A 288,358-nucleotide genomic window follows, 5' to 3' on the forward strand; every position below is an offset into this window, starting at 1 on the left:
AAGTTGCTGTTATAACCACCTTGTTCAAGAAAGGATCAAGACAAAAGATAGAAATTTATCGGCCGAATAGCCTAAACTCAGTTGCTGGTAAAATTTGAGAATCCATTGGTAAGGATGAGATTTCTAAATTCTTGGAAGTGCAGGGTCAGATTAGAAAAAGTCAGCATAGATTTAGTCAGGGGAGTTGTGCCTGACAAACCTGTTAGAATTCTTTGAAGAGGTAACAAGTAGGTTAGACCAGGGAAACCCAGTGAATGTTATCTATCTTGACTTCCAAAAGACCTTTGATAAGATGCATCACGGGAGACTGCTGAGTAAGGTGAGGGCCCATGGTATTTAGGGTGAGCTACTGACATGGATTGGGGATTGGCTGTCTGAGAGAGGCAGAGATTTGGGATAAAAGTTTCTTTTTTGGAATGGCAGCCGGTGACAAGTGGTATCCCGTGGGGTTCAGTGTTGTGGCTGCAGCTATTCACTTGATATATTAATGATCTGGATGAAGGGACTGGGGGCATTCTGGTGAAGTTCGCCAATGATATGATGTTAGGTGGGCAGGCAGGTAGTACTAAGGAGGTGGGGAGGCTGCAGGATTATATAGACAGTTTAGGAATGTGGTCCAGGAAATGGCTGATGAACTTCAACGTGAACAAATGGGACGTCTTGCACTTTGGAAAAAAGAATACAGGCATGGACTATTTTCTAAACGGTGAGAAAATTCATAAAGCCGAAGTACAAAGGGATCTGGGAGTGCGAGTTCAGGATTCACTAAAGGTTAACTTGCAGTTTGAGTCCATGATTACTGAAAGTTAATGTAATGTTGTCATTTATCTCAAGAGGGTTGGAATGTAAAAGCAGTGATGTGCTTCTGAGACTTTATAAAGCTCTCGTTAGGCTCCATTTAGAATACTGTGTCCAATTTTGGGCCCCACACCTCAGGAAGGACATACTGGCACTGGAGCATGTCCAGTTGAGATTCACACTGATGATCCCTGGAATGGTAGGCCTATCACTATGAATGGCTGAGGATCCTGGGATTGTATTCATTAGAGTTTTGAAGGTTGAGGGGAGATCTAATAGAAACTTACAAGATAATGCATGGCTTAGAAAGGGTGGACGCTGGGAATTTGTTTCCGTTAGGTGGGGAGACTAGGACCCGTGGGCCCAGCCTTAGAATTAAAGGGTGTCAATTTAGAACAGGAATGAGGAGACAGAGATTGATAGGCCTGTGAAATTCATTGCCACAGGGTGCAGTGGAGGCCGGGACGTTAAATATCTTCAAGACAGAACTTGATAAATTCTTGATCTCGCGAGGAATTAAGGGCTATGGGGAGAGTGTGGGTAAGTGGTGTTGAAATGCCCATCAGCCATGATTAAATGATGGATTGGACTTGATGGGGTGAATGGCCTTACTTCCACTCCTATGTCTTATGGTCTTATGGTCTAAAACAACAACACCAGAGCATGAAAACCTGGTTCATATTGCCACTCAGAATAGAGTAGTCTGCCATTTCGAGGAATGTTCGGTGATATGGGAAGAAAGTCAATGACCTTCTCTACTTCATCTGTGTAACATTTCTCTCTGATACCTCACACTGACCGTATCTCTGCTACTGCACCCGCTTCCCACCAAGTCGCATGCTCTCCCATTCTCATTAATGGATACAATGTTTTCCCCACTCACCCTCAGCCATCCTAACCTGTGACACAACTATCCCATACAACCTCAGCAAGATCAAATCACTCACTCAGGAAAACCCCCCCGTCTGGACCAACAGTAACAGATGTGCCACCAACTTTCATCTTCGAAAGTCGCTGCCTCGCTCACATTTCAAGAGCAAAACAGCCCATATTAGGGCAGAAAGAGTCAGGACAGATGGTGTCCTGCCCATCGTTCGGTACCTCTCTATGCATCAGTAGAGAATTCTCCACTCCCATTTCGGGCTTCTTGCCTTTCTCATTTCTCATTTCTACTACTTTCACATCTTGGTATCCTAATCATAGGTCATCTTTTGAATGTGCTGATATTATAACTAAAACAACATGAAAAGAATAAAAACTATATAAGCATACAGTAAAAGTCACAGCTGACCTTAGAGAAACCTGTGTGGGAGAGCTCATGCCAGGGGAGCAGCTAAGTGGTTAGTTTTAAAGTGTCATCTTACTGATTTTTTTTGTCAACCTACAATCGTGAGTAGAGTGGGTTCTTTTTTTTGATTATATGTTTTTATTGGGATCCGTCTCTTGTTTAAAGTTTAAAAACATAAAACATAGGTACTAAGCTAGCCTGGAGCAGTGCTTTCAGAGCTGTAAGCCTGTGCTATTTTCTGGGTCTGTAGATTGTTAAGGTGCAAATACCACCTTTTGTAGAGTGATGTGCTCTTCCTGTCGGATGTGGGAGATTATGAAGAGTTTCCATGTTACTGTCTGCAGGAAGTGTGTTCGATTGCCAATCCTATCAAGTGCATGGATCAGTTTGAGCAATAGTTGGAGGCAATGAGGAATTTACAGGAGCTAGGGGATTTGATGGATGAAAGTTGCAGGAAGGGAGAAAAACTGCAGATGGCTTACCTCCAGGTGAAACATATCTCATCGGTGCCAGTTCTGCTTGAACTAGAACCCACTTGTATCACAGCAGTCTTTGAGTTACACATTAAGCTTTCTCACTATCCTACCTGTATAATTTGCCCGGGCTTAGGTAATTATAGAAAGACCTTTGAGGTTCTGCTTCTTAATTTGGGTGCATGACTTCTCATTCTGACTGTGAATAACTCCTTCTTTATCTTGCCTATGTTGTTGGTACTTTCCTGCTCTGAATCCCCCCAAAAAAATCTCTTACACAATGCACTATGTTGTTCAAACCATCACAGCCTTAAAAATCAACCATGAAACACTGATATTGCAGCACCAGGTATGTTTCTAGCTGATTCTATAGTGTCTGAAACCTTGTGAACAACTTTTCAGCCTGCAGTTCTCTCTTGTCAAAACAGATTCCATCTCATTCCATTCCAGTTGCACTTTATCGATGTTACATAACAGTAAACAACATTTTAAAGCAAGAGGGAGTTCACTCAAACTGTCAAATACCCATTTCTACCACTTGCTAACAGGGTAGCTAAACTGTGGAATAGATGTATATGCTTAGCTGGTTGCCATCATAAGTGTTGTTAGCATTAGGCACTGCCAAATATTGGGCTAAAGCTATCAATTTAGTTCAGCCACCTCTTCTTTTCAACCTGAAGTGGAAAAGTACCATATTTTAATTTGTGTCATACAGTGCACCAGTGAATCATCCTTGCAAGTATCAAGAGATGCAAGATGTTGCTCAAACAGACAACTGTGTTGACCAGGAAATGCTGATAAAATAAATAGTGAATTAAAAAGAAAAGGTAGAGGTGATAGATTTGGTAAATACCTCCCATTTCACTCTCCTTCACATACCAAAATTCTCAATGACCCTCTTCACATAAATAATTAGGGCTCACAACTCTGGTTTTTCTGTCTGCAATCACTACCATCTTTTAAGTGCAGCCCTTTCCTAAAAACAGATATACAAGAACTGTATTGATGAATGAAGTTTGTGAGAGGAAATTAATTTAAAGTTCTTTCAAGTTAAATCAATGGTAAAACTTCATTGATCAAGCAAAGCAATGGTTGATGGAGGTGATTTGGGAGAAAGGAATTGGGTGGCAATCAGAAAGGTTTAAACAAGAGATGGCAATAGTCTTCAGAGGTGTTTTGCAAATTAGAAACCCAGGCAACTAATTTCTTCTGAATTTTCTTTTGGTAGTGACCTCCTATTAAGTACCATCATTTAGGCTCCAAATAGAGTAAGAAATCCTGAACAGTGCTGACCTGACACCGGTTTGTTAATCTTTTAATCACTTTCATTATCTGCCCATTGAGCAACTCCCCCACCAAAGAAAATAGCCCTTAATTAATACAAAGCAAGTGGGCTTGTCAATAAAATGAAAACGAATGATAAGCGAACTAGTTCAGGAAAAAGTGAACATCAATGAAAGAAGAGAGCTACAGCAAGGTTAGGAAATTAATAGCGATAAGATGCAGAAAAAGGCTGCCAAAAAATGAGATAAAGACAGCCCAGTAATACAAAAGGAAACATTTCATTAATTCTCACAAAACTCAATTAAAAAGCCCACTGAGTGACAATTATATTCTATCCAGGGTGCTGAAGGTGGAGTGCATGGGAAAACAAAATTAACATGGAGTTAACCATTCCAGCTCATTTCATGTGGAACAGTTGATAGAGAAATGAATCGTTCATCCTGTCAAGTCTGGTCAGAATGAATCTGTAATACAAAAGAAATGTAGAGGGGACAGTTTTCTTACTTTCCTGTTGGATCTGCCTATTAGTGAGCGCTGTGCACAACCAAATGATAATTAATTGAAATCACTGAAAAAATCATGCACAGTGTGTGCCCAAGATTTCCAACATATGCATCAACCAGGGCAACGTACCCCATGCAAAGTGCAAAGTTTCAGAGTAATTCATCTTTGAATCCATCTATTTGTGGCTTTCTTAAAATTGATTACAGTTTATTTGCCCTAAAGGTAAGAAAATCATGCTGTTATATGTGGGAATCAAAACTATGTTTAAGTAGAAATACACACTATAAATTTGCAAACACAACCCCTTGCAGTTATGACCTCCCATTGACTCTTGGTTGGTTTTACACATAGAGCTGTTCCATTATTATCATACTGTACTGAGTACACATCATTTGTTTTCCAACTAAGACTGTATTTCAGAAACATGCCTGGGCCAATTTTCAAAGCAGACTCCAGAACACACCACCTGGAGGAATATTAAGTCCCAGCCCCATGCCTCGGCAGTGTTGCTCTCACAACTCTATTTTAAAATTGAAAGAGCCTAACGAACTGGGCACGGAATTAGTGTTATCAAGAGTCTCCAAGAGAACGGAGCTGCCTGCTGAATACCAGCAACAAAATCAATCAGCACTTGTGTTGTCTGCTACCATTTCCTTGCTAAAGACAGCAGACAGTTCCTCAGAGGGCAAGGAGTGTCAATGCAACTGGAAGAGGCTATAAAAGAACATTGAAGGTTCACGCTCACAATAGCACAAATAGGTACTGGAACAATCATGTAAAAAAAACAAACTGTAATTTTCCCCACAGCAAACCTGACAGCTGTGCACTAATTTATACCAGACTGTTCAGGACCACTGAGATAAAGTTTAAAATTCAATTCTGAAATGATAAGGTTTCTTAACAAGCTCATTAAGGAGCTTCAAGAACCATTAATTGGCAGTGAGTGGGTTTCCCGTTCTCACCCTGCTGGCCCTTTGAAAATTGCAAACTGTCCCAGAGGCATGAGGACCTGAACCAATATCTGGGACTGGGAGCTTGATATCCTGCCCTCTCAGGCTTCAATCTCTTTGCCCTTTGCAAATTTGGCCTATTACCTCTAAAACTGTCATGTGCGTGGGCATCAAGTTTTAGTTTGTCAGACATCCAAAAGACAAGAAATTGTGCTTAACTGTAACAAGTTTGTATGTTCCAATACAGTTAAATACCTGCTTGATCAAATTAATTAGAATCAAAATTCACTCATTTGGTATTAATTGGAAGGAACAGAAATTATTCATTTTTTCAACAATTAATCTTTAAGTGGCAAGAAACAGGATGGAAACTAATTATAGGACTGGAATTTTACCCCTGATGCGAGAGGTTTTTACTGCTTGGATGGAGTAAACTGCTGAGTGCAGTGGCTTGCTGTCCCAGTTTGCACTTCAGCTCATTAGAATAGTTGCATATGCAGGAATGCCCTTCGACAAAAAAAACAGTTCATTGGTCAATATCGAATTTCTAGCACTTAAATCTAAATTAAAGCAGTGGGTGCCTGCATATGAAAAGATTAATTTAGTTCATCATACAGCCACAAATTAAGTTCATTTATTTGGAAGTTTCAGCTAATACTATCGTGAAAGGGAATGAGAACTCAGTTTGAAGTCACAAAAATGATTCTTCAGGCAAGTGAATGCGTGGTATAGTGACAAATTTACAGCTTCAGAAATTGCACATGCAACTGCATGAGGTCTGTGTGAAAAGGACAAATCTGTTTCGCATTTTATGGCACCAAAGAGACATCAAAGTGTCATTCAAGGGTAGCACAGTGGCTCAGCAGTTAACACTGCTGCCTCACAGCACCAAGGACCTGGGTTTGATTCCAGCCTTGAGTGACTTTGCATGGAGTTTGCAGGTTCTCCCCATGTCTGCATGAGTTTCCTCCAGGTGCTCCAGCTGTCTCCCACAATCCAAAGATGTACAAATTTAAAAATCACACAACACCAGGTTTGTGTGATTTTTAACTTTGCCCACCCCAGTCCAACACGTGCACCTCCAAATCAGTCCAAAGATGTGCAAGTTAGGTGGATAGCCCATGCCATATTGCACATAGTATCCAGGCTAGATGGGTTCGCTATGGGAAATGCAGAGTTACAGGGATTGGGTGGGTGTGGGTGAGATGTTCTTCAGAAGGTTGGTGTGGACTCAACAGGCCAGAAGTATTGCTTCCACACTGTAGGGATTCTATGATTTAAGGCAGCTGGTATTAAGTAAGTCCAATGCTGTGCATATGCTCCTGTGAAAATGGAAATCATTTTAAGAAGGTAGTGTCCAATAGAGTCTGGATTGATTGGGTGATCCTATTATTGTTTCTTTCCATATTTTATGCTTAGTCTGTTGATTTTCCTAATCTATGAACCTATTATCTTGAAGACGTTGTTAGCAACCCATTGGCAGGACCATTTCTAGCTCCCATTTGTGCCTGGGTCAGATGTATGTCGACAATTGCAATCTTCCAAGAAGAAATGGCCCCAGATAGGGGGTCTGCCAGAAAGACTCACAACAGTGGAAGGACATCAGCCCCATTGGCAGGGATAGGTGCTATTGAAACAAGTGGGGCGAATGCAAGAACACAACAATTGCAAAGTGTTCACCAAAGCCTTATTGTGATATAGAAATGCAAAGGGCCCACAACTCATTTTGGCATGACCCTGACATTGTAAAAATGCTTAGAATCAGGAATTCATCACAACTGCAAATGTGGTGAGTATTTCCTGATACCCCTAACTTCAACTTGTAAGAAGCGCTTGTGAAGTTTGTTGTTTCTGCAAAAATCACAAGGCTGAGTCATGGGGTGGGGGGGGAGGTGGTGGTATATGTTAAGCTAGATATGCTTGCAAGCAGTTACAAGTAGCTGCATCTTGCTTCTGCAAAAATTGCAAGGCAGAATCATGAGGGTATATTCCAAGAAATAACTAACTGAAAAGGGAGGTGGTCGACTGGTAGAAACATGACCATTGCAATTGTCACATACTTAGGGAGTTAGTATGAACAAGATAACCAAATAAGACCCTGTGTCGCATCAGCAAAAGTAATAAGACCCAGCTATCAAGGCGGGGTGGGGGGGGCAGAGGGTTGCATGCCACAGACAGATGTGGTAAGCCAATTAGATTAGCAGAAGTAAGAGGGGAGTACCAAGAGACTCAACTGAACTGTATAAATTGTAATGTAACCTGATCTGGTGTGCCTCCTTTATGGTCACCCGGCTTGCAAGACTGTATGAATAAAGACCGCTTCAGAATTTGACTCAGACTGAAATTATTGAACAGTGAGCTTCGTTTCTCACAAACTTAATACTGAATAGATTTTGAAGGTCAGAGATGAGACTTTCTTTTGAAATTCCCAGAAGGTTTTGGCCAAGGTGCTGTTTAGGAGGCTGCTAAATAAGATAAGAACCTATGGTGTTAGGGGAAAGGTACAGGCATGGAGAGAGGTTTGGCTGACTGGCAGAGGGCTGAGAGGGGTTTTTTCCAGGTTGGCAGCTGGTGGGTTCTGCAGTGGTCCATGTTGGGAATCACAACTATTCATGTTATTTATTAATTATCTGGACAAAGGAACTGAGGGCTGGGTTTGCAAATAACACAAAGATAGTTGGAGGGGCAAATAATATTCAGGAAGCAGAGAGGCTGCAGAAGGACATAGACAGGCTAGGAGAGTGGACAAAAAAGTGTCAGATGTACTACAATGTGGGAACTTATGAGGTTATGCATTTTGGTAGGAAGAATAGAAGCGTAGACTATTTTCTAAATAAGGAATTCTGAAATTGGATGCGTAAAGGGACTTAGGAGTCCTGCTTCATGATTATCTTAAGGATAACATGCAGGTTCAGTTGGTAGTTAGGAAGGCAAGTGCAATGTTGGCATTCATTTTGAATTGGCTAGAAGACAAGTGAATACAATAGCTGAGATGCACTGCTGAGGCCAAATGTGGCTCTGGTTAGATACATTTGGAATGTTGTGAGTAGTTTAGGGTCGCCTATCTAAGAAAGGATGTGCTAACATTAGAAAGTGGATGTTTACAAGAATGATCCCTGGGATGAAGGGCTTGTCATTTAAGGAGTGGTTGAGTACTCTCGGTCTATACATGATGGGGTTTAGAAGATTGAGGTAGAATCTCATTGAAACATATAGAATACTGAGAATCCTGCATAGAAGGGATGTGGAGAAGATATTTTTCAGTGCTAGGGCAGACTATGACCCAAGGGCATAGCCTTAGAGTGAAGGAACAAACCTTTAGGGCTGAAATGGGGAGGAATTTCTTCAGCCAGATGTTGATGAATCTGTGGAACTCAATATCACAGAAGGTTGTGTAGGTCAAGTCATTGAGTGTATTTAAGACAAAAAGTAGAGAGGTTCTTGATTGGTAAGGGAATCAGGTTTTATAGGGAGAAGGCACAAGAATGGGATTGAGAAATATATCAGCCATGATCAAATGGTTGAGCAGACTTGATGTGCCAAATGTCTGACTTCTGCTACTATAGCTTATGTTCTTACAGGAGAAAGTGAGGACTGCAGATGCTGGAGATCAGAGTTGAAAAATGTGTTGCTGAAAAAGCGCAGCAGGTCAGGCAAGGAGCAGGAGAATCGACATATCGGGCATAAGCTCCTGTTCCTGCTCCTTGGATGTTGCCTGACCTGCTGCGCTTATGTTCTTACAGTCTTATAAACACTTATGGCAGTGTATCCAGCCTCTACCATGCTGCAGAATTAATATGATGGTCCAGTCGAGCTTCTGATCAATCGTAACCTCCAAGAGGTTGATGAAGGAGATTTCAAAACATATAGCATTATTGGAGTTAGTAGGAGGTTGGCTGATCTATTTAGTGATCATTTGGCAAATTTCTGAGACTGAGACTATGATGAATACCACCTACCACTTGCATGTATCTTATTAGAAAACCTCTGAATCACTGACAAATAGCTACACTGTGGGTTACTCAAATTGGAAATGCCATTCATGAAACAATGGAATATGAAGAAATAGCTGCAATGATGTACAGAGGCTGTGATGGATAGCTTCAACAATGACAATATTAAATTGTGTTACACTATTCTTTGACAACTGGAGAGGTTTCTCTTTGCACCCAATTAGAACATAGAACATTACAGCGCAGTACAGGTCCTCGGGACCTCAATGTTGCACTGACCTGTGAAACCAATCTGAAGCCTATCTATCCTATACCATAACATTTTCATCCATATGTTTATCTAATGACAATTTAAATGTCCTTAAAATTGGTGAGTACTACTAATGCAAGCAACACGTTCCATGCCCCTACTACCCTCTGAGTAAAGAAACTACCTCTGACATCTGTCCTGTATCCATCTCCCCTCAATTTAAAGCTATGTCCCCTCATGCTAGCCATCACCATCCACGGAAAAAGACTCTCACTGACAACCCTATGTAATCCTCTGATTCTCTTATATGTCTCTATTAAGTCACCTCAACCTTCTTCTCTCCAACAAAAACAGCCTCACGTCCCTCAGCCTTTCCTCGTAAGACCTTCCCTCCATACCAAGCAACATCCTGGTAAATTTCCTCTTGAACCCTTTCCAAATCTTCCACATTCTTCCTATAATGCGGTGTCCAGAACTAAACGCAATACTCCAAGTGCGGCCGCCCCAGAGTTTTGTACAGCTGCAGCATGACCTCATGGTTCCAAAACTCAATCCCTCTACCAATAAAAGCTAACACACCGTATGCCTTCTTAATAACCTTATCAACCTCGGTGACACCTTTTAAGGATCTATGTACATGGACACCGAGATCTCTCTGCTCATCTACACTACCAAGAATCTTACCATTAGCCCAGTACTCTTTATTCCTTTTACTCTTCTTAAAGCGAATCACCTCAAACTTTTCCACATTAAACTCCATTTACCACCTCTCAACCCAGCTCTGCAGCTTATCTCTGTTCCTCTGTAACCTACAACATCCTTTGTCACTGTCCACAACTCTGCCTACCTCAGTGTCATCCGCAAATTTACTAACCCATCCTTCTACACCCTCATCTAGGTCACTTATAAAATTGATGTCAGTTCTGCTGTCCTCCTCAGCCAAATTGAGTCTTTGTTTTCCACAGTACATGAACAACATGTACTACCAATTATATTTACTAAAGAACAAAGAAAATTACAGCACAGTAACAGGCCCTTCAGCCCTCCAAGCCTGTGCCAATCCAGATCCTCTATCTAAACCTGCTGCCTATTTTCTAAGGATCCGTATCTCTCTGTTCCCTGCCCATTCATGTATGTTCTACACAAATCTTAAATGATGCTATCGTGCCCGCCTCTACCACTTCCGCTGGCAATGCATTCCAGGCCCCTACCATCCTCTGCGTAAAGAATTTTCCATGCATATTTCTCTTAAACGTTTCCCCTCTCACCTTGAGCTTGTGACCCTTAGTAATTGAGTCCCCCACTCTGGGGAAAAAAAGCTTCTTGCTATCCACCTTATCTATACCCCTCAAGATTTTGTAGGTTCAATCAGATTCCCCTCAACCTCCCTCTTTCTAATGAAAATAATCCTAATCTACTCAACCTCTCTTCACAGCTAACGCTCTCCACATCAGGCAACATCTGGTGAATCTCCTCTGCACTCTCTCCAAAGCATCCACACCCTTATGGTAATGTGGCGACCAGAATTGTACGCAGTATTCCAAATAAACATTTACTCCCCCTAGTTGCCCTTGAGAAAGAAGGTAAGAGCAGCTTTCTTAAACCATCTGCAGTCTCTGTGGCATAAGTCCATCCATTGTGTTGATAGGCAAGAATTCCAGGATTTTGACCCAGCAAAGATGAATGAGTCATGAAAAATACGGACTGGTTTAGGCATATTAAAGTACATTCACTGTGTGGCAATGGGAGAGCAACATAGCCATGGGCAATGGTTGTAGGGAGATGCAGGTTTTGGCATTATGACATGATCTATTTTGATCCTCACCATCTAGGGCTAGGATTCTCTCCTTGTAGTGGATGAGGAGGTGAACGTCTGGCATCCCACCACCCACCTTGCCTCTATCTGCTCTTTTGCAGGCTGTTTTCTTCAGGAATGAGACGTAGGCAAGGACTGAGTGAGTCGAAAGTGGCTGGCACAGCTGTTAGTGCTGGTTCAGGAAGAGGAAAGACGAAAAGATGTCCTAAGGAAGTGGTAGGCACACAGAGTCCATGCAGGATTAATAGATCGGGGCTTGAGGGGGTAATAACGAGTAAAATATGATGTTGCAAATTATAGTAACATAATTGACCAAAAGCTTTGGTTAGAGGTGGGTGCAGTTGGACAGATATAGTGAGTGTGAACTAGCACCACTTATCCTTGTGGAGCTCAGAAGGTCATTAACCTTCTTATGGCATTACTGAGTGTTCTTCAAGGTCATGGAAACAGCATTGATCCAGATGGTAGCCTCAGGCAAGGCTGGTAAAATCTGGAAGCATGTTCTCTACAAATCCTGAAGGAAGAGGATGCCTTTCCTCTGCACCACTTCATTCTCCAGGACCTCCAGTTCAACATCAGCAAATTGGGGTGCCAACTTGCTCCACTCTTTCAGTTTCAGGGTGATGTTTCAGGTGAAGGAAGCAGGCAGACCAGCACAGAACTGACAGCACTTTACTAGTACACAACAGTGTTTTAAATATAGTGTCAGTGCCAGTTATCACAGGAGCCCTAGGTAGTGCTGAGTACTTCCGACTCTGGCGACAGAGCAGCTGAATGAATGGGGTAACATAGATACATAGGTAATGAGGCAAGTTTTTTTGGAGAATAACATGAGAAATTTTGCTTCGGCTTTCATGGAAAAACCTCCAGGAAATTCTGTTTTTTTTTCCACTAATGCTGCCAAACCTGTTGAGTTTGTCCAACACTTTCTGTTCATGTACATCCAGAAAGGCATTATCAGAACTAAGTCTAAAAATAATATTTTAATACATTTTTGGAGTGCTATTGAATGTCTCCATTTGATTAATTTGGGGGTTTTCTTAAAACTGATATTTAAGATTTTTTAAAAAAGTTTTCTTTCAGAATATTTCAGCTTCAATTCCACTTTTAAACTTGCTATGTGTATCTTCTTAAAAAGATGATTTTATCTTAATGCTACATGTTTAATGTTTTGCTGCCTGTGAACATTCTTTAGTTCAAATTATTGCTGTGACATCCTGATGGCATCTCTACAAATGCATACTGACATTTTTAAAATTTCTTTATGAGATGTGGGTATTACTGGCTGGGTCAGCATTTAATGCCAACAATGTATTTCTAAGTCAGGATAGTGAGTGGCTTTCAGGGGAACTGAGAGCTGGTGGTGTTCCTGTGTATCTGCTGCCTTCGTCCTGTTAGGTGTGAGTGATTGTAGGTTTGGAAGGTGCTGTCCCAGGACCTTTTGGTGGAAAATCCTCTGGAAATAATGCTGCAGTCAATTGTACTCCATGATGACAGAATTAAATTTCTCCTCAAAGAGATTGCTAGGATTTTCAGTGAAACTCTTTAGGAAGCCAGTGGTAAGCATTCTTGCTCCAACATTAATTACAAATTGCAGGACTCTGGCTGTGGTCATTGAAAATATACTTGGAGGAATTTTCTGCTCATTCAGTCCAGAATGATGAACAAACTGTCTAAAGTTTAGAGACTATTAGTATTAAAGAGAAGCAGTCATTTGAAACTGATTGAAACTGCTTTAGTGCTGTGGCTGTGGTGTAATCTTGATTAGAGAGATTTAAATAGACTTCTGGGAAAACTGCCCATGAGTTTGGGAGGGAACAGCAAATTCCAGGATTTTGGAGAGGAAAGGGAAGTTGGAGATGAGCCAGCAAATGCAAGAATATAAGTTTGTAGAGGAGAGATGTGGTCCTGGCAATTTTGAAGGAGAGAGGGACAAAATTTGGAGAGAGAGGGTGACAGAGAAAACCATGAATAGTATTAGCTATCATAGGAGCCAGGAATGGAAACTGATATGAATTGAAGAAAGCAACAAAATGATTAATTTAGAAAAAATATTTTACATTTGTAAGGTACTTAATGAAATATTCTTATTCCTCCTACGAGATGCAACAGCTAACCACATAGATATTTCTATAGGCATCCCATTTGTTCTCTTGTTTTGATAGGAAATTGGAGGAAGAGGTTATATCCACCTTGTGTTGTGAATTAGGTGGTGAGACTGCAAAGCAGAACAATATATTGCTTTGTCGGAATAGCAAGTTTCCAGAACAAGTACTGTAAAAGAGCGTAGTGACTTTCAGTCAGGCCTGAATACATAATATGATCTAAATCTTCTAACATCACAGGCAAATGACTAATGTGACTAACCAGTCTAGATTTTCCATGTCCCAAACCCTGGTATCAGGCAGCAGCACAGCGTGTGGACTCACGCCGTTTGCTGCTGAAAACAGTGTCAAATCAGCCCATTGTACTGCCTGCTATTACCATTACCTTCTTTTTCACTTGCCCATTTAAAAACATCTCAAACTTGTTGAAGACCTTCAAAAGCTGAGGTTCCTGCACTCCGGCCTTCTGGGTCCCCGTAACTGTTTCACTTGCAATAATATTCTCCCGTTCCTGAACACTAAGTCAGATGAGGCATACTGTACTTACCTTGCCACCAGCTACTATATTATAGTGAACCTTGGAAACAGAATAAACCTTAACAGATACTAACATGTAGCAGAGGTTATGCTTCTCTATAGCAGAGCAAGGATCAATTGCTGGAGGCTGAAATATTTAGGCAAAAATAAACCTAAAGCATCAGATATCTCTATCCCTTCTCTCACTTAACTCTCTGAATTACTTCATTCTAGCATTCTATTTAATGTTGGATTGGACCAGGAAAAGGTTTTTGGTGAAATGCAAAGAGAAGTTCAAATGTTGGGCTGTTCAATTTTAAAGCTCTCTTTGAAAGCCTGCATGCTATCTAACAGCTCCAGCACACTGCTGTCTGCCCTTACATATATGGCACTAACTCCAGTCTGGGGATTAGGTGTTGCGGGCTTCTCGATGTCAGAGACACCATGGCCATTTGATCTGGCAGCATATCCAGACAAGTACCCGCCCATATTTGTGATCATACCACCGTGGGATCATGCTCAGGTATCTGCATCCTTCACCCATTCCAGATTCACAACTATATGCTAATGCAGTGCTGTAAGGATTAAACACCACCCTAAAGAATATACCATCCTGACTTGAAACTTTACCATAATTCCTTCATGGCCACTGGTTAGAAACCTCAAAATCCCTCCTAACAATACTGTAGATGCACCACACACACAAACGATAGTGGTTTGTGAAGCCAGCTAACCACAACATTCTCAAGGGCAATAAGTGACGTTCCCATTCTGTGTATGAACAAAAATAACAAAACTAAACAAAAACCTCTTTCCCGTTTCCTTTATCACACTCTATCATAATCAGTTAGCATCTAGAAGGACCTTTCATGCATTGTATGCTTTATTATTTTAAAACAGTACGTGGCACTGATTCCTAGGCAAAAGTGAGGACTGCAGATGCTGGAGATCATAGTCAAGATTAGAGTGATGCTGAAAAAAACACAGCAGGTTAGGCAGCATCTGAGGAGCAGGAAAATTGATGTTTCAGGCAAAAGCCCTTCATCAGGAATGAGGCAGGGAGCTATGAGTACAATAGGTGGATGGAGGTGGGGATGAAGGTGATAGATCGGAGGGAAGGGTGGAGTGGATAGGTGTGAAGGAAGATTGGCAGGTAGAACAGGTCATGAAGATGGTGCTGAGCTGGCAGATTGGGATTTGGTAAGGTGGGGGGAGGGGAAATGAGGAAACTGGTGAAGTCCACATTGATGCCCTGGGGTTGAAGTGTTCTGAGGCGGAAGGTGAGGCGTTCTTCCTCCAGGCATCGGGTGGTGTGGGAGCGGCGGTGGAGGAGGCCCAGGACCTGCATGTCTTCGGCAGATTGGGAAGGGGAGTTGAAATGTTCGGCCAAGCAGTGGTGGGGTGGATTGGTGCAGGTGTCCTGGAGATATTCCCTAAAGTGTTCTGTGAGAAGACGTCCAGTCTCCCCCATGTAAAGGAAACCGCATCAGGAGCAACAGATACAATAAATGACATTGGTGAATATGCAGATGAAACTTTGATAGATGTGGAAGGCATTTTGAGGTCTTGGATGGAGATAAGGGGGGAGGTGTGGGTGCAGGTTTTGCAATTCCTGCGGTGGCAGGGGAAAGTGCCAGGAAGGGAGGGTGGGGTTGTTGGGGGGTGTGGACCTGACCAGGAAATCATGGAGGGAAAGGTCTTTGCGCAAAATGGATAGTGGTGGGGAGGGAAATATATCACTGGTGGTGGGGTCCGTTTGTAGGTGGCGGAAATGTCGGTGGATGATGAGGTTTATATGGAGGTTGGTGGAGTGGAAGGTGAGGACCAAGGGGGTTCTGTTTTTGTTGCGTTTGGAGGAGTGGGGTTTGAGGGCGGAGGTATGGGACGTGGATAAGATGGGTTGGAGGGCATCTACAACCACATGGGAAGGGAAATTACGGTCTCTAAAGAAGGAAGCCATCTGGTGTGTTCTGTGATGGAACTGGTCCTCCTGGGAGCAGAGACGGTGGAGGCAGAGGAATTAGAAATACGGGATGGCATTTTTGCAGGAGGTAGGGTGGGAAGAGGTGTAATCCAGGTAGCTGTGGGAGTCAGTGGGTTTGTAAAAAAATGTCAGTGTCGTGACAGTCATCATTGATGGAGGTGGAGAGGTCCAGGAAGGGGAGGGAGGTGTCAGAGATGGAGAGGTTGAATTTAAGGTCAGAATGGAATGTGTTAGTGAAGTTGATGAACTGCTCAACCTGCTCACAGGAGCAAGAGGTGGCGCCAATGCAGTCATCAACGTAGCGGAGGAAATGTTGGGGAGTGGTGCCGGTGTAACTACGGAAGATGAACTGTTCTACATAGCTGACAAAGAGACAGGCCTAGCTGGAGCCCATACAGGTGCCCATGGCTACCCCTTTGGTCTGGAGGAAGCGGGAGAATTCGAAGAAGAAATTGTTAAGGGTGAGGACCAGTTCAGCCAAACAAATGAGAGTGTCGGTGAAAGGGTACTGTTGTGGACGTCGGGAGAGGAAGAAACGGAAAGCTTGGAGACCCTGGTCATGGCGGATGGAGGTGTAGAGGGATTAGATGTCCATGGTGAAGATGAGGTGTTGGGGGCCGGGGAAAAAGATGTGGATGAGGTGGAGGGTATGGGTGGTGTCTTGAACGTATGTGGGGAGTTCCTGGACTAGGGGGATAGGACAGAATCGAGGTAGGTGGAGATGAGTTCGGTGGGGCAGGAGCATGCTGAGACAATGGGTCAGCCAGGGTGTCAGGTTTGTTGATCTTGGGAAGGAGGTCGAATTGGGAGGTGCGGGGTTCCCGAACTATGAGGTTGGAAGCTGTGGGTGGGAGACGTCCTGAGGTGATGAGGTTGTGTATGGTCTGGGAGATGATGGTTTGGTGATGGGGGTGGGGTCATAGTCGAGGGGATGGTAAGAAGAAGTGTCTTCAAGTTGGCATCTGGCTTCAGAGGTGTAGAGGTCAGTGCGCCAGACTACCACTGCGCCCCCTTTATCCGCTGGTTTGATGGTGAGGTCGGGATTGGAGCAAAGGGAGTGGAGGGCTGCGCGTTGTGAGCCTGAGAGGTTTGAGTGGGGGAGGGGTATAGACAGATTGAGGTGGTTAATTCTCGGCGGCAGTTGGAAATGAAGAGATTAAGGGTGGGTAATAGGCCAGCACGGGGTGTCTAGGTGGATGGAGTGTGTTGGAGCTGGGTGAAGGGGCCCTCGGAAGGTGGGCGGGAATCCTGATTGTAAAAGTAAGCTTGGAGGCGGAGGCGGTGGAAGAAGTGTTCAATGTCACGACGCATATTGAATTCATTGATACGTGGACGGAGGGGGATAAAGGTAAGGCCTTTGCTGAGGACCAATCGTTCATCCTCAGTGAGCGGGAGGTCTGGGGGGATGGTGAAAATTCGGCAGGGCTGGGAGCTAGGATCTGGCGTAGATGTGGAGCTGGGGGCTGAGCCTGGAACTGGAGTAGGACTGGTGTTGGGGAATGGGGATGGAGTCATTAGCAAGGGTGATGTTCCCCTCAGGGTTCTGGGGCATGGGAATGGTGACAGTGGGATCCATGGGGGCATGTCAGCAGTATGCAGGTGAGTGGTATTGGTGGAGGTGGAAGTGGTGGTGAACATGTCAGTGGGGCGGGGGGCGGAAGTCGAGAACACGTGACATCAACAATGACGTGAGGGGTGGAAGTGATATCACATGTGGTGCATGTGAAATCATGAGGGGCGTAAGTGGCTGTGGAAGCGTCTGTGATGGGGGTGGAGGTGACATCATCGATCGCCGTGGGGATGGTGGATGTACAGGCCTCATGGCTAATGGCAGCTGAGCTGTTCTGGAAGCCAGGGGAAGCTTCTGGAATGTTTGAGGAGTGCTGGTTATGGAGGTGGGTATGGATGTTTGTTGTACTTACAGGTTTTGATGTTTGAGATGGTGTAGAAATACTGTTTGCTGAGAGTATGAATTCTTCTTAGGATATAGTACTGAAGGGGTCCTTTGCAGTTCTGAGAGAGTGTGGCCCTCAGTTGAGGCATAGCTGACTGTAGAGAGGTTAAGTGCCGGCGCATAGCTGTGTGTGGAGCGGAGGATCCTGAAGGAGAACTGTTGCTAATGGCATTGAATTTGTAGTTGTATTGGTTGTCCTGTTCAGATCCAAACTGTGCTGTTTTGGATGTAGTCCGGAGTCCATGTGGGATCAGTTAGTTGCAGAGGTGGGCACTGAGGAAGCAGATGTGGCTAAGGTAGTGAGTCTGTTTCAGGACATGGTTGAAGAGCTTCAGGGCAGAAGAGATGAACTGGGGGTTGCAGTGACAGAGAGACTCACTAAAATCGTTGCAGAAGGAGGAGGAGAGCTTCTTCAAGGTGGACATCCTTGCAAGAGGATTCACAGTAAGGTTAAAATCAACTAGGCGAAAGTGAGGACTGCAGATGCTGAAGATTAGAGTCAAGATTAGAGTGGTGCTGGAAAAGCACAGCAGGTCAAGCAGCATCCGAGGAGCAGGAAACTCGATGTTTTGGGCAGAAGCCCTTCATCAGGAATGAGGAAGGGAGCCTCCGGGGTGAAGAGATAAATGGGAGGGAGGTGGGGTTGGGGAGAAGGTAGCTAAGAGTACAATAGGTGGATGAAGGTGATAGATCGGAGGGGAGGGTGGAGTGGATAGATGGGAAGGAAGATTGGCAAGTAGGACAGGTCATGAGGATGGTGCTGAGCTGACAGATTGGAATTTGGGTAAGGTGGGGGGAGGGGAAATGAGGAAACTGGTGAAGTCCACATTAATGCCCTGGGGTTGAAAGGTTCTGAGGCAGAAGATGAGGCATTCTTCCTCCAGGTGTCAGGTGCTGAGGAGTGGTGGTGGAGGAGGCCCAGGACCTGTATGTCCTCGGCAAAGTGGGAAGGGGAGTTGAAATGTTCGGCCAAGCGGGGGTGGGGTTGATTTCTCCAATGCATCTCATCCATGTCCCGCACCTCCGCCCTCAAAACCCACCCCTCCAACTGCAACCACTCTAATCTTGGCACTGATTCCTTCTTTACCCAAATATCTCAAAGCTGCCTTCTCTCCAAACCCAGAGTCTGCACTAATGTGAAATTGTGAAGATGTGTTTTGCATTATTGCTACCAAGATTTCATACCTTCTACTTTAGTTTATTCTTAGTTTGATAATTTACAATAATTGCATCACATCACTGGTTATACTTTTGCATATTTTGAATGTATAGTTGCCATTTGGGTCAATTTGATTAAATGTATGCAAGTTGTGTCTTTGTAATTGGATCTCCACACCAAACAAAGAAGTAAGAATCAGAGTAAAAGGTTTGTATACACCTCTATCCATATAATCAAGCAGTAGGAACCATGGTCCTCGACCAATGATATCATGAACTTAATTTATGCAAGACTCACTCGCAGATAATTGACCACTGCTCTTATTTGACTGATAAATCTAGGATGCCTCCTGGATTTTTGGGTAACCCTGATCATTTTGTTGCAGTTATTAACTGATAATTACTTGGGGAAAGATTGCTTAATTCCTTCTTTTGATTTGATTTTGGTGGAACTCTGTTAATGTCCTACTTGATTAATGATTTATTTGGATCTAAGGCCTGTTATATTTGCTCATTTTATGTGGTTATTTCGTTAATGGACTTTGGTGAAGCCCACTGTATTAAATTCAAAGAATAAATGTGAGCAAACATGTTGAATTAAGTGGCCAATTTCATTACCACTCCTTTCATTAAAGTAATTAGTTTTTCGGGTATTAGTCAGTTTCCCTAAGTTCCCATCAACAAAATGACAGAAAATCCATAATCAAACCTAGGGCACATTTCAGCTGAAGGAGTGAAAGAGAGTAAGGTGACTGTACCAAAGCAGGAGAGGCAAAATAATTGCATTATCCAGCCACTGATACTCAAGTGAACCCAAAGAAAAATTATCATAATTGAGTCTACCTTAAATAATTTTGATGAAACAATCAATGTACACTGGCCACGGAAATCAGTGGTGGTTGAGAGCCAGCTGGTTGTCATTTGAGAATGTCGGTTGAACTTTAAAAGAAGCGCTGTATAATTTCTTTTAAGTTTTAAGAGAATAATTCTTTTTCACCTCCTGGTCCTAGAAGAGTCAACTAAAAGTAAAACCAAAACCTCTCCTTCCTATGGTTAGGCCATTCCAAACATAGCAACAATGAGCACAGCATGCACTGCATGCATTCTGTACATTTGTGTTGCACTGAGGTCCATAAACATTTATTTCAGACAGTTGACTTGGCACGCCCATTTGAGGCCTACGCAAAATTATGTCAGGCAGACCTGGAGACACCAGTGGCAGTAGGGTTTTAAACAATATTCAGTCTGCCAGCTATCTTGCACTTCAAGGCAAATGTGTGATAAGTAGATGAAACTTGGCTGTATCATGTGCCAACATAGTTAAAATCATAAAGAACTGATATTTTGTAGGAAAATAAGACTATAAAAATGAGAGCAATGACCAACACTTGCCAATAACACTAATTATTATTTAATTCCAGTGACAGACAAATGTAGAGAGGGTAAGGATAGCTTCCAGAAATGAATATGCACATTCTTATATGATTATCCATATATTACCTCTTGCAAATAATCATAGTTTAAGAATATATTCAATACAGAATTTCAATTTTAAAGAATCTATTTTTATCATGTCTTACTATGCCTCTTAAAATTGCATGAAAGTTAGCCCTGTTCAAAACATTCTTTGAATCTTGGTGATCATTGATTTGTAGGTAAATGTTGGAACCATTTATTTTCACACACCAAAAAATGTATTATTCACATTGTGTCAGCAGTAACAGTAGAATCTGCCTTATACTTGTTCTTCCATTTTCTTTCTGGAGACAATAATATTTTAAATCTCAGGCTTATTTGAGTTGCAAAAATACATCAAGTCTGCCTTTTGTAATAATCTGAATGATTGAGCAACATCAATGAGTTTGTTCACTGAGGTTTATTTTGTTTATTGGTACTATATTTAATCAATGATTTGCCACACTATTCAACTTATCACACTTAAATAAATACAATAACAGCAGTGGGAAATCTTCTTACTTTAACTAACCACCTCACCCAGTGATTGCAGCGCTATAACATAGCATGTTGCAGTAGAAAGGAGAATGTGAGGACTGCAGATGCTGGAGGTCAGAGTTGAGCATGTGGTGCTGGAAAAGCGCAGCAGGTCAGACAGCATCCGAGGCACAGGAGAATCGACGTTTCTGGCATAAGTTTCCTGATGAAGGGCTTATGCCTGAAACGTCGATTCTCCTGTTCATTGGATGCTGCCTGACCTGTTATGCTTTTCCAGTATCACACTCTTGATATTGTAGTAGATGAAGATCCTTTCAGAGGAGGGAGACATGCTATAGGCTAGAACAAACTCCCTCAAAACGTTTAGAAGATAGTCTAGACCTAATGTTTTCTTATTTTAAAGGTAAATGTAAGATGTTGCATTCCACATACAATTTGATTGGTCAAACTACTGGATTTAAAGAAAACCCTGCATTATTCATCCACTATAGTTAAAATACAACAAAAGAAAGAAGGATTTGGAATAACTCAACAGAATAATAGATACAGTGAGTGTTATTAATTAACTGTTCCAATATAGTAACTTCCCATATACGTGCCCTTGGCAAAAGACAAATTCAGAAAACACATTGTCTCACATGCAACTCGTGTAGCAGGAAACAAACCCCAGCTCCCCCACTCCCTTCCCCCTCCCCCACCTGATCAGGCTGCTTCTATTGTTCCAACTTAAAAAAAAACCCTAAAGGCCTCACAAGCTCTTTACTCTAATGGCTCTGGTAGACAGCTCATCTCCTCTGCCTTAAAATTTCCTTTCAGACAAAAACTGGAACAACATACACCTCTGAAATTCACAGCATTGTCACACTTATGTCTAAATATAACTGATCCATGTCCCACCAGCACCATGACAGGAATGCCACCCAGTCTGGGATCTCTCCAAATCCTGCACATGAAGGGCTTCAAAGCTAGTGGCAAGCAGAATATCAAGATTATCTTCCTCTTCAACCAGCTATACGAGACCTAATATTCTATAATGATTATGAAAAAAAAACACTCAGTTCTGGACTCAAATAAGAAAGCATTTTAGGATGATATGTCAAACAATAAATGTTTAGAATGATATATCTTCATTCAATGACATTATGTGATACATTGCAGTAATTAGTGAAGTCCTGGCAAGGGCACTGATGAGAGGATTTATACCTGTACACTTCATGTGTATTTTAGTTCATTTTAGAATTTATGTATACATGTTTATACAACCATGCAGCAGAAGGCCAAGTCAGTGTTACTGAAACTCTGGTGTGTGAATGGGAAGAGAATCTGCCCTGAAGAAGATGCCTGACACTAAATGTGCCAATAGACCAGCAACCAGCTAGTCTCCTGATCTTGAAAAGAATGTATCAGAAAGTGTTCTTGAAAACTGTTGGAATGATAACATTGCCACCAAATGGCAATCTACATTTAAACGGCATAACTCAAACTCTTAATACAGAAAGGATTGCTGAGCAACAACTGGTTTGGAGGCATGGTTCTGAAAATGAAAGCATCAATACTAATCCAGTGTACGATCCTCACAATGACACTCAGGCTAAGTAACTTAGGATGAATTCAACAAACTCTACATCAAATGCTGAAGACAAGAATTTGACAGTTTTAAAATGCCGAGATTGTGGTCTAACTTAGCTTTGCACAATTAACTTATTCAATAAACCATGTCACATTAATTTAGCATATACCACCGGTGTTTTATTTTCATATTTCCAAATGATAAGCATCCACACTGACGATTCACATTTTGTGTTTGGCTTATAAATTGAGCCCTGTTTTTGGAGAATGCTTGATAACTTCAGATGTCAACTTATCCACCATAATGTTCAGTACATTGATTTGCTGCCTAGATACCAATGAACCTGTGGATTCTATCAGTGAACCAGAACCAACATCAAGGCGTATGGAGCAAAAGTAGGAATGAATATGGCACGGAGAAAGAGAATTAGCCACAATCATACTGAATGGTAGAACAAACTTGAAGGGTTAAATGGCATACTCCTGCTCCTGGCTTTTTTATGGTTTTACATTACATTCTATCCTGGTTCTCTGAAGCCTCAGGTACCTTGTCTGGTTCTGTCACTTGCAAGTTCCTTTTTTGTCATGATTCATAAACAATTTCTAATCCCATCAGCCTTGCCACAGTTATGTCAAATTTCAGAAGCATCACTAAGCGCAATTAACTTCTCCCATCTTTCTCGGTCCAGATGTCGGGGTGGGGTTATCAATATGTGCAAACTAGACCCCAGTTTGCTATAACACTTATAATCAAACAAAACCTCTTGGATAACCACCACGGTAAACCTGGCAGAATTAGTTTTCAGCATACCCAAACAATCTGAGTACAACTATTAATTTTAATGCTCTGTTTCCAGATTACTGGCATAAACTGAACAAATGTAAAAGCATGTGACAAATTTAATGTCATTTGAGTTTTACTTTCAAGTGAAATGAAAGAAAAGGAAAAAGGTTATTACCTTGCAACAGAAGAAATAAGTTTGTTATTTAGCGGCATGGATGAGAGCAAGTCCAGTAATAGTGACAGGAGGGAGAGAGCAGCAGAGGAAGAGGGAAATAGCAATGGGAAGGATTGCGATAGTAGTGTGGAAGAAGGAGAAAGCAGCAGGAGAGAGGCAGATAGCAGCAGGGGAGAGGCAGATAGCAGCAGGGGAGAGGGAGATAGCAGCAGGGGAGAGGGAGATAGCAGCAGGGGAAAGAGAGACAGCAGCAGGGGAGAGAGACAGCAGCAGGGGAGAGGGAGATAGCAGCAGGGGAGAGAGACAGCAGCAGGGGAGAGGGAGATAGCAGCAGGGGAGAGGGAGACAGCAGCAGGGGAGAGAGACAGCAGCAGGGGAGAGGGAGATAGCAGCAGGAGAGAGAGAGACAGCAGCAGGGGAGAGAGACAGCAGCAGGGGAGAGAGAGATAGCAGCAGGGGAGAGGGAGACAGCAGCAGGGGAGAGGGAGATAGCAGCAGGGGAGAGGGAGACAGCAGCAGGGGAGAGGGAGACAGCAGCAGGGGAGAGGGAGATAGCAGCAGGGGAAAGAGAGACAGCAGCAGGGGAGAGAGACAGCAGCAGGGGAGAGGGAGATAGCAGCAGGGGAGAGGGAGACAGCAGCAGGGGAGAGGGAGACAGCAGCAGGGGAGAGAGACAGCAGCAGGGGAGAGGGAGACAGCAGCAGGGGAGAGGGAGATAGCAGCAGGGGAAAGAGAGACAGCAGCAGGGGAGAGAGACAGCAGCAGGGGAGAGAGACAGCAGCAGGGGAGAGAGAGACAGCAGCAGGGGAGAGGGAGACAGTAGCATGTGAGAGGCAGATGGCAGCAGGGGAAAGGGAGACAGCAGCATTGGCACAGAAAGAATAGCAACATGAGGAGGGAAATAGTGGTGGAGAGGAGGGAGGCATGAGCAGTTGGAGGAGAATGTTTGTGACTGAGGAGAACAAATACAACAGTATTAAAGATGTGATCAGGGAAGCAAACAGCAGGGATTGTGGAGAGATGGCAATAAGATTTTGTGATGGTAGCAGTAAAGATTGTGGAGGGTTGTAGCAGGGATTGCAGGAAGGTAGGAGCAGGGAAACAGTAGCAGTGATTATGGGGAGGTAAGAGCCAGGGGTAAGGAGAGATAGCAGCACAAGTAAAGATAACATCATGAGCCAAAGAGAACAATCTGCAGTAAATGGGGATAGACAGTGACCGTTACAAGACATATTTCAGCAACCTCCTAAACAGCACCTCCCAAAGCTATGAATTACTGCATCAAAGAAAAAGCACACTGATCACAAAGGACATCACCAACTCCATGTTTCTTTTTGTAACTCCTCTAAGTTACATGTCATCCGAACTTGAAAACATATTGCTACTCATCCAGCAATGCTGGGTCAAAATCCTAGAACTGCCCAGTTTTGCAATTAGGGATAGGTAATAAAGGCTGGACCAGCCATCAACCACCACATTTCATGAATGATTAAAATGCAGGGATTGACTAACTAGTGCTAAGAGGGAGGCTTTAAATAAATTTGATACAGGTTCGGGCTGTGAGAAAGAACATTAAGGAACCAAAGCAGGTGGACAGATGACCCTGGCCACACGACGCCTGGAGGAAGAGCGCCTCATCTTCTGCCTAGGAACCTTCCAACCACACGGGATGAATGTAGATTTCTCCAGCTTCCTCATTTCCCCTCCCCCCACCTTATCTCAGTCCCAACCCTCAGATTCAGCACCGCCCTCTTGACCTGCAATCTTCTTCCTAACCTCTCTGCCCCCGCTCCCCCCCACCGGCCTATCACCCTCAACCTCACCTCCTTCCACCTATCATATTCCCAGCATCCCTCCCCCAAATTCCCTCCTCCCTACCTTTTATCTTAGTCTGCTTGGCACACCAGCCTCATTCCTGAAGAAGGGCTTATGCCCGAAACGTCGATTCTCCTGCTCTTCGGATGCTGCCTGGCCTGCTGTGTTTTTCCAGCAACACATTTTTCAACTCTGGCACTCCAGCATCTGCAGTCCTCACTTTCTCCAGGTGCCTTTGTTTTGTTTGGATAGAGTCAAACTCTAATGTTTGTTTGTTTACTTGATATAGACTGGACAGAACCACACTGTGTTTGTGACTATGTATGCATATAAAGATTTTTTTATGAATAAAAGACACCTCTGAAAGAAACAAAAAGATTTGGGGTCAGTTTGAGGAGAGACCATGATCAGGAAGGTAGTTCTCCCAGGATGAGTCAGAGCTGAGAACCTCAGTTATCAGAAGAATCTTTCCTAGATCATGATTGTAAGTGATACTTAGAGGATCATTGGTTCAGCTGAGCTGCAATTGGTGACTCTTCTTTTTTTTATTTCAAAATATACTTTATTCATGTTAATAAATCTCTGGCACTTGTACAATTTTCCATGTTGTTCATAGTTATATGCATTGCATGTCTTAACATTACAAAGAACAAATTGAATTAATCGAATTCACAGTTATCCTATGAACAGTAACCTTTATTAACTATCCAGTCTCTTGGTATTTGGCTGTGGCTTCAGCAGAACCCACCTAAAGAGTGGGTCCCCTGTTATATGAAAGCAAATGAAACTTCTTTAACCCCCAGTTCATGGAGTTACCATTGTCCATTTGACTGTCCTGTCTCTGGGGTGGCTGTCTACATCCCCAAGGTAAGCACAAACTCCTGGACCTTCGCTGGGCTGAGGTAGCTATCCAGTTCCTCACTGGGGTCATTTACCCACTCTGGTGTCATTGAGCCAAGGCAAGGGTCCTCACTGTCCAGTTCTGTGTCTGACAATGGGACTGTCAGAGGATCACAGCTCTTGGTTGCCTGTAGTTGTGGGGCAGTGGGTACCTCCTGGTACTCACTGGGTGGAGGGTGGACTTCGGGGGGTCCGTTGTTTCCTGGTTGGGAGGAAATGCCCTCCTCTTTACCGACAGCACTCTGTCTCTTCTTCTGGTGGTGATGGCCTTCTTTGCGTCCATCTTGCCCCTCCGAAGAGCTGGCCGTCCCTCCCTCGTGCAGCTGTCTTTTCCCCTTTTGCTGGGAGGCTTTGGGAGCATGGCAAGATTTCCTCTTCCTGTTTTTAACAGGTATCCACTCCTCTGCCTGCTTGATTACCTCCTCCTCCATTTCTTCCATCTGCCCGGCTAGAGCTAGGATCAGCTGCTCTGTCTCTCCGCTGGCTGCCACCTCCTCCACTCCAGCCTGTTCTTCTTTCTGGGTGTCACCAGACTCCATTTCCCTGCTGTCCGGGTGGACCTTACTGGTCTTTGGGGGTCCACGGCTCACATTGCCACCTCCAGCCATCTGTGCGTAAGTGGGCCCCCCCCCCCGTCTTGGGCAGGTCTTATACATGTGGCCCGCCTCTCCGCACAGGTTGCAGCTCTTTTCTTCCTGACAGTCCTTAGTCAGGTGACCCTCCTGTTTGCAGTTCCTGCAGATGGTCACTTTGCAATCCGCCACCACGTGTCCCGACTTTCCACAGGTTCGGCACACTTTCGGCTGCCCTGCATATGTCAGGTAGCCTCTGCTCCCTCCAATTGCAATGCTCGAGGGTGGGTGGAGGATGTTCCCACTATCATCGGCCCTCAGAGTTACCCTGACCTGCCGCTTACTGGTCCAGATCCCAAAGGGGTCACATCAGTGGCTTCTCCCTCAACTTGGACGTACCTTCCCAGGAAGGTCAGGACATCAGCTGCTGGAACATAAGGGTTGTACATATGGATTGTAACAACCCGGTTCCTCTGTGCAGGAAGCACACACAATGGGGTCGCTGACAAGATGGAAAACAGCGGCTCCCCTTCCTTCTCCTTGAAGACCTTCAGGAGCTGTTCACACTGCTTCACGCTTCTAAAGGTCACATCAAAGTAGCCTGCCCCAGGTTAAATCCTGCAGGCAGTACACGTCCGCTGCAGCAAACCCACAGCATCCCAACAGTACCTCCTTAATAAACAGGGTGCAGTCGAGCAGTGTATGATCCTCAATCTTCTTCACAGTCACCCTGACTGTGTTCCGAATGCCCTGGCTAGGGCTGCGAGTGGCTGTTGAGGCAATAGCTCTGAGGTTGGCTGGTCCCTGAATTGGCATTAGGCCGAAGCCAGCATGAAGATCCACCAAGAGCAGGTCAGCACAACCAAACGATCCTCCAATGTCCAATCACGATCCAGCAATGACCTCTTCACTAGCTCTGATGACTCACAACTCAACACCTGTCCTGCAATTGGTGACTCTTCAGTCTAACACCAATTCAGTGACCAGCCAACCAGAGCTATGATCTCTGTGAGCAACTGCACCCTAGGTCAGAGGGTCCACAGTACAGTCAGGATGACTGTGAAAAAGGTGGAGAAAAGATCATTGGTTGATTAGACTTTGTTTATGTAAAGTCCCACTGGATTGCTGCAAATTCTGGGTATAGGCCCTTTTTCTGAGTCTATCAGGAAGGATGCAAGCCTGAGAAGGGAAACTATTCAAGGCAGTGGAGGCCTGTAGGTCCAGGCCTCCCTGTACATGGACGACACTCACCATTTTCTGCTTGGATCCGCTGTAAGTGTGCAAACTCATGAGTATCTGAGACCAGTTTGAATCGGCCTTGGGAGCCATGATAAACCTTTGGGAGCTGGGCTGACCAATTCTTTATTCCCTTCATCGACGGGACAGATTACCCAAAGGGAATAGGGTTCAGAGGGGCCAGGGTGTGGCCAAAATCATGGGAGCAGCAGATTGCCAAGGTGAAACAGAAACTGGTCTTTGGGAGCACTGCTCCCTCTCCATTGCGGGTAAAAACCTGGTCACCAGATGTAAGGCACTCTCTCTTGTTGTATGTGATGGAGGTCCGTGCAGCACGGTGGCTCAGTGGTTAGCACGGCTGCCTCACACACCAGGGTCCCAGGTTCAGTTCCAACCTCGGGCGATTGTCTGTGTGGAGTTTGCAAATTCTCCCAATGTCTGCGTGGGTTTCCTCCCACAGTCCAAAGATGTACAGGTCAGGTGAATTGGCCATGCTAAATTGCCCGTAGTGTTAGATGCATTAGTCAGAGGGAAATGGGTCTGGGTGGGTTACTCTTTGGAGGGTCAGTGTGGACTTGTTGGGCTGAAGGGCCTGTTTCCACATTGTAGGGAATCTAATCTAATAATTCTCTGGACCTGCGCTGTTGCAGTTACCCAAACCAGCTTCCACTTCATCTGGAGGTCTAAGATGAACCTGTCTGTACAAAACCTTGGATCGGGGCGAAGAACATATCCTGTGCTGACCCATCCAGATGGACACCTTTGTGTGCAGCTGCATCAAGCTGTGCATAGACCAAGTGTTTGCAGACCAAGTATACAACCACCAAGTGTCACTACATACTGAGGTTCTACCTATCCATGGTGTTGCAAAGAATAGGTCTGGCCACTTTGCTGCAAGACACTCCAAGCTGGACCATTCTGTATCACCTGGCCTTCAAGGAGAAATTTGCAAAGAAAAGCACCTTTGATGACAAATTTATCAAGAAATGATCAGCACATAGCATTCTTGAGATCCTGTGTGAAAAGGAGAGGGTGGATCGTATCGCATGGTTCAGTGAGCAGCCTGGTAAAGTCATTTAGCAGAATGCCCCATCATCAGAGCTTTCTAACTAGCAGCTAGACATTGCTTGCCAGATGGTGAGAAGGGACTACTTGTGAGATCCTTTGTGTATGCCCAGTCAGTCTGTACCACTGCACACTGCCCTCAAAGCAGCTGAAGGGGGTTGAGACCCGTCATGCACCTCCTGCTGAAATATGCCTTCGCAAAGGAAGTCCAGAGAAAGATCGAGTAGTTTTTGTTAATGTCCATCCCGAGCAGCTCCGTGTTGTACAGTCTGTCCCCTGGGACGCACAGGGAGACAAACTTCAACTGCACCTGAAGGACCATCAACTCGATTAAAGATGTTCTTTGGTCTGCCGAAACTTGTTGGTCTTCCTGAACAAGGAGGTGACCCCAACCGAGTGTTGTAGACTGGCACTGACAAGGTCTGGGGCTACGTGTTGAGGGATGCGCTAAAGCTTGGGGCAGTTGCTGCCAGGGCACAGTGCGGAAATACCACGGCCTAAAGTCTTTCTCTTGAAGTTAAATTGGGGTCTGTTCACTTATCAGACTCCCCAGTGCCTCAAATATATGCAAATATTGTTTTATACTAGTAAGAAATATGTTTTATATGTTGGATAGATTCAAATTCCAATGTTTGTTTGTTCTTCATGTGGTAGCAAACAGACTTGAACTGCTTTAGGAACTACATATATAATGATAGTTTTTTGAATAAAATACGCTTGAAATGATTAAAAAAAAGATATTTTGTGTCTACAGTATTTCTGCAGTGGGTCCTACTTCCGCGTGACTTTCAGAAGTGTGAAGCAATGTGAATGTCTCCTGAAGGTATTCAAAAAGAAAGGAGGTTAGGGTCCCCCTCTTTGTCCTATTGGCGGCACCATTGTTGATTGTCCCTGCATAGAGGAGTGAGGTTGTTCCAATTCTTATATACAACCCCCACATCCCAGTGGCAGATATCCTGATTCGTGGGAAGATATGCACAGCTTGAAGAAGGCAACTCCAATGTAGTGGACCCCTTCATAACCTGGTCCACCAAGCAACAGGTTAAGATGATCCTGAAAGTGGACGCCAGTGGAAATATCTACCACCCGCCCTCCAGCTTCATGATCAGAAGGAGCTGAGGTTACCTGACAAATGTGGGACAGCCGAGAGTGTGCTGAACTTATAGAAGTTAGGGCATATGGCAGCAGACTGCAAAGCCACCCTTTGCAGGAACTACAAACACGGTGAGGGGGGCACCTCCCTAAGGACTGTAAAGAACCGAAGAGCTACAACCTGTGCGGGGAAGCAGGCTAACTTACAAGGTCTGACAAAGGCAGGATGGGGGTTGAGTGGGTGGGGAGCGTGCAGTGGTGCTAAGGCACATGTTGCCATATGGCCCGGAAGTGGCATTGAGAGAGAGCCGTGGACCCACAAAGGACAGTAAGGTGCCAGCCTCCAGCAAGAGACCAAAATGATGAGCACCCAGAAGGAGGGACAGGCTGAAGAGGAGGAAAAGGCAGCCAGTGCAGAGGCACAGCAACTGCTTTAGTGGGCGGCACAGTGGCACAGTGGTTAGCACTGCTGCCTCACAGCGCCAGAGACCCGGGTTCAATTCCCACCTCAGGCGACTGACTGTGTGGAGTTTGCATGTTCTCCCCGTGTCTGCGTGGGTTTCTTCTGGGTGCTCCGGTTTCCTCCCACAGTCCAAAGATGTGCAGGTCAGGTAAATTGGCCACGCTAAATTGCCCGTAGTGTTAGATGCAGGGGTAAATGTAGGGGAATGGGTATGGATGGGTGCGCTTCGGCGGGTCGGTGTGGACTTGTTGGGCAAGAGGGTCTGTTTCCACACTGTAAGTAATATAATCTAAAAAAACTGGCTCAACCTCAGTCTCAAAACAGATGTGATGAATGGAGGAGGAGGAAACGGAGGAGGCAGGAGAATGGATACTGGTGAGGAAACAGCCAGAAAAGGAAAACATGTCAGGCCCCACAGACCCACAGCAAAATGGAGAAAGGCACTCCATCAGCTCCTCTGATGATGAAGGCGTGTGGAGGGACGGCCACCAACAAAGAAAAGAGGCACAGTGCCACAGAGACACAGAGTCATCTTCAATTACAAAACCACAAGTGAACAGGTAAGTGATTGGGTCCACAGGTAATTTTGTTAACGCTGGCAATTTTAAAGCCTATTTTGAGATTTTATGTGCATAGCATTAAATCTTGTATTTGATATGTTTCCATGTTGGCTTACATGGCCAACTTCAAAGAGGAGCTTCTGTTTCTGCAGGAGTCTGGGGTCCCACACCTCAGCAGCTGCATGAAATGGTTGAGCTTATGGTCCCATTGGCCTTCAAATTATTTTGGTAGCAAACTATAGCCATTTGCCCGGCCTTGGTATTCTGCAGTGGGAAAGCAACTTCACCACCTCTGAGGTTAAGGAAGTGATGGGCAGGTGCCTTCTCATAGCAGACCTTATGAACTGAAACGCTGCCCAAGACTAATTAACGTGGGTGCCCCGGTGACCGAGAGTGAGCGGCTGGCCATCCTGCAGCAATTCCCATTGCTGCTGGCAACAACCATGCTGGTCATTCTGGCCGGAGACTTTGACTGCATCACCAATGCAGGTGGGCAATCTGGAAGGGTTGACAGCAAACGGGACACCACGTTCAGATTCCTGGTGGAGATGGTTAAAGTCACCAAGCTGTACAATGTCTCCAGTACCCCTACAGACAGCACAACATAGATATCCCTGGTCAACGGCAGGCAAAACTATCCACTCAAAGATAGATTTCCTGTTTGTGTCCTGCACATTCTCGGTCAGATGCACTGGCATCAAGCCATTGTTCTTCTCTGACCGCTGCCTGACTGTCACCTACAGGATGGCTAGCAGTCTGACAAGAGAACATTGGAGTTGAATGTGAAACTGTTAACCCCAGAAAACTTCAAGGAGCTCAAAGGGGATTACACAGGTTGGACAACAGTGAACCCCATCTTTGAGTCTGCAGCAGACTGGTGGGAAACAGTCAAGGGGATCAATAGGTTCTTTATCCTCAAAGGTGTTCAGCAAGTGAGAGAAAGATAGAGAAAGCTGTCCAAACTCCAGAAAAGCATGCAGAATCTACTCCTGCTGCACATGGTGGGGATCTGGAAAGGATGATCTCCAGGCAGTGAAGAACCAGCAAGACTTGCGCTTTGCCTCAGAGGCTTCCATGATAACTTTCTGATCCAGGGTGCACACCAGGGAGCAGGATGAGAAGATGCACAGGGAGATTTCTGAAATCAGCAGCCTGACAGAAAAAGATGGCTTGGTAACGTCATCTCAGTCTGACATCCTGAGGATCAAAAGATCCTTTTATACCAGACTTTATGACATGAAGCCCACAGACAGTGTGGCCTCCCAGTTGCTCCTGTCATCTATCATCTGGGTATCAGGCAACAACATGTAGGAGAGGCTGGACCAACCATTATCTCTGGATGAGCTACCCAAGGCTCTTGAGTTTTTAGGAAAGAATAAAACTCCCAGAAGTGAATATGTACTGGCTGAGTTGTATTCATCTCTGTGGGATTTGATTGGCCAGGATCTGCTGGAGGTGGTTCTTGCAGGTAGCATATGCGAATCCAAGAGGAAAGATATCATCACCCTCATCTACAAGCAGAAGGGAGAGATGGAGAAAATTAGAAATTGGCTACCAATTTCATTGCTGATTTCAGACTACAAAATTCTGTCTGAGGTCATCGTCAAACAGGCCAGGTCTGCTCTGAGATTGGTATTTCACCCTGACCAAACCTGCGCAGCACCAAGCAGGAATCTCGCTCCTCAGGGGTACAATCACCTATATACAAGACAGGGGTTGGGCATCTGTCTCATCAGCCTGGACCAGGAGAAGGCCTTTAACAGGATATTACACAAAGGATATGATCTCCAAGATGGGCTTTGGGAAGGGAATTCATAATTGGATCTTACTGTTCTACACCAAGCTTCTGGGTCAGCCATGATCGGGATGAATGGCGGAGCAGGCCTGAAGAGCTGAATGGTCTCCTCCTGCTTCTATGTTTCTACTTAATCAATGGGAATCAAAAAGCTTCCTCATCAGATCTGGAATCAGGCAAGGCTGCCCATTCTCTCCTGCCTTTTTTTGTGTGTTGTATACTTTTGCTTAATCCATCAGAAAGGATATGAGCTTAACAGTGGTGACTATTCCACGCAGCCATGCTCTGCAAGTCAAAGCCTCACTGTACGCAGACGAGGTCGCTATTTTTGCTCAGATCCACAGTCAGTGCACCGACTCAGTACTGCTCACCTGACCAGTACAAACTAGCATCGGAGCCAAGGTAAATCAAGGCAAAAGCAATCTGGGAAATGGATCGACCAACTGTTTACCTCCTTCATTGTCATGATAGATTACCTGAACATGCTGGGAATATCAATCAGAGGGGCTAGGGTGTGCAAAATATGTGGGAGAGGTGTAGTGCCAAAGTGAGAAAGAAACTGGGCAGGTGGGAGCACCTCTCCCTCTCCATTGCGAGTAAAAAGCTGGTCACCAGATATGACCTAATCTAGATGTTGTTATTTGTCACACAAGTCCAACCCATTCCCTGAGCCTACGCCATGACAGTCACCCAAGCCACTTTCCACTTCAGCTGGAGGTCAAATATGGACTATGTCTGCAGGGACAAGTTGACAAAGCTCTAGATAAGGTATGGGGGAAGAACATACCCAATGCTGCTCCCATCCTGAGAGTCACCTTTACAAGTGGTTACATTAAGTTGTGTTTAGAACCTTGGAACTGAGGTTCTACCTGCCCATGATGTTGCAATGGATGGATCTGATCTTGGTATCCTGACATTTTCTCTCAACTGTCCCTCATGGATAAGTTTGGAAAGGGAAACACCTTCAACCACAAGTCCATCAGGCAGTGGTCAGCTCATAACATTCTTGAGACCCTGTGTGAAAAGGAGAGGGCTGATTTTGTCAGGAATTTCTCTGAGCAAACTGTCAAAGTCATTTGGTAGGATGCCTCTCATCACCAGAACTTTCCAACAAGCACCAAGACTTGACTTGATCAGTGGTGAAAAGGGCATTGATCCTTCATGTGTGCTTGAACTTTCTCCAGCACCACCCTCTGCCCTTAAAGCAGTGTACTCATGAAGAGACTGTCACTCATCTCCTTCTGGAATGCAACTTTACAAAGAAAGTCTGGAGAAAGATTCAATAGTATTTGCCAATATTCATCCTGACAGTTCCATAATGCAGAAATCTGCACTTTATAGTGTTCCCCGTGACACATACCAAGCAAACATCGACTGCACCTGGAAGACCATCAACTCGGTGAAAGACGCCCTTTGGTCTGCCCAAAACCTTTTGGTCTTCCAGTGTGAAGGGTTAATCTCAGCCGAGTATTGCAGACTAGTGCATTCCAAAGTCCAAGATTATGTGCTGGGGGATCCACTAAAGCTAGGGGCATTGACCGCCAAGGGGCAGTGGGAAAAGACCACTGTCTAAGGTCTTTATGCCAAAGTGCAAGGGTCCATTCAGTTCTCAGACATCCAATTGTCTCAAAATGTATATAAATATTTCTCCTGCATGAGATAAAAATGCCTTTGTTTTTCCAACCGCATGGTAGCTCTGTGGGATGTCAAATTCCGATATGATATTTATATCATATAAATATATGACATATCTTTACAGATATTCACAGATTCAAGCAATAGCAGGATGGAGTCCTTTTACTTTGTCTTCAAATTTAGGCAGTAGACACTACTCAAAATATGTGTCATTGTTTAGCCTCCATTACAGCTGAAACCTGAACAGTCTTGGAGATACTACCGATATTGTTTGGACGAACATAGGGCATAGCCAGTCATAAATGGTTTAAAATTGCCCTCTGTCACCATGGGAGACAAAATTCTAGTGAAGGAACAATAGAAAAGATTGGAAAATGAAGTCTGGTGGATGTTTTGAGCTACAAATCCTCCTGTCACATTTCCTATATCTCACTAAGGTAGCATCAGACAAATCTACATCCAACAATCTGTTCTGAATACTCCTTTTTGCCTTTTGACAACTGTGATAAATTGCACTATGGTAGCTGAAACAATTCAAAAAATTTTAAAACAATCAACAACATTCTAAATTAAACAATCCGCTATTTTTTACAGTCTATCTTTTTGATGATGAAATCAAATTAGTTATAATCATAGACAGATGGATGATTTTCAGTTTGGATTGGAATCAATCTGAATCCAAGTGTTGGAAAGTAGCCATGTTTCAGTTTTTCAGAGTTATGAGTTTGTCAGAAACGCTGATTATTTTGAAATAATCAGATTCACAGAAATATCTGTTTGGAGAGAAAGACAAATTTATAGGCTCTGAGGTTTCTTCCTAATTGAATACATAAGGTTGGAAAAATGGAAAACTAAGTCCAGAAAGAGTTGTTGCTTAACTATTAGCACAGACCCATTTTCAAAGATCGTAGAATCCCTATAGTGTGTGTGTCGAGTCCTACATCAACATTCTGAAGAGCATCCCACCCCACTGCTGTAACCCTACGTTTCCCATGTCCAATCCACCTAATCTGCTGTGGGACTGTGGGAGGAAACCAGAGCACCTAAAAGGGACCCACTCAGACAAGGGGAAAATGTGCAAATTCTACACCAACAGTCACTTGAGGGTGAAATTGAAATTGGGTCCTGGCACTATGAGCAGCTGTGTTAACCACTGAGCCACCATGTCGCCCACAGAAATTAAGAGCCATGGAGTCATAATGTCACACAGCACTGAAACAGACCCTTCGGTCCAACCAGTCTGTGCCAGCCATAATCCCAAACTAAACTAGTCTCACCTACCTGCGCTTGTCCCGTATCCCTCCAAACATTTCTTATTCATGTACTTATTCAAATATCATTTAAACATTGCAACTGTCCCCACATCTATCATTTCCTCTGGAAATTCATTCCACACATCAACCACTCTCTGCATAAAAAAAATTGTCTCCCACATCCTTTTTAAAGTTTTCTACTCTCATCCTAAAAATATGCTCCCAAGTCTTGAAAATTCCACCCCTAGGGAAAAGACATCTGCCATTTGTCTTATCTATACCCTTCATGATTTAAAATTCACCTATCAACCTCCTACACTCCACTGAAAAAAACTCCAGCCTATCAAGCATATTTTTGTACTCAAACCCTCCATTCTTGGCAACATCCAGTAAGTCTTTTCTGAACCCTCTTAATAATATCTTTCCTATAACAGGGCAATCAGAAATGGACACAATATTCCAGAAGATGCCTCACTAATATCCTACATAACTTCAACATGACATCCCAACTCCTATATTCAAAGATCTGAGCATTAGAGGTAAACATACTAAATGCCTTATTAACCACCCTGTCTACATGAGAAGCACACTTCTAAGAATTATGTACCTAAACCACTAGTTCTCCTTGTTCTACAACACTACCCAAGGCCCTAATTTTAATTGTATAGCTCCTGTCCTAGTTTGCTTTACCAAAATGCAATATCTCTCATTTATCCAAATTAAACTCCATCTGTCACTCCTCTGCCCATTGAGTCAATTGACCAATATCTCTTTGTAATCTTAGATAGCCTTCTTTACTGTCTACTATACCCTGAAGTTTGATGTCATCACAAATTTACCTACCATGCTTTCTATATTCTCATCTAATCTATTTATATAAATGAGAAACAAAAGTGGACCCAGCACCAATCCCTGTGCAACACCAGTAGCCACAGGCCCTCACTCTGACCAACAACCCTCCACTACCATTCTGTGTCCAATTTTGTATTCAATTGGCAAGCTCATGCTGAACCTCACGTGATCTAACTTTACTAATTATTCTACCAAGTGGAACATTGTCGAAGGCTTCACTGAAGTCCAAGTAAACATCAACTACCATTCTGCCCTAATCAATCTTCCTGATTACTTTATATACCAAACTTTTTCATGTTCCTCAAAGCATTATTTTTTCTTTTCTCTAAAGTCACTTGACTTTCTGTGAACAGCAAATACACTATGGTACGCATTAAACTGAAGACTTCATTTCTGAGAAAACACATGATAAAAGCCCTATTCATAGAGACATAGAGTAATACAGCACATAAAGAGACTCTTTAGTCCAACTCGTCTTTGCTGACCAGGTATCTTAAAATGATCTAGTCCCATTTACCAGCATTTGATTCATATCCCTCTGAACCTTTCCTATTCATGTACCTATCCAAATGTCTTTTAAATGTTGTAACTGTACCTGCCTCTACCACCCTCTGCATAAAAAAATTGCCCCTCAGATCCCTTTTAAACCTTCCCTATCATCTTAATCCTATGCCCTCTAGTTTTAGACTCCCCTACCCTGAGAAAAACATCTTGGCTACTAACTCTATCCATGTTCCTCATGATTTTATCCACCTCTGTAAGGTTACCCCTCAGTTTCCAACACTCCACAGAAAAAAGCCTCAATCTATTCAACCTCTCCCTATAGCTCAAATCTGCCAATCCCAGCAACATCCTTGTAAATATTTTCTGAATCCTTCCTTTTTTTAAGTTTTGCAACATGGAGAGCAGAATTGAACACAGCATTCTAAGAATGTCCTCACCAATGCCCTGCACAGCCGTAACAATCCAGAAAATGTCCAAACAGTTCCATAACTTCTGTTTTACACCTAGTGCTTAAATATAAACGTGCATTTCTAACAAGGCAAGAATGATATGAATGAAGATTTTAGCAGCACAGAGCTTAGGTAGCAGCAAAGTCATGTGATATTATTGGAAATCTTATTAATGGCAAGATTTTGAATTTATCTCAAGGTCAAATATGACTCCAAATTTGCAAGCAAACTCATTTAATCTTAGATTGATACCAGGGAAAGAGATGAATTCCGTAGCTAAGAAACAAAGTTGGGAAAAAACGACTGGGAGAAGCCCCAATGAAATTCTAGGCACTGATATCTTGAACAGCGAGACATCTGGGTTGTAACTGCCTCTTACCTCCTTTACATATTATCTTCTCAGATGTAATTTTTTTATGACTCCCTCAGTAATACAGGAAGAAAATCCTTTCTGTAATGTGCTTTTCCAGAGACTTCAACATAATCTTTTAAACATACTCTCCTGCAGTCATAATGAGTCAGAGAAGGAAATTTAAACTAGTACAGTGATCATTTATTTAAATCTAATGGTTATCTGAGCAAGTGCAGAGGTAGTGAGAAGGCAATCTCAAATCTCATGGCTGAATAAAATATGGGAAATGCAGATGATTGAATAATACATTTATACCATGGTTACCACAAATGTAAAAGGTGTAAAATCACTTGTGTGACAAAAATAAATAACGCTACAGATTTAATTTTTAAAAAGGATGTCAGTCTAGAATATTTTAACACTTTGTAGAATATATTGTGATTAGAGTCAGCTTCTGGTCTAGTACCTAAAATTAATGAGATCTCATTGAAAAATCCATAGCTCATTAAAAACTAATTATCATCATTTGTATTTGTGAAAAGATCCTAGCCTTTTTTTGCCATGAAATAAACACCTTTATTCAAATTTAATTTAATAATCCACATGCAAATTTTCACATTAAACAATAAGATTACTTGGTTAAATTAGCCAAAGGCAGCAATAGGTCTGTTTAAAAAATCTCCAAGAAATAATTTTAAATAACTTTAACATGTGTAAGAGCTTTATGTGGAGATAATGAGCATTGTGAAGGAAAACAGTGGTCTACCATTAATGAGGAAAGCAATAACAATGTCCTTCCTGTCAAAGGTCACACAGTATTATTGAATGTTCCTGAACAAGGAGTTCCTGAACTTATTTATAGGGTAAGAATCTCACTGGTAGGAATCTAAGTCAATGCTTCTAAGCAAAGGAAAAAAGGAAGTAAGCTGCATCTATTTCAAGCAGTGAAAAATAAAGGCTTATAATGCTGTCATTGTAAAGTCACGCTTCTAAACTGTGACAATTTCTGAAACAAAACATTTTGTGAACAGAAAACTCAAACAAACTCTTGTTTTAACATTGCAATGATAAGATGATATAATATTATAAGCTTCCTTAGTTTGATTAGATATTGTGTTTAGATTATGTATTGATGCTGTCTGCTGGATTACTCTTGTAGATTTGATCTTTTGTTATGGTTGGCCCTGTGTCACTTTTATTGGGACAATAAGAAATAGGCAGAACCCTGTCCTCTATAGAGCTGTGGCTTCCACAAACAGTTTTATAAAACTTTCTAACGAACACACTGTTAAAGGTTTCTTTACAAGGCATCACAAAGATGGGGAATAGTAATCAATTAGAAGAATTTGCTGACTAATTATCGATTCTATATTTGAAATGAATCAGAAGAAACTCCTGCACATAGTTTTTATTTCTGAATAAAATGGGGCAAGTCATGCACAAATAGTTTACTGAAGAGATGCAAGATTGTGCAGACATTATTGATTTAAGTGTTGTGTACAGTAAATCTATAAGGCACTTTGATGAAGAATAGACTTTTTGACTAGGTCAAATAGTGTGTATTTATTTTACTTTAAAAATCAAACCAAGCCATTTGTCATTGCCTCTATCCACATTTCAAATAGCTCTATCAATGTGCCTTTCTGTTTATATCTGAGGCATGTTGGAGATAAATATATTACGCAGGCGTTTAAGTTTGAGGCAGGAGCACTGAGCCTTCAACAGTAAGAACAGGATTTCATTGGTCTCACCACATAGAAGATTCATACCCTGTAGTCAAAGCTCATATTCCTCTAAACTGTAGTTAATGCTGTTTTAAATTAAATACATCTGATAATGCTTGATAGATTACAAAATAAATCATAACATTTCAATTGGAAGTAATGTTATGTTCATGCCAATATGAACTCATGAGCCATAAATATAGTCTTATAAACTATAAACCTTAAGTGAACATTTTTATGCAAAATCAAAATGGAGCTGAGAGGTCAGGTGACCCTTTCTTTCCCATCATCACACGTGGAACTATAAGATCCCTGAGTTAATCTTCATGTCTAGACTAGTCTTGAAAAATGTCATTTAAAATTAAAATTACTCTTCTTGTGGTTAACAGTTGCAGTCTTACAACTCATTTAAACGATGGCTTTCACATTTTTTTAAAATCCGGAAGATGGGTGTAAAATGTTCTATTTGCAACAAGATGGTGTATGGAGGGGTGATCCTCCGACTCCATGGTTTGACAAAGGCCTTACCATCTGCAATTATTTGTGATAACAATGGGAAGAAATGCTTTGATTTTATGACCAAAGCTAGGTTTCTGGTAAGGAGTTTGGAGCAGCCAGGAAGAATCATTTAGACCAGTGAAGAAAAAGTCATTGCCTAGGAAACACAAGCAGGTCAAAGCATAGAGTTTGTCTTAACCTCACTACCTGTGGAATTCAATGAGGTTTTTTTTTTAATAAGCCTTCAATATTTTACATTTATTGTTGTGGAACAAGAGAAATCTGACTACTAGAAACAATTTGTCAGAGTGAATTTGTGTTCCTAAACCTACAGCCACATTTATTCAGTAGAATAAAAGGATTATAATGCTTACATCATTTTAAGCCTTCACCCTGAATGAATTATGATGAAGAACTCTCAACCTCTAAAAACCAAAATGCATGCTACTTTTGTAATCACAATCCTTTGTTGAGAATTTGTCTCTCTGAATGAGTGTGCAACTGTGTGTTGATGCACATATTTTGGGTTTTGAATAATAAGAATTTATCTTAGAATTTCTGAACAAATCTGTCATTAATCTCTAGCTGATAATCACAGCACTGAGAGATTAAAACACTTTTTTAAAAAGAAGCTGTCTTCAGTCAGAGACAGTAGGAAAAATGAATGCTATCCTTATCATCTTGCCCTTTTCTGTAGCAGTAAGGTTTCTTTCTTTTCCCCTTTTACACTTTTCTGCCTTATTGTGAAGAAGGAAGAGATGCTGCTTATTCAATACGTGAAACAGATATAAATAGTTTGTAACTTATAGTTAATAATCACTGAGGCAGCCAGCTGTGGCTATTTAATTGATTCAGAAAAAGAGGACATCAAGCAAGACACAAATTTGTCACCAAAATAGTTGATGGTATAGTCTCAGACCCATACAGATGTTGAGCAATTTCTCATTAAGATTCATCCTTACAATCAATGTTGGTTATTAGGCAAATTGACCAGAGGTGTTTAAAATTATGGAAGATTGCAATAATGAAGAGTCTGTTTCCACTATTTGAGAGGTCCAGAATGACAGACAATTGATACAAGATTAATTGTAAAGCATTGAGAATCGAGGGTAGGATAAACCTCTTTACACACAAGAACTTTGGAGGTCCAGCGAGGTCTAGCTCGACATCAGGAGCAACTTTTAACCAAGTGTTGGGTTTTGAAGCAAGATTCCCACTAGGCAGCTGTATACTAAAGGGAATTATTGCTTGTCAACAAGTTTATTAACTGCACATCTTGTCTCATTAATATGTTGCTTTCTACCTTCCCTACCAAAATAAACAAGACACTGAGAATTCTTGACATGGAGGTCTGAGCAGATAGCTAGCAAACTCAGCTTGCAGCTTGCTACATGTTGGTTACCACACAACATTTCAGAGCATGATCATGGGCAACAGCCTTATGCCCCCTTCATCCACTGACTTTGGCATCTGATAATGCCAATAACACAGGATCCATATGCCATCCCCCAATCCACTTCCAAAATGTTTAGGAAGCTGGGGCCTGTGTTGCAGGGAGCGCTGGCAACTAGCAATAAAAGGCTGCTACATAGACACTTTGCATGCTGGAGCAAGCACCCAGCTTTCTTCAAAACTACATTTTGTTAAGAATTAACCGACAAATAGATATAAACATACATTAGGATTAACATCAAATCTGCCTATGATCAGTTATGAGTTGGAACAAAACTGAAAGCAATGAGATTCTAGATATATCTCTTTGAACACAAGTTTTAGTAATCCTAATGTTTTTGTAAGACTATTTTTAGAGTTCTATTGAGATTCATCACAAGAAAAATGCACTTTTTAATGGTTTAGGGAAGTTAGAAATAAACATTCTGTACATTCTACCCAGAAAAGTTATGCTGTATTTCAGCTGTGATAATTTGTTCACTGCTCATAGATCCTTTCAACAATAATCCTCAGTACACAGAGATCATTTCACTCTGAATTTATGAAATCGACCTTAAACTGACAAGTTGTCCTTGAAGAAAATATTGCAGCTCCTCTCCACCTAAGCTATGCTACTCAACATAAACCTACATTACAAATTTTTTACATAAACTTTTCCCTATTACTAAGAATTCACAGCAAGGCTCTAATATTACCTAGCCTCAGCAAGATTGTGTTGCTGTCAATGTAGAAGGCCATGCATAAAACATATCTTTATTCTGTTAAAAATGGATAGCAATAATGAAGCTTGCTTATCCTGAGATTTTTGCCTTTGAAAATAGGTCTCTGTAGATTTGTAGTGATGCTCTTAAAAGGTTTTAAATATACAACATTACCATACACAGAGACCCTGAACTGAATTGAATTTCAAAATAATTTAAGTGTTGAAATTAACACAAATCTGACTAAAAAAGTAAAATAGTCAGCTTATTTAATGTGCATGAATTGGAAGCATCACTGCAAACACCAGGCAATGGCCTTAATATGATAGTAGGGGCAGTTTCAATGATTGATACAGTTAAATGAAGAATAATATTAAAGGAATGATCCCATAACCTCCCATACCTCTCTGCTAATTCAGTGAATTAGATTTTCATTATTATTAGTCTTATGTGTGGAATCATTCCTTTTTGCACAATTGTTACTTCCATTTGACAGTTAAAAAAATTTGATGTCAATTCATTCAGCTCTACGTATGTAGTAAAATATCAAGATCTTTCTGCTTTTTGGCCTGAAAACACATCCTCAAACAATTCTGCATACTCACATTTCCATTTATACAACCGATACTGAGACCTTTCAAAGAACTAGCTAACTGCCTTTCCTATACGCGCTCCCTCTACGCTAGAAAATTAGCTGATGCAGTATGGGTGGTGAGAGACCTATCACTGGCCACTAGGGTTGCTAACCCTGCAGTATTGTCCTGAAATCTACAGAAATTGAAGATCAATTTCCAAGACACTGCTGTCCATGCATTATCCTGGAGAAAAATTATGGACATTACATAAGATTGTGATATTTTTGTTATTTCCTTTGAACATTTTGCTTTATGACATATTTGAAAATGGAAGAAAAATGTTGTATGGCTAACAGCTATAAGCATCACCCAGTTGGTTAAGGAATCTTCTTGCTTTCCAATTGGCATAGGAAGGTAGTAGGTCACAAGGATGGATTTCTTAGTTGGTTAATATCTGGAGTGTAGGGGCAAGTCACATGATGATACCTCCAGGAATATCTTTAATCATAGTTGGCAATCCTACAGGCCACAGATGCTTGGCAATCCAGTGCTGGCATTTGCACCTTCTCATAATGATGCACCCAGAGCAACAGAAAATTAAGTAATTAAGTTGGCCTTGTATGATGTGTATACAGTTGCATTCCATGCTTGGAATGAACCAGCAATGTTATGTGTGGGCTTTAATCTCAGCTATATCCATTCCACAGTTCTTTATTTCAGCTTAATTTAACTGTTACTGTTAGCTAAGTGGGACGCAGTGCTAAAATGATTATGAACCACAAGCTCAAATATGGATAACATTTAAAAAAAACATGTTCAGAGAATTATGAACTTGAAATTTTAACACTCTGAGAAATGAGGATAATTTTACATCTACATGTTACATTTGCATTTTAGTACTTGCTCCTAATTATTTTTAATAGAACTCCCACTAAAGAGTTTTTAAGGCAGTGGGCAGTCAGCTCTGGCCGAGGTGAGAGACAGCTCACACAGACTAAGGAGGAGTATTACACTCCCTTTGCTCTTAGAAGTCCTAATTAGAATGAATTATTTATTCTAAAAAAAGTGAGTCTGACAGCAACATACTGAGAAAATATAATTTATATAAATCAGTGTGCACAGGCAGCTGTGAAATATGGAATTTAGATGACAGAACCTACAAGCACAGATGGATGCATTTATTCAATTGGAGTCCATATTATAACAACATAGATATTATCTTATGCAATTGTTCATATCAATAAACATTGCAAGCATGCATATTCCTTGATCAATTAAAATGCTAACAGCTAAAATTTGCTTCCAAACTTAGCATTCAGCATTCAGCTGAAATAATTTAATGTAAAGAAACTGACAGCATAGCCACTTTGACCAAAAAAAAAACCTTAAAAGAAGCAGGCTAGATATATTATGCATAATTGTTCTAAAATTTAACACTTTTTCATAAGCGATATGGATGGACGTCATTTGAACCACCATGACTATGCCACCTGAAAATGATTCCGACCCTATATTCTACCATGAAATAGTTTCTCCTTATTGAATGTATCAAAACCATTCATATTTCTGAACATGAGCCATACAGTGAATTTTCTGTCTTTAGCAATGACAGGGATGGCGAATTACTGAAGTTTATTTTCTTACAATGGTTTGCATTATCCTGCTTATTATTTTAAGGAAGTGGATGCAGACACCCCCAGTTGTGGGCAACTGTACCTACACACTAATTCACTAAGTCAGTGAGCATTATGAGGCCCGAGATTCATCTTGTTCCAATGCATGTGTTAGGTGCCTACCCCTGCACGTAAAGTGGCCCAGTAGCAGCATTGCAATATAAAGTATTCATGAGATCCAAAGTGCAGTTTTAAAGATGTAAAATGTAGCAGAAAGGAGTCATGGTTGTGCCAGGATAATGTGGTGAGACTGGTGCGTGTCCAATATCTTTTTCCATGAATGGGTGAGGGACAAGCAGCTGCTTATGGAGTTTGCCCTCAAATCTTGGAGAATACTGACCAAGGAGGAGGCTTGGAGAAGATGTTAACAAGCAACAGTCACAAGATACCTGTTGAGAGTTTCACATCAGGAACTGTCGCTGTCTAGTCTCTCCATTGCTTGAGAAACAGTAACCGGCATATAAATGAGATGAGATTAGGCAAATATGAGATGTTAATGTATGGTAAATAGGCCCCTTGCCACTAACTAACAAGATTCTGATCTCACCATTCAAATCTTGGATGGAAAATCAGATTTCTTTCTCTTGATGTTAAGAACCTCATGTTTTTGTTCTTTCCCTATTTTCCCAACTGACTCACCATTTTCCTCTTTACTCAGGGCCTTGAAAAGTCCATCCTGTGTGCTCACTTTGATAGTGAGATTATTTGTATATACAAACTGAACTCAAATCAAAATTAATAAAGGTGGTGATAAAATATCTCAGCACATATTTCAATGAAAAGCTGTGAATTTTTATGCTGGTCTTGCTACCATTGTAGGACCTTCCACACAAATTACCACTTCTTACATTAAAACAGCAATTTTGCCTCAAAACTTTCATCCTTTATTCATTTTTCAGTGCTTTAAAGAATGTGAAGTGCTTTAGAAAGCTATTCTTTTGCAATAATGGCAAGAAGTTGTGTATATGAAAATTAGGAATGAGGTTACAAAAGTTATATAGATGCTAGAAATCTGAAATAAAAACAGAAAATGCTGCAAGTTCTCAGCAGCCTTCTTGTCAAAATGAATGAGATTGACATTTGCTGTTTTTTTGTGAAGATAACCAACTGTCAATAATAAGTAATCATGGTCTTCTCCTGTTGTCTTAGACTCATAGATGTCTGCAACACAAAAGGTCCTTCTGCCTTTCGAGTCTGGAGTAGTTATATACCATCATTGTTTAAATATTCAAATCCCATTTTATAGCACTTGGTCATACAGTCACAGAGTCAGAATTGTACAGCATGGAAACAGCCCTTTTGGTTAAACGTGTCTGCACCGACCAGATATTTTAAATTAACTTAGCCCCATTTGCACATCCAAATAATTTGTATAAGTAGATCCAGCACTGATCCTTGCAACACACCATTGGTCACAGGTCTCCAGTCTGAAAAACAACTCTCTACCACCATCCTCTATCTCCTACCTTCAAGCCAATTTTGTATCCAAATGGCTATCTCTCCCTGGATTCCATCTGACCTAACCTTGCTAACCAGTCTACATGCTGAATACCTTGCTGATGTCCATATAGACAACATCCAGCACTCTACCTTCATTAATCTTCTTTGTCACTTCTTCAAAAAACTCAATCACATTAGTGGGACACGATTTCCCACGCACAAGTTGACCATCCCTAATCAATCCTTGCCTTTCCAAATGCATGTAAATTGCCTTGAGTACCTTGGTGCACCTAAATACTTCTTACATGCTTCTACCATTGTTACAGGCAATGAATTCCAGATTTCCACCACCATGTGAGTGAAAAGGGTTTCTTCTTCTCTAAACCTCAGGCCGCTAACTTAAATCTATACCTCCTCATCATTGATATCTCCATCAAGCAGAAAGTTATTTTGTGTTTACCTGTCTACGCCCATTGTAAACTTATACATCTCAATCATGTCTCCCCTCAGTCTCTTCTGCTTCCAGTTTATCCAATCTCTCTTCATAAGTAAATCACACCAACCCAGGCAACGTCCCGGTAAATTTTCTCTACAACTGTTTAAGAAGGGAGGTAAAGACAAACCAGGTAACTATAGACCAGTAAGCCTGACCTCGGTGCAGACACGTTTAACCAAAAGGGCTGTTTCCATGCTGTACAATTCTGACTCTGTGACTGTATGACCAAGTGCTATAAAATGGGATTTGAATATTTAAACAATGATGGTATATAACTACTCCAGCCTGATGGTGGGCAAGTTGTTGGAGGGAATCCTGAGGGACAGGATGTACATGTATTTGGAAAGGCAAGGACTGATCAGGGATAGTTAACATGGCTTTGTGAGTGGGAAATCATGTCTCACAAACTTGATTGAGTTTTTTGAAGAAGTAACAAAGAAGATTGATGAGGGCAGAGCAGTAGATGTGATCTATATGGACTTCAGTAAGGCGTTTGACAAGGTTCCCCGTGGGAGACTGATTAGCAAGGTTAGATCTCATGGAATACAGGGGGAACTAGCCATTTGGATACAGAACTGGCTCAAAGGTAGAAGACAGAGGATGGTGGTGGAGGGCTGTTTTCCAGACTGGAGGCCTATGACCAGTGGAGTGCAACAAGAATTGGTGCTGGGTCCTCTACTTGTTGTCATTTACATAAATGATGCGAGCACAAGAGGTACAGTTAGTAAGTTTGCAGATGATACCAAAATTGGAGGTGTAGTGGAAAGCGAAGAGAGTTACCTCCAATTACAACAGGATCTGGACCAGATGGGTCAATGGGCTGAGAAGTGGCAGATGGAGTTTAATTCAGATAAAATGCGAGGTGCTGAATTTTGGGAAAGCAAATCTTAGCAGGACTTATATACTTAATGGTATGGTCCTAGGGAGTGTTGCTGAACAAAGTGACCTTGGAGTGCAGGTTCATAGCTCCTTGAAAGTGGAGTCACAGGTAGTTAGTGAAGAAAGCGTTTGGTATGCTTTCCTTTATTGGTCAGAGTGTTGAGTACAGGAGTTGGGAGGTCATGTTGTGGCTGTACAGGACATTGGATAGGCCACTGTTGGAATATTGCCACAATTCTGGTCTCCTTCCTATCAGAAAGATGTTGTGAAACTTGAAAGGATTCAGAAAAGATTTACAAGGATGTTGCAAGGGTTGGAGGATTTGCGCTATAGGGAGAGGCTGACAGGCTGGGGCTGTTTTCCCTGGAGTGTCGGAGGCTGAGGGGTGACCTTATAGAGGTTTACAAATTTATGAGTGGCATGGATAGGGTATATAGGCAAAGTCTTTTCTGTGGCGTCGGGGAGTCCAGAACTAAAGGGCATAGGTTTAGGATGAGAGGGGAAAGATATAAAAGAGACCTAAGGGGCAACTTTTTCATGTATGGAATGAGCTGCCAGAGGAAGTGGTGGAGGCTGGTACAATTGCAACATTTAAGAGGCATTTGGATGGGTATATGAATAGGAAGGGTTTGGAGGGATATGGGCGGGGTGCTAGCAGGTGGGACTAGATTGGGTTGTGATATCTGGTCGGTATGGACGGGTTGGACTGAAGGGTCTGTTTCCATGCTGTACATCTCTATGACTCTATGACCTCTCTAGTGCAATCAGTACCCTCTTATAATGTTGATTCCAGAAATGCTCACAATATTCTAGCTGTGGCCTAACCAATATTTTATGTAGTTCCAGCATACTTTTCCTCCTCATAAACTCTTATGTATTGACTAATAAAGGCAAGTATCCCACATGACTTCTTAACCACTTTATCTGCCTGTCCCCCTACTTTAAGGCACGAGTGGACATGCAGAGCAAGATCTCTCTGATTCTCAGTGTTTCCCAAGAATCTATCATGCATCTCCTTGTCTTGTTTGTCCTGCCCAAATGCATCACCTCATACCTACCTCAATTCAATTCCATTTGTCACTGATCAGCCCATATGACCAGCTCATCTATATCCTCCTTTAATTTAAAGTCTATCCTCCTCAATATTTAAAAATTATAATAATTTTTGTATTAGCCTCAAACTTACTGATCAACGCTCCTGCATCCAAGTTTATGTGTCATAAACAGTAAGGGCCCTAACACTGATCTCTGTGGAACCCCACTGAACACAGGTTTCCATTCACAAAAATACCCTTCAACTATCACTCTCTGTTTCCTGGCACAGCCAACATTCTGTGGATTGCATGGGCTCTTAACCTTCACTATCAGTCTCCCATTGGGTCCTTATCAAAAGCCTTGATGGAGTCCAAGTAGATTATGTTGAATGCATTGCTCTCTAACACCCGGTCATATCTTCAAAACATTCAATCAAGTTGGTCAGAAAAGACCTCCTCTTAACAAAACTATGCTGACTGTTCTTAATTAATCCTTGCTTCTCCATGTGTAAATTAATTTTGTCCCTCAGAATTGCATCCAGTAGTTTCCCAACCACCAAGGTTAGACTGACTAGTCTGTAGTTTTCTGGTTTAACCCTTGCTCTCTCCTTAAGTAACAGTACCTTATTGGCTATCCTCAAGTCTTTGTGCACCTCTCCTCTGGCCAGAGAATAATTCAAAATGATTGACTATGCCCCTGCTATTTCCTCCATTGCTCACTGAATGACCTAAGATACATTTCATCATGTGCTGGCAATTGATCTACTTTCAAACCTACGAGACTACTGAGAACCTCCTTTCTGTTTTATGCTATTTTATTTCAGTATATCACAATCCTTATCCTTGATTTCTATACCTACATCGTCCTGCTCACCAGTGAACACCAACACAAAGTATTCATTTGGAACCCTACTTAGCTTCTCTAACTCCGATAAACTATGATTGTCATCCTTAATGGGCCTTTCTTTACTTTACTTCTGTGTACTAAAGGAATGAGGTTGAGAAACATATCATAAGAGTCACTGATTCATGTAGCATAGAAACAAATCCTTCTGTCCAACTATTCCATGCTGACTATGTTCCCAACCTAAACTAGTCCTACCTGCATTTGCCCCATATCACTCCATATCTTTTCTATTCATGTACTTATCCAAATATCTTTTAAATCTTGTAACTGTAGCTGCATCCACCACTTCTTCTGGCAATTCATTCTATACGCTAACCACTCTATCAGTAAAAATGTTGTTCCTCATATCCTTTTTAAATATTTCTCCTTGCATATTAAAAATATGTCTCCTGGTTTTGAACTCTCCCACCTTAAGGAAAAGACCTTTGCTATTCACCTTATCAATGCCCCTCATGATTTTACAAACTTCTATACAGTCATCCCTCAACCTCCTACACTCCAGTGAAAAAAGTTCCAGCCTATCCAGCCTATTTTTATAACTCAAACCCTCCATTCCCAGCAACAACCTGATAAATCATTTTCTGAACTCTTTCCTGTTTATATTCTTCCTATAACAAGGCAACCAGAACTGCACACGGTATTCTATCAGACATGATCAAATGATGGAGCACAGTTAACGGCTTAATGGCCTAATTCTACTCCTATATCCTATGGACTTATGCTTAAGTCAAGCTGACTAAAAATTTACATTGCCCGCTCCATTTCTTGGTAGTGGAATGGGAAGAGGTTTGGGAGTGATTTATGCCAGGAATGAGGAGCTGGCACTGAAGTGGAAAAGAACTGCAAATGGAACTGTGGCTGCACACAGCAGTAGACCCTGCTGGTGAAGGTGATCACATTTGGAGAATATTATTAGACTTTATTTATTCACTGTTTAGGTTACTGTAACAAATAAGGAGAGAGTGAGTGGGCCACTCAGTAGCCATGATCAAATTCCCATTCACGGCATAACCCCTCTCCTACTTGATGTCCCACCCTAATATCTCAACTCAAATAAACTTGCTTCTCATCAGGCGGCATTGATTGGCCATCTGATGCCCAGCTTACTATGCTGAGATGGTGGGGGCAGTGCTGATGCAGGAGGGCCAAACAATTCCTGATGTCACCCAAAACCACTATAAAATGCAAACCCTGATTTACAATCAGTGTTAGTTTACAATTCATTGGTCCATTTTTTCTCAACCAACACCAAATGACATAGTAAATTATGGAGTAAATTACATGTACCATTTATTATACAACTGCGTATTTTCCTGAGATTTTAGTTTTGCTCCACTGTTGCCCTCAGTGAGGACAATTAGCAAGCAATTATCATAGATCTGCTCACATTAAAATCAATTGCAGTCACAATTTTTTCTGCACTTAAACCAGTTTTAAAACATTGGGACTTAAAAATAGTACTGGTGGCCTGGCAACATCATGATTTCTGAGCTCCGAAAGTGAATTAAAATTCCCAATTGTTAAAAATCTATTATTGCTGCAAAGATTAAACTGTTAGTACTTTTGCTTATCCACTTTCTGCTATTTGGATTTTTAATGTTCTTATTATTGTGCTACATGTTTGGCATCCATTCAATCAATGAGATTATTTTCAGAAGTTAAATGAAGCCTCATCTATTTTCCTACACTGCTTAACCCCAGTAAATTCACTAACACTACAAGCATGCCTTTTCTAATAAGTAATTTGTTTATTATTCACTAATATTCCAACCAATTGTGTGTAAATTTTTATCTGGAAACATGATTTTTAAAAATTACTTAAGCCCACAAAACAGAAGGAAGTCAGTATACCATTAAAATCACAGAAATGTGTGTTCTATCAGTCTCATTTTACAATGGTTTAACAGTTTATGATTAGCTTGGTTAGATCATCTTATGCCCTTATAATCTCAAAAACAAAATCAATAGTTATTTAAAGATAAATCGTTTAGAATATAGTGAAATGGCTTGCCTCAAATTCATTGTCACAATGCCAGTGAAAACATACAAAAATGTCAAAATTACTGTTTTAAAAACATAAAATCAAAGTTTATTCACAATGTTCATTCACTAAGACCTACTCGGGGTTCCAGATGGGGACTAGACCATCACTCACATTGATTGAATGTTATGTTCACTGGAGTGCAACGTGATGAGAAAAGCAGCAAAAATTGGAGTAACTTAATAACGGCAAGACCAGTGCACTAGATGGCAAGATTTAGGATCTTCATCGTGTGGCTGGGACATCAAATTCCTTGGATCATACAAAGTCTGAATTGCATTTGCTGATCTGAACTCAGCACTTTTGTGAATCCATCTGATTAAGTAGCTGAAATCAATGGGGCTACATAATCACAATGCAATTCACATTTTCAATAATACATTAGCAAGCAAATTTTGCAAGGTACAGCATGCAGTCTAATTAAAATGCAGCAAATAAAATTTAGGTAGAAAGCTGGTATTTATAACTGAGATTCCCAACAATCATGTATTCCTTCCAAAATAATATAATGAGGGAATAGTTTGGTGAAGGAAAACGAGGATGGTGAGTTGCTCTGGGGAAGAAAATCCATGCTAGCTTTCTACTGTTGCAGAAATATGGAGTACCAGATGCATACAAATAATTATTTTCAAAAAGCAATAACAATAAAGTAATGTAGCTCATGTCACCTTCTCAACAACAATTAGGAATGGGCAACAACCTTGCCAACGACACCTACATCCAATGAAAGAATTAAAAATGGAAAATTATTCATGTAACGAGATAAAATATTATACTCTACATATTTTGGATATTTTTAAAGCACAGTGAGAAATTTTAACTCATTAGAATTTACTTGTGAAAGTGTGGACATGACCACAATCATGCAATGTAATATCAGCAGCTTGCAGAGATGAGCTGAATTATGGTCTGTAGTAGTAATGTCACTGCAGGCCAGAAAATACATAAGATAACTAAAACGGCAAAGAATAGATTCTCATGGAAATCCAAAGTTGGCTGTACAGAATGAGAAGATTTGTTGCTGGGTACTAAGGTCAGTGAGAAATCACATAAGATTACTCACACAGAGCTGGACAACAGAAGAGAGGCAATGGAGGTGTGTAGTTGGATCCCTAGTGTTGAATATTACTGAAAGGATTGAGAAGGGTAAGGGGAATAGCTAATCGCAATGGCATAAAGAAAGTAGATAACTGTGACCATACCAGGAAGTTCAGAAATGGATTATTAGTTGGTCAGTATGGATAGGTTAAACATGCAGATTTTGAAAGGGAGCAAGAATTGCAGTTTCAGCAAAATAATAAGAGTTGTCAAGAATTGGGGAGGAAGGAGATTAACGGATAAGGTGTGGGCCTCATTCAAAAAAAAAAGCAGCTAGAAGACGGGAGGCAAAATGTGGGACAAACATTAGACCATCAGAGTATCGGGTAACAGTGATTAGGGGGTTAGATTGCTGTACAGATAGAAATCCACATTTATTGTTGGATTTAAGGGTAGAGGATCAAAGAAAAAGTATTTTGCAGGTATCAATTTGTAAGGAGAAAATGAGATACACCTGTATTTGCTATCTTGAAGTAATAGGAAACTACAGCTAAAAAAAACATGCATTTGGAATTTATCACCAGATCTGTTTTTATTGTTGAATGACTGTACTGGTCTTCCCCTAGATGCAGTTCAGTCTTAAACACTTGAAACTAAGCATCAGAATATAGAGACTGTAAATGGGAAATACTGAGAGGGGGAAATGCTGAGGAAGTCTGTATGAACAATTTGTCAAAGCAGAAATCAGGGAATAGTTAAGTAGGACAAGAACAGCAGAGATGGCATTGGAAATGACAAAATGATCAATGTTAGTCTTAATAGTAGCACTTTTGCCTCCAAGTCAGAAGATTGTAGCCTGAAGGCACACACGGAAGAACTGAGCCCCAAGTCACTGTGCAGTATTCGGCTGTGCTGTCCTTGTTGGAAGTGCCATGAAAACCCTGTCCATTGTCTCAAGTGAATGTAAAACTCCCATGACTCAATCAAAAATGAGTATATGACATTCTCACAGGTGTCCCTGACCAATATTTATCCAATAAACATCATCACTAAAACAGCTTATCTGACCATTACCTCATTTACATTTTCATGACTTTTGTCATGTAAAAAATGGCTGCTGTGTTTCCTACATTACAACAGTGACTCTATTTCAAAAGTACTTAATTGTTTCTTAAGCATTTTGGAGTGTCCCAAGGTCATGAAATGTGAAATATACATACAAACCTTTCTCCTTTCTATTATTTTCTTAACTTTAATCAAGATTTTAGACGTCGACAGGCTGAATTAGATGGCAGGCTTGAGGGGGGTGCCATAGATGTGTGTGCTGGAATGGTGTGAAGTATTTCTTTTAAAGCACAGCTCACAAAAGGCACAACATGCCTGTGAAGATTAACATAAAATTTAAGTCTAACACGAATAGTAAGCCATTCTTATGGACAATGTGACAGCATGAGGTCCATCAGGAAAAAGTAGTATATTACAGTTTTTGATGAAATAAAGTTTCTAAATTCCTGCATTTTATTGTTATTTCACAAAAGACAAATCAACCTGAGTGAGTCAGGGTAACACTGTTGGACTTCTCTGTTCAGGGACCTGGTTTGAATTTACGCAGATTGAAGGGATGAAAACCTTGCTGGTATGGTTTTGACATGGCACACATTTGATCAATTCCATCCAGATTTTAGGGGATACAAAACCATAAGTCCATTCAGGGTTTAGTATATTGCCCAGTGAAGTGAAATTGAATGCTGATGTTGGAAGAAAACATCACGTGATTGTACGATTGAGGTTAGGGAACACTTTTGCAATGTAGTAAGGAGAATTTTGATTTAAATGTGGCCTAAGGTATATCTAATGTGGAAGTGTAGAAACATAAAATTTGTGTTAGAGTTGAAAAAAAAAACATTAATAACAGACATGATTATCCCTAGTTAAAAAAGGAAAAACAATAACTGCTTGATTCTCATATTTGTTTTTTTTTTACCAAATTTAATAATGAGAACGCTCAGAATCCACAAAGTATTCATTTAATTTAAATTTTAATCATTCACCAGACTACGTTCTTTTTATGAAAGCTCAGCTTGAGAGAAAATCATGCAATTGATAGAACTAATTAGTACAAAATAGTGAATAATTTACGTATGTGTTAACAGCAATTGTTACTGCAAAGGATTCAAGATTCAGTGGAACTGAATTTCATCTGTTGGGTTACTTATTTAAAAATGATGCAAACCTTCCTGGAAGACAATATGTTTAAAATACTTTCTCTGCAGGGTTGTTATTTTAGTACAATTATTCGCAGTTGGAATGAATGAAGAACATTAAAAACAGGGGAAATATACAGTGAGGTGGCATAGTGCCTTAATGGTTAGCACTGCGACTTGAAAGCACCAAGTTCAGTTCTACCCCCAGGTGCCTGTCTGTGTGGAATTTGCACATTTTCCCCTGCATGAGTTTCCTCAGCGTGCTCCAGTTTCCTCCCACAGTCCAAAGCTTAAGTGGATTGCCCATAGTAAATTACCTATAACATCCAGACATGAAGCAGGCTAGGTGGATTAGCCATGGGAGATGCAAGGTTACAGGGAATTTGGGGTGAGGGCAGAGGGGGTGGATCAGGGTGGGATGATTTTCGGAGAGTTAGTCTGGACTTGATGGACCAAATGGTCTGCTTCCACACTGTATGGATTCTATGATCTCAGAAAGGGAGATTAAAAGGGAGTGTTACAATTGAGTAACAAAAAAGATTCTGAAAAGTTATCTCAAAAGACATTTCAATCTATTTGCATTGGCAAGGATAAAGAAACATAAAATAGGGGACAGGCAAAAATTAGGGGAAAGGAAATTGCAAGTGCCGGCCAACCGATGGAACAGCTCAGCACCTAACTCTCTACAGGTTAGCTTCTGTGGTGAAGGTGGTGGCACACAAGATGAACTCAACGGAATTGCAGGAGATGAAACTTGGTCTTGAACTTTATTATGGCTGTTGTGACCCCAGCATCAGGTGGAAAAGTAGGGCACAAGCTTGCACTTCATGGTGGCAGGACCTGCTTGGCAGTTAGACCATATGGTTAGACTTCACCTCATTGGCACATTTGTGTAGTTAATAAGGTTAAATTATCAAATTATACTTTCATAAACTTATAAATGAAAAGCATATATTTTTGGAATGTTTTTAAGAAAGGGTTTAGGTTGGCATTTCTTTATTGGTGAAATATTGTGATGAATATTGAAGGAAAAAACATAAGAGTAAACTGAGATCGTAGTTGGGACACATTTGTACATTTGGGTTCCACTGAGTTCAGCATTAGCAGTAAACGGAGCTAAGGCTGTAATACTGATTGGCTATACAAGGGCCTCCAGTCAGAAGATACAAGTTAATGTTGGCTTATTGTTGGGAAGCTAGATGTGTTCTTCCCTTGTTCAAGAACTGCAAGTAACAGCTAAGGTTGGATTGTTGCAGGGAAACTAAGAATACCCTTCCCATTGTTGAATAGTATTAGGTTAGACACTGTTAGTAGTGTTGATGCAGTGGACATACTTGGGCTAAATTTTGCAAAGCTGCCCCAAAAAATGGTATAAAGTAAGAGATGTATCACTGACAAATTTGCATTTGTGAAGAAATAGCATATAACATGCTGCTGTGGGGCAGAGAATGAGCCAGGAGTAGGGCACTAACCAGGAAGGTAGCTTTTCTCTTGACCACTGCCAGTTGGTGAATAATTCTCACAGATGGACCTAATGGCAAGAAACCAAAATTAGACTTCATTTGTGCATAAATTAATTGTCAGAAATTGAGGACTACCATCAGATTACAGTATTTGGGATAAGATCGTTAAAGCTCAGTTAGCTGTATGGTAAAAACAATGACTGCAGATGCTGAAAATCAAATACTGGATTAGTAGTGCTGGAAGAGCACAGCAGTTCAGGCAGCATCCAACGAGCAGCGAAATTAACGTTTCGGGCAAAGGCCCTTCATCAGGAATAAAGGCAGTGAGCCTGAAGCATGGAGAGATAAGCTAGAGGAGGGTGGGGGTGGGGAGAGAGTAGCATAGAGTACAATGGGTGAGTGCGGGAGGAGATGAAAGTGATAGGTCAAGAAGGAGAGGGTGGAGTGGATAGGTGGAAAAGAAGATAGGCAGGTCGGACAAGTCAAGGAGACAGTAACTGAGCTGCAAGTTTGATTTCACAACATGGTTGAAGAGCTTCAGAGCAGAGGAAATGACCTGGGAGTTGCAGTGGGAGAGGGACTCCTTGAGATTCCATGCTTCAGGCTCACTGCCTTTATTCCTGATGAAGGGCTTTTGCCCGAAACGTTGATTTCGCTGCTCGTTGGATGCTGCCTGAACTGCTGTGCTCTTCCAGCACCACTAATCCAGTATTTGATTTTCAGCATCTGCAGTCATTGTTTTTACCTTGTTGATTTTAACCCTACTGCGAATCCTCTTGCAAGGATGCCTGCCTTGAAGAAGTTTTCCTCCTCTCTCTACAAGAATCTCAGGGAGTCCCTCTCCCACTGCAACTCCCAGGTCATTTCCTCTGCTCTGAAGCTCTTCAACCATGCTGTGAAATCAAACTTGCAGCTCAGTTACTGTCTCCTTGACTTGTCCGACCTGCCTATCTTCTTTTCCACCTATCCACTCCACCCTCTCCTCCTTGACCTATCACCTTCATCTCCTCCCCCACTCAACCATTGTACTCTATGCTACTCTCTCCCCACCCCCACCCTCCTCTAGCTTATCTCTCCATGCTTCAGGCTCACTGCCTTTATTCCTGATGAAGGGCTTTTGCCCAAAACGTTGATTTCGCTGCTCGTTGGATGCTGCCTGAACTGCTGTGCTCTTCCAGCACCACTAATCCAGTATCAGTTAGCTGTATGGCTAGTTTGCATTGCAGTGGTGTCAAAAGTGTGGCTTCAATTCCAATGCCGCCTGAGATATCCTGAAGAACTCTCCATTTCAAACACTCCCCTCAACTGCAGTGCAGTGACCATCAAGTTAAGCCACCATCAGTCATCTCTCTCTCATGAATGAGGTCACCTATGTTCTGGTAAGAATATTGAGATTTTATCTTTACCTTTATGAACGTCAATAGTCATAGAGTCATAGAGATATACAGCACGGAATCAGATGCTTTGGTTCAACTCGTCCATGCTGTCCAGATATCCTCACCTAATCTAGTCCCATTTGCCAGCACTTGGCCCATAGCCCTCTAAGGGCAAAAGTGAGGACTGCAGATGCTGGAGATCAGAGTCAAAATTAGAGTGTGGTGCTGGAAAAAAACAGCAGGTCAGGCAGCATCTGAGGAGCAGGAAGATCGACATTTCGGGCAAAAGCTTCCCCCCCCCCCCCCCCCCCCCCCCAATTCCTCTAAACCTTTCTTATTCATATACCCATCCAGATGCTTTGAAGTTTTGTAATTGTACCAACCTCCACCACTTCCTCTGGCAGCTCATTCCATACATATACCATCCTCTGCATTATGCTAACTTGCTGCCTGCTCAAAGAAGGCTAGCAGCTGATGTCCATTTGGTCTCAACACTGTGAAAAGACACTAGTTTTGGGACCAACACAAATCCCTACTAGTTATGTGATCACCTCCCCAACCTGCAGTCACACCTCCTGAGAGAGTTAAAATTCAGGCTGATAGCTCATGAAATAATTTAGACATTCCAGCACTTGTGTGTCTGGTGAGGTAGGTATGCCAAGGCCTTCAGATACACTTTAGTAGCATCTTGGCCAGTACTAACAATCAGCCCATGTTAGTTTTTTTCTCAATGTGGTAATCATTCATTCGCGTAAATGTGAAATACTGGGAATTGGTAATCAATGTGATAGTAAGTCAGGTATGCAGGCATCCTAATGCTGCTTTGGATCTGCTTTACTAGCTTCATATAGAAATAAAAACTATATCTAGTTCTAACCATTTACCAAAATAAGGAAAGTTCATCTTTGTCATACTATCAGTATTGAGGAAATGGTAGGTGAAACAGACTTCAGATAGCTGATTCTAAACCTTTAGCAAAGGTAATTTCCCAAGTGTCAATTGAGTAAATAACACTTAGTAGTCCTACAGACACAGCTTTGTAAAATGGGATGTAGAACGTTCCGACTCACATCTTAGGGTTAAAATAAAGTTCATCTGTCACTCAGTCCTTTATAAGCACATATAAAATTAAATACTTGGAAATACAGGTGTCCTCCCTTAACCACTCGAATGCATCCTGTGAACTGCACAAAAATAGACCTCAAAGAAAGAAACACAGGCTAATATTGATGCACTTAAATATTATGCATGAAACACTACTGCTACCTAGAGTCCAATATCTGTCACTAACATTTTACTGATTCGAATTACATATAATTCTTCATTGTATAAATGTCTTTTTGTTTCAATAAAATGAATTATAATTATGGCTAAAGAAGGAACATTTGAAAGTTCTTTAGTATCCTTGAAAACATGAATAAATATGTGGTTTATTCCGCTTTATAATGTGCAACAAAAGTTACAAGTGGCTGTTAAATCTAATGCAAAAGGTAATACTTCTATTTAGGTCTTCTAAAACTATTACTTTTGAATTTTGCAAACTAAAAGGGGCTCTGTAAAATAGTATCTTTTTTCCAAATTACAAAAATAAGGCTAAAAGAATCGCAAAATTAATGATCAAGTTACACAAATTATATTATATCTTAGGTCGGATTATAGATGACAATTGTAAGAGGAAAGTTAGTTGGACTCCTACAGCCCATCGTAAGTCGTCATGAAATGTGCTCAATGAAAATGAGAAGATTGAGAGATGAGCAGAAAATGATCTCTCAAATGTTGAAGGAATGCAATGAGATAGTGATTGATATTTAGGAAATTCTGGGGAAAATTATTTACTGAGGAATACCAAAGCGTTCATAGTTTCTTGAAGATGAAGTCACAGGTTGACCGGGTAGTGAAGAAGGTCTTCATTGTTCAATATATTGAGAATATGAGTTGGGATGTCAGATGTGGCTCTACAGTACAGTGGTTAGGCCAGTCCTGGAATACTGTGTTCAGTTCTGGTTTCCCTGCTATAGAGAAGATGTTGTGAAACTTGAAAGGGCGCAGAAAAGACTTACAAGGTTGTTGCCAGGGTTGGAGGCTTTGAGCTATAGGGAGAGATTGAATAGTCTTGGGCTATTTATCCTGGAGCATCAGAAACTGAGGAGTGACCTTATAGAGGTCTACAAAATCATGAGGGGCCAAGGATGACTGGCCAAGGTCTTTTCCCCAGGGTAGGGGAATCCAAAACTAGGGGGGGTATAGGTTTAAGGTGAGAGGGGAAAGATTTAAAAGGGACCTAAGGAGCAACTTTCTCATACCAAGGGTGGTGCGTGCATGGAATGAGCTGCCAGAGGAAGTGGTAGAGGCTGGGATAATTACAACATTTAAAAGGCATCTGGATGGGTATATGAAAAGGAAGGGTTTAAAGGATATGGACTAAGTGCTGGCAAATGGGACTAGGTTAATTTAGGATATCTGGTCGGCATGGATGAGTTGGACCAAAGGGTCTGTTTCTGTGCTGCACAACTTTATGACCTTACTAAGAAAGTAGAATGCTCTACTACAAGGTTTTTGAGCCAAATAGAATAGATATAGAATAGAATAAAGAGATGCTGCATAAAAAATGACGGAAATATGAATATGATGCATAAGTTAGATAAAGAGGGGTGGGAGGAGTCTCTTAAGGCACAATCTTCCCGGGCCCTGAAAAATGTGACCTATGGTGAGAAATGTGGGAGAATCATGTGAGAATTTGAGTAAGTGCATTCTCAATGTGGGAAGTAACAAATCATATTTTCCAGCCAAGTTCTAGACACCGAGATGGAATTCTGTTTAGTGAGTGGCAATATACCTATGAATGAGGAATAGCTATTACTGAAGAATATCACTTATTATCATCCTCATTATTACCAAATTTGCCTCATTAATACATCGGTTCCCATCCAAAAAGAAACTAGACACCAAAACATTGCAACTTGATACTCAGAGTGGGATCCTGATGAATTTATCTTGCTGTTTGCTGCTCCAAACCTTCATCTGAAACACCTGGCATCAGGGTCAAAGCATTTTCCATCAGCAGCAGGCACATGTAGATCACATCCATGGATGCTGGCATCTGACACATTCCAGCCTCTCTGCATCACATGGTACAACTCAGACAACTTTATATTTCACTTCTGCAGTACCATGCTGCATTCTGGGGTGCAATAACTGCCATTACTGAGTGAAAAATAACATTTTGTATGCTCACACTTGCTCTCTTCACATACACTAACTTAGGACCTGCCCAGAAACAGTATCCTTGTCATTCCTTTTGACATTCTGGTCCTGCAGCCAGAGCCGACAGGCTCACAGTAGTATTGCAAACCAGATAGCTTATCACGCTTATATACAGGCAAGCAGATAGACAGCTTGCTCTATGGCATCGTGTCATGCATTCTCACACCCATGGCTTACACAGCAAACACGTCACTTGTGTAGCAGGCAAACAGTCACATCTCTTAGTATAAGGGGAATCATTTTTGCTGAAGTCAGGGGGACAGCCTTCAGTTAGGGGGTTTTGGCCCCATAACTCAAGGTCAGCCTTCGAATTCAGTCCAGAAGCTTGGGTAGGGTCAGGCATCTTGTCAGGATAGTCGCAGCCAGGGGTCCTTACCTCTTCAGTGTAGGGAGGGCATCCCAGCCTAAGCTGTGGGTCCACTGAAAACAGTCCAGAAAGTCATACAAGAAGCTCTGGATAATACCTGAGGATATTAGAGGAGGTCTTGTTGCTCATTGTTCAGTGCTGTCCATCTAAGTCACACAAGGGGGTGGCATTGCCACAATTGCCTATTAATCTCAACAAATTGTAGACTTGCCAATAAGTAATTTTTTAATGGATAAAAATCATTTGATTTGTTTTTCCTGTTATATCCATAAGTCTAAATGAAATTGTCACAATGTTAGGACTTAATCAATCATTTCAAGAAGCAAGGTTAACTGTTAGTTTACACCATTAACAGAGTGAAGGTTTTCAATGTTCAGCCCACACTTAAATAAAATTTTGACAAGAAGGCCAATTCTGGAATATATAGAACTGGGAGATGATTCCAGATTGGAGAACATAAATTTACAAACAAGATGACTTTTCTGTTTAGATGATGAGATACTTAATTTATATGGTTAAGGAACACACTTAATTTACAAATGTGAACTTGCCATCTACAGTTCGGAACGCGGCATGTACACCAAAGCATGGAGGCACATTTCAAACTGTGAAAAGGGCAAAAAGAACATTTGATTGCAAAATGATAGATTTGTAGGAATGTAGTCTTTTGGTTAAAATCATATCAGACATGACCTTAATGAATGACGGAGCAGACTTAATGGGCTGAATAGCTTACTCTTATTTCTATTAAATTGTAGATCAACAGTAGTTGTCATTAAACCTGTTATGTAAATTATCACCCTTATACTAAGAGATGTGACTGTTTGCCTGCTACACAAGTGACGTGTTTGCTGTGTAAGCCATGGGTGTGAGAATGCATGACACGATGCCATAGAGCAAGTTTTATTTTCCTTAACAAAGGTATGCAATTCACCAACTGAATTTATGCGATAATGAAGTATAAATTATTTTTTATGTTTCGGACTACTTTCATTTAGCTGTACAAGAATAAAGTTCCAATGCTCATTGAACTGAGAAATTCCAAATGTTACTTAGCAATAGTTAATTCATCTTACAAACACCATGACAGAACACTCCAATTTACAATACAGTTATATATTGTTCTCAAGAGTACTACAATCTATTAGTTTTATTGGGTTTTACAGATTATTGAATTATATGTACATCCAATATATTGATAATGTAAATGTTAAAGGAAAGATGATATGGCGATAAAAGTAATTGCTTCCAATATATTTAAGGCAAAAGCTCAGAGTGCCTAATTTGATTGGTGGCATTTGGGTAAAATTTAATTGGATCAAAAATTAAGAGGCAGGTATATAAACCATATTCACAAAGCTGAGCTCTTAGTTTTATACTAACAACTTTAGTACAATACCTTGTATCTAGAAAGGTTGTAATTTTATTTTAAGTGTTTATAAACAGTTTACCTCACCACTATTGTTGCTACAGAACACAATATTTATGTAATTTCAGAAATTAAAAAAACATTCTTTCACAGGATTTGGGCATCACTGGTGAGGTCAGCTTTTATTGCCCTTTTGGAATTGCATTTAAGATGGTAGTAAGTCACCTTATTGAACCACTATAGTTTATGGGTGCAGATGCACCCACAGTGCTGATATGGAAGGAGGTCTGGGGTTTTCACTTGGTGACAGTGAAGGAATGGTGACATAGTTCCAAGTATAAATGGTGTGTGGCTTGGAGGCGAACCTGCAGATGGTAATGTCCCCAAGCATCTGTTATTATTGTCCTTCTGAGTGGTAAAGCTCACACATTAGAAAGTATTGCTAAGGCGTCTTGGTGACTTGCTGCAAACTAGTGCAAACTGCTCCCACTGTTAGTCAGTGTTGGAAGGAGTAAATGTTGAAGGCAAAGAGGGGCTACCAATTAGGTGGGCTGCTTTCAACCAAACCGCCCCGTGGCCCAACATTTCAACTCCCCCTCCCACTCTGCCGAGGACATGGAGGTCCTGGGCCTCCTTCACTGCCGCTCCCTCACCACCAGATGCTGGAGGAAGAACGCCTCATCTTCCACCTCGGAACACTTCAACCCCAGGGCATCAATGTGGACTTCAACAGCTTCCTCATTTCCCCTTCCCCCACCTCATCCTAGTTTCAAACTTCCAGCTCAAGCACACTCTCCTTGACTTGTCCGGACTTGTCGAACCTGCCTATCTCCTTTTCCACCTATCCACTCCACCCTCTCCTCCTTGACCTATCACCTTCATCTCCTCCCACACTCACCCATTGTACTCTATGCTACTCTCTCCCCACCCCCACCCTCCTCTAGCTTATCTCTCCATGCTTCAGGCTCACTGCCTTTATTCCTGATGAAGGGCTTTTGCCTGAAACGTCAATTTCGCTGCTCGTTGGATGCTGCCTGAACTGCTGTGCTCTTCCAGCACCACTAATCCAGTATTTGCTCTGGATAGTGTTGAGTCTCTTCAGCATTGTTGGAGCTGCATCCATCCAGAAAAGTGGAGTGTTTTCCATTGCATTCCTGCTTCTCCTTTACAGATATTACAAAGTCTTGGCAGTGAAGAGGTGAGTTATTTGCTGCAGAATTTCTAGCCTCTGACCTCTTGCAGCTATGGTATTTATGTGGCTAGACCAGTTTAATTATTGCTCCATGATAACCCTCACAATGTTTATAGTAAGGGATTCAGTCAGTGTAATGCCATTGAATGTCAAGAGTTGATGGTTAGATTCACTCTTGTGGGAGATGGTCATTGCCTGGCACTTTTGTGGTGCCAATCTAACTTGCCAATTGTTATAAAAACTGAACTACTACAGATGCTGTAAATCAGAAACAAAAACAGAAGTTGCTTGAAAAGCTCAGCAGGTCTGGCAGCATCTGTGAAGAGAAATCAGAGTTAACGTTTCAGGTTACTGCCTTATCTGACCAGGCATCTGCATCTCATCTACAGGATTCCTATTGTCTGCTTACAAAGTTCCCTGTGGGAGTATGCACAGTATTGTACCTGTCCTCTGATTCAGCTTGTAGATTCCTCATTTATGTCATAAACCAGCTTTTGGGGATTTTGCCCTTAACCAACCATTCCTCTTTGCAATGAGAGGATGTTGAAAGACACAGTCACCTTTGAATGCTTCAGAATGTGGACATTGTGATAATTCCCTGGATGATTTGTGTGGACCTACATTATGTGGTGGATGGGTCACATATGATATGCAAAATCATGCATGATGTGCACACTCACACAGCACAAATCTTTCTTATTCACGAAGACTGCAGTTTGCTGACAAAATACTCTGATAGCAAAGTGGGGATAATTAATTGCTCTTTGCAGCTGCAGAAATGCTACAATAGTAGCAAAGCCAATTGCCCTGGCTGATTAACATTATCCAAAAGGATTTTAATAGGTGAGCTTTAGCAAACAGCACCCTGACATTACTTGATATTCCCCATAAGACTGTACAATCTCAACCTTGACCTTCTAAGTCACTGACTGCAATGTACAACAATCCCTCAATTGTTGAGACCATTCCTTCTACTTCACAAGCATCCCCTGACCCAGACATAAGGACAATGCCCTATCATTTTAGCACTTCACTCCAGGAAGGTCAATTGCTGAATATGTTCAAAACAAAGTTTAATTGATTTCTAGGTACTACAGACAGAAAAAGATATGGTGCTTAATGTGGAAAGATTATACTGAATTAGATGATCAGTCACGATCTAATATAGTAGAACAGGCTCAGTCATAGTAGTTGAATGGGCAACTAATGCTCCTATGTTTCCAATAGTTAATACCCAGTCCTGCCTTCTTTGAGTATGTCTGTTAATACCACAATAACATATTTCCTTTGGCCTAGCTGTTCCTGCAATAACCTAACCTTATTTATTGTACTCCATACTGATACAATAACCCAAATATAGAATATTTTATTGCCTTACTCCTGATTAGACCCCACTTGGAGCATTGTGAGCAGATCTAGGCATCACACCTTAAGAAGGATGTATTGCTTTTGGAGGGAATATAACATCAGTTTACAAGAATGATACCTGGACTTCAGGCCTTAAATTATGAGGAGAGATTATGCAAATTAAGCTTGTTTTCTCTAGAATTTAGAGTGTTAAGAAGTGATCTGATCAAAGTCTTCAATATATTAACAGAAGAAGACATGATCAATGAAGATAAACTATTTCCACTGGTTAAGGGATTCTAGAACTAGGGAGCACAGTCTGAGAATTAAAGCCAGATCATTCAAGACTGATGTTTGGAAGCATTTTCTCAAAAAGTGTGGTAGATGTTTGGAATGGTAATTGATTCAGGATCAGTTGTTAGTTTTATATCTGAGATATATGATGTTTGATAAGCAGAGGTAGTAAGGGATATGGGCCAAAGACGGTATATGGAGTTAGCCCACAGATCAGCCATGATCTCAGTGAAAGATAAAGTATGCTTGAGGGGCTGAATGGCCTATCTTGACTTTGTATTCCTTTGTTCCTATGTACTCAGAACCTACCTAATAATTATTTCCTACTACAGTGCTATCTGCCTCTTTCAGTAGTGTCTGCACCTTAGTTTTAGTGTCTAACATTGCCCCTACTTCCCTGATAAGTTAGTTTAGACCCACCCCCATAGCAGTAGCAAATTGCTCCGCAGGAAATTGGTCAACTAATTTGTCAGGGAAGTAGGGGTAATGTCAGGTACAATTTATACATGTTCCACCAGTTACTAGTTTTCTTCCTAGCTCCTAAATCTTAACAACAAGCTAAGATACTTCCTAACTATTTTTGACACCAATGCACATCAAAATCACTGACGAGTAATCTGCAACTGCTCAGTGACATCATGGACCCTGACACTAGAGAGACATTACACCAGAATAACATAAGACATTGGTGCAGAAGCAGGCCATTCAGTCCAGCAGGTCTGCTTCACCAATCAATGAGATCATAGCTGATTTGTTATACTCAACTCCACTTTGCTGTCTTTTCCCTTTAACCCTTGATTCATTGATTTAAAATCTCTCGAATTCAGCCTTAAATATATTTCATGACTCCACCGCAGCAAGTGTCTGCAACAAAGAATTCCATAGATTCACTATCCTCTCAGAGAAGAAATTCCTCCTCATCGCTGTCTTAATGGATAACCCCACTCTCTGAGATTATGTCCTCTGATCCTAGACTCTCCCATAAGGGGAAAAAACTTTTCTGCATCTACCCTGCCAAGTCACCTAGGTCACCTCTCATTCTAACCAAAGAGTCAGACCCACTCTACTCAATTTCCCCTTATAAATCAGTCACTCATACCAAGGATCAACCCAGTAAACCTTTAGCTCTATTAGATTCCCTAGTATATTATCTATAGTGATAGTTACTGTATTTTCATTCTTAGCTCCTTTTGCTCCTTGATGATTTAGTAATTTTGGAATCCTATTACTTTCTTCTCCTATGAAGACTGATAAAAAGTTATGATTCAACTCCTCTGCTATTTCTTTTCTCCCCATTATTTTCCCACTCTTGTTCTCCAAAGGACCGATGTTCATTTTAGCCTCTCTCATTTTATATATTTAAGGAAGCTTTTGCTGTCCATCTTGACATTACTTACAAGTTTGCCCTCTTTATCATCTTTTGTCTGTTTTTAAAAGTTTCCCAATCCTTTTGTTGACCAATAAACTTTTATTTTCATTTGATGCTATTCTCAACTTGCCTCATTAACCATGGTTGGTTTATCCCCTTCCTGGATTCCTTGTTTCTCACTGAGAGGTATCTTTGCTGCGAGCAATGAATTGTTTTCTTTAATATCTGCTATTGTTCCTCAATTGTATTTTCTACTAAACATCTTTCCCACTCCATCCCAGCTAGCTCACCCTCTCTTTCTAAACAAAGAGTCAGACCCATGCTACACAATCTCCCCTTATAATTCCTTTGTAATCAGCCTTTTTAAGGTTAGCAATGGTTGCTTCTGACCCAAGTTTCTCCCTCTCAAACTGAATGCCAAATTGTACCTTGTTATGGACACTATTTCCCCGGGTATCATTTATTCTGAGATCATTTATTAAATCTGCCTCATTACACATTACCAGATCCAAAATAGCCTGATCAGTGATTGGATCCTTCGCATATTGCTGTAGAAAACTGTTCTGAATACACTCTACAAATTCTTCCTCGTGGCTAATTCTGTCAATCCAATTATTTCCAAACTGCACTAAGATTAAAGTCAAGCATGATTAATGTACTGCCTTTTTTAACCTGTTCTTATTATCTCCAGATTTATTCTCTGTCCTACCATGCAGCTAAAGTTAGGGAGCTTACAAATGCCTAAAGTGGAGTTTCTTAACTCCACCCATATGGATTCTGCATTTTCTGATCCAAAATTGTTTTTTGCTATTATACATATTCCATTCTCTGGTTACCCTTCTATAAGAAGTATATTATTAAATTGGAGAGGGTGCAGAAAAGATGTAAAAGGATGTTACCAGAACTGGAGGGTTTGAGTTATCAGAAAAGATGGATAAGCTGAGACTTTTTTCACTGGACCATAGGCTTCTGAGAGGTGACCGTATAGAGGCTTATAAAATCATGAAGGGCATGGGTAAGGTGAATAGCAAAATCATTTTCCCTCAGGTAGGGGAATTCAAAACTGGAGGGCATAATTTTAAGATGAGAGGAGAAAGATTTAAAAGAGTCTTGAGGAGCAACCTCTTCACACAGAGGGTGGTTCATATGTGGAATGAACTGCCAGAGGAAATGATAAATGCAAGTACAGTTACACCATTTAAAAGACATTTGGACAGGTATATGAAGAGCAAATATTCAGAGGGACACAGGCCAAACGCAGACAAATGGGACTAGTTTTGTTTGGAAAACTTGGTCGACTTGAACAAGTTGGACTGGAGGTCTGTTTCTGTGCTGTATGACTTTATAGCTCTATGACTGGACTGACAAAGCTATCCACCACCCTTTACTTGCTGCTTTTCCTTTTTAAAAATCACATACCCTTGAATATCCAGTTCACAGCTTTGATATCATTCTAACCATATCTTTGTAATACCTATAAGATCATAAAAATTAACATCTATTTGTTCTGTTATATTTTTGATCTAAATATTATGTACATTCAAGTAGAGAGCTGCTAATTTTGCCTTTTTTAACCATTTTATCCCCCTCCTCTTTAACTTGATTTACTGCTGTTTTTCTGTGTTCACACACTGGAAAATGTTACGTCATTTGAGATTCACATTTGAAATTGTATATCTGTTCTCTTATCAAATCTTCTGTTGTCATTGCTTTCCCATACAAATTGCAAATAACCAAATATAAAGGAACAAAACAGCTTTTGATAATATTTATTACACATATTATACAAACAATAACTATCTAGAACTGTTCAAACTTCATGGTGATATTATAACACAAGTTGTTTGATTATCCTGGACCACTAGATGGTGCCAAAGGACAGAGCAACAATGAAGATAGTTGCAAAAAAACAGATAGGTTGGATCAAGGGAAGCTTGTTCACATCACTGAATTCCCAAGCCCAATTATTCTCACTTGGATGTGTAATTTAGTGAGCAGTAAGCCTGCCTGATTCCAGAGCACTATGAATTGAAGATGTACAAAAGGTAAGTGTTTCACAAGGATTAAAGCTGAGACCAAAATTGTGCTATATGGAAAGGCCAAGACATTGAGCTGCTGATCATCCTGCAAGGTGCTGCCATCATATTCTTTAAGTGCAAGAAATCACAGGGCCTTCACCGTCTACATTTTACCCATACGTGAGGAATAAGAGAATGATCAGGGAGAAGGTAGGGCCGATCAGGGATAGCGGAGGGAACTTAACGCGTGGAGTCTGAGCAAATAGGGGAAGCCCTAAATGAGTTTTTTGCATTGGTTTTCACGAAGGAAAGGGACCTTGTTGTGAATGAGAACTTTAAGGAGCAGGGAAACAGGCTTGAACAGATCAAGATTGAGCAAGTTGATGTGTTGGCAAGTTTAGCAAACATTAAGATTGGTAAGTCCCCAGGGCCAGACCAGATTTATCCTAGATTGCTCCGGGAAGCAAAAAAGGAGGTTGCAAAACTGCTGATGAAGATCTTTGCTTCCTCACTCTCCATGGGAGTCGTACCGGAAGATTGAAATGTTGTTCCTCTTTTCAAGAAGAGTAATAGGGAAATCCCTGGCAATTACAGACCAGTTAGTCTTAAGCCTGTTGACATGCAAAGTTTTGGAAAGAATTCTGAGGGATAGGATATATGACTATTTGGAAAAGCATACTGTGATTCAAGGCAGTCAGCATGGCTTTGTGAGGGACAGGTCATGCCTCACAAATCTTATTGAGTTATTTGAGGAGGTGACGAGACAGGTCGACAAAGTTCGAGCAGTGGATGTGGACTTCAATAAGGCATTTGATAAGGTTCCTGATGGTATGCTCATTCATAAATTCAGAGTTTTTGGGATACAGGGAAATTTGGCTATCTGGATTTAGAATTGGTTGGCTGACAGAAGGCAGAGAGTGGTTGTAGATGGAAAGTATTCTGTCTGGAGATCAGTGGTGAGTGGTTTCCTGTAGGGCTCTGTTCTTCAGCCTCTGCTGTTTGTACTTTTTTATAAATGACTTGGATGAGGAGATTGAGAAGCGGTTAGTAAATTTGCTGATGGCACAAATTGATAATATCGAGGGCTAATGCAGGCTGCAGCGTGACATAGACAGGATGCAGAGCTGGGCTGAAAAATGGCAGATGGAGTTCAAACTGGATAAATGCGAAGTGATGCATTTTGGAAGTTTGAACTTGAATGCTGAATATAGGACTAAAGTCAGGATTCTTGGCAGTGTGGAGGAACAGAGGGATCTTGGTGTTCAAGTGAGGGAACTTTGAGGGATCCCTCAAAGTTGCCACCCAAGTGGAAAGAGTTGTTAAGTAAGCATATGGTGTTTTGGCTTTCATTAACTGGGGAATTGAGTTTAAGAGCCGTGAAGTTTTGCTACAACTCTACAAGTCCCTGGAGAGGCCACACTTGTGTCCAGTCTTGGTCGCCGTATTATAGGAAAGATACAGAGAGAGTGCAAAGAAGGATTACCAGGATGCTGCCTGGACTGGAGGGCTTGTCTTCCAAAGAGAGGTTGACTAAGCTTGGACTTTTCTCTCTGGAGAGAAGGAGGAAGAGAAATGACCTGATCGAGGTATACAGGGTAATGAGAGGTATGGATAGAGTCAATAGCCAGAGATTTTTCTCCAGGGCAGAATTGACTGGCACGCGGGGTCATAGTTTTAAGATATTAGGAGGAAGGTATCAAGGAGATGTCAGAGGTAGTTTCTTTATGCGGAGAGTTGTGAATGCATGGAATGCGTTGCTAGAGGTGATGGTGGAAGCAGAGTCATGAGGGACATTTAAGCAATTGCTGGACATGCACATGGACAGCAGTGAATTGGGGGGTGTGTAGGTTAGATTATTTTATTTTAGATTAGACATAATCCTTGGCATAACATTGTGGGCCAAAGGGCCTGTTCTGTGCTGTACTGTTCCATGTTCTATGGAATGTTAGAAGGAGACCACGTCTTAGTCCAACTAGATGAGTCTATTTATTATAGATAGCAAGGCACAGTTGCTTGCATGTTAGCAAACAGTTAGTCACATTGAAATGATAGACCTTGTCACTGAGACTTGGAGGAAACCCAGACATAAGTTTGCACACCTTTGAGATCCTAATCCATTCTTTACACAAATCTATATAAAATCCACATTATGTGTGGCATTTTCAGACCCTTATATAATAATTTGGAGTCAGGAATCATAACTACATTTTTAAACCTCATAGATGTCATCAAATTGGGGTAATACAGAATAGGACTGTGACAAAATACAAGAAAACATAGTTAACTTGTACAGTAGCACTTTAGCTGATAATTTATCTTTGAAGTAGATCGATGTGAAGTTGAACATTTAGAATAGGAAAAGAGCTATAAACTCCTTGGAAATATAAGAGAATTTAAATCCTCCAAGATAGATAGGAGTGGGTCAAATGGGGTATTATAAGAATATCAACTTGAAAGCACATTGTCTTCAAATTATCAAATACTTAATTGAACAGAACTGAATTCAGGGGCAAGTGATCAATCTGCTTTCATTAAAATGAGGCCTCAGATTTAATCACCATTACGGGTTTAATCATAGCTTGTCTTTCTATTTATCTATAGATTCAGGACCTCTGATCTCCCCTCAATGTCCTACCTCCAGAATTCTCCGACCTCTATCGGCAAGCCCATAAGTTATCTGAGCTCTGATCCCTGAGATCTCTGGTTGCATCCATTCCAAAGGCCTGATGTTTTCATATTCCCACCATTCCTGAGCGCTCTACTTCACAAACAATAATGTGGTCCAAACTCTATCCCAAATTTAACCGTAGCCTGTCTTCCCACTTGCCTTCCAGATGCAACTAAACTGGTTGTGTCCCACTTGAATCCTTTCTTCCCCAGCTATGGCCTCAGTTCTGAATGCCCTGATCCCACCCCATGGAGACCTCTGAAATCGCCCACTAATCCCAAATTGAGGCATTCAATTTCCCTGATTATCTCCCACTTCCCAGTTTCTATCCAACGCCTTCAATCACTCTCGACTCTGCCCTCTGATTTCCTGCTCTGCTCTCTCCCTTCCCTGCTCCCTGCCCAAAGACTGGTGCTGCAAGGTTACTGGTGCAGAAGCTAGTAAGTCATTCAATCTAGTTGACTATGGCCAGGAAATGGAAGACAAAAAAAAATTGTCCTACTGTTAAAATTGGTCAGACGTGAAGGAAACACATTCTTCCTGGTTTGCCCACCTCAAAACAATGACTACCTGTTCCTACAGTTAGGCAAATGCCCAAATGTCCATTGCAGATTATGTAGCCTTGGCTCAAATGATAGAAAACTGGTCTCAGAGTGTTATGAGTTCAAGCCTTGGACTTAAGCACAGAAATCAAGCCTGACACTCCAGGGCAGTGTTGACGGAATGCTACAAAACTTGAAGTGCCTTCTTGCAAATGGAGCATTAAACTGAGAGTCCAACTGTACGCTCAGGTCAGCATAAAATACCCAAATTCGAAAGTATGGCACTGGAAAAGCACAGCAGGTCAGGCAGCATCTGAGGAGCAGGAAAGTTGATGTTTCGAGCATAAGCTCTTCATCAGGAATGTGGGGGAGGGGGGCAAGGGAGCAGAGTAATCTCCTATAATACTCTATTGAAAAAGAATAGCAGAATGATCCCCTACATCCTCACCAATTCATTATACATTTCTTACAACAGTGACAATATTTCAAATGTACTTCCTTGGTTATAAAGTGCTTTGAAACTTCTAGTGATTATATAAATGCAAGTCTTCCTTCTTTTTATGAGGCCAGAAAATCAGAGCAAAATATTGAAGTTTGCTTCAAAGGAGATACATTACTTTAAGTTTGAATTGTGATTAGGCCACAACTGGAAATTCTCTGAATACCTCTGATTTCTCTGTTGTAAAAATAGAATATGAAGGAACTGGTACAAGAAAGGTTTACCATAATGATATCAGAACTGTTTCTTCAGAAATACCTGAATCACAAACTGCACTGAAGTTGTTGTTACTGGGGTGTGAGTTGTATCTGAATTAATGAAGACAAATGCAAAATAACTGTTCAATTAAGCTGCTTTCTCTTTATCTTCCAATCATGCACAGAATAATACTTCTTTTTTAAAAATTGCAGGAACTCTTAACTACATTTTTATACTTCCGGCTCTCGTGGTGTATAATATTTTTCCATTTTAAAGTTTTGTCATTACTTGCTTTGTTCTATGTTCTGTCCACCTTCAGATGGACAGAACATTATTATACTTTTTCTTTAAATTTGATATTATCTCTAACCTTTCTAGTTATCCACAGATAGTGATCTATGCTTGGCGTTTCTCTTAAACATTGGAATGTGTCTTGTATATTATCAAACATCCACTTAAATATCTGCCATTATATCTCAATTGGCATATGTTTTAACCTGATTTGCCAATTAATTCCAGCCAGCTTTACTTTCATGCTCTCATGATTGCACTTATTTATTTACTTTAAAATGGCATGAAACCACTCTTTTCTCCAGTAAACCAAAAGTAAAATTCAGATTATGTTCCCTACAACCTAGGACATTTTCTCTTTGAGGTCATTAATTAATGCCATCTCATTGCACAATATCAAGAAGTCTAATATAGTCTGCTCTCTGATCAGCTCTAGAATGTGCTCTTTGAAGAAAATATCCTGAAAACACTTTAAGAACTCTTTATCCCAGCTAGCTGTGCACATCTGACTATTCCGGTTATTATATAGTTTAAAATCTTAGCCTTTCAGACGAGCATTTATTATTTCTTCCTTTGTATTCCATTTTACTAAATAATAACTGTTAGGGGACCTGTACACCATTCCCACAACTGACATCTTGTCTTTTTCATTTCTACTCAAACTGATTGTGGCCATGCAATGGCACGTGTCTATAAACGTGTGGTTTGAATGCAAACCTGCTGGACCAGAGGTAGAGGCAGTGACAGGGTGTCAAAAGACCAATATTAAATTTCATTTCTGATGTGCTCCATTTCAACCAGAATATTTGCCTGGGCCTGTGAAATATTCTGAAAAATGTGTTGCTGGAAAAGCGCAGCAGGTCAGGCAGCATCCAAGGAGCAGGAGAATCGACGTTTTGGGCATAAGCCCTTCTTCAGGAATGAGGAAAGTGTGCCAATCAGGCTAAGATAAAAGGTAGGGAAGGAGGGACTTGGGGGAGGGGTGTCAGATATGTGGAACAGTCCATCTTCCGCAGCTACACTGGCACCAACCCCCACCTTTTCCTCCGCTACATTGATGACTGTATCGGTGCTACCTCATGCTCCCACGAGGAGGTTGAACAGTTCATCCACTTTACTAACACTTCCACCCTGACCTCAAATTTACCTAGACCGTCTCAGACTCCTCCCTCCCCTTCCTAGACCTCATCATTTCTATCTCAGGCGACCAACTCAACACGGACATTTACTATGAACTGACCGACTCCCACAGCTACCGAGATTACACCTCCTCCCACCCTGCCCCCTGTAAAAACGCCATCCCATATTCCCAATTCCTTCGCCTCCGCCACATCTGCTCCCAGGAGGACCAATTCCAATACCGAACAACCCAGGTGGCCTCCTTCTTCAAAGACCGCAATTTCCTCTCAGAGGTGGTTGACGATGCTCTCCACCGTATTTCCTCCACTTCCCGCTCCTCCGCCCTTGAACCCTGCCCCTTCAACTGCCACCAGGACATAACCCCACTTGTCCTCACTTACCAACCCACCAACCTCCATATACATCGTATCATCCTTTGTCATTTCCGCCACCTCCAAACAGACCCCACCACCAAGGATATATTTCCCTCCCCTCCCCTATTAGCATTCTGGAAAGACCACTCCCTCCGCGACTCCCTCATCAGGTCCACACCCCCACCAATCCAACCTCCAGTCTCAGCACCTTCCCCTGCAACCACAAGAAATGCAAAACTTGCGCCCACACCTCCCCCCTCACTTCCCTCCAAGGCCCCAAGGGATCCTTCCATATCCATCACAAATTCACCTGCACCTCCACACACATCATTTACTGCATCTGCTGCACCCGATGTGGCCTCCTCTACATTGGGGAGACAGGCCGCCTACTTGCGGAACGTTTCAGAGAACATCTCTGGGACACCCGTACCATCTAAACAAACACAACCACCCTGTGGCTGAACACTTTAACTCCCCCTTCCACTCCGCCAAGGTCATGCAGATCCTTGGTCTCCTGCATTGCCAGACCATGGCAACACGACGCCTGGAGGAAGAGCGCCTCATCTTCTGCCTAGGGACCCTCCAACCACAAGGGATGAATGCAGATTTCTCCAGCTTCCCCATTTCCCCTCCCCCCCACCTTATCTCAGTCCCAACCCTCGGACTCAGCACCGCTTTCTTGACCTGCAATCTTCTTCCCGACCTCTCCGCCCCACCCCCTCTCTGGCCTATCACCCTCACTTTAACCTCCTTCCACCTATTGCATTCCCAACGCCCCTCCCCCAAGTCCCTCCTCCCTACCTTTTATCTTAGCCTGCTTGGCACACCCTTCTCAATCCTGAAGAAGGGCTTATGCCAGAAACATTGATCCTCCTGCTCCTTGGATGCTGCCTGACCTGCTACGCTTTTCCAGCAACACATTTTTCAGCTCTGATCTCCGGCATCTGCAGTCCTCACTTTCTCCCTGTGAAATATTCTTCCAATAACATTGCAACTAGTCTACCTCTTCCCCACAAGTAAATTGTTGCTTCACCTTAAATGTGGTCTGGGGCCTTGGGCAATGAGAAGGGAGGAGGTAAAGAGCAAGTGTTACATCTTCTGTGATTTTGTATTCACTCATGGGACTTGGGCCTCATTGGTTAGACCAGCATTTGTTGACCATACTTAGTTGTCCCTGAGAAGGTGTTGATGAATTGCCGTCTTGAGCTCCTGTATTCCATGAACTAGGGAGATCCAAAATCCCATCAGCGAGGAAGTTCCAGGATTTGGACCATGCAACACTGAAGGAACGGTGATATTTTTACAAGTCAGAACAGTAAGTGACTTGGGGGGGATCTTGCAGGTGTTCCCATGTATCAGCTGCCATTGTCCTTCTAGATGGCAGTGGTTATAGGTTTGGAAAGTGCTTGTTCAGGAACCTTGGTGAATTTCTGCAGTGCATTTTGTAGATGGAATTCACTGCAGCTACTGAGCTTCATTGGTGGAGGGAATGAATGCTTGTGGATGTGGTGCTTTATCCTGAATAGTGTCAAGAATCTTACATAGAATTTTAGAACATAAAACAGTACAGTACAGACTCTTCGACCCACCATGTTATGCTAGGCATTTATTTTAATCTTAAAACTTAGTAGCAGGAGTAAGTCCTTCAAACCTCTCCACCATTTAGTATGATCATGTCTGATCATCCTACTGAGTACCCTGTTCTGCTTTCTCCCCAGATTCTTTGATCCCTTTAGATCTAAGAACAATATTAGCATCTTTTGTGAGACTCTTCAATTGTTTGGCCTTAATAGATTCCTGTGCAAGAGAATTCCACAGGCTCACCACAATCTGGGTGAAGAAATTTCTCCTCATCTCTGCCCAAAAAGGTCAAATCCTTATTCGTAGAATGTGACCCATGGTTCTATCAGCTTGTGGATTAGAGTCACCGAGTCATAGAATCCTCCAGTAGGGAGGCAAGCCCGTTGGCCCAAACTGGTCCATGCCGACCAAAATGTCCAACAACGCAAAACCCATTTCCCTGCACTTGGCCTGCATCTTTCTAAACCCTTCCCATCCATGTATTTGTCCAAATGCCTGTTAAATGTTGTTAATGTACCCGCCTCAACCACTTCCACTGATTTTCCTGCTTGACCTGCTGTGCTTTTCCTGCACCACTCTAACTTAGACTCTGATTTCCAGCATCTGCAGTCCTTGTTTTTACCCACTTCCACTGGCAGCTCATTCCATATGTGTACCACCCTCTGTGTAAAAATGTTGCCCCTCAGGTTCCTTTTTATTCTTGCCCCTCTAACCTTAAACTGATGCCCTCTAGTCCTTGATTTCCCAACCCTGGGAAAAGACTGAGTGCATTCACCCTATCCAGGCCTCTCATGATCTTATACACTTCTATAAGACTCCCCCCTCAGTCTCTTACACTCTAAAGAAAACGTCCTAGCTTGTCCAACCTTTCCCTATAATTCAGACCCTTGAGTCCTGGCAACATCCTTGTACATTTCTTCTGCACACATCCCAGTTTAATAGCATCCTTCCTATAGCAAGGTGACCAAAACTGAACACAATATTCTAAATGTGATCTTACCAATGTCCTGTACAACTACAACATAACTTCCCAACTTTTATACTCAGTGCCCTGACTGATGAAGGCCAGTGTGCCAACAGCCTTCTTCACTGCCCTGTCTACCTGGGACTCCACTTTCAGAGAACCATGCACCTGAACTCCAAGATCTCTCTGTCCATTATACTCCTTAAGGCCCTACCATTCACCATGAAACTCCTACCTTGATTTGACTTTCCAAAATGCAACACCTCACACTTACCTGCAATAAACTCTATTTGCCATTTCTTGGCCCACTTCCCCAGCTGATCAAGGTCCTGCTGCAATTTCTGATAATCTTCCTCACTATCCATGATACTCCTATTTTAGTGCCATCTGCAAACTCACGCCTTGTACATTCTCATCCAAATCATTGATATAATTAACAACAACAATGGGCCCAGCACCGACCCAAGGCACAGCACTACTCACAGGCCTCCAGTCTGACAATCATCCTCCACTATTACCCTCAGCTTCTTACCATCAAGCCAACTGTGTATCCAATTTGCCAGCTCCCACTGGATTCCATGTGATCTAACCTTCCAGAGCAGCCTACCATGTGGAACTTTATCAAAGGCCTTACTGAAATCCACATATGTCTACCGCCCTACCCTAATCAACTTTTCTGGTCACTTCATCAAAGAACTCTAACAAATTTGTGAGACATGCTGCCCCATGCACAAAGCCATGCTGACTATTCCTAATCAAACCCTGTCATTCCAAATGCATGTATATGCATTACCTCAGAATCTTCTCAAGTAACTTACCTATCACAGATCTTAGGCTTACTGGTCTACAGTTCCCAGGTTTTTCTTTGCAGCCTTTCTTGAATAAGGGCTCAACATTTGCTACCCTCCTGTCTTCCAGGAGCTCACCTGCGGTGAACGATGTGCAAAATTATCAGCCAGGGCCTCTGAAATTTCCTCTCTAGCGTCGTGCAGTGTTCTTGGATATATCTGATCAGAACCAGGAGATTTATCCACCTTCATATATTCTAATACATCCAATACCTCCTCTGCTGTGATATGGACTGTCCCCAAGATATCACCACTAACTTCCCCAAGTCTTCATATCTTTCTCCATGATAAACACAGAGGAGAAATATTCACTGAGAACCTTGCCCATCTCTTGTGGTTATACACACACATGCCCACATTGGTCCTATACTCTCTCTAGTTATTCTTTTTCCATTAACCCCTTCCCCGGTGACTTTATTTGGAGAAAACGTTTCATTTTCAGACGAATTTTTGTATTGCTTTATTTTATAATATTTTTAATGCATGCACTCTCATCTGATGTACCCAAGCTTCTAATAGAAGGTTTGTCATCTTCTGAGCTCAACATCTGGGCGTAATTTGTGAAAAAAAACAGAAAAAAACAAATGACAGTGTGTGCCCAAAAGTGGTGCGTCAACGCTTCTTGCAATGCCTGAGGCGGAAGAGACACAGCTACCAGACGTATGAGCCACCGAGTATACTCGTTTCTAGCTGAGAAGGGCCCAGAAATGCCGATAATTGACGTATAAACTCGTCTGTGGCTGTTTTGAAAGTAATGTTTTGGACGAGTTTACTCGTCGCACTCTGAAAAAGACACATTGGGTGAGGACAAGTTAACTCGTCTTTGCCGGTTAAGGGGTTAATATACTTAAAGAACCTCTTTGGATTCACCCTAATCTTCTCAGCCAAAGGCTATCTCATGCCCCTTTTCATGCTCCTGATTTCCTTTTTCAGTAAAGTCCTGTATCCCTTCTATACCTCCATGGATTCCCTTGATCCCAACTGCTGGTACCTGAGCCACACCTCCTTCCTTGTTCTGGTCGAAGCCTCAATATCTCTTGTCATCTAGGGTTCCCTATTCCTGTCAACTTTGACTTTCATCCTCACAGGAAGATATAGATCTTAACTCTAGCTTGAATTGGACCTGAACACAAATCCAGGCAAGTAGAGATTTGTAGGTAATGTACAGGTGCTCTGAGTTAGGTAATTTACTTTCTGCAAGATTCCAAAGCTTTAACCTGTTCTTGTAGCCACACAGTTTATCTGGCTAGTTCAGTTCAGATTCTGGTTAATGATAACCCCCAGGACGTAGATAATAGAAGATTCCTGGTGATGGTCATGCCATTGAATTTCAAGGCATAATGGGTAGACTCTCTCTTGTTGGAGGTGGTCATTGCCTGGCACTTATGTGGCACAAATATCACTTTTTGCTCATCAGCCCAAACCTGGATATTTTCCAGTCCTTGTTACATTTGGACTGGCCTGTTTAAGTTTCTGAAGAGTCCCAAATAGCACTGAGCATTGTTCAATCATCCTCATTTTTGACCTTATGATAGATGGAAGGTCATTAATGATGCAGCAGAACTTGGTTGGGCATTGGACATCTCCTTAGGGACAGTTGCAAGTTTTGCCATTTGTTCTATATGTTGCACACAGTCTGTAATGAAACACCATTCTGAAATTAGGTGTTTTAAATGTTGAGCTATGACAAAACTACCTATTTTCATTTTTCTATACTTTTGATTGTGAAATGAAATAGGGGCAATTTTTCAAAAGAACCAAAGGTTGTTGAAGGATTAGCGCAGTTTTTGAAAATAAGTATGCTGACATTCATTGTAAATACTGTTTACACAGCTGCTGCTTTAAGCAATAGTAGATAATTTGGGTGGCAGTGGATACATTAGTTGAAATTTTACAAAAAAATCCTTAGTTTCTGGACAAGTACCAGACGATTGAAAAATTGCCAATATGACACTATGATTCAAAAAGGGAAGGAGGCAAAAAGTGAACAACTATTAACTGATGAGCCTAACATCTAATGTTGGAATCAATTATTAAGCAAGTGATAGCAGCCCCCATCTGCCCCAATCCCATCCAACACCCCCCGTCTGCCCTGATCCCTGTCCCACACCACCCCCCCGCCCACCCCAACCCACACCCCCCATCCGCCCCTAACCCTGTCCAACAACCCCCCGTCGCCCCCATCCCTGTCCCACGCCACCCCACCTCCGCCCCAACCCCATCCAACACCCCCGTCACCCCCATCTCTGTCCCACTCCACCTCCCTCTGCCCCAACCCCATCCAACACTCCATCTGCTTCCATCCAACACTGCTCCCGTTCGCCCCCAATCCCATCCAATACCGCCCCCGTTCGCCCCCAATCCCGTCCATCACCGCACCCCTCATTCGCACCCCTCCAATTCTGTCCAACACCACACCCCTCAGCCGCACCCCCCCCCAATCCTGTCCAACACTGCCCACCGCCCTCTCGACCCCGACCCCTCTCCAGGACAGCTGAACTGGACACCAACATGGCTATGCCCAGTGAAAGTATCAGAGAAGGAGAATCAAGAAGCAGCATTCTGATCAACATTAGAATCATCTCAGCAGATCCTTTGAACATGGGCCACTGGATTGCCTTTCGAGTCTTTCACATTGCCATAACACCCATGTTTCTCGTGTGTGTGTGTGTGTGTGTGTATACAAGGTCCACTGATAAAGGGGATAGAGTTGTAACCAGAAGAGTCCAGGATTGATTGTTCATGGTCTATTTATTTGTAACAAAAGTAACTCCTGTTAAGTACAGAAGCCTGGTTTGTGTTGTAAAACTGGGGCTATGAGTCAGGTAAATTGGGGAATTCTGCATATTTTTCAAAATATTTAACTTTTAGGATAATTTTGGGAAGAGGGGCTTGGTTTTCAATGTGCTCACCCAGTGAGGCAAAACAGCAGCATTGTATTTCCATCCGTCCCAAATCATGTCACCTTAAAATATTCAATAGAACAACTGTTAATCCATAAGAAAGTATTCCATCCAATGGGTCATAGTGTGCAAGAGAAATTTCAACAAGTGGATAGGAGGTCATCCATTTAGGACCAAACTAGTAGGCATTTTGGGGTATTACTTAAACAATAGGAGTTAAGAATAGAGGCCTAAAAAGTCACTGATGTACAACAATTAAGTACAAGGTTACCAAAAGGCCATTTACCCACCTTGAAAATTTATTTTCTTCACCAACCTACCCGTTCACTAATATTCAAAGACTAGGCCTCTAATATATCATACAGTTGATGGTGCTCTTTAAAAGAAAGGTTGGAACATATCTTCACTCCATTCTGACAGAATTCTCCAATGGGCAGTGTACCGACATGTCCATGAAAGTCAGGTTTGAAAGACTCCAACAGAAATGTAAATCGACTAGAGTCAGGAGAACATACAACCACAGCAGCATTCCGATTCAAGGAATATATAGACTATTAACTCTCTGCCTTTTTACAAAGCATACCAGAATTGTTCAGGTTTTCCAGAAATTTCTTTCTTCTGTCTATTGTAAAAGACATTTGTGTGACAGTGGGTGAGTCACCAACAAGGGGATCAGGGATAGGTTGTTTAGAAATGAGGTTAGGAACCACACATGCAAAGGATAGCACTAATGAGGCATTCTGTAAAAAGCAATAGTTTCCTAGAATAACTAAATTATTAATCTTGGATTTAAAATTAATATTTGCCTGCACTGAGTCAAGATGACTGTGCTTTTTACTGCATGCAGTAAGGAATGGAAGTCTTGATTGGCCTTGTTCCTGTTCCAAATGTTCCTGGCAATGTGTCAAAAAAAAAATTACTATCAATCTGAGCTGGATCTAAACGAGAGGGACCGTATTGTTGAAGAGGAGAATGTGAAACGGACTGGCTTGTAAGGCAAGACCTACCCTTCACAAATCCATGCTGGCTGTCCCTAATCAAGCAGTGTCTTTCCAGATACTCATAAGTCCTATCCCTCAGTACCCTATCCATTACTTTGCCTACCACCAAAGTAAAACTAACTGGCCTGTATTTCCCAGGGTTATCCCTATTCCCTTTTTTGAACAGGGGCACAACATTCGCCACTCTCCAGTCCCCTGGTACCACCCCCGTTGACAGTGAAGACGAAAAGATCATTGCCGACGGTTCTGCAATGTCCTCTCTTGCTTCCCACATAATCCTAGGATATATCCAGTCAAGCCCGGGGGACTTGTCTATCCTCAAGTTGTTCAAAATGTCCAACACATCTTCCTTCCGAACAAGTATCTCTTCTAGCTTACTAGTCCGTTTCACACTCTCCTCTGGTGACCAAGCATGTGGATGAGGGTAGAGCAGTGGATGTAGTGTACATGGATTTAGTAAGGCATTTGATAAGGTTCCCCATGGTAGGCTTATGCGGAAAGCCAGGAGGCATGGGATAGAGGGAAATTTGGCCAGTTGGATAGAAAACTGGCTAACCGGTCGAAGTCAGAGAGTGGTGGTAGATGGTAAATATTCAGCCTGGAGCCCAGTTACAAGTGGAGTTCCGCAGGGATCAGTTCTGGGTCCTCTGCTGTTTGTAATTTTTATTAATGACTTGGAAGAGGGAGTCGAAGGGCGAGTCAGTAAATTTGCAGATGATACGAAGATTGGTGGAGTTGTGGATAGTGAGGAGGGCTGCTGTCGGCTGCAAAGGGACTTAGATATGATGCAGAACTGGGCTGAGGAGTGGCAGATGGAGTTCAACCCTGTCAAGTGTGAGGTTGTCCATTTTGGAAGGACAAATAAGAATGCAGAATACAGGGTTAAGGGTAGGGTTCTTAGTAAGGTGGAGGAGCAGAGGGAGCTTGGGGTCTATGTTCATAGATCTTTGAAAGTTGCCACGCAGGTGGATTGAACTTGTAAGAAGGTGTATTAGTGTTCATTAGCAGAGGGATTGAATTCAAGAGTCGTGAAGTGATGTTGCAGCTGTACAGGACCTTGGTTAGGCCACATTTGGAGTCCTTTGTGCAGTTCTGGTTGCCTCACTTTAGGAAAGATATGGAAGCTTTGGAGAGAGTACAGAGAAGATTTACCAGGATGTTGCCTAGAATGGAGAATAGGTCGTACGAGGATAGGTTGAGAGTGCTAGGCCTTTTCTCATTGGAACGGCGAAGGATGAGGGGTGACTTGATAGAGGTTTATCAGATGATCAGAGGAATAGATAGAATAGACAGTCAGAAACTTTTTCCCCGGGTACAGAGTGTTACAAGGGGACATAAATTTAAGGTGAAGGGTGGAAGGTATAGGGGGGAGATGTCAGGGGTAGGTTCTTTACCCAGAGAGTGGTGGGGGCATGGAATGTGCTGCCTGTGGGAGTGGCAGAGTCAGAATCATTGGCGACCTTTAAGCAGCAATTGGATAGGTACATGGATAGTGCTTAAGCTAGGACAAATGTTCGGCACAACATTGTGGGCCAAAGGGCCTGTTCTGTGCTGTATTGTTCTATGTTCTAAATTCACGAAAATGCTCACTGAATTGTGCTTTCAAAACATATTAATCTATTGCTAGACTGAATGTAAATAGCTAATTCTATTTCAAACTTGAAGGCTTATGCAAATGAAACATTGCTCAATAGGTAGAGAAGGCACACCTCAAAATCCAGAGAATATAGAGTACTGTATATGAGTTAGGACATCCTGTTACGGTTGTATAGGACGTTGGTGAGGTCACTTTTGGACCTATGTACAATTCTGGTCTCCCTGCCATAGCAAGGGTATTGTTTATTATTGTTTTAATCAGTGTAAAGTTCTTTGTTAGCAAAAATCTGAAGCTAGGGAATTTGTAAGTCTAGATGTTAGTGTTATCTTGATTTGTGGGGTGTCAGGGTACCAGACTTGAATGAGGATTTCACTTCCATATACAAATTTCCAAGAACAAGAGATTTTAATAATCAATTGTAATTTGTGCTCCTGTTCACGGCTTTTTCAGAATTAGCAAGAACAGGTTAATTTATTCATTCAATAATTTGTTCAACTCCTGCTAAGTTTGCAGTGTAAGTACTAACAAAATCCAGTTTGCTCAGTGAAATTAAAGTTTTCTCACAGCTTTGAACTGGATGGTAGCCTCTAAATTTACCCAAATTAGAAATTTCGCTAAAGGATTCAGGATTTGTTAACTATTTCTGATGATTATTATCAGTTTACTAAATTTAACATTCTTATAAATTCAATTCCCAAAAGAATGTTATGTTAATTTAGTAATGACATCTAATTTTACAATTTTTCATTCTGAACAGTACAATTGTGGAAGAGTATCACAAAAATCTATTTCACTTACTTACACTTACTGTACAGGCACAGTGAATAGTAAACTGGGCAAACTTCTTATCCAATTATTCCTACATCCCTGTTAAGTGTCAACTGCTTCCTATCATCATCCCTGAACTGCCATATTCCAATTTAACCAGAACAACACCTCCTTGTTCCAATTATTTTCATCAACCTATTCAAACAAGTTATGATAGATTTAATACAAATGACAGGAGGTTTAGAGGGATGTCAGAGTCAGACAGCACAGAAACAGACCAATACGTTCATACCAACCAAGTTTTCCAAACTAAATTAGTTGCCTGCATTTGGCCCATATTCCTCTACATCTTTCTTAGTCAATTACCTGTCCAAATGTCTTTTAAATGCTGGAACTGAACCTGCAACTACCACTTCCTCTAGTTGTTCATTCCACATATGAATCACTTTGATGTTTGAAAAAGTTGTCCCTCAGGTCCCTTTTAAATCTTTCTTCTCTTAACTTAAAATTATGTCCTCTAGTTTTGAATTCCCCTACCCTAGGGAAAAGGCTTTTGCTATTCATCCTACCTATGCTCCTCCATGGTTTTATAAATCTTTATTAGGTCACCCCTCAATCGTCTATGCTCCAGTGAAAAAAATCCCAGCCTGTCCAGACTCTCCCTATAACTCAAACCCCCCAGTCCTGGTAACATCCTTTTAAATCTCTTCTGTACTCTCTCCAGATTAATAATACTCTTGCTATGGTAAGGAGACCAGAATTGCACACAGTACTCCAAAAGTGACCTCACCAACATCCTGTACAACCACAACAGGACATCCTAACTCATATACTCAATGGTCTGAGTAATGAGGGCAAACATGCCAAATGCCTTCTTTACCACCCTGTTCTACCTGTGATGTAACTGAATCCTGAGGTCTATGTTTGACAACACTCCTTAGGACCCTATCATTAATTGTTTAAGTCCTGCCTTTATTCCGCTTACCAAAATGCAACACCTCGCATTTGTCTAAATTAATCTCATTTGCCAGTCCTCAGCTCATTGGCCCAGCTGATCAAGATCTCTTTGTATTTTAGATAACCTTCTTCAGAATCCACTATACCATAAGTTTCGGTGTCATTTGCAAACTTACTAACAATGTTTCCCATATCCTCATCCAAGTCATTTATATAAATGATAAACAACAGTGAACCCAGCACTGATTCCTGCAGAACATCGCTGGTCACAGGCCTCCAGTCCAAAAAAAAACAACCTCTACCACCACGCTCTATCTCCTCCTGTCAAACCAATTTTACATCCAATTGGCAAGCTCTCCCTGAATCCCATTGTGATTGAAAATTGGTTAGTGAAGTTCATTCAAAGGGTTGTGGGAATCTGAAACTCGCTAGAACTCAAGGGTGGTAAAGGAAAAACCTTTACAACATTTAAGCAGTTTATTTAGATATGCACCTGTCATGCGAAGGCATACAAGATCGTGGGCCAAATGTTGGAAAATAGAATGAGAACACTTAGGTGATCGTTTTTAATTGGCACAGACTCAAAGGGCTTTTTTAAAAACTGTGTTGTAGACCTCTCTGACTCTGTAACACACATTTGGGACAAGTATCACTTTAGCCCAGGACTGCTGACTCAGGTAGGGACACCACAACTACAATACAAGGCTCTCTCACTTCCTTCTTCTCAGCTCTCCTACCAATCTAGCAATCCATTGAAGTTTAAACACCTTAATTAGATCATGAGTTAATGTCTATACACAAAGGGATAAAAAGCAAGTTTTACATCCACCTATGCCACTTACTGTGCAAGCAAATTAAGCACATATTTTAAAATGGAACCTTGGACAGGCAGTTCTCTCTTACATCACCTAGGTCACTGTTAAATAATGAAAAGTTTAGCCATAGAACAGATTTCTGGAAGTTGCCACATTTTCTTTGAGAATGAGGCACAGGAAGTGTATATTTAATTAAACCAATGTACATTATATGTAATAATATATTTTTGACTTCCTTTGGTATGCACAGGACAGGAGTCAGTTAAACTACTGCCAGCTCTAGTTACATTGTGGCCCTAAAAAAGAACATTGGTAGTCAAAGAAATTTGACTCTGGATGTAATTAATTGCTCTCAAAAATACCCCATTAGCTCTGATGGGTTCAGTTAATTTCTTCATTTAGCTCATCTTGCATCTCACTCTTAACTTTAGACTGGTGTTGTGGCACTCTGATGTTTCAAGTTGATGTATTCTCATAGGATTCGGTAACCTCTCCTATCTTATTATCACTTTTTATGCAGTGGTATTATCTTGCTAAATATTCCTATCAATTTTACCAGTACATCATTCAAGCTTCCTCATAACAGCCACTGTGTACAGGCTATTTAATTAATATACAAGTCTCAAACAAAGCAAGCACTGTTTAGAACAGACAGCAGCACTGCACGAGAACAGGCCCTTTGGCCTGCCAAGACTACGCTGACACATGGTGTCTTTCTAAACTAAAAATTTGTGCGGTCCTGCCAATTCATATATCTGCCAAAACACCTCCAATTCATCACTTTCTTTGGCAGCACGTTCCAGGTACTTACCAACCTCTATGTAAAAAAAAAAGCTGCCTCTCACATTCCTTTAAATTTACCCCCTTTGACCTCACACCTATGTCCCCTAGTAATTCACATTTCTACCCTGAGAAAAAGAAATCTCTGACTTTTCATTCCTCTCTCAATTTTGTGAACATCTATCAGGTCGCCCTCTCATTCTTCGATGTTCAAGTGAAAACAAACCAAGTTTGTCTAATTGCTTCCATCCTGGCACAAACATTCTGGTAAAGCATTTCTGTACCCTCTCCAAAGTCTCCACATCCTTCTGGTAGTGTGGTGAACAGAACAGAATACAATACTCTAAATGTGGCCTAACCACAATTCAATACAGCTGCAACATTACTTACCAAATTTTATCCTCAAGCCCCGACCGATGAAGACAAGCATCCATATGCTCTTGACCACTTTATCCACCTTTGTTGCTGCCAATTTCAAGGACCTGTGGACCTGTACACCTCTGTATGTTGATGATACCATTTACTGTATGCTTCCTTCCTACATTAGACTATTCAAATCACATCACCTCACATTTGTCCAAATTAAACTCCAGTTTCTATTTCTCCAATCAAGTTTCCAGCATATTAAGATCATGCTGTATCCTCTTGTAATCCTCCTCACTATACACAGTCCCCCTAGTTTTTTTTGTCATCTGTAAACTTACTGTCAGGCCATCTACTTTGCCCTTCATATAATTTTTTCTATAATCGCATGCAACAGAGGTGTCAACACTGATTCCTGCGGAACACCACTGGTCACAGATCTCTGATCGGAAAAACACCCTTTCACCATTAAGCCATTCTGCACCCACTTACCAGCTTACCGCGGGTCCCATGTGACTTCACCGTTTATACCACCTGCCTTGAGAGCCCTTGTCAAAGACCTTGCTAAAGCCCATATAGACAACTTCTACAGCCTTGCTGTCATCAATCAACTTTGTCACTACCTCAAAAAACCCGATCAAGTTTGTGACCTTCCCTAGGCAGAGCCATGCTGCCTATTGCTAATAAGTCCATATTTTCCCAACTGAGAATAAATCCTATCCCTAAGAATCTTCTCCAATAATTTCTCTACCACTGACATAAGGCTCACCAGCTTATAACTTCCTGAGTTACCCAATTGCCCATCTTAAATAAAGGAGCAACATTGTATCCTCTTTAGTCCCTGGAGAGTTCCCAGTGGAGTGGAGAATAGCCAAAGACTTTGTACAAAAAGATCCAGCAATTTCCTCCCTCACCTCTGTCAATATTCTGGGATAGATCCCAACTAGACTTGTCTACCTTAATGCTTTTCAAAACACTCAATATCTCTTTCTTTTATATTGACATGTCCTGTAATATCACCATACCCCTCCAGAGATATTCCTTTGACCATATCCTTCCTATTTGTGAATGTTGATGCAAAGTGTACATCAGGGACCTCATCCACTTTCTCCAGCTCCATACATAAGTTCTTTCCTTTGTCCTTGAGTGGATCTACTTTATCCCTTGCTATCCTTTTGCTCCTTATCTATGTATAAAACACTTTGAGGTTTTCCTCATTCTTGTTTGCGAAGGATATGTTTTGGTCCCTTTAGCCCTCCTAATTTCTTGTTTGCATTCTTTCCTGCTATCTTTGTTCTTCAGTTTCTGCGTTCAGTGTCCTAAACCTTACATATGACTTTTTGTTTTTGACAAAGCATTCAATTTCTCTTGTCATTCAAGATTCCTGAATTTTGCCATCCTTATTCACTTTCATAGGAACATGCTGGTCCTCAACCCTAATCAATTGGCTTTTAAAAGGATTCCCACATACCAGAATTACCCTTATACAGCCAGACCCCCAATCTATATCCCCTAGTTCGTGTCTAATATTATGGTAGTTAGCCTTACCCCAATTTAATAGTTTCAACCTTATCCTTAACCATACGAACTTAAAACTTACAGAATTATGGTCACTGTTCCCAAAATGCTCCCCCACTGAAACTTTGAACACCTCACCAAAGTTTACTCAATGCATGTAGCAGATTGTTCACCCTGCAACTCTTTCTGCATCTGCCATCAAAAATGATCAACAAGAGTACATTCCAAATGTACACATTTATAATTCTAGTCAGCCAATTAATTTCAAGATACTTATTTGGAAATTCTTCCTGGTCAAAAATGCAAAATTAATAACTGAAAAAGAAGGGTATTTCTTTTAAACTAAAACAACTTCTTATTATGATCAGGTATATTCTTTCCTGCTTTTGAAAAAAAAATCTTCCGTATTGGACATAAGAAACAGCATGAGGCAGATACAGACTGGTAACTCAGCTTTCTGCAAAGTCCAAATAGTTTTCGATATTTTGACTGATACTTTATAAATTACAAATCACTGGACTGAACTGAGTGTGGAAGGAACATGCTACACAAAAGATTTTTTAAATAGCTTTTAAAGTGGTAAAGAAATCTTTGTACACATTTCAATTTACATAACATTATGCAAAAGTTAAAGTATGAATTCTAATTATTAATTTCAAACTCTACCCTAAATAGCATCATTAAATTGATAGACATAATTGAAGAGAACTTTATTCATCATGTGGAAATAGACAATGAAGCATAATTTGCTTTAACAGAAAATAGCAGGATCTGTAAATGCTTCACCCAACATTTCTGTTGCAAGCTGACATTTCAAACAATGTTTTGTAAAGTATGTACATAAGAAAACTCATTCAAAACAGCGTTCTTCCCCTTCAAAAATCACAAATAATGCCGCCTGGAAGGAACAACCAAAAGTAAAGACTTCTAAGAAGTTAGTGCAGTATGGGCACATAGTAAGAGGCCCGATTTTCATGGAATCATGAAGATTTTGTGGATATTTAGAAATGTTGAGTGATATCCAGATGCATAATTCTGGCCCCCTATACCCAGATTTCATTTTGGCATGAGGGCAAATGCAACGGGCACTGACTCACAAAGGATGGAACCACAAACTCACCATTTGAACCTGTTACTAACTTTAAACAGAACCCACTTTGGCTACAGAAAGGGCTATAACCTGGAATAGGCATAAATGCTCATGAAAAGCAAATAAAGTCTAATTACTTGCCAATGATCCAAAGTTTTTTTTTTAAAAAGACCCTGGTCTGCAAACTTTTTCAAGAACCTGCCTGTGGCTGTCAGATATTATCAAAAGAAAAACCTTCTCAACTGCTTCAACAGGTCAACCACTATTTCATATTTCAATATGATTCTCAGGTAGAGGATTTGCATCTGAGCTTAGTGGGCCAATTTTATCCTGCACTTGCCCCCCCCCAAGCCACTCCGCCTCCTACCATCCCCAACAATCCTACCTTCTTTCCTCCCTAATCACCCGCCTACACACTGATCACACCCTAGAGTGAAAATCTTGCAATCCTGAGTACATTTTACTGCAATCAGCCTGGCAATTTAAGAAATTTCTGATTGGAGTTATCTGCCTCAGCACCCAAAATCCACCACAAAGGCGACTTCATTTCTTGAGGTTAGAGGATGAAATTAATTTCCTCACATTGTGATGTTAAAATTATTTTACAACAGAATAAATATTTAAATTGTAAAAGCACAGCACAAAGTGCAAATTCGCCAGTGTCTACAGAACAGAATTACTTCTGATTTATATTTGGAAAATAAATTCATAATCACAATGATGTAATGATGTGAACTGTTTTTAAATATCATGGCAAACGTTTTGGTCAGATCAGAATATTTTATACATGAAAATATTTCTTTAACACACTTCTTTAAAAAAAGGTACACATACTGTTTGTGAGAAACAAGTTAATTTTAATTTTAAAACCTAGTAAAGCCAGTTCTCATCAGACATAATTCATGGGATAGATTTATAACCTACATTGGTCATAACATGTGGATCCATCTCCAAAAAACTTTGTTTGTAGCAAAGTCTATTCTTACAAACAGCCATGAAGATTTAGATGAGAGATTCATAAGGAAATGATCAAGTAATTATACAGTCGCTGTGAAGAATGTCAATTTCATTGCTACAATACATTTGCTGTCAACGTATTTCATACAATGCAGAAGTATTCAGTAACTCAGTTTAGGTGATTTTTTGTAATATATTTAAGGAAATAAAGACAATTATTAAGTGACTCAACACTTTTTAAGAATGTTTGATATTTAAAGTTATATTGTGCAAAGCGAGTCTGTATATACAAATCCACTGCAATCATTTCCTTCACACACAATATCCTCCAAAAGTTAATTCAAAGCACAGTTCTCAACTTCTAAACAAAATGGCATTTGTCTGAATCTGCACATTTGGTAACTTTGAAAGAAGCAATTGAGGTTGTTTTGCTAATGATCCTAACGTTCATTTTCTTCATTTGATGAATCAATCTTTTGACAAATGTTGTGCTTTAATATTCATGGTATGCAATGAATGATAAGCCATTTCAATGTACTATAAAAAAATCACTTGTTAAGCAGAAACTGTTTTCTCGTGATTGCTTCCCTTGAGCACTATGGCTTATACTCATTTATTCATTTTGTCCTGATAATCTGGTCTTTAACAGAAAAAGTGATCCTCAAGTACAAATCAGATGAAATCAACCACAGGTTCTGACTTGAATGAAGTTAACAATCTGATTCCACTCAGTTTCTACTTGCTTTGAGACACAATAGACATTAACAAGTAACCTTGCAGAGTTTTGGTCTGTTTATCCTGAGCCCACACCATATTTGTTATTCACAAATTCCAGATGAGCTGATGGCTTCAGAGATTAAAGTGTAATTCGAGCACAGTGGTGTTTCAGTTTGCATGGCAGCATACCCTTGTTGAGTTGATAAAAATCCACAAGCTGGATAAGATCAGTAAATTTGGTGTGACCCTCATCCAGGGAATAGTATGATTCTCCATCTTCTTCTAGCTGCATCGATTACATAGCAGTTGATGAGAAAATTCCAATGCAGTTGTAATTATGCAATAGTTTCTGTATAACTCAACCCTGTTATTCTGTAATATTTCATAATTGCAACTCTGTAAAAACTTCAATAAAACAATTCTCAGTGGTGGAAGCTTAAAGTTTTTTTTCTGAACAAGCCGCATCTTCCACAGGACTTACTTAGTGAATTATAAAACATCTCTCAAGGTGTAGGTTAGCTCAGTTGGCTAGGTGACTACAGGTGGTCTGAATTAAAGCCAACAGCATTGGTTCAATCTTCATACCAGCCATAGCTCATGGAGGTCCTGCCTCCTCTCAACTTATTCTCATGGAGTGCTTATCCTTAAGCAATTGTCCCAATAAAATGGATAGAAAATCATCTGGTCTTTATGTAATAACGAGAAACTCTCTCAACCTGTTATTAGCATCCAACTGCTTTTAATTAAAAGATGGATCCCATAGTGAATAAAATTGGACAAATAATTATGTTTTGGCTACGAAAAGCAGCAAATATCAAGTTTTTCCTTTTTTTTTACTTGTGCAAAGAATACAGCACACTTTATCAATTCCAAAAGAACACCTTTTATTTATGTTGGTAGCCATAATTAGTTTCCTGTGAACTTGGTTTTTATCCCCCTACAGTCTAGCTTCTGGCATATTTCTGATACATTACTGGGGGAAGGAATTTTTGTGTTAAGAAATTTACGTCACTTTTCTGGGTATTCTGTCTTAAAATTGCCTGCCTTCCCTTTGCACTTTTGGGACATCCTGCAATATACTTGTCAGGTTACAAGTGCCCTTATTTGCATGGAAATAAACTTTAATGAGCAGCGTCCTTAGCTGAGTACTATAGCTTAAGACCGTAAGATATTGGAGCAGAAATTAGGCCATTCAGCCCATATAGAGTTTGCTCCGCCATTCAATCATGGCTGATAAGTCTCTCAACCCCATTCTCCCACTTTCTCCCCATAACCTTTGATCCTCAAGAACCTATCTTAGTCTTAAATATACTCAAAGACCTGGCCTCCACAGCCTTCTGTGACATGAATTCCACAGATTCACCGTTCTGTGGCTGAAGAAGTTTCTCCTTATCTTCATTCTAAAAAGTCTTCCCTTTGCTCTAAGGCTGGCCCCTCGGGTCTTAGTGTCTGCTACCATTGGAAACATCTTCTCAACATCTACTCTGTTGAGACCTTTCAGTATTCAGTGCTTCCCAAAGCTTTTCTCATCAGGGTCTCTTAATACTTATCACATTCCTGTGAGAAAATGAGGGGAAGAGGGCTAATGAGAGTCAGCAGGGAGCAAAAGCTGTTTAATACACAGGGGCTTTAAGTAAAAAGTGATTTGCTTTCCAGTTAACATTTTTAGGAGAAAATTCAGGTCTGTAAAATCGGGCATTTATGGCACTTTTATTTATTTCAAAAACTGTGAAACTTAAAAAGGCTGCATAGTTCTTAGCATTTGGTCCAAGATTCACACAGCTATTGCTGCACTGCAGATCACAATTCCAAACACTTGGCCAGTGACCCCACTGAGGGCAATGACCCACAGTTTGTAAGACACTGTTCTAGAGCTTCTCCCAGATGCAACTTGAGAACCAATATCAGAAGAGCATGTTTGCTGTTGAAAGCATAGAAAACATTTTTGAATGTGGGAGTCTTTCCTCTTATCTTCCAGTGGCAGGAACCCAGTTTCAATGAAGTCTAGCTTCTGAACATTGTGGTGTCACTACTGATGTGGTGCTTCCAGGAGAGCTGAAGACTGAGGCTAGATGTCCTTGTGTATATATACATATAATATATATGACTCCAATCTATGGTCAACCCTGAGGAATGATGGAATTTTCTAACTTTGCTTACTTTGAACGAGAGAATACTTGTGTGAGATTTTCAGCATAAGGTTAAGAAAAAAAATAGATTTTTGAGAGTGTGTACTTGAAGATTATTACATTTATTACTGGACATATGGATTGCAGAGTCACTTTCAATATTGCACGTTTCTCTATTTATTTTCCTCTCAGCAAATCTTAAATAACTCCACTGAGGCTAGTCACCAAATCATACTTTATTTACAAATGAAAAGTCCTCAACTCTAGTACTGCTCTTCCTAGTCAGCTAAGTGTCATAATCTTTGACACTCTTCTTTTTATCTGTCAGCCAGGGGTCCCTGATTGGACCAGATTAACAGCACCAATCAGGGAACTCATTCTTTGAAGTCCAGCTGGCTGTTATCATTATAATCACTACAAAACTCAAACAAATGGATCCTGCAGCATATTCTGTAACTGTTAAGAATCTAAAGCCTCTGTACTAGAACAAGTATTTAGTTATATTTTGTCTACATTCAGATATGGGAATTCTTGTTAGGTGATCAAAACCTAATACTAGTACAAAACCTGTAGATGTTAACACGCTGCTATTTTTCAAAGTGCATCCATCATCATTTTTGGCAACTATTGAACAGCTGAAGATTCTTGAACATGCCGATGACTTAAGATACACTTTGAAGATTGAACTTTGTAAATTATGACAGTTAAAGAGAATGAAATAGTATTTTTTCTTTGAAAACCATCATCTTATCAAGATGGCACATTAAAATGGCAGTTTTGTCATTTGAGAATCGTTCATTGTGAAACACAGGCCCATAATCTGTTGGTATAAATAATTAAAATTAAGCTTTTGTCTCCAACTACTTACCGGTACAATCTGAAAATGCCTTATCTTCTGACAATGGCATAGTGACAAAACAAAACTTTTCTGGTTACTTTGACTGTCCCGTAGTAAAAACATCCTACATGGGATGATAAGAAGGAAAATAAATCTTTGTTATCTATAAATTGTTGTTTATCTGAAAACTTTAACTCATGGGGGAAAAATTTGGAAAGAAGTGATAAGTTAATGAGTAGAATCAAGACCGAAGGGAAAGGTATCAAGGCTGAAGAGAAAGGTATTAAGGCAGGAAATGATCAATTTGGCATGACCATGACAAGAGGAGATAGAACTTACAAGTCTACGAGTAAATCAACAAGTAAGGTCATAGGATGACACCAAAATAGGCAGAGAGCCAAGTAGTCAGAATTACCAACTAAGCCTATGGAAGGAGATAGACAGGTTGGGTGAGTAGACAAATGTTAGGGAGATAGAATACAAAATGGTAAATGTGAGATTATAGACTTTGATAGGAAGAATAGCAGAGCTGAATATTAAATAGGTAAATACTGCAGAAAGCTACAGCACAGATAGATTCAGGGATCCTTGTGTGTGTATTACAAAATCCAGCATACAGGTCCAGAAAATAATAGGGAGGACAAATGCACTGATGGTTTTCTTTCAAATGGAATGCAGTACAAAAAAGGAAGGTCTTGCTAAAACTATAAGGCACTAATCAAACCACATCTGGAATTCTGCGAACAGTTTTGGTCCCTTATCTAAGGAAAAATATGCTCGCATTGTGGACAATCTAATAGAGTTTCCCTCGACTGATTCCAGAGAGGAGGGATTTTTAATTAAGAGACATTGAATCAGTTGGGCTGGTACTTACTGGAATTTAGAAGAATGAGTGAAGACCTTATTGAACCATGTAAGTTTCTTGGGGGTTCAAAAGAATAGATGGTGAGATGTTGTTTCCCCTTTTGGACAAGACAACATAATCTCAACAGAATCACTTAATTAAGGCAGTGACGACAAGGTGTTTTTTTTCTCTCAATGAATCTGTGAAATTCTTTACTGTAGAGGGTGTCAAGGCTGGGTCATTAAGCTTATTCAAGGCTGAAATAGATAAGATTTTTAATCATTACGGGAATCGAGGGTTATGGAGAATGGCAGGAAAGTGGAGTTGAGGATTATCAATAGAGCTAATGATCTCATTGAGTAGCGGAGCAGATTCAGTGGTCTAAATGATCTAATTTTGTTCCTATGGCTTATGGTCTTACAGTTATAAAAACAATAAAAGGAAAAACCTGAAGACTTTGAATCTGAATGCATTTTGCATTTGAAATAAAACATGAACTTATAGCACAAATAGAAATAAATAAGATGATATGATCATCATTAAAGACATGGTTGCAAGATTACATGGATTGGGACCTGAAAATTGAAAAGATACATGACATTTAAGAAGGACAAAAAACTAGAGAAAGGAGGAGGTCATATCGGTGATAATATTAGCACAATAGAGATGAATGGCTTGCATTCAGGAAACCAGGATCTAGAAGTAGTTTGGATAGGAAATGAGAAATGTTAAAAAGCAAGATGCCTCTTGTGGGAGTGATGAACAGGCCCCTAAAAGTAACATATGGTAGTGCTCAGTATAAAAGGAACAAATAATGGGAGCTGGTCAGAATGGTATGAAGATAATCATGAAGGACTTTTAATCTACATATTTGAGATTTAGATTAGATTCCCTGCAGTATTGAAACAGGCCCTTCAGCCCAACAAGTCCACATTGACCCTCCGAAGAGCAACCCACCCAGACCCACTCCCCTACATTTATCCCTGACTAATGCACCCAAAACTACGGGCAAGTTAGCGCAGCCAATTCACCTAACCTGCACATCTTTGGATTGTGGGAGGAAACCCATTCAACCACAGCGAGAATGTGCAAGCACCACACAGACAGTTGCCTGAGGTGGGAGTTGAACCTGGGTCCATGGCGCTGTGAGGCAGCAGTACTAACCACTGAGCCACCGTGTATATACTGGAAAACTCAAGTGAGTAGTGGTTGTGTAGATGAGAGTTCATAGAATATTTTCAGGATAGATTCTCAGACTAGCATATTCTAAAGCCAATAAAAGAGCAGCCTAGATGTAGTTCTGTAAAATGAGATAGGACTAATTAAAGTTCTCAAAATGAAAAGATCTGAGGTAGCAATGATCACATTATGACTCTATTTTACATGTGAGCTTGATGGAAAAAAGAATGTGTCTGGGACAAGTTTGTTTTTAAACCTAATGAAATCAAAATTATCTGAAGTTTTAAAGTTGTTCAACAGAGATGCAGCTTTAGGCATTTAAATGGATGTTTAACAGTGCAAATATTAATACATTCCAATGAGCAAGAAAATTTTCAAGAGTGGACCCAGTAACCATGCTTTGATAAAGAAGGTAAAGATTGTAACAATCTTAAAAGTAAAAGCATTTATTTCCAGAGACAGGTCAGAAAATTGAATAGAAGCTAAAAAAAACAGTTTAATATGGAAAAAAAATTAGAAAATTTTATAAATCTAGCCAGAAATACAAAAGCATGTTGTAGGTTTCTATAACTTGTTGGAAACAAAAACAAAAAGAGATCCAATAGAAAACAAGCATTGGGAATAAGTAATGGAAAATAAGGAGACAACACATAAATTGGGCAGGAATTTAGTATCGGTCGTCACTATAAAAGAAACAAGCAACATCCCAGAATTAGTTGTAAATCAGGAAATGAATCAAAGGCAGGTACTCCAGAAAATTACAATAACCAGAGAAGTAGTGCCGAACAAACCATTGGAGATGGATCCAACTGGATTTCACCCGTGTCTTAAATTAATTGGTTAGTGAGATAATTAGGAATTTTTGAAAATTTTCAAGATTTAGGAAAAGTTTCTTGGAAAATACCAAATGTAACTTCTTTTTCAAGAAGGATCAGAAGCAGAAAACTACAGGTCAGTTAGCTTCACATCTGTTTAGGGAAACTTGCAGAAGATACTTTTTGAGACTTCATAGCAGGAGCTTTTGGAAAGAACTCAAGGTTATTGGAGTTTTCTGAAGAAATATCATCTGCTGTGGATTAAGGGGAATCAGTAGTTAGATTGTACATGGGTTTCCAAAAGTCATTTGATAAGATGCTATATCAATAGTTACTGCAGAACATAAAAAGCTCATGGTGTAAGGTGCAACCAATTGTCATGGATGTAAGATTGGCTAGATGCCAGAAAACAAAGTGTACATAAATGAGTCTTTTCAAATTGGAACATTTAATGAGTGATCTGGGAACCTTAACTTTTTAAAAGTATGTACAGATGATTTCGATGAAGAGACTGCAGGTATGGTTGCCAAATTTTCTGATGATACTGTTAAAGTCAAAAGAATGTATGGTCACTTTAAAAGAGAAGTGTCTTTTCTGAGCTGAGAGATTGACAGCATAAGTGTCTGTGACTAGATGACAGGTGTAGAGAGTGCTGAGAATGCAACAATCAGCTTGGGGTTGCATTTTGATGTTAAGGCAACCAGATTTTAATTAGCCAATTATATGCCCAGGATACCAAAAATTTGAATTTGATTTTATTAACAACATCAGACCAATGAGAGGGTACGAGGCTTGGGTTTGTTAAAGGAAGGGGATTTTGAAAATTAGTCAGAGTTGACTGCCAGCCAAAGAAATAAACATTAACACTTTCACAGAAATCTCTCAGAAGGCATCATATATTAAAGGTACCAAGAAATTTTATACAAAAACACTCACAGCAAAAAGGAAAAATTATAAAAGACAGTCCAGGGAGAAAAACAATGGGATCATAAGGACGGAAGGAAGCAGCGGATTGGGAAGACCTGAAGGAAGACAGCATAAGAGACTGTAAGATTGAGAGTTTACGTTAATTTATTGTTTAATAATTGTGTTATCGGAGCAGCATTTTAGTAAAGTTGGGATTAGTTAAGAGAAAAACGTGCTTGGATTTGTTAATAGTTTTTGTTTAGTGCTCACTGTTAGCAAAATAAATTGTTTTTTTTCTTTAAATAGTGAAAACCAGGGATTTTCTTTCACTCATTCACTCACTCAGTTTTAACAGATTACAAGGTGAGCGAGCTTCTCTGGGTGTTTTAGTTTTAATTATCAGAGTGATTCGACCTCCGCATCATAACAATGTAATAGGAGGAAAGTAAATTGTGAAGATCACATACAAAATTTATAAAGGGACATTGGAGGTTAAGTGAGTTAGCAAATGGAGTATAATATAGAAAAACGTGAAACAACTCATCTTGGCAGAAAGAATTCAAAGAAAAACCCATCATCTACATACCAAGAGATTGCAGTCTCTGAGATGTACAAAGAGCTGGGTGTTGGACTGCATACACTGTAATGCCTGCTCAGTTTTCGAATGTATCAACTCTCTTCATATACAATAGACTTTGAATAACAGTTTTTCTATATAAGTGACCAATAGATTCTTGCATAGCAATGACGCTTGTCACTCAGTAGCTAAGTAATTCATTTTTAAAATCATGATACAGTTCTCTTCAGGGACCACACTGTTGCAGAAAGAATTTTTTAAAAAGCCCATTACCTGAACGGTAAGAGATCTGAAACACACAGAGACCTGGGTGTCCAAGTGCTTTAGTTGCAATGCATTAGTTTGTATGTACACCAGTAATTAGGAAGGCTAATAAAATGTCATCACTTATTGTGAAAGGAATTGAAAACAAGGTATGGTGGTCATGCTTCAGTTATACAGAACACTGGTGAGCCCGTGTGTGAAGTATTTTGAACAGCATTGATCTCCTTGTTTAAGGAAAGATGTTAGTATGTTCGAAGCAGTTTAGAGAAGGTTTAGTTGACTAATACCTGAAATAGGCAATTTGTTTCATGAGGTAAGGCAAGATAAACTAGAATTATATCTACTAGGGTTTAGCACAGCAAGAGGTGAGTTGATTGAAACTTACAAGGTCCTAAAGGGTCTTGGTATGGTGGTTGTGGAAAGGATGTTTGATCTTATGGGAGCATCTACTATTATTTCTCACTGTTTCAAAATAAGTGTCACCCATTTATAACAGAAATGAGGAGAAATTTTCTTCTAAGAGGGTTTTGGGTCTTTGAAACTTTCTTCCTCAAAACACAGATAGTTAAGATTCTCAAGAAGACAGTGAGAACTTAGAGGACAGGGAGAAACTAATCAGATCAGGCAGAATCTTACTAAGTGTTAGAGCAGGCTAGATGGATCACGTGGACTACTCTTGCTCTGAATTTGTTTGTTTGTATGTTTGCAAACTACCAAAAAACTCTGCTGTCATCACCAAGCCCATTTTCTCCCTGACCATCTGCTTAAGCTGAATCAAAATGCTTAACGCCTTGAGACTCTATTCAATCCAGAGTTATTGTATAACCCAACATCCTGTTCATTGACAAAACTACTTGCCTCAATAATTATTTCCTACTTTCCAATTTTAAGCACTAATCCAGACTTGTCATTTTGAGTCTCAAATTATTCTGCATTGCAAAGAACAATCTCATGATCTTTCACTCCACAACTTGGGAGCTGTGTGAACTTCCACAAGAAATCCCGAATGTAATTCCTGCTCAACCATTACTCCCAATATTGTTGCTCTGATCCAAGTGGATTAAATTTAAAAACCTTATCCTCATCTACAAATTCCTCCACAGACTCTGTCAACTTGGCCTTCACAGCTTCTTTGGTTTTGAGTGTATTCCAACATTCCTTGATTTTTTTTTCCCAACAAAAGCAAAATACTGCAGATGCTAAAAATCTTAAATAAGACTTTAGAGAGCAGAAAATTCTCAGTAGAGCTGGCAGCAGAGTGGACAGAAGAAACAGAATTTCATTGATGCCTGTAACCCTTCTTCAATTCACTGGGTTCCAATGAAATGTTGGTGAACTGGTTGGGGGGTGGGTGTATTTAATCAAGTGGGAGGTTACAAAGCAGGAAAGTTTTGCACACTACAATTCATGCAATCAATTAAGTGTGCCAGCTGCCACTGCAGATACTCAGTAACAGATGGAGAAATCGCTGAGAACAAAGCCTGAAAAGATGGCACCCAGGGGCACTTCCATCATTGTCAGGCACTCAGTATCTGATCAACAGACCTGTAATCGGCAAAAGGCGGCATGCTGAGAGCTACTTACTTTGCAAAAGGAAACCCAGTGAAACTAGTCCACCTCATGTTTTGCATTTCAACATGGAACTCCCAAACATCTAGTACTTTCCTTCAAAAATTACTGTTTGTATCCGTCTGGATTCCTTTGTGGTCAAACTCTGCTCTCCCCAATGGCCCTCACCCTACCATCTCAATCTTGCTATCATTTATCGGTGTCTCAGCTCATGATGTTCCTAGGCTTTGGATCATTTATAGTATTTGCAGTAGCCACCTCTTCTCCAGTGCTGAAAGAGCTGTTTCTCTTTGACTGCCTGTCAGATAGCATGCAAGAGGCAGGACTTCCAGCTCTGGGGTCCTCGGTCCAAAGATGATCTGCAACTGCAAAGATAAGGGTGAGGGCCTTCCTGAAAAGTGGTAATATGGAGCTGTCTTGCTCTCCAGAGCTGCCTATTTTGTTGAGAATTTGCCTTCTCTCAAACTTTGACGAAAGCCATCTTTCTCTCAATTCCTCACGACAGATTCATCCTGTCTTAACTATTATTCAAGGCAATCCTCCATAACTTTTTCTGAATTTTTAATTGTTTCTCCAGTTGTATTAACTTCCTGATACTCCATCTCTTTATATAAATCACGATATTTCTTAACACTCAATGCTGACTTACTATCCATTAATTTTTCTGCCATGTGATCTGTCTCGAAACAACTTTCTGTGATGCCATATGAAATTAACATCTCATTATGCAAGTAGAAGACAGATTTCTTCTGCAAAGTTGCATTTCCTTTCAGGTTATTATGTGATTCAAGAACTCAAAATTAGAAGTAAATTTATGATTTGGTGATATAGTGGCTCTCTACTCTAGGATTTCTGCAAACAAAGCTTCAACCCAGGCCACATTGAGACAAAACATTCTTTCCTCTCTGGTTATGCTGATTTCCTTGATGAAATCAGTTTATTGAAAGCCAAGCTCTTTGTAATCATTAGGTCACAATAAAGAATGCTCATAATCATTGTTCACGAAGAAAAATCTGCTGGTCTTGAGCATGGAGTGAAAAGAGTGGTGTGATTTGAGCATGCTTCTCATATTGGTCCAAAAATAGAATATAAATGACGAATACAGATATTTTACTCTGTCTTCATGTGTACCATTTTCCACTTAATTTGCTTGTTGCCAGAACTGGGTAATCAAAACCAAAGCACATTCTTTCTTCATCACTGACATCCTTCATTTTGGGTGCAAAAATCCATCTCTCCCCACCCTGCTGCCAACAGCAAATAATTATTAAGTCTTGTATGTGATAAAAAATTCACAATTCTTGAACAAACAAGCTTCCTACCATCTGTTTTCTAATGGCGTGAACTTCATTTTGAAAGCTAAAACAATCAAGGACATCACAAATCCACTTCCAATGCCATTCCACTCACCCAAAGCCAAGTTTCAAATATCCAGTAGTGGAGATTAAAGTATAAATCTAAATATATGTTTCCAATAAACTGAGAAGTAATGTTCAGTTGATGTTCCAGGATATCTTATTGTAAGGTTTACCTACAGTCAAATTATTATGTGAGTACATTTTATTTAAAACGATTGTTTTTGGTATTAGAGTGTTTTTTTTTCTATTGGGACAAAGGTTATGAAAAAAACTAAGTTTGATGCAGGACTCTGTATATTTTCAATTGCTAATCCAAATCTCACATATTAAGGCATGTATTTCAAAGTAGCAATGACAAAGAATCCAGTATCTGTAAGTTTAAAATAAAACTAAATGAACATGAAATATTAATGGTTAAAAATGTACCTTCTTTATACAACTCAAAATGTATATCTAGAATATAAATATTTCTATCAAAATACAAGAAAAGCATCAAGATGCAACACTGATATTGTGAACCCAACTAAAATGGCTACATGAAGTGGAGGAAAGTGTTAAAAGTATGCCTTTTTTAATTAAGTGACATATAAAGATAGTTTAGAAGTGAAGGCCTCAATATTAACAAATGAATAATAAGCCAAGATTTCCAAACAATCATTATTAAATCTTTACATAAGAAAATCAACTCATGTAGGAAGTGGAATCTCAACCAAATTTATACTAACACTTAATGATCAACATTTTAAAGACTTGGCTCTAAAAAGGGCAAAAGATCAATATCAACTCCACTTTGTCATAAAAACTTTAAGTGAAAGTAATCATAAATGTATGTAAATTAGAAGCATTTGCCTGTTTCTTATGTGTTCTTGTAAACAATTTCCTAAATCAAACTAGCTGGAAACACTTGCTATTATAATTATGGACACAATGTCTCATCCAATCATAATATTCCTTGATGCTTACCCATCCACAAGGCCTTGTTGTTCTAATAGTTTTTGAGCTTCATCTCTGGAGAGTCGGTGATGAAACCATAGCTGCATCCTATGAATGGCTAAATTATAATGGAAAAAATGAATTTCTAAACAAAATCATAGAATTAGCATAAAACATATTCATTTAGCTATGTCTCAAAAGTAACTTAACCCAGCACAGTCACAACATAATAGACAAAAACTTGAATTTTTGAATTTTAGCAAATAGTCTTCAATTGTTAAATATTATTTCTACTATTATCCATTATCTTAAGTGGATCGGCAAATATATTTCATTTAAAATGAACTGACATCAATAATTTGCTTGACTCATGCAATATCATACTTGCTGCACAAAGTACATATTGAAAAAACCTTGACATGTAGTGCTCTGCGATGTGGTTGGACTTCCATATGTGTTCAAACGATGACAGCTTCTCCTCTGTTTTTACAAGAATTTACATTTTAAAATATCAATTTCTTTATTAAACATATCCAACTTGAATTATAGGCCTAAAGTCACTTGTATGCTATTCTATACAATTACCTCAGAGTTACACTGGAATATGTCGCTTGCTTATAAAATTAGAACGTGTGCAAATTGAAACTAATTGCTTCTAGTGGTTCTATTATTTCTCAAGGATAAATTTTGAATTGTTGTAATATTAATCTACAGAGTTCAGCACATGAATGGGTACCTAATATTAACTAATAGTAACTAATTCCTGGTGAAGGGCGTTTGCCCGAAGCGTCTATTTTCCTGCTCCTTGGATGCTGCCTGACCTGCTGTGCTTTTCCAGCACCACTCTAATCTTGACGCTGATTTCCAGAATCTGCAGTCCTCCCTTTTGCCTAACTAATATTACTGACAAGTTACTGATTATTCTTAGCTGATCCTAGTTAACCTCAAAGAATCACATGGATACCCCAGTTATTATATGTTGGGCAATGTCACTCTATCTGACAATGACTTGAATATTCTCTACACAGAAGTCTGATTTTGATTAAGAGCAATGAAAGGAGCAAAGTAAAATGACCATGCTTCATATGAAAGAAGAAACATTCAGGAGTTCGTAAAGAAATCATTAACTCCTATTTTCCACGTGCCAATTTGCAAAACAGACTGACACCAACACTGGGTTCAGTTTCCACACCAGCTGAAGATACCACAAAGGATTCTCCTTCTCAACTTCTGCCCTCACCAAAAGAATGGTGACCCTTACGTTAAATCACCAACAATCTCCTCTCATGAGAGAGCAGCTGTATGGACAGGCAGGACAAAAGCAACTTTACTTCTACTTCACTTAAAAGTGCTGAAAAACTATAAACCAAAACAAAAATAAACTAAATATTCAGATGAGGCAGCTTCTGAAGACAACTCAGACACGAGGTGAACCAACTGATTTTTGTTTGTTTTTTGGCTTAATATCCTGTAATGCCTGGTCACAGTTCTCAAACATACCAAAGCACTCCATATATAATGGACTTTGAAGAACAATTTTATTTTAATCAAGGTTGTTACGACACAGGGTAAACTCCTCCCCCCCCTCCCCTCCATTAATATAAACCAGCATAACAGAAAACATTCATTCCATGCTGTAATCTATGAAAATTTAAGAGGTAAAGAACTATCTCAAAAGTAACTATTTAAAGTGAAAATTAACAACTTTATTTTTTAAAATCTAACAGAGAATAATTAATGAACAATTATTTATAACTCATTTATCTAAATCTATCTTTTACCTTCCCCTCTACAATACTGGTCTGATAAAACCCTTGATTTAAGATTTACAGAAAAATTCAAATTTCAAGCTGTCAAATCTTCTCTTTGTATCCTCCTCTGTAGATTTGGACTCCAGGTCAGGGTTGATTTTTTTTTATGCAAACTCCTTCCCCGGAGTTGCTTTATGTCTCAGAGAGTTCTCACTAGCAGTTTACATCTGTTAGTATTTTTGGCAGTTTTCCCTCAACCGTTTTTTTTTTTCGGTTTTAAACCCCAAAACATCAGACCGTTTCATTGGTTTTAATATTGTCAAAATACCAAATTCAAACTTGATTGGAGTTTGGTATCTTAGGGCATAATTTAAACAGATTGGCCGAATTTGAATTTTATTTTTTGTCTCATAGCAACCCAGCCAGTGCTAGCTGTTCTGATCAAGTGTTACACTGTTAACCTTGTTTCAGACTCTCTGGGCCATTCAAGTCCTTGCTAGCTTTCAACTCTCTTAAAAAGGTACAGTACCCCTTACACCTTTAAAAAAAGTGATCAACTGATTCTTGCATAGGTACTGAGAGTTAAACATCATTGCTCCGTAATTCATTTTTAAAATCATGAAACCGTACTCATCAGAGACTACTATCATCTGTTATACTCAACTGTCAACTGCACCGACCATTTGGGGGGGCTAATGGCCAACATCAAATCATGATAAACAGATTCTATAGTACATTAAAATGTAGCATGCCTCAAATTATTCTGAACGATTTTCTCAATCTAATATAAAACAAAACATCATGTGTTGGCTATGTTCAAACCAGTACTTTACCCGCCATGCCAACCCCTCCTCAGTAGCAACTGTAAGTGCCTCCATAGGGTTTTCAATTACTCTTCCTTTGTGTCCAGAGAAATCCATGGCTACCAGAGAGTTTTCTGAGACGCTTCTCTATGAAGGCAATATAAAATGTTTTCAAAAATATTTTTGGTACGAAAGAACGGTTTTTTGCAAGAAGCAAACAGGTTTGCATAATCTATAAGTGACATTCATCAAATGTCCAGATTACAGAGGAGGAAGTGCTGGATGTCTTGAAACAGTTAAAAGTGGATAAATCCTCAGGACCTGATTGGGCATACCCGAGAACTCTGTGGGAAGCTAGGGAAGTGATTGCTGGGCCTCTTGCTGAGATATTTGTATCATCCATAGTCACAGGTGAGGTGCTGGAAGACTGGAGGTTGACAAACGTGGTGCCACTGTTTAAGAAGGGCGGTAAAGACAAGCCAGGGAACTATAGACCTGACCTCGGTGGTGGGCAAGTTGTTGGAGGGAATCCTGAGGGACAGGATGTACATGTATTTGGAAAGGCAAGGACTGATTCGGGATAGTCAACATGGCTTTGTGTGTGGGAAATCATGTCTCACAAACTTGATTGAGTTTTTTGAAGAAGTAACAAAGAAGATTGATGAGGGCGGAGCAGTAGATGTGATCTATATGGACTTCAGTAAGGCTTTCCTTTATTGGTCAGTACAGGAGTTGGGAAGTCATGTTGCAGCTGTACAGGACATTGGTTAGGCCACTGTTGGAATATTGCGTGCAATTCTGGTCTCCTTCCTGTCGGAAAGATGTTGTGAAACTTGAAAGGGTTCAGAAAAGATTCACAAGGATGTTGCCAGGGTTGGAGGATCTGAGCTACAGGGAGAGGCTGAACAGGCTGGGGCTGTTTTCCCTGGAGCGGAGGCTGAGGGATGACCTTATCGAGGTTTACAAAATTATGAGAGGCATGGATAGGATAAATAGGCAAAGTATTTTCCCTGGGGTCAGGGAATCCAGAACTAGAGGGTATAGGTTTAGGGTGAGAGGGGAAAGATATAAGAGAGACCTATGGAGCAACCTTTTCACGCAGAGGGTGGTATGTGTATGGAATGAGCTGCCAGAGGATGTGGTGGAGGCTGGTACAATTGCAACATTTAAGAGGCATTTGGATGGGTATATGAATAGGAAGGGTTTGGAGGGATATGGGCCGGGTGCTGGCAGGTGGGACTAGATTGGGTTGGGTTGTCTGGTCGGCATGGACAGGTTGGACCGAAGGGTCTGTTTCCATGCTGTACATCTGTATGACTCTATGACTCTATCACGCATTATCGATACAAGTCAAAGTTGAAGAAAGCACTGCTTCAAAATAAAGCAAAATAAAAACATCAATTATGTAGTCTTACCAAGTTAAGATGATAAAAACAACAAAGAACAGATTTCCAATAATAATACAATGACAGGTTTGAATGAAATTACATTTTGATTTATTTTTCAGTAATAGAATGTAGCTTTGGTACGGGATAGCACAAAATTAAATTTCTTTCTGACTTAATTCAATATATCTGGCCATTTGTGCCAGAAAGTTGCTGGACGGTCAAAAGAAGTGAACTGCTAATCTCCCTAAAAAAGATAGTTGAAAAGCCTAGATTCTTCCAGAATCATTGTAGGGTTAACTTTCTCTTCACTTTCCGCACCATTAACTTTTACATTTGATGAATTATTCTTCACCAGCTCCGTCATAATGCCACCACCAAATCCATCTTCCATGTCTTTTTCCCCTTTCAGTATACCAAAGACACCATTCCCTCTGCAATACCCTGGTCCAATGCTCATTCACCTGCACAATCCCCTTACCTTCACAAGAAATTACAGGAAAATCACCACCTACATTTTAACTCCTCACTTCCTACTATTCAAATACTTAAAACAATGCTTACCAGTTAAACAATTTACTTTTAGTTTTCAATGTATCAATCAAAATTCACTGCTCATCATGCATTCTTCTCCATGCTGGAGACAAAATGCAGATTGGGGACTGCACTGCCAAGTGCATCCACTCACTCAATCTATAGGTATGGCTTTGAGCTGCCAGTCGCCTGTTATTTAATACTCTGTGCAACTTCCACTAGAATTTGTCACCCTCTGTTTTTCTACATTATTCTGAAGAAGCTCAACACAATCTCAAGGAATGAAACCTCACCTTTCAATTATATGTTTGAATGATGTGCTAAAACTATTGTTTAACAAACACCTTGACTAATTTTTCAAATAGTTGGGTTGAAGAGGTCATTTAATATTTTTAGGCATATTAACATAGAAATAAACAATTATTCTTGTTACTTTTTGAAAGAAGATGCAAAATTACACATAATGATTCATATTAATGCATGACTAGAATATCATAGTCTAATGTTTTTTCCAGTTTTGTAGTTTGAACTTCATACCATTGGTGATGAATTCAGGGAAGTAAGACTCTCTCTCCTTTGCTGTGGTATTTTATAGTTTTGGTACAGCTGCATTCCATACTGCAAAACAAGAGACTTTTTTTTAAAAAAAGAGAGGGTCAAAATATCGAAGATTTAAGACCAAAATAAGCAGAAGAGTAAAGTTACTAAAATACAGTTATGCTGCACCTTATAGTTCATGACTACCTTAATGGATTGACTAGTTGTAAATACAAAACAGCTTATGTTGACCAAATATTTGTGTTTTCAAGATTCACACAATTCTTCAACTTTGCATGTTCACGACAAGCTTAATACCTCCATAACATTAATTTCTCTTTACTGAACAAAACTGAATCATGGTACAGTCTGAAGGAAGATTAAACAAGCTCTGTGCACAGACCATTATAATAGCAGAAACTAACTTATTTTTAAGTCCGGTTCTGACATACAGATTTCTCTTTTCATTGTGATATTACAAAGAATGTCAAAGGGTCAACATATTTTTACCACCCATTGAACAGTAAGCTAAATGCAGCCTTTAAATAGAAGTAAAAAGATTAATGGAATTGTGCAAATCAAAGTAGGCAAACACTGGCACATAAGTCACGATGTTGCAAATACACAAGATCACAGGAGACACTATGCAATTACACAATTGTAAATATTCATTGCCAACAAAGGCTACATCACTGAGGTTCCTTCATGTATCATTCATCAACATTCCCTTGTCACAGAGGGCACTTTAGCAGGCACTGGAAGATGCACTGGAACAGAAACTGTACAACAATTTTGGCTAATTTGCATGTAATGTGATGATAGTAAAACAAAGTTCAGGAAATATACTCAGAGTAAAACAGTCATATAGTTATAGAGATGTGCAGCACAGAAACAGACCCTTCGGTCCAACTTGTCCATGCTGACCAGATATCCCAACCCAATCTAGTCCCACCTGCCAGCACCTCCCCATATCCCTCCAAACCCTTTCTATTCATATACCCATCTGTGTGGAAAAGTTACCCCTTAGGTCTCTTTTATGTCTTTCCCCTCTCACTCTAAACCTATGCCCTCTTGTTCTGGTTTCCCCACCCCAGGGAAAAGACTTTGTCTATTTATCCTATCCATGTCCCTCATGATTTTATAAACCTCTATAAGGTCACCCCTCAGCCTCAGACACTCCAAGGAAAATAGACCAAACCTATTCAACCTCTCCCTATAGCTCAAATCCTCCAACTCTGGCAACATCATTGTAAATCTTTTCTGAACCCTTTCAAGTTTCACAACATCTTTCCAATATGACGGACACTAGAATTGCATGCAATATCCCAACAGTGGCCTAACCAATGTCCTGTACAGCCACAACATGACCTCCCAACTCCTGTACTCAATACTCTGACCAGTAAAGGAAAGCATACCAAACACCGCCTTCACTATCCTAATGTGAAATCTTTACCAAGAGTTTTTTTTTACCTGGTGATCAGATTCTGTCTGTCCTAGCCAAACCCAATTCCCGAGCCTTGATGGGACATGATGCAGGTATGCACTTTGTTATACTCTCTGGAAAAGGCATCTGGAGCCCTGATGATTTTAGTCTAGTGCAAGGCAAGTATGTGACATATGCGCCACTTAACATTATCCCTCTTTGGAAAGGGACTGAAGGGATTAACATTTGTGCTTATTGGGTTGGGAGATGGGAATGGAGAGTGGAGGCAAATTGGTAGTAGGGTACTGGAGATTCTGGCCTTAAGAACATTTGTGTATCTTCAAACAGGTCTGTATAATAACAAAAGTACAATGACTCATTGTTTTCATTGCCCTTAACCCCTACACATCATTTTGAAATGAGAAATGCAATTTACACAAGCCAAACATTGGCACGAATCCATCATACACATAAAATATCATTGCTGAATGCTTTTAGTAGGTTTGATAAAAATAACTAGGTTTATATCCTCTTCTAAATTTGTGGATACACATTTAAATTTCATGACAGTATAACATAAATGCTAACTGGTAACAAGGGAATAGGAGGGTGAATGAAAATAACATCAGTACAGAGGAATAACACACACAATTCCAGCTAAAAAGAATGCTGCAAGAACATCTTACATAAAATGTCAGGAATTAAGTCACATAATCCATGTATATCATAAGCTCTAAACATTTGATGCGGGAACATTTGAGAATAAAAATAATCAAAATTTATTTAAACAACAAGGTTAAAACCATTAAAATACTCGGGTACAGAGGAGACCTCCTGTTGAATCTGTACACATTGCTGTTATGAAATAAAGGAAAGACAAAATGGGAGCAGGTCATTTTCCATGCTTCTTCCTGTGAGTTATTTGAGCACTTAATGCAGGTCAACACTTTAGTACAACATTGAGTGTTGAATGAGTTTTTGAATTAGACTTTAAATAGATATCCAGCTGCCTCTCAAGTTGACTTACAGTATCCCATTAATATGCTGACCAATATTGAAGTATACTGTAAAGTCACCATAGTCCCAGAGGACCATAAGGGTGCTCTCTCAGTCGAGAGAGACAAGTGGTGAGTGAGACCTGATGAACACCACATCTCTAAGATGGTGGAAACTTCATGGTGACCTCAGCAGGTACAAAATTCAACTCACATTGTTGACATCACACTGCATCATGCAGTACAGTGGCACAGTGGTTAGCACTGCAGCCTAACAGCACCAGGGACCCTATTTCGCTTCCAGCCTCTGACGACTGTCTGCGAGGAGTTTGCACATTCTTCCCATGTCAGTGTGGGTTTCTGCAGGGTGGTCCAGTTTCTTTCCACAGGTGAAAGATGTGCGACTTAGGTGGATTATCCATGCTAAATTGCTTTGTTAAGTCTGGTGTTGTCAGGCTAAGTGAGTTAGCCATGGTAAATGTGGGGTTACTGGGTCTAGGTGGAATGCTCTCCAGACGGTCAATGCAGACTCAAATGGGTTGAATGGCCTCTATCTGCACTGTAGGGATTCTATGATTCATGTATGATCTCAGCCTTCCAGCTAACTAAGCCCGGAAGCCAATATTTATCCCTCAACTAACATCACCATAAAACCAAAAGTTATCTGGTCATGACTGTTTGTGGAACCTGGCTGTGTGCAACAAAATGACAGCAATGGCTATAATTCAAAATGCTCTGACGCACATTATTTGCAAGATGTTATTGCTTTCCACAGCATCAAAGTACTGCAAAGTGTATGGAATCAGCAGGCAACCTAATCCCTGATGTAACAGCCAATGCAATGTTCATACAGGGACCAAACGCCAGCACAATGATAAATATAATTAAATAATACGAGAAAGAAAAGATTTAGCTTTAAATGAGACACTGCAAAAAAATCTGATCCATAGCAGATGCTCAAGACACAGAGCAATAATTATGGAAAAAAATTCACTCACATGGTATAATAAATAAAAAAGAAACCAATGTTTCCCTTTGCTAATCTGAAGTAGTTTTGAAGAAGAATAAATGCTAATTCCTTGGTCTACACTTTCTGGTGTTAGCTAATGAGGCTTGCACAGAATGTTGTTGTTGTGTCACCATAGTTTTACCAGACCATAGGCGCTGCTGCCTCATTAGAGAGAAGTGACTGGTGTGGATTTAATTTGAGGGCCACCAGACCTCAGGCAAGGGAAGAGGTTGAAAAGGAGAGTCCTTCATGGTAACCTCAAACCAGTGATGGGAACTGAACCCACACTGTTGGCATCACACTGCTCTGCAAACCAACAATCCAGCCAACTGAGCTAAACCAATTGCCATACAGAATATAAATTATATAAAAATGAATATTATGGCTTGCTCTCATGATGCTGCTTATACTAAGTGAATATCAAGGAAATACTACACCAAGAAAACTCTAGCATAGCCCCCATCCGAAGCATAACATTAACCAAAAATATTGGAAATATTCAGCAAGTTAAGCAGCATTTGTGGAGAGAAACAAAATTAATATTTCAAGTAATAAGCCTTCATCAGAACACGAGTCATGAAATGTCAATTCAATTTCTCTCCACAGAGACTGGCTGACCTGCAGAGTCTTTCCAGCATTTTCTGTTCTTATTTCAGGCTTCCAGTATTTGTAGTCTTTTGCCTTTGTATTACTGATCCCAATTACAGTGGTTTAAACCAGTGCTTCAGGTACACATCAGAAATGTTTACTGGAATTGACACATGTGCATTCAAATCATTTACTTGCCAATATGGAATCAGCAATCAAATAGACGCAATACCTAATGTGAGGAAGTGAAGCAACTCAAGGTGGTTATGTGTGAGATGTTAACAGTAATGGGGAGGGGGGAGGGTTATGAGGCTTGCTGATGGTGCCCTCCCCCACTATCATTGTGCCACCACAACCCCTAAATCACTACTATCCCACACCCCAGTACTCTTCTGCTCTATCACCACTCCCTTCCTCATTTCCTTTTTAATTAGTATGGGGATCCTAAAATGTCCTAACAATGGTCAACACACAATCAAGGAACAGCACCTCGTTGTTCAAGTTGACACTTGACAATCTATTGATTCAACACTAGTACAATCAATTGAATCACAATTGTTGCAAAGCTTTAGTGTTTGTAAATTAGAGACCTATTGGAAAGTGATGTGATCTTACATGACTACTTGGAGATAGTTCTCTCCAGCAGCCTCATCGAAGATATCATTGTATCTTCACAGTACCACTGTTGGCATCATGTTGAGATAAAATGTCACCAGATTGTGGCAAACTGGTTTGGGCAATTCACAGCCACCAATCTTCATTTGTCTATACTGAGTCTAGGGCCTATCCAAGTCTAATCAACGGTAGATGAGAGGCCACTGGAAATTATAAACAGAAGAAAGACTTGCTTTAAATAATGATGTAGTTTACTGCATTACAGAAATAGCTACAGTTTACATTAACTTGCTAGGCACATTTATTAAGGATTCTCAGGAGTTGTACATCTGCTCCTTTTGAACAGGCTGGGGCTGTTTTCCCTGGAGCGTCAGAGGCTGAGGGGTGACCTTATAGAGGTTTACAAATTATGAGGGGCATGGATAGGATAAATAGACAAGTCTTTTCCCTGGGATGGGGGAGTCCAGAACTCGAGGGCATAGGTTTAGGGTGAGAGGGGAAAGATATAAAAGAGACCTAAGGGGCATTTTTTTCAGAGAGGGTGGTACATGTATGGAATGAGCTGCCAGAGGATGTGGTGGAAGCTGGTACAATTGCAACATTTAAGAGGCATTTGGATGGGTATATGAATAGGAAGGGTTTGGAGGGATATGGGCCAGGTGCTGGCAGGTGGGACTAGATTGGGTTGGGATCACTGATCAGCATGGATGGGTTGGACTGAAGGGTCTGTTTCCATGCTGTACATCTCTCTGACTCTGTACAGAACTCACTGTCTCCACCCAAAACAGCAAGACATCATGTGACATGAATATTAACTCCTTCATCACCATTACCTTATGCAACAGAAGAAACAAACTCTTGACATGTACAAAGTTAGTATTTACAAGTTTTAAATTATAAACTAAAAGAAAAGACAGAATTTTATAAGAGTCAGAGCAATGTGAGCTATGGCAAGATATGTGGCAGAATTAAGCAAAAAGTCCAGTTACGGCCATCTTGATGTTCGGAGTGTCTCACAACATCTTTACGTTTTTTTCACAAGCAGCATGACAAGATTCTCAGTAGGCAGTGGTGAGTTGTGAAGTGACAGTGTTTACTGCTTCATAAAAGTGCAACTCACCTCATTAATATTCAGGTTCCCAACTTACCAAACTCAACAAACAATCAAGAGTTCAAGTAAACTCAACAAGGAAACCAGAACAAGTACCTGGCAGATTAGCTTGCCGCTTGATCTGAATGACTTTCATGTTGGAAACTGGGCACCAACGTTTCAAGAATGATCCATCAGTAACCTGCCACACATATTTCATGTCCACAGACATTACCATCTGGCACTCACCAGCTTTTAGCACCCTCAAGGCATGTCTCCAATTCACTTAAGTTATGAGCCAGGTGAGCTCCTCTTAAAACATTTCAAGAAAGTAGCCCAGACCCTAACTTTGCTAGTTGTTTTAAGTAGGTGTAAGGTAGATATTTCAGGAGAGATGTAGTTGGTCAATCCACTTAGTTTTAAACAAAACAGAATTTATTTACAAGATTACAGAATGAAATACAAAGAGAACAGAATATAAAATAACTTAACCTATCTGAAAACCCAACAGATTAGCCCAACTTAATGATGCTGTTTCAAATACTTTCAACAATCCCCATAAACACCTATTGCACAAAAGTTAAAAGCAAAGGGTTATCGGGGAGAAAGAGAGATGGCAGAGAGATTCAACATGGAGCACCTTCTTCCACATAGCTGTTTCTTGGACCAGCGGCCTTAAAACTGACTGACTACTTTCAATCAACAGCCAGACCAAACCAGAGAAAAGCTGAGCTGGGAGAACTAGCAACTCCCCTTTCACTGTACAAACTTTTTTTTAAAACTAGAAAGTCTGTCGCCTGAGGCAGTATCTGTTAGCTGTAATTGGCCCGAAAACCCTTCAAACCTAGACTTTTCTGAACTGCTGCTTTTAATACCTCTCAGAAAAAAAAATTCAAGGACGGCATAACCTTGTTAAAGGAGCAGCATTGTCATAGTTACAGTGTGCTCCCGTACCTCAGTACTGCATCATGGAACTGCATCCCCAGTTCCTTATTCAGGATCATAGTCCTCAGTTACTAAGCCTACCTAAATATTCACATTATCATGGTTTTTTGATGCTTTGCCCCCTTTGCCAGTGATACCAGGCTCCTATGATATTGTCTTGCCTAATCGTTTAACACAGACAAAAAGCCAGGAAGGTTGACATGGCTGTCAGCAATCCTCAGTCAAATTAAGGGAGATAGAGTTTGCCCAGAGGTTCCAGCACAGTCAACAGTAGTCGCCGATGCTAGTCTAAGCACTGCTCAAGGTGGTCAAACACAGCATCCTGCCCTCATAAGGGGGCAATGAGCCAAGTATTTCGCAATCCATTAGCCAGCAGTGGATGGTACATCTATTACAGTTGATGCAGGTGTCCTGACTGAATGAATAGCACATATAGGGTAAATGGTGTCAGGGTTTAGAAATGGTAAGATTGAGTGAGGAATGTGTTGCAAGCATTGGTACCAGTGGCAGTGCACAAATGTAAGTAAGTGAGAGGTACCATGGCCAGAGCAAATGTCAGCACCTATGCTGGGCACTTCTTGACTGACACAGCTTGTCCAGGCGCACAAATTACTTTTAAAGATGGCACAATATTGTTCAAATGGTACACTGGACTCAGATTTTTTAAAAACTCAAGGGCTTTTGCCCAAAACATCTATTTTCCTGCTCCTCGGATGCTGCCTGACCTGCTGTACTTTTCCAGCAACACTCTGATCTAAACTCAGTTTTTAAAAAAGCCTAGGAACAAGTAGATCAGAACTCTCTCATATGCAATTGGAGGTTCAGCAGACAATATCCTAGTCAGACAAGGGATCGATGAGGAAACAGCTGTAGGTGACAGTGTTATGAAGTTGTATGCATATACTATACCTTTGAGAGTGAAAGCTGGCAAGGACTTAACAAGCAGAGTGTGCTGAAAAAAATTTTAAAACGTTATATTTGGCTGTGAAATAAATAGCTGAGCTGTTGCTATGGTACACAACAAATTCAAATTTGGCATATCATGTTTAAACTATGCCCCAAGATACAATAATTCAATTGAATTTGAATCTTACTTTTTGACAGCATCAAACCAATGAGACGATCCAATGTTTTAGGGTGTAAAGGTCTAACATTTTGAACAATTAGCCAGAGTGGCAAACAGCACCAACAAACACAGACCGCCTACATAATTGCTCTCTGAAAGGTACCTTGTCATATGAAGTCTGTACAGCAGAAGACCGAAGAAAAGACCCTGAAAAATCCAGAGGAAGGTAGACAGTTGGCTGGTTTTGAAAATTGATTTTTTTTTTTGTTAACTTCATTGGGGGGGGGGGGGGGGGGGGGTGGAGTTTATCAGATCAGTATAGTGTTGTAGAGTGGGAGGTAGATACATTGAACAAACAAAGATAGTTGTTGATTAATTTTTTTTCTTAGAGTTAAAGAATAAATTTTTTCTTTAAATAGTGGGATTTGGCAGTTCTTTCTCAATCAAACTTCAGCAGATGATGATGTGAGGTGAACTTTGCTGTGTGTCTGGTTTAAATGGGCAAAAAAGGTATTCCCGTGCCATAACAACCGTCACTAAAGCATTTGCTTCCTCCTCCAGTCTCAGAAAAGACATTACAACAGGCACATATCATTGTTAAACTAGAATTAAAGAACTAGGAGTTCGAGCAGGCCATTCAAACTTTTGAACTCACCTTGCCATTCAAATGAAATCATGGCTGACCTTCTATTTCAGCATTCTATTGCTGCACAATGTATACATCTATCACTCTTGATATCTAAGCTTGCATAGCCCTCTGGGTAAGAAAGTGCAGTGCTGGAACAGCCTGTCAGGTCTGGCAGCATCCGAGGAGCAGAGGAGTCATCGTTTCGGGCATAAGCTCTTCACCCGCCACACTTTTTGACTCTGATCTCTAGCATCCGTAGTCCTCACTTTCTCATAGCCGTCTGGGGCAGAGAATTCCCAAAGATTCATTCTGATTGAAGAAATTCCTCTGCAACTCATTCCGAAATGGCCTATTGAACATTCTATGACCTTGTTCTTTGCTTCTAGAGATTTTGTTGGAGCTTGATGAGATTTAATGCTATAACCAAATACATGAAAAGGAAAGGACAGACCACAGCAGACACATTGGCACGTATTTCAATTGAAAGACTTGAACACAGAGATATAAATTTTCTTGAAAATGTAGAGGTATTTATCTCACTAATGACTGTGTAGTACTGGTTTATATACAATGTTTAAATGTCCAGTGAAAGCATATGGATTCCTACAGTTCCATGTGCTGCAAGTCCAATCTTACTGGCAATTAATAGGGGCCTAGTAATTTGCTCAGTATGTTAGCTTGATGCAGAGATGGTGCTGAAAATGTGTTGCTGGAAAAGCGCAGCAGGTCAGGCAGCATCCAAGGAACAGGAGAATCGACGTTTCGGGCATCAGCCCTTCTTCAGGAATGAGGAATTCCTCATTCCTGAAGAAGGGCTGATGCCCGAAACATTGATTCTCCTGTTCCTTGGATGCTGCCTGACCTGCTTTGCTTTTCCAGCAACACATTTTCAGCTCTGATCTCCAGCATCTGCAGTCCTCACTTTCTCCTGATGCAGAGATGGTGTATATCAAAGCTTTCCCTGAATAGTAAAGGATACACTGATTAAATTATGACTTGCACTATTTTACAAAAACTCTTGGAAATACGTACGTCAACCACTTGCAGCCATTAGCAGTGCCAAGGCTACCTTGAGTGAGAGGAAGATGTCTCAAAGATTTGAAAACAAGTGAGCTGTGTCCTGCTGCCACTACGAAATAGACTCATGGTGGTATTCTCTATAAAACAGGATGCTTTCGTCAAGCCAAGGAAATAATGATCTAACACATAACAGAATACTATCTAAGACTCAGTACTGGTATAATGCATGTTATGTTGGCTGTATGTCCCAATGACTGGCAGACTAAATGAGACGGAAAAATGAGAGGAGATCTTATTGAAGCATGCAAGTTTCTTAGCGGGCTTGAAGTGGTGGAAGCTGAGAGGTTGTTTTCCCTTGTGGAAAGTTTCTGGGAATAATCTTTGGGTAAGACGTTGCCCATTTCAGGAGAGAGAGAGGAGGAGGAATTTCCTTTCTGGAGGGTAGTAAATCTGTGGAATTGACCATTCACAGGGGAATCATGCCGAATATCGGCAGGTCAACTAGAAGCAACCAGCAGTTTTGAAGAAGGGTCACTGAACTCAGAATGCTAAATCTACACAGCTGTTGCCAGACCTGCAGAGTTTTCCCAGAAATTTCTGCTTTTGTTTCAGATCTTCAACCTCAGCAGTACTTTGTTTTATTCCAGGATGGTATGAAACAGGGTGAGGGTGTGGGCTGTTGGCATCAAAGAACTTTGTGGTAAAAGTGACTATCGGTATGCTGTTAGTCAACAGTTCTGAAATCAGTTATGAAGAAATAGTTTATTTCTTCCAGTTCTGAGCAAAATCATGGCCACTGCAGGAATATACTTTATACTCACACAGGTATAAACTATAAGTATAATACAAGTAGACAATCCTTTATCCGAAATTTCAAAATTTGAAAAGCTCCAAAGTCCAAAAGGTTCTTTTGTGAAGTTTTTTTCACATTAACAATGTTGTTTGGTGTGCAAACAGTTAACCCAAGTTGATACCCACTCGATGCGGGTCACTCAAATGCAACATGGGGGTCGTTGCCCAGCACTGGCAGGCCTCAATTCTCTCTCAAGGCCCGTTATACTGAATGAGTCTGCTCCTCCGGTAAGATGTTTTAAAATTTCACCAAACTGTCACTTTTTCTGAAATTCAAAATCCTGAATTCCGAAAACCAACTGGTCCCGAGCATTTTGGATAAAGGATTGTGCACCTGTATTATGCAGCAACTTCAGAGTGCTAAATAGAGAAGATGCCTTTTCTTTTTAGTGTTAATCTTTTTTAACAAAGTAATTACATAAGGGAGACTGAAAATGAGCTGCTATATATAATAAAACAAAACTAAGCTGGAAATCTGAAATAAAACCAGGAAGTTGTGGAAGATCCATGCAGATCCTGACAACATCCCTGAAAAGGGATACAGAAACCATATTCCATGCCTGAGTGTTTTTAGCCAAACTGCTAAATAATTCCAGTATTTTCTGTTTTCATATTATTTCATACATTCAAAAAGGTTATTCCTTTTTTTCAGTGCTTTAATTAATTCAATTAATTTAGCTGCCGCTTTAGTGACATTGGTGCAGAGATAGTGCTCCAAAATACAGATCTAAGAAGCCATTCACAAACACTTCATTCATTATTAAAGGAGGCAAATCACAGAAGTAAAACTGATCTTTGACCAGCTGCTCAGATTGTTGCATTTTGTTTTGGTGTGAAAAAAGGACAGACCACTTCATCATTATTAGGTGAACTGGCCATGCTAAATTGCCCATCAGGGATGTGTAGGTTAGCTGCATGAATCAGGGGTCAATGTAGAGTAATAGGGTAGGAAAATGGGTTTGGGTGGGTTACTCTTTCGGACAGCATGGTGGCTCAATGGTTAGCACTGCTACCTCACAGTTCCAAGGACCCGGGTTTGATTCCAGCCTCTGGCGACTGTCAGTGTGGAGTCTGCACATTCTCTCAGTGTCTATGTGGGTTTCCTCGAGGTGCTCCAGTTTCCTCCACAATCCATAGATGTGCAGGTTAAGTGAATTTGTCATACTAAGTAGCCCATAGTGTTCAGGGATATGCAAGTTAGGTGCATTAGTCAGGGGTAAATAAGGAGCAATGGGGACTGGGTTTGGATGAGATACCCTTCAGGGGGTCAATGTGGACTTGTGGGACTGAAGAGTCTGTTTGCACACTGTAGGGATTCTATAAGTTGAAATACACAATGAATGAAATCCAGTACCTGTGTGGCATTCGGGCAATCAATCAGTTTAAATTTGATTCTGTCTTTCAGAATCAAAATGGCTGGCTTAGCACAACTTAATGCTGTGCTAATATTACCCCATGACTGCCCCAGTACTGAGGCCAGCATTTGAGTCCTTGCTCACACTACCCCATGTATAAGAATATAACAGCTCAACTGCTTATTAAATGCACTGGACAATAGAAAATGTAAAACATAAAACAGTGAAAATGTATACATTGATAATCAGTTACCAAAAATTTGAAGTGCACTTAATGACCAATGTTATAATTGTTGAAATGCTTCAAATTAATTAGGCAAACTTACATACCAAATTGCTATTTAGCCAAGCAACATTTAACAAGCTGAGGGAGACAAGCAGGAGGCTGGAAGAACACAGCAAGCCAGGCAGCATCAGGAGGTGCAGAAATCAACATTTCGGGTGTAAGCCTTCTTCAGGACTTGGGGTAGGTGTAAGGACAGCTTCAGATAAAGGGGGAGAGGGGTGAGGTGGTGAAGTAGGGAAAGGTGAACACAGGTAGAGGGTACAACCTGGTTGGTCGATGTGAGGAATGAATCCAGTTGGCAGCTGGAAGGAAGGGAGTTTATTTGAAATTGGAGAACTCAATGCTGAGTCCTCCTGGCTGCAGGCTGCCCAGACGGACAATGAGGTGTTGTTCCTCCAATCTGTGGTTTGGTTCATTGTGGCAATGGAGGAGGCCAAAGATGGTCATGTCAGAAAAGGGAGTCAGAAGGAGAATGGGTGGTAACTGAGATGTCAGTTTGGCCCCTGTGGGCTCGGCTGAAACGCTTGGTGAAATGTGCCATGAGTTTATATTTGGTCTCAACAACGTAGAGAAGATTACATCAGGAGCACCTAATTCACTAAATTAGATTGGAAGAGAGGCAGGTGAAACTCTGTCTTACCTGCAAGGGCTGTTTGGGGCCCTGGATGGAGGGAAGGGTGGTGTGCTGGCAGGTATTTCATCTTTTACGGTTGCAGGGGAGGGGTGGGGTTTGGTGGGGAGAGTGACACGGACCAAGGCTGTTGAAGGGAACAGTCCTTGAGGAAGGCAAAGAGAGATGGGGAGGGGGAGATGTTCTTGGTGGTGGATTTGGTGCAAGTGCTTGAGGATGGTATGTTGGATGCGGAGATTGGTGGGATGGTAGGTGAGGGCAAGGGTGACTCTGTCTTTGTGTGTGGGGGGGGGGTGGTTTAGAGCAGTGGAGCAGGGAATGGCGGAGGTGTGGCAGAGGGCTGTCTGAATGACAGAGGGGGAGAAAGCACGTTGTTCAAAATAGGTGGACATCTGGATTGCTTGGGAGTGGAATGTCTCTTCGTCCAAGCAGATGCGGGTTGACTTCTCCACCTCCTGATGCTGCCTGGCTTATTGTGTTCTTCCAGTTTCCTGCTTGTTTTCCTTGAATTCCAACAATATTTAACAAGCGGAGAGCATTCAATGCATCAAATGTAATGAGTATGAATATATAAGCATGCACACAGAACTGCTAGACAATAAAGCAAAAGAAGCTGTTGCCTTTTGTCATTTTACTAATATGTTTTAGAAGAATTTTTTTTTAAAATGTGTCAATCTTGTACACTTTTATAACAATATAAATACTTTTACCTTAAAAAGTCGAATCACTGTCACCCAACACATCTTACTCTGTTCATCTTCTGCACAAAGTAACTTCAAGTCTCTGGTACCTCCTGATTTGTGAAGCTAGAGGGCCACGTAGCATTTAAAAATTAATACATGTGATAACACCTGTTGGAAGTTTTGCTTTTAAAATCACTGATACGCTCCTGAATTAAGTCCTGCTAATGACTACACTTCTTTCAATCTTCTTCAAATTTATTTAGATATGTTAAACATATAATTTCTTAATGCCTGCATAAAAGTATTCTTTGAAAATTGATGAATAAACAATAAAACATCTGAACAGAAGTAGGTGATTTGGCCCATCAAGTGTTTACATCCATTTCGTGACATCATGGCTGATCAGATAATCCTCAACTCTACTTTTCTGCCTTTTCCACATAATCCTGATTATCTTACTGATTAAAATCTGTTTCTCTCAGTCTTGAATATATTTAAATGCCCAGACATTACAGCCCACTGGAGTGAACAATTCCACAGATTTATTACCCTCAGAGGAAATTCCTCTTCATTTCTGTCCGAAAATGGGCAACCCCTTACCCCAAGATTATTCCCCCGAGTCTCCACAAGGGGAAACAACTTTTCAACTTCTACCACTTTAAGCCCTCTGAATAGCTTTCATGCTTCAATAAGATCTCTCATTCTTCTAAATTCTAAAGAGCAGGCTGAAACTACACAACCTCTCCACATCAGAATATCCCTTCATACCAAGGGTAAGTGAACTATCTCTGGACAGCCACCAATACCATGTATCTTTGCTTAGATAAAGGGGACCAAGCTGTTCATAATGCCTAGGTATGATCTGACTAGTCTTTTGTGCAGTTTTTGCAAGATTTTCCAACTTTTATACTCCACACACTTAGATATAAAAACCAACAGTCAATTTGCCTTCTGTATACCTGCTGAACTTATACGTTAGCTTTGGGCAATTAGATGTAAGGACATCTAAATCCCTGTATGTGACAGCTTTCTGCAATCTTTCTCTATTTAAATAATAGTCAACTTCTGTATTCTTCCTGTCAAAGTGCATAACCTCACATTATCTTCCATCTGCCCTGTTTTTCCCCTGACTCTCCCCTAACCTTTTTATATCCCCCTGCAGAGTTTGTGTAGTTTTCACCACTCACCTTCAAACTTATTTTAAACTAATTCACAAACTTGGCTGTGTTAGTCACTGCCTACATTGAAGTCATTAATATATATTGTTAATAACTGTGTTCCCATTACTGATCCCTGTGACACTCTACAAGTTACAAGTTGCCAATCTGAAAGTACCTCCATTCTCACAACTGTTTTCTGCGAGCAAATTCTCTATCCATGCTAGTATATTCCGCACAGCTCTTATATAGTGGCCTGAAGTTGACATTTTATTAAATGCCTTTTGGAAATCCACATACATGGGCCTGATTTTACAGTGAGTTCCAATCTCATGGACACTGCCATTCCAGCATTTTTTATGAAAGAAACGAACTTCTCATTTCTAGGAGGAGATTCTGTCCAGGGCTCCCTCAGAAATGCAGAGCAACGAAGAGCATCCATAGTATAGAACTGTCAGATGGTTAGGTTACAGCTGGGGGAACGGGTTGGCTGCCAAGTGATAGGATGCCAGTAGACATGAGTTAGGGTTCCAGGTAAGTAGGGTGCCAGGATTGGGGTTGGGTGCCAACTGGGAAGGGTAGCAGGTGGCAAGGGGCCAGATAAGTGTTGAGGATGGGTCACGATGGACTGTAAACATCAGCACTGTTTAAGGATGGGGAGAGTAGGTGTCGGGTCCGGTATTTGGGTTCAGCAGTGTGGGAAGTAGCGAATTGGTCTGACAGGCAGAGGGAAATGGATGATTGTGTCTGATACTAGGTAAGAAAAGTGGGGAAGTTGTCTATTCCATTGGGTAACAAATTGGGTCCGATAACTGGTTGGGTCAGATGATGGAGTGGGGGATTGTCCAGTGTTGCTTGAGGGTTTGGGGGAAGTGTGGTGGTGGAGTGCTCCTGTGGAGATCAGGGTAGATATGTTGGCTCCCAAGCGTGTGACAGGTCCCAGAGAGATGGACAGGGAGAATGAATCTTCTAAGAGGTGAGGAAAACGGGTAATCAGTTCCCACAGTCTATCAGTTCAGAGTCTGGGGTTAAAGGCCACGATTGTAAATGATTTAAGTTTAACAGTTATTCAGGAGTTTTTCAGAGTAATCATTTTACATCATTTCATCAGAAACAGCTTAAGTCCCCAAATTTTATGGAGTTTCAAAAGGTTCCAGGTTGCCCAGTGGAAAATTCAATTTCCCAAGAATTTCCTCAGGATCTTTATGTGCAATGCCTATCAAGGCCAGAATAATGACTGGTTTGGTCTGCAGAAAATCAGCCCGATTACAGCTACTGGTTTTCCATCCTATTCATCACTTCCTCAAAAAATTTGAATAAATTTCCCAGGCATGGTTTCCTCTTCACGAAGCCATGTTGACCTAACGTAGAGCCATAGAGTCAAAGAGGTGCACAGCATGGAAATAGACCCTTTGGTCCAATCTGCCCATGCCGACCAGATATCCTAACCCAATCTAGTCCCACCTGCCAGCACCTGGCCCATATCCCTCCAAACCCTTCCTATTCATATATAAAAGGCATTTGGATGGGTATGTTACAATTGTATCAGCCTCTACCACTTCATCTGGCAGCTCATTCCATACACATGCCACCCTCTGCGTGAAAAAGTTAACCCTTAGATCTCTTTTACATCTTTCCCCTCTCACCCGAAACCTATGCCCTCTAGTTCTGGACTCCCCCACCCCGGCGAAAAGACTTTGTCTGTTTATCCTATCCATACCCCTCATGATTTTGTAGACCTCTATAAGGTCACCCCTCAGCCTCCGACGCTCCAGGGAAAGCAGCCCCAGCCTGTTCAGCTTCTCCCTATAGCTCAAATCCTCCAATCCTGGCAACATCCTTGTAAATCTTTTCTGAACCCTTTCAAGTTTCACAATATCTTTCTGATAGGAAGGAGATCAGAATTGTAAAAACCCTTTGGATTCTCCTTAATTCTATTTGCCAAAGCTATCTCATGTGCCCTTTTTGCCCTCCTGATTTCCCTCTTAAATATACTCATTCTGCCTTTATACTCTAAGGATTCAGTCGATCTATCCTGTCTATATCTGACATATGCTTCCTTCTTTTTCTTAACCAAACCCTCAATTTCGTTAGTCATCCAGCATTCCCTATACCTAGCCTTTCCTTTCACCCTAACAGGAATATACTTTCTCTGGATTCTGCTTATCCAATTCCTGAAGGCTTCTCAATTTCCAGCCATCCCTTTACTGCGAACATTTGCCCCCAATCAGCTTTTGAAAGTTCTTGCCTAATACATCAAAATTGGCCTTTCTCCAATTTAGAACTGGCCTATCCTTTTCCAACACTATTTTAAATCTAAAAGAATTATGGCCCCAAAGTACTTCCCCACTGACACCTCAGTCACCTGACCTGCCTTATTTCCCAAGAGTAGGTCAAGTTTCACACCTTCTCTAGTAGGTACATCCACATATTGAGTCAGAAAATTTTCTTGTAAACACTTAACACTATGGCAGTCCCAGTCTATGTTTGGGAAGTTAAAATCCCCTACCATAACCACCCTATTATTCTTGATTTAATTATGTATTTCTAAATGCTCTGCTAGTATATACCTCAAAGTACGATAATCGTCTAATGACAAAGATGTTAAACCACCTGGTTGATATATAACTATTTACCTATTTTTCATCTCTCTCCCTCTTTCAACGTGAGGTTTTTCAATCTTTTGCAACTTTTCCAGAATCTGAGGATTCTTGGAAGATTACTACCAATGCATTCATACTCACTCTGTAGCTATTTCTTTTAATATTACAGGATGCGAGCCATCAGGTCCAGGGCACTTAGTAGCATTTAGTCCAATTAGCTTCCCTCATACCTTTCTCTTGTGATATTTATTGTACTTTTTTCCCCTCGCCCACCTCTTTCTACTATTGATTAGTTTGTATTTTTGAAATGCTATTAGTGTCTCTTCCCATAAAGATTGATGCAAAGTAATTATTATACTCCTCTGCTATCTCCTACTTCCCCACCATTATTATCAACCTCTGAAGTGTCAATATTCACTTTGGCCTCACTATTCCTTCTTAGACGATAAGCTTTTAATATCTTATTTTAAATGTTACTTGCTAGTTTACTCCATATTTATTTTCTCCCTTGTTTTTATTTTTTTGATCATCTTTTGTTGGCTTTTAAAGCTTTCTCAATCCTCTGGGTTTACCACTAATATTTGTCATAGTGTTTTTTTTTCCAATTTATGGTCGATTTATCCATGGGTGATTTATCCCCTTCATGGAATCCTACATCATTGGGAAACGTCTTTGTTGTGAGTCATAAACTCATTTTGTAAATACCTGCCGTTTTCATTGATTGTATATTCCAGTAATTTTATTTCCCTCCGTTCACTCCAACTAAATCTGTCCCCATTTCTGTGTAATAACCCTTACAGTTTAGCACAGCTATTTCTGACCAAAGTTTCTCACTCTCAAACAGAATGCTAATAACCATGTTATTACTCAGTGACAACTTATTAAACCTGCCTCACTACACACTACCAGATTCAACTAAGCCTGGTCCCTGGTCGGATTCACAACATGCTGCTCTGGAAATTGACCCAAATGGATTCTATGAATTCTGCCTTGTGGCTAACTTTGCCAATTTGATTTTCCCAATCGACAACAAGAGTAAAGTCATCCATGACTAATATATTGCTTTTTTAAAAAAAAAATTGCCCTCATATCCTGAATTTATTCTCTGACCTACAATATCGCAGCTGTAATGGAGTCTCTAGAATACTCCCAAAAGTGGCTTCCTCCTTTTTTTAACCTCTATCCATGTAGATTCAAAAAAAGATATGCGCCCCATATCATATGATAGCTATTCACTGTTGAAACTTATTTTTTTTACAGAAAAGAGGTACCTTGATGCAGAATCCAAAATTTGTTGGTGCTCCATACATCTTTCTTGCTGATAACAGTGTGTAAACGTTGCTTTCACTGAACTCAGCCATAAACTGTAAATGTCTTGGTTCCTGTGATTATGAAAGGAAAAATGTTCATAACAACGTTAGTTTAGCATAAATGTTCCAAAATGCCAAGGATTCAGTCACAGGGCCAAACAATGGAGAAAAATTTCACTTCCATCAGTAGAATGGTCATAAGTGGTGAAGAGCTGATCCTCCAATCAAGTTAGTTTTTCTTCATTCAATTGTGGGATGTGGGCATCTCTAGCTGACCAGCCAGCATTATGACCCATCCCTTGTTGACCTTTGTAAGGTGGTGATGTGCTGCCTTCTTGAACCGCAACAGTTCATCTGCTGTGGGTTGACCCACAATGCCATTAAAAGGAGGAAATTCCAGGATTTCAACCTGGCGACAGTGAAGGAACAGTGATTTATTTCCAATCTAGGGGGGAGTGAGCTACTTGGAGGGAAACTTGAAGGTGGTGCTGTTCCCATGTATCTGCTGTCCTTTTGTTTCTAGATGAATGTGGTTGTGTGCTTGAAAGGTTGGCAGCATTTGCAGCTACTTAAGCAGCAGTAAATGTGAGAGAAACCATCCTTGATTGGAGATGCAGCAAGAAGAGGAATAGGGGTAGTCAGAAAGGCTGCTGGAGTGGACGATGCAGGATGCAGTGAATTTATGTCACTGAATGGCGGTCAATGAAATGGAGCTGTGAAGGTACAGCCTGCCCCAGGATTGTTGGGCCTACAGAAGTGCGATTAATGGTTTGGGAACATTGGGTCACTAATTGGGTAGGATGGGAGTCTAAGTGTGGCGGGTCAGAGGCTGCAAAGTAGGGAGGCAGTTTTAAATGTGGAGAGAGTTTCCTACAGCAATTTAATTACTGTGGGGTCTAGGATTTTAATGTTTTCCTTGTGTGTTACCATTTTAAGTTCAGTACAGTAGTGATGCTTAAGGATATTGTAACAATATGTGCCTTTAGGGATTTGTTCTGTCATGTTTCTCTTGAAGACGGGTGTCAGCTCCACAGAAAACAGAGTTTGTATCTTTGGGTTTCTTTTAGACAAAGGAAACATGAGTGGGTGGAGTCAGGCTCTCAACGACCTAGGACTTTGGGTTTTGCTTTCAGTTGTTGAAGAAGTTGAGGTTTTGGCAGTGAAGCTGATATATAAACATAGAACAGTACAGCACAGTACAGGCCCTTCGGCCCTTGATGTTGTGCCAACCTGTTATCCTACTCTAAGATCAGACTAACCTACATACCTTCATTGTACTATCTTCCATGTGCCTATCCAAGAGTCACTTAAATGTCCCTAATACATCTGACTCTACTACCACTGCTGGCAGTGCATTCCATGCATGCATCACTCTTTGTGCAAAGAACCTACCTCTCATATCTCCCCCCTAAATCTTCCTCCAATCACCTTAATATTATCCCCCCTTATTAATAGACATTTCCGGCATGGGAAAACATCTATAGCTCTCCACTCTATCTATGCTTCTTATCATCTCGTACACCTCTATCAAGTCACCTCTCATCCTTCTTTGCTCCAATGAGAAAAGCCCTAGCTCCTTTAACCTCTCTTCATAACACATGCCCTTCAGTCCAGGCAGCATCCTGGTAAATCTCCTCTGCACCCTCTCTGAAGCTTCCACATGTTTCCTATAATGAGGCGACCAGAACTGAACATAATATTCCAAGTATCGTCTCTTCAGGGCTCTACAGAGCTGCAGCATAATCTCGCGGCTCTTAAACTCAAACCCCTGCTAATGAAAGCCAACATATCACATGCCTTCTTAACAACCTTATCAACTTAGGTGGCAACTTTAAGGGATTTACGGACATGGACCCCAAAGATCTCTCTGTTCCTCCACACTGCCAAAAATCCTGCCTTTAACTCTGTATGCTGCATTCATATTTGACCTTCCAAAGAGAATCACTTCACATTTTCCAAGTTCCATCTGCCACTTCTCAGCCTAGTTCTGCATCCAGTCAATGTCCTGTTGCAACCTACAACAGCCCTCCAGACTATTCACAACTCCACCAACCTTCATGTCATCAGAAAACTGACTAACCCACCCTTCCACTCTCTCACCCAAGTCATTTATAAAAATCATAAAGAGCAGAGGTCCCAGGACAGATTCCTGTGGAACACCACTGGTCACCAAGCTCCAGACTGAATACTTTCCATCTACTACCACCCTCTGTCTTCTAAGGGCCAGCCAATTCTGTATCCAGACAGCCAGATTTCCCTGTATCCCACGCCTCCTTACTTTCTGAATGAGCCTACCATGGGGAACTTTATCAAATGCCTTGCTAAAATCCACATATACCACATCCAATGCTCCACCATCATCAATGTGTTTTGCCACATCCTCAAAGAATTCAATAAGGTTTGCGAGGCATGACCTGCCCTTCACAAAGTCATCGAGGAGAAAGTGAGGACTGCAGATGCTGGAGATCAGAGCTGAAAATGTGTTGCTGGAAAAGTGCAGCAGGTCAGGCAGCATCCAAGGAACAGGAGAATCGACGTTTCGGGCGCTGATGCCCGAAACGTCGATTCTCCTGTTCTTCACAAAGTCATGCTGACTATATCTAACCAAATTGCGTTTTTTCAAGTAATCATAAATCCTATCTCAATCCTCTCCAATACTTTGCCCATGACAGACATAAGACTGATAATCCTGGCAATTACAAACCACACACACAGTCATAAGACTAACAGGACTATCCTTATTCTCTTTCCTGAACAAGGGAATTACATTTGCCACCATCCAATCAACTGGCAGTACTCCAGTGGACAGCAAGGATCCAAAGATCATTGCCAAAGGTGCAGCAAACTCTTCCCTCACTTCCTGTAGTAACCTTGGGTATATCCTGTCTGGACCAAGGGATTTATCTACCCATATTTTTTTTTTCTTTTCCCTTAATACCTGGTTTATTTAAAGAAAGCAACATTACAAATCTCTAAATAAAAACCAAAAGAACTGAAGATGCTGGAAATCAGAACCAAAAACAGAAATTGCTGGAAAAGCTCAGCAGATCAGGCAGCATCTGTGCAGAAAAATCAGAGTTAGTGTTTCAGGTCAAACGACCCTTCCTTCAAACAGTTGCAAATCTCTGCCTCCTCCCTGGCCAATAGTCAATGCCCCAGAATCCCCTCTTTCTAGATTTAAAAAAAAATATTTTTATTGAAAAGTAGATTTTTAAATTTTACAACAAATACAAAACAATACAAATCAAAACAGCACAAAAAAACAAATAAAAAAGCTCCAACCCACCCTCATGTGCAAATGTATAAACATATATAGAAAAATATAGAATTTTTAAAAAAACAAACTGGCTATTTAATTAAATAAATAACCAACAACAAACTAATAAATAGTCCTAACTCAGTCCAGCCAAACAAAACACTCATACGTTCACAGTTCTTCCTCCCAGGATATTGGACTCATAAAACACAATCGTTACAGCTATATAAAAGTCCTTGTTAGTGTGGCAGATAAATCTGTGTCAAGGTATATCTTGTAAAAAAAAATCTCGGTTTGTAGTGTACCATATTTGTGAGAAAATCCAGGGGAATACACTCCACAACAATCTTCCACCAACCTGACAGGCTGGGGTTTTTCAGATATCCAACCTAGCAAGATATTCTTCCTTGCACAGAATGTGAGAATATTGGAAAGGTTTTTTTTTGTTATGCTCGTCTGCAGGAAATCCAGCAGGTAGGCCCAAAAGGATAGAGATAGGGTTCTTCTCCACCCTTACACCAAAAATCCTCTCCATTGCACCCGCCACACCACTCCAATATGCTTGGAGACTATCGCAAGACTAAAGACAATGGGTAAAAGTGGCCATGCAGACCTTGCACTTGGGACATGCTGAAGATGCCCCTGGTTTAAATTTTGACAAACGGTCCGGAGCCAAGTGGACCCTGTGGAGAATCTTCAACTGTAAAGCATGGGTCCTATTGCAAATTGATATCTTCCTTGTATTCTCCCAAATATTCTCCCATGCCTCTGAGGAGACTTCAACACCCAGCTCTCTCTCCCACATTCTGCAAAGTCGATCAAACTCATCCGATGGGGCACCTTCCAATTGATGATATAAAGTACTGACAGAAAGTGTACTCTTACGTCATAGAAAGGGGTGTGCTATGTCAAATTTGCAGGGATCAGTCAAAAGTGTGTTTTTTTTAATAAAATCCCTAACTTGAAAAAAACGAAAAGGTCTCTATTAGAAAACTTGTACTTCCATACTAACTGATCGAAGGACATCATTATGTCTCTCTCAAATAAATCGCCCATGCAAGACATACCCTTAGCTGCCAAACGTTTAAATCGTGAATCTATCATCCCCGGTTGAAAACCCAGCATACCCACTAAAGGTGTAAACAAAGATGCTTTGTCAATATTGCCTTCCCTCTGCTGAATTGCCCTCCATGCTTTAACAGTATTGATGACTATTAGGTTATGGCAATGTCCCCTAACTGTCCTTATTTTGTCCAAGGACAGCAAACTGGTAAGGGAGCACCTTGCCTGGGAGGCCTCGATATCTAGCCATATTGAAAGAGAATCTCCATAAACCCAATCGCTTACGTAGGTCAAAAGTGAGCTTAAATAGGTAATTTTTAAAGTCTGGAAGGTGCACTCCCCCCAATCTGTGAGGCAGCTGCAGTTTGGCTAATTTAATGAGGGGCCGCTTACAATGCCAAATAAAGGAGCTGAACCAGCTGTTCAGGGGGAGCATCTGTATAGGATATAGCAAATGAGGGAGAATAAGCGCTATCTGACCCAACCACGACACTGGAAGTGCCTCTTTGAAGATCTTGTTTAATTTTTCCAAATAATTGGATAAAATTAGCTTTGAACAGCCGATCCAGAACTGGAGTAATGAATATGCCCAAATACACAAAACCCCCTTGTGACCACCTAAATGGGAATCTGTAGTCACCCTCACATCGTAAGGGGAATAGACTGATTTTGCAAAAATAATCTTGTACCCCGAAAAAGTGCCAAACGTGTGAATACGAGGCACTGAAACTGCTGGATTTGTCAAAAAAAAATTAGGACATCGTCTGCATACAACAAAATCTTATGTGATTTTGACCCCACTTCTGGAGCTGATATATTGAGATCCCCACGAATAGCCTCCGCCAATGATTCAATCACCAACGTAAAAAGCAATGGTGGAATGGGACAGCCCTGCCAGATGCCCGTAAAAATATTAAAATTACTTGATCATACCCCATTGGTGATCACCGCTGTGAGAGGGTCACCGTAGAGAACCTTTACCCATCTTATGAAGACGTCGCCCAAACCAAACCCCTCCAGAGTATAGAAAAGGTACAGCCATTCAAATCGATTAAATGCCTTCTCTGCATCCAGAGAAATCACCAATCCCTGTACTGACTACTGTTGAATGCATGAATTACATTAAGCAGTCTCCTAACATTATTGGAGGATCTGCAACACTTTATAAAGCCCATCTGATCCTCTTTAATAATAGAAGGTAACACAGTCTCCAGCCTTATTGTGAGAGTCTTAAAGAGGATATAAAGTCTACATTTAAGAGTGAGATGGGTCTGTATGAAGCACAGTCTTCTGGGCCATTCCCTTTAAGGATAAGTGAAATATTGGCCTCTATCAGAGATGGTGGGAGACAATCATGACTGTATGAATCATTGAACATACTGCACATCGGGTCTGAGGTATATTTATAAAATCCTTATAGAATTCACTGGGAAGTCCCTCAGGGTCGGGCACCTTTCCATTCTGAAGCTGCCTCACACTTCCTGCACTTCTTGTTCTGATAATGGGGCATTCAGAAAGGACTGTTGTTCGGGAGTCACATCCAGGAGCTTCAGATCCCTAAAAAAGGATTCCATTTTGGCCTGCCCCTCCTCACAATCCTCGGATTGGTATAACTTAAGAGTAAAATCTCTGGAACGCCACATTAATCTTTTTAGAATCACATGTTAGGTTCCCAGATATTTCCCTAATTGCTGTAATAGCTTGTGGGGGATTCCTCTTTCTGGCAAGATACGCGAAGTATTTGCCTGGCTTGTCACCAAGCTCGTATAACTTTTGCTTTGCAAACACCAGGTCCTTCTTTGCTGTCTGCGTGAGCATGGAATGTAACACAGACTGCAGCGCCGTAATCATCTGTAGTTTGACCGAGTGTCAGTCAAAGTAGGCCTTCTCGGCTGCCTTCATCAGAGCTTCAAGGAGACATTGTTGCTCACCCTTCTGCCGCTTCCTACTGGTGGAATATGAAATAACTAACCCCCTAGCAAAAGCTTTGGCAGTTTCCCAGAGAACGGATGAGCTATCAACCGCGCCTATGTTGATGTCTAGGAACCCCCAAAATTCCCATGAGAAATACTCCACCAACTTATTATCCTTGAGGATAAAGGGATCCATTCACCAGTACCTCAAACCCACTGTAATGCCCTTAAATTTAACCAACAGGTACACTGGAGCATGATCTGAGATGATAATATTACCAATCGTACAAGATATCACCAAATCCAGGGTTACCGCAGGGATCAGAAAAAAAAAAAATCAATCCTGGTGTGACATCTGTGCGGATTGGAGAAAAACGCAAAATCCCTACCTGTAGGGTGGAGACGCCTCCAGACGTCCACCAACTCTAATTCCCCACACAGACACACTAACTGTTTAGTTTGTACAGAGGGTAATGAGGGACCTTTGGGCAACCTGTCTACTGTGGGATCCATGAAACAGTTAAAAATCTCCCCCTATAATGATGTGCTGGGACTCGAGACTTATCAGTTTAGAAAAAAAGTGTCTATCAAAAATTTAAGGGGATGAGTTGGAGGGCAATATACATTTAAAAACACCATATTCTTCCCCATTTATCAAGAATTATTAAGAATTACAAACTTCCCGCGTGGGTCTTTAACAAAGTCCAACAACTTAAATGGGAGATTCTTCCTAATCAAAATAGTTACTCCCCTACTTCAGGTATTAAATGATGAAAAAAATAAACTCAGTCAAAGCCATTCTGCTGTAATTTCAGACGCTCCTTGTCATCCAAATATGTCTCCTGTAACAAAGCAATATCCCCCTTCTCCTTCCTAAGACTCAAGAGTACCTTCTTCCTCTTAATTGGTGAGTGACTTCCCTTGATATTAGAGGTACACCATTTAATCAAATCATTAACGATAATCTTCTGCAATAACATTTAATTTCTAGAGAGGAGGAACCAGAACCACAAACTGCTGAGCATTAGTGTCACATGATCCACCAAATATAACATCTACATAAACTAAAACCATGATATTTAACAAACCTACAAAACTATTGAGAATAAAAATCAACAAAAACCAAAAAAAACCCCACCATATAAAAGCGCCAACAGCGCTGAATAGGGGAACTCACCCCCTGCCCAGAGGGGGCAACTACCTATCCCAAACTGCCCATGAGTAGGCATCTAACCATCCCAGCCACCTTCACTTCTCAAACACAAGCAGGAAAGAATAAACGCCCCATAGAATACCAATATGAATAAAAAACATTATTTTAAATAAAGGGGAATAAATACCCCACCCATCCTTTGGTATATCCTAACTTAGAAATTGAAATATACATCTCAACCACTGCCAAACATAGTTTAACTGAAATTATTATCAATATAGAAAAAAAAACAAAGATAAAGCTCCAACCGGACTTCCTTAATTTCTTTTACAGAATGTTAAACATATAGCAAACAACACTATTTATATATATTAAAATTGTTCAAATTAGGTTAGTTTGTCCACAAAGTCTCTTGCCTTCTCCGATGTGTCAAAGAGATGTATGGTTCTATCTAAGGTGATCTGAAGCACCGTCAGATATCTCGGAGTACAGAATCCCAAACTCCTTCAGTCTTCTCTTAACACCGTCGAAAGATTTTTGTTTCTGGATCACTGTTGCTGAGAATTTTGAAAGAACATGATCTTAGAGTCCTCGTAAATTAGGGCCTTCGGATCTTTTCCCTGGACTCTGGAAGCCTCCATGACTCTCTCTTTATCCCAGTAATGATGGAACCGCACCAGGAGAGGATGAGGGCGTTGACCCAGACCCGACCTCCGCGCTGTGACCCAGTGAGCCCTCTCTATCTTCAATCTTCTCATGCCAGCCTCCAAGTCAAGGAATTTTGGCAACCAATCCTCAACAAATTCCGTAGGCCGCTCACCTTCCTTACCCTCAGGCAGACCGATGATCCAAATGTTTTTTCTCCTGCCCCTGTTCTCAAGATTATCCACTTGGTCACGCAAATTACGGACCTGTGTCTTCAGGGCTTGGATCCTATCCTTGGATGAACTGGGATCAGCTTCCACCACTGTGACCCTGTGCTCCACCTCATCCATCCTCTTCTCCAGGTCTCCCAGCTGCTGGTCATGCTTCTGCAGCATGAGAGAGACTGGAGCCAGCTTCTCATCAATCTGTTTCCCCAGCATCTCACGAGGTTTTGCGAGCTCGTTCACCAAGGTCTGGAAACTAATCGGCTCAGAGGATCCGCAGGCTGAGCTACAGACCCGGCCTCGGATGCTCCTCCTCCCTTCTTTGGCATCTCTGGACGACTGGAAACACAGGGAAGTTAAATTTTGGAAGTTTCTTGGGACTCCATGATCTTTCCCGAGTCCCAAGATATTGCGATGGCCGGGGTTGGGCAGGTTAAATGTTTGTCTCGCTCGTGCTTTGATGCGGAGCTCTGCAGTGCGATCATCTCAGATCGCCGCCATCTTGAATCCCCCCATATGTTTTTGAACATTTTCAGCACGTTCTCCTTCCTAACATCAATCTGTTCAAGCATATCAGTCTGTTTCACGCTGTCCTCAGCAATGTCAAGATCTCACTCAGTAGTGAATAATGAAGCAAAGTATTTATTAAGAACCTCCCCTAGTTCCTCTGACTCCAGGCACAAGTTCCCTCCAAAATATTTTCCCTGAGGTAGGGAGAGTCCAGAACTAGACAGCATAGGTTTAGGGTGAAAGGGGATGTAAAGAGATGTAAAGAGCAACTTTTTCACGCAGAGGGTCGTGTGTGTGTAATGGTCTGCTGGAGGAAGTGGTGGAGGCTTGTACAATTGCAACATTTAAAAGGCATCTGGATGGGTACATGCATAGGACGAGTGTGGAGGGATATGGGCTGGATGCTGGCAGGTGGGACTAGATTGGGTTGGGATATCTGGTTGACGTGGACAAGCTGGACTGAATGGTCTGTTTCCATGCTGTGCATCTCTGTGACTCTATGAAGCTTCGAAGCAATCACACCAACATCCATAAACAAAGCTGCATCAGAACATTATTCCCATGAGCCACCACACACTGCAGCACAGAGGAACTACAAAGGGCAGAGGACAATCACCCATACAGTGTATTCAAAAAGAACAGGTACCCAATGAATACAGTCCGCAGATTTCTCAGCAACAAACCCAAACAAGCAGACAAAAAGCGTCCAGAAACCCTAGCCACTCTCCCCTACATCAAAGGCATCTCAGAAATGACTGCCAGACTACTTGGACCCATTGTCATCATGGTAGCCCATAAAGTCATCAACATACTAAAACAGCAGCTAATGAACTTGAAAGACCCTATATAGACAACAAGCAAAACTAATGTCATTTACAAAATACCATGCAAGGACTGTAATAAACATTACTTTGGATAAACAGGCAGAAAATCAGCCACCAGGATACATGAACATCAACTAGCCCCAAAATGACATGATCCTCTCTCACTAGTATCCTTACATACAGATGAGGAAGGACACAACTTTGACAAGGACAACACATCCATCCTAGGACAAGCCAAACAGAGACATGCACAAGAATTCCTAGAAGCATGGCATTCCAACCAGAACTCTGTAAACAAACACATTGACTTGGACCCAATTTACCACCTCTTGAAAAAAGAACAGGAATGGTATCATCATAGGAAATGACATCACTACAGGAAATGATGTCATAAAGCCAAAGAAACCCAAACATGTAAACAGAAAGCAGGAATCATCATCAGTGCTTCGTCCAGAGGCTCACTGAAGATGTTACCTAGTATAGTGATGAAACGTCTGAACATGAACCTTCCAGCTCAGTGAGCAAACCTACACCCGGAACCCCAACTAAGCTACAAATCTCAAAACCCGCTAACTCTATGACTCTTGCTCCTCACACTAGTGTACAATGCCTTTGGGTTTTCCTTAATCCTACCCCTAAAGCTTTTTCATGCATTCTTCTAGCCCTAAGTCCATTCTTCAATTCCTTCCTGGCTACTTTGTAATTCTCTAGATTCCTCTCTGATCCTTGCCTCCTCAACCTTAAGTAAGCTTCCTTTTTAACTGTTGACTAGTTGTTCCACTTCCTTTGTCACCAAAAGGTTCTTTCAACCTATATATACAGCTCTCTTGCTGCTACTGCAAAAAGTTTGAATTCTCTCTCTCCTGCTGGATACATGCTTTTAGATTTGCCTTTCTCCTTGACTGGAGAAGACAGTAAGTGACGCAAATCTGTTTTGCTGAATACTCCTTTGCCAAGCATGTGTTTATGGGGTGCTGCTATGTTGGATCAGCTGATGAGCAGTCTTTAAATAATATTTCATTTTCATGAAGGCCTTTAATAGAGTTAGAGTTATGCCAATGTTTTTTTGATTACATTTTAACTGTAGTGTAAGAATAGTGGTGTTTTTCCTAAAGCCTCGTTGTGTGACCACTCAAATCATATCTGGAACACAGGGCTTTCCACTTCCCTGTAAGAAAGATAAAAATTAGGTTCAAGGCTTTCTCCTTGATAATATTTTGAGGGGGTTTGGTCAGAATCAAAAAGGAGCCATTGAAAACCAACAGGCAGCTCATCAAAAATCAATGTGGTTCCCAAGAAAATTTTAAGCAGAACTTGAGGGAAAAACATTTTGACCAGAAGAATATTGGCCCAGATATTCCAGCCGGTATTGAAGTTTGAGCATCAACTACTAACTAGGTTTAAAACTACGGCTTCATATTTCCCTTTGGGAGACTTTGGACTATCTATGATCTGTTCCAGCTTCAATCCATTGCTGAGCACTTTGGGGAGGCCCTGTGGCAAAGCACTCTCCATTTTTGTCACACTGCCACATAAAACATTTCTTCAGTGCAATGACCTGCAGAGTTTTTAAATGAACATTCATAACTGTTCAGCCTCCCCTTGGACCACATACATTCCCAAACCTTCTCTTGACTCGACATTCCATACACAGCTCAATTCTCATGTCAAAAACCAGATATTCCTCCACTCCAGACACAGCTCATCACCCCTCCAAAAACCTCTCCCTCATCCCCCGGCACAGTGGGAAGGAACACAGGCAAGAAGGTAGGAAGCGTACAAGCACAGGAGGGTACAAGCATTGTCAGGGATCTGAGTGATAGCTGAGCCATATTACTGTAAAGAGGTGTGGAGGCAGCAGTGCCTGAGTGTAAGATCTCTTGCAGGTGGACTTCAAGTACTGTTAGATATATTGACCAGGGGACGGTGAACACTGTTGAGGAAGTGGGGAGAGCAGCAGTGTGAGCACTGTCAGAGATATGGGATGTCGTAAGATCCATGGTTTACCATAATTGATAAGGTTGCAAACAGCAATAAAGATAGCCATAAACTATAGGAGGATATTAACAGACTTGTCAGTAGGTAGAACAGTTGCAAACAGCATTCAACTCTGATCAATGCATTTGGGAAGAGCTAACAGGGCCAAGAATTTTACTATGAATGACAGGACCCTGGAATGAACTGAAGATTCGAGGGACTTCAGTGTGCATATCCACAGATCCCTGAAAGCAGCAAGGCGGGTAGATAAGGTGGTTAAGAAGGTTATATAGGATATTTGCCTTTATTACCAAAAAACACAAAATGCAAGAGCAAGGACATTCTACTGAAACCATATAAAATACTGATTAGACCACAAGTGGACTACTGTGTGCAGTCCTAGTCAACACATTACAGGAAGGATGTGATCACAATAGAAAGGATGCAGAGGAATTTTACCAGGTTGCTGCCCCACCTGGAGGATTTGAACTATGAGGAGATTGGATTTTCCTTGTTGCAGCAAAGATTGAGAAAAGACCTGATAAAAGTGCACAGGATTATGAGGGACATAGATAGGGTGGCCATGATGGTGCTTCGTCATTAGCAATGGTATCAAACAGGTGGGCATAGATTTAAAGCAAGAGGTAAAAGATAAGATGAGAGTGGAGGAGAATTCTTTTCACTCTCAAAAGTGCAGACAGTCTGGAACCCACTGCCTGAAGGGATGGTTAAGTCAGAAACTCTCAAACATTTAAGCAGTATTAGATATTTACTTACATTGCCACATCTTCCAGGGCTTTAGACCAAGGGCTAGAAAATGGAATTACTGAAGTTAGACCTTTGTTGACGCACAACCAACAGATCAAATCTAAGTTCTGCAGTCCGGCCACATCCAGCTGTGAATGGTGGTGCATAATTTAACAACTCACTGGAGGAGAAGGCTCCAGAAATAATCTCATTCTCATTGATGCAACAGCCCAACATATCAGACAAAAGTTAAGGCTGAAGCACTTGCAGCAATCTTCAACCAGAACAGCCATCTCGGCCTCCTCCAATGGTCCTCAGCACCACAGAAAAGTAGTCCTCATCCAATTTGATTCACTCAACATGATATCAAGAAATCGTTGCTGGTATTGGATCGCGCAAAGGCCATGTGCCTTGAAAATATTCCAGCAATAGTATGGAGGACTTGTCTCAGAACATGTTGCTCCCCAGCCAAGTGTTCCAGTACAGTCAAAATACCGACATCTTTCCGACAATGGGGATAGTTGCTCCTATACTCAAAACAGGACAAATTGAGCCCGGCCAGTTACCATCCTATCAGTCCACTATTGATCATCAGTAAAGTAATAGAAAGTGTCATTGATAGTACAATCAAACAGCGCATGCTTCGCAAAAAATCTGTTCAGTGACACCTAGTTTGTGTTGGTTCAAACATGGACAAAAGAGCTGAATTCCAGAGGTGAGATGAGAGTGACACCCCAGACATCAAGGCTACATTGACTGAGTGTGGCATTAAGTAGGCCGAGCAAAACTGTAATCAGAGCCAAACTTTCCATTGGATGGAATCATACCTGTTATATAGAAAATGACTTTGGTTATTGGAGGTCAGTTATCTCAGCACCCTCAGGGTAGTTTCCTAGGCCCAACCATCTTCAGCTGCTTCATCAATGACTTTCCCTCCATTATCAGGTCATAAGTGGGATGTTCACTGATGATTGTACAATGTTCAGCACCATTCACAATTCCTCAGATACTGAAGCAGCCCATGTTCAAATGTGAATAAGATCTAAACAACATCCAGGCTTCAGCTGACAAGTAGCAAGTAACATTCATGCCACACAAATGCTAAGCAATGACTAATCTAAGCACCACTCCTTGACATTCACAAGCTGTTACTATCAATGAATCCACCACAGTCAACATCCTTAGGGATACCATTGACCAGAAACTTAACTGGATGAGCCACACAAACACATTGGCTACTGGAGCCAGAGGCTGGGAATACTTCAGCAAGTAGCTCACCTGCTGACTCCCCAAAGCTATACCTATTAAGCTAGATCCCACCATCTATAAAGGCACAAGTCAGGAGTGTGATTGAATACTCCCCACTTGCCTGGATCAGTGTAGCTCCAGCAACACTCAAGAAACTTGGCACCATACAAGGCACAGCAGCCCGCTTGATTTTGTGTCACATCCACAGGCATCCACTCCCTCTACCACCAATGTTCAGTAGCAGTAGTATGTACTATCTACAAGACGCACTGCAGAAATTCACCAAAGACAGCACCTACCAAACCCAGGACGACTTCCGTCTAGAAGGACAAAGGATAACAGATACAAGGGAACACCAGCACCTGCAAGTTCCCCTCCAAGACACTCCCCATTCGGACTTGGAAATATTGATTTATTACTGTAACATGTACCGAGATAAAATGAAAACTATTGTATTGCATGCTAACAGACAATTCATATGGGGAATCATATCATATTAGAAAATCAAATCATATTAGATAATTCGCTAATATAAATATTGGGCTGGATATAGCATGTGGACTGCAGCAGTTCAAGGAGGCAGCTCATCACCATCTTCTCAAGGGCAACTAGAGACAGGCAATAAAATGCTGGCCAGCCAGCAACACCCATGTCCCATGAATGAATTAAAAACAAAAAACAGCATTGACATGACAGACCATGCCACGTTGCCTTCTTCTGTGTCTTAAATAGCTACAAAATTGAAACATTTTGATAGCTTTCCTGGTTTTAGATTAGATTAGATTACTTACTTAGTGTGGAAACAGGCCCTTCAGCCCTACAAGTCCACACCGACCCTCCGATGAGCAACCCACCCAGACCCATTCCCCTACATTTACCCCTTCACCTAACACTACGGGCAATTTAGCATGGCCAATTCACCCAACCTGCACATTTTTGGACTGTGGGAGGAAACCGGTGCACCCGGAGGAAACCCACGCAGACACGGGGAGAATTTGCAAACTCCACACAGACAGTTGCCTGAGGCGGGAACTGAACCCAGGTTTTGAGCAGTCAAAGGCTAAAGTGATCAGCCTTGTTACTAGCTGCACATTAATAAAATGAAAACATTTCCAGTCCATAAAACAGAGCAGATTGTCATATAGAATGTCAAATGTGCGATCAAGTGTTCCCTAGACTTGTGGGAATTTTGCTTGTCTTCACAACAGAATGTTCCTAGTTCCATTGGAAATATGAAGAACAGCACATTTCTCAGTACAGTAGCACACTGTAGACAGAAAAATGACCAAATATCATTTGACGCTGCCTTGCTAGCTAAGACAAATTCAAATTATATTGATCTGAAATGGTTTAAGTAACACTGCTGGTTTGGTAGGCACCAGTAGCTGACATATCTTCCCTGTAACCTCCGGAAATCATAAGCTTCTGGAGCCAGTAACATGCAGATAAGTGTAAGGATAGCCGGTTTGTTTAATAAAATGAGTATACATACATAGGAAACAAATATCCTCCACAATGTTTCATTCTGTATAGTGTCCACACTGTTGAATTTTAGTTATTGGTAATCAGAAATCCACAAGTTAAACCTCACTTTCAACTTCGGACACTGACTATCAAACAAGATATATTCAACCTTAGCTTATAGCTTGCTTTCACTCTGAAGGGGCATTATTGAAACTCTGAATAAGTGCAGTAGTCAGTTACCACTTGGTGGCACTGGTGACCACTATGTCCAGATTAAAGTCATATACATCATTATTTAGAATCACCTGTTAACTACTTTTGAATCAAATGAACAAATGTGCTTATGAGGAAGAACTTTATGTTGGCATGATGGCTGATTTAGAACACAGAACATAGATTTATAGGGCAGAGGTCGAAAGATCGTTCAATGGGGTGAGTGGAGTGTCAACAAACTAAATCACAAATCTCTGCAGGCAATTAAAAGTATCAGATGGTGTGACACTTTACTCACACCATCTAATAATTTTGATCACCTGCAGAGACTTATGATTCAGTGTGTTGACATTCCACTCACACCATTTGTATGAGCTTTTGACCTCTCTGCCATAAATCATGTGCCTGTGTGCTTCTCTGCATTCCACCTGAAGGAGCAGCTCTCTGAAAGCTTGTGATTTCAAATAAACCTGCTGGACAACAACCTGGTGTCATGTGACTTCTGACCAAGATTTCTAACAGTATTAGATTTATTGCAATCCAACTTGCTTCCAGTGGCTGATGATGTGACCAAGTTGCTTGGGACAATAGAATGAGGGTCGACAAAAGTTGATTAATTTTGGGGGGAGCGGTGGGTTGCTGGGTAGATTACTTGAAACTATAAGCTTCACACAAATCTTTGGTTTTTATTTGAGAACATGCAGGCTGCAGAACAGGGAACAGTTCTATTGAGCAAGATTCAGTTGAAATTCTGTGTGTTGGCTTAAAAAAGTTTAAACGTTTTCTAGTTCATTCCTGGATTTGGGTATCATTAACTAAGTCAGCACTTAAGACATATCCCCAATTCCCCTCAGGAAGGTGGTGGTGTTGTCATTTAAGTAGGAGTGCAGATAGACCCATGCAAGGAAAAATGTTCCCTGAAATAGAGTGAGTAACAGTGACCCCTGTTGTGGGAGTGGGAGCAGCGGCCGAGGAAAAGCGAATCCGGGAGACTACAGCTAAGGTAAGACAGTTTGTTTCAAAATTACTTACCTGTAGCGGGCAGCGGTGTTTTTTTTTTCTCTCTCCTCACAAAAAGAGCGGGAGCAGCAGAGGAAGTGACGGCAAACAGAGGGGCAGCCGGGAAGGAGAACTGTGAGTATAAATACTCACCCTTTAATCACCAACGGTCATTTGAGTGGGAGCAGCGGCCGAGGAAAAGCGAATCCGGGAGACTACAGCTAAGGTAAGACAGTTTGTTTCAAAATTACTTACCTGTAGCGGGCAGCGGAAGTGAGGTTGGAGCGCATAGCTGGGCGGGAAGGTAAGTGATTAGTATTTGAGTGGGTGTGTTCTAGACCCCAGGTCCTACTTTCGTAGGGCCTCCCTCCCACCCTCCTCCTCTAACCTAACTTTAAAGTCCACAGGTTAGTGACTCAGTGTTCTTGTTTTTGGAGACAAAGTGTACAGTCATGGCAGCGCAGGCGGTGGAATGTTCCTCCTGCAGGATGTTTGAGGTAGGGGTGACCACCGATACTCCTGCCGACTTCGTCTGCAGGAAATGCAGTCAGATCCTGATCCTCACCGAACGAGTTAGGGAACTGGAACTGGAGCTGGATGAGCTGAGGATTATTCGAGAGGCTGAGAGGGTGATCGATAGAAGCTACAGGGACATAGTTACGCCGGAGAACAGAGGTAGCTGGGTAACAGTTAGAGGTGGGAAGGGGAAGAAGCAGGCAGTGCAGGGTTCCCCTGTGGTCGTTCCCCTAAAAAATAAGTATACAGCTTTGGAAACTGTTGTGGGGGGACAGCCTTGCAGGTGTAAGCTGCAGTGAAGGAGTCTGTGGCTCTGAGACTCAGAAGGGAAAGGGGGAGAAGAGGAGAGCGCTAGTTATAGGGGACTCTCTAGTTAGAGGGACGGACAGGCGGTTCTGTGGACATGGGCGAGACTCTCGGATGGTTTGTTGCCTCCCGGGTGCTAGGGTCCGAGACGTCTCGGACTGTGTCTTCAGAATCCTTAAGGGGGAGGGTGTGCAGCCAGAAGTCGTGGTACACATTGGCACCAATGACATAGGTAGGAAGAGGGGTGGGGAGGTCATTCAAGAGCTCAAGGAGTTAGGCTGGAAGCTAAAAGCTAGGACAGACAGAGTTGTCATCTCTGGGTTGTTGCCGGTGCCACGTGACAGAGAGGCAAAGAATAGGGAGAGAGTGCAGTTGAACACGTGGCTGAAAGGATGGTGTAGGAGGGAGGGCTTCAGATATTTGGACAATTGGACTGCATTCTGGGGAAGGTGGGACCTGTATAAACAGGACGGGTTGCACCTGAACCAGAAGGGCACCAATATCCTGGGGGGTAGGTTTGCTAGCACTCTTCGGGGGGGGTTTAAACTAATTTGGCAGGGGGATGGGATCCGGACTTGTAGGCCAGCAAGTAAGCTAGCTGTGTGTCAGGATGCCCAAGACTGTAGGGAGGCTGTGGAGAAGGTAGCACTGACAGGGACTACTTGCGGACACAGATGGGCTCAAGTGTGTATACTTCAACGCAAGGAGTATCAGAAATAAGGTGGGTGAACTTAAGGCGTGGATCGGTACCTGGGACTACGATGTTGTGGCCATCATGGAAACATGGATAGATGAGGGACAGGAATGGCTGTTGGAGGTTCCTGGTTACAGATGTTTCAGTAAGATTAGGGAGGGTGGTAAAAAAGGAGGGGGGGTGGCATTGCTAATTAGAAATGGTATAACGGCTGCAGAAAGGAAGTTTGAGGGGGATCTGCCTCTGGAGGTAGTATGGGCTGAAGTCAGAAATAGGAAAGGTGCAGTCACCTTGTTGGGTGTTTATTATAGGCCCCCCAATAGCAGCAGAGATGTGGAGAAACAGATTGGGAAACAGATTTTGGAAAGGTGCAGAAGCCACAGGGTCGTAGTCATGGGCGACTTCAACTTCCCAAATATTGATTGGAAGCTCTTTAGATCAAGTAGATTGGATGGGGCGGTGTTTGTGCAGTGTGTCCAGGAAGCTTTTCTAACTCAGTACGTAGAATGTCCAACCAGAGGGGAGGCCATATTGGATTTGGTACTCGGTAATGAACCGGGACAAGTGGTGGGCTTGTTAGTGGGTGAACATTTTGGTGATGGTGACCACAATTCTGTGACTTTCACCTTGGTTATGGAGAGAGATAGGTGCGCACAACAAGGTAGATTTTACAATTGGGGGAAGGGAAATTACGATGCTGTAAGACAGGAGTTGAGGAGCATACGTTGGGAGCACAGGCTGTCAGGGAAGGATGTGGTGGAAATGTGGAACTTTTTCAAGGAGCAGATACGACGTGTCCTTGATATGTACGTACCGATCAGGCAGGAAAGAAATGGTCGTGTGAGGGAGCCTTGGTTGACGAGGGAGGTTGAATGTCTAGTAAAGAGGAAGAAGGAGGCTTACATAAGGTTGAGGAAACAAGGTTCAGACAGAGCAGTGGAGGGATACAGGATAGCCAGAAGGGACCTGAAGAAAGGGATTAGGAGAGCTAAGAGAGGGCATGAAAAATCCTTGGCGGATAGGATCAAGGATAACCCCAAGGCATTCTATGCGTATGTGAGAAACCTGAGAATGACGAGAACGAGGGTAGGTCCGATCAAGGACAGTAGTGGGAGACTGTGTATTGAGTCGAAAGAGATAGGAGAGGTCTTGAACAAGTACTTCTCTTCAGTATTTACGAACGAGAGGGACCGTAAGGTTGAAGAGGAGAGTGTGAAACGGACTGATAAGCTAGAAGAGATACCTGTTAGGAAGGAAGATGTGTTGGACATTTTGAACAACTTGAGGATAGACAAGTCCCCCGGGCCTGACGGGATATATCCTAGGATTATGTGGGAAGCAAGAGAGGAAATTGCAGTACCATTGGCAATGATCTTCTCGTCTTCACTGGCAACGGGGGTGGTACCAGGGGACTGGAGAGTAGCGAATGTTGTGCCCTGTTCAAAAAATGGAATAGGGATAACCCCGGGAATTACAGGCCAGTTAGTCTTACTTCTGTGGTAGGCAAAGTAATGGAAAGGGTACTGAGGGATAGGATTTACGAGTATCTGGAAAGACACTGCTTGGACAGCCAGCACGGATTTGTGAAGGGTAGGTCTTGCCTTACAAGTCTTATTGAATTCTTTGAGGAGGTGACCAAGCATGTGGATGAGGGTAGAGCAGTGGATGTAGTGTACATGGATTTTAGTAAGGCATTTGATAAGGTTCCCCATGGTAGGCTTATGCGGAAAGTCAGGAGGCATGGGATAGAGGGAAATTTGGCCAATTGGATAGAAAACTGGCTAACCGGTCGAAGGCAGAGAGTGGTGGTAGATGGTAAATATTCAGCCTGGAGCCCAGTTACAAGTGGAGTTCCGCAGGGATCAGTTCTGGGTCCTCTGCTGTTTGTAATTTTTATTAATAACTTAGATGAGGGAGTCGAAGGGTGGGTCAGTAAATTTGCAGATGATACGAAGATAGGTGGAGTTGTGGACAGTGAGGAGGGCTGTTGTCGGCTGCAGAGGGACTTAGATATGATGCAGAGCTGGGCTGAGGAGTGGCAGATGGAGTTCAACCCTGCCAAGTGTGAGGTTGTCCATTTTGGAAGAACAAATAAGAATGCAGAATACAGGGTTAATTGTAGGGTTCTTAGTCAGATGGAGGAACAGAGGGATCTTGGGGTCTATGTACATAGATCTTTGAAGGTTGCCACTCAGGTGGATAGAGTTTGTAAGAAGGCCTATGGAGTATTATCGTTCATTAGCAGAGGGATTGAATTCAAGAGTCGTGAAGTGATGTTGCAGCTGTACAGGACTTTGGTTAGGCCACAGTTGGAGTACTGTGTGCAGTTCTGGTCGCCTCACTTTAGGAAAGATGTGGAAGCTTTGGAGAGGGTGCAGAGAAAATTTACCAGGATGTTGCCTGGAATGGAGAGTAGGTCGTACGAGGATAGGTTGAGAGTTCTCGGCCTTTTCTCGTTGGAACGGCGAAGGATGAGGGGTGACTTGATAGAGGTTTATAAGATGATCAGAGGAATAGATAGAGTAGACAGTCAGAAACTTTTTCCCCGGGTACAACAGAGTGTTACAAGGGGACATAAATTTAAGGTGAAGGGTGGAAGGTACAGGGGAAATGTTAGGGGTGGGTTCTTTACCCAGAGAGTGGTGGGGGCATGGAATGCGCTGTCCGTGGGAGTGGTAGAGTCAGAATCATTGGCGACCTTTAAGCGGCATTTGGATAGGTACATGAATGGGTGCTTAATCTAGGTTAGAAGTTCGGCACAACATCGTGGGCCGAAGGGCCTGTTCTGTGCTGTATTGTTCTATGTTCTATGTTCTATGTTCTAAAAGCAATGTAGTTCCAAGTCAGGATGGTGAATGGCTTAGAAGGGAATTTGTTGGCAGTATTGTTCCCAATCCATCTGCTGCTCTTGTCCTTCTAAGGAGTAGTTTTGAATGGTGCTGTCAGAAAAAAGTTGGTCAGTTACTATAGCACACCTTATACATGGTATGTGCTGTTGCCAAACACAACAATAGTGAAGGGAAAGATTCTCAAAGATTGTGGAGTCCACTAAAGCATGCTGCTTTGATCTTGATGGTGCTGAGCTTCCGGAGTGCTGTGAGGCCTGTACTTATTCAGGTAAGTGAAGAATATTCAGTCACACTGACTTGGTGCCTTTTAGATGGTGTACAAGTTTTGGGGAATAAGGAAATGAGTTACGCACTGCAATATTCCCAGACTCTGACCCTCCCTCATAGCTAAAGTTTTTGCATAGCTGGCTCAAGTTCAGTCTCTGCTCAATGGTAACCCCTAAGGTATTAATAGTGGGGAATTTGGTCATGGTGATGCTACTGAATCTCAAAAAGAGAGTGATGGGTAAATTCTTTATTTTACAAATTACAAACTAAAAGACCAGTCAGAATTCTTTAAGAAAACAAAGTTATGGACTAAGTAAATAAAGTAGAAATGCAGGGCCAGGTGATGGGCTGTAACTGCACGATGTGGGAGCTGGTGAACCCCATTGTGGTTCAGTGACCACATCTGTGGCAAGTGTTGGCTATTTGTGAAACTCTGGCTCAGAGTTGATGAGCTGGAGTTTGAGCTTTGAACAGTGACACATGAGGGGGTCACATTTTAGGAGGCAATTACACCCCTTAGATGAACTTCTTCAAATTCAGTCAGTGGTCAGGGACAGGGGTGTGTGACTGCCAGCGACGCAGGTAGAAGTTTCCAGGGAGTAGCAATGAAGGAGCCTCAGCCCTTTAACTTGTCTAACAGGTTTCAGATTCTTGCCCCCTGCATAGATGAGAGCAAGAACTCTAGAGTGGATGAGCAAAATGACTATAGCACCATAGTTCAGGGAGCCATTCAAGAGGAGGGACAAAAAGAGAAATGTAGTCTCAGCAGAGTTACAGAGCAACTTGGAGTGGGAGGGAATAGGTACAGTTTGTGGTCAACGTAGATATCACCAATATAGTTAGATAGAGGTTCTGCTGAAGGAATACGAGCAGGTGGAATGAAATTAAAAACCAGAACCAATCTCAGCATTAATGAGGTAAATGAGCAATGAGCTAAACGGCACAAAGTCAACAAGAGATAAACTCATGACTTAAAAGCGGCACAACTACTGGGGAAAAAAGAGAGCTGTTCCAATGGAAAAAGTGTTCTGCCCGTATTATGCTGGGACTAGAGTCCTGGTGAATCAAATAACCAAGGCTGTAAATATCAAGGTTTTAAACTAAATAGTGGAGTGGTGGGGGGGGTGCTGAGGTGTAATTCCATGTCACAGAAAACTATGGAAGAGGTTAAAAGGTGGGGGGGGGGGGGGGGGGGGAAGGGTTCAGAAAACTGAAGCTTCCAAAATAAATAACAGGACAGAGAGCATGGAAAAGATCAGAAATCTAAACTTAGGTATAGCAGATAAGGGTACAACTATGAGAAGGGGGTCAGTCAATGCAGGACTGAGGGTGTTAGACTTATGTGCACAGTATATGAAGCAAGTGAGATCACAGTGCAGATTGAAATTGGCTGATATGATATTGTATGCATCACAGAGATGTAGCTGCATGGAGATTGTGGCTGGAAAGAAATATCCAAAGATCTGCAGCCTATCCAAAGGACAGGCACATGGGCAGAGGGGACAGGGTTGGCTTGTTAGTAAGAACTGAAATTAAAATCAACAGCAAGAAAGGATACAGAATTACAAAGCAAGAAAAAAAGGTTATGTAAATACCTCCTAACAGTAATCAGGGTGAGAAAGAAAATATATCAGGAGTTAGAAAAGTCATGTAAGAAAGGGATTCTGGATTAGTGGTGCTGGAAGAGCACAGCAGTTCAGGCAGCATCCAAGTAGCTTCAAAATCGACGTTTCAGGCAAAAGCCCTTTTGCCCGAAACGTCGATTTCGAAGCTACTTGGATGCTGCCTGAACTGCTGTGCCCTTCCAGCACCACTAATCCAGAATCTGGTTTCCAGCATCTGCAGTCATTGTTTTTACCACGTAAGAAAGGGACCATTACAATAATCAATCGGGGAACTTCAATAGGTAGGTAGGGTGGGAAAATCAGGTTAGTAGCAGATTCTAAGTAAAGGAATTCATGGAAAGTCTGTGAGATTTTCTTTTGGAGCAGCTTGTTGTACGGCCCCCTAGGGAAGAGGCAATTTTGGATTTGGTGATGTGTAGTGAGGCAGACTTGGTTAGGGAGCTTAAGGTAAAGGAATCTCTGGGGGTCAGCAACCATAATATGATAGAATTTCCCCTGTAGTTTGAGAGAGAGAGAGAGAGAGAGAGAGAGAGAGAGAGAGAAGCTGGAATCAGATGTAATGGTCTTACAACTGAGTAAAAGGTAACTACAAATATATGGAAGCACACTAGCTTTCGGAGCTGTGATTGATCCCCAACTGTTCATATTATGTATATCTAGACAAAGGAACCGAGGGCACTATTGCTATGTTGCAGATGACACAGATTGTTGGAGGGACAGGTAGTATTGAGATGGTGGGATGGATACAGAAGAACTGGCTAGAAATGTGGGCAAAGAAGTGGCAGATGGAATACATATGTGGCAAGTATGAAGTTGTACACTTTTGTAGGAAGAATAGAGGCATAGACTATTTTCTAAACAGGAAAAGGCTTCAGAAATCTGAAGCACTAAGGGACTTGGAAGTCCTAGTTTGGGATTATCTTAAGGTTAACATGTAGGTTCATTTGGTAGTTAGGAAGGCAAATGCAATGGTGGCATTCATTTCGAGAGGGCTAGAGTTCAAGAGCAGAAATATACTGTGGAGGTTTGTAAGGCACAGGTTGGACCACAATTGGAATATTGTCAACAGTTTCAGCATCATATTGAAGGAGAGATTAGATTAGATTCCATACAGTATGGAAACAGGCCTTTCGGCCCAACAAGTCCACACCAATCCTCCGAAGAGCAACCCACCCAGACCCATTCCCCTACATTTACCCCTGACTAATGCACTTAACAATATGGGCAATTTAGCACGGCCAATTCACCTAACTTGCACATCTTTGAACTGTGGGAGGAAACCGGAACACCCGGAGAAAACCCATGCAGACAAAGGGAGAATGTGCAAACTCCACACAGACAGCTGCCTGAGGCAGGAACTGAACCTGGGTCCCTGGTGCTGTGAGGTAGCAGTGCTAACCACTGAGCCACCATGCCATGATATGCTGGCCTTGGATGATGTCCAGAGGTGGTTTACAAGAATAATTCCAGAGATGTGGGGCTTGTCATTACGGCTCTGGGTCTATAATAGATGGAGATTAGAAGAATGAAAAGGAATTGAATTAAAACTTCCAAAATCCTGAAAGACCTGGGTAGGCTGGATATGAGAATGATGTTTCCACTAGTAGGACAGACTAAGAACAAAGAGCACCACCTCCAAATAAAGGGATGATTCTTTACAGAAGAAATTTCTTCAGCTAGAGAGTGGTTAATCTGTGGAATGCACTGGAGCAGAGAGCTCTGGAGGCCAAGTCCTTGAATATATTTAAGACAAAGATAGATAAGTTCTCCATTAGTAACATGATCAAAGGTTGCAGGAAGAAGGCAGGAGAATGTGGCTGAGAAACACGATAGCAGACTCGATGGATCATATGGCTTAATTCTGCATCTATATATGATGATCTTGTTGCCAGTGGTCATTGCTTTGCCCTTCTATGACACAAGTTTTACTTGTGATTTTTCAGCCCTGGATTGGATGTTATCCAAATCATACTGCATATGAACATGAGCTGCTTCAGGTGTGTTGTGATGAATCACGAATAGTGCCGAACATTGTTTGGTCATCAGATTGCAGTCATCCAAAAACATGCCCACTTCTGACCTTACGATGAAGTGAAGGTCATTAATGAAGTAACTGAAGATGTAGTGCCTGAGGAGCTCCAGCAGTGATATCCTAGGGCTAAGATGATTAAATGTCCAATAACCACAACCATTTTCCTTTGTGCTAGATTTAATTCCAACCAACTGATAACTGAAGGGGAGTTGAACCACTCAGATAGCCAAACTGAGGACAGCTAGATTTGTTGATGAAAACGTTGTATTAAAGAACATTCAAACCAGGGGAGTTCTGACTGGAGATGATTACGCTGAAATACTGGTGATACTTGTATTGAACTGGGAGTCTACAGCTGGGAAGATTCAAAAGGAAAACTTTTCTGGAAGTAAGCAGTAGGTCCAAGAAATCTTATTGCTGTTACATGAACAATACTGATATATACATTTCTTGTCAGAAAAAGCTAGTCAGCTGAATAATCTTGATCTCAGACTAGAAAATTTAGATTGACGGAACTAATACGAAAGTTTGCAAGAATTATTTGGGAGAAGATCTCGCCCAACTAATATGAATACATTGTCATATATATTCCTGAAAAGCAGCTCCTTCTTCTCAAGTACTCTGCCTGAAAACAGGTCTGATTCACAGCAACTTTATCTCAATCTTGGCTAGGGCAAGGAAACAGGCCCCAAATGAAGCCCAGCCAGAACAGGGATTGTTATAGGGACGTTCACACAGACCTGTCCCACACTGGCTGTCTAGACAACTGAGCTAACTAGGAGTCTGAGCTGCTATGGTAACATGCATTTATTTCAGCATATGTGATTATTGATACTGAAGATCTGAAAGAGAAAATAGCAGATCTGGCAGCATGCCATGAAGATAAAAACGTAGTTAACTTATGATGTTCAATAAGACTGGAAAGAACTGGAAAGTGGTAAATTTTATGCTGCTCTCCCTTCCTCAACAGCATATAAGTCATGCATATAGATATTGGAAGGTGCCGCATATATGAAATCTTTGTATTCATAAATCGAGACATTAGACCAAATCGAGATATTGGACTGGATTTTCAATCCCCAAGGAAGGAATTCACAGCCAGAGGGCTGGTGCCCTCCCCAAAGTTGAGCTCTGGCAGCCATGACCATAAAATGCCATTTTTATTAAAGTTTCCATAGATTGACACCTTTAAGCACTTTTCTATACTGGCATTTCCTACCTATGACATGGAGCTGATCTCTCAGAACAGCAGGGCCTCCTACTGCTCTGCCAGACTCAGGAGCCTGTGCTTGTGCTTAATTGGACGGCAAACAGTACCTTCACCACTGAGTGACCTGCTGTACGAAAATGGCATTTATGCCTCAAACACACGACAATGTGATCAGAGCAAATACTTGGAAATGGTCCTGTCACAGCACCGATTCCAAAACAAGAATTTGGCCTGTTAAGTATCATAGAGATATACAGCACAGAAGCAGACTCTTCAGTCCAACTCATCCATGCTGACCAGATATTCCAACCCAATCTAATCCCATTTGCAAGCATTTAACCCATGTCTCTCTAAACCCTTACTATTCGTATACCTATCCTGTTAAATGTTGTAATCATACTCACCTCCACCACTTCCTCTGGGAGCTCATTCCAGACATGCACCACTCTTTGCTTGAAAAAGTTTCACCTTGGATCACTTTTATATTCTTTTCCCTCTCACCTTAGACCTATGCCCTCAAGTTTTGGACATCCCGCCCCCAGGAAAAGGATCTTGCCTACTTTCCCGATTCACACCCCTCATCAATTTATAAACCTCTATTAAAATCACCCCTTACCCTCCAATGCTCCAGGGAATATAGCCCCAACCTGTTCAATGTCTACTGATAGTTCAAACTCTCCAACCCTAGTAATATCCTTGTAAATCTTTTTTGAACCCATTCAAGTTTCAGAACATTCTTCCTATAGCAGGGAGACCAGAATTGCACACAGTATTCCAAAGGTGGCCTAACCAAGTCCTGTACAGTCACAAAATGACCTCCCAGCCCCTATACCTAAGGCACTGACCAATAAAGGCAAAAACAGAGCATTATGAAGAACCATTATAATGATCTAATTAGGCCTCAATTATAAGTTTACCTACTGTTCTAAACTCCATTCTTTAGGAAGGAAGCTAAGGTGCAGAGGACTATTACCAAATTGATCTTCCTGGGATTTGCAGGCTTGGCCAACACATAATACACAGTCTTAGTTGCCCTTGAGAAGTGTAAAAAGCTGACTTTTTGAACCACTGCAGTCCATTTGGTGTAAGCATATTCACAATGTCGAAGAGGGGTTTGGGGAGTTCCAAGATTTTAACCCTGTAACAATGAAGGAACAACACAAGTAGACCAGTTTTGTAGCTTCACCAGGATGATATCTCATTTTTAGGTATGCTCCTGGCATACCTTTCTGCACTGTGCATTGAACTATCCTAATTTTGTCACCTAACTTGATAGAAGTGGTAGATTGAGCTATATTCTGACTGATGAGGATGCAGATAGTTTTGAGTAGGATTCTCCTGTTCTTGATGACTCAGTGCCTCATGGATGCCAATGTTGAGTTGCTACATCTGTTAGAAGTCTATCCCATTTAGCACTGTGAGACTGCTATACAACACGATGGAGGGTATACTCCACAACAACTATGCAGTGATCACTGTTATCAATATTGTCATGGACAGATACATCTGTGGCTTGCATATTGGTGGGTGTGTTTTTCCTCCTTGTTGGTTTCCTCATTAACTGCCAGACTAGATCTGTAGTAGGTATGTCCTTTAGGACTCAACCAACTCAGTGAATAGTAATACTGCTTAGCCATCTTAGTGGTGAACACTGAAGTTCTCTGCCCAGAGAGCATTTTTGCCACTCTTAGTGCTCCCTCCAACTGGCAATAAACATGGAAAAACACTGACTCAATCAATCAATCAAGGAAGGACTTCATGTGGTACTCAGGAAGAGATTTCTTTGCCCACGTCTGACAAGGATACCATGAGATTTTAGGGATTCAACCTCACTCCCTCCTGGATAGGTACAACTGTGCAGCCACTTATGCTATGCCAGTTCTCCAACCAGAGTAGGCCTTACTCAGGGGAGATGGCAACATTGTCTAGAATGGTCTCCTTATAAGCTGCAATTATTTTTGGCTAAGGTTTTCATGCCTTCATATGTGTAAGAATGACAGCAAGGAGATTTCAAAATGACTCAATTCCAGAAATCCAAAAACCATGACCAAACTATAGAATTTTTACAGCACTGAATGAGGATGGTTGCAGCAAGCATACACTTCAAAATCATGCTCTTTATTGAATTAGTGGGAATTTCAGACACACCGCCATTTTCATGGCCATTTTGGTCCACAGCACCTCAGAAAGCTATGAATGGCAGGGGAAGCCATACAAATGATAGATAAAATAAACACAATCACCTGCTCAGAGATGCTGAAATAAAAAACAACTGTTTCTGATCCAATAGTTATGTTTTATCTCATAATTTAGTGTTATTACTGCAGTAACTGATTATGGGGTTTTGTTCAACAAATTCATCAGCATTATAAGTACTGACCTGCATTTGAGTACTTTTCCTATTGGAAAACGTACTTTTATGCATTTAAAACTGAACTAAATGTTACGTGGGGCCCTAATAAAATTATCTAAAGTGATTTAAAACCTGGAGCTTATTTGCATTGAAAAAAAACTCCTTCAGCATCTTTCAACGATTAAATGAAAAGCCATCAGCTGTTCTTGCTTTGATTCATTGGATATTTGGTGCAACTCTCACAAAGAGAGAGGCCAGTTTTAAGTTACATTATAATCCACGTTTTTGTGAATGGTGAATGCTTGGCTGGTTTTTAAAAGCTCCAATGCTATTTATCTCAGTGATGCTATGCTCAAATTCTGATTGAGAGTTAAGAGGTTATTAAAAGATCATCAGCCTTTGATAAGGTTTGTGAATCAAATGTTAAAAGTACGGCTTAGCAGTATGGTGGGCGGAGGAAGACTTCCAATGTTTTTGAATGGGTTTGAATCATAAAGGAATGTCTTTTTTTTCCAATGAGTGACAGCTATATTAAAAGCTTTTTTTCCCATTTCTATTTAGGATAGTAAAGGCAGCATTTGATCCACTTGCTCTTATTGGTCAGTGCATTAAGTATAGACGTTGAGGGGTTATGTTGTGGCTGGACAGAATATTGGTTAGGCCACTTTTGGAATACTGCATTCGATTCTGGTCTCCCTGCGATAGGAAAGATGTTGTGAAACTTGAAAGGGTTCAGTAAAGATTTATAATGATGTTGCCAGGGTTGGAGGTTTGAGCTCTGAGGAGAGACTGAATAGGCTAGGGCATCAGAGGCTGAGGGGAGATCTTATAGAAGTTTATAAAATAATGAGGGGCATAGATAGGTGAATAGCCAAGGTCTTTTCCCCAGGATAGGGGAGTCCAGAACTAGAGGGCATTGGTTTAGGGGGAAGAGGTAAAAGATTGAAAAGGGGCCTAAGGGGCAACTTTTCATGCAGAGGGTGTTGCATGTAATGAATGGATTGCCAGAGGAAGTGATGGAGGCTGGTACAATTACATTTAAAAAGCACCTAGACAGGTACATGAATAGGAAAGGTTTAGAGGGATATGGGCTAAATGTTCTGTGCGTTGGTCGATAAGATGTTAAGTGTTTTCTTTCTTGTTCCATTTCTTCAGCAGTCTATTTGGGAATTTCGAATAGTGGGAATGGAGGTTAGGGCAGTTGAATGTTCCTCCTGCAGTATGAGAGAGGTAAGGGTCACCTCTGGTGTCCCTGCTGACTTCATTTGTGGGAAGAGCACGCAACTCTAGCTCCTCAAGAACAGTGTTAGGGAACTGGAGCTGGAGCATGAACTTTGGATCATTCGGGAGGCAGAGGGGGTTATTGAGAGGAGTTACATGGAGCTAGTTACTCCACAGCTATGTGAAGAAGGTAGATGGGTTACCATCAGGAGTAGGAAAGGGAACCGGCAGACAGTCCAGGGATCTCCTGTGGTGGTTCCCCTCAACAACAAATATACCATTTTGGATACTAGGGCAGTGTCGTTAAGTGGGAGAATGACTTACCATGGGTAAGCAATGGGGCACAGGTCTCTGGTGCAGAGTCTGTCCCTGTTGCTCAGAGGGGAAGGGGAAAAGGAGCAGAGTCACTAGGGACTCTATAGTTAGCGAGACAGATAGGAGGTTTTGTGGGAGCAAGAGAGATTCACGATTGGTGCGTTGCCTCTCAGGTGCCAGGGTTCATGATGTCTCTGATCATGTTTCAGGTTCCTTGAGGGGGAGGAGAAGCAGCCCCAAGTCATGGTCCACATAGGCACTAACGACATAGATAGGAAGAAAGGTGGGGATCTAAGGCAGAAATTCAGGGAGCTAGGGTGGAGGCTTAGAGCTAGAACAAACAGTTATTATCTTTGGTTTGTGGAACATGCCACATGCTAGTGAAACAAGGAAGAGGAACAGAGCGGAGCTGAACACACGGCTGCAGGGTTGGTGTGTGTGTGTGGGTGGGGGGGGGGAGGGAGGCATTTCCTAATGGTCTTTAGGGGGACTTAAACTAATGCAGCAGAGGGATGGGAACCTGAAATGTTGTTCCAGTGTACAGGAGGTTGAGGCAGGCGAGGTCAGGGCTAGGTTTACAAGGTCACAAGAGGACACTGGCAATCAAGACGTTGGTTTGAATTATGTCTACTTCAATGCCAGGAACATCCGGAATAAGATGGATGAACTTGCAGCATGGGTTGGTACCTGGCATTGGGATATTTTGGCTAGTTCAACGATGTGGCTCGAGGAGGGACAGAAATGGTTGTTGCAGATTCCAGGATATAGATGTTTCATAAAGAACAGAGATGACGGTAAAAAGTGAGGTGGAGGGTGGTGGCATTGTTAATCAAGGGTAGTATTACAGCAGCTGAGAGAATGTTTGAGGACTCATCCAGAGATAGTTTGGGTTGAGATTAGAAACAAGAAAGAAGAGGTCACCCTGTTGGGAGTTTTCTATCAGCCTCTGAATTGTTCCAGGGATGTCGAGGAAAGGATAGCAAAGATGATTCTCAATAGGAGCGAGTGTAACAGGGTAGTTGATGTGGGGGACTTTTCCTTCCCCAATATTGACTGGGAATACTATAGTTCAAGTAGTTTAGATGGGTTAGTTTCTGTTCAAATGTATGCAGGAGGCTTTTCTGACACAGTACGTAGACAGGCCAACAAGGGGCAATGCCAAATTGGATTTGGTGAGTAGGTGAGCACTTTGGCAACGGTGACCACAATTCAGTTATGTTTACAATAGCAATGGGCAGGGAGAGATAAATATCACAGGGAAAGAAGTACAACTGGGGTAAGGCAATTATGATGCGATTCAGCAAGATTTAGGAGCACAGAAGGCAGAAGGAAACTGCAGGGGACGTCGAGCTTATTCAACGAACAATTACTGCAGGTCCTTGATAAACATATATCTGTACCTATCAGGCGTGGAGATAGCTATCAAGAGAGGACGCCATGGCTTACTAATGAAGTTGAAGCTCTTGTCAAGAGGAAGAAGGCTTCTGTGTGAATGAGGCTTAAAGGCTCAGTTAGGGGGCTTGAGTGTAAGTTAGCCAGGAAAAATCTAAACTGAGGGCTAAGAAGAGCCAGGAGGGGACATGAGAATTTGTGGGCAGATAGAATCAAGGAAAACCCCAAGGCCTTCTATAGGTATATCAGGAATAAAAGAATGACTAGAGTAAGATTAGGGCCAAAGATAGTAGTGGAAAGTTGTGTGTGGAATCTGAGGACGTAGGGGAAGCACTTAATGAATACTTTTTGTCCGTATTCACATTGGAAAAAAGGTCAATGCTAGTGAGAATACTGAGATACAAGCTACAAAATTAGATGGGTTTGAGGTTGACAAAGAGGAGGTTTTAGCAATTTTGGAAGATCTGAAAATAGATAAGACACCTGGTCCAGATGGGATTTATCCTTGGATTCTCTGGAAAGCCAAGGAGGAGATTGCAGAGCCTTTGGCTTCAATCTTTATGTCATAATTGTTGACAGGAGTCATGCCAGAAGACTAGAGGATAGCAAATGTGGTTCCCTTGTTTAAGAAGGGGATGAGAGACAACCCTGGCATTATGGGCCAGTGAATCTTACTTCAGGTTGTGGGTAAGGTGTTGGAAAAGGTTATAAGAGATAGAATTCATAATCATCTGGAAAGAATAATTTGATTAGGGATAGTCAACAAGGTTTTGTGAAGGATAGGTTGTGCCTTACTAGCCTTGTTGAGTTCTTCGAGGTGACAAAACAGGTGGATGAAGGTAAAGCAGTTGATGTGGTGTATATGGACTTCAGTAAGGCATTTGAGAAGGTTCCACACAGTAGGCTATTGCACAAAATACGGAGTTTCGGGATTGATAGTGATTTCGCGGTTTGGATCAGAAATTGGCTAGCTGAAAGAAGACAGAGGGTGGTGGTTAATGGAAAATGTTCATCCTGGAGCTCAGTAACCAGTGGTGTGCTGCAAGGATCTGTTTTGGGGCCATTGCTGTTTGTCATTTTTATAAATGACCTGGATGTCAACATAGAAGGATGGGTTAGTAAATTTGTGGATGACACTAAGGCAGGCAGAATTGTGGATAGTGTCGAAGGATGTTGTGGGTTACAGAGAGACATAGATAAGATGCAGAGCTGGCTGAGAAGTGGAAGTGGAATTTAATGCGGAAAAGTGGAGGTAGTTCACTTTGGAAGAAGTAACTGGATTGCACAGTACTGGTCTAACGGTAAAATTCTTGGCAGCTTATATGAACAGAGAGATCTCAGTGTCCAGGTGCATAAGTCCCTGAAAGCTGCCACACAGTTTGATAGCGATGTTAAGAAGGCATATGATGTGTTGGCATTTGTTGGTTGGAGATTGAGTTTTGGAGTCACAAGGTCATGCTTCAGTTGTACAAGACACTGGTGAGACCCTACCTGGAGTATTGCATGCAGTTCTGGTCACCACATTATCGGAAGGATGTGGAAGTTTTGGAAAGGGTTCAGAGGAGATTTCCTAGAATGCTGCCTCATATGGAAGGAAGGTCTTACTTGGAAAGGCTGAGGGAACTGAGGCTGCTTTCATTGGAGAGAAGAGGTTGAGAGATGACTTAATTGAGACGTATAAGATAATCAGAGGGTTAGATAGGGTAGACAGTGAGATCCTTTTTCCTTGAATGGTAAAGGCTAACATGAGGAGGTATAGCTTTAAATTGAGGGGTAATAGATTTAGGAAGATATTAGGGGTAGTTTCTTCACTCAGGGTAGTAGGGGTGTGGAACAGCCTGCTGCAACAGTAATAGACTTGCCGACATTAATGGTACTTAAATGGGCATTAGACATACATATAGATCATAAATGGAATGGTGTAGGTTAGATGAACATCAGATTATTTTCACAGGTCAGTGCAACATCAAGGGCTGAAGGGCCTGTACTGCGCTGTAATCTTCTATGTTCTAAATGCTGGCAAATGGGACCAGATTAATTTAAGATATCTGGTCAGCATGGACGAGTTGGGCCAAAGGGTCTGCTTCCATGCTGTACATCTATATGACTCTATGCCCTTATTTCAAAGTCATGGCTCTGGAAATGGTGGCCATAGTAGATGTTGGTTGAATGACTGTAAGGGCTAGATATATGGGGTCTTTGATGCAGCATAGAATGGTTAGGGGGTATATGAGGGGACATCAATATGGATGGGAGGGGGTGGTGGTGGTGGTGGGGAATGGGGTAGTGTTGAAGGGTAAGGGTTTTAGAATCTGAAACTCAGCATAAGAACTCAATGACCATCCTAGCAAATCATTGTGGTAAATGAATTTTGTGAGCCTTTGTATTTGTCCATCTCCAGAATACAGTCCTTAGACCGAACAGATGACTTTCAGGGTGATGTCATTAAAAGTAGTGGTCTGCTTAAAAGTTTCTGTACTGGAACATGTATTTCAGTCTACCACAAATAAATTTGGGCACAGACAAAAAGGAGGATAAAATTAATGTTCTAATACTGAATAGGAGCCTGGCCAAGAGAGGAAGAATGTAGGAGGTTGTAGGAGGATATGAACAGACTAGCAGAACTGTAGCCAAGTAATAGATGCAGTCCAATGCACAGAAATTTGAAGGAGTAGATTTTTGGAAAACAAGCATTTTATTATTAGTTATATTTCTACAAAGTGCAAGGTACATCTTTCAAAAGGTGCGAATGCATAGAGGAAAATGTTGTTAGAGAACATGAAAACTGGGTTTTATGTATTCAACACAAATAGGAAAACCAAGTAAAATAATGTGCAATTGCAAAAGAATTTGATTAGGATGCTGAGCATCAGATCCTATTATTGGAGGAATGTCAAGGTCATGGAAAGAGTACAGAGAATATTGACTAAATAATTAGCATGAAACAGGCTGCAGTTATGAAAATGGCTTTAAAATTTGGAGCTTTTTCACCAAGAGTTAAGAACTTTTATGAATATTTTCAAATTACTTGAGATTTTGAGGATATAACCACTGCGGTGAAGCATTCCTTCCATTGGTCAGTGATTTATTTACAATGAGTATTATAATCAGTTAACAGAACAACAAAAGTAAGACCAAATTATCTTTTTCATTTAAAGGATAATTAGAAAATTGACTTCTTAACCTAAGTGGGCTATCAGGCAAGAACTATACCACCTTTTAAAAACAAATTGAATACATTTTTTAACTTCTCCTTTTAGCCACCTTCAACTTTGTTGAAAGAGGATGATGAACAATTTGAGAGAATAGCAGGAAAATGCTCCAACAGTTTATTCGAATTGAAAAGCGACCACTCCAACAAACATGAGCCAAATGGACTCCCTTAATATTCCAGTTCCTCTGATTTTTAAGATTTGATTACTTACAGTACAGGATATTTTGGATGTTTTGTGTGTAAATTACTCTCTAGCCATTGATGGCATTATGAATTTCAGAACAGTTATAAGGTTGTCAATAGTAAACGACAAAGAATGTATCGTAACCCTAATGCATCCTTAAGTTTATCAATGTAGAAATCAGAAATGGAACTCCTGTCATTATTGTGCCAAATTCAGATCAAAATATGGAATTATAAAAAAAAAATAAAATTAGTCTAACTCATTGCACTCAGGACTATGGAATACTCACAGAATATTACAATTGCATCCAATACAAAGTGGATTTGAAAGATAGACTCAGTGTTAAAAGTAGAGAACAAGTACATTCTTAACATCATAATGGAACACATATAGAAAGTTGTAGTTAGTAATTAGTGTTTTCCTAAATAATGTTTTTCGCCTATTGGAAGGATGTTGTGAAACTTGAAAGGGTTCAGAAAGATTTACAAGGATGTTGCCAGGGTTGGAGGATTTGAGCTATAGATAGAGATTGAATAGGCTGGGGCTATTTTCCCGGGAGTCGGAGGCTGAGGGATGAACTTAGAGATTTATAGAATCAGGAGGGGTATGCATAGGGTAAATAGACAAAGTCTTTTCCCTGGGGTGGAGGCGTCCAGAACTAAAGGGCATAGGTTTAGGTTGAAAGAGGAAAGATATAAAAGAGACCTAAGGGGCAACCTTTTCACACAGAGGGTGGTACGTGTATGGAATGAACTGCAAGAGGAAGTGGTGGAGGCTAGTACAATTGCAACATTTAAGAGGCATCTGGATGGGTATATGAATAGGAAGGGTTTGGAGGAATATGGGCCGGGTGCTGGCAGGTGGGACTAGATTGGGTTGGGATAGCTGATCGGCATGGATGAGTTGGACCTAAGGGTCTGTTTCCGTGCTGCACATCTCTATGACTCTATGATTCAAGGGTGACAAATTAAATTTATGCATTTTCAAAACATCCTCAGTCACATTATAGGAGCTTTCTTAAAACCCTGGCACCAAGCCACATAAGGAGATATTACGGCACATAGTCAAAACCTTGGAGAAACAGGTGGTTTTAAGGAGGCTCAAGAAGAAAGCTTTTCAACTCACTATTTCACATAGTGCCCTTTCATTTCCTTTGAAAGTAAAATGTGGTCTGCCTGTCGAGTCCTTTTTTAAAAATTATTTTATTTAAATAATTTTACTTTTATGGAACAAAACATTTCAGTCAATAAACATTAATTTAAACTGTATGATCACAATGACAGCTAATGACCTCCTGTAACCAAGATAAACCTCAGGATGTCTCATAAATACTCTCATGAAGACAGAACATGTTTTCTTTCGAGAGGACAAGCTGCTGAATATAGTGTGGCAAATATAGGAGATTGCTGGTGGATGAGATTGAAGGAAGTATGGTAACTAGTCAGATCGGATTGGTAAGATAGTTGAGGAGGGTGGTCAAAAAACTGAGGAGGACAGTTAGGAATCAATGAGTGATAGGGGCTGGCAAGGTCAGTTGTGCAGTTACACTAGGGTTAGATTAGGTTTGCTCTGCCTTCCTGTGTAACTCCACAGGTAAGTAAATTGAAATTGTCCAAAAATTCAGACACTAACAAAGAGATACAGATTGTTTTTGGGTATCCCAGAAAGAAGGATAATTGCCTTTTGGAATTGGTGTGCAGTCAAAACCACCTTTAACTGTGCTAAAGGTGCAGGACATCCTTAAATATAAAAATGGACCATAAATCATTGCTGTAGTTAATAAAATACTTTCTTTTTTCCTGTCCAAAATCTCAATGGTCTTTGGATGAGACAAATAAGGACAAAGTTACAAGTTGAAATACAACCTATGAATCATTAATAGATTAAATGTGTGTACCAAAAAAGGTAGCAATTCAAAACACTACTGTACGAATATCAGAACTTGCAGTATTAACTGGTATAAGTAGCTCAGAGTTTATTCATACTTAGACATATTTTACTTTCATTAGCATATTACAGTTGATGTAAACTGCAAATCAGACAATAGCTAAAGGTTCAAGGTTAGTGTGTCAGTTATTCAGTCTCATTGACAAATTGGATCATCATATGAGGAAAACATCTATTCATACTGGTGAACTTTTTTTTTAAAAAAGTAGTGAAGGACACAATAAAATCTTTACAATGCTCCCGGTTTCAATTAATTTGGATGCTTTTCCCCGCAGTGTTGAGCAAGAACACACTGTGCAAGTGAATTTATCACTGCGTAAAACCAACTCACCATGACCCTTATCAACAGTATGATTTTGAAAACAATGAAATGATAAATTCTAATGTTCAACGAAATAAAATTTAGTAAAATTCTAAACTTTGGGTTTTGCTACTGAGGCAGATAGTTTGAGTTGGGAGATTTCCCAACTTGGTTTTAAGTGCTCTATTACACCCAATATCTTCTGTGGGAAGGCAAGACGGGATACAGAACACCCGAAACCAAATGTTAGGTAGTCAGAGGGGCTGGTGAGTGCTGATGTGGACTGCTAAGAGGCTTGCGTTTGTTAACTGGCATTTGGTTCCAGTTGTTTCATCAGCTGTTAGGCTGTCTAGTATCCACCAATCACAACTGGTCATCCACCACCACCCCTTTTGCCCTCTCCATGCAAATCAATGTTGGCCATCCCCCCAAACCAGTAGAGCAATTCAACTAGTATTATCGTTAGGCAAAACTCAGTAGCCATGCAGAGTTTTTTTTTGTAAATTCTAACAAACACAATCTAAATTGTGTGCGGCACGGTGGGCGGCACGGTAGCACAGTGGTTAGCACTGCTGCCTCACAGCGCCTGAGACCTGGGTTCAATTCCTGCCTCAGGCGACTGACTGTGTGGAGTTTGCACGTTCTCCCAGTGTCTGCGTGGGTTTCCTCCGGGTGCTCCGGTTTCCTCCCACAGTCACAAAGATGTGCAGGTCAGGTGAATTGGCCATGCTAAATTGCCCATAGTGTTAGGTAAGGGGTAGATGTAGATGTAGGGGTATGGGTGGGTTACGCTTCGGCGGGGCGGTGTGGACTTGTTGGGCCGAAGGGCCTGTTTCCACACTAAGTAATCTAATCTAATCTAAATGAATCTTACGCTTAGTTGACACTGAAAGAATTCCTTGTCCAGAAACCCATTCAAAAATTATAAATTTCCTCAAATACTTTATCACAAATGAAACTATTCCCTAACTCAAAGATAATTAATACTTTAACAGTCTAAGTATCCTGCAACCCAAAATATTAAATCACTCGCTTTGCTGAGGACAGTGCTTTTGTGGGATTTGAAGCTCAGGCAAACATTCAGAATGACCTCAGCTGTAATAACTTCTAGAAATATCAAAGAACTCTACTAACTGCAGAAATAGATGGCTAAACATATTTTTAGTAACCTAAATTTGACAGCTTGTTACTCATTTTTAAATTCTGACAGCTGCAGCCTGATTTTTTTATGTTTGAAGGGCTGGGCTTTAAATACGGTCATTTTGATTGCCACTTGAAATTATCTGTCTTTGAGGATCACTACATCTCTTCGACACATCTGTGACTCTAACACTGCAGGTTATAGACTTAGAAGTATGAAAATGTAATCAGTTTGAATCCAACATTTGTTTCAAATGGCCCAGTTGAATTTTGGCTTCCTGCATATATGAGAATCATGGGGCCTAATCCCTTCCTTCTACTGGCAAAAACAGGATATGAATAGAAATAGGAATAGGGCTTCTGTGTTCAGTGCTGTTGTTATTTTTCAATGTCTCTACAGTCAGCCTGACTCCACAAAAAAAAACTAGCCTTCCATTGTAGAACCTTTATTTCAAAAAAAAGAGAAATTAAATGATTTTCTGCATAGAGCAATATTGAACATTACCATTGGCACATTGCCAGATCTCTGGAACAACAGCAAATTCACTGAACCATAATCTTAGACCAAAATTAGTGAAAATATTGTACATCTTTCTGACATGAACATGAATGGGTTGGGTGACTGTCAAAGCGCGAAGTAATTCGGGTGTCCTTGTGCACAAAACGCAAAACCATCCAAACTGCCAAGAGGCAGTACCGGACCAAGTTAGAGGCCCCAAACCAACCATGCAGACTCCCACTGCCTGTGGTCTAAACAACATAACAGGATACAAAATGAAGCTGAGCAAAATAGTGGACATCGACACATTCCTCCCTGATGCACTCAATGTTTTCTATGCTCTATTTGAGCAGAATACCAGTGGCATAGTGACCCATGCCCCGAAAGCCCCAGACACATCTGTTCCCTTGATCACTGCTACAGACATTAGATTGGTCTTCCTGGGAGTCAACTCAAGGAAAGCAATGGACCTAGATGGAGTCCCAGCCATGCACTTAGATCCTGTGCAGACTAGCTGGTGAAAGTATTCACTGATATCTTCAAATTCTCCTTCCTACAAGACAAAGTCCCTACCTGCTTCAAAAAACCACAATCATCCCAGTACCAAAGAAATCACAAGCAACGTACCTTAATGACTACCCGCCCAGTGACTCGGATCTCCTTAATCATGAAGTGCTTTGAGAAACTGGTCATGGCCCACATCAACTCTAGCCTCCCAGCCCGCCTCGATCCCCTGCAATTTGCCGACCGAAATAACAAGTCCACAACAGATGCCATTTCTCTAGTCCTACACTCATCCCTGGAACATATGGACAACAAGGACACCTATGTCAGACTCCTGTTATTTGACTGCAACTCCACCTTCAATACCATTATCCCCTCCAGACTAATCTCAAAACTCCAAGACCTAGGTCTCGGCTCTGTCCTCTGCACCTGGATCCTCAGCCTCCTGACCCATAGACTGTTACCACCTCCTTCTCCATGATAACACTCAACACTGGAGCCCTGCAAGGATGCATTCCCAGCCCGCTAGTGTACTCCCAGAACAGTGCTCCCCAAAATTCCAAACAAACGCCATCTACAAGTTTGCTGATGACACCACCATGGTAGGACGATATCAAACAACTACAAGTCAGAATACAGAAAGGAGATGGAGGGCATGGTGACATGGTGCAATGATAATAATCTCTCTCTCAATGTTGGCAAAACTAAAGAACTGATTGTTAACTTCAAAAGAGAAAGGAAGAGAACATGCCCCCATCTACAACAACGGAGCTGAGGTTAAGAAGGTTGAGAACATCAAGTTCCTTGGAGTGACGATAACCAACAACCTGTCTTTAACTTCCTATGTAAATGTGATGGTCGAGAAGACACAACAACGTCTCTTCTTCCTCAGAAGGCTCAGGAAATTTGGCATGCCCATAAGGGCCCTCACCAACTTTTACAGATGCACTATAGAAAGCATACTGTCCGGTTACATAACAGCCTGGCATGGCAACTGCTATGCCCATGACCATAAGAAACTACAGACCGTTTTGTGCACAGCCCAGATCATCATGGAAGCAAATATCCCACCCACAGAATCTATTTACCTATCTCTTTGTCATGGAAAGGATGCCAACATCAAAGACCCAACCAACATCTGTGATGCCCACCTACAACCTCTTCCGTCAGGCAGAAGATGCAGAAGCTTCAGCACACACCAACAGGTTCAAGAACAGCTTCTTCCCTACTAGTACACTGATGAATGGACTCTCTAACCTCAAATAATGATGATCCTGTTAATGTTGATCTTGCCTAGTGCACATCCTGTGTAATGTATTCTGTATGCCTTATTCTGTTAAAGTTTTTTCTCATCCTATGATCGGTATGTCCCTGCTTACAATGATCTGCCTGTACTGATCACAAACAAAGCTTTTAACTATACTTAGGTAAACATGAGAATAAAACAAATCAAATGTAAATACAATTCCTAATAGGCATGGTCATAATTTTTCTTCCTTAAAAATCAACAAAAATCATGGTAAATCCTGACTTAATTTCTGCAAAATATGTTGCAAAAAATTCTAGGCCTTACTGTTGCAATGCTTCTGACTCAGTTTTTTTTCCTCAGTGAAGTTATTCAGAATTTGCTGTTACCATTGATAATGAAGTTTAGTAAAATCTGACAAAGACAAATATAATTATGCTTTCTGTTCCCAAGATATGCTCCTCTCAGTATCAATTTTGCACTTCACTTCTTTTCCTGGAACTCAATTCAGCTGTAACATCTTTGCTGAACTGAAATTGCACTGATCTAAATAGCAGCACTGGACAAATTTGAGGCCTTTGCGATGCTTAGTCATTTGCAATCATTTCTACCTATACTCTTATCCCTGAATGTATAAAGTTATCTATTATGTTAATTGCACAAACTTCAGAATTCAGTTCCTTGTGTTTTTTAAAATCCAGACTTAATTGAGTGTCATTTTTTTTTTAATTGAACAAAAGTAACTTTTGAAAGGTTGAAATTTACACAGCACATTTTATTAGTTGGTCCTAAAAGTATGACTTCTTTTTAAAATTGAAATGGATGCAGAAAGTTTAAAAAACGCTATTCAAGATCTTTCACAGCATGCTTCCAACTTACATAAATAAAAGCAAAATTTGTTTGATTGACTGAATGTCAAATATTTTGATTCAGGATTACATGGCTATTTACACAGTAAAGCACACCAAGCCATGCATTTTATTTCACTATGGAGTAAAAGAAAATATCCAGCATTTCTTGAGTTTCTAGTTGGTACACATTCCTTTTTTTAAATTGATGTCCTATCTCCATGATAAAATCTACAGGCCCATATTCATCTGACATATTCATTTGAACAGAAAACTGTAAAGTAACAATTGTGTTCTTTGTACTAAAGCTTAAATATCCTGGCAAAATACTATATTCATGACACCATTAATTTATGTTTTGTGCAAGTTGGAATGGACTGGTGACAAAATACTTTTAAAAACAGATACAAAAAGAGACCGCACATTAGTTTTGTACTTTACAAAGCAATTTTAAGTATACCTCCTATTTCAAACTTTCTGCCATAAACATTAATTCAAAGAATTAAAGATGTCAAATTGCTCAACAGGGTTGTCAATTTTGAAAAAAGCATATCGAATCAGAGGGTCATAAAATGTATAGCACAAAATAGATCCTTCGTCCAACTTGGCCGTGCCAACCAAATATCCTAAACTGATCTAGTTCCATTTTGCCAGCATTTTGCCCATGTACCTTTAAACTCTTCCTATTCACGTATCCATCCAGATGCCTTTTACTATGTTGTAATTTTACCAGTGTCCACCTCCTCTGGCAACTCATTCCAAACACATACCACCTTCTGCATGAGAAAGTTGCCCTTGAGGTCCCTTTTAAATCTTTCCCCTCTCACCTTAAACCTATGCCCTCTAGTTTTGGACTTCCCCACCCCAGGCAAAAGACCTTGACTACTTGTCCTATCCATGCCCCTCACAATTTTATAAACTTCTCTAAGGTAAACTCTCAGCCTCTGACACTCTACAAAAGCAGCCCCAGTCTATTCAACCTCTCCCTGTAGCTAAAACCCTCAAATCCTGGCAACATCCTTGTAAATTGTCTCTCAACCCTTTTAAAAGTTTCACAACATCCTTCCAATAACAGGGAGATCGGAACTGAACACAGTATTCCAAAAGTGGCCTAACTAATGTCATATACTCAATATACTGACTAATAAAGGCATGTGTATTAAAGGCCTTCTTTACTACCTTGTCTATCTATGATTCCACTTTCATGAAACTATGAATCTGCATTCCATGGTCTCCTTGTTCGGCAATGTTCCCCAGGACCATATCATTAAGTTTATATGTCCTGCCCTGATTTGCCTAAGCAAAATGCAGGACCTCATTTTTCTAAATTAAGCTCCATCTGCCACTCCTTGGCCCATTGGCCCATCTGATCAAGATCCCATTGTATTGAGGTAACCTTCTTTACTGTTCACTACTCCATAAATTTTGGTGTAATCTACAAACTTACTAACCATATCTCCTACATTAACATTCAAATCATTCAAATAAATGACAAAAAGCAGTGAAGCACACTGCTGGTCACAGGCCTCCAACCCAAAAAGCAACCCTCCACCACCACCATCTATCTCTGACCTTCAAACCAAATGACTAGTTCTCCCTACATTCCACGTGATCGAACCTTGCTAATCAGTCTACCATGCGGAACCTTGTCAAATGCCTTACTGAAGATCATGTAGATAACGTTCACCACTCTGTCTTCAATCTTTTTCATCACTTCTTCAAAAACAGAACTCGATCAAGTTAGTGAGACATTTTCCTAGGCACAAAGCCATGTTGACTTTCCATAGTCTGTCCTAGCTTTTCCAAATGTATATAAATCCTGTCCCTCAGAATCCCCTCCAACAACTTATTCACCACTGACATCAGGCTCACTGATCTATATTCCCTGGCTTTTCCTTACCACCTTTCTTAAATAATGACACCATGTTTGCCAATCTCCAGTCTTCCAGCACCTCACCTGTGGCTATCGACAATACAAATATCTCAGCAAGGAGCCCACTCCCCTAGCTTCCCACAGGTTCTAGAATACACCCTGTCTGGTCCAGGGGATTTATCCACATATGATGTTTTAAGACAGCCAGCACCTCCTCCTCTGTAATATCACTATTTATGTCCCCAGTACTTTGGCTTCCATATCCTACTCCACAGTAAACTCTGAAGCTATATACATGTTCAATTAAGAATGGTTCAAGTATAATCATTCCTCAATGTTCAACTGACTTTGCTAAGCAGTTGTGTGCAGCAATGTGCAACTGCATTCTTGGATAAAGAAGAAAAAACTGGACATAGTTTGAATCACTAATCCTTGCTGAGCATGTATGTGAAGGTTGGATGAGGAAATATTGAGGTTAACTGTGATGTTCTGCAATGTAAAATTGTCCACTGATACTCTGTGTGGTTAAATAACAAATAATAGAAACTTTCAAGTTAAAAATCACACAATACCAGGTTTATTTAGAAGCACTAGCTTTCGCAGCGCCGCTCTTTCACCTGGGGTGTGATTTAGTCCAGCACCGGCACCTCCAAAACCAGAAACTTTGAAGATATTAAAAGCCACTGAAAATGTGTTGCTGGAAAAGCGCTTTTCTTGAATGCTGCCTGACCTGCTGCACTTTTCCAGTAACACATTTTCAGCTCTGATCTCCAGCATCTGTAGTCCTCACTTTCTCCTAGAAGATATTAAAAGCCAACTACTGCCCATGAATCTACACCATGGTAAAAAAGGATATCTTTAGTTCATAGGAGAATATCGATACATTACCAATTAGCATCTAATACACATTTCTGTAATGTCAATAAACATTTGACATTACAGAAATGGGCGGCACGGTGGCACAGTGGTTAGCACTGCTGCCTCACAGCGCCTGAGACCTGGGTTCAATTCCCGCCTCAGGCGACTGACTGTGTGGAGTTTGCACGTTCTCCCCGTGTCTGCGTGGGTTTCCTCCGGGTGCTCCGGTTTCCTCCCACAGTCTAAAGATGTGCAGGCCAGGTGAATTGTCTATGCTCAATTGCCCATAGTGTTAGGTAAGGGGTAGATGTAGATGTAGTGGTATGGGTGGGTTACGCTTCGGCGGGGCGGTGTGGACTTGTTGGGCCGAAGGGCCTGTTTCCACACTGTAAGTAATCTAATCTAATCTAAAAAAAATTTGGCAAGGTACATGCCTTTTGATTTTTGGATATTTCCAGAGGCACTCTCTAAAGCCTCCTCACCAATACTGATTAATGATGCCACTGGAATTTAATTGAAAATATGTATAAACATGGAGAGAGATATCCGGACCACAAGCAAATATTTAACTTTGTCTTATTTATCAATTGCTTGTGTTTATAGGCAAGGCGAAAATCTGTGTGTGGGATCAACAAGGCAGTGATGAAGGGTAACAGAAGAAAAAGCAGTCCAATTGAACATTACGCAAGATAAAATTAATAATGAGTGTACTATGCAAAGTGAGTCAAGACACAAAAAAAAATGACAGGACAATGCCAGGCAAAACTGCAAATGTGGAAGTCAGGTATATTTTCGATGGAAAGGACATATGCTTTGAATGCCTGCTGGTGAGTTAAAATAGACAACTGTATACAGCTGGTTTAATCTCAGCAAGCAGGCATGGGGTATGCAAATTTTGTGACAAAAAGCGTATAGATATTGGTGCTGCCCTCAGCATCCAACTGAAAGGAACAAATTCACATGCAGCTTACAATCAAAGCTGACCAGAAACACCAACCAAAATTGTAGGAATATAAAAGAGGGTGAATGATATACAAAGAGACAGACAGCCAAACAGACAGACAGAGAGGGGAAGAAACTGCACAGACATAACACATCTGTAGTAGAGGGGAAAAATGAGTTAAGTTGGAGGAGAACAGGTAAGTGAATGGTGGAGTGTTAGGTTTCTCTTTTCTAAATACCAGTTAAGCTCAAAACTGGAATGATAAATCAGAGTACATACAGCAATAATGAAATCAGTGTTGAATGTATTAGGAAAAGCTGGTCTAGGAAATTACTAAAATGAATCCTTTTATACAAGTAGTAATAATTATCAAAAGAAAAGCACACGTCTCCACCATGTAGTATTAACTCAATGCAATTAAAATTTTTCAGCTGTTTCTTGAAGACTTTCTTTGACTGATTGAAATTTTGTAACCACAACAATGAAGCAAATAAATCCTTATATTAAGAGCTTCCTTCTAACTGAAGAAAGCTTCTGACCATTGTACACCCAACAACCTGCTCTGAAAACTTGTTCATGTTGTGGCAGCTGTAACAATGCTACCTCAGCAGAACCTGCGACAAGAAAATCAATTTGTCCTCTATCCTTCAATGTTCCTCTATCCCTCAATGTTGACAAATGTATTCTTTAAAAATTCTGTGAACAGAAAAGCAAATTGGTTCTTTCTTGGGTCATATCCTGTGAATAATTTTTAGTGAATCCAAAGTGTTGTAATTTTTTTTACCGCAGGTAGAGCAAGAGGCTGGCCCTGACTCTACCTCAGTTGGAATAGGGATCAATGGGGGTGCGTGTTGGCAGAATGCAAGTGAGTGGCATTGGTGGAGGCACAAGTGGTGGTGAACACAGGTATTAATCTAATCCACATGCCAGCTGTTTAGCCAAGAGAGCCAACCAACTCCCTGAGCCATCAAGATATGTTTTTTTTAAAATCCTACTCTACAATGACAAAGAAGAGGAGCTGTTTAGTATAGAAAAATATAGAAAATAGGAATAATAATTGGCCAGGAGAAAGTGAGGACTGCAGATGCTGGAGTACCAGAGTTGAAAAATGTGGTACTGGAAAAACACAGCAGGCCAGGCAGCATCCGAGGAGCAGGAGAATTGACATTTCGGGCATAAGCCCTTCTTCAGGAACGAGGCTGGTGTGCCAAGCAGCTGAGATAAAAAGTAGGAGGGAGGGAATTTGGGGGGAGAGGCGCTGGGAATACAATAAGTTGAAGGTGGTGAGGGGGAGGGTGATAGGCCGGAGAGAGGGGGTGGGGACAGAGAGGTCGGGAAGAAGATTGCAGGTGAAGAGGGCGGTGCTGAATCTGAGGGTTGGGACGGAGATAAGGTGGGGGGGAGGGGAAATGAGGAAGCTGGAGAAATCTACATTCATCCCATGTAATTGGAGGGTTCCTAGGTGGAAGATGAGGCGCTCTTCCTCCAGGAATCGTGTGGCCAGGGTCTGGCGATGGAGGAGGCCAAGGACCTGCATGTCATTGGCGGAGTGGGAGGGGGAGCTAAAGTGTTCAGCCATGGGGGCAGTTGGGTTGGTTGGTGCCGGTGTACCAGAGGTGTTCCCTGAAACGTTCCGCAAGTAGGCAGCCTGTCTCCCCAATGTAGAGGAGATGACATCAGGTGCAGCGGATACAGTAAATGACGTGTGTGGAGGTGCAGGTGAATTTGCGACAGTGCAATCTTCTTCCCAACCTCTCCACACCCATCCCCTTTCCGGCCTATCACCCTCACCTCCTTCTACCTATCGTATTCCCAGCGCCCCTCCCCCAAATTCCCTCCCCCCTACCTTTTATCTCAGCCGCTTGGCACGCCAGCCTCATTCCTGAAGAAGGACTTAGACCCGAAACGTTGATGCTCCTGCTCCTCGGATGCTGCCTGGCCTGCTGTGCTTTTCCAGCACCACAATTTTCAACAATAATAGGTCATCCAAGCTCTTTGGGCCTGCTCCACCATTCAAAATGATCATGGCTGATCATCCAGTTCAGTGTCCTATTCCTGCTTTTGCCACATTCCCTGTGATTCCTTTAGCTCTTAGAACTATAAATGATAAAATGATCAATTATTGAATAAGGCAAAGAGCCATTGTTTTGGAATCAATATGAATTTAACTAAAGGAAGTAGGTGCGTAAGATTTATTAAAAGTTGAGCAGTGTTAGCAAAGTTTTGCCGCACCTTTAAATCTATCAGAAATACTCTTGGCTGGCAAATATTTATTGAGCTGAGTCAGAGATAGGTACTCACCTTGCTTGCCCTTCCACCTATTGAGCAGTACTTTTCCAACACACAAGGTAGTTGCAAGCTGGTTATTAGGAGCCCTGGGCCTCATATTGTCCTCTCACTCATATTTAAAAGAAAAACACATTTCAGCCTCTACGATGAGATTAAATATAGAGGAAAATAAACAACACCAATGATTCAGCTAATACCGTAAATCAGCAAGATAGTTAAGTACTGGAAGCTAAGATGTGAGGTGGATCTTATCAGGAAAGGCAGGAAAGTGGATGTCAGATCAGCTATGAATCTCTCGGGCCGGGTGCTGGCAGGTGGGACTAGATTGGGTTGGGATATCTGGACGGCATGGACAGGTTGGACCGAAGGGTCTGTTTCCATGCTGTACAGCTTTATGACTCTATGAATGGCAGAGTATAATGGAGGGCCAAGCGGTCTACTCCTGTTCCTATTTCTTATGATCTTTTGATCTTAATTGCCAAAAGGAAAACATGATTGAGGATGTGAAGTTAAATTCCATACAAATGGATTTGGATCATGTAACTGTGCCTGGCTGCAGCTGATAGTAGACAGACAGGACTCCGGAAAAAACACAGCAAGCCAGGCAGCATCAGGAGTTGGAGAAATCGACGTTTTACATGTAACCCTGCTTCAGGACTGGGGTGGGGGGGGGTGGGGGGGGTGGGGGGGGGCGGGGAGTGGGTAGATGTCAGGGTGGGTGGTGGGCTCACAGTGGTGAAGTGGGGATAGATGAACACAGGTTTAGGGTATGACTTAATTGGTCAATGGGAGGAATAAATCTGGTTGATGACAGGGAGGAATGGGGGTAGGGGGAGGGGCTGGGAAGGGAGGCTATTTGAAATGTTGATGCCTCCAGGCTGCCCAAATGGAAGATGAGGGTGTTGGTTCATTGTGGCAATGGAGGAGGCCAAGCATGGTCATGTGAAAGGGTGTGGTAAGGGGAATTAAAATGAGCGGTGACTGCAAGGTCCGGTCAGCCCCTGCAGGCCCAGCTGAGATACACGGCAAACCGTTCCCGAAGTTTACATTTGGTTTGCCTGATGTAGAGAAGACCACATCGGGAGCACCTGATGCAGTAAACTAGATGGGAAGAGAAGCAGGTGAACCTGTCTCATCTGGAATGACTGTTTGGAGCCCTGGATGGAAGTAAGGGAAGGTTTTGTCAACGTTGCAGGTTGCAGGGGAAAGTACCTGGGGGCTGGGGGGGGGGGGGGGGGGGGGGGGGTGGGGGTGTGTGGTGGCAGCGGGTGGGGGGGGGGTGTGGGGGTGTGTGGTGGCAGCGGGTGGGGCATGTTGGTGGAGAGAGTGGTGCAAACCAAGGACTATCAAAGGAACTGTCCTTATGGAAGGCAGAGGTGGGGTGGGGAGGGGATGACGTTCTTGGTGGGGAGATCTAGTTGGAGTTGGCAGAAGTATTTAAGGATGATGCATTGGATGCCTAGACTGGTGAGGTGGTAGGTGAGAATAACGGGGACTGTCTTCGTTGCGTTAGGGGATGGGGTTTAGAGCAGTGGAATGGGGAATGGAGTTGGCATGGTGAGAGCTGTCTGGATGACAGAGGGGGGGAAAAGCATGTTGTTTGAAATAGGTGGACATCTGGGATGCTCACAAGTGGAATGTTCCCTCATCCAAGCAGATGCAGCGGAAACAGAGAAATTGGGAGAATGTGGTGGAGTTTGACTGGATACTGGGTGGAAGGAGGTATAGTCCAGGTAGTTTTGGGAGTCTGTGGGTTTGTAGTAAATGTCCATCTGGAGACTGTCACCAGAGATGGAAACGGAATGGTCAAGAAAGGGGAGGGAAGTATCCGGGATGGACCAAGTGAATTTGAGGGCAGGGTGGAAGTTGTGTGCAAAGTCGATGAACTGCTTCAGTTCAGCCTGGGCTGCAGGATGCTGCACTGATGCAGTCATGACCCTGCTTCCAAGAGCTTGTTTCACCACTCAAAAGATTATTGACACCTTTTTGAAGCTACTTCCACCTATCCTGCACTTCAATCACCTTGAGCTACACTTCACAGCTATCACCTTTCACCACAATGTTCTTGCAACTTACACAGCTTACTGTGTCTCTCTTATTGGTGAGAATCACAGAATTACCAAAATCACTAGCTGCAGAGCTCCTCATTGCAGTGTAGAGTAGAAGGAATGCACAGACATCTCGTACTAAGACACCCAAACTGATGGTCTACTGGCAAAGGGTCAGCTTTTTCAACAACTCTGAACACCAATACCTCAAGCTTCCAAAAGTAAGTCATTGCTGACATCTGTCACTTCCTGCAACATGGCCTACTTTCCAGTGGACCAGGCTGGCACAAACTTCCAATGGTCTTCAAGGTCTCCAGTCTCTAGCAGGTGTGTCAGATGAATCTTTCTGAACCCGACAGAGAACTCCTAAACTGGAAGTTCCTCCTTTAAAAGATTCAGCATATCAACCTACCTACCCTCTTTTGCCAAGAAATCAGGAAGCAAAAGCTATGGCTAATTTAACGCTCAGTGCAAGACCCAATAGATTCTCAATCCACTATAGTCTCAGTTGATTTTTCTTTTTTTCCCCTCTTTAATCTTTCATGCGATGTGTATGCCACTGACTGGGACAGCATTTATGGCCTATTTCTAGTTATCCACAGAGTAATTCAGAGTCAACCACATTCCTGTGAATCTGGAGTCACATTTTTACTTGGTCTGGTCGACATTGATGCTCTTTTAAGGAAAGAAATCTGCAATGAACCAGATGCATTTTTACAACACTCAATAATGGTTACATGGTTGCCATTAGACAGTTTTATTTTGGAAATCCATTGTTTTATTGAAACCTATGTCCCTAGAACATTGACCTAGTTTTCTGGATTAGTAGTCCAGTGATATTAGGAGAAAGTGAGGACTGCGGATGCTGGAGATCAGAGCTGAAAAATGTGTTGCTGGAAAAGCACAGCAGGTCAGGAAGCATCCAAGGAGCAGGAGAATCGACGTTTCGGGCATAAGCCCTTCTTCAGGAATCTATGCCCAAAACGTCGATTCTCCTGCTCCTTGGATGCTGCCTGACCTGCTGCGCTTTTCCAGCGACACATTTTTCAGTCCAGTGATATTACCAGTATGCCACCATTTTCCCATTAATATGACGAGATCTCTCAGTTCAAAAAACTCTTCCCTTAGGTTTCTTTCCAAAAGGATTCTGACAGCAGTTCATCAGTGAAATGTAAAGAAATGGCCATTAACTGTTTAAGAGGCAATAACACATTAACAGTACACTATAACAGATTTGTGGCTCAAATTCATAATTGATTAATCTCTATAAAATTGTCAGAAGTTGCCACATTTAAAAGCATGGTAGAAGAGTTTGTTGAATCTGGGTTAAACAAAACATGCTACTATTACACAGTTTTGCTTTTTCTTGAACTATTGTGGGTTATTTCACAACATTAAAAGCATGATACTAGGATAACCACTTTGCAATATTTGTCCCAGGGCTATACGCTTAACTCTCCAGAGATTTGAATCATTCCTAACTTTTTTGAATATTTCTCATTATCGAAGATCCAACTGATAGTTATCCACCAGCATTAACATTGGTCTAATAAGGATTTATTCCTGAATATTATGACCATTCAATTCCTATGACTGAAACTGCAAGATGATCTAACCGGGCAACATTACTAATGGATAAACAACCTTACAGCATAAACTTCTACCTGGGTCCATATCATCACCTCTTGGCACTGATGTCAAAGTATCACTTTTTAAGAGGTCCTGCCTCATCCAATACGTCATTTTCAATGACAAATTATTCCTTCATGAAGTTGAAGTTAATGTTCACAGAACGATACAAAAACCACAGGCAAGTGCAGCATTTGTCCATTATCAACCAGTGTAAGGGAATAGGTTGTGTCATTAGTTTGGGATGACACACCAGGTTTTCTCCCCAAAAAAAAAAATTCATTCCACTAGCTTAGTAACCATACATTTAGTATCCCATACAAAACTAAAAGAAGACTGGGGTATATTTTTTAAAAAGTGGGACATGGCTATTTAGAATGTTACGGCAAAGGATGGAAGAACAATTCATAATGGATTTTAAAAGAATAAAAGAAATACAACAGAATGATAAAGGGCTCAAAAATAGTGCAACCCATAATCTCCCTACCTGGTACACAAACATACAGACTAGCCAAAGAACTCCACCAAAAACTAATTGAAGGTTCATGCCATTCCATTCACTCTATCCAAAGAATTCCTGAACACTGAAGATACCAAGATAGAAGACAGTGAAATAATGGTCTACTTTGACATTACAGCCCGGTTCACATCAAATCAATATTGACCTGGCCAAAGAAACGCTGGCATCACTACTAGGAAAACCAGGACTACAAACACTAGACAACACCAACTTTATCAACAACGACAACACCCTCAAACTAGTGGACCTTCCCCTCACTATCCACATCACATTCAGTAACAAAACCTACGAACAAGTCAGTGGAACACCTATGGGATCACCAATATCACAGCTCATAATGGAAGCAGTAATGCAGAGACTTGAACAAGCTGCCCTCCCATCTACCCAACCCAAACTTTAGGTCTGCTACATAGATGACACCTCTGTCATCACAAAAAGGAACAAATTAAAGGAAACATACAACACCATCAACAGTATCCTGATAGGCATAAAATTCACAAAACAGGAGGAGAACGACAACAGATTCCCATTCCTAGACATGACAGTTGAATGTACAGTTAACAGAGTGCTTCAAACCAGCGTCTACAGAAAAACAACAAACACAGACCAAATACTTTACTTCAGCAGTAATCATCCCAACACCCAGAAACAGAGCTGCATCAAGACATTATTTCAATTAGCTACACCCAAAAACTACAAAAAGAAGAAAAATATCAATACTATGTTTTCAAGAAAAATGGGTATCCAATAAACACAATCTGCGGATTCCTCAGAAACAAACCTAACCAAGCTGACACAAAGCAACCAAAAACTATAGCCACATTACCTTACATCAAAGAGATATCAGAAATGACTTGCGGACTACTCAGACCCCTTGGCATTATGGTAGGCCACAAACTTGAAGAGTGACTAATGAATCTAAAGAATCCATGAGATACTACCAGCAAAAATAACTTTATTTAAAAGACATCATGCAAGAACTGTAAAAAACACTACATTGGACAAACTAGCAGGAATCTTGTCACCAGGATACATGAACACCAACTGGCCACCAAGAGAGACGACCCACTATCACAGTTTCTACTTTGAGGGAAATCAGGGGTGCAAAAAGGGGATATGAGATAGCTTTGGCAAACAGTGTTAAGAAGAATCCAAAAGGATTTTACAAATACATTAAAGACAAAAAGTGTAACTATAGAGAGAATAGGGCCCCTCAAAGGTCAGCAAGGCAGCCTATGTGTGGAGCCACAGGAGAGCGGGGAGATACTAAATGAATATTTTACATCAGTATTTACTGTGAATGAGGACATGGAAGATATAGAATGTGGGGAAATAGTTGGTGACATCTTGAAAAATGTCCATATTACAGAGGTGGTAGTGCTGAGTGTCTTGAAACGCATAAAAGTGGATAAGTTCCAGGTCCTGATCAAGTGTACTCTAGAACGCTGTGGGAAGCCAGGGAAGTGATTGCTGAGCCCTTTGCTGAGATATTTGTATCAGCGACAGTCACAGGTGAGGTGCCGGAAGATTGGAGGTTGGCAAATGTTATACCACTACTTAAGAAAGGGGGTAAGGACAAGCCAGGAAACTATAGACCGGTGAGCCTGACGTCAGTGATGGGCAAGTTGTTGGAGAGAATCCTGAGGGACAGGCTGTATATGTATTTACAGAGTCATAGAGATGTACAGCATGAAAACAGGCCCTTCGGTCCAACCTGTCCATGCCGACCAGATATCCCAACCCAATCCAGTCCCACCTGACAGCACCTGGCCCATATCCCTCCAAACCCTTCCTTTTCCTATACCCAACCAAATGCCTCTTAAATGTTGCAATTGTACCAGCCTCCACCACATCCTCTGGCAGCTCATTCCATACACATACCACCCTCTGCATGAAAACGTTGCCCCTTAGGTCTCTTTTATATCTTTCCCCTCTCACCATAAACCTATGCCCCCTAGTTCTGGACTCCCCGACCCCAGGGAAAAGACTTTGTTATTTACCCTATCCATGCCCCTCATAATTTTGTAAACCTCTATAAGGTCACCTCTCAGCCTTCAACGCTCCAGGGAAAACAGCCCCAGCCTGTTCAGCCTCTCCCTATTACTCAAATCCTCCAACCCTGCAAACATCCTTGTAAATCTTTTCTGAACCCTTTCAAGTTTCACAACATCTTTCCGATAGGAAGGAGACCAGAATTGCACGCAATATTCCAACAGTGGCCTAACCAATGTCCTGTACAGCTGCAACATGACCTCCCAACTCCTGTACTCAATACTCTGCTGACTAATAAAGGAAAGCATACCAAACGCCTTCTTCACTATCCTATCTACCTGCGACTCCAATTTCAAGGAGCTATGAACCTGCACTCCAAGGTCTCTTTGTTCAGCAACACTCCCTAGGACCTTACCATTAAGTGTATAAGTCCTGCTAAGATTTGCTTTCCCAAAATGCAGCACCTCGCATTTATCTGATTTAAACTCCATCTGCCACTTCTCAACCTATTGGCCCATTTGGAACCGATCCTGTTGTAATCTGAGGTAACCCTCTTTGCTGTCCACTACACCTCCAATTTTGGTATCATCTGCAAACTTACTAACTGTACCTCTTATGCTCGCATCCAAATCATTTATGTAAATGACAAAAAGTAGAGGACCCAGCACCGATACTTGTGGCACTTCACTGGTCACAGGCCTCAGGCCTCCAGTCTGACAACCCTCCACCACCAACCTCTGTCGTCTACCTTTGAGCCAGATCTGTATCCAAATGGTTAGTTCTCCCTGTATTCCATGAGATCTAACCTTGCTAATCAGTCTCCCATGGGGAACCTTGTTGAACGCCTTACTGAAGTCCATGTAGATTACATCTACTGCCCTGCCCTCAATCTTCTTTGTTACTTCTTCAAAAAAACTCAATCATGTTTGTGAGACATGATTTCCCACGCACAAAGCTATGTTGACTATCCCTAATCAGTCCTTGCCTTTCCAAATATATGTACATCCTGTCCCTCAGGATACCCCCAACATCTTGCCCACCACTGAGGTCAGGCTCACTGGTCTATATTCCCTGGCTTGTCTTTACCGCCCTTCTTAAACACGTTTGCCAATCTCCAATCTTCCAGCACCTCACCGGTGACTATCAATGATACAAATATCTCAGCAAGAGGCCCAGCAATCACTTCTCTAGCTTCCCACAGAGTTCTCGGGTACACTTGATCAGATCCTGGGGATTTATCCACCTTTAACCATTTCAAGACATCCAGCACTTCCTCCTCTGTAATCTGAACATTTTGCAAGATGTCACCATCTATTTCCCTACAGTCTATATCTTCCAGATCCTTTTCCACAGTAAATACCGATGCAAAATATTCATTTAGTATCACCCACATTTTCTGTAGCTGCACACAAAGGCTGCCTTGCTGATCTTTGGGAGGTCCTATTCTCTTTCTAGTTACCCTTTTGTCCTTAATATATTTGTAAAAACCCTTTGGATTCTCCTTAATTCTATTTGCCAAAGCTATCTCATGTCCCCTTTTTGCCCTCCTGATTTCCCTCTTAAGTATACTCCTACTTCCTTTATACTCTAAGGATTCACTCGATCTATCCTGTCTATACCTGACATATGCTTCCTTCTTTTTCTTAACCAAACCCTCAATTTCTTTAGTCATCCAGCATTCCCTATACTTTCCAGCCTTCCCTTTCACCCTGACAGGAATATACTTTCTCTGGATTTTTGTTATCTCATTTCTGAAGGCTTCCCATTTTCCAGCTGTCCCTTTACCTGCAAACATCTGCCTCCAATCAGCTTTCAAAAGTTCTTGCCTAATACAGTCAAAATTGGCCTTTCTTCAATTTAGAACGTCAACTTTTAGATCTGGTCTATCGTTTTCCATCACTAATTTAAAAGAAACAGAATTATGGTCGCTGGCCCCAAAGTGCTCACCCACTGACACCTTAGTCACCTGCCCTGCCTTATTTCCCCAAGAGTAGGTCAAGTTTTGCACCTTCTCTAGAAGGTACATCCATATACCGAATCAGAAAATTGTCTTGTACGCACTTAAGAAATTCCTCTCCATCTAAACCTTTAACACTATGGCAGTCCCAGTCGATATTTGGAAAGTTAAAATCCCCTACCATAACCACCCTATTATTCTTACAGATAGCTGAGATATCCTTATAAGTTTGTTTCTCAATTTCCCTCTGACTATTAGGGGGTCTATAATACAATCCCAATAAGGTGATCATCCCTTTTTCATTTCTCAGTTCCACCCAAATAACTTCCCTGGATGTATTGCCAGGAATATCCTCCCTCAGCACAGCTGTAATGATATCCCTTATCAAAAATGCCACTCCCCCTCCTCTCTTGCCTCCCTTTCTATCCTTCCTGTAGCACTTGTATCTTGGAACATTAAGCTGCCAGTCCTGCCCATCCCTGAGCCATGTTTCTGTAATTGCTATGATATCCCTGTCCCATGTTCCTAACCATGCCCTGAGTTCATCTGTCTTCCCTGTTAGGCCCCTTGCTTTGAAATAAATGCAGTTTAATTTATTAGTCCTACCTTGTCCCTGCCTGCCCTGCCAGTTTGACTCACTTCTGTTCTCAGCTGTACCCGTCTCAGATTGATCTCTTTCCTCACTACCTCCCTGGGTCCCACCCCCCACCTTACTAGTTTAAATCCTCCCAAGCAGTTCTAGCAAATTTCCCTGCCAGTATATTAGTCCCCTTCCAATTTAGGTGCAATCCATCCTTCTTGTACAGGTCACTTCTACCCCAAAAGAGATTCCAATGATAATAAAATGTGAATCCTTCTCCCATACACCGGCTCCTCAGCCATGCATTCATCTGCTCTATCCTCCTATTCCTGCCCTCACTAGCTCGTAGCACTGGGAGTAAACCAGATATTACTACCCTCGAGGACCTCCTTTTTAAATTTCTGCCTAACTCTCTGTAATCTCCCTTCAGAATCTCAGCCTTTTCCCTTCCTAGATCATTGGAATCAATGTGGACAATGACAAGGTAGTGACTAATTAAGGAGAGTCAACATGGCTTTGTACATGGAAATCATGTCTCACAAACTGGATTGAGTTTTTTGAAGAAGTAACAAAGAGGATTGATGAGGACAGAGCAGTGGACATGATCTATATGGAAGTGAAAGCGAGGACTGCAGTTGCTGGAGATCAGAGTCAAGATTAGAGTGATGCTCGGAAAGCACAGCAGTCAGGCAGCATCTGAGGAGCAGGAAAATCAAAGTTTTGGGCAGAAGCCCTGGACTTCAGATTGGCATTCTACAAGGTTCCCTATGGGAAACTGGTTAGCAAGGTTAGATCTCAGGGAAAACTAACCACTTGGATACAGAACTGGCTCAAAGGTCAAAGACAAAAGGGTGTTGGTGGAGGATTGCTTCTCAGACTGGAGGCCTATGACCAATGATGTGCTACAAGAATCAGTGCTGGGTCCACTACTTTTCATCATTTATATAAATTGATTTGGATGTGAACATCAAAAAGGTATAGTTAGTAATTTTGCAGATGACACCAAAATTGGATGTGTAGTGGACAGTAAAGAAGATTACAACAGGATCTTGATCAGATGGGCCAATGGGCTGAGAGATGGCAGGTGGCGTTTAATTGAGATAAAAGCCAGGTGATCCATTTTGGAAAAGCAAATCAAATACTTATACACTTAATTGTAAGGTCCGGAGGAATGTTGATGAATAAAGCTCTTGGAGTGCAGGTTCATAGTTCCTTGACAGTGGAGTCGCAGGCAGATAGGATAGTGAAGGCGGCATTTAGTATGCTTTCCTTTACTGGTCAGAGTATTGAGGATAGGAGTTGGGAGGTCATGTTGCAGTTGTACAGGACATTCGTTAGGCCACCTTTTGAATACTGCATGCAATTCTGGTCTCCTTCCTATCAGGAAAATGTTGTGAAACATGAAAGGGTTCAGAAAAGATTTACAAGGATGCTGCCAGGGTTGGAGGATTTGAGCAATAGGGAGAGGCTGAACAGGCTGGGGCTCTTTTCCCTGGACTGTCAGAGGCTGAGGGGTGACCTTATCGAGGTTTATCAAATCATGAGGGGCATGGATAGGTTAAATAGACAAAAGGTCTTTTCCCCAGGTTCTGGGAGTCCAGAACTAGAGGGCATAAGTTTCGGGTGAGAGGGGAAAGATATAAAAGTGACCTAAGAGGCAGCTTTTTCACCAGGGGAGTGGTGTGTGTATGAAATGAACTGCCAGAAGAAGTGGTGGAGGCTGGTACAATTACAGCAATTAAAAGGTGGGTATCATGAAAAGGAAGTGTTTAGAGGGATATGGGCCAAGTGCGAGCAAATGGGACTAAATTAGGTTAGATATCTGGTCGTCATGGACGAGTTGGACCACAGGGTCTGTTTCCATGCTGTATGTCTCTATGACTTCACAGCTAAACAAATATCCGAGGCACTGTTATTCAATTAGCTGAAGGTGAAATTGGAAAAAGCCCTTGGAGATTTTGATTATTGAGCATCAAGTCAATTTGTGGAACAGCAAAACAAATCATCACTAAAAACCTCAATGATAAAACAAATTAATAAATTCCATTCATTAGAAAATATATTGTGTTTTAAATCATTGAGACAGAGATACTAACTTAATACAATTTATCAAAATGGATGCAGGAAACACCTGGCTAGTTCTAAAACAACCTTGAAAAATAAATGGTTGCATGGCTTTTGATTTGTGTATAGTAAAGCTATTTATTGCACAAATGGTGTGGCACTATTATCAAATATTTCAGCTTTTACAAGCAATAACTTCAATTTTTCATGACTAATATAATATCGTGTTTAGATAATCTCAAATGAACATCGAACAAACAGCTGTTTTTGTTCAGCAATGTCAACCAGCAAAGCATATTAGCAGTGTTGAAACAAAACGGTTTTGTTTCACACAGGGGTGGGAATCACTGATTATAATCGTGGGTCATGCTGGAGCCTGTATTTATGCACCAACTTTTACATTCCAATTGGATGGCTCTATTTGGCACACAACAGGCTCTACTCAGTTTGGACTTTTTTTTTGGGCTTTGCTGGACTTTAATCCCAGATCCAGAGGGAATGATTTTTTCTGGTTCGTTTCTGTTACACCCAAATTTCTTTCCATTTGAAGAACAATTTAGCATTAACTACGAATAGAATCCCATGTCAAATTTTTAAAAACTTTAAAAAAAATCAACCCAGAATCTGAATTGTTTATTTATTAATTCCTTGAGAATTTGAAACTTCAGAAAAAGGAAACCTAGACATTTCTGACAAAGAATTAGTCATGAAATCCTCTCACCTCTAGGACTTTCATTACCAAAATACTCATCCGTTTTATCTGAAGGATTGTACTTTTCCATGCAATGTGAGAGTGCTAAGAGCAGTAATAAGTTAAACAAGACCCGTACCACAATCTGGATTGTATTGATAAGAGTCAAGTATCACTCAGGTACTCAGGTGTCAGGTCATCTCCATCTAGCTTTCCTTAGCATTCAGCACAACGACAAATTCCCCACCATCAACATCCTGGGGTTTTCCTTTGATTTGTCTTTACTGGTCTCGTCATGTAAATAAACCCTGTCTCATCTTCCATTTGCTCATCCACAACCATGCAGAACTCATGAAAAAAAAACTATGAAGTGCATATCAGTGCGCATTGGTCCATGAGACCCGAGTCTACAAAGGAATTGCCAGTCACTTAATGAAGGAGGCCATATGTGCAGACAGAATGGGAAAAAAACAGCATTTGTGACCTGACTAGACTCCTCCATTACAAGAGCTAATGGAACACAGCCTCTGGAATTTCCATCAGATCTTCATGCACCTGATGCTGTCCATCCAACAAGTGCCACCTTACTAATGGCTCCCAGATGCAGATATTCAGCCTGGGTTTGGTGATGGGGGAGGGGTGGGGAGCTGGTCAGTCGGCATAGGATTGCTTTCCCTCAGCCTTCTGTATGACAGTAACCTCTATTGCCGATGACAGCTACTCATGCATACATGCGATGTTCTCACCAACTTGTGACCCCAAATTGAAGTGTGAATTGATACCCACTGTGCAGGAGTATTTGGACTAATGGAGGATGCCAGCACTAATGTGACACTGTATCCTTTGATATCCATATTGCTTCACAAGTTTACAATCGCCCCCTCAAAGTCAGCAGTTCTCCGATTTTGTCGCTGACCTGAGAGAGAGAATGGAAAGAAAGTACAAAGCGCTTTCGACCTTCAAAGACACACATTCTGAATCACACAATGTTCAGTTCAATTTATGTACCTCAAGGGAGATAACAGCACAATCCCCAGTGTTCAACAAGGCTCTTTGTGCTTTTTTGTCCCCCCCCACACAAGGCTACTCCCCTTCTTTTACCCAATCACTTGCCTCATCATCCACAATGGAATAGCTCTTCTGCCAATTCCAAAGTCTCATCTCCCACGAGTGAGAGAATGACATCAAATGGCACTTAAAATTGGTCTGTGTCATTTCTCTGGCAATCTGGGACATTGAGCACATTCAGATAGGGGGCACAGATTGCGATGGGATAGGCAGGGGGCTTGGTGATTACTTAAATGCACCAATCTGCAGTGACTTTGCAAAGGTCAGGATTGACAGAGAAGTGCCCAGGGACAGAAATCCTCTTACAGAAGCTACCGCAGACTAACAATATTGTGACTGACCAGATGGCCTTTTCCTCCCTAGCAACCCCACATCCTTGCATGTTGCCATTTCTAATCTTGAACAGTTTACAGATGAGGTACTCCCCTTGGCAGAACAAGTGCTATTCACATGCTTGGGACACCACAGTCAGGTCCCCTGGTGAAAGAGGAAACCTTGTGATAATTGCTTCTGACTTGCATCCAAGTTTATTTGGTTAAGCAGCAGTCTCCTCCTTTTATACCTGAGGAAGAAGTCTTCTCACCTTTTCCAAAGACCTTGGTGGACAGCCTGCAGGGAATTATCACTGAAATGTGGGGAGAACCGGGATATTTCCTCTGCCAAGTGAGGAAGGGCCTCTTTCTTCCAGCCTTCAAAATCTCCAGCTGTGATCATAAATAGACCTCCTCATGCTGGAAGAGAGAGCTGAACGCAGCTCCACTGTAAGATTCAGGCAGCAACATGATTCAGCTCTTTAGAACATGGCACCAGTCATCTCCATTGGCCTTAACCAACACCACAGCCACTATCCCCACCTTCATGAGGCTGTAGGGGGAAAATTTGAGTTGCAACTGCCAATAGTGGCCTTTTTCCTGTTCCAGCTGTGGGACATCAGGCCAACCCAGAAAAATTCAGCCGCAGCACCACTGTGGCCCAATAAGCCACTATCTGGCCCATTAAGTCCATGTCAGCTCTCTGTACAGCAGTCAGTCAGTCCCAACAGCCCACTCTATTTTTGAAGCCCTGAAACTTGAGCAAGTGCCCATAAATCAGTCACCATTTCAGTTTCCAACTGTGGACAATGAGTTCCAAGTGATTACCACATTCTTCCTCACATCTTACCTAATGACCTGTTTCTGTTTATCTTAGAACTATCTATCTGCCAATGGAAAGGTTTTTTTTTGTCTACATTATCTAAACCAGTCATAATTTGTACAACTCTATTAACTCTCTCCATTCCCAAATGCTTGAAAGTTATATTTAAAAATTTAACCTCATTTCTTTCCCAAGATGAAAATGTTAATTATTTAAATTCCAGAGCAGTGGAAAGTCAACAAAGGTGGTCTTGGAGCCAACAGTTTTAAAACTTGGAAACAAGCCATCCAGAAATCAAAACTGTGCAAGTCAAACGTTAAAAATGTTTACACAAACATCAGATATACAGGAAAAGCAGAGTTGCTTAAAAATGCAAATAGATAATTAGAAATAAAAATGTATTTAAAGTTGGAGATAAATGGATAAAAAAGGATGAACAAAAACAAAAGTTGGGCATGCTTATTATTATTAAAGCAAAATTACTGTTAACACACCTAAATTTGCTTCTACTGTAAAATTTAATTCAGTAGAAATGTGCATGAACTGAAGTTCAACATAAGGGTAATCTAATATACTCTGAATTTTCTTGTAGCTACTGGCACGATATTCCTAAGAGGTGACTAATAAAAAATAATCATGGATTGTTTTCTTTTTAAGCTGCCATTCGTTCAACAATGCCACTTTACCTTAGAAGTTCCTTTTGTAGAAAAGTATAACCCAGATCTTCTCAAAACAAAGTAACATTTCTTCCATGTCTTTTTTCCTTGTTCTCTGGCATGAAGGTAACCATGAACCTCAGGGTACGTGCTTGAATTCAAGAAATTCTAAAAACAAAATTTCAAACGTGGCATTGAAGGTTGAGAAAAAGAAAAATTATGACAGGAAACAAGTAAAGCAACATTAACCTAGACTTCGTGAAATTGACTAAGCTGTGTTTGGTCTACTTCCAGTTCTGAAAAAGCAGGTGACCCCCAGGTGGACGGAGGAAATGCTTCAATGATACCGTCAAGGCCTCACTGACGACACCAGGGAATCACTGGCCCAAGACTGTCCAAAGTGGAGTAGCAGCATCCAGGAAGGCATTGAGCACCTCAAGAGTTGTCATTGGGAAAAAGCAGAAGCCAGGTGAAAACAGTGAAAGGAGCATGCTGCCACACCAATGCTCCACTTACCCTTTCCCATGACCACCATCTGCCCCAAGTGTAACATAGCCTAAGCAAGCTGCATTGGTCTGTACAGCCATCTATGGACTCACCCGGAGATGGAAGAGAGTCATCCTGATCTGCAAGGGACCACCAATAGTGATGAGGATGATGATGATGATGATGATGATGATAATGATATGATGTTAGGGCCTGGACAGAAAGTTGCTTGGAGTTACCAAATCATAGCCTCTCAAACACTTTCATATGGCTTCACCTGGGCATTGGTTTATGGATGCTCCAAAACAATTCACTGGCCTTCAAAATTTATTTTCACTTTCATATTTGTCCAACTGTTTACAATAAAGACATCCCTAATTCTTTGTCATGACTTTGCCACTAGAAATCTTTCTGCTCATTTACATCAAGCTTTTAACTTCCATATCAATCCCAAGCCTGTCATATCCACATAACTCCTTTCAATATCTCTTCCCCCCCACCCCACCCCACTTGAATCTCATTTTCCTCCCTCCAATTATTTCTCTCCTTTATACAAGCTCGCTACCATGTTCTCAGCCATATTCTCAACTTTGTCTTTTACTCATATGACCTTATTCACGAAAAGTCATCTCCAACTATTTTCCTGTACATCCATCTAATCACAGGCCTCTACCATCTTATAAACTCACTTTTCTATGCTTTCATGCCAATTTCAACCGCCAAGGTGCCAATCGTTTTTTGGCACTCCCTCAATTTTTTGCAGTATCTCCTATCGCTCTAATATGGGTTCCACCTTCACTCCCTCAATTCAAAGATCACAAATTTGTGAATCTGATGCATAGCTCATTTTAGCCATTCATCACCTAACCTACTGGACCACAAGTCACTGGTTTCATTTTGCTTCACAATACAGCCTATTACTCTGTGGTCATCCTGGACAGCAAAGAAAACTTGTGCTTTTTTTTCTTCTCCCCAAGTATTTCCTTAAAGCTTCATCAGTAAGTGTTAGGGGATCAAATTCCATTGTTATCAAGATTAAATCAGGAACAGTACAGGTTGGCACACCACAGAGATAAGATGTAACCAGCCTGTCAGCCTCTTTTCCAATGCTATTGGCTATTTTAAGAGACATACAGAAATGCAACTCCTCTCCAAGGATTAAAGATTAGACAGCAAAATCCACAAGATAAACATTTTTACTTTGTTAGAATAGTGATCATCACTGAAAGGCTGACACTTTGAACACCACAGTACCATAAAACGGCCATTGTGATTGCTGTATGAAGTTGGGAGTGCAATAGTTGCAATTTCCATGCAACTGACTGCCCTTTTAATCAAAAATAATATTTCAGACATAAGGTTGGCTTACAGTTACATTATTTGGTAAGGGCTAATGACCTGAATCTGCAAGTATAAGCAGGTTCACATTCATTCAGACAGAATTTACTTTTGTTCTGACTACCTGGTGTCCAGTAATTGGCACTATCAAGCTATGGAGAACATGAACATATATTTTAAAAATATAAACATACATAGTTTCAATCCCCTAACTTTAGATAAATTTTCGCACCTGTATTAACTGAGAATGACTTAAGCTTCCATTTGACTCACTGCAGCTGGACACCATGTGCTCTGGAAAATACTGCTCAAAAAAAGAAATTAAAATGTCATAGCATATTTAGCAGGGTGAAGACAGAATACTATACAAGTATTATATATTATTATTGTTAAATTCTGTTAAACATCACAACACCTGCAGTAAAAGAAAACACTGAACTGTACTTTTTCACGAAGTTCAGTACCTTTAACTTCAAAACATTTTTTCCCCCCAAAGTCTGATGCTATAAGAAATTTTCACTGATGATACAAAGAAGTTTTAAAAGTGGTGCATCAGCAAGACTTTCATTATCACTTCCTATACTATGACCATGGTGAGATTTCCTGATGGCAACAATGGTAAGTAAAAATTCAGGCAAATGTGATGGTTTATCTATGGCAAGTTCTGAAGGAGGGAAAGAAAAATAAGGTTGAGTTTGGAGCATAGTATTATAGACCTCTCTACCCAATTGCACTGTAATTTGTAGTCAGTTTTGGGCCTTCCTTAGGGCCCACTGGAAAATGAAAATCTATGCTACAGGTGTTTCCTTCTTGCTTTCAAGTGACATAACCTATTTTGGCAGTTCTGTCATGGAAGACTCAAACTAAAATGTTGGGTTTTGGTGGGTTTAAACACTGTGAAATCTAGGCTCATTTATAGAGTCAGAGATGTACAGCATGGAAACAGACGCTTCGGTCCAACCCGTCCATGCCAACCAGATATCACAACCCAATCTAGTCCCACCTGCCAGCACCTGGCCCGTATCCCTCCAAACCCTTCCTATTCATATACCTATCCAAATGCCTCTGAAATATTGCAATTGTACCAGCTTCCCCCACTTCCTCTGGCAGCTCATTCCATACACATACCACCCTCTGTGTGAAAAAGTTGTCCTGTAGGTCTCTTTTGTATCTTTCCCCTCTCACCCTAAACCTATGCCCTCTAGTTCTGGACTCCCCGACCCCAGGGAAAAGATCTTGTCTATTTACCCTATCCATGCCCCTCATAATTTTGTAAACCTCTATAAGACCACCCCTCAGCCTCTGACAGTCCAGGAAAAACAGTCCCAGCCTGTTCAGCCACTCCCTATAGCTCAAATCCTCCAACCCTGGCAACATCCTTGGAGATCTTTTCTGAACCCTTTCAACTTTCACAATATCTTTCCAATAGGAAGGAGACCAGAATTGCATGCAATATTCCAACAGTGGCCTAACCAATGTCCTGTAAAGCCACAACATGGCCTCCCAACTCGTGTACTCAATACTCTGCTGACTAATAAAGGAAAGCAGACCAAACACCTTCTTCACTATCCTATCTACCTGCAACTCCACTATCAAGGAGCTATGAACCTGCACTCCAAGGTCTCTTTGTTCAGCAACACTCCCTAGGACCAGACCATTAAGTGTATAAGTCCTGCTAAGATTTGCTTTCCCAAAATGCAGCACCTTGCATTTATCCGAATTAAACTCCATCTGCCACTTCTCAGCCCATTGGCCCATTTGGTCCAGATCCTGTTGTAATCAGAGGTATCCCTCTTTGCTGTCCACTACACCTCCAATTTTGGTGTCATCTGCAAACTTACTAACTGTACCTCTTATGCTCGCATCCAAATCATTTATGTAAATGACAAAAAGTAGTGGACCCAGCACTAATCCTTATGTGACCCCATTGGTCACAGGCCTCCAGTCTGGAAAATAACCCTCCACCACTACCTTTGAGCCAGTTAAGTATTCAAATGGCTAGTTCTCCCTGTATTCCGTGAGATCTAACCTTGTTAATCAATCAAACTCCCATGGGGAACCTTGTCGATCACCTTACTGAAGTCCATATAGATCTCATCTACCACTCTGCCCTCATCAATCCTCTTTGTTACTTCCTGAAGAAACCCAATCAAGTTAAAAGACCTTATATAAAAAAAAGATGAAACTTGCGAATTAAAAAAAGGTGATTACTTTTTTAAAAATCATTAAATATGACAGCAGTGTTTAACTAATTGTGACAAACAAGAGTGACTTTATGTTTAAACTTATTAAGCGACATTAAGGCAGCTTTTCCATTCAGTCACATGGGTTTGATGGGTCAGCAGGCAGAACTTAGAGGAAATCTGAGTCGCAGACAGGATCTATGCTTGTTACAATACTCAGCCACCGTTTTAGATGAAGGTAACTTTAGCTTAGTAACAGCATGATCTTTCCTAACCATTTTTGCTCCACATTCACCACCAAAGTAAATCCTCACTCCCAAGTGCTACAATTGTCAATGCTGGCCACCATGTTTTTGACATTCCACTTAATATGGCCATAAATAGGACCTGTTTTTGCCACAGGGAAAGAAGGTTTAAGAAAAGACAATTTTTTAGCTTGCACAATATTACATGATGACATATACAATCATCTCCTTCCAACCAGGAATGGAAATTCCTGCTTTCCTTTTAAATACAGTTCAGAACAAACAAGTCAAAGCAGCATTGATAAAAATCTGAAAAACATGTCCTTGACATTGATTAAATTTTCTTGCAATTTCACTTACTGAAGGGCTTTTAAAGAATTCATATTTTGCAGAGTTTTTTCTGAAATATAGTCTGCTGTCAGTGTCAATCCCCCACGTTGATTGGAACTGAATCACCGATTCATGATCTTCTACAACTCTTTCTATTAGAGAAATCAAAGAAGGATAAATGACCAACAAAATTCCAGAAGTATTAATCTTCTGTTTTTTTCAGCAATCAGTTTAGAAAAACAGAATGCGCAGGTAACATAGAAGTTGGACTTCACTCATGTCTCACATGGCAAGATTAATAAGTTAACTTATTTTAACAGTTGGTAAAACATTACCATAACTTAGATGCAGTAATAGAAAGGATCACAGCAGAAGAATCCATCATCTATGATTCATGTAATCAATACATTCCTTTAATGCTCCATAATGATAAAACAGGGATTTAACTCAATTAGTTAGAGAGATATGCTTGAACATTTTGGTTCATACCACATTATCCTTATATCACTGTTCATGTGCAACTGTAATTGAGATATGGTGCTTGGGAGTAGCCCCTCATAACAGGTATGACAGCAGTAGAAAAATTAATAATTAACAAACAGGTTCCCAGAAAGCAGAATGACTGAAAGATGCATGACCTAATAGTACATCCCTTTGTTACATTGAGGATTTACAGCATTAGGATATCATGCAGTTCCATTTTGAAATTTTGCAAACTTCCTTAATTGTATGCCATAAAATTTAGTTTTGTACGAATATAAATTTATACTCTTGATCCAATCCTTGCCAACCTATTTAACTGAAATATCCTACAAGAAAAGTCTAACACTTTCATCATTTTATAAATGTCTTCAAAGTCTTTGCCATTCTAGAATAAAAGGCCTTTGCTTTAAGCTTAATGATAATAATTGGCTCTTCAAGTGAGGCATCAACCTACAAGCCATCCTTTCAGACAATTTGTAAGCCATTCCATATCACTAGAAATGTGAAGTAAGTAAAATGCATTCAGTATTCCTAACGAGGTCAAACCAAGAATAATAAAATTTTGAGCTTTATTTGATCATTTGAGTAATACATCCAAAGCTTTTTCAATAGTTTTCTGAACCCTCAGACAATCACATACCATAATATCAAAATGTTCCTTCCACTCAACAGCCCTAAGTTTAAGCCTCTGAACACATGCTTAAACTTTAACTCAACTTTTCCATGCAACATATCAGAGGCCTATTTTATCTATATCTTCCAAACCCCTACCCAATGTCTTTAACCAGATTAATAATGGCTCCAAAACCACACTCTGGAGGTCACATTAATAACTGGCCCTCACACTTAACCAGTTGTGAACAACAACCTTCTCTCTACAAGAATTAAACCATTTCCCATCCAACCCAAATTCTGACCACTAATCTCAAAAACATTTTTGTTACTACATCAAAGCTTTGTGAAAATTATAGAAAATCATAATAATTCTGCATAGGACATGATTTAGTGCATTGGGCCTGTGCTATCGCTGAAATAGCTGTACAAATAGTCTCACTCGTCTATTTATCCCCAACACCCTATCAAATGGTTCCCTAAATTGGAGGTGCTGGCGTTGGACAGAGGTGGACAAGGTTGGAAGTCAGACTACAACAGGTTATTGTCCAACATGTTTATTTGAAATCACAAGCTTTCGGAGCTTGTCTTGACAAAGCTTGTGATTTCAAATAAACATATTGGACTATAACCTGAAAATCTTTCCCCAGAAGTCTAAATCCCTATCACCTGATTTTTGATTTTTTTTTTCAAAAGTTAACTTTACCAAATCCTCTCATGACGTTTTATACTCTTCTATCAGATCTGGCCTGAACCATTATGCCTGATGAGAGTCATCCCAATTTTGCAAGATTCACCACTGAGATCTCTAATCCAAAAGTACTTTTTGCTAAGCCTCCTGTCTATCCTCCAAGTCTGAAATATCCTGCCTAAAGTGTAGCAGCTGGGATTAGCTACAATTAGCTAGTTGGAATGAAAGACTTACTGTAAAATTTATGATTTTAATATGCACACTTTGATTCTTAGTTCCTGCAATACAATGTCATTTATAATACCCTTTCTCCAAACATTTATGCTTTCATACTGTTGTGCATTAAATTTCACCTGAAGCACTGTGCAGAGTTTTAGTGCCATTACTTGAGGAAGGATATACTAACGCAGAGGGCTGCATGAAAGATTCATTACTTGGGATTCCAGGGATGAGGAGATTGTCCTATGAGGACAGATTAAATAAACTGGGCCTATATTTCCTGAAATTTAGAAGAATAACAAGTGATCTAATTGAAACATACAAAATTCTTATGGAACTTGACAGAGTAAATGCAGCAAGGCTTTTTCCACTGGCTGCAGGGTCGAGAACTAGGGAGGTGTCGAGAACTAGGGCGGTGTAAGGAGTCAGCAATTTAGAATTGAGAAGAAGCAAAATTTCTTCAGTCAAAAGGTTGTGCTCTTTGGAATTCTATACAGTACAAGACACTGTTAGTGAGTTTATTAAAAAGAGGTCAATACTAAGGGAATTAAAACATTTGGAGACATTTAGAAGGACTTTGGCTGATTTTCTCACTATCGTATTGAATTGTGAAGCAGGTTCAAAAGAGTTCCGTGACTTATTCCTGTTCTTTTTCTAAAAATGCACCAGCCATTCAGCAGCTTATCTCCTTAAGAGGTTTAGTTGTAACATCGCTGCTGTTATGTCTGGCTGATTGTTAATCAGAAAACTTTGAAATTTGCTCTGCATATATAACTCAATGCAGATAACCAGATAATGCTTATGTCAAGCGTCTGAGAATGCATTACTATGTTAAAGATAGTAATCAAGTTGCTGTTGTGTACCCAGGTTACAGCTCATTAACATATACAGCAATGGGTCTAATACTGGCCTGTGGTGAAATATACTTCCTTCCAGTCTGAAAAACAAACCATTCAAAACTATTGTACTCTTTGTCTTTGTCAACTTTGTATCCACACAGTGCCTTTAATCGCATGGGCTCCAATTTTGTTTACTAATCTTTGACATGGTTTACGCTAAATATCCAAAGGTTGCATTGTTAAGCTATTGGAATTTCATAAGCAGCATCACATTACCTATCACCCCATTGCAACATCTTTAAAGTTGCTGCATTTTCATGATTCATAAAGAGCTCAGCAAAGAAAGTGCTCATCACTTCAAAAGTAAATACTCTTAACGTGATAGGTTTTCTATGGTGAAGTGTTTTTGCCAGAATCGTCGATTTTCCTGCTCCTCAGATGCTGCCTGACCTGCTGTGCTTTTCGAGCACCACACTCTCGAGTCTAATCTCCAGCATCTGAAGTCCTCACTTTCACCTAGATTTTCTATGGTATTGATCATTCACTCCAGAATTAAAAATTAACTCATACCAGTGTGGTGTTTCAGTCTGTTAGGTTTTCATCGCCATTGGAGGTTTTGCTTTTGAAAAAGAATACAATTTAATTCTAATTTTAACATTATTCACCTAATCATTCACTCCATTCGGTTTTTATTTATGATTTTATGTCAAATTCATTATTTTTTTCTTATACTTCTTGTCAGTCCTTGCACAATTAGTTTCATAATCCTTCAATCTGATCAGTTAATATTTGCCCTGTGCTCCTTGCAGCAAGATTATCAGCAGTGACTTGCGATATAGAAGTTCCAATAATGTAAAGAACAAAGACAAGGTTAAGCTTAACTAAATGGCAGGCATATTAGTTTTCTTGGTCCAGCAACACTGAGCCATTGACCAGAGTTTAAAAAACTAAGTTGACTGAAAGGGTTAAATTGAGGGCAATTTGGTGAGATTAAGACTTTTCCCCCTGAAGAATGGAGAAAGAAACATTGCTCTAATTGAGGTGAGTAAATGATTTAATAGGATAGAGAGATGTGTGCATACAGGTACACACAATGCAAAACAAAATGCTACAGCCTTAAGGTTTGAGCCAAGCATTTCAAGGGTGACACAAAAGTAAAGTATCACAGATGCAGAAAATCTGAAATAAAAATCAGCAAATGTTGGAAGTACTCTGTGGAACAAGAAACAGAGCTAATGGTTTTGAGTCTGATTTAACTCTTGTCAGAACTAAATTTAATTCTGCTTTTCTGTCCACAGATACTCTAACAGTCTCTTCAGCAAGTTGTTTTTATTTCATATTTACAACCTCCATAATATTTTGCTTTGATCTGAAACATTAATTCTGTTCCTCTCCATTGATGCTGTTCAATATGCTAAGTTGCTTTTCACTTTTAGTTCAAACTCCTCACAAAGTGGAGAGAAAATCTGGTACTGTGACTTCCAAATAAAGTCTAGGTCAGCTGCAAAGCCTAAAATACAAATCAATACATTTTATCAGTAAAAAAAAAATGAAATTATGCACTAATGGAGACTCCAGGTGTTTCCTCAACAGTACACAAAGGTGAGTGGAGTGTATCCAGTTCATAACATAATTACTCAGCAAAGAATAGATACTTTTCACAGAAAGTGTTAGCTTTAATCAACAAATCAGAATTTTTTTTTTAAAATCAACAAGGTAGTTATTGGAGTATTTTTTCAAAAGTGCCAAAATAAATCAGTTATTTTAACATGGTCTTACAAGCAAATAACTGACAGGATTGATTCTACTCAATTTGGCACCACACCAGATTTAATTGAAAATTAGAGCAAAATCTTGGAAAATATGAAACAAACAGTCAGCTAATTCATCATCAATGGAAGCCCACTGAAAGGTTATCCTGAAACATATTTTGATTGACTACCCCAATGAAAATTGTAGTTGATTACCCACAGACAACAGGGCAATAAAATTTTGCACTCACTGTTTCAAAGGTACGCCTCTCTGTGCACAGTGATAGGCACTAAAATTGTGCGTGTGCAACTGAATAATTGCCTCAATGGTAGAGGAATGATACAATAAACATGAGCGACAGCACAGAGCATAAAAGCAAAATAAATGCAAGCTTGCATATACATAGTAAAAAAAATTCCTTTCTAACACATGGCATTAAATAAAAAGTATGCAGCAAAGCTAAGCAAAAAAGAAAAATTCAGCTTCATGTCCAGAAACTAATATCCATGATATTCACACTTACCCATATCAAGACGAGGAAGGTACTCAATGAGTGTCCAGGTATTGTCATTGACACAGTGATTATTCTTGAGAAACAACTGACACACATCACGAGCTATGATGTCACTTGGCACCTCCAATGTCTGACTTGTGCCATCTTCATTAAATACTTTAATTACCTGCACATAATAATCAAGGTGTAAGGTATAAAATGTAATAGATGCAGATATTAAATCCCTGTTCGCAAGTGAAATGAATTAATCATTTAACATTCTACTTATCAGTGAGTGAAATTTGAAATCTCTTCAATTAAAATGAAAACTGTCCAAATTTTAGTGTAAAAGTAAAACTGCATAATGATGCCACCAACTATAATACCATACAGATTTGAAAATAAATGTTTACTATGTTTCAAATCCTTCTCCAAACTTTCACATTTTTCTATCTTGATTATTTATATTAGCATGCCTTACTTACCAGCAGAGATGACGACAATCGAACTTGCATATCTTGATCAGCTCTGCAATTAATGTAAGCATGGGCGCATTGCATTATAAAAAAGATTGTACAGGTAATTTAGAATTGCACATTAGGACACGCTAAATGAACCGGAGTTATCTACACTTGCCCTCGTCTGAAATGAGGTGATGATACGGTGCTGTCTGTTACCAGCACTTTCCTGACTCCACAGCCGCATGTCATTACATTTTTCACCCAATCACCGCCTACCTTTCCAAGAATCAGCATGGGTAGAACTTCCCTTAGTACTTAAACTTAGAGCAAAGAGAGTGAACTGTGCCTGTTTAATCTCTGATTCACACTTCTATTTGAATGAAAAATAACTAATATAATCTACCCTCTGAGGTAATGACGCAGAAATAGGGATAAGTCTCGATTGTAACTTCAGGTAACTCAACTCTGCCTCCCGACGAAGGGTGGTGGGGGAGGGGCAAAAGGCACTGAACAGGGACTTGCTGATGCAGCAGCCTTCATGCCGTTTTTGTTTGAAAATGAGATCAGAAAAGGCAAGACAAGTTAGCCTGTCAATACACAAAATATCTTGTCAGTGTATTCCGGCTTGTCTAGGTTAAGCACTATCAAAGGCTCTAACAAGTAGGAGGCTTCCGTTATGACGCCGCATGAATTGAGGTACATAATCTGCTATTTAAATCCGTCAGCATGGAGGTTTCGAAGACAAAAACTGAAGGATCTCCAATCACAGAATGGAAACTACATGTGAAACCTTATGTAGCGAAGTCTTTTCTATCTTGCATATTAGAATGGCGAAGTACAATATTGAAACCATTTGTTGTCTTAACTGCTTGGTAAATGCGATTTATCGAAATGTTTGCAATTCTTGAAAGGAACTAACAACTTTGCAGAATTAAAGTTTAAAATTGTAGGGTTTTGTTTTACGCAAAAGGTGACTTCCCTTATAGAGAAATGATATAGGAAATGCATTCAGGCTTAATTCCAATTGTGTCCCTGTATGCGTTTTAATTTCAGTGGCTCTGCCAAACCAAAGCTCAGAACTATCATATTTCATGAAGAACAGTGCTCACTTTGTCATGAGGTACGGAACACACAATGCTTCAATACCCGTATCTTTGCCTGAAACGTTTTAATTAATATAATTGTATTCGCCTTGCTTTAGTCTAAGATATCAGAATACAAAAAAGTTCCAAATGAGTTGAAATATACAAACTAAACTTATAAATAATTATTGTTGGAGATCAAATGTAATAATTCCAAATTATTTTAACCTTTTAAATTCTTTACTGCGAAATGGAAAAATCAAATAGACACATATTTGATTAATCATAGCTACATATTTATTATATTGATGTTACAGTAATCAAAAATAAATATTTTCTGAAAAGCAAAAGATTTTGGAGGTGTGGACTTGTTGGGCCAAATGGTTTGTTTCCTCACTGTAGGTAATCTAATCTAACAACTGTGCTCAGTTCCCATCAGAGGAGTGAGGATAGACACAGTCCTGGTACAAGCCTTCAGTGGCCATTGAAAAGAAGCCACCTACCAGATTCATTCCTCCTGTTTACAAACCAGGTCACATCTTCTACCTGTCTTCACCTATCCTCATTTTGTGGGATGTCATAGTGGCTCAGTGGTTAACACTGCTACCTCTCAGCGGTAGGAACCCGGGTTCAATTCCAGCCTCGGGAGACTGTCTGTGGAGTTTGTGCATTGTCCCTGTGAATATGCTGGTTTCTTCTGGGTGCTCTGGTTTTCTCCCACAGTCCAAAGATGTGCAGGTTAGGTGAATCGGTCATGCTAAATTGCCCATAGTGTTCAGGGATGGGTAGGCTAGTTTTATTACTGGATTAGTGGTGCTGGAAGAGCACAGCAGTTCAGGCAGCATCCGATTTCGCTGCTCGTTGGATGCTGCCTGAACTGCTGTGCTCTTCCAGCACCACTAATCCAGTATTTGATTTTCAGCATCTGCAGTCATTGTTTTTACCTTAGGCTAGTTTTATTAGTCAGGGGAAATGTAGAGTAATTGTGTGGGGTACTCTGCAGAGGGTCAGTTTGAACTTGTTCGGCCAAATAGCCTGTTTCCACACTGTCGGATTCTATGATCCACCACACCCTTTATCTGCAGCTCCCCTTACACCCACCCCGCAGTCCTGAAGAAGGGTTACACCCAAAACGTCGACTTCTGCACCACATGATGCTGGCTGGCCTGCTGTGTTCTTCCAACCTCCTGCTTGTTTACATTGGGTCTGGCATCTGCAGTTGTTTTGTCTCCCACCTAGTGAAGCGGCGACCGATTTCTTTTCCATTTCAGAGTTTCCTGAGGCTATGCATAGTCTTTGGCTAAGAACGAAAGAGTCCATGCAGCTCATGTGTGCCATAATAGTTCATGGCTTTTAATGTATGAGTTTCTCCATTGAGAAGGCGGTCATTGGTTTGGACAACAATATGTCATATTCCTCAAGATGCATGCAGGAACTGCATATCAATGTCCATGGGATGCATTCGATGTTATGTTGTCATAACAGACTCAAAACGGTAACTCCGATCTTCCCTGCACAGATGCTGCCAGACCTGCTGAGTTTCCCCAGTGTTCTGTGTTTGTTTGACATAATTGCAAGAGCCTGCTAAACTTGTTTTTAAGAGGTGGGTATTTTTAATTGTTATGGGGACAATTCCAAATTGCTCCTACAAAAAAAAGTCTTTTGTGCTAAGGGTTACAGATTTAAAATAGACTTATGGATTAATTCTCACAAATGGTCAGGAATCGATGGAATTCACTACCTTCAAGTGCAGCAGATGCTGGGACATTGAATAAGTATAAGGAAGAGATGGGCTGTTTTTTTAAATTAATAATGAGTGAAAGGATTATGTGGAGTCGGCAGGAAAGTGGAGTTAAAGTTGAGATGAGATTGTCCAGGATCATGTTAAATGGTGGAGCAGACTCAAGGGCCTGAATTGAGAGTGTGGTGCTGGAAAAGCACAGCAGGTCAGGCAGCATCTGAGGAGCTGAAGAATTGATGTTTGGGGCAAAAGCACTTCATCAGGAAACTTATGCCTGAAACGTCAATTCTCCTACTCCTCAGATGCTGCCTGACCTGCTGTGCTTTTCCAGCACCACACTTTTCGACTCTAATCTCCCTCACTTTTGCTCAAGGGTCTGAATTGCCTACTCCTGTTACGGTGCTTATATTCATTTGTAAAGCAACTTTCTGCATTATAATGCTTACATGGTTTCAGACGTTCTGCCATTTTTTTTCCAAATCAGCATAATAATTTGAAAAAGCCTACATGATGTGAAGTAGGTATTTCTAATTAATGTCTTTTCATTGAATTTATTCTCTTTTGTGTACTTATCTCCTGTAATTACAGAACACCTACAAATTCTTGTGAATATGTCTCAGTACTAACCACCACATTATCAAAAAGAAATGAAGCCTATGATTTATAAAGTGACATTTCATTCTGAGATTTGACTTATGCAGTCGTATGATCGGCTGGGATCATAGCAAAACAAAGGTCTGTAACTAGAAATGGATTACAAACACTTAACTATGGGCACATCTTTGACATTCCATTAGAAATTCAGCTGTTCAAAGAAAGAAAATATCAATTTTTATTTCCTGTATCAGCAGAAAACTGCTAAAGAATGACAAGTAGTCAATTTTTTTCTCAGTTTGGGTACCAAAGAGTTAAAAAGAATACTGGTGGCTACCACTGCTGCCTCACAGTGCCAGGGACCTGAGTTCGTTTCCAGCCTTGAGGGACTGTGTGGTGTTTGCACATTCTCTCTGCGCCTGTGTGGGTTTCTCCAGGTGCTCCGGTTTCCTCCCATAGTCCAAAGATGAGCAGGTTAGGCGGATTGACCATTGTAGGTTACAGGGAAAGGGTAGGGGACTGGCTCTGCGTGGATGCTGTTTGGAGGGTTGTTGTGGACTTGGGCAAGCCAAATGGCCTGCTTCCATCCTATAGGGATTCTAATCATCCCACATAATCCCTCCCTATTTCTGACAACGATGGCAAAGGTTTTCAGATCTTGGAGGATTAATTTCTGGATAACTGTTTGAATTCCTGTCATACTAACAACAGCCAAGTGAAACAGCTGACACATTCATAGGTAAATATCAATACAATGATACAGAATGTGATTTCAGCAAAGCTATCATGGCTGAAAAACTGATGGAACTGGTCGTTGCCTCAACACCTATCAGTGAAAGCACTTTTGAAAGCACTTCTGGACAAACCTAACCATTTTTTTATTGATGATCTGTTGGTAGAAGGATGCAAGTCCAAAGCAATTATTGCAGGCCAGCGTGCCCTTACTAACTGCACTGTGGGCAATCCACACCACAAGCATTGCAGCTCAAGAAGGCAGCTCAGCACCACCTTATCCAGGACAATTAGGGATGGATAATAGATGTTGGCCTGTTTAGCAACACCTGCTTTCCATGAGCAAATATAAATCAACCTATACTGTGCTTTAAAATATCCTAATTCAAAATATACACAGAAATTAAACAGAAGTATAATGTATTCGATTTCTCATAAAATTACATCTGAAAAAGAATGCCAATATCTCAACTCCCTGCCCTTCTCCAATTCTTGTAGTCATAATGAAATTATAACGTCACTAAAGCTACTCAAACATTTAGAACAACATTTTCAATGTAATATTTGATGTTATCATCAACTTTAAAAGCAATGCAGTGTACTGCGAGAATATTTCGACTGTCCCTGGTTATGAGAAGAGACAATATGTCAAATACCCCATTTTATATCTAAATGTGACTAGAGGATTTGAGTTATGAGGAGAGGCTGGATAAGTTGGGATCTTTTTTCACTGGAGCTTAGGTGGTTGAGGGATGACCTTATAAAGGTTTATAAAATCATAAGGGGCTTAGGTAAGATCAATAGCAAAGGTAGGAGAGTTCAAAACTAGACGATATTTATTTAGGGTAAAGTACAAAGATTTATAAGGAACCTGAGGGGCAACTTTTTCACACAGAGGGCAGTTTGTATGAACTGCCAGAGGAAGTGGTGGATGTAGGGACAGTTACAACATTTAAAAGACATTTGGTGAAAAGGAAAGGTTATGGACCAAACACAGGAAAATGGGACTAGTTTAGTTTGAGAAACTTGTTGGCATGGATGCGTTAGACTGAAGGGTCTGTTTCTGTGCTGCATGACTCTATGACTCTATGTCTTAGAAGAATGCATTAGCTCACTGAAGATTGTTATTGGACTCAATTTGTTGAGGTACACTGAACATGGTGATCGATGTGTTAACATGCATTTCACAAGTGGCTTCTTGGATTTTGTCACATAAAAGGAAATTCAGTGAAATAATCAGTCTCTAGAATATAATATTTCCCTTAAAAATAAACACGAACTATGCTATCATCTTACTATTCTCTCTTTTTCAATATGAGAGATATTTGTGAGTGTAAGCATTGTTGATTCCCTACATAAACAAGAGCGTTGAGGATATTATTCCAACTACTGTGTTTCAGGTTATAATTTTAAATTTCTTTCAATGATATTATTCATTTTCACTGAAAATCTGGTTTCCTATAAGGAAATTTTAATCTCCACTTTTTCATAAGGACCATCACCATCCACATAAAATCTCCCATTAACGCACACAATCAAGTTTCCATCTCTGCTTATAGTACCAAAAAGCCCTTAACAAAGTCACAAAGAATGTCATTACATTAAGTCCCAACCAGAAAGTCTATAGTCTTACCACAGTCTCTCTCTCTCTCTCTAGGATAGAAATACCTTTTTATCTGAAGCTCTGACATTTATATTTACACTTACTTCAAATTTAAATAATTGTGTAGTACAGAAGTAATATTCTATCTTACCACTGCCATCATTGCAACATTTTAGTATTTTCAGTCTAGATATTTTTCTTGGGTCCAGAATCATCAAAGACTGCCAGTATATTTAGCTTGCTCTCTATACTGCAGCTTTGCCTGACTAATATTAGCCCAGAATTAAACAATTTGTTGCTTACAGCTGTTAGTTTCTATACATAACCTAGATGATTTTCAATTTCAGAAAATGTTAGAAAAACATAGCATGGATTATAAATGTACTAATATATTTAATATGACTAAGTGAACAAACATAATGAAACATACAGATTTATAAGTCAATTTTAATTTCACACAGGCAGCCGTTGGAGCAATTCTGCTATTGTTCATTATTGTTTCCAGGAGGCCTGGGCATTTTTTTTGCCACAAGCAACCTGCAAGCACCAGAGTACAACTCGGATTGTACTAACTCAGACCATGGTGATTAGCTGACCAACAGTCAGACATTGGAGAAAGAGAGGAATGGTGGTAATAACTAGGCTGGCTCATATGGGTGTGATGAAGGTTCATGATACTATTATTAGTTGGATCTTGGGTTCTAAAGAGCACAAAACCATGTATAGTTTTAATTTTTTTCTGTGTGGTGTGTATTAAGGAGAGAAGAAATAGTTTTTGTTCCATTTTTGAATAATGTTAGTGATACTGAACTGTCTGTAAGTGTATTTAGATGTATATAAAAAAGTTTTGTTTAAGGAAAGATCATAGAGGTGAATAGTTCAATGCTTTAGAACAAGCAGTGGGAGAGAGAAAAACAATAGAGCAGTTGCCCAACAATAAGGTTTCCCATGATACAGAGAGACAGCAGAAGTTCTCTTTTTGGAAAGGGAAAATCATCCAGATATTTAAGGAATGTGCAGGTCTCTTCCAGAGAGGGAGCAAAGATCAGTTAGAGTGCAAAGGTTTGTGCCCATGGCAATGGGTTTTATCAGTCTCTAATGACAGTCAGGGCAGAGAAAAAAAGAACAAATGAATTAACTTTGAAGTTTGTGAGTCAAAACCTCTATAAGTCGAAGGCTTTAAGATTTCTGAGAGGAAGACATCCTACATCACCAATTCATGAATGTATCAATCCAGGTTTCACACTGAAATCTAGTATTACCATCAGCTGGGGACCATCAGTTGGAAAGTTATGGGGATGGTGTTTCTTGGCTGGCTAATTGCACGCCCACCCCAACCAGAAGAGAAGTTAGTGGCCAGTTGACAGATTTAACATAAGCCTGTCCTGTAGGCATAACAAGCTGCAGTCAGGCAAGATTAGTGCAAAATGGCACTTGCGCCCTTCAATGGGAGGAATTCCCATGCTCAGAAGCTGCTCACCAATCTGATTAGATGGCAGCTTTAGCAATCCTGGAATTAACATGGTTCATGGTGCGATAAAAGCAAAATACTGCAGATGCTGGAAAACTGAAGTAAATACAGAAAATTCCGGAGAGATTTAGTAGTCTGGCAGCAACTGAGGAGAAAGAAATAGAGTTAACATCTTGAATCTGATAAACCCTTTGGATCTCCTCCGAAGAACAGTGACACTGGATTTGAAACGTGAACTCTATTTCTCTCACTACAGATGATGAATTATCATACATTATCACCCTGATTATTGCCTAATCTCACCTCATTAATATGCAGTATCCCATTCTTCCTCACATCAAATAGCAGAAGATGCTGACATTTCCAGACACATAAATCAGAGCAGGTACGTGGGAACTCCAGCTCATCACTTGCTCTTCCAAACTTCTCTCCTGGACACCAGGCACCAACATCACTGGGCACACTCCACGGCACAGACTCTACATTCACAGACATTGACATTGATATTTTATCATGGTATCTCTGATCCATTTATAGTATGCTTCTGCACTTCAGTGCTATACTTCGGAGTGCATGAAAACCTTTCCTTGCAATGTTACTGCCAGAAACCTTTCTCAAGCAGCAACAGGCTTCTAGCTCATGGACTGGACCCCTGTATATTTCAGTGCTGCTCTTGCCCCTCAGCGCTCATTCACTTTCTGCCTACTTTGATGCTTACAGCATCCCTGCTTTGCCTATCCTTTCCTTTCGGCACTTTGCACCCTCACCTATACTTAAAGGCTCACGGTATGTCTGTCTTAACTTGTCTTTTAGCCAGGGAGCTTGTCATGTAGTCAGCAGCAGTAATCAATCAAGGGAGCAGACATGTTGCAATATGATACTAACCTACGTCAGTGCACCATGTGTGTCAAAGACACTGCATATACTGCAAGCAAATGGCCATGTCTCAAAGTCCAAGTGGAGTCGTCCTCAGCCAAGTCCACAGAGACACTTTTCAGGTGGGAGTTCCAGCACTGTAAGTCAAACCAGCCTCTCATATCAGTCCAGCATCTTAGGGTGGCCAAAGTCATGGGGTCCATACCTCTACAGTCTATGGAATGGGACAGTGTAATCAGTCCAGTGAGTTGCGGGAAGACTGTCGGGAAATTGCACAAGTATCACTCAGGAATCTGGTCACTCATTGTTTGAGACTGTCCAGTTGAGTCACACATGGTCAGTTCGAGGGTCTTGTCCACTACAAGTCAAGAGTGGGTTATCAGGGACCATTGGTACTATAGGAAAGCTGAACTTCATTATGGGGTTTGGAAGCAGAATGCAGGGATGCAGAGCAGATTACAATAGTGAAGGAAGACAAATGGGGGGAGGCAATAGAGTGTTGATGGGAAAGGGGTAATGTGGGAGGGGATTGCATAAATTGTAAACATCACCTTTGTGGATTACTAGATCGAGCAGCATACATGATATGCCTGGGACTGAGGAGCGAATGAAGTTGGCAGGAGAAAATTTAGATAGATGGATTGGGTGGGGATTTGGGGAATCAGACATTCACATGTATGAAGCAGCAGGGTCCCAACCCCATTAATGTAGCCCTGCAACAGTTGTGTCCCATTGTCCAGTGCTCCTGACCCTCCTGCCTGCTGCTCCGGTGTCTGCTTGTGCCTGTCAATGAAATCACAAATTGGTGACATCCCAGAGTCCTTTCCTGCCTGAGGACCAGAAGGTGCTTTGTCTCCAGACTTCTGAGTGCCACCAACCTGGGTGTTTCTTCTTTAACCACTGCAAAGATATGGCAGTGACATCCTCAGCATCAAGTGCTACTGATTCTAATCATGTTAATGTGGCCAGTGTCAGGGCTGGTGGAGGGTGCAGGAGGCAGGCTTGCTGGTGCATCGTCTGATGCATCAATATTTTCATCCTCAGAAGTAAAGGAGGGCAGATCTTTTGGCACTGCCCTCTTAACCGTGAAGATTTTGGAAAACCGTTACCACCTGCAAGAAGTGAGAGAGACTATACATCGCAACCAAGGTGTGGAGGTTATGACATTCTGAACCTACTTCCCTAAAGGCATTATAGGTTTACCTACAACACATGAACTTCAATAATTTAGGCAGTGAGCTCACCACCATCTTCTCAAGGACCACAAGAATGGGCAATAAATATTGGAGCAGCCACATCCAATGACTGATTTGATATTTAAATAAAATTTTGAGAGTACATTGATCATGGGGGAAATGCAGAGTAATACAAGAATGAACATGCTTCACAGTTCTGATGGAGGGTCACCAGACCCAAAACATTAACTTTGATTTCTCTTCATAGATGCTGCTCGACCTGCTGAGTTTTTCCAGCAATTTCTGTTTTAGTTTCTGATTTACAGCATCAGCAGTTCTCTTGATTTTTAATGCTTCACATTTGTCAAGACAAGGATGTTTTAGTATCTCCACAGGACTGGTCCTGGTCTTCACTGTAGAGGGCCAAAATCCTCTCCATGGAGGGAGTGAGAAGCTGAATGTTGGGCACTACACTACCCATCCTGGCTCTTTTAGTCATATTCAAGGCTGATTTTTTTTCTGGAATGAGATCAAGGGAGGATTGAGAATGTCTGGCACAGCTATTGGAACAAGTGCAGGTGGGGAAAACAAGATACAAGATGGCGACAGAGGAAGACACTCCAGCCTGAGTTCTGCTGCTCCGCCACTTTTTTGTCCTCTCTTTTTTCCTCCTTTTCTGTGCTTTGTTTCCTTCAAATTTTGACTTACCGAGAGGGGAATGGAGGAGGCAACTCCAGACCAGAGGCCATCACTGGCAGGTCCCAGAGGCAAGTTGACTTATCGGCAGCCATTCCGGAGCACAGGCAGGAAGCAATTCTGGAGTGCAGGGTGGAACAGAGAAGCAATCCCGGACCGGAGGCCGGAATGGGAAAGCAGTCCCGGAGCACAGGCTGGAACGGGGAAGCAGTTCCTGAGCAGTAGCTGGTGCAAGAAGCAGTTCTGGAGCGCAGTGCATGGCGGGGACACAGTTCCAGAGCTGAAGCCAGTATGGGAAAGCAGTCCCAGAGCAGAGGCCAACATAAGAAGTGGTCACGGAGCAAAGGCCGGCACAGGGAATGAGTCCCGGAGTGAGGCTGGCACAGGGTAATGAGTCCCGGAGCGAGGCTGGCACTGGGAATGAGTCCTGGAGCAAGGCTGGCACTGGGAAATGAGTCCCGGAGTCAGGCCGACGCGGGGAATGAGACCTGGCGTGGAGGGATGCAGTCCCAGAGTGGAGGCCAGTGTGAAGAGGAGGGTCCCAGAGCAGAGGCCAGTGCAGGAAATGACTCCTGGAGCGAGGCTGATGTGGTGAATGAGTTCCAGAGTGGAGGCCAGTCCAGGAAAGCAGTCCCAGAGCAGAAGCTGGCATGGGTATGCAATCCTGGAGCAGAGGCCAATGCTGAGAAGCAGTCCCAGAGCGGAGGCCGGTGCGGGGTGCAATCCCAGAGTGGAGGCTGGCATGGGGATGTAGTCCCAGAGTGGAGGCTGGCATGGGGATGTAGTCCCAGAGCGGAGGCTGGCATGGGGATGTAGTCCCAGAGTAGAGGCTGGCATGGGGATGTAGTCCCAGAGCGGAGGCTGGCATGGGGATGTAGTCCCAGAGTAGAGGCTGGCATGGGGATGTAGTCCCAGAGCGGAGGCTGGCATGGGGATGTAGTCCCAGAGTGGAGGCTGGCATGGGGATGTAGTCCCAGAGCGGAGGCCGGCGTGGGGATACAGTCCTGGAGCAGAGGCTGGTGTGGAGTTACAGTCCCAGAACAGAGGTGCACGGGGATACAGACCCGGAGCGGCAGCTGGTGGCAGTCCCAGAGAAAACATACCAGGGAGCAGCCAACAGCCAATCCAGAGTGGACTAGAGGCTTGGAACAGAGCGGGGATGATTGTTGGACTGGGACCTAGGATGAGCAGTCAGACTATGAATGAACTACTGCAATGTAATGTTTATTTGTAATGTCTATCCTTTAAACTAGGTCATATTTCTAATTCATACTATGAATCATTTTAAAGTAATACAATTACTTTTCTTATTTATTCTTTTTGTAAAGATGTGTAACTTGGTCCTTTGTACCTAAGATGGCACCCTGTGTTGGTACTCAGTACACATGACAATAAAGGATATTCTAGTCCTAATTCTAAATGTGGTGAGGTGGTCTGAGTGATTGAGTAGCAGCACAGAAGCTATGCAGGCTGAGTAGCCTGAGGCAATGAGTGGGTGACAGCAGGTGAAGGAAGACGTTGCATGCAATAGTGAGAGCGATAGAGTGTGAGATTTGGTGGAAGGTGTTGCAGTAACAGAGATGGATTGAGTATGAGTTAGCAAAAAGAAGGCAGTGCCACTTATCTTGGCAGAACAGAGAAGATCATTGACCTTCTTGAGACACTAAGTGTTTGCCCTGACTGTTAAGATTGCAGTGACACAGCTGGCAATCTATGATCAGGTCTATTGATAGATTAAGTGGTCAATAAGTTGGAAAATGGCATATAATGTGGGCAATTGCAAAGTTGTTCCTTTTGGGAGGGAGAACAAAAGAACAGAACATTATTTAAATGTAGAGAAACTGCAGCAAGCTAAAATACAAAGAGGCTTGGGGGTAGTTGGGATGACGCACCAAAAGCTATCACATAGCTGCAGCAGGTAATCAGAAAGTCTAGTGGAATGTTGGCCTTACTTCAAGGATAAGAGGAGGGACGTTTTATTGCAACTATGCTAGAGGCTGGTGAGACCACATCTGGAGTACTGTGAGCAGTTTCCATCCCCTTATTTAAAGAAAAATATCATTTCACTTGAGGCAGTTCACAGAAGATTCACTAGGATCATCCGTGGTATGGAGGGATTAGCATTTGAATAAACGCTCAACAGGTTGAGACTCTACTCACTGGAGTTCACAAGAATGAGGAATGATCTCATTGAAACATATAGGATTGTTAAGGGGCTTAACTGGGTAAATGTTGAGAGAATGTTTCACCTCATGGCAGAGTCTAGGACGAGAAGGTACAGTCTCAGAATAAAGGGGCAGTAATTTAAGACCATGATGCGGAGGAATTTCTTGTTTCAAATTGTTGAGAGTCACAGAGAGCTGTGGGGGTGGAGTCATAGAATTATAGAGATGTACAGCATGGAAACAGACCCTTCAGTCCAACTCGTCCATGCCGACCAGATATCCCAACCCAATCTAGTCCCACCTGCAAGCACATGGCCCATATTCCTCCAAAATCTTCCTATTCATAAACCCAAACAGATGCCTTTTAAATGTCGCAATTGTACCAGCCTCCACCATATCCTCTGGCAGCTCATTCCTTACACAGACCACCATCTGAGTGAAATAGTTGCCTCTTAGGTCTCTTATATCTTTCCCCTCTCACCCTAAACCGATGCCCTCTAGTTCTGGACTCCCCCACCCCAGGGAAAAGACTTTGTCTATTTATCCTATCCATGCCCCTCATGATTTTATAAACCTCAATAAGGTCACCCCTCAACCTCTGACACTCCAGGGAAAACAGCCTGAGCCGATTCAACCTCTCCGAATAACTCAAATCCTCCAACCATGGCAACATCCTTATAAATCTTTTCTTAACCCTTTCAAGTTTCACAACATCTTTCCGATAGGACGAAGACCAGAATTGCATGCAATATTCCAACAGTGGCCTAACCAATGTCCTGTACAGCCGCAACATGACCTCCCAACTCCTGCACTCAACACTCTGACCGATAAAGGAAAGCATACCAAACGCCTTCTTCACTATCCTATCTACCTACGACTCCACTTTCAAGAAGCTATGAACCTCCACTACAAGGTCTCTTTGTTCAGCAATACTTCCAAGGACCTTACCATTAAGTGTATAAGTCCTGCTAATATTTGCTTTCCCAAAGTGCAGCACCTCACATTTATCTAAATTAAGCTCCATCTGCCACTTCTCAGCCCAATGGCCAATCTAATCAAGATTCCGTTGTAATCTGAGGTAATTTTCCACACTGTCCACTACACCTCCAATTTTGGTATCATCAGCAAACTTACTAACTATACCTCTTATGCTCACATCCAAATCATTTATATAAATGATGAAAAGTAGTAGACCCAGCACCAATCCTTGTGGCACTCCACTGGTCACAGGCCTCCAGTCTGAAAAACAACTCTCCACCACACCCTCTGTCTTCTACCTTTGAGCCAGTTCTGTATCCAAATGGTGAGTTCTCCCTGTAATCCATGAGATCTAACCTTGCTCCCATGGGGAACCTTTCCGAACGCCTGACTGAAGTCCATATAGATCACACCTACCACTCTGCCCGCATCAATCTTCTTTGTTACTTCTTCAAAAAACTCAATCAAGTTTCCAAATACATGTATATCCTGTCCTTCAGGATTCCCTTCAACAACTTGAAGTCAGGCTTACTGGTCTATAGTTCCCTGGTTTGTCCTTACCACCTTTCTTAAAGAATGGCACTATGTTAGCCAACCTCCGGTCTTGCGGCACCTCTGTGTCTGATATCTGTGTCTGTCAATGATACAAATATCTCAATAGGAGACCCCACAATCACTTCCCTAGCTTCCCATAGAGTTCTAGGGTACACCAGATCAAGTCCTGGGTATTTATCTACTTTTATGCGTTTCAAGACATCCAGCACTTCCTCCTCTGTATTATGGACATTTTTCAAGATGTCACCATCTATTTCCCTACAGTCCATATCTTCCATGTCCTTTCCCACAATATCTGCCCCATCTCCTGCAGCTCCACACAAAGGCCTCCTTGCTGATATTTGAGGGTCCCTATTCTCTCCGTAGTTACCCTTTTGTCCTTAATGTATTTGTAAAACCCCTTTGCCTTGTATATACTAAAGGCTGAGATTGATAGATTCTTGATTCGTTGGGGAATTGAAGCTATTGTGAAAAAAATATGAAAGTGGATGTGAGATCAGCCATGATCCTATTGAATGGGAGAGCAGAGTCAATGGGTTGAATGGCCCACTCCTGTTCCTATTTTTTTATGGTCATATAGCAGTTTGTTAACTAAGGGCAGCACAGTGGCTCAGTGATTAGCAATGCTACCTCACAGCGCCAGGAACCCGGGTTCGATTCCAGCCTCGGTGACTGTGTGGAGTTTGCACATTCTCCCCATGTCCGTGTGGGTTTCCTCCGGGTGCTCCGGTTTTCTCCCACAATCCTAGGATGTGCAGGTTAGGTGAATTGGCCACGCTAAATTACCCACAGTGATCAGGGATGTGTAGGTTAGGTGTATTAGTTAGGAGTAAATGTAGAGGAATGGGTTTGGGTGATATACTTTTCAGAGGGTTGATGTGGACTTGTTGGGCCAAAGGGCCTGTTTCCACATTGTAGAGATTGTATGAAAGAAAAAATGGCACTGGCAACAGGGATCCCAGCATTTCCTAGTAGTGGAGACTACTAATGCCCGCGGTGAATGGGAAAATCCAGCTAACTTTAGATAATAAGTGCACCAGGGTTGTGGTACTTTGTTAATGAGGTGAGTTTGGGACAAAAAGCTTCCAGACATTGCAGAGAGAAATCCTTCATGAAACCTGACACCACAACGAAACACAATCATCTGACACGATCTGATTTCTGGTAAAATGCAAACACTGTGCCAATTTGAAGCCATTTTACATTGTTGTTCTACAAATCCTTGGAATTATTAATTAAAGTTTATTACATAATTAGCAACCAGCCATTGGCTAAATAATGTCCTTCAATTAAGTTTTATTTGAAGAAATTATAAAAATTATCAAACAATTACATTTAGGATATAGTATTTAGGATTTAATATTTACAAAGCTCAAAGCAACCAGTGAGGGGCGGCATGGTGGCTCTGTGGTTAGCACTGCTGCCTCACAGACCTGGATTCGATTCCATCCTTGGGTGACTGTGTGGAGTTTGCACATTCTCCCCTGTCTGCATGGGTTTCCTTCAGGTGCTCCTGTTTCCTCCCAGAGTCCAAAGTTGAGCAGGTCAAGTGAATTGGCTATGCTAAATTGTCCATAGCATTCAGGTTGCGTAGGTTAGGTGCATTATTCAGTGGCAAATGTGGAGTAATAGGGGAATAGTTCTGGGTGGGATACTCTTTGGAGGGTCAGTGTGGACTTGCTGGGCCGAAGGGCCTGTTTCCACACAGTAGGATTTCTATGAATAGAAAATTACACAAAGTCAAATAACAGGAGGCACAATGAAAGCAATAATGTGTGTTTGAGTGAACAGTATACTGGCAAACTCTAATTAAAACAAACCAATAATTAAATTGACCAATTATGAAATTTCACAAATATGATCTGAGATCAGGTATTGATAACTTTAGAAATAAATATAAAGACTTTTTTTTTGCTAGTCATATACTGGATGCTTCCAAATGCAGAATTTGAAAAAAAAGTCAAGAAACCACTCAAGGAACGTATGATTTTATGTCAGCCTCAATCATCAAAAAGAGTTTTGTATTGGTTAGTAGTCACCTTTTTAGAAATATTTTCTTTAAATTGACTTTCTGAGAGTCATCTGTGGCTTATTTTTATATCTTATATAACCTAAATGCTTATAAAAAATTATAGCATTAATTTGAATTAAAATACACAATTTGTTAAAAAGAATTATAAATTCTGACGAACACAGCAGGACAAAATAGAAATACTGGACAGCTGATTAATTCATTGTTAAAAAAGTAAGAAGTGACTAACAACACACAGGAAAGGTAAACTGACTATAATACGACAGTTTAGAGTGTGATGCTGGAAAAGCACAGCAGGTCAGGTAGCATCTGAGGATCGGGAGAATTGACGTTTCGGGCATAAGCCCTTCATCAGGAATGAGGCGTGTGAGCCAAGGGTGTAGAGACATAAATGGGAGGGGAGTGGGGATGGGGAGAATGTAGCTAAGAGTGCAATTGGTAGATGAGGGTAGGGTGGGGGTAATGGTGATAGGTCAGAGAGTAGGGTGGAGCTGATACGTGGGAAGGAAGATGGACAGGTAGGACAGATCATGAGGGCGGTGCCGAGTTAGAAGGTTGGATCTGGGATGAGGTAGGGCAAGGGAAGTGAGGAAACTGGTGAAATCCACATTAATCCCATGTGGTTGCAGGGTCCCAAAGCAGAAGAAGAGACCTTTTTCCTCCGGGCATCAGGTGATTAGGGTTTGGCAATGGAGGAGACCAAGCACCTGCATGTCCTTGGTGGAGTGGGACAGGGAGTTAAAGTGTTCAACCATGGGGCAGTGGGGTTGCTTTGTGCGTGTCCGAGAGATGTGCTCTGAGGCACTCTGCAAGTAGAGGAGAGGAGACTGAATGGGGAGCAACAGATGCAGAAAATGACATGTATGGAAGTGCAAGTAAATCTCTAATGGATGTGGAAGGCTCCTTTGGGGCTTTGGATGGAGGTGGGTGGGGTGCGATGTGGGCACTGGCTTTGCAATTCTTGTTGTAACAGGGGAATGTGCCAAGAGAGGAGAATAGGTTGGTTGGGGGCATAGACCTGACAAGAGCGTCGTGGTCTTTATGGAAAGTAGATAGGGGTTGGGAGGGAAATACATCTCTGACTGTGCGATCCTTTTGTAGGTGACTGAAATGGTGGAGGGTGATGCGGTGTATCTGGAGGTTGGTGGGGTGGAAGGTGAGGACTGGGGGGGTTCTGTCCTTGTTAAGGTTGGAGGGGTGGGGCTTGAGGGCAGAGGTGCAAGAAGTGTATGAGACGTGCTGGAGGGCATCATTGAACACATGGGAGGGGAAATTGCAGTCTTTGAAGAAGGAGGCCATCTGGTATGTTCTGTGGTGGAACTGGTCCTCCTGGGAGCAGGTACAGCAGAGGCAGAGGATTTGGGAATAAGCGATAGCATTCTAACAGGAGGAAGGATTGGAAGAGGTGTAGTCCAGGTAGCTGTGGGAGTTAGTGGGTTTGTAGAAAATGTCCGTGTGCAGTCAGTCACCATTAATGGAGATGGAAAGGAAGGTGAGGGAGGCATCGGTGATGGTCCATGTGAACTTGAGGTCAGAGTGGAACGTGTTGGTGAAATTGATGGACTGTTCAACCCCCTCATGGGAGCACAAGGTGGCGCCGGTACAGTCATCGATGTAACGGATGAAAAGATTAGATTAGATTAGATTCCCGACAGCGTGGAAACGGGCCCTTCGGCCCAACAAGTCCACATCCAACCCTCCAAAGAGTAACCCACCCAGACCCATTTCCGTCTGACTAAAGCACCTAACACAATGGGCAATTTAGCAAAACCAATTCCCCTGACCTGCACATCTTTGGACTGTGGGAGGAAACCACAGCACCTGGAGGAAATCCACGCAGACACGGGGAGAATGTGCAAACTCCACATAGACAGTTGCCCAAGGCTGGAATCAAACCCTGGTTCCTGGTGCTGTGAGGCAACAGTGCTAACCACTGAGCCATCGTGCCCCCCGGGTGGGGAACTCAAAAGCATTCTGCAAGTAGGCATTCCATCTCCGCAATGTAGAGGAGACCACATCAGGAGCAACGGATAGAATAAATGACATGTGTGGAAGTGCAGGTAAATCTCTGGTGGATGTGGAAGGCTCTTTTGGGGCCTTGGACAGAGGTTGGATGGGAGGTGTGGGCACAGGTTTTACAATTCCTGTGCAGGGGAAAGTGCCAGGAGAGGACGGTGAGATGGTTGGGGATGTGGACCTGACAAGACAGTCATGGTCTTTATGGAAAGTGGATAGTGGTGGGGAGGGAAATATATCTCTGATGGAGGGGTCCTTTTGTAGATGGCGGAGATGGTGGAAGATGATGCAATGAATATGAAGGTTGGTGGGATGGAAGGTAATGAGCTGGGGGATTCTGTCCTTATTATGGTTGGAGAGGTGGGGTTCGAGGACAGAGGTGCAGGAAATGGATGAGATGCGCTGGTGGGCATCATTGAATGTGGGAGCGGAAATTGCGGTCTTTGAAAAAGGAGACCATTTGGCGTGTTCTGTTGTGGAACTGGTCCTCCTGGAAGCAGATGCAGTGGAGGCAGAGGAATTGGGAATAAGGGATAGCATTTTTACAGGATACAGGGTGGGAGGAGGTGTAGTCCAGGTAGCTGTGGGAGTTGGTGGGTTTGTAAAAGATGTCTGTGTTGAGTCAGTCACTGCTAATGGAGATGGAGAGGTCCAGGAAGGGGAGGGAAGTGTTGGTGATGGTCCATGTGAACCTGAGGTCAGGGTGGAACATGATGGTGAAATTGGTAAACTGTTCAACCCCCTTGTGGAACCATGACGTGGCACAGATACAGTCATCAATGTAGCAGAGGAGAAGTGGGGAACTCTGAAGCATTCGGCAAATAGGCATCCTGTCTCCCCATGTGTAGAGGAGACCACATCGGGAGCAACAAATACAGTAAATGACATGTGGAAGTGCAGGTGAAACTCTGATGGATGTGGAAGACTCCTTTGAGGCCTTGGATGGAGGTGAAGGGGGAGGTGTGGGCGTAGGCTTTGCAATTCTTGCGGTGGCAGGGGAAGGTGCTGGGAGGGGAGGGTGTGTTGATGGGGGGTGTGGACCTGACAAGACATTCACAAATGGAATGGGCTTTATGGAACATAGGTAGGGGTGGGGAGGGAAATATATCTCTGGTGGTGGGGAATGTTTGTAGGTAGCAGAAATGGCGGAGGATGACGCATTGTATCTGAAGGTTGGTGACATGGAAGGTGAGGACAAGAGGGGCGTTCTGTCCCTGTTGCGGTTGGAGGGATGGAGTTCAAGGCCAGAGGTGTGGGAAGTGACTCTGAAGTGTTCTGCACTTCAAACACTTCCAATACATCACATCATTTCCACCACCTACAAACTGACCCCACCACCAGAGATATATTTCCCTCCCCTCCACTATCTACTTTCCATAAAGACCATTCCCTCTGCGACTCTCTTGTCAGGTCCACACCCCACACCAACCCACCCTCCTCTCCTGGCACCTTCCACTGCCACCACAGGAATTGCAAAACCTGCACCCATACCTCCCCCCTCTCCTCCATCCAAAGCCCCAAAAGAGCCCTCCACACCCATTAGAGATTTACCTGCACTTCCACATGTCATTTACTGTATCCATTGCTCCCGATGTGGTCTCCTTGCCTTCTTCAGAGAACATCTCTGGGACACACGGAAGAAGCAACCCCATCACCCTGTGGCTGAACACTTCAACTCTCCCTCCTACTCCACCAAGGACATGCAGGTCCTGGGTCTCCTCCATTACCACTCCCTAACCACCTAATGCCTGGAGGAAGAACGCCTCATTTTCTGCCTCAGGACCCTCCAACCATATGGGATCAATGTTGGTTGCACCAGTTTCCTCATTTCCCCTCCCACCACCTCAACCCAGTTCCAACCTTCCACCTCAGCACTGCCCTGATGACCTGTCCTACTTGTCCATCTTCCTTCCCATGTATCCACTCCTCCCACCTCTCCGACCTATCACCATTACCCCAACCTCCATCCACCTATGGCACTCTCAGCTACCTTCCCCCCAGTGCCACCCCCTCCCATTTATCTCTCTACCCCCTGGGCTCACAAGCCTCATTCCTAATGAAGGTCTTATGCCCAAAACTCGATTCTCCTGCTCCTCAGATGCTGCCTGACCTGCTGTGCTTTTCCAGCACCACACTCTGGTCTCTGATCTCCAGCGTCTGTAGTTCTCACTTCCTCAACGACAGTTGTACTGACAATAATATGTGTCCAAATGCAATCCCATCTCCTCACAATACAAATTTGGAATACATGTCCAGTGAAGAAGTTAGTATGCTGGACTCTGAAATGTTTAACAAAAGAAAATCATTTGCAGTTTCAACTGAAGGAAAAAGTCGGCTGTAGAATGTGGAAGCAGGCGAAAGGTAGAGACTGTTAATTGTGCACTATCAGGGAGGACAGTGTTATCCAAACCAAGGAATAAGCGATGCAAGAATTAAAGCCATTGAGGGGAAAAGAGAAAGAGCTCTGTTTAAATGAAGCGACTGGATTACATCACACATCCGTGATATGAAAAAGGAAACTGCCAGAACAGCGTTCCTGTTCGTCAGCAATGTTCCGAACCCTAACCCTAACACGGCAGTTTTAAAACATCTTGCTGAAAGAAAATTAGATGCTTATTTTTGTTTAGAGGGTGTTAGGTGTGCCCCAAGAGAATATGTTAAAGTTCAGCGATCTAATGAGATTGCTGCTGTTGTCAAACAAAACTATTTTGAGTTAGAAAGGAGATTAAAATTACAACATGCACTTATCTCTGTAATTGCTAAAAGAGAACCCATTTTGGATATAACACTCAGTCTGTTTTTATGGCTGTTAGAGATGTGTTTGTCGGGCTGGCAATGTTTGGATCTCTCACCATGGATAATAATAGTCAAAGTAAATGTTTTTTCCACTCCAATGTACCCAGATAAATATCCTTTACTCCCCTCCAAAGTTAAACTAGAGCCAGTCCACATTTCAGTAGCTCATTTCAAATTTCAAACAACCGTTTGAGACGCAGAAGGTCAAGTAGTAAATGAGGAAGAAATATCTGTCCCTTTATTTCATGCTGAGATTCAAGCTTGAGTTTGTTATCTGGGAGCAATTGAAATTGGGAATGAAGCTTTGAAAGTAAATACACGGAGGTCAGACATCAGGCGAAACCAGTCAGAGCTAGAAAATCGGGATTGAAGCATATTATGGTAACTGCTTGTACAAGGGAGTTAACATAAAACGTAGAGCCCCTAAATTTATCACATGCAAACCTCTGCAGATATCATCGTCCTCATTTTGCATGATCTTAGAACTGCAAACATCAATCTGAATACAAAGATGAAACAGACGAAGCAGCTTTTTAGCATGTGGATTTTGGCAATACGTTTTGTTTGAATAATTCCAGCATGTAAGGCTGAGAACGCCAATGACTAGCGGGGGGCGGGGGGGGGGGGGTATAAATTTCATTTTAAAAGTGCATTTATCGAAATTCCACTTATAGGTTAGAAGTGCAATGGGAATTTCGACTTGTGCAACCTACACTGGTATCACGTCAGAGCTAACGCAATTGAAGTATGGGCTTCTGTTAAAGATTCGAACGAAGCACAGTAAGAAGGACCTTCTACTACCAAGAGAAATATTACGTTAGTTGAGGGGTTAAACTGCAGCTTGCTCTAATGCCAGCGTTTGCGGAATGTACCTAGCACATCTTGTTTCCATTGTAGTAAAACAGGCTATTATGCACGAGATTGTAGAAATAAACCATCTCCAAAATTAGACTTTCCCAAGATATTGGAAATCACCCAACATAATCAGCAACACTCTCAAAATGCCCCACATCAAGATTTACCAAAACAAACTTTTTCAGACTTCGTTTTCTTTTCCTCTAAGGTAGAAGATGAAATCAACCAAATGCTCAACAAAATAATTTCTGGAATTTTGGAAGGCATTTGATAAGGTGTCACACATTGGTCTACTTAATAATATGAGAGCCCATGATGCTGGTGGTAGTGTTTTAGCATGAATAGAAGATTGTCCAAGTGATACAGACAGAACGTTGGGATAAGGGGGTTGGGGGACACAACAACAATAAATCAATCAATCAATCTTTTCCAGGATGGTAACCTGTAACTGTTGGGGATCAGTCCTGGTCCTACAATTATTTACAATAAATATTAATAACCTGGATGAGGAATGTATATGTACTATAGCAAAGTTTGTTGATAACACAAAAACAGCTCGGAACACAAGTGGTGAGAATAATGCAAAATGTCTGCAGGAGGATATAGACAGGTTTGGCAATTGGGCAAAAACTTTGCATGTGGAATATATTGTGGGAAAATATGAGATTTGGCAGGAAGAATAGAGGATCTGAATATTACTTAAATGAAGAAAGACTTCAGAGGGATTTGGGAATCCACAGCCAAGAATCACAAAAAGTATGCAAGTTCAATGGATACTGGGAAAGTTAAATGGAATTTTGGTCTTAATTTCAAACGGAATGGAGTATAAAAATAGTAAGGTCTTGCTAAAACTATATCAGGCACTTGTCAGACCACAACTGGCATACTCTGAACAGGTTTGGGCCACTTACCAAAGAAAAGCTTTGAAGGAAGTCCAAAGAAAGTCCTTAGGCTGATACCAGACATGGAGAGGCTGTCTTATGAGAAGTGGTTGAGGAGGTTGGGCCTCCACTTGTTCAAAGATAGAAGAATAGGCAACTTTATTGAAACATACAAGATTCTTGGGAGACTTGACAGGCAACTTTGGAAAGGTTATTTCCGCTACAGGAGGGTCTAGGACCAAAGGGTATAATCTCATTATAAGAGATTGCATTTAATTCAGTGATGAGGAGACATTTCTTCTCTCAGAGGGTAGTAAATGTTTGTAATTCTTTATCTCTGAGGGCTGTGTCATTATTCATGTTCAGGACTGAAATAGAAAGATGTTTAATCAGAGAGGGAATCAAGGGTTTTGAATTGATTGTGATAGTAGACAAGCCATTCTTATTGTTCTAGAAGTGGACCAACAACAACATATGTTAATTAACACAGGCTACCTAACACAATCATTCACACCTCACACACTGAACATTTCATGATTGCAGACAAGGGTTGTGCTCTGTTGCAAAGTTTATGATGGCTCTAAACATTTGTATTTGCAATGGAAGTTTCTGAACTGCAGTTGGGAAGTTTCTTTTTCTCTGCATGGCTAACATCCTGCTGCAAATGAATTTTCCATTATGAAGTGAATGATAAGATCTGACACATTAGACCAATATGGTGCCATTATTGACCATAACGATAATTGTTTGTGGTTGGTGGTGAAGATGAGAAAATGGTGCAAGTTTCAGAAGCTCATTCTTTTTATCAATTAAAAAAGCTTGTTTCTATTATACACTCAACCCTCAGAATGAACAAAGAATAATAAACAATATAGCACAGGAACAGGCCCTATGGCTCTCCAAACCTGCACTGACACATTTTGCCCTTCCATACTAAAACTGTCTTCAGTTACAGGATCCATTGTTTTCTATTACCTTCCTATTTCTTGTATTCATCCAGGTGCTTCTTGAATGCTTCCACCACCTCCTCTGGCAGAGCATTCCAGGCACTTATCACCCTTTATTTGAAAATCTTCCTCGCATATGTCTTTTAAACTACCCTACAACCCCGCAACTTGAACCTGTGTCTCTTAGTAATTGACCCTTCCATCCTGGGAAAAAAGCCTGATCCGTTTCACTCTATCCATGCCATTCACAATCTTATAAACTTCTATCATCTCCTCCATTCTAGTGAAAAAAAATCCAGTCTATCCAATCTTTCTTCATAGCTAAAATCCTCATACAAGGCAACTTCCTGATAAATCTTTTCTGTACCCTCTCCAAAGCATCCACATTTTTCTGGGTGTGTAATGACCAGAACTGTACGCAATATTCCAAGTGTGGCCAAGCTAAATTCTATAAAGCTGCAGCATAACTTGCTCATCCTTATACTCAGTGACTCTTCCAATGAAGACAAGTATGACATAGGCCTTTTTAACTACATTATCTGTGGACCTGCACACCCAGATCCCGCTGCATAACTCCTAAGGGTTCTGCCATTCACTGTACAATTTCCACCTGTACTTGCCCTTCCAAAATGTATCACCTCACATTTGTCTGGATTAAACTCCATCTGCCATTTTTTTTGCCTGTGCCTCCAACTGATTGATATCCTGCTGGAGTAAAAGTTAATTTAGCTAATTAAACACCTTGCTGTCTTTGCCACTAACAGTTGCGATTATGGATGAATGAAAAGAAGAAATCTATCAACAGAAATCCTCATTTATTTGGTAAATTTTATCTATATCTAATTTCAAAAATAAAGTTACCATTATATTAGACAAGCAGTTAATTCCATTGCCTTACAATCACCGGGAGGCAGATTTCTGAAAAAATGCGCCTTATTTTAATACACTCATGGGACGTTTTTAGCCTGGAACATAACTTAGTGGTAGTTGAATGATTAACTATTGATCATCAGAATTCTGAAAAACTAACCAATTCTATTGTGAGAGAAGCATATATTTCACGTTCCTCTCCATCCATGAATAAAATAGGTTTCATTCAGGGAAACTAAAACTGGTCTGATCATTTGGGATCAGGTCAGTTATCAGAGAGACTTTAGAAACTGAATTTTGCTGCAATAGCATAATTACCATTAACTTTTAAAAATTCCAAATCCAAATATTCAGCCTGATTGGAAAGAAAGGCACAATAAAGCTGGACCAAGCTTTCATAAGGCAGTAATGCAAACAGTTACTCTGATGGTACCTGATCCACCTTTAGTTTTTCATTTGAAACTTGTTTCTACTGAACAATGTCTATCTGGTGTTCTTTGCTAGGAACATGATCAAAAACCACAACGGGCTGCATGCATATTATGTATCCTACAAGGAGCTGTGAATATCTATTCAGCATGTGAATGCCATATATTAGCTATGTTTCAGATGCTACAGCATTTTATCTTTATCTCAGGCTTGCGGAGTATTATCTTGCATTCACTATTAGAATTTATTAATAAAGCCTGATGAAGTTTCACTTCATCAAACATTTAAACACAATGATTTTGGAATTGTTGACTGGTATTATTGCCGAATTTTCTGGATTAAGAGACAAATCTGCATAAGTGATCATTGACTGCAATTCACTTTGAATTACTTCCATTCATGAGCAAACCTATCCAGAATTTGGAGATGCCAGTGTTAGACTGGGGTGTACAAAATTAAAAGTCACACAACACCAAGTTATAGTCCAACAGGTTTAATTGGAAGCACTAGCTTTCGGAGTGCTGCTCCTTCATCGGGTGGTTGTCCTGACGAAGGAGCAGCACTCCAAAAGCTAGTGCTTCCAGTTAAACTTATCCAGGGCACATCTACTGTGTATGTGGATGGCTCCTGTTGTCATTTCCAAGATTTACCACACACAGGCTATGCTGTAAGATTACAAGGAATAGAGGGTAAGAGATGATATGCTAAATGTCATTTACAATATGCAGAGATAGTTGTCCACTCAACCATCAGAAAGACGGAATTAAACAGTAAACATTTGATCTGATGGTGCCTATGCCATCAATACCATGTTAGCTCTTACCCTAGATCATAAAAATATTGTACTTCCAAAGGCAAATCTTTAGTTTATGATTCACTGTAGAGGAAGGTACAGACAGTCCTTAATAATTGTAGGTAAAAACAATGACTGCAGATGCTGGAAACCAGATTTTGGATTAGTGGTGCTGGAAGAGCACAGCAGTTCAGGCGGCATCCGAGGAGCAGCAAAATCGACGTTTCGGGCAAAAGCCCTTCATCAGGAACCTGCTGTGCTCTTCCAGCACCACTGATCCTTAATAATTGTAGTCAATACTTTTACAATGGTAAGCTAGCTACCCATAAACCAGAACAATCCTATAGTAAAGGAAATACAAAAGCTGGCAAAGATACTATAGTATCAAGAGAATTTTATTTGAAAAACTCAACTGAGTAATGTAGATTAGATTACTTACAGTGTGGAAACAGGCCCAACCAGTCCACACTGACCCACCGAAGCGCAAGCCACCCAGACCCATTGCCCTACATTTAACCTTTCACCCAACACTATGGGCAATTTAGCATGGCCAATTCACATAACCTACACATTTTTTTTTGGATTGTAGGAGGAAACCAGAGCACCTGGAGGAAACCCAGGGAGAATGTGCAAACTCCACACAGAGAATCACCTAAGGTGGGAATTGAACCCAGGTCTCTGGCGCTGTGAGGCAGTAGTGCTAACCACTGTGCCACCGTTCAGCCCTAGCAGAATCAAAGTGAATTTTTCAATACATTTAAGCGTTCAACAGTAACGGATGAACCTAAGATTGTTGTTTTTAAATGCACAAAGAGCATAGGCCACTTCCACAACCAGCTCTTTGGGCTGCACCATTCAAACTAATGTATGAAATCCAGATGAGCTGCTGATATTAAAGGCAATATCCTTTCTCCAGGCATTTCTTCTGAAATAGGACAAGAACCTATTGCACTCATGCCAATAAGTAGCTCCTATTCAGCAGATGTTGGACAGGATGCAGTAAATATACATGTACCCCATTGTTTGCCCATGCCTTCAGGAGAACCTTCCAGCCTATTCCAACACAGCACTTTTGAAAAGTGCAGCACTCTGAGAGACTATGGAGTAATTTTCAAACTGATTATTTGGGGGTTGTTGTCAAAACCTCCAAACATTTGTTTTATTCCAAAAAAAGCTTTATTCATGAAAAAAAAGCTTTGTCTACATTCACAGGTACCAAAGCAGTTCTGTACAGTCTTTGCATGTCAATAAAAGCAAACATTGGAATTTGATATTTCCTGCAGTTAAGAAAATAAAAGGCATTTGTTACTCATGCAGGACAGTATTTACATACATTGAGGCAACAAGAGGATCTGAGAAGTGAACACACCCTTGTTATACTTCAGCAGGAAGACCTTAGGCAGTGGTCTTCCCACTGCACTTTGGGGACAGCTGCCCCAAGCTTTAGTGGATCCCTCAGCACATAGTCCTGGACCTTGGAATGTGCCAGTCTGCAACACTTAGTCAAAGCCAATCCTTTACACTGGAAAACCAACAAGTTTGGTGTGGATGAAAGGGCATCTTCCACCAAGTCCATGGTCCTCCAGGTGCAATTGATATATCTCTCAGTTTGTGTCCTGGGGAATAGGCTGTAGAGCAGAGTCTTGCATCATGGAGCTGCTCAGGATGAACCTTGAAAAATACCACTGCATCTCTCTCCAGACCTTCTTTGCAAAGACACATTCCAGAAGGAGATGTGTGACGGTCTCTTCAGCAGCTCAGCTGCTTCAAGGGCAGCATATGGTGGTGCAAAGAGACTTGAAATGCATGAAAGTTCTGTCAACACTGTCCTTTTCACCAGTAATCAAGCTACAGCTTGGTATTTGTTGGAAAGTTCTGCCAATGAGGCATATGTAGGGCAGAAGATGGTAGCACCAGCACAGTAAGTAGTGTTCACGCTCCTGAGTGGTGTATTACATGTCAGCTGCATTCTTCCCTTTCTCTTCTTCCTCATCTTCTTCTTTCTCTTTTCCTTTCCCACTTTATCTTCTGTTGTCATAGGGAAGCCAGAATGATGCTTGGCTGTGGTGGAAGTGGTGCACGGAGCGGGGACTCCTGGCTGCGGTAGGTGTGAGGTGCGGTGACTCCTTTAGACCCAGGATACCCATGCAGAGACCTTGCATAAGCCCTGGAGCTGTGTTCTAAGACCCCTTATATAAAAGATTAACTCTATTTATGCAGTTTCCTTTTATAATTTTACTAACTCAAAATGGCACTGGATTGTAGTGACAAATGACTTTTCACTGTATCTTTCTGATAAATAATTCATAATAATAATTATTAAATTGATTATTAATCTGCTCAGGGGATCTGTCCTAATATAATCTGAGGAGAGTTTTACGATCAGTCCGTGGAAGTCACGGTTAATTAGGGAAACACAGTGTTGGAATTATGGTCAGTTGGGTAATTGAATTCAGTCAGAGGTCTGACATTATTACAGTTCCGGGTGTCTATCCATTGATTTTCAGGAGGTTTTAAGGAAGGTGAGGGTTGTAGGTACACTGGGGAAAGAGAATCAAGGCTTAGGGGAGCAAAGCAGAGGTTTTTGCACAAGTGGGAATGAGAATGGTGACAAAGGGAACTGAAGTTCAATGGAACAAATTTGGAACAGTATCATATGGCATTGTAGGCTACAGGATATGAAAGATATTGACTGTGGCCAACACATTCGCCTGCAGAGGAGGAGGAGTACAAAACAGCAGGATGGGCATCATTAAGGTCTAATGCCAAGCTTCAAGGGCAACCAGTTTGTTTGTATATGAAATTCAATGTGGCGGGTCTCCACAGAATGTAAAGGATAGGTTGAAAGGAGCTGTCTGGTTAATAGAGGACATTCAGGATTCCAGCAGCTACCTGATGATCAGGTAGGGCCCAGTGCTGATAGTGTCCAGCATGATCTGCATTGTCAGACATGGCTTTTCTTTCTCTAGATGAGACAATGTCTGGAACAACGCACTGGTTGGGTGGAGTAAATGTCAGTTTGAAGACTGAAAGCTGAAGGCAGTTGCTTTATATCATTGGTACTTGTAAATTGAACCTGGGCACATCAGGAATGCTGAAGTTAACAGTAACAAGAGTTCAAAGCACCACGCTGGCTGAAGTGAACTCATTATAAGTTTCACATCCAAGAGTCCTGAATGAGCTGTACAAGTTTGAGTTCTTACCTATCATGCAAGTGTAATAATTGTCTGTGTTGTATGTCATGTCAGGTTCTGTGCTTGATGTGGGTGTAGGTGGTGATGTACTACAAGTGACTTATTTTCACTCCTATGTGTTGGCTACATGGCTGTCATGGCACCTTCAGCAACTTACAGCTGAGGTGGAATGTAGTTCTCCATGGGTGAGTGCCAGAAGACCAGAGGTTGGCTAACATGGTGCCATTATTTAAGAAAAGTTGTAGGAAAATCCAGGTAACCATAGACCGGTGAACCTGACATCAGTGGTGGGTCAGCTGTTGGAATAGATTCTGAGGGACAGGATTTACATGCATTTGGAAAGGCAGGGACTGAGTAGCGATAGTCAACATGGTTTTGTGCATGGGAAATCGTCTCATAAACTTAATTGGGTTTTTTGAAGAAGTTACAAAGAAGATTGATGAAGGCAGAGCATTGTCTATATGGACTTCAGCAAAACATTTGACAAGGTTCTGCATGGTAAACTGGTTAGTAATGTTAGATCGTATGTGTTCTGAGGGGAGCTAGTCATTTGGATACAAAACTGGCTTGAAGGTAAGAATAGAGGATGATTTAGAGAGTTGCTTTTCAGACTGGAGGCCTGTGACCAGAGGTGTACCACAAGGATCAATGTTGGGTCCACTACTTTTCATCATTTATGTAAATGAATTGGGTGTAAATATAGAAGATATAATTAGGACGTTTGCAGATGACACCAAAATAGGTGATGTTGTGGACAGCAAAGAAGATTATCTTAGAGTACAAAGGGACCTTGAACAGATGGACCAATGGGCTGAGGAGTGGCAGATGGAGTTTAATTTAGAGAAATGTGAGGTGTTGTATTTTGGTAAGGCAAGCCAGGGCAGGACTTATACACTTAACAGTAGGGCCCTCTGCAGAGTGTTGCCGAACAAAGAAACTAGGGCTGCAGGTACATGGTTCCTTGAAAGTGGAGTCACAGGTAGTCAGGGTGGTGAAGAAAGCAGTTGTCACACTTGCCTTCAATGGTCAGACCATTGAGTATAGGAGTTGGGAGGTCATGTTGCAGCTGTACAGCACATTGGTGAGGCCACTTTTGGAATTCTGCATATAATTCTCATTGCCCTTCTGTAGGAATAATTTTGCTAAACTTGAGAGGGTGCAGAAAAGATTTACAAGGGATGTTGTCAGGATTGAAGGGTGTGAGTTATTGGGAGAGGCTGCATAGGCTGGGACTTTTTTTCCCTGGAAGGGAAACTAAGGGGTGACGTTATAGAGGTTTATAAAATCAAAGCAATCAGATTCAGAAATGTAGCTGGGTTCCCCCAGGCGCAGGATGCCATTGACTATGAAATTCATCAACACTAACAGCCTCCATTTGGTTAATGCTCTGGTGATCCATGATCATCATTCCCACTTCCTGGCCAGATGTGCCCACTTTCCTGGCAGCTGACATGACTCCTACACCCTATGTTCTTGTTTTGTTTATGGATCCAGGGCCTTACAAACCGAGTTGCTGGGCAGCAAGAGCTACCCACTGAAACCATGGCTCATAACACCATTTCACAACTTAAAACCTGATTCAGACTGCAGTTTAATGCAGAGAGGAGGTATGTTGTTAATGAGATGAGTTTGGTAAGATAGGGCAAGAAACCTCACAGTGAAGAACCTTCTGAAAAACTGAACACAACTCAGAACTAACCAGAGTTTCAGTCTTTTGTGACAAGAGCAACCTTTTGAATATTTTTGCAGCTCAATGTAAAGACTGTAATATGACTGTATGCTGAAAGAAATGTGACTGAGTCACAGATGGTGTCAACAGAATGATTACAGTCAAATGAGGTGTAAAAGTTTCAGAGAAATGGCATCACTTACATTCACACTGGATGTCAGAGTATGTGCTGGCTCACAGGGCAGAAAATAAGAATTCCATAAGTCAGCAAATATTTTAAATCATTAAACTAGCCCAAATGAAGTCAAAACATATCGGAGACTTGTACAATGCAGCACAGACAGATTCTTGCATTATGAAAACATAACTTCTGTGCAATCTCTAGATTTTAGTTTTACCATGTTGAAAGCTTATAATCCTTCCCATATCAGAGTGTGGATGACAGGAAAGAAAAAGAGAAATTAAATCAGATTGACTGCCCTAAAATGGAGAAGCAACCATAATGGGTTAATGGTTACCTGAGCATGTGAGTAACTGTCCCATAACATAGTCTATCAAATTGCATCTGTCCTTGGGCAGCACAGTGGATTAGTTAGCACTGCTGCCTCACAGCACCAGGGACCCAGGTTAGATTCCAGCCTCAGGCAATTTTCTGTGTGGAGTTTGCACATTGTCCCCATGTCTGCGTGGGTTTCCTCTGAGTGCTCCGGTTTCCTCACACAGTCCAAAGATGTGTATGTTAGGTGAATTGGCTATGCTGAATTGCCCATAGTATTGGATGCGTTTGTCAGAGGGAAATGGGTCTGGGTGGGTTACTCTTCAGAGGGTCGGTGTAGACTTGTAGGTAATCTAATCTAATCTTACAATTCAATGGTATTCCTCTTCCCAAAGTCCATTCTCCACCAGAATATCAGAATTCTAGGATCAGCTGGTGGAAAAACTAAAATAAAAATAATGAACAATACTGTGCTCAGAATAGATTGGGAGAACAATCAGATTTAGATGATTTCAAAATGGAAACATAACAAAGAAGCTAACTCTAATAATGAGAAGAATCCGAGAAGACAGAAAATAAATGTTTGGCAAAATGTTCAGAATTGTTGCTATTACAACCACTGCAGGCTGGAAGAAGACAGATTTGCAAAGTATGATGTGTACATGAATAGGAAGTGTTTAGCGGGATATGGAACTTTACCAATTTTAGGATATCTGGTCAGCGCAGATGAGTTGGACAGTGCTGTTTCCGTGCTGTATGACTGTATGACTCTATGATCAAATGACATGAAGCTATGAGAAGGCAATTAGATCCCATTCAGTGATCATACATCAGGGAGAAATATTACAAGAAACAAGTCAAGACCTCTTATCTATTATAATGTTGGAATTATAATTTACAGGAGAAAGTGAGGACTGCGGATGCTGGAGATCAGAGTTGAAAAGTGTGGCGGTAGAAAAGCACAGCAGGTCAGGCAGCATCTAAGGAGCAGGGGAATCAATGTTTCGGGCATAGGGTCTTCACCATAATTCTTTACAAACAAATTCAATACACTATAAACAATGTAATTCAGAGTAAAGATGAAGCTGAGAGAAACACAGGTAAGATTATTACGTGTCACCTTTGGAAGTTATATGCTAGGTAAAGAGGAAACAATACAAAAAGATACAAAAAATATTTGTTTCCAATATATGACACATGATATGGCTTAGAGAGAAAGGTAATGTAAGAAAAGCCCAATAGTTTGATTGTGGATTAGTGGTGCTGGAAGAGCACAGCAGTTCAGGCGGCATCCAAGGTTTACTGCTCCTTGGATGCTGCCTGAACTGCTGTGCTCTTCCAGCACCACTAATCCAGAATCGGGATTCCAGCATCTGCAGTCATTGTTTTTACCCAATAACTTGATTGCCCTATTTAGTAAAGAGAAATGGAATATACCATCACAAAGCTATGATAACTGTAATACTATAGCTTTTTAAAAAAAGCACTGAAAGGGAAGTTTGTAAGTAGAATCAGTTGGCATCTAGGATGATGGAATTCATGTATTACACAATTCAGGCCCAATGACTTTAATTTGCTGACTTATGATTGTCCAAATCTTGCATGTTGCATAAAGGAAGATAGATTTTACATGGGTCAATGTGAAGTTAAGAACCTAAACCTTGTTACGGTTTTACCCTAGATCATAATTCACTGATTTATAAGATGAGTCGTCAGAGATGGAATGAAGTTAAAATCAAGATACATGTAGTAGGTACAGGAGTCCACTGTATCAGCACTGGTAGCACATTCATGAAATATAGAATAAAATGGTGTCCCAAGATTAAACCTTGTTTTTCTACTGTTTAAATTCATTCAAATGCCTCAAATTGGGAATGATATGTACCAACAACACCGATCAACAATGTCATTGAACTGTAAGTCAGCTATGGAATTCAGGAGCAGGTATTAAACACCTTAATCTGACTAGACCATGCTGAGGTCCCTTTATCTTGAAATTTAAAGAAAATTGTTATAAGGACTGAAGTATCACAAATGCTTGAAGCCATTTGCATTCTTTATTTCATAATTACTCACTTGTATTAAAGTTTATTACATAAGTAGCAGGAAGCCAGAAATATGTGATTGCCCAAGTAATGTGCCACAATTATGTTTTAATTAAAGAAATATTAAAAAATAACCAAGTTGTTATACTAATGCTGGATTATATTTTTTAAAAGCTTGCAGTTTAAAGTGCTAATTTGCTATTGTGAGCTTCTCCTTTCTGAATGAGCACCAAGTCAGACAAACCTTGATGTGGAGTTGCCAGTGTTGGACTGGGGTGGACAAGGTTAAAAATCACACAACATCAGTTGATAGTCCAACAGGTTCAATTGAAATCACAAGCTTTTGGAACAACACTCCTTTACATGACTATAACCTGGTGTCATGTGATTTTTGACCTCAGATAAACCATTCATAGCTTTATTCTAGACTTGACCTCTCAATGATGAGACCAAACAATGGTCAATTATCAGGTCAATTAGAGGGAGGCTCACTGAAAACAATAATCTTCCTTTGAATGGACAATGTACATAGCATTTAAACTCTAATTAGAACAAAGCAATAATCAAATTGACCAATTATAAAATTACACAAACATGGTCTGAAATGTGGTATTGAGAACTTATAGATGCTTCAAAACGCAAATGTCAAAAGAACTGATGTCAACGAAGTAACTAAGAGCACTTTTGTGCCAGTGGGTCCTTCACATCAGACAATGCCTGACCACAGATGGCAGTAGGAATTTTAAAATGTTGCAAATTGGTCAATTTTGCAGAGAATACAAAATGAAAAGTGACAGTGAATTTGTTAGATCATCAAAAAGTTTACATTGAATTAAACAAAATTGATAAATGGGCCAAACACTGATAGATAAAATTTAATACAGACAAACATAATAAACAGGAATACACATACTCCACAAAACATGTTGAAAAAACCAAGAATGAATTTGAAAAAGACCTGAAAGTCTTAGTAGACTGAACAATCACAATCCATTATGGAAATCAAAGTCATCAGAAGGTCAACTACAATAGAAGACTACATGTTAACATAAGTCATGATTATGCAACACAGTCAGGCATAGCTTTAAGAATCATGTTATGCTCTAGTTGCCAGGATACATGGGAGCTCAAACACTAGAGATAACACGAAGGACATTCACAACCTCTGATCCTTGGTTTCCTGGACTGAGTGTTAAGGAAAGAGTGAAGACATTGGTATTTACGGTTTCTGATAGTTTCTGTATATCCTTGGAGAAAAATCCACAAAGGCGTGTGAAAGTGAGGGCTCACAATCCTAAAACTAATGCGATCTTTTGAAATTTAACAAAACCAAGAAGCATTTTTCCTACATAAAGCCTAGTGGAAATTTGCAGCTCTGTAACCCCAAAAGATTGTGGATGCTGAGATTGTGGGTGGAATTATTCAATCCTTGGTGTGATAGTGGTGAGAAAGTCACGAGAACTAAAACAAAAAAATTTCCATGATGAGTTTTTTTCCAAATTTTCCAGGAAGCTTTAATGGTGATTTCTAAATTTTGCTATTAAGCAGCAGCTGTCTTAATTTCTAGAATTATGGTCAGTTACAACCACAGTTAATCAAATGGCTAGTCTGCTTCTGGCAAATGTGGTTTGAGGATCCTTAATGTGGTCCTTGCAGTCTGAGCATTAGACAATGTCAGTTCTGAAGCTCAAGTGCAGATAACGCCGATATTCCAGGTCAATCAGGATGCTCTGGAGCTATCAGTCTATAGGCGAGGCTGTGCTCAGTTCAGCTTGACATTATTTCAGGGAGCAGACCATTAGGGATTTCATAATAGCAGTGTGAGGCTTATCAATGCAGCAGTCCATGGACCCCTGAGAAAATTCAAGTTTGGGCAGGTTCATTGCATTGAGTTACTGAGAGTAGTGAAATGGGAAAATTCTGAACAGGAGGGTATTGAGAGAAACGTTATCATAGTTCACTGTCACTCTGGTCTCTATGGGGATAGAGTAGAAAACAATGGCATGGCAAGTCATAAGGTCATGGACTTTGGAGTAAAGAGGGTACATTAAGAGTTGTGTAAAAGGTGAAAGTCTGAAATGTCGTTGGGCTCAAAGAGAAAGGAAGACATTGGAGAACAGGATAATGGGAAATCATCTTGTCTCTCAGGTGGAGCCTGCAACTCATTTACAAGAACACAAAAGTTGGAATCTTGCCAGCTCAGATCAAAACTTAGCTGCATGAAATGATTGATACAACATACAAAATGATGGAGTAAGTTATGCTTTTTTTGGTGGGGGGGGGGGCAGAGCAAAATTCTAAGACTAGAAGTCACTAGAAGCAGCTGCTACAATCGTACACTGAACTGAGAGTATGCATGGAAATAGACTGCAAATACTTGCTTGTTAGTACAAAAGTTTATCATTGTTAAAAAGAGTCAAGATTTAAACTTACACTTTAGAATGCAAAGAACAGACCCAGAGAAAAGGGATGCCATTTATACAGCATGAGAAGAAGATGCCGATTGGGTGGGCCAGCATTGGCATGAAAATCCAGCAACAACAGTTAACTGTCAAATTAATTTGCAGAGCAGGGAGGTGAATTCTGATTGGTCAAGTTGTTGCCATGGGGGCTTTCTCCATGACTCCCTTTTTCATGAAAAGATACAATTCAATGCACAAATTCCTTTTGCCTACATTAAGCTGTTGTTAGAATACTGACTGGACTCACAAACCCTTAACATTCTCCTGTACCTGTGTTTTTGTTTTTGCCGCTGTTTACCTATCATTTACTTATCTATGCTACTTAACTCTGTGATCTGCCTGTATTGCTCACAAGACAAAGCTTTTCACTGTGTCTTGGTAAATGTGACAATAAATTCAATTCAAGCAGAGTCCTGCATATTTGCCATATAGTTTCTAATGTGCAGGCGTGTCATATTGTGAACCAGAATGATGATTAAAATTGTTTTCTGTTGTAACTCTAAGCACAATCTTAGATAATTTAATAATTATTTTCAATAGCAGAATCACATCAAATGGTGAACAAATTTTTCCAAGACTTGTTCAGCCTGATCTGCATGCTGTCTGCTGTGAATAATCAATAGGAAAATTCTTCCTCTCTCCACTGATGCTACCAGACCTATTGAGTTTCTCTAGCATTGTCTGTGCTTGTTAGTGGGCTGTGTTGTTTGATACAGTCCACTGGTCATTGGGATATACAGCCTACATACCTGGCATTGCACTGGCACTGAAATTTATATATCACATTACTCATTTGAGCAGTCGGGCAAAATCCTATCAGTGGAGAAAACTGTCCATCGATTTGTTGCATAATAATAGTGAGAAAGCTGAAAGTTTTGTTGAAAGTTTTGAAGCATTTTTCACTTACCGGGTAATCTGAGGTAGACTTTTGAGACAAATAGCTGGTGATGATTTGATCAAGGTATCTGTTGTCACACAGGATTGTTTTCATATCCCTTATCTCAGTGTCAAACTCTCATGTTGAACAGATGGCCAGAAGCCTATCTTATTGGCAACCTCGTCTTCAAGAGTTTATGAAACCATATGTGAAAATTTGATTAAAAATTACTTCCAGTAGTTAGTTTATTCTTTTTGGTTTTGGATTTTCATGAAACATTTTAGTGCCAATAATGACTTTGGTATATCACAACAGGTTAAGAATGACAATGCCAGAAAAAGCAAAACAGAAAAGGCATCTGCAATGTGTCTTTGTAACATTTAAATCTCTGATAGTGCTAAGTGGTTTTAAGTCCTGTTTCATTTCCTGCCTCATAATGCCAACCCAAAAGTACCTCAGAGTAAATGCTAATGCATACCAAATATGTCCAAATTGTGAAAAGCCCCTGCTGATTTTATTTAATTTAACATTTTCAAGGATTTTATCTCAACATAGTTTCTAGGCTATTAAATACAGCCAATAATTTCAGTTGCTTCTTGCACAACTTTTTCTTTCCTTGCTGGCATAGTTCCAGATTATTATTAAGTTCTGTGGAGTAGATTTCTACTCTGGAGGCATCAGCTGTTAAATCTAAGCATACACAATAATATGAATTTAACTCTTGCTGGGAATCATGAGGGCAGGGACTGAGGCAGGTTACGTGGCTGCCACTGAGTTTTTGGTATCTCTAGGTTTCATATGTAAGCTTCTCTTTGATCTTCTGCCTAAATTTGGTGGGAGGTACTCGTTAAATTGTTGGTGGATGGCATAAAGTAGTGGGATTTTTAGTAGGGGAAGACTTGGGTGGAGAAATAGCCATCGAGCTGTTTTTGGACCCAAATGCGTGAAACTAGTGGTGGTGATGGTGGTGGTGGTGGTGGAGGGGGTTGGAAGTGAGGGGTTCGTGGTCTCAGTGTCAGACAAAGGGGAATTTAGAAATCTAAAGAGGAATGCTGAGACAATAACTTAGAGTAGCAAATTGTGTAAAATAAAAGCAATGAGTGTGGAAGGAACAAAGGTGTGTGTTTAGCCAGTTTGAGCTTTTACAGAGTGCAGAGCCTCAGAATAAAAACCTCCCTGTTGAGTTGTGGAAAATGATGGATTTGTGTAGTCTTAGTTTGAACAGGAGCCTCGTAACTCAGGGTACAGAATATTTCCCATCTTGTCAAATGCTCCAGACAAAATAAATGTCAATAATTCTCAACATGGCAGTCAGAGGAGGCACCTTACAACTTCAGCTTGCCACTGTCTATGATGAGCTTCCATGTTGCTCAACACCAATTATCAGCTCACGGCATGATCCACAGGCAGCAACAGCACAGACCCCTCCCCCACACACAATGACATCCAAGATTTGCAGACCCTTCAGGCTCCTCATCACACCTCTCCGATCCACTTTCAGGACTTAGGAAGCACAAAGCTACATTTCATGGCACACCTGCAACTAGTTTTGAAAGCCTGCTTCAAGGACATTTGTGTGTCAGGATAGGTAGGTAACTTACAGACTGGACCAGGCTATACCTCACAGCTTCTCACTTGCTCTCTTAGCACCAACCAATATGCTCATAGCATTCACATCTTGTTGTGCCATGTTCTGCCACTTAGCACGTTGGCACTTAAGCCAGAGTTTAAGGATTATTCATACTCTGTACTGATGTGCTATTTGCACAGATCTGTGGATAAGCTGCTTGACATGCTTATCAGTAGGGATCTGGGGTGGGGCAGCTTTATGCCACATCGAGACGTCAATCTAACACTCACTGTGTGTGTGGCAAACAAATTGCGTGCTTATTCAAACAAATGGCCATGTTGGAAAATGGGTGGGGGGATAGTTCTCAGTCCAGTTTGGACTGGGTGGGGGGTGCTGTTGTCTAGAGGGTCCCAGTACTGTCAGCTATAGGCACAGTCCATAAATAGTACAGCAGTTTGGTCACAGTCAGTCATCCACTCAGGCTGGCATGGTGAAGGATATGTTCGATTACAATCTGGGAAGTGGGCCACAGTAAATTCTGTGGGGCCATCTCAAGCAATTAGGGGAATCGCATATCATCAGTCATGGAGCCACACAAATAGTCATCAAGGCTCTGGTCAGTCATGTCTAAAGGCTGTCTTCTAGGTCAGTTATATGTCTGGGGGTTATACAAACCTGGGGTTCATGCATTGAGGGTAAGAAGTAAAAGGAGGCACGAGCCATTCTTAGAACCAAGATGCGCCTGAGAAATGGCAAGAATTACACCTGGGTGTGCTGGGTTAGTGTCAGTTTGATGGATGTAACAGTATTCAATGGCATAAGATGCTACAAGCCAGGCAGAAACTGATAGATATCTAATTCCAGTAAGTGAAAGCTGGATGCAGCAATTTCACATGGAATATTAAATAGTTATTGGTTATAATGCCAGTGTTTGGTTTGCATTGTGGAGGCAAACCCCAGCCTCTATTCATTTAGTTCGTGTTTATTTTTTGCTGGCTGTAAATAAAAGTTCATATTTTGAATTGTCCGTTTGCATGCCTGTATGCAATGTTGCCCTACTGAACAATGAGACATGCGGGTCTACAGTGTGCACTGGGAGCAGAGTAGCAATGAATTAGAGAGTGTTTAAACAAGGTGTGGTTACTGACAGGTAAACTGTCTGGCCTGACGGTTAAACAGCATCTAGGGTGAGAGTTTTGTATTGTAAGTACAAGGGAGTGTCAATGGTGCTGGCTCTGAACTGTAAACAGCATTGCTTTATGGTTGCTGCGCTGTTATTTTGTCAGTGAGGGCCAACGCTGAATTGCCAAAGTTTGTCCGGGTACATAGCAGTCTTTCAAAGATGGCAGCGTGCCAGAGATCTGGTCTTTAGGCAGAGTCTTCCTGAAGGAGAGCTCATGCCCAAAATGTTGATTCTCCTGCTCCTTGGATGCTGCCTGACCTGCTGCGCTTTTCTAGCAACACATTTTCAGCTCTGATCTCCAGCATCTGCAGTCGTCACTTTCTCCTTTAGGCAGAATAGACAATTGTTGGGTAGCTGAGTAGCAGATTGTTTATGGAATGATGCATGGTAACATAGGACCAGAATTGGACAAGATGGATGCTGTATTTAGTGAGGCAAGTTTGGTGAGAAATTATCATTCAAATTCATGATGAAAATACTTCCAAAACATTCAACCCAACTTACGCTTAACCAAAAAAGCATAAGATTCAGCCCTCTGAGTTGTACATTCAAGACAGAACAAATATTGTTACTAGAGTTTCTTGCTGATTTCTCTTCATGTTTTCATCAATAAGCCAACTGAGCAGGCACATTCTCAATATAGACTTGGAACCTAACAAGATCAGATAGTCGTTCTACATGATAAGCCGAGAACACATTATAAAGTCAAGATAACATTCCTGTGTAAAAATGACACATGATTTCTAAAACTTATTTAGCTACTTAAAATTTTCAATATGTAGAAAATAAAGCTTTTGTCAATTTGTTATAATTCAAAAATGTAGATTTCAGTGGATCTTTCCTCTTTTGAAGCATCAGAATGTCATTCAAAAAAGTAGTCAACTTCTTTGCCAGGTATAAATTAAGCCATTGGTGTAGGTGTTGGTGGTCATCATTTTGAAATATCATCAGCATTCAACACAAGCAGCCTTCAGCCAATCTTTTCAACACAATCCATAGCACCCATTTAATTCTGTATCCAGTTATACAGGTACCAGCAACTAATATAGGCACTTGCAGTATGAAAAACTGGGCTGACTACAAACATGAATGTAGCAAGTCATGGCTAACATCAGGGGAATCAATTTACATGTCAAGTAAATGGAAAAAAAATGAATTTAGAGCCCTGGAAAAATAAATATCTTCTTTACAGTGGTTATTTTATATTCTGGATTGATTAATATGCTGCTATTATTTTCAGAGACTGACTATAAGGCAATCACTGAGGATTGATTGAAGAATTTCAGTGCGTTTAACAACTGCTTCTTCTGAGTTTTGCAGCCATTTAATTATTAAGGTAACTGTCACAAATTTATTTTGGCTGTAAAATTAAACTAACAGAATCTTTGATCTCCTCCCTTTCATTTATTTTGCAGCAAATGTCACTCCCAAGTATTGAGAATTAAACTTTTGGTTGCTCATGGAATAATAAAACAAAGTTCTATTACAGGACAAAGGAAATATTTGCACATGAAAATACCATGGTTGTAAGGTGGCAAAATAAATTATGTAATTTGACCTCCTTCTTTTCAAAGAAAAAGCTCATTCTAGTATATACCATACCAATTTGTACTGAATTGTACAATGTCATACTTGAGCCATAGGTAGGAGCTTCTTTAATGTGTGTGAAAAGAGATAGGAAATTTGCTGGCAAAGCTACTTCCAATGAGCTCCCAGATTGGAGCAGCTTTAAAAGAGATGCCACCGTTTAAGCCGAGCGTGTCTAGCATTTTACACTTTATTTGTAACAAGCTTATTTTTTTCATGATTTTTTATGTCAATTATTGGCTTTCCCAGCTTTCAACAGTCTTGGGAAGCAGCTGCATATAGCAATGAAACAAGGATTCGCTGATTTTAACTGGTCATCTTCTACCCATTCATAGTTGTGTTGTACCGATGGCCAACATTAGCACCAGTGCAGATATATGGCCTGCAGACTTATGATCAGCATCGTATCGAGTGGATAGATTCTTCAACCAACGAAATATAATAAATGAAAAGAAAATAGCCTGTACTGAATGGCATGAAAGTCTCTTGCTTCGATTGTTCAGGATTGTTATAATGAGGTATTTTAGCAAGGCATATTTATGCAGCTTTTGGCAGTGAGCTACGATCCTCAAGGTCATAAAAGATAATAAGAAAGCCACACTCCATAACAATTAATTCCATCTATTAATAGTTAACAGTGAAATATTTCGAAAAACAAGATTTTGAAAATGTAAAGCAACTAAGATCTATTTATAGAGAGATCTCTCTTAATTACTAAAATGTTTACCAAGCTTTCAATGGATAACGTGGACAGGAACATTTTTCACAAACTGGCTGTTTTCATGTTGTAACAATGCAGTCAACAGACTAGCTATGAAATGTTGGATCAATATTGTGGGGAACACCATCACTTAAGTGTTTTCTGACTGAAAGCAAGTGTAAGTTTCATTTATTTACTCATACCAGTTGTTAATGATGAGAAAAGGGTAGACAACAGATTTCTTGGCCATGTTGTCTTAAAACTCTGGCCAATAGGTGGTGTTTAGCATTCGTCATGGAATTTAGATGGTCAGGTGAGGGTCATGAAGGGGTCCAAAATGAAAGGGGTATGATGATAGTTGCAACCAACTGCAACCAATTTCCGACTGGCTAATTTTGCAAAGTCACAGAAGATTCTGCTGGGAAATAACTTTTCAACGAGGGCCTTTTGAAATGTTATGTAATAGCAGAGATAGGAGCCAATTTCCCTCCAAACATCACCTTCAAACCTGAGGTGTGCAAATTAAGAAGTATCATCAGGTTTCTAACATAGAGTAGTCTAATCCTAAAAAAATCACGGTAAGGATCTGGCACAAAGTATATCTCCATACTATAAATTCAATGGGATTTCTATCAGCCCAGAATATTCAGCTCATAGCCTCATAGAAATTTTATTTATCAATCATGGCTCAAATTTTGACATGTAATTTAACACAAAAACAAAAATCACTGGTGAAACTTAGCAGGTCTGACAACATCCATAGAGAGAAAGCAGAGTTAACATTTCGAGTCTGATGACTTTAACACAATTTTTGATCCACTATTTTGTACTAAAACATTAAGTGTGGTTCTGTTTCCTCCTTAATGAGTTATATCACAGATTTACATTTATAGTTAAGCCAGAGACATGCAGAAAACTTCAGTCAAGGTGAAATATTCCCAAACTGAATTGTCTTTCAGTCTTCAACAGTTAAAAAAGTTTTTGAAAAGAGTTTAGAGAATTCCCTATTTAAGAAATAGATTTGCAAACAATTGTTTTTTCTAAAAAAGAGTAACTGAACACAAACATTCAAGTCTATCTTACCCGTTTCTGCAGTACAAGTGGAGTGATTGCAGGCAATGTGACTCGTCGTGCATGCAAACTCATGTCTGCTCTTCAAAAAGCGTGACCATTAAGCAACTGAGAAAGACCAAGCTATGTGGTTGATTGAAATTCTTGAAAAAATTCCTTGCAGGCTCAATATACTGTACACAAAATTCCTTTGTTGTTGCATAGAGGCTGCTACTAAAACATAGTACTGAATTAAAGGATCAACAAATGTCACTGAGCCTATGTGAATCCCGTAGTACACAAACTAATTAAGAGATGTAGTCATAGGACAGGACAAATCAACAGCCAATCACAACCACTAAAAGCTCCTCCTTTGCCCTTGAATACAAATTATCATTTTGTTTATGGTTTCAAAGAACACAAGAGTTCCTGACTGCTAAAACAAGAATACAATTTTAAATTGTTTGCTTATCAGGAAATTCTTGTTTTAGTTGTTTCAAATTCAGAATAAAGCTGCCAGGCAACATGTTTGTAATTTTTTTAAAGCTGAAAATGTCCCTTTCAATATTAATAATTATTGACTATAATCTCCGACACATAAATTGAAATAGTTCACACAGAAATGTTTGCTAAACATGCTTTCAGTAAGTTCAACAAGTTCAATAACTTTCTAACACAAAAGTATTTCTTGGCGTTTCCTTTCTTAATTCATTTTTTTTTGAAAAAGCAACAATATAATCACAAAGAAAATGAAAATGATGAATAATGTGCTCACGTTTACAACTAGCTGTGGTGTTCCTGATGACAATGACTGCTCACTAGTTGGAACTTGGCAATTGAAGAGTTAATTGCCTTCCAACTGTCGTCTCATCTTTGGGTTATGAACACATTTTGGACACTGTAAAAAATATAGTTAATTTTATTCTCCAAAAATAGATGTTTTGCAGTTTCTTTTTAAAAATTATAACATCTCTGTTATAAATCATTGTTTATGGATTTTAATCCAGCATGTAATATTACAACCAAGAGAGAAGTACATTGCTCACTAAAGGTAAAAGGTCTGTTCTTCAAATTACATTGGTAAAAGCTGTAGCATTGTGATTCCCCAAACATTTTGTAAAAGCCAGCCTCATCTAGTCTACTATCTAGACAACTACGTTACTTGGCATGACAATATACAATACAAAATCACTGACTGATGAAGTAATATTGAAACACTACAATGGAACAGAGATTTACAACACAGAAATAGCGTCAAATTTCTCACCATGACGTTTAGGAACACTGTGGCATAACATTTAGAAGGACAGATTGAACTTGACTCCCACTTAACCTCATAACCAGACAAACTATCCCGTAATAAATCAAGGGAATTACATGACCACAGTACTGAAATACAAGTAAATAATAGTTGAGGCACAAAATCTAGGACGATCTCAGGTTCAGTGTTGACTTTTTCCTGACTTTGCTGATATCAGTGAAGATGTGGTGATGGTACAGCAATTGGTTACAGCACAATTGAATATATCAGAGTTGCTGCCCCTGTAATATTCAGTAATCACTACTGAAAGTGCACAAATGTAAACATCATGTATGGAGCAGCCTTAAAATGCCTTCTGCAGCCGAATAACCTGCAGACATGAAGACTTACTCATACAAAAATGAGTGCCTTGGCCAAGATTAAAGGGATTCAACATAGAAGTTAGGAGCAGGAGTAGGCCAATCTGCCCTTCGAGCCTGTTCCACCATTCATTATGATCTTAGCTGGTCATCCAGGTCAATTACCTATTTCTGCTTCTTCCTTTGAACCCTTTAGCTCCTAGTGCTATGTCCAACTACTTCTTGAAGTCATACGATGTTTGGCCTCATCTGCTTTCTCTGGTGGCAAATTCCACAGTTTCACCACTCTCTGGGTGAAGAAATTTCTCCTTATCACAGTCCTAAAAGGTTTACCTCCTATCCTTAGACTGTGACCCTGGTTCTGGATTCCCTCATCATCAGGAACATCCTTCCTGCACCTACCCTGTCTAGCCCTATTCAAATGTTGTAGGTTTTTATGAGATGCCCCCTCTTTTTTCAGAATTCCAGTAAATATAATCCTAACCAATTCAACCTCTTCTCATATGTCAGACCTGACATGCCAGTAATAAGTCTGATAAACATTCAGTGCACTCCTTCCTCAGATAAGCAGACCAAAACTACTTGCAATACTCCAGGTGTGATGTCGCCAAGGCTTTGTATAATAGCAGCAAGACATTGCCGCTCCTGCACTGAATCTTCTTGCTTACCTTCATGATCTAAAACATTTAGATCACATTGCTATTCTTTCTGGAATTATCATTGTTATTTTTTATTGAATTACCTCCTATCTATTAGTGTTAGAAGGAAGTTACTGCATTGGCAGAGTCATGGGTTGAATCAGCGAGCAAAATATACTTATGTATATACAAATACACAAATGATATAGGTTCAGTCCTAGGAAAATTGTTCCCCCAAATAATTCTCTTGGTTGCTGCTTTGTTTTGTTGGTAAATCTCTAGCTTGCTCCCTCCAGATCTCCAGTAGGTTAATGTTTTGAATTGTCAATCTAAACTTCATATCATACAGCTGAGACTTCCATTCAGCCATGCTTCAGCATTCCTTTCAGCACACCTACAAAAGCAGAACTTTTGCTGCTAGGAAATTGTTCTCAGCATTGGCAGAACAAGTGGAATGTCTATGATCTCCTTTGTTTGAAGAAGGAAGAGTAAACTGTGTAGTGGAATGAATGGTAATATTCTATTTGAACAATACCCAGTGAATCTTAGACTGCTACAACAGAATAATCAGAATGCACAACATTCAAACATGATGTTTCACTGCAAAATTGTCAAGCAGCCATTGGTTGTTAAAAAATAACTTAGCAAGTTCTTCTCAATTTTCACAATGCAGGGATGATGGAAATACCCAGAGACAGCCTTATACCCCAACTGAAAACTTTCTAATAGTATTTTTATGCTTCTTGTCCTTTGCATTTCACTCCTCTGACATCAGCCTTCTCATTGTTCAAATCTCAAAACTTCATTTGCAGTTCCCTACTCCTTGTTTCTTCATCACCAGCTTCCACTGTGGCATTAAAACTGGGGTCTGTTAAGGTTATATTAAAAGCGCTATATTTGCCTTGTTTATCTTTCTAAATGTAAATTATCAGTTTCTCCAGCGACATAAGCAGTGTAATGAAGCTTCCAATGGTACACACCCAAGTGCCAATTCACCTGCAGAGCAATATGACACTGATTGGAATCCATCCACTTTAGCACTGACCATTGTTTTGAAATAAAAGCTCACACACCTTAACACAACATATCTCCTTATCATACATCAGCACTTGGGTAATCAGAGCTGACGAACATCAGTCAAACAATACCCAGACTAATAAGAATTGAAGTATTGTTTTTGGTAACTGAACCCAGCCTCCACAGATAGAATCATACAATCGCTATAGGGTGGATGCAGGCCATTCAGCCCACACTGCCTCTCTAAAGAGCATCACAAACAGACCCACCCAACCCTGTGCCTCTGCACTTCCCATGGCTAATCCACCTCTCCTGCACATCCCTGGACACAATGGGCAATTTAGCATGACCAATCCATCTAACCTGCACATCTTTGGTCTGTGGGAGGAAAGCTATGTAGTCACAGGGAGAATAAGCAAACTCCAGACAGGCAGTCATTTGTGGGTGGAATAAAACCCAGGTCCCTGGTGCTGTGAGGTAGCAGTTCCAACCACTGAGCCACTGTGACAGCCTCATTTTTCACCCTCACCTAGTAACAATTAATTGATTGAAGCCATTGATTGATTGTTCTTATTTCTTCATTCTTCTCATCTCGCCACAGCCTCCTACTGCACTTGCCTCTTTCGTACTCTATTTACTGTCGTGACCATGGATCACCTTTGAACATAAAGAATGTTGATCCAAATTTTTTTTTAAATTGCGCTGATATAGGCAAGCTGCCTGTGGATGTAAATTCAGAGTTCTTCTGAAGAAAAATTCTGGAATGTGACATTTGTACAGAATCAGAGAAATTTCAAATGGAAAGCCTAAAGAGGAAGCAATGATGAGAGGTCATCTACCTATCCCTTCTCAGCAGGAAGCCATCTCATGCAAACAGGGTGATACAACAAATAGGGTTTAAAGTGAGCTTTAACACTAGTCATAGAGTCATAGGGTCATAGATGTGCAACACGGAAAAAGTCCTTTCAGTCCAACTTGTCCATGCTGACCAGATATCCTAAACTAATCTAGTTCCATTTCCCAGCAGTTGGCCCATATCCATCTAAAGTCTTTCTCTTCATAAATCCAACCAGATGCCTTTTAAATGTTGTAATTGTACCAGCCTTGATCACTTCCTCAGGCAGCTCATTCCATACACTCACCACCCTCTGTGTGAAAACGTTGCCCCTTAGGTCACATAAATTTTCCCTTCTCAACATAAACCTATGCCCTCGAGTTCTGGGCTCCCCCACCCCAGGGAGAAGATCTTATCCATTTGCCCAATCCATGCTTCTGTGTGTGTTAGCAGCCTGATATCCGAATTTGTAACCTAGTGTGTCATGAAGGTCATAGCTTTGTGAATCACCACAAAACACTCGTGCAACACAGATAAAGACATAGGAAAAGGTGCTCTCTTAGTGAGTTCTAGAAGCCAACTCACCAGCCAACTAGTTAAAAGATAACAGGATAACAAAAGGACTTTTGCACTTGAAGAATCGATCACTGCTGAAAAGAATCGGGTCAAAATAGTTTGAATCAACCTAAAAGCAAAGAATTTCAAATTTGACTGTTCAACTGACACCTACTGCAACACCCGAAACATACTACTATCCACTCTGCATAAACTATTTGGAGAGTGAACATATATCTTAATTTTAAAACTTTTAAACTTTTTGGATTCACCTCTTATTTCTAATCTGTGTATATGGGTGTTGTATTACTATTTATCTCAAGTCTAGTCAGTACTAAACTCACTCATTTTGTTAATTCAAGGAAGCCTGTTTAAGTTGACTCCTGTTAAAACATAAGTTCATTTGAATCTGGGAGAAAGGAATGTTTTCAAAAAATTAACGTTGTTGTCTCCAACCAGGGGATAGATGAATAACCCTGGGCTGCCAGTTCACTCCTCCTCACCCAGAGCTTAATATTTCGAGGTTATAGAGACATAGAGTCATAGAGATATACAGCATAAAAAAAAGACCCTTTGGTCCAACTTGTCCATGCCGATCAGATATCCTAAACTAATCTTGTCCCATTTGCGAACATTTGGCCCATATCCCTCTAAACCTGACCAATTCATATACTCATCCAGATGCCTTTTAAAGGATGTAATTGTACCAGCCTCCACCCTATTCAGTCCATACATGTATCTCCCTCTGCATGAAAAGTTTGCCCCTTAGGTCCCTTTTAAATATTTCCTCTCTCACCTTAAACCTATGCCCTCTAGTTTTCAACTCTCCACCCCAAGGAAAAGACGTTGTCTATTTACCCTATCCATACCCCTCATGATTTTATAAACCTCAATAAGGTCACCTCTCAGCCTCTGATGCTTCAGGGAAAGTAGTTCCAGTCTATTCAGCCTCTTCCTATAGCTGAAAACCTGCATCCCTGGCAATGTCCTTGTAAATCTTCTCTGAACTCTTTCAAGTTTTGCAACATCCTTTCTACAAAAAGGAGACCAGAATTGCACACAGTAGGTACCAAGTTACTTCAGGTGACTGCATGCTCCAAAGCACCTCCACTAACATCTCAGACACACTCCATGGGCATCAGCCACATGCTACACACATGTGCTGTTCTCAAGAAACTTCATGGCACATTTCCAATCTATGTACAGGATGCTTCTGTGTGTCAAATTTGCATCTCGGGCTGCTCTAGAAATTATCACTGTAATGCTGCTCCAAGGGCACTGTGCACGCAGCTCGTGGACAGGACCAGGCTACCTCTCTGGTCCATTTGCTTGCTGTCATAGCACTCAGTCACTCTGAGCCTACTGAGGTGCTCATAATAACCCTGTGTTGTTTTTCTGTATTTTGCCCACCCAGCCAGAAATACCAGTGTTAGAATACTCCTCTATTCTCATGCCATTTAACACAGACACAAAGCTAGAAAACTTGTCATCAATATCAGCAATCCTCACTCATGTCAAGGAACATCACCTTCACCCAGTAAATAAAGGAAAGGCTCTGAAATCAGTTCCAAGGCTTGGACAAAGTCAGCTGTTCGGGGCAGTCAGAGTCAGGAACCTCTCCACATAAGCAATGAGGAGTTAAATTTTAAGTGATGAAGCAAGAGTGATGTGCGAAAAACCTTTCCAAATAATGAGTAATTAGGGTGTGGAAAGCACTGCCTGGAAATTTAGTGAAGGCAAGTTCAGTTGATGAACATCGGGTGATTATTTGGATAAAAATGTTGTGCACGGGTATGGGAAAAAGGTAGGAAATGGGCACCAGGTAAGTATGGAAGCAGTGCAGACATGATGGGGCAAATGGACTCCTTCTGAATGCTGACGACTCTGTGATTCTGTGAAATGTCAGGTGACTTTTCCCAATCTTGATTCTTTCTGTCATGTTGTGGACTGTTTTCCTCCTGTAATGAGAGACAGGAAGTTATTCAAGGAGATGAAAGTGGACACTATTAAATTTGGTGTAGATGAGGAGATACCTGGAGTGACGATTAGGCAGCACAGAGGGTATTGTTATGAAGATGTGGGTATAGTATAACTTTAAGAGAGTAAAAGCTTGCAGTGACAGCACCAAGTGTTCTCAACAAGACACGATGTAACATGTGTTCCAGCTAATGGGGTAGCTTGTTGCCTGGAAATGACAAAACAGATTTGAATTAGGCCAATTAGTTTAAATTATATCCTGAAAAATACCAAATTTCAATCAAGTTTGAATTGAGTATATTAACAATGTTAAAAGCCAATAACACAATCTGATGCTTTGGGGTACAAGACTGGGGAATATTGAATGGTTGGGAAGAGAACTGCCACCAGATCAACAGCTGTAGACTGCTAGTCACAACTCTCTGAGAGGTACTTGTCTAGAGAAGGAGTTTGCACAAAGAAAAACCTCAAATCTGATCTAAAGAGCCAATCTACCAATGAAAATAATGAGAAGATTCGACTGCTGGCTGGTTTTAAAATTTGGATTTTTCTGTAAAGCTTAATGGGGAGTTTTATTGCCCAAGTATTACAGAAGGGAAGGTAAAAGCTAGGTTAGAGGAAGGAATTATAAATAGTTTTAGTTAATTATTCTCAGTTATACTTTAAGAAATAAAGTTGTTAATTTTTACTTGACATAGTTCTTGGCCACTCCAAATTTTACAGATTACTGCACTAAATAAATCTTTTCTATGTTGCTGGTTTTAAATTTAGCAGAAGGGTTAACCACATGTTGCAACAGTTTGGGGGTTCGGGTCCATGGTTTGAAATGTTTTGGAAAGATTTGAATAGATATGCGGGTAAGAAAATATCCCAGCAGATTTAAACACTTGCAGGTTAGTGTCCTAGATCTTTAAATAAATGGTAGGTGAGACAATTTGTTTGCTTTCAGTAACATGTGGTTAAGGAAATTAAAAATGAGAGAAATGCCTCTTAAAATTGTTAAAGAGGTTCTGGGATTTGAAAATGGTTCTCAAATTTGCCAAGAAAGTTTAGAAGGAAAGAAAATGGTTATACTTTTAGAATTAGAAAATAAGTTAGATTTGGGTTTAGCTAAGGACTAAAGTAATGTTGAAATTGAAACTCAAACACTTAGGTGTGTCAGAGAAACAGACAAGTGCAGTAAAGGTATAAAAAACTTAAATTACAATTAAGGAAAATGGAGTTAGAAGATTAAACAAGAGAGAGGGAGGAAAGAGAGAGGGAGAGAGAAAGGGAAAGAGAGAGAAAAGAAAGAGAAAGCGAGAGAAAGGGAGAGAGAAAGAGAGAGGGAGAGAGAGGAAAAAGAGAGAGAGAGAAGGTTCTTGGCTGAGCAAAGAGAGAGCGAAGAAAGGGAGAAAGAAAGAGAGAGAAAGTTCTTAGCTGATCAAAAAGAGAGAATGTGAACTTGAGAAGTTGTGACTTAGTCAGCAAAACCAAGTTAACAGGATGGAAATTAAAAGAGAAGGTACATATGAAAATATGTCAAAACTCTGCCACATTTTGATGAGGAAGATGTTAAATCCTTCTTCATTTCATTTGAAAAATTGGCTAGACAGATGGAGTGGTCCGAGGATTTATGGGTAATGCTAGTTTAGACTAAACTGTTAGGCAGAGCTAGTGAGGTATTTGCCGCACTGTCAGATGAGTTGTCAAGAGATTATGTAGAGGTTAAACAGGCTATTTTAAGTGCTTATGAATTGGTGCCAGAAGCATATAGACAGCAGTTCTGAAACACAAAGAAGGAACCAGGTCAGACTTACATTGAGTTTGAAAGAATTAAACATAATCATTTTGATCGATGGTTGTGTGCTTTGAAAATAGATAAGAGTTTGAGGCTCTAAGAGAGATTGTTCTGCTGGAGGAGTTTAAAAACTCACTTCCAGAGATGGTAAGAATTCACGTGGAGGAACAGAAAGTTCAGGAAGTGAGAAGGGCAGCAGAATTAGCAGAGGAGTACACATTGATGCAGAAGACAAGCTTCAGGCCAGAATTTTGTCTTGTGAGGGATAGAAGTTGGGAGAAAGGGAGATCCTACATGATAGAACCAAGAATCAAGAACACTGGTATGATTTTACCAGAGGTTAAAGAAGCCCAAGAGGGTGGACAGGAGGAGAAAGGCCTCAGGTGTTTTCACTGTAATGGAGTGGGACACAGAAAATTACAATGCTGGTGGTTTCAGGGAACTAGGAGAAGGTGTTTTCACTGCCAGAAGGTGGGACACGTAAAGACACAGCGCTGGTCATTAAAGAAAGGCGGGAAAAGAAGCTAAGCATTAGTGAAGACAGTAGAGAAGAATCTAAGAAGAGCGGAGGAGCTGCAGGAGAGTGTACAGCCAAGGCAGGGGCTGGGTATGGAGTTGGTACCTGATCTCTACAAAAGATTCTCCTCTGTAGATAAAGTTTACTCAGAAAGAACAGGGGGAGAATGATAAGAAGTTATAATTTTGAGAGATACAAGATCTAACCAGTCTCTGATGGTAAGAGATGAGCGAATTTGCGCTTTTTTTGATCTATTACCCGAGAGTGTGGTAATATGTGGGATAGATGGACATAAATTTAGTGTAAGATCAGGTTGAAGTAGCAACTCAGAACTGGGGAAATTACAGTGGGAGTGATTGACAGAGTGTCAGTTCCAGGGATTCAGTTTGTTCTTGGGAATGATTTGGCAGGATCCAAAATGGGAGTGACACCCCTTATTGTGGAGAAGTCCAAGAAACTGAAAAGTTAAAACAGAAATATTCTGGTATTTTCACAGACTGTGTGGTAATCAGATCCCACTATTATAAAGTCACAGCATGAAGCGAAAAGTACAGAGAAAGATGAAGAAGTTAAGGTTCAGTTAGTATGCTTGACATAATGGTGCAGGAAAAAACCTGAACAGGCAGAGGGTCAGACAGAAGTGTTTAGTCCTGAAAGGCTAAGAGACTTGCAACAGCAAGACAAGACAATAAAATATATATTTGGATGCATATTCTGAAAAGGAGGCAGAGAATATTCGGGAGGGTTATTATCTGAAAGATAGGATCCTAAGGTGGAATTGGAGATCACGGCAGGTTAGTGCAGAGGAAAAATGGGCCGAAGTGTACCAGATTGTGTTGCCAGTAGCATACAAACAGGAGGTGTTATGGGTAGCACATGAACTACCTGTGGGAAGTCAGCTAGGGGTACGAAAGACTCAGGCTAAGGTAAAAAAAACACATTTTTACTGGCCTGGAATGCACAAAGATGTGGTTAACTTTTGCTATAGTGTCATACATGCCAAATGGTATCTAAGCCACAGGCGATAATAAAACCAATACCTTTGTTGCCATTTCCTGCATTTGAAGAAGCTATCATACTGGTTATAATCGACTGTGTAGGTTCCCTCCCGAGAACTAAAAGTGGGAACCAGTACTTGGTAACCATAATGGATGTGTCTACCAGATTTCCAGAGGCAATTCCATTACGGAGTATCAAGGTAAAAAGGGTAGTGGAGGAGTTAGTAGCTTTCTTCACACGGTATGGTCTACCCAGAGAGAATCAGTTGAACCAAGAGTCAAATTTTACTGCTAGGTGGTTTAAGGAGGTTTTGGATAGCTTAAAACGAAAGCTTATCATCCTGAATCCCAGGGAGCTTTAGAAAGGTGGCATCAGAACCTTGAAGACCATGTTGAGAGCAAACTGTCAGGATGACCTGAATGATTGGGATAAAAGGTATCCCATTCATATTGTTTGCCATTAGAGATGCCCCAAATGAATCTACTCAGTTTACTCCCTTTGAGTTAATATTCAGTCATGAAGTGAGCGGCCCTTTGAAATTAATTAAGGGTGGTACCATGGCTCAGTGGTCAGAACTGCTTCTTCATAGCACCAGGGTCCCAGATTCGATTCCAACCTCAGGCAACTATCTTTGTGGAGTTTGCACATTCTCCCTGTGTCTGCGTGGGTTTCCTTTGGGTGCTCCGGTTTCCTCCCACAGTCCAAAGATGTGCAGGTTAGGTGAATTTGCCATGCTAAATTGCCCATAGTGTTAGGTGCACTAATCAGAGGAAAAAGGGGTTTGCGTATGTTACTCTTCGGAGGATCAGTGTGGACTTGTTGGACCGAAGGGCCTATTTCCACACTGTAGGGAATCTAATCTAATCATCTAATCTAAAGAAAAATGGACAGGACCAAAGTCAAAGATCTCACACTTAGATTATGTATCAGAGGTGAGGGAAAGATTAAATTGAGCAGGTGAGTTAGCTAAGCAGCACCTAAAGAGGGCACAGTGTAAAATGAACAGGTGGCAGATAAAAACACTGAGACTCGAACGTTTTCCCAAGGGGATGCCTTGTTAGTACTGAAGGAGATCCCTTCAAAGCCGAGTTTAGTGGTCCATATCAAATTGAGAAAAAGTTGAGTCAGGTGAGTTATTTAGTAAAGATGCCAGATAGAAAAAATGGTATTGAGCATATCATGTGAACATGTTGAAACCGTGTTATACCAAAGAGAAACAACTGGAGAAACAGGTGCTAGCTACTGCCCCACAAAATGAGGAATCAAATCCAGATGATGTGGATTTTGATGTGCCTCAAAATAGATTAAAAAATAAAGAAGTCCTTGAGGAGTGGGATAGGTTCGTAAGCTATCTGTCTCAGGAGCATAGAACACAGTCAAAAGATTTGTTACTGCAGTACAAGGACGCACGTAAGAATCAGATGGGGAAGCGCTAATGCTATTGCACATGAAGAAGACCTAGGAAGTACTGCTCGGTTTAATCCTTTCGAAGCCAGACAGGACCAAAAGGAGGTGGATGCCATGCTCGACAAGGACATCATGGAGCCAAACCAGAACTAGTGGAATTTGCCGATTGTCTTAATTCCCAAACCAGACGAGACTCAATGATTCTGCATGGATTATCAGAAGGTGAACGCCATTATAAAATTGGACTCATTTGCAATTCCTAGATTGGAGGACTATTTCGAGAAAGTTGGACAAGCCAGTTACATCACCATAGAGTCATAGAATCATAGAGATGTACAGCATGGAAGCAGACCCTTCCGTCCAACCTGTCCATGCCGACCAGATATCCCAACCCAATCTAGTCCCACCTGCCAGCACCCGGCCCATATCCCTCCAAACCCTTCCTATTCATATACCCATCCAAATGCCTCTTAAATGTTGCAATTGTACCAGCTTCCACCATATCCTCTGGCAGCTCATTCCATACACGTACCACTCTCTGCATGAACAAGTCGTCCCTTAGGTCTCTTTTATATCTTTCCCCTCTCACCCTAAACCTATGCCCTCTTCTTCTGGACTCCCCGACCATAGGGAAATGACTTTGTCTATTTATCCGATCCATGCCCCTCATAATTTTGTAAACTTCTATAAGGTCACCCCTCAGTCTCCGACGCTCCAGGAAAAACAGCCCCAGCCTGTTCAGCCTCTCCCTGTAGCTCAAATCCTCCAATCCTGGCAACATCCTTGTAAATCTTTTCTGAACCCTTTCAAGTTTCATAACATCTTTTTGATAGGAAGGAGACCAGAACTGCGCACAATATTCCAACAGTGGCCTAACCAATGTCCTGTACAGCTGCAATATGACCTCCCAACTCCTGTACTCAATACTCTGACCAATAAAGGAAAGCATACCAAACGCCTTCTTCACTATCCTATCTACCTGCAACTCCACTTTCAAGGAGCTATGAACCTGACTACAAGGTCTCTTTGTTCATCAACATTCCCTAGGACCTTACCATTAAGTGTATAAGTCCTGCTAAGATTTGCTTTCCCAAAATGCAGCACCTCACATTTATCTGAATTAAACTCCATCTGCCACTTCTCAGCCCATTGGCCCATCTGGTCCCGATCCTGTTGTAATCTGAGGTAACCCTCTTCACTGTCCACTAACCTCCAATTTTGGTGTCATCTGCAAATTTACTAACTGTACCTCTTATGCTCGCATCCAAATCATTTATGTAAATAACAAAAAGTAGAGGACCCAGCGCCGATTCTTGTGGCACTCCACTGGTTACAGGCCTCCAGTCTGACAAACAACCCTCCACCACCACCCTCTGTCTTCTACCTTTGAGCCAGTTCTGTATCCATATGGCTAGTTCTCCCTGTATTCCATGAGATCTAACCATGCTAATCAGCCTCCCATGGGGAACCTTGTCGAACGTCTTACTGAAGTCCATATAGATCACATCTACTGCTCTGCCCTCATCAATCTTCTTTGTTACTTCTTCAAAAAACTCAATCAAGTTTGTGACACATGATTTCCCACGCAGAAAGCCATGTCGACTATCCCTAATCAGTCCTTGCCTTTTCAAATACAGGTATATCCTGTCCCTCAGGATTCCCTCCAAAAACTTGCCCACCACTGAGGTCAGGCTCACCGGTCTATAGTTACCTGGCTTGTCTTTACCGCCCTTCTTAAACAGTGGCACCTTGTTTGCCAACCTCCAGTCTTCCGGCACCTCACCTGTGACTATCGATGATACAAATATCTCAGCAAGAGGCCCAGCAATCACTTGTCTAGCTTCCCAGAGTTCTCGGGTACACCTGGTCAGATCCTGGGGATTTATCCACCTTTAACCATTTCAAGACATCCAGCACTTCCTCCTCTGTAATCTGGACATTTTGCAAGATGTCACCATCTATTTCCCTACAGTCTATATCTTCCATATCCTTTTCCACAGTAAATACTGATGCAAAATATTCATTTAGTATCACCCCCATTTTCTGTGGCTCCACAAAAAGGCTGCCTTGCAGATCTTTCAGGAGCCCCATTCTCTCCCTAGTTACCCTTTTGTCCTTAATATAGTTGAAAAACCCCTTTGTATTCTCCTTAATTCTATTTGCCAAAGCTATCTCATGTCCCCTTTTTGCCCTCCTGATTTCCTTCTTACGTATACTCCTACCTCCTTTATACTCTCCTAAGGATTTACTCAATCTATCCTGTCTATACTTGACATATGCTTCCTTCTTTTTCTTCACCAAACCCTCAATTTCTTTAGTCATCCAGCATTCTCTTTACCTACCAGCCTTTCGTTTCACCCTGATAGGAATATACTTTCTCTGGATTCTTGTTAGCTCATTTCTGAAGGCTTCCCATTTTCCAGCCGTCTCTTTACCTGCAAACATCTGCCTCCAATCAGCTTTCGAAAGTTCTTGCCTAATACCGTCAAAATTGGCCTTTCTCCAATTTAGAACTTCAACTTTTAGATCTGGTCTATCCTATTCCATCACTATTTTAAACAATTAGAATTAAGGTCACTGGCCCCAAAGTGCTCCCCCACTGACACCTCAGTCACCTGCCCTGCCTTATTTCCCAAGAGTAGGTCATGTTTTGCACCTTCTCTAGTAGGTACATCCATATACCGAATCAGAAAATTGTCTTGTACACACTTAAGGAATTCCTCTCCATCTAAACCTTTAACACTATGGCAGTCCCAGTCAATGTTTGGAAAGTTAAAATCCCCTACCATAACTACCCTATTATTCTTACAGATAACCTGAGGTCTCCTTGCAAGTTTGTTTCTCAATTTCTCTCTGACTATTGGGGGGTCGATAATACAATCCCTATAAGGTGATCATCCCTTTCTCAGTCCCACCCAATTAACTTCCCTGGATGCATTTCTGGGAATATCCTCCCTCAGCACAGCTGTAATGCTATCCCTTATCAAAAATGCCACTCCCCCTCCTCTCTTGCCTCCCTTTCTATCCTTCCTGTAGCATTTGTATCCTGGAACATTAAGCTGCCAGTCCTGCCCATCCCTGAGCCATGTTTCTGTAATTGCTATGCTATCCCTGTCCCATGTTCCTAACCATGCCCTGAGTTCATCTGTCTTCCCTGTTAGACCCCTTGCATTGAAATAAATGCAGTTTAATTTATTAGTCCTACCTTGACCCTGCCTGCCCTGCCAGTTTGACTCACTTCTGTTCTCAGTTGTATCCGTCTCAGATTGATCTCTTTCCTCACATCTCCCTGGGTCCCACCCCCCCCCCCCCCCCCGCCCCTTACTAGTTTAAATCCTCCCAAGCAGCTCTAGCAAATTTCCCTGCCAGTATATTAGTCCCCTTCCAATTTAGGTGCAAATCGTCCTTCTTGTACAGGTCACTTCTACCCCAAAAGAGATTTCAATGATCTAAAAATGCAAATCTTTCTCCCATACACCAACTCCTCAGCCATGCATTCATCTGCTCTATCCTCCTATTCCTGCCCTCACTACCTCAAGCACTGGGAGTAATCAAGATATTACTACCCTTGAGGACCTCCTTTTTAAATTTCTGCCTAACTCTCTGTAATCTCCCTTCAGAATCCCCAGTTGAACTTAATGCGTGGTTACTGGCAGGTACCTTTATCAGAGTTGGTGAAAGAAATTTCCGCATTTGTCACCCCAACTGGGCTATATCAGTTTAAAGTGATGCTCTTTGGAATGAAGAATGCACCTACCGCATTCCTAAGAATTATGAAGATTCGAGTGGCCAAGAACTATGCAAAGTAACAATTAACAACTTTATTTCTTATCAAGTGTAACTGAGAATAATTAACTATAGAATAATTCCACCGCTGGCTGGTTTTAAAATTTGGATTTTTCTGTAAGTCTTAATGTGGCTGGGTTATCAAACGGTGCAGGCTATTTGGATGATGTAGTGATCTTTAGTAAGTCCTGGAAAGATCACATGGTATAGTTATTAGAGCGCTTTGAATGACTTATAAGAAGCAAAACTGGTGATAAACCTAAATATAATGGAATTCGCGAAAGCAGAGGTGACATTCTTGAGACATAACATCAGTCACGGAAGGTTGACCCCACAGAACGCAAAGACGAATTTCCACGACCAACCTTGAAGAAAGAGGTGCTTTGATTCTTAGGACTCAGCAGATTCTGTCGGAAGTTTGTTCCAAACTTCAGCAGTGTCACTGCACCGTTAACCGATTTGCTGAATAAGAACACAAAGCTTTGGTGACAAGAATCATGATAGGAAGCATTCGACCATTTGAAATCCATATTAACCACCAAATCAGTTTTAACTACACCAAACTTTTCAATGTCGTCATCGATGCTAGTGAGATTGGAGTTGGAGTTGAAGTTGGAGGATGGGATTGAACTGCCAGTAGGTCAGTTTTCAAAGAAGAACAACATCCACCGAAGGAAATACTCCATGATCGAAAAAGAACTATTGAGTTTGGTACTGGCCTTACAACATTTTAATGTGGATGTCATGAACAATGTGTCGGAGATGGTTGTGTATACGGATCACAATCTGCTTACATTCTTAGAACGCTTTAAACACAAGAATATGAGACTATTTAATTGGATTCTTATGTTACAGATGTTTAGTTTAAAAATCGTACATATTGCGGGTTGTAAGAATGTAATCACAATGCATTATCGTGGATTTAACAGATAGAGTTTAGATGAGATTTTCTTTATTTAATGTTATATATATAAAGGCATATGGGAAGAAGTTAAGCTGAACTTATATTAAAGTTATCTGTATGTTAGAGTAATCTGTTTAAAAAGTAGAGAAAAATAATGAAGTCATCTTTTCGTTACTGTGGTTCATTTTTTCTTAAGGGGGAAGGAGTTATGGAGATGCGGGTGTACTATACCTTTAAGAGAGTAAAAACGAGCAGTGACAGCACCAAGTGTTCTCAATTAGACACAATGTAGCATGTGCTCCAGCTACTGGAGTAGCTAATTGACTGGAAATGACAAAACAGATATGAATTTGGCCAATCAGTTTAAATTATATCCTGAAAAATATCAAATTCCAATCAAGTTTGAATTGAGTATATTGATAATGTTAAAAGCCAATGACACAATCTGGGGTATAAACAGGGGAAAATTGAACAGTTGAGGGGAGAATTGCCACCAGGCCAACAGCTGTAGACAGTTAATCAGAACTCTCTGAGAGGTACCTGTCTAGAGAAGGAGTTTGTCCAGACAAAAACCTCAACACTGACCTGGAGAGCCAATCTACTTACAAAGATAAAGAGAAGATTCGACACTGGCTGGTTTTAAAATTTGGATTTTTCTGTAAATCTTAATTGGGAGTTTTATCAGACTAGTATTATAGAAGGGAAGGTAAAAGATAGGTTAGAGGAAGGAATTGTAAATAGTTGTTAGTTAATTATTCTGAATTATACTTTATAAGAAATAAAGTTGTTCATTTTTACTTTACATAGTTCTTGGCTACTCGAATTTTTACAGATTACTGCACAGGAAAAATCTTTTCTATGTTACTGGTTATAAATTAGGCAGGAGGGTTTACCCCGGTCATAACAGTATGCAGGGTCAATGGTGTTATGGGGTGTGTGAGCATAACTGGGGAAGATACTGCAGACAATAATGTGTGATAGAACATGAATGTTGGGAGAAGCTGAGTACATTGGCAGAGATAGAGTGAGCATGAGATATTGGACAGAAGATGGTGACAAATATTCTAGAGGACTGCATGGAGAGGGTCCTTCACCTGCTTCTTACAGTGCTGGGCATTCCTCAGATGTCTGAGACTACACTAACCCAGGTAGCAACCTTGGACATGGACTGGAGTCGTGGCTTTCTCTGTGATCCTAAAGCAAAGGAAGCCTCAGCTCTGCCCCCCACCCAGTAGGACTTCAAAGTTCCTGCCCACAATGTGGGTAACTATATTTCTTTTCTCTGCCATGTCTGAGTTTAACATTCCACTCCATGCAGGGCAGCTATGAACTAACAATGCTTGACCAGGTGCTCAATTACTTTTTAAATATGGTGCCAGTGCCCAATATGCCAATGAACTCTGGGATATCTCCATAGTGGCACATTGTTCCAGGAATGGTACAAGGTAAGAAAGGGTTAGTGGGCTCTATTGTGGCAGGTTAGGTGGTTCAAGAGATGTGTTTGGTCGGTATAGTGAAAGATCTCACAAAACTTTGCAGTAAAAATAAACTCTAAAATCTCAGTACAACTCAGTCACAAAAAAAAATAAGATTGAGCTTGACATGACAATAATGTTGGGTTTGACCAGTTAAATGCAATGGCACAAGAACTGATTGATATTTGGTTAAAATTATTAGCCAGCTGCAATCGAAGTACACTATAATATTGAATAGAATAGTGAAATAGACAGAATGATGTGCACTATTTTGTATTGCATTATTGGTTGCAACATTTCATTTCATAGCATGCTAAAAGTTTAGTGCAAAATATCATTCAAAGAAGTATTAATAACAAAACAAAAGTCATCACCTTTTCTGTTGAAGTAATTGTCAGTGTTTTATTTATACTCTACAAAGTTGTTGCATTGATATGATGAAAGCATTTCCCTACCCAACCTCAAAAAATTAGAACTGGGCAGAGAGTTTGTTTATGTATTATAAAAGACAGTCCTTAAAATATGTAAATCACAACAGTGCACTTAATCATTTTGACATATTTCCACAACCCAAGAATTTTAAAAACAAACTTTGTTCCCAAAAAATGTACAGTTGAGTCGCTCCAGCTGTTTGCAAATAAGAACCACAGTTTACATTTTAGTGTACAACAAATCACAGCCCTCAAAATCCAAATAATAAAGCTTGATTGTTATTAAACAAAATTATATTAATTCAATTCATTTTGTTCACACTTATATTTACCAGGTCATTCAAATTAACAGAATTACTTTGAACCACAAATTTCTCTCTTCAGACACTTTTGTATGACAGTTAGAGTCTATGGCTAATAACTCTCAAAAGTCCAGCTGTCTCGAATTCATTTTTTTTTACTAATTATGCAGCTACAAAATATTAGTTTTCAATGTCAACCAGACCTATGCTTTGTGCAGGTACAATCATATACAAAGAAGTTCCACCAAAAATGCTCTAAAATGTGATTGTCAGCACACTGTCTTTTCATCTTGGATTTGAACTTAAACTTGAACAGGATCCATCTCTAAATAAAGCAACATCATTACTTTCCAACAGCTGTTCAAAAGACAACCACTATTTGATAATAGCAACAACTAAATAGCAATCTAATTCAGAGGTGGGGTTGGGTGAGGTTGTGGAAAATAAATGGTGAATATTACAATATTGAGGTTAAGACAAAATGCAGAGAGATTTATGTTGTATCTAGTATTAGCTAAACCTAACCTTGGGTTGACTGTGCCCAGTATCAGTTGTCAAAAGTGAATAAATATTCAACTATGCTTTACTTGCCTTGGGGAGGGGAAAAAAAGTCACAGCACATAAAAAATTACTTAAGATAATATCTTTAACTAAATATTGCTGTTTTAAGTTTATTTGGTCTTCATTTGTAAAATTGCAATTATTAACTACACTAACAAATGTTTGCTCCTGTTGCTTGTGTACAACATTTCATGATAGTACTCTATTGCTCTGTTAAATGGATCAAAATAAAGTATCAGTTCTCAATAAGTATTAAAGATCATGCTGCTAAGGTATTTTAATAAAATATAAGCGTTTTTTTATAAGGTGGAAGTAAGTAGCAGAGTAGAAATCAATTTATATTGTTATAAATAATACAAATTTGATTGTTAATAGTACTTTTGTTTAGATTTTCTAAATCCATCCAGCTCTTGAGCAGTAGTACCAACAAAGGTAGTGACAAAAACATTTGTAAAGTCCAATTTGTTGTTAACTACGCATCTAAGATCCAGATCCAGGAGAATCAACACTGACCATTACCGTTCCAAACTTGGTAGTGAAGGGTTATAATATATACTGTAAACCTGAGATGGGAAAAAAAGCTACGCCGAAAACAATATTTCAAACCATCTATCACCTTTGATTGTAACGCACCAATTACTGTAGCCCACCCAGAAAATGTACTGACAAACATGACTCTGTTTACAAAGAAAGTTTATTTGCATTGGAAGTGCTACATTCACTGTTTAAGAGAGAGCCTCAGATCAGCATTAGAACAGTTTGTTCATAAACACAACGTCTGTCCCATAGTTACGATCTCAGGACTTAACTAGATAGATTTTAAACAGCCTATTCAGCATTTCTACAATGCACCCCTGGTGCAGGTGAGGCTTGAACCCATGTCACCTGATCTAAAGGTACAGCAACTACCATTATACCACAAGAGCCTTGTGTTTACAGAAGATAGCCATACAAACACCTTTGTGTCAAAATGCACTAAACAAGTTTCATCTGCACCACCTCAGAACTGTCATGGAGATCAAATGACAGGATTACATTGCCAATTATGAAGGGAAGTATGGCACATCAAACATTATTTAGTGTATGCAATAACAGTTCCACTGGGGAAAACATTCAGATAACGTTATTCAGATAATGTTATGGCCAAGTAAGGACAGGTACATCCCCTTCCTTCTTTGTACCGATTTAGTCCAAAATCAAATATATTCTTTTTTCTCTTTTAGCACACAGCTATGTCATATGTCAATTAACAATGGGAAAATTGAGAAGTCAATTACAAGGCTTGAATTTTATGGCATACTAACACTGAGAAAAATAATAAAATAGTGGCATCAAACCTAGGTGCAGCCATCTTCAGCGGCTTCATTAGTGATCTTTCCTCCAGTATAACATCAGAAGTCGGGATGTTCACTGATGTTTGCAAAATGTTCAGCATCATTCATGACTCCTCAGATTGTAAAGAGATCTACACCCATATGCAGTAATGCCTGAACATCGTTTCCTCCGGGTGCTCCGGTTTTCTTCCACAGTCCAAAGATGTGCCAGTAAGGTGAATTGGCCATGCTAAATTGCCCATTGTGCTAGGTGCATTAGTCAGAGGGAAATGGGTCTGGGTGAGTTACTTTTCGGAGGGTCGGTGTGGACTTGTTGGGCCGAAGGGCCTGTTTCCACACTGTAGGGAATCTAATCTAATCCAGACCTGAGCTATTAGTTGAGCCTGCTCAAAGATGGCGGCAGAGTAATAGTGCTGCGTGTGGGCTCTTGCCGTGCGCTCATCTACTCCCATCAGCTTTCTCTCCTTTTTTTTCTTTTTACCTCTGTTCTCTTTCTTTCGTTTTTGTTTTCTTTGGTGGGTTAGTCAGTAGCATCGGCGCAACACTGAGGCTGGGCTGTGTAGATGGCGGCAGTTTCCCAGCGGTCAGAGCCAATGGTAGCAGTGGATATGGCACCTCCTGGCGATTGGAGGTGGTGGCAGCAAGGACGTCCACCTAACATTCAGGGCTGGCGGCAATGGCAAGGCTCCTCCAGCAATCGGAAGCAGTGGCAGCAAACTCTTCAAGATGGTGGCACCAGTAAGGCAACATCTCAGAGGAGGGCTGGAGCAGGACTTTTGTGCAGTGGCATCATAGCTTGGCAGCAGAGCCCAGGAGTCCTGGTTGCGGTGATGGTAGGCCTCCCATTTATCGGCAAGGCAACGACAGCAGCAGAGCTGGGGTTTCCCGGCTGAGGAGGATTGTTCAGCATGGGACTCAGCAGTGATGTTGGTGAGATGGGCCCAGCAGCGAAGAGTTGGCACCTAAACAGTGGTGGCTCCTTTGTTGGCGGGTCCTGCACAGATGGCAGTCAGGCAGGGGAAGAGAGGGTCATGCTTGAGGCAGTAGAATGAAGATAAGCTCTCTTTCAGTTATACCTTTTTACTTCTTTTGTTCTTTAACTATTCAAAATGGCACCAGATTGTGCCATCAGTTGAAGCTTTTCATGATATTTTTCTGCATTATTAACCGTGAAATGCAAGGGACAACAAGTCATTCAAATTCAAATTCAAATTAAGTGACAACCAACATTCATGCACTCAGTTCTCGGGCAATCACCATCTGCAACAAGAGAGAATCTAACCATCACCCTTGATATTCAATGACACAACTGTTGTTAAATACCCCACTATCAAAATCCATGCAGTTATCATTGACCAGAAACTGAGCTAGATCAACCATATGAATACTGGGACTACAAAAGAAGGTCAGAGGATAGGAATTCTGTGGTGACTAACTTAACCCATACTGCCCTAAAATCTGTCTACCATCCACAAGGCACAAGTCAGGAATGTGAAGGAGTTTTTTCCTCTTGCCTCTTGCTGTACTCTCACTCCAATGAGATCCAAGAAACTTGTCACCATCTAGAACCCTGCTTGATTAGCACCCCTTCCACCACCTTCAAAATTTACTATCAACACATGTTGGGAGCAGTGTGTAACGTCTACAAGATACACTGCACTAACACATCAAAACTCCCAAACAGCCACTTTCCAATCCAACTCCTCTGATAGCATCTTCCGAATCCATGACCTCTACTACCTAGAAGGACAAAAGTAGCAGGTGTGTACGAATATCACTATATGACTTGAATTGACAAGAGGCAATTAATATTTGTGCCACACAAATGTCAGGCAATGACCATCTCCAATAAGAGACAGTCTAACCATTACTCGTTGACATTCAATGGTATTACCATTACTGAATCCCCTAATATCAACATCCTGAGGTTATCACTGACCAGAAACTCAACTAAACTCACCACATAAACGCAGTGGCTACAAGAGACACTCAGAAGCTAGGAATACGCTCCAAGTAACTCACCTCTTAATTGTCCAGTCTGTCTATCATCTAGAAAGCACAAGTCAAGATTGTGATGGAAATGTCCCTATTTGCTTGGATGAGTGAAGTTCCAATAACACCCATAAAGCTTGGCACCATCCTGGCCTGCTTTATCGGTAGCATTAAACAGCATCTCAGGGCATGACCATGGGCACCAGCTGCATGCAGCCTTCACCCACAGACATTAGCATCTAATGTTTGCCAACCACTCATGATCATCATAGCACCTCTCTTATCCACTTTATCAAGATTTAAACCTAACACCTACTGCAATTTCTAACTGCATGCATGGCAACCACACTGCATGTTTCTTCTGTCAAATAATCATGTTGGAATGTGTTAATGTGGGTTGGAAGTAGGGGGGACACAGGGACCAGCCTGTAGTCCACTCAAAGGGAAAGTTGCTGGAACAACACAGCAAGGTGGGCAAAATATATGTCAGTTTGATGGGTGAAATACAACATCCATACCTGCTCAAAGCTAGAACATTGAAGGAACAAATATAAGGAACATACTTTTGCAAACTTCAACTATATTTTATTCGTAATCATTTCATTGCCCATTTGCAATGCATGCAGAATGAACACACTGAGAATGAAATGGTTGTCAAAGGTAATTTGCATAATGCCATTGGTCCTTGCAAATCTAACACTGGCATCTGAATGATGCTAAAGTTACCAGCAAAGACTTAAAAAATGGCAAATGCTGGCTAAAGGGGGACCAGCTGCAGAGGATCTTCACCAAGTTTTCGTTCTCTGTTGAGGCTGAAGTGGAACGAATGATGAAGACTTGTCCCTCATTATCAGAGTGAAGCATGTCTCATATTATGGAGAAATGCGTTTAATCTTTATCTGCAAAGTGTGGCCTCATCAATGCCTCCTCTGAAATCAAACAACCTTTTTCACCCTTTATGTTCCCAAATTAGGCTATTTCCAGCAGGAGCCATGCTCCCCACCACTCATGGCTTTTTGGTCACAGCAGCTGCCTTCCTAAATAGGTGAAGGTGGATGGAGGATGAGCAGGGCTGAGAGCAAAAGCCAGGAGCAGCAGCACTGCAGGTCCCAATACTGAAACTATCCTGGCTGCTGGGGCAAGACCTGAGGGCTGCAAGAATGTGAGGTTATCCTACTCCAGTTGCTGTGGAAGTCCCTGCCACTTTGAACTTCTATGCAAATGCTTTATTAAGGAAGAAATGGATGACTTGTGTGGGATCTGTCAGTCATGCACCCAAAATTATATTAGGGCAGATTTTCCACCCTAACAAATTTTAATAAACCAGATGGATTCTTCAAAGATAGTGCAGATGCAAGGGTTCTTCAATATGTTCCTTCAATATTTGCCCTTCAGTGGACATCCTATGATTAATGAGATGTTCTAGGAATAACACATGGTAAGCTGGGTGAGAATTGGACATGAGGTCACTGGGGAATAAGTAGCTAATCGGTTGAGTTGGTAAGATATAGTGAGAAATGTCACAAGACCTTATGGTGAGAAACTCTCCAAAAAACTCAACTTCATCAAGAAGAAAGTCATATTCAATCCTAGATCAAAATCCTGGGACTCCCTGCCTAACAGAACTGTGAGTGTCCCTCCAGTCCACAGACTGTAGCAGTTCAAGAAGGCATTTCACCATTACCTTTTTGAGTACAATTAATTATATGAATTAAATGCTGGCCTAATCAGCGATGCCCACACCCCATGAATGAATAGAATCACAGAATGTTACAGTACAGAAAGAGGCCATTTGACCCATTGTGTCTGTACTACACCTGAAAGAGCTACCCAGCTAGTCCCATTCTCAGTATATATCCATAGCCCTCTAAATTAATCACTTTTAAATATATATCCAGCTCTCTTTAGAAATCTCATATGGGATCACTCTCTCAGGAAGCACATTCCAAACCATGACAACTCTCTGAGTAAAGAATTTTCTTCTCATCTCACTCCTATCTCTATTACTGACAATTTTGAAATTATGCCCCCAGTTACTGGTGCAGCAAGTACTGGGAACAGAATATCCTTCTTTATCCTGTCAAAATTGTTCATAACTTTGGATGCCTCAATAAAGTCACTTCTTAATCTTCCCTGCTTCAAAGAGAATAAGCCCAATCTCTCAAATCTTTAATAGTATCTAAAACCCATTTTCCTTCTATCATTTTAGTAAATCTCGGGGGCTTTAACATTACCTCACATTTCTCTGCATTGAAATTCATCTGCTAGCAGTCTGCCCATTTGCCCAAATTGTTAATGTCTCTCTGAAGACTTTCAACATCATCCTCACAATTCACTATTCTCTCCAGCTTAGTGCCATCTGCAAATGTAGAGATTTGCCCTCAACACCCATTTCCAAATCATTCATATAAATTAGAAAAAGCAAGGATCCCAACACTAATTCCTTGGGAACATCACTTTAACTCATCTCCAGTCTGCGAAATGCCTATCTATATCTAACCTCTATTTCTGACTTTTTAGCTAACTTCCAGTATATGCTGCCAAGAACCCAGCAATTCTAAAGGGTTCTAATTTTCGAAACAATCTGCCATGTGACATCACATCAAATGCTTTCTGTAGATCCAAATGTAAAACATCCACAGTACTATCTTCATCCGCTTCCTGTGTCACCTCATCATAGAACTCAATTAAATTTGTCAAACATGACCTGCCCTTGACTGTCTAGTATTAACTTATTTTTCACTAAGCGTATATTTATCTTATCCTGTATTACGGCTTCTATTTGTTTTCCAATATTGATGTCAAACTGACAGGTCTGTAGTTTCCTGGGCTATCCTTTGCCACTTTCTTAATCAATGGTGCTATATTTGCAATCACCCAGTCCTCCAGGACTCATTCTGCATTCACAGAGACCTGGAAAACTTCTGTCAATGGCTCTGAAATTTGGTCCCTACCTCTCTCAGCAATCTGGGATACATTCCATCTGAGCCTGGCAACTTCTTTACCAGGAGTGCTGCCAGCCTTTTTAGCATCTCTTCTTTATCTATCAAAAATCTAACACACACAAGCCCATTTCAAAGTTTGAATAGTAGAGAGCGTCTGGTACAAAAACTTAAAGAATGTGCAGATTTTTAAAAAATAAGTTCTTAGAGTTTTGCAATGTTAGATTTTAATCTCAAACTATTGTTGTTTAATGAATGTCTTGTATCCTCAGCAATGTCAAAACTAAGTTTTCTCAAGCTCTTGTAGAATAGACGTTACTCTAGTTTGTTTTATTACCAGCTGCTGCTTTTTGAGAGATTGAACTGGACAGGCAGGGGGACAGCCTGAGTATTCCAATACTTTGATAAATAAATCTACTTCTGTTCTTTTCTCTGCCCAAAAACTTTGTTTTTGCTGAAAGTTTGTGTGTGCATTTCCATGCCTGATGTCATTATTTCTAATTTATTATTTTTCTAATCTATAGGGTCCTTTGATCCTGATAAATGAAACTTCCAGGAAGGTGCAAGTTAGAAATAGGAAACAAGGGTTTCTTCATGTCTTACCTTACAGCGCAACTTGTTAAAATGTTAATTTCCAGCTCAGACTGCCTTTGTTATCTTACGTCAATTTCATAAACTTGCTGAACCCAGTCAGGTGATTGCAGCCATCTTAAGTCAGTGTTTTCTCCTGTTAAAAAAATTGCATGGTTCAGGCATTAAAATCAGATGATGGAAGTTGAAAATTGATAGTTCAAATTTTGCCATTATTGTGAAACTTTCCCACGATGAGAAATGGACATGGACAATATTTCTCCTTTTTGTTTATAGTGAGCGTTCCTTGACAAGGTCAATGTGAACTGACAATATAAAAACTGAGACAACAGCACATGCAACGCACATTAACTTTCATCATCATAAATTGGGTTCAAAGCAGCTCAAATTATTCTCTAGACTGCACCACCTTTTTTGAATGTTAACCCTTCACAGCCCACTTCTATAATCCATATACTAGATTCAAAGTTTGTGAGAAGATTTAAAGCTCGGGTGCTCATTGTTGTGGTTCTGTTCGCCGAGCTGGGAATTTGTGTTGCAGGTGTTCCGAACATGGAGAATTCACCACAAAGGTATACAGGAAAGCCACATACACAGACCAAGTCCTGAACTACGAAAGCAACCACCCCAACACACACAAAAGAAGTTGCATCAAGACACTGTTCAAAAGGGCCGCAACACACTGCAGTACACCAGAACTGCAAACAGAGCAAGAAGAACACCTATACAATGTATTCGCCAAAAACGGATACCCCCGCAATTTCATCAACAGATGCCTAAGGGAAAGACAACGGAACGAGGATATGCCGCAACCCAAAGGACTAGCCACACTACCATACATCAAGAGCATTTCCGAACTGACAGACAGACTACTGCGACCACTAGGACTCATAACAGCACACAAACCAACAGCCACACTCAGACAACAACTCACCAGGATGAAGGACCCGATACCCAGCATGAGCAAAACCAATGTAGTGTACAAAATTCCATGCAAGGACTGCACAAAACACTACATAGGACAAACAGGACGACAGTTTATGATCCGCATCCATGAACACCAACTAGCCACGAAACGACACAACCAGCTATCCTTATTAGCCACACACTCAGATGACAAGCAACATGAGTTCGACTGGGACAACACTACTATTATAGGACAAGCCAAACAGAGAACAACAAGGGAATTCCTAGAGGCATGGCTCTCATCCACAGATTCAATCAATAAGCACATCGACCTGGACCCAATATACCGGCCACTGCAGCGGACACCTGGAACTGACAACCGGAAGTGGCAGTTACAAATCACTATAAATGCTGGAGGAAGCGCTTCACAGGAGGCTCCCAAGCACTGAGGATGTCACCTAGACAGGGGACGAAACGTCTGCAACACAAATTCCCAGCTTGGCAAACAGAACCACAACATATACTAGATTCAGGCATTTTCTTTTCAAAATTTGATTTCTGGGAATTTGGGTGGTAATCTAAGGCTTGCCTCCTGTGCGATCTCTGGAATTGTACCTGCTCCATGCCCTCGTTTAACTTTACCTCAAATTGATTGGACTCATTGAGGTTTGAAACTTGGTTTTAGCTCCTTTGAATTCCTGGTGGGTTACTCTGTTTGCATGTTATTACAATTTTTAAAAATTCATTCAGTGGACATTTGTATCAATGATCAAGTCTTGAAAAGGTGTTGGTGATTTGCCTTCATGAACCTTTGCAGTCCAGGTGATGTGGGTACACCTACAGAGTTAGATTCTGGTGTTTGACCCAGCAACAATGAAGGAATGGCTATATAGTTTCAAATTAGGATAATATGTGGCCTGGAGGGGTACTTGCAGGTACGGGTCTTCACCAATGGTGTCTTCTGTGGAGTATCTCCATTTTCCTTTTCCCTTTGTACTCAGAATGGAATTCTGGATTAGTGGTGCTGGAAGAGCACAGCAGTTCAGGCAGCATCCAAGTAGCTTCGAAATCGACGTTTTGGGCAAAAGCCTCCTGATGAAGGGCTTTTGCCCGAAACGTCGATTTCAAAGCTACTTGGATGCTGCCTGAACTGCTGTGCTCTTCCAGCACCACTAATCCAGAATCTGGTTTCCAGCATCTGCCGTCATTGTTTTTACCTCAGAATGGGATTGCCTCTTACCTGTTCCACAATCCCTGGAACAATACTGCCCTCAAGTGGATATTCAGTTTCTCCCATATTATTGGTGGCTCTTCCACTAAGTGAGGCTTCAGCTGCACTTTTTCCTGACTTGTTTGAGCCCTTCAGGTTCTCCTTTAAATTTGCCATCAAGATACTGTTAACCAGATCACTCGCTCACTCATGTTACCTTTTGTCACCTTCAGTGACCCTATCTTTCTTTTTTTACATATTCCTCCTGGTCCGGAATTTTCCTTTGTCATATTTTCAAGTCACCTTCATCCATCCATCTTCTATCATGAACATATTAAGACCTGTTGTACATTTATGAATTGCTGTTTCGGTGAGAAGGGATCCTGCAATTTCCTCAATAGCCTCCCATAAAGTCTTGGGATACACTCCATTAAGTCCCAAGAGTTTATCTACCATAATGCATTTCAAGACTTCCAGCACCACCTCTTCAATAATGTGAAATATTCACAAGGCATCACCATTTATTTCACCAAGTTCCCGACCATCTATGCCTTTCGTGATGATAAATACCGATGCGAAATATTCATTTAGGATCTCACCTACCTCTTGCGGTTCTGCACATCTCCTTGGGTCTCCAGACTTGCGAGAGTTTGGGATGGGCATTGAGACCGTGAAATCATTTACACATAAAGATGAGCATTTTGTCTTTAAGACATTGAAGAAAAGTGAAACAACATAGATTAGAAACCACTGGTTATTGCAAACATTGGGTTTGGGAGCTGCAAAGGCTTGTAATGTAGGACTAAAAATGGTGGTTTCCATCTTCCCAAGATGAACTAAAGGAAGTTTGGCTATTCAAGGACTGAACATCAGTAAAGCATCCTGATAAGTGCAATAGATGGGTTGAGAGAGTTGGTGGCAATGTAGGGTACAATATTGCCATAGAATATTTACCACGTACTCAGACAATTTTAGCAAGGACCAGCAGCCAGAAAAAGAGACAATGGATAGATCCTCAAGGCAAGCTGTTGATAGCCATACCAGGAAGAAGACAGAAGTCATTACTAGGGATTCTCTTAGTTGGCTCACCTGGCATCATGGAGGCATCTGATACAACATAGGCACAACCAACTCAGTCGATTGACAACGTCCTCCTCATTAATATCTGGGAGATGTTTCAAAGTTGGGGAAGCTAATTCACAAAGTCGAAGTCTGATATAGTAATGTTCACAGTATCATACCTCTCAACCAGTATCCCAGATTGTCCTGTATCCACACTTGGGAAGGACTGATGCTGGGAATCCTTAACTTTGACTGTAGACACCATGAGGTCAAGATCTTGTGAGGAGTGCGAGCCCAGCACAGCTAGGTGCTTATGGACTATGGCGTTGGACAGTTAACTGTGTTTTTTTTGTTTTTCTAACTTTCAATAAGAAAGACTATAATGTTTAATTACTTAACTTTGTTTTTTTTTATTTTTCTGCTTTGTACCAAGATTCTGTACCTAAGTATCTTGATACCTAAGATGGCGCCACAAGTGGCAACTTGTAATCTTTTCCCTGTACTCATGGGAGTGATGTGATAATAAACTTAATTCAATTCAACAAAACCTCATGTCATCAATTCCTTCATATTCTAACCTATTGCCCTCCCTCAGCTGAAGAATCAGTGCTCTACTGAAGAACGGTAACTGAATAAAAAATGTTAATTCTGCTTTCTCTCCACAGATGACGCCAGACATGCTGGGTTTTTCCAGCAAGTTTTGTTTGTGCATCAGTACTGTTTGTTGAACACCACTTGGAAGAAATGCTGAGGATAGCAGAGACATGCATTCAGTTAGGTCTTTGATGTCTATTAGTGGTTTAGAAGCATCACTATTGACACAGCTCATGAAGTACTGCAGAAAATTGCTGTAAGACCAGGTTTGCAGCCTGTTTTTGCCCTCTTTCGAGCCAAAAACATCCAAACTCTTTGTATTTACCACCCACTTAACATTGAAGTCAAACGTGCCCTGGTGCAAGCTTACTTGATAGGCTCATAGAATAGCACATCACAAGAGATAGCTTGTTCAGCTCCATATCTCTGTGCAAGTCAACAGCTGATGTCAAAGCCACCTACTACCTCACTGGTATATACTGTGTTCCCACTAATCTTGCCCTCTAATATGGCAATTTGGCATCAAAATGGAACAGTAGTTACACTGTTCATTTTAAATTAAAGTCATTGAGATAGCATAACAAAGTAGTAAAAGGGCAGCTGAAAATTTTAGGATATCAGAGATGAACATTGGAGACTGAAGGCAGTTCTCTACACAGCTCAGGCAGGTGCCTAAGAGTACATATACAAGCACAGGAAATGCTAGCATGTGACTACAGTTCAAAGATGCACTTGCAAATACCTTAATGAAAATCACCAGAATAGATTCTCAGGTTCATACAGATGCTTCAGAAAGAACACCCTGAAACAAGCAAAGAAATGAGGCATTGCAGATTTTATTACCAGTCTCAGAGTCATAGAGTTGTACAGCATGGAAACAGACCCTTCGGTCCAACCCATCCATGCTGACCAGATATCCCAACTCAATCTAGTCCCACTTGTCAGCACCCAGCCCATATCCCTCCAAATCCATCCTATTCATATACCCATCGAAATGCCTCTTAAATGAAACAATTGTACCAGCCTCCACCACTTCCTCTGGCAGCTCATTCCAAACACGTACCATCCTCTGAGTGAAATGTTGCCCCTTCTGTCTCTTTTATATCTTTCCCCTCTCACCATAAACCTATGCCCCTCTAGTTCTAGACTCCCCAACCGCAGGGAAAAGACTTTGTCTATTTACCCGATCAATGCCCCTCATAACTTTGTAAATCTCTATACGGTCACCTCTCAGCCTCCGATGCTCCAGGGAAAACAGCCCCAGCCTGTTCAGCCTCTCCCTATAGATCAAGTCCTCATACCCTGGCAACTTTCTTGTAAATCTTTTCTGAACCCTTTCAAGTTTCACAACATCTTTTCGATAGGAAGGAGACCAGAATTGCATGCAATATTCCAACAGTGGCCTAACCAATGTCCTGTACAACCACAATTAGACTTCCCAACTCCTGTACTCAATACTCTGACCAATAAAGGAAATCATATCAAACGCCTTCTTCACTTTCCTATCTACCTGTGACTCCACTTTCAGGAAGCTATGAACATGCACTCCAAGGTGTCTTTGTTCAGCAACACTCCCTAGGACCTTACCATTAAGTGTATAAGTCCTGCTAAGATTTGCTTTCCCAAAATGCAGCACCTCACATTTATCTGAATTAAACTCCATCTGCCACTTCTCAGCTCATTGGCCAATCTGGTCCTGATCCTGTTGTAATCTGAGGTAACTCTCTTCGCTGTCCACTATATCTCCAATTTTGGTGTTTGGTGTCATCTGCAAACTTACTAACTATACCTCTTATGCTCGCATCCAAATCATTTATGTAAATGACAAAAAGTAGAGAACCAACACTGATCCTTGTGGCACTCCACTGGCCACAGGCCTCCAGTCTGAAAAACAACCCTCCACCACCACCCTCTGTCTTCTACCTTTGAGTCAGTCCTGTATTCAAATGGCTAGTTCTCCCTGCATTCTGTGAGATCTAACTTTGCTGATCAGTCTCCCATGGGGAACCTTGTCAAACACCTAATCAGAACAGAAAATGCTGGAAAATCTCAGCAGGTCTGGCAGCATCTGTATGGATGGAAAAGAGCTGACATTTTGAGTCTAACTGACCCTTTGTCAAAGCTCTTGTCGAACGCCTTACTGAAGTCCATATAGATCACATGTACCGCTCTTTGTTACTTCCTCAAAAAACTCAATCAAGCTTGAGAGGCATGATTTCCCATGCACAAAGCCATGTTGACTATCCCTAATCAGTCCTTGCCTTTCCAAATACAATCTTGAATGATGAAAATAAATGATGTATGAAATAAAATAATTTTGTACTAAAAGAGAAGATCAAGATTTCTTTGACTCCAGCAAAAGTTGATAACAGGCTTGTCAGCAGTTCATAGTTACATTTAGACAGAAGAATAAATGCAAAGAATTGGGAACATAGATGAGACTCCCATGCCAGGCAGTGAAACAGTGAACAAATTTGAAGAGAAAACAATGTTAGTGAAGACAGCTGGTCACTAAAAATAATAGATTCCCTTATTTATGCTGTTGTGTATCTCTGACAGAACAAATTTCAGGCAAATGATGATATTCAAAACAATATTCTCACCAAAACTGCAAATAGTATCATCAACGGCCACGGGTGAAGTGCCTGAAGATTGGTCGGTGGTTAATCCTGTGCCATTATTTAAGAAAGGTTACAGGGTAATGCCAGGAAACTGCAGATCGGTGAGCTAATGTCTGTGCTGGACAAGTTGTTAGAGGGGACGTTGTCTACATGGACTTTAGCAAGGTACCGCATGGTAGGCTATTGAATCAGGTTAAATCTCACAAAGTCCAAGGAGAGATAGCCAATTGGATACAAGATTGACTTGATGGCAAAAGACAGAAAGTGGTGGCAGTGGGTTGTTTTTCAAACTAAAGGCCTGTGACAAGTGGTGTGCCATAGGGATCGGTGCTGGGTCCACAGCTTTTCATCATTTATATAAATGATTTAGATGAGAATTTAGGAGATATGGTTAGTAAGTTTATGGATGATATATTAAATAGTGAAGAAGGTTATGTGGCAATGTTGATCAACCCGACCAGTTGGCTGACGAATGGCAGGTAGAATTTCATTTAGATGAATGCAAAGTGTTGCATTTTGGTGAGTCAAATCAGGGCAGGACTTATACTGACAATGATAAGGCCTTGGGAGTGTTAGAGAACAAAGAGATCTAGGGGTACAGATTCACAGCTCCATGAAAGTGGACTCACAGGCAGACAGGGTGGGGAAGAAGACTTTAGGCATGCTTGCTTTCATTGGTCAGAGCATTGACTTAAAAGGAGTTGGGTTATTGTGTTGCAGCTGTACAAGACAGTTGAAAGGTCACATTTGGAGTACTGCATGTAGTTCTGGTTGCCCTACTATAGAAAATATATTATTAAACTAGAAAGGTTGCTGAAAAGATTTACTCGAATGCTATATGGACTGGAAGGTTTAAGTTTTCAAGAGAGGTTGGAAGGACTGGGACTTTTTTCCCTAGAGCGTAGAAGACTGAGGGGTGACCTTACAGAGGTCCATAAATTTAGGAGTGGCATAGATAAGGTAGATGGTCAATAGCTTTTCCCCATGATAGAGGAGTCTAAAACTCGAGAGGATAGGTTTAAGTGAGGGGGAGAAATACAAAGGGAACCAGAGGGTCAATTTTTTCACACAGAGGGTGGTGAATGTCTGGAATGGGCTGCCAGAGATAGTGGTGGAAGAAAGTATAATTTTGTTATTTAACAAACATTTCAATAGGTACATGGATGAGATAGGAACTGAGGGATACGGACCAAACAAGGCAAAAAGGATTAGTTTAATTGTGAAAACTTGGTGGCATGGTCAAGTTGGGCTGAAGGGCTTGTTTCCACCTGTAGATTTCTATGACTCTTTGAGATACTCAGCTGTTGAAACTCTGTATATTGAACTACATCCCTAAACTCCTCTACCTTCTTTTTCAAGTTTTTTCTCGAATTGCACTTTCATCAAGCATTGGTCACCTTTCCAACTACATATTTCTTTGAACTGGCATGAAAGCATCTTGCAATGTTAAAGGCACAATATAAATGCAAGATAAAAAAGACGAGGGATAATTCTAGGTGCATCTTGAAAAAAAAGAGGTTTTGATCAATACAGTATCATCTGAGAAAAAAAATCAAGCCTTTAATGTCCCAAGATGCATTATTGCTTCTTCATGTGAAATAAGAATTTTAGTGAGTTTTATTTGTCTCTACCTATTAGGCAGAGATTAAAATTCTGACCCTGTACATACTGTTCAATTTATGTATTTAGGGTCAAACCAATATTACATCGTCTAAGACTCACTGTCGTCTGATATTTGCTGGGAGTGAAACAGCACTGAAGAAACAAAAAGAACCAAAAATAAAGTCATATGTGTTACTGGATAGTTAAAGATTGTGATTACTGCAGCAAGGAAAGTTTGTTTAACAGAAATATATTACTCATGTCAAGATCAGAGGCTCGTTCTCACACAGAAAACAAACTATCCATGTTAATTTTCAACTCACTTTATGAGAAGTCAGAAACAGATTTCATTTTCACTTGATACTCATTCAACTTGCATTTATATGGAAATGCTAAATATGTCTTCAGGAGTATGTAAGTGAATAAAGTAAAATATTATCTATTAATCTACGTTATACACCTTTGTGTTTCCACTATAGCAGAGTTTAATTATGAAAATAATCTTTTGCACTTTGGACCGTACAACAATCACATATGGCAATCCGAGCATTATGCAAAGACAGCATTTAGTTTAACTGTGATTAGCTTCAAATCTAGATCAACAGTTTTCCCGCTGAAAGTTGAGTTTCACCAATAAGTAAGATGGTATAATAAATCAAGAGGCAGATGTATTTTAATAAGACAAGTCAAAAATAACTCCAGTATAATCTCAAGTTGCCTTATAGGCCCACCATTAGAAATAAAAATCCAGCAACCACACTCCATTCAGCATTATAGAAACCTAAATATTCTTTAGGATAAACCCTAATAATGTGATTTTACAGAATGTGTAGACAGTTAGACTCAAAGTTATCACTACATGTTACATAAAACAAGACTTTTTTAAAGATTATTTTAAACTTTCAAATGATTCAGCTGTTCAAACCAATAAAGAGCTAAACAAGCAAATCAAATAAGTATTTGTTTCAATCCTCAATTGTTACTTGTGTTAACTAGTTGCAACAATGGTAATGGCAGCTATTTTAATCTACTTGTTCAGACAAATTATGACACATACAGCGACAAAATCACGGCAACACAGGATTTTGTAAAAAATGAGGGCAGTGGTATAGTTATTTCAATCGACTTCACTGTCAATGACTTCAAAAGAGAAGTTTAAACGTAGCTGGGAATCAGAAAATGTCTGCTTTCTTGTATTATCCTTGTGACCTGCATAGTGTGTGTTTGTGCTTTTGAGTGAGGACAGAATCCATTTATGGTAGATTCCCACTGTAACAGGCAAGTTGCCTGATACCAATAAAGAACCTGGTGACTTAGGTATGAAACCACATTCAGAGAAGACTCAAATCCTTGTTTAAAAGGAAGAGGCTGAGATTGATGCCTGAGGAGGGAAAGTGATACAGTGAAGGCATTAATGAGCAGAAAATAGAGAATGTTGAAAAATTCTTCATGTAAAGATGTGAATTTTACATGATAAACAATTCATTAATATAATGTGGTTATTCTAAATTTAATGAGGCTGATCACAACTGCCAACCAGCCAAAAATAACAAAAATAGGAGTTGCTGGAAAAGCTCAGCAGGTCTGGCAGCATCTGTGAAGAGAAATCAAAGTTAACATTTCAAGTCCAGTGGCACTTCCTCAGAACACAACCAAAAATATCACTTGAAATGTAAGTTTTTGTTTGATTAAAAAATTATTTGAAACACAATGTGCAATTTTGACCCCAAAAAATTGATTTGGCAAGAGTGAACACAATCATCCACCCAATGTCAACTGTGGGTGACACACATTTTGCTATGTTTTTGTTCATGGGGATGTGGGCAGTGCTGGTTGAGAGCAGTTAAGAATTAACAGTATTGTTGAGAGTCTGAATGATTGGAACTGCTCATTAAGAACTGGATACCTGCCAGATCTGGTAAGGAAGGGAGATTTCCAACCCCAAAAAGACATTAGTGAGCCTGATGGATTTTTACAATAATTAATGATAACTTCATAGTCAACATTACTCAGACTGGCTTTTAGAATTCCACAAATATTCACTTAATTTAAATTCTAACATGGTGGGATTTGAACTGTTGTCCCCAAAGCATTAACCCGGGCTTCTGGATTACTGGCCCAGTGACATTGTCATTGACACTGGCATTAGTGAAGCCACATCTGGAGTAGAGTTTACTCCGAATTTCAGGAAGAATGTGAATTTAATAGAAGCATTTCAGTTCAGGCTTACTGGAATAATACCAGGAATGGGTGGGTTATCTTATGATGAAAGGTGGACACATTAGACCTATATCCACTGGACTTCAAAAGTAAGACGTGACTTGATTAAAATACATATAATGCTGAGGGATCTTGACAGGGTGTTTGCGGAAAGGATGTTATCTCTCACTGCAGAATCTAGTACAAGGCCTCACTTTATAAAAATAAGGGGCAAATTGTTTAAGACAAAGATAAGAGACCTTTTTCATAGATGATCATATGTCTCTGGACTCACTTCCTCAAAAGGCCTTGGAAGCAGAGTCTATGAATGTTTTTAAAGCAGAAGTGAATATATTCTTGAAAAGTAAGGTGGCGAAAGGTTTAGATTAGATTAGATTAGATTACTTACAATGTGGAAACAGGCCCTTCGGCCCAACAAGTCCACACCGCCCCGCCGAAGCGCAACCCACCCATGCCCCTACATCTACCCCTTACCTAACACTACGGGCAATTTAGCATGGCCAATTCACCTGACCTGCACATCTTTGGACTGTGGGAGGAAACCGGAGCACCCGGAGGAAACCCACGCAGACACGGGGAGAATGTGCAAACTCCACACAGTTAGTCGCCTGAGGCAGGAATTGAACCCAGGTCTCTGGCGCTGTGAGGCAGCAGTGCTAACCACTGTGCCACCGTGCCGCCCAGTGGTGTATTGGGTTTGGACAGGGATGTGGAGTAATATTGAAGCCATAAAGTTATGGAATGGCAGAAGAGAATTGCGGGGCCAAATGAACCATACTGACTCTATATCCACAAATCCATCAACATGCAATTTCCTTTGCAGGTTTAGATCTCAGTTAAATGTCCTCAATGGCCCACTGCAGCTTATCATCTGTGGGAGGGTGGTAAATTAACTAGCTTCCCTGCTAAGCTACAGAGCAGGACTTGTCTGTAATTGGGTGAATGCAACCATAGCAATAGGTGCTCACCTAGGTCACCTGATGAGTTAGGTTAAAAGGGTAAGAGAAATTGGTATTGGCTTCTGTGCTGTCACCAACCAGACAGCATCACGATCACGCACGAAGCCACACAGCACTGAAAATTCACCATTTCCAAGCAGTCTCTCATTAGAAAAAGATCACTCGTGTTGATTTAACTTGAGGGCTACCACACTTCAGTAAAGGGCAATGTTGAGAAGGAGGGTCATCCATGGTAACCTTAGCTAGTGCGAGAGTTGAACCCATAGTGTTGGCATTACAGATCTGCTGTCAATTCAACTGAGTTAACCAACTTCCAAACCCTGCACTACGAATGAGTAAAATGGTAAAGACAGCTCAATATTGTCAATTCTGTCAATAACAAAATCTAAGTTGCCCAAAGAATTGCTGGAATGCTACATTAATGTACTAGTCACCCAACAAGCATTTGATGAAATGACTGTAATTAGTTTTTAATTAAGAGGCTATTTTCCCTCTCATTTGGTTTCCCTTCCCATTTCCCCAAGTTACGCAAAGCTGCCAGCCCATCAGTGACTGATAACTCTGTTTACTCCCACTACATGATGAGAAAAACCAAGAATACCAGAAAAGAAAATTAAATGAACTGACCTTACATGAGCTGAAAAATGTGTTGCTGGAAAACCGCAGCAGGTCAGGCAGCATCCAAGGAGCAGGAGAATTGACGTTTCGGGCATAAGCCCTTCTTCAGGAAGGAGACTTCAACAATGGTTTTATACTTCAAGTAGTTTAAGGCTTATGCCCGAAACGTCGATTCTCCTGGTCCTTGGATGCTGCCTGACCTGCTGTGCTTTTCCAGCGACACATTTTTCAGCTCTGATCTCCAGCATCTGCAGTCCTCACTTTGACCTTATATGAGTTCAGCCATTCTAGTAGAGGCATTTGGCAACTAAACAGCCCTAGCCCACAAAGTAATTTTGTATCCATAGATGATGGCTGTGCACTTTGTTCCAAACTGATAGCCATGTTTCTTTGTTCAAGGAGACTTCAACAATGGTTTTATACTTCAAGTAGTTTAAGGCAAATTTGGAGCCACAGGTTTCCTTGAAATTGAGTTCAAAGAAGATATGGAAAACAAAGTCTCAAGGAAAAGAACATTTTATACTTAGAGAAATATGTTATCCTTATCTTTATATTCACTTGTTCTTTTTCTTCTTAATCTTTAATTTCTATTTTTATCCCTGTAGACTAAATCTTCCTCCAGGATTAATGTAAACTATCTGTAAAAGTTAATAACCATAATGGCCTTGATGAAATATATTTGGATGGCTGAGGAATAAAATTGTAGAACCAGAAGTCTTAAATCAGCAATTTTAACCATTCATTGTAGGATTCTATTTTAATTATAAGCTTAATTCAACTATATAAAGTGGAGCCCCTCATTTTTAAGGCTGCTTCTTGCATCCTAGTTCTGATGAATGTAAAACAAAAAGCTTCAACTATTTGTCTCCTTTTAGCAATGGTTAAATTACATTTGTGAAATGCAGGATACCTTTTAAAATTTTGCACTGATGTGTGTTTCATCTAAATTAAAAAAATAAGATATTTTGCAAAATTGATGCAATTTTCTGTGATTTTTTGTTGAGAAATTTAAATAAAATGAGTTCCGTAATGCATGTCCACATTTGAACACGTATTAATCTTACTCAGTGCAATATACAACAACCAACTTACTGGCAAAATAATCTGAAATAGAGTTTACATTACCCTTCTGCGAAGTGCATTTCCATTGCACAAACATTAAATCATGCAAATCTGGATATTCTCTCATTTGTACTGAATGATCAAAACCAAATCAAAACATATATCAACAAGGGTCTCGTGCTGTAAATTTACCGAAAAAAAATCTGAATCTGACATAAAATATTAAAAAATCATACAAATTGGTTCAGTGCTAATTACTTGGACAAAACCCAATACACCACTGAGGGACAGCACCCATTAAGGTGTCATAGAATTCATTAGCAATGATGAAAGCCATAGGGTTCTCCCCAGCCCAGCCAATCACTGCTCCAGTCCAATATGTCGAATCACATCAAGAATCAACTAGTCAAAGGTACCTCAGCCAATCACTGCTCCAGCCCAATGTTGTCATTTATACAAAGGATTTGGATGTAAACTTAGAAGGTATAGTTAGTAAGTTGTAAAATGACACCAAAGTTGGAGGTGTAGTGGACTGTGAAGAAGGTTACCTCAGAGTACAATAGAATCTTGATCAGATGGACCAATGGGCTGAGGAGTGGCAGATGGAGTTTAACTTAGATAAATGTGAGGTGCTGCACCTTTGACCACAAGTCCATCAGGAAGTGGTCAGCACATAGTGTTCTTGAGACCCTTTGGGAAAAGGAGAGGGTGGATCCTATTGAGCGGTTCCCTGAGCAGACTGTCAAAACCATTTGGCAGAATGCCTCATCGCCAGAACTTTCCAACAAGCACCAAGACAGGGCTTGGCTAGTGGTGAGAAGGGCTCTGCCTGTGAGATCCTTTATGCATGCCCGGACTCTCAGCTGCACAGCACCCTACCCTTGAAGCGGCGGGGGAAACGAGACTGTCACACACCTCTTTCTGGAATGTGCCTACGCAGAAGAAGTCTGGAGAGGAATGCAGTGGTGTTTGTCGAGGTTTGTCCTGAGCAGCGCCGTGACACAGGACTCCGTGCTCTACGGCCTGTTCCCTGGGACGCACACCGAGAGGAACATCAACTGTGCCTTGGAGGATCATCAACTTGGTGAAGGATGCTCTCTGGGCGGTCTGAAACCTGTTGATCTTCCAGCTGAAGGAGTTGACCCTGACTGAGTGTTGCAGACTGGCACATACCAAGGTCCAGGACTACGTGTCGAGGGATGCGCTGAAGCTTGGGGCAGCTGCCGCCAAGGCGTGGTGAGGAAAGACCACTGTGTAACGTCTGCCTGCCTAAAGAAGAACAGTGGGCCCACGCAGTCATTTGGGCTCTGCTGACGCCTCAGCTAAAAATGTAATCGTACAGATCTGTAAATAGGAATGATTACTCTGTTTCAGTATGCAAACAAGTGGAATGTTTACATATGTATGGCATGTCCAGTTGTACAGATCATTAAAGTATTTTATGAATAAAGTATATTTTTGAAATTAAAAAAAAGTGAGGTGCTGCATTTTGGAAAAGCAAACGAGAGCAGGACTTATCCACTTATGTAAGGTCCTGGAGAGCGTTGCTGAACAAAGAGACCTTGAAGTGCAGGTTCATTGTTTCTTGGAAATACTCACAGGTAGATAGGATAGTGAAGAAGGCATTTGGTATGCTTTCCTTTATTGTTCAGAGCATCGAGTATAGGAGTTGAGAGGTCATCTTGTGGCTGTACAAGACATTTGTTAGGCCACTTTTGGAATATTGCATGCAATTCTGGTCTCCTTCCTAGCGGCAGGATGTCGCGAAACTTGAAAGGGTTCAGAAAAGATTTACAAGATTGTTGCCAGGGTTGGAGGGTTTAAGCTATAGGGAGAGGCTGTTGTCCCTGGAGTGTTGGAGGCTGAGGGGTGACCTTATAGAGATTTATAAAATCATGTGGGGCATGGATAGGATAATAGACAATATCTTCCCCCTGAGGAGGGGGAATCCAGAACAAGGGGACATAGGTTTAGGATGAGAGGGGAAAGATATAAAAGGGACCTAAGGAACAACTTTTTCACTTGGAGGGTGGTACGTGTATGGAATGAGCTGCCAGAGGAAGTGGTGGAGGCTGGTACAATTGCTGCATTTAAAAAGCATCTGGATGGGTATATGACTAGGAAGGGTTTAGAGGGATATGGGCCAAATGGTGGCAAATGGGCTAGATTAGGTTAGAATATCTAGTAAACATGGAAAGTTGGACCAAAGGGTATGTTTTCATGCTGTACAACTCTATGACTCGAAGTAATGCATTCTTGTAGAACTAAAGTCGGTGGACTGCTGGACAGTGTGGAAGAATGTTGCAGGTTGCAGGGGCACTTGGATAAACTGCAGAATTGACTGAGAGATGGCAAATGGAGTTCAATGTAGACAAATGTGAGGTGATTCACTTTGGGAAGAATAACAGGAAGGCAGAATACTGGGTCAATGGAAAGATTTTTGTAGTGGGGTGTGAGGAGGGATCTTGGTGTCCATGTACTAGATCCCTGAAAGTTGCCACTCAGGTTGATAGTGCTATTAAGAAGGCATTACGGTGGTAGAGGGATTGAGTTTTGGAGCCATAATGTAATGCTGCAACTGTACAAAATGCTAGTGCAGCCTCACTTGGAATTTTGTGTACAGTTCTGGTTGCCCCATTACAGGAAGGATGTGGAGGCATTGGAAAAGGTGCAGAGGATATTTACCTGGATGTTGCCTGGTCTGGAGGGAAGGTCTTATGAGGAGAGGCTGAGGGATGTGGGTCTGTTCACATTGGAGAGAAGAAGACTAAGAGGGGATTTAATAGAGACATACAAGATGATCAGAGGATGGACAGTGATAGTCTTTTTCCTAGGATGATGACATCAGGTTGTATGAGGGGGTATAGCTGCAAATTGAGGGGTGATAGATTTAAGACAGATGTCAGAGGCTGGCTCTTTACTTGGAGTGGTAAGGGCATGGAATGCCCTGCCTGTCAATGTAGTTAACTCAGCCACATTAGGGACATTTAAACAGTCCTTGGATAAGCATATGGATGATGATGGTATAGTGTCAATGCAGTAACTTCAGCAGCAAATGAGATGCCAGCCTGAAGACTGTTGATTGGATGGCACCAGGACTGTGTACAAAGTGAGGTTTAATAGGCTACAAGCCCATTTATTTTTCTTCCCCCAGTTACTGTAAGCCATGGCCTTTAACCAGTAATTAAATGACTTTGCAGCTAATACACCAATTGCTTGTGCTCCCTGTGAAGAATTGAAAAGAAACTTGAGTAAAGAGACTAAACAACAGAAGGCAAAATAATTCTCTCTGTGAAGCCTCAAGGATGGGGAATTAAAATTACTTTGCCAGTTTTTTTGCTTCCATCCACTCATAACATCAATGATATTTTTTGTCTGTCTATATATGCTTGTAGAAGGGTTTTAGAAGGGTGTTCGAGTTTTATCTGGTGGTGTTATATATCAACAGTTCAGAGTAGCTTACCTGTGGTTAGAGTCTATTTATTTGTAATAAATAACTTGTTAAATATTGAAACCTGATCCATCATTATCAGTTAACCTTCATCTATCAACAGGTAAGTTGGAGACATTGAGAACTTTAATAAGATGTTTACATTTTATGAGGACTCTCAGAACAGCAGAGATTGATTTCTAATATGTTACAACAGTGATAGGAATGAGAGGTCTGGTGTATGAAGGAACAGATAAAACACATGGACTTCAGTCTTGTTAGATGAGTGTGAAACATTCCAGCACTTTTGAAAAGAGGAAGTGGCAATGCAGAAAGCCTCAACGTCAGAAAATACATGAACCTCTCTCAAAGTAAATCCATGGCTTGAGAGATCTCGGGTCTTATGGATACCAGGGTATGTGACTTGAGCTCAGCGCTGCCCCTGTATTCATTAGACATAGTAACCTAGCATGACTGAGTTGTAGCCAATGATAGTGATACCTCTTCTTCCTTTAGCACCTGTAGCCTTGAAACCATAATACAGGATGCTGCTATATTGAAACAAGTAGTACTGATACGTTAACAAGAGAGACTGATAGTGCATCCCTGTTCTATCAAGACCAGTAAGTCCTTTTGTCTGGGAGATATCCTATTACCTTCTGTTTCTTTGAATCAATGAAAAGGGTCATCTTTGATCTCTTCTGAGGTAAAACCATAAACGAGGTAATTAAGATCAAGTGACAAAGTGTAGATTGAGCTCTTATGCCACTGATCAAATAAAGAAACTGCTTTGATCTCTCCAAAGCACCATTGCTTTGGAACCAGAGGAGGAGGTTTCGGGTGGTTGTGTCAGAAGCACATGCTTCTTGGAACCGCTTTTCCATTCACTGTTCCCCTCCATCCCAAGGTCTGGACCCTAGGAATCTCCCTACTCAGACTTTCCAACCTGACAACCCCCATTCTTTTGGGACTTTCCCTCTACTGTGTGTCTTAGATCCTCAATGTGGACAATTTTAGATTAGATTCCCTACAGTGTGGAAACAGGCCCTTTGGCCCAACCATTCCATACTGACCCACTTCCCTCTGACTAGTGCATCTAACTCTATGGGCAATTTAGCATAGCTAATTCAACTGACCTGCACATCTTTGGACTGTGGGAGGAAACCAGAGGAAACCCACACAGACACTGGGAAAATGTGCAAACTCCACATAGACAGTCACTCAAAGCTGAAATCGAACCTGGGACCCTGGTGCTGTGAAGCAACAGTGCTAACCACTGAGTCACCGTGCCACCCCAAAATGTTTGTTCATGGTCAGTCTCTGCAAGTGCAGTCTTTTAACACAGGAGTGCCTGTTGTGCTGCAACTATTGCCCAGTGTGACTAGTCAGGAAGCTCTCCCACTCTTGCCATCTGCTATAAATATAATGCAAAGATTTACAGATTGAAAATCCACCTGTTGGTTGGATTATGACACAGCTTATATTACCATCAAGATCTGAGGTGGGATGAACCAGAGCTTCTGACTGAGAGGTGGGAGAAAGTAAGGACTGCAGATGCTGGAGATCAGTCAAAAATCAGGCAACATTCGAGGAGCAGGAGAATCGACATTTCGAGCATAAGCCCTTCATCAGGACCGAGAGGTAAGCATGCTAGCCTACCTGGTGCCACCAGATCCCACTCCTCCAGTTTCCACTGTGAGATCCACATGTCCACCTTATCCTTGAGCTCCCAACATTTATACTCAGTAGACTGCACGTAGTGCCAGCACTGCTGTGAGGACTCTAATGATGCAGGCAAAATGATTGTTTGGCAGCTTTTGAGGCAGGACATGCTCCTGAGTGAGGGGCAGTACTCCTGGTTCCAGCCAATTTACACTCTAAGTGGCTCACCATGCAAAATAAATCTGCCATGAAGTAGCAAAAAGACAGATTTACTTTTATTGTGCAGCCAAGTTACTGTTAACTTTGATATTAAATTTATGGAAATTACACATGGAGCACAACAGTGTTGCTTCAAGATATTTGGCACACCAGATGCAACAGGCAGATTTTCTTAAGAAATAGATGTGGTTAAATCAAAAAAAGGCGTGGTAGCCACAATGTGTCAGTGCCTGTGTATCAGCATTTTTTCAATGGCACAGAGGAAGAGGGGAAAAAAACACAACCCTCTGTGTTGGGAGTTGTAAGGCAAGATCAAAAGAAAACATCACAGGATCACATGAATACGATATACTGAGTGCACTTTGGCACTGATTCTTTTTTCAAATCAGCTGTATTTAGTTTAATATTTCAAATTTGATCTGAGTTGAAGTACAGAGAGAGCAAATGTTACTTGGCCCATTAAAACTTCTAAATATATTTTAAAAATTTAACCTATTTTTTTCCCAAACAACCTGTTCAGAGATATTATTTCACACATCTCGAGCAGGTGAGATTTGAACTTGAGCCTCCTGGTCTAGAGACACTATCCCTGCACCTCAGGACAGTCTCCATTAAGTCTTCCACATCTGGAATCTCAATAAGCAGCAATTTCATCAAAATAAACCAAAGGCAGATGTAAAGAATAAACTTCAGTCTGTGTGATAAATTACTTTCTTAATATATCTATCCTGTTTGTTGTCACTATCTCAGATGAAGCTGGATCATTTGAACTTTGTTATATTTTGTGTTCTGAGGTTAGGTCTGACCCTCTGTCTCTTCCATCACAACAATTGCCTATATTCACCATCTTAGTATCTTCCAGAGAGGGATGAACTGTAAATGTACAGAAGCTTCATAGTTCAGTTATTCTACCAGGTCTTAGACAGGTCATATAGGATACTGGGCACAATATGGCAGATAGGTGAATATACAGGAGTTTGACGTGGTAGTCTACTTGATCCCCATGTTTCTGGCCAAAGATTTGCTTCATCGCCAGAACTGTCTGCATCTGCCTGCATAATATCGCATATCTCTGCCTCTGCTTTGGCTTATCTGCTGCTAAAACGATTAAGTCCTTTGAAATACTTAAGTCTGCATATGATTATATCCCTGGTCGGGCTCCCAATTTCCACTCTCCAAGAGACTTGAATTCATCCAAACCCCTGCTGATGCAGACACTCCCTAAAGCCCAATTTGTTCCTTCGGAGTCTGGCATACAGAGGAGGAAAATACCCCAACTTTCAGACCCCAATTCACAAGAAACTGCTCTGAGTGGCCACATTTTCATTCCACTTAATTAAGGAATTGGGCCCTCACAACTCGGGTGCATTCCCATGTCCCATTCATGCCACTCATATCCCCAAATACCATGGTCCCATGTAACCTCAATTTGTTCATCTATTCACCCAGCCTATAGCCCAACATGCCATTCCATTTCAACTTCTGACCCTCTCCCAACTTTCCATGGCCCTTCATTGCCAATATGCTAACTTGTGCCAAACCATGCCTTCTACCCATCACCCTTTGTTTCTACATACTCCATACAAACTTACCCAGTATTCACTAAATGCATTCCTCAGGAGCCATCCCAAAGTCTCACACATATGCAGACTTCATGACTTTTCTAAAAATTAAACTTATTGATGAATGCACATTCAATACAGTTAAATTCTTGCTGAGGTAATTCATCCGCAAAAAAACTCTTATATTTGCAGATCTGCATCAAAGAAAGCTAATCATTTAATAACCTGAGCTGCCAATCAAACTGCAAACTTACAATGCCCAAGCCCACTGTGGCAATGGAAATTTGTGGAATTAGTTAAGCAACGTTAATACTACAATGATAATGCTTAAGGTTATGTCAACCAACAGTTTCGGAAACTGTAGCCATTGATAATTTTATTTTTTTATATAGATATTTTTATTAGAAATTTAACATTTTTACAAGTTTACAAAAATAAACAAAACTCTCAAATACAAACATTGATATACAATTAAATCAAATATACAATAGCCAAAATTTAACAAAAGAAAAAAATACTGAAAAAGAAAAAAAAACAAAACTCAACTGTCTACTAATCTAACCTTCAACTAACCAGAGTGTATATTTAAATCTCTTACATGCTCGGAATGTGTTAACATCAAATGTAATAAAATCCTTATTCGTGTGGGATTCCTCTCCTAAGGGGCCCCGGACCAGCCAGGTTTGTAATCTCAATTAAATAAAAGCCCTTGTTAGGATAGCCGAAATATCTGTATTTTTCCTTGCACAGAAAGAGAGAATAGAAAATAGTCTCTTCCCATACATGTCCAGGGAGGGAAAGTTCGAAAAGCCCAAAAGGAGAGATACAGGGTCCACTTTAATTTCCGTTGCTAAAATTTCTGTCAGGGTACTTGCTACTTTAATCCAATATCTACGGATCTTATGACAGGTCCATAGGCAATGTACAAGAGTGCCCACCTCTATGTTACATTTGGGACATATTGGAGATGCTCCTGCCTTAAATTTTGCCAATCGAACCTGTGCTATATGGGTCCTATGAAGTATCTTCAGCTGGATAGCCTGGGTTCTGTTACAGATAGTAATTCTTCTAGCGTTTTCCCAAATATCATTCCATGTTTCTATAGAGATTTCTGGTCCCAAATCCCGATCCCATGTTTTAAGCAGATTATCTATATCTCCCGATACTTCATCATGTAGTAAATGATAAATAGTACTGACGGAAGATACCCCCACTGGTCATAGGACACTACATTCTCTATCTGATTTATAAAGACTATCTAATAACGTAGTCTTCTTCTGTATATAGTCTCAAATTTGGAAGTATCGAAAGATGTCTCCAATTGGTAATCCGAATTTCTGACGCAGCTGTTCAAAAGACATCAGGACCCCATCTTTAACTAGGTCCCCTAGACATGAGATACCCCTGGATCTCCAGAGTTTAAAAGTGGCATCTGTAAACCCCGGTTGGAATCCCCATGGTCCCACTATCGGTGCATAGGGGGATGTTTTATGTGAATTACCCTCATTTTGCCGCATTATATTCCAAGCCTTAATTGTGTTTAGTATTATAGGGTTTTTACAGTGATCTGTAATGATTTTCCTCTTGTCTGAAAATAAAAGGTTAATAAGTGGGTATTTTACTTGAGAGGCCTCGATATCCAACCAGATTGATTGTGGATCAGACAAGACCCAATCAGCTATGTAACTTAATAGGGAATTTAACTGATATTTCCTAAAATCTGGGAAGTCCAATCCTCCCCTTGCCTGTGGAAGCTGTAGCTTCTTCAGCTTAATGAGGGGCCATCTATGATTCCAGATAAAGAAACCCAGCCAGCCATATAATTTACATAGAGCCATCCTCGACAGCATCACCGGAAGCATTCTCATAGGATATAGGACACAGGGCAGGGCATTCATTTTAATTAGTGCTGTTCTATCCAACCAGGAAATTGGAAGGTCTCCCCATCGCTGGAGGTCCTGCCTTATCCTTTCCAGTAAATGCACAAAATTAGCCTTATACAACTGACCAAATACTGGGGTAATAAAAATGCCTAATTATAAGAATCCCTCCAGGGACCAACGAAAGGGAAAAAGAGATCCGTCCACTAAGTGGGGTATCATAGCAAGGCCACTCATTGGCATAGCCTCTGATTTTGAAAAATTAGTTTTATAGCCTGAGAATGTGCTAAATGTATTAATAACTTGGATTAGGTGAGGTACGGACATCAGAGGATTACTGAGGAATAGAAGAACATCATCTGCATACAGGGTAATTTTATGTTTACCTGTACCAATCCTCGGGGCCGTTATATTAGGATCAGGCCGTATAGCTTCTGCTAGTGGCTCAATTATTAGCGTAAATAACAATGGCGAGAGAGGACATCCCTGACGGCAGCCCCTACCCACACTAAAGCTATCCGAACCTAATCCATTGGTAACCACAACTGCTTTGGGATCACTATACAATGTTGATACCTGTTCCGGAGTTAGGCCCGGAAAGGTCAAATTTTTAAAAAATGACTGCAACCACCTGGTCCTGCGATTTATATAACTCAGAATAAAATTCTCTAAAGACCGCATTAATCTTTTTATGATCATGAGTCAAAACACCTGTACTTTCCTTGATAGACGTAATACTCTGAGGGGCCTTTTATTTCTTTGCAAGAATTGCTAAGTATCTACCCGGTTTGTCGCCATATTCATATAACCTTTGTTTTGCAAATAATATTTCCCTCTTAGCCATTTGAGTAAGTGTAGTGTTTAGAGCTGTCCTAAGAGCCGTAATCCTTTGCAATTTAATAATAGAAGGTCTATCAGTGTATGCTGTTTCAGCCACTTTTAAGCGAGCCTCAAGCAGACGCTGTTGTTTTCCCTTCAATTTTTTCTGGGTCACTGAGTAGGAGATGATCAAACCTCGCGTGTAAGCTTTGATGGTCTCCCACATCATTGATGTGCTGCTAGCCGTACCTGAATTAATTTCTAAAAAAGTTTTAAATTCTTGAGAGAAGTACTTTACAAATTTACTATCTTTCATTAGGAAGGGGTCCATACGCCAATGCTGAGGGGATGTCCCATTGTTCCTCACCTTAGTTTCCATATATACAGCAGCCTGGTCGGAAATTGCTATACTACCTATTTTACAGGATGATATGGAATTTTAAAAAATCGAGGGGGCAAAAAACATATCAATTCTGGTATGACGTTTATGTGGATTGGAGTAGAAAGAAAAATTTCTGCCCTGTGGATGAAGACATCTCCATACATCTACTAATCCTAATTCTTTGTTCAGATCTACCAATTGTCTAGATCTGGGAGATACTCCTGCAGTACTCTTGGGAATCCTATCTACTTCCGGATCCATAATACAATTAAAGTCTCCCCCTACCAAAAGCCATCAATTTTGAAAAGGCTTCCGTTAGAAATTTAAAGGGGTGTGCCGGGGGGGGGGGGGGGGGGGGGGGGGAGGGGGGGGGAATACAAATTTAAAATCCCATATTCCTCTCCATTTATAAGGGCTTTAATCAAAATA

The 288,358-nt window shown here is 41.0% G+C and overlaps 1 protein-coding gene across 2 annotated transcripts; it reads right to left on the reverse strand.

Annotated features, from left to right (window-relative positions):
• Positions 1-89,244: 89,244 nt before the first annotated feature.
• On the reverse strand, positions 89,245-239,716 carry grb14 (growth factor receptor-bound protein 14). 2 transcript variants are annotated; one of them, XM_072579479.1, is made up of 14 exons: positions 239,492-239,716; positions 197,363-197,405; positions 196,908-197,064; positions 191,819-191,940; positions 189,263-189,334; positions 187,237-187,374; positions 125,968-126,078; positions 120,964-121,059; positions 107,751-107,831; positions 105,325-105,441; positions 103,154-103,220; positions 102,771-102,858; positions 94,326-94,419; positions 89,245-91,614 (listed from the first exon to the last, which is right to left on the reverse strand). In XM_072579479.1, the coding sequence occupies exons 1-14, from the start codon at positions 239,542-239,544 to the stop codon at positions 91,468-91,470; spliced, it is 1,386 nt and encodes a 461-aa protein (XP_072435580.1). In that variant the 5' UTR covers positions 239,545-239,716; the 3' UTR covers positions 89,245-91,467. The 2 variants fall into 2 exon arrangements, with proteins under 2 accessions (XP_072435580.1, XP_072435581.1); XM_072579480.1 differs by lacking the exon at positions 197,363-197,405.
• Positions 239,717-288,358: the final 48,642 nt, after the last annotated feature.

This window comes from Chiloscyllium punctatum, chromosome 10 (assembly GCF_047496795.1).
Source record: "Chiloscyllium punctatum isolate Juve2018m chromosome 10, sChiPun1.3, whole genome shotgun sequence".
Lineage (NCBI taxonomy): Eukaryota > Metazoa > Chordata > Chondrichthyes > Orectolobiformes > Hemiscylliidae > Chiloscyllium > Chiloscyllium punctatum.

Coding starts and splice junctions, on each gene's coding strand:
- grb14 (XM_072579479.1), bottom strand. CDS start 239,544: ATGCACGACGAGTCACATTGCCTGCAATCACTCCACTTGTACTGCAGA. Junction 191,941..196,907: donor CCTTCCTCGTCTTGATATGG/GTAAGTGTGAAT, acceptor TTTCTCTAATAG/AAAGAGTTGTAGAAGATCAT. Junction 102,859..103,153: donor GCAGAGCACTACATGTCAAG/GTTTTTTCAATA, acceptor ATTATAATTTAG/CCATTCATAGGATGCAGCTA.